The sequence below is a fragment of the Erpetoichthys calabaricus genome, chromosome 3 (assembly GCF_900747795.2).
Source record: "Erpetoichthys calabaricus chromosome 3, fErpCal1.3, whole genome shotgun sequence".
In the NCBI taxonomy this organism is placed as follows: domain Eukaryota; kingdom Metazoa; phylum Chordata; class Cladistia; order Polypteriformes; family Polypteridae; genus Erpetoichthys; species Erpetoichthys calabaricus.
Window position 1 is genome coordinate 87,564,644 of NC_041396.2, and position 288,358 is coordinate 87,853,001.

General features: G+C 38.8%; 6 protein-coding genes and 1 long non-coding RNA gene across 9 annotated transcripts; 4 read left to right on the forward strand and 3 right to left on the reverse strand.

Annotated features, from left to right (window-relative positions):
• Window positions 1–3,606: 3,606 nt before the first annotated feature.
• Window positions 3,607–27,859, forward strand: zgc:153675 (uncharacterized protein LOC768179 homolog). Of its 2 annotated transcripts, none has more exons than XM_028797061.2 (3): window positions 3,607–3,890; window positions 21,696–21,771; window positions 26,005–27,859. In XM_028797061.2, the coding sequence occupies exons 1-3, from the start codon at window positions 3,882–3,884 to the stop codon at window positions 26,289–26,291; spliced, it is 372 nt and encodes a 123-aa protein (XP_028652894.1). In that variant the 5' UTR covers window positions 3,607–3,881; the 3' UTR covers window positions 26,292–27,859. The 2 variants fall into 2 exon arrangements, with proteins under 2 accessions (XP_028652894.1, XP_051780625.1); XM_051924665.1 differs by having other exon boundaries at window positions 3,607–3,754.
• A 4,384-nt stretch (window positions 27,860–32,243) lies between these two features.
• Window positions 32,244–118,490, reverse strand: LOC114648178 (cryptochrome-1-like). Its single transcript, XM_028797062.2, has 15 exons — window positions 118,063–118,490; window positions 116,592–116,759; window positions 80,988–81,096; window positions 76,311–76,453; window positions 73,530–73,714; window positions 73,139–73,227; window positions 70,474–70,614; window positions 70,082–70,393; window positions 65,406–65,557; window positions 54,270–54,472; window positions 47,679–47,780; window positions 47,384–47,482; window positions 46,988–47,086; window positions 40,248–40,369; window positions 32,244–37,719 (listed from the first exon to the last, which is right to left on the reverse strand). The coding sequence occupies exons 2-15, from the start codon at window positions 116,747–116,749 to the stop codon at window positions 37,678–37,680; spliced, it is 1,956 nt and encodes a 651-aa protein (XP_028652895.1). The 5' UTR covers window positions 116,750–116,759; window positions 118,063–118,490; the 3' UTR covers window positions 32,244–37,677.
• LOC127527073 (uncharacterized) lies at window positions 104,554–116,297 on the forward strand. The gene is made up of 2 exons (XR_007934444.1): window positions 104,554–104,607; window positions 116,246–116,297. It is a non-coding gene; the product is annotated as an uncharacterized LOC127527073 (long non-coding RNA).
• Window positions 118,491–156,809: 38,319 nt separating the features above from the next.
• Window positions 156,810–166,686, reverse strand: LOC114648179 (ras-related protein Rab-7L1-like). The gene is made up of 5 exons (XM_051924663.1): window positions 165,766–166,686; window positions 161,370–161,441; window positions 159,695–159,876; window positions 158,069–158,190; window positions 156,810–157,394 (listed from the first exon to the last, which is right to left on the reverse strand). Exons 1-5 carry the CDS (start codon window positions 165,887–165,889, stop codon window positions 157,283–157,285), a joined length of 612 nt encoding a protein of 203 aa, XP_051780623.1. The 5' UTR covers window positions 165,890–166,686; the 3' UTR covers window positions 156,810–157,282.
• A 460-nt stretch (window positions 166,687–167,146) lies between these two features.
• Window positions 167,147–204,820, forward strand: rbbp5 (retinoblastoma binding protein 5). Of its 2 annotated transcripts, none has more exons than XM_028797066.2 (14): window positions 167,147–167,301; window positions 173,196–173,221; window positions 174,975–175,147; window positions 176,232–176,372; window positions 176,674–176,836; window positions 180,561–180,670; window positions 180,776–180,895; window positions 181,788–181,941; window positions 184,602–184,673; window positions 193,773–193,890; window positions 193,986–194,055; window positions 197,218–197,459; window positions 197,548–197,796; window positions 203,973–204,820. In XM_028797066.2, the coding sequence occupies exons 1-14, from the start codon at window positions 167,283–167,285 to the stop codon at window positions 203,996–203,998; spliced, it is 1,683 nt and encodes a 560-aa protein (XP_028652899.1). In that variant the 5' UTR covers window positions 167,147–167,282; the 3' UTR covers window positions 203,999–204,820. The 2 variants fall into 2 exon arrangements, with proteins under 2 accessions (XP_028652899.1, XP_028652900.1); XM_028797067.2 differs by having other exon boundaries at window positions 197,548–197,625.
• Window positions 204,821–211,608: 6,788 nt separating this feature from the next.
• tmem81 (transmembrane protein 81) lies at window positions 211,609–214,048 on the forward strand. The gene has a single exon (XM_028799126.2). It carries the CDS (start codon window positions 212,992–212,994, stop codon window positions 213,820–213,822), a length of 831 nt encoding a protein of 276 aa, XP_028654959.1. The 5' UTR covers window positions 211,609–212,991; the 3' UTR covers window positions 213,823–214,048.
• A 5,574-nt stretch (window positions 214,049–219,622) lies between these two features.
• LOC114648181 (PDZ domain-containing RING finger protein 4-like) lies at window positions 219,623–254,199 on the reverse strand. Its single transcript, XM_028797068.2, has 5 exons — window positions 253,932–254,199; window positions 242,582–242,802; window positions 232,611–232,704; window positions 232,429–232,524; window positions 219,623–221,667 (listed from the first exon to the last, which is right to left on the reverse strand). Exons 1-5 carry the CDS (start codon window positions 253,974–253,976, stop codon window positions 220,207–220,209), a joined length of 1,917 nt encoding a protein of 638 aa, XP_028652901.2. The 5' UTR covers window positions 253,977–254,199; the 3' UTR covers window positions 219,623–220,206.
• Window positions 254,200–288,358: the final 34,159 nt, after the last annotated feature.

A 288,358-nucleotide genomic window follows, 5' to 3' on the forward strand; every position in this document is an offset into this window, starting at 1 on the left:
TTGAACCTTCTGCAAATCAGCGTTCCATGTGTGGCCGTGGGCTACAGTAAAACATTTTCATTTTTTGCCTTGCAGCTCCAAACGTGGTTAAGGTGTCAGTTAATTCATTTTTTTAATTGTTTCTAATCTGTTATGCAATGACCAGAGCAAGCACAGAAGTTCTTGATTTAGCAAGTTACAGTGCAAAGTTTTCTTTTAAACCTGAATTTGTTTTTCTCTAGTATGTACTTTATCAATACAAAATACCAGTAAAATAACATTACTATATGAAGGCAAACACACCAAACAATTGTCCAAAGTCCATCCTTATATCATTTGCCATTTGTACAGTAATAATATGTCTGGCTACTTTTTAAATTTTTATCTGAAGTCTCCCTACACTTTGATAGCTGATATCTCTCGTCTTTTGTGTTTTCTAGATAGCCCCTCAAACATGGCATCAGGTGTGACACAAAGTCACCAATTCAAACCCCAGTTTGACTCACTGGGTAACACCAGTCCAAGCACATCACCTGTGTGTGCTGCCACTGAACAAAATAACAGAAGTAAAGTGTTGTATGTAGGCTATGCAGATGTAGCATGCTGCTCACTATAGAAAGGCACGGTGTCAAATTAGTTTTTATTGATCTGACAGTCAATGAAACCATCATAATGCTGAAACAAAACTGCACCAACTCTAAAAGATTATCACCAATTTGTTTTATTGTTGAATTCACTAACCTGTTTTTAGATCTATCAGTCTGAGCCAATCCAGAACTTTGTAAAAGGCTCCAGGGATAAAGCAGTGAATTTCTTATGAGTGAACTTTAGTGTGAATGGTAAAGTATTGACTAGTGCCGGCTATTCACAGTCATCTCCTCTCATTAGACATGAGCTAACTTTAAGTGAATAAGTGGTCTCGCTGAAAATGAGCAGGCTAAGCACAACCCTACGACGTCCATTAAGATACAGGACTACATAAGCAAGAAGTAGAATTGAACCAGGCGTTCTACATATAGTAGACTCAGAGATGCTAATGATTGTCAGGTTAGCTGCAACAGAACACAGGGTGTTTCAGCCATCTTGTCACGACTTCTATCCATACAGTACATGATATGATCAGAGGATCAATCTGGTACCACAGATGATCGCCATTCTTTTTTGGGGCATTAAACTTTCAGCAAGGAAAAGTATAATTATGATGATCCGTAACCCTGCAGTACAATGTAAAACAATTTTATATATACTATATGTACAATAATAACTCAGTAACAAATACAAAACAAAAATAATAATAACTTTTTGCTTTCTAGGTGTTGTCACCTTTTGGGTTTGATGACAAAACCTTCCTTTTGGATCCCATTTTTTGATAAATTGCAAAGACAGAGTGGTGGCTCTGAGGCTAAGGATCTGTGCTGGTATCCAGATGGTTGCCGGTTCGAATCTCTGTCACTGCCAAAAGAGATCCTACTTAAAAAGACCCTTAACCTGTAATTGCTCCAGGGGAGCTGTACAATGGCTGACCCTGCACTCTGACCCCAAGGGGTATGCGAAAACTAACAAATTCCTAATACAAGAAATTGTATAAGGCGAAATAAAGAACAAAAAAAAAATGTCATCTTTGTTCATAGTAACATCTTTCCCTAGAGACAGATTCTCATCCACATAGATTTAATGGAATTGATCTTGAAAAAACTGGCACTCTGATGTTGATTTTCAGCAGTTTCCAGTAGAGTTATACCCAGCATTGGCACTGCTGTTTGGGTAGGTGTTTGCAGAATAGAATCCTCTCAGCTCTGTCAGTAGACCCGTCCCGACTGAGCTTGCTGCCAAAATCAGTCCATCTCTTGTCCACTCAGAGCAAGCAGACACACTTGTATGCACACATGCAGATGCCTTCACTTTTTTGGTTACAATGCAGTTGAGTTAATAGGCCAAAAATTATGTTGACTGTAAAAAAAAAAAAAGTTTACACCTCACTAATAGTTTATGTGTGCAGTGTGGGTGATAACAGTAACAAGCCAACTAAAAAAGGCTGGTGAATAGCAAAGTGAATATATGCTGCTTGTATACATCATAATGTAATATAACCCCAATGGAAATAGCACACAAACATTTATTACGTATGTTTTGTGGTTTTAATGGTGATAATTTTCATAAACTATATTTAACTTCCTTATGGGATTATAAACAGTAGTCTGCCTAGCTTTAATAATTATGCACATTAGTTACTGTTGCTTTTATTCTGTGTCTTACTATTTTAAAGGCTAGGGATGCATTTGTTCTTGTAACTTTAGAAAAGGGCATCTGGGCCAATGGGAGGAGGGGGCGTGGCTTGGGCCACCGTTACCACCCTTCATGCACGTCCCATCAGTAATCGGCAATCACAACTTTGCTGTGCCATCAGTCACGTCTCCCGATTACAAGAATGAATCTTTTCTAGACAGCATTGAAAGCTAATTAATAGAAGTGCTTGTTATTTATATATAAAAAGTTAATTCTATCTAGAAAGCTGTTCAAGTAAATTGTTGTGGGTATTTTAAAATATTAATTAAGAGTTGGGGCCTTTTTTTGTTCTTAATGCTTGTAAAAGGTGTTCTAATTTTCTTTTCATTCAATACTTTTATGAAGGTTTTACTAAAAAATATTAACCAAAATATCGATGGCATTTGCAGGTAAATATTTTATGCATGTGGCTAATTTTATATCTGCATTGTTCACATGAGGTGCAAACAGCTTATGCATTACTAAGAGTGACGAAAGGCCGCTTTAATTGTAAATAAACAGGTGGTGCATACACTGATTTACTGTCCTTTTTTTAATAAAAAACGTGTTGATTTCTTATTGTGTTATCCACTTTGCTTGTTGCCAACTATTGAGCCGTAGGCCTCAGGAGCCAAAGTTTTAAAACCCCTGGTTTGCAATGGACGGAGGGTAGCACAGAAAATGCGTGCTGCATTGGACTGATGTTCAAGGTTTAAGGTTTCATTATTTAGTCATGTTTACACAAGAAAACATGAAAGGTGCCTTCTCATTTGCATCTAATAACAAGACAGTGCAAATGTGATGTGCGAATTTGATAGGCACGTGGTGGGCTGCTTGTGCCCCAGAAAAATGTTTATTCAATGCTCACTTAATTAAGATTATATGATGATAGGCTCAGTCCTTGAAGATGATAGATAATGACACCATTAAAGAAACCGGTGGTTGACAGCTCTGCTACGGCACCGACAGATACATTCATGCATAACTGTATGAGCATAAGAAAACAGCCACACATATAAAATGCATTAACAGTAGAACTGAATTTCTTTTGGCAGATTATAACTGGCAGGACTAGCTCTACAGGCATTGACGTTGCCTAAAATTAAGAGATGGACGAAGAAATAAAACAAAAGAGACCCAGAAAAAATATAAATCCTTAACAGTAGTACAAACACAAATGCAGCGCTGCAGCATTTTTTTGAGTCTCATAATTTCGACTTTTATTATTAGAACATATTTGTATAGCGCCCACTCCGCTCCCAATCATATTGTTATTAAGAGGGCTGATGCGAAGATTGTCTTTATTATTAAGATCGCTGAGCGCCTTCCAAAAATCCCAGGCGCGCACGTCAGTTCCGGAGTGAACAGCAGCGCCACGTTGGCAAAATCGACAAAATTACAAACTTTGGATGTCGTGTGGCGGCGAGCGGTCTGAGGGACACAGCGCAGCTCTTCTCTCCGACTCACCTATTCTCCTGTCCTTTTTAACGTTTATTTGATAGATTTTCCAGTAAACAAATCTTTTGACATCATATCGCGGATAGTGCATTTTATCTGTATTTTATTGAGAACATATCGGCAAACAGCTACTCACCAGCTTCCAGGTTTTTTATCAATTCGCCGAAGTTGCTAGAAGAATGGTGAAGGTAAGTGCAGAGTGGCATGACACCGCTTTTTGATGTGTTCGTTATGTGCAGCAGGCTGCTGCTGAAGAGAAACGACGGCAGCACAAAAGTGCCAATAATGCAAGTGCGGGGCACGACTATTAAAAACAAAATTGTAAAAGGATCGCATTCTCGGGCACCTTCGTGAGAGCCACGATACACGAAAGAATCGCCAGCGCCAGTTCTTGGGATTGGCGAAATAAACATATGGCAAGTGGGCATTTAACACTGGCGATTTGGGATGGCGGTGTTCTTATTTCAATAAGTTTTGGGATTCGTTTCGTTATTTAAACTTCATTCTCACCAAAGGGGAGTTTGTACCTTTTCTAGCTCGTTATTTGCGACGTTTCTTCATTTTACCTTCGACTCCGAACTGCCACGGACACGTAAACAGATGGTGAGGGAGCAGATGTCTCCGGTCTGCTTTACTTAACGCAGGCACTGAGGTGCAAACGGCGAAGGACGTGCGCTACAATCGCACATAAACAAGTGGCGCATGCACTGATTTGGTGAAATGCCGCTCTTAACAATACTGTTTGCTCATTCCAGGATTGTGAACAATGAATATGGTAAGGTATTTAAGGCATCTTAACTGTAATCGTTAATGTGAGCTCTGGGTATTGACAAAGGCGCTATAAATGGTGTCAATTCTAGATTCTAGGTTTAGAGGCATTACAGTCATTATTAAGAATTCCGGGTATATGAATACGTGCTAAAGCCATTGCGAAAATGGTAATTCAACAGGTAGATTTCCTAAAGATCCTAATGGTTATAGCGCCCGTCCATATACTCATGATTCACATTAACGATCAATGGCCCCTTTGAATAATAATTGTAGTTTTAATTTGAACGTCTGCTCATTTGTACTGATCTTACTAAAATTAGATTGCTCGTTGTTCCAGTACACAGGATTCACATTAACGGCTACAGCGTACTTCATATTTCTGGAACTCACAGTTGTGCCTTTCGTAAACGTGTATAGTGTCCGTATATTTTCCTTGAGACAGTGATGGTTGTGATCATATACTAAACGTTCTCAAGACTCTACGTGAACGCAACCATGTAAACGAGTGACATCCTGCTAGAGAGCACATCGCGGTGGCAAGTCAGTAATAAGGAAATTAAGTAAATGACGGTCCTTGGTAGGCGCCGGGTGATTGGGGGTCCATGTAACTGGGCTTATGTGCGATCTACGGACATAACGAGCGAGCGGAACACTAGAACAATCGCCAAATTCTTCGGACATGCTCGAAAATGCATTAAATGATCCACGGGTACATTCTGGGGTCGCCCAGTGATAATGGGGCATAAATGACTACTCATGTAGCTAGACCGTATGAATTTGGATTAGAAGGTGCCGGTCAAGTGATGTGAATAGAGTACTAAAACAGGAGCAAATCACGAAATCGAACAGTTGTGAAGTTGACGCGTTGCGTCTGTGACGAGGCAGAATGCCTATTTTTAGTTTATAAAGAGATCGTTATTTTTGCTCGCTCCTTTCCACTAAGCACTGCCGATGTGGCGCAGGCACTTCAGTCGTTAACTCGAACTGCTTTAGACCGGTTAGACGACCGCGAGCCTCGCAGCAAAACACACGACGGTGATCTGCGCTGACTGCTGGCCTCAAAGAAAGGGGGGTATGTGAAAACAAAAATAAACTGTTTAATTTCAAATGCAAAAGCAGCGAAAATAACTTATTACAGTCATAAGAAAAGTTTTACAGCAGGAAAAAATTAAAATGCAAAACTCAGCGTGTTTATTATTGCCGTGAAAGAAAGGTTGTTTTCGCGGAGCAATTCGTATTTCTTAACTAGGATGTACATAGGGTGTCATCTTGTGGGGGAAAAAATCGTTTTATGACGCTGCTTGTCATGAAAGGCACGTGGCGTAAGTTAAATTTGAAGGGTTCTATTACAAAAAAATAATAATTCAAATAAAAAATGAATTAGCCCCAACACACGTGAAATTAATTTAAAATTAGTTACAAAATGACCGCTATTAATGAGATACATCAAGCTTATAAGCTACACAAAAAATCGATGGCCATACTCCTATTTCATGGATTTGTGGGTATGATCACACTCTTACCATTTTCATTTCGCTGTCAAGTGGTCAAGCATGTTAGTAATCGGCTTTGTGAAACAACAACTAGGCAGTCACCGACCCGGTGCACGGGCCTTAGCCGCACTGCCTTTAGTTAGGGCACTCAGTCGGTTTTGTCTCCTGGTATTTTTTTTATGGGACCACTAAGCTGACTATTGTTTCTTTTGCATAGGAATAGCATTAAAGTAAAAAAAAAAAAAAAAAAAAAAACTGGATGTACAAAGATTCAAAGATGAAGTTTACATAAATATACCTATTCAGTTAAGTCTGGCATTGTTTATGAAGCTTATTTTTAAATACCTTTACCCAAAGTACCTAATGCAATCAGTAGGCATTTCAATTATTCATATTCACAGCACATAACCTTACAGTTAGAGATCCAGTGTTTTGAAAATATAATGGATCAAATTATGAAATAAAGTGAAATTAAACAAAATGGAAGACCTGTTGTAAATGTGTATTAGTGTCTTCTCCTCATACTGTATGCTTAAGTCAGGCACAAAAGTGCACAGAAGAATTCACAATAATTAATGTTGTGGAACAGAATGTAGTTGAAGAAAATCAAGACTTCCAGCTTTTTACTGTGCAAATAATCTCTTGGATTGAGTGATTTCATTTTTAAGCTCCTGTGTCCACAGATGTAGTACATCCTCAAACATACTGTATAGCAAATGTCACTCTCAAAGTGGTCAAATTGTGTTCAGAGATTCCTAAAACGTTTATATTTTTTGGAAACGTGAAGAGAAGATTTTGACTTTTTCATAATAGTTTTCCAGTGTACACATTTTGTATATACACATCTATGGCATATGTATGGAAAGACTAAGATGTGACAGATGCAATCGTAATGCCAAAAGCTTTCAAAGGAACACATGTCTACACTACATTGGTTAATAAAGACAAAAAACAGCAAGTGTGAATGGTAGAACTGCACCACAGAGCTACACGAGGCAGTGATTTATTTGAGGTACAGTGGAATGGATTGTCCAATGGGTCCAATGTCCTTTGTTTGAATGTCACACCCATTAGTTATCTGTGAGGAGCCTGCATGTTGTCCTTCTCATATTTAACGTGTTTGTTAGGTGCAAATTGATCCTGTGTGAGCAGGAGTGGACTTTGCTCCGATGGCTTTCCCCTGGTGATCTCCTAAACTGGATTAAGTGGATTGGCATGGATGAGCCTTTGACAACATCAGCATTCTTGTATTTTGAAAGAATTACAGTATAAAGATGGTAAAAGAAGAATAATAAAAAATGAAAAAGAGGAAAAATAGCAGCAGCATTCCGCAGAACTACTGTGGGTATCTCAGGGAGACTCTAAGGAATAATGTTTAATTCAGCAAATGACAAATGAGCAAAAAGTGAACCACAATAATTAAATGCATTCAGTCCAGTGACACTGAAAAGTTGATTTCAGACAATGTCAACACCTTTCACAGTGAGGCCACCTTGATACAAGTAAGTTTTTTATAAAAACTAAGCCCAACTTGTGGAGCTGTATGTTTGTAAAGGGAAGAGCGTAACACTAGTTTTTAAACGCAGAGTCTTTGTCTGAACACAAAGTAAACCAATTAAACAAATATATGTTGCTGTCTCAGGATATGCTTTTCAGGTCATTATTGCCACGTGTACAGTGCAAGTTTTAACTTGCTTGTGCTAATCAACACACCTCAGCACTAGGATTAGTGGGCATAACTAGTTTAACTCAGAACTTCTGTCCTCTTTACTTAAAAAATCTCAGGTCACATACAGACTACAATAATAAGAAAATATATTTCAGTGCCACTGTGTGATTAAGCATTAATCTGTCCGTTAGCTTATGTGTATTTCAAATTTTGTACATTGATTGCATCATGCATTGACACTTCTTTAAATGTGCCATCTTCCTACTAAAATTATCTAAAATCTGTCATGGAGAGGATCCTATTTACAAATGATATCAACAAGAACCAGACTTGCTGGGTTATATGTTTTCCACCCAGACCATTTGGTGGGGGGAATATGAAACTTATTTGTCAGATTCTTTTGGCTTTACAGTTACTCCTAATCTCCCAGTAGGCCTATACCCTTTTTAGTAATATCCCATGGTGCATGATTATACTACGAGAAATCTGCTGTGATTTTCAATGTCGTGTTACTCACTGTTGTGAATTGGGAGTCCCAAAGCACATAAATTCTGAAAAGTTTTAATAGCACTTCCAAAAATACCAAATGGGCTGGGGGGTAGGGGTATGTCACTGTCAAGTCCCGGCTTGTAATAAGGGCAAGAACTGAATCTTTACCAAATAAGAACTTTATTTTCCCTAAATGCTATTCTATACCAATGAAGCTCCATGGAGCACAAGAAGCTTGCCCAAAAACAATAAGACATAACAATGCGAAGACCTGAAACAGTAATCCAGAAATAGAGCAGTAAGGTTCAGACCAGAAATAGAGCAGTAAGGTTCAGAAGGCAGTATCTTGGGGTGATTGGCAGGTGGCTCCCCCTCTTGGGGGACCACCCACAAAACACACAGATCATTACATAGACAAAGCGAAAAACAAAGACCGATGTACATAATCAACATGAATAACAAAATTAAACATGAAAAAAAGACACAAAACATGAATCTGAACCCTCAGCCCAGACATGACACTCACATATTGATTTATTTTCTGTAACTGGAAGAATCCCGATCTGCTCTCTATAAGCTACTAAGAAAATGAGAATCATATTATAAAACTAGAAAAAAATCAAAAGTATTTTCAGGACTTGTCAAGAATTCATTAATTCTTTTCTTCAATAGCATCTGGCTCAGTCGTGTTTCTTTTTGATTTTCTTAAATACTACGGGGCTCTGCCTCCTGCTTTCTTCGCTTGACAACCACTGTTTGGGCGCTACATGCTAGCCACTTCACAGCTCTGCGTCTCAAGTATGGGGAAACGGATGTACAATTTAAACAGATTTTTATTTCCATGGGAATTTTTAATATGTGTAATAGACCAATTTTACATTACAGCGAGTAATTAACCATAGTAAAAAAATAGTAAAACGTAGTAAATTGAAAGAAAATTATGTTTCATGTTGTGTTAGAGGTATTCGTTGCGTTATACGTTTTTGTTCTGTTTGGCTTTGAAATTAATATGCAAATACTTTTTAAACTTATACTTTACCGTGAAACTTCAGAAAAAACAATATTTGGAATTAACTTTTCATCAATATCGCATTGAATTTTGATTCTGTGTTTGGAGTTACATTGTGTCTAATGTTAACCGCGGAAGATTTACTACATTACCTTTCTTGTTGCCTGTTAAAATTTTAAATGTCAGAATTGTTTGACTAATTTTGAATACAACTAATCTTGTTCTATTGTATAGCCCATCCCTTATACAAAAATTACGCAATAACATTACGCTACATCCTTCTTTCAACAGTAATTCAGCCGGTGGAAGACCAGATGGTTTTAACGGTTGTAGATATTTTGCAGGATATCTACGGGATGTTTTCATCTTCCGTAACATCACCACCAACTGTTTCAGCATAGTCTATTGATACGAATTTAACCAATTTGCCGTGTAACCGATCAACAGATTTCACTTTAATTTGTATGACTTCATCGGTTCTTTGTGCTAGGATTGCCCGTGTACTCATTTCTTCTGTTGATAACCCTTCGGGATGAAATTCTTCAATAAGATTTGGACATAAGTCTTCTTTTATTAGGAACTTAAAGTGAAGAAAACATAAAAATTTATAAGAGCTGAGAGTGCAGGAACTGTGTCTGACAAAAGCGTTCACACGAATGATAGGTGAGAGGACCGTGGGCATGTGCTGTTAACTGTAAATGGTTGGGAGGAGGGCAGGACTTGAAAAAATCTCTTGGCAGTAATCTCATCTCGTCTCAAGATTTTCTTTTATAATAGAGAGATATGAGGAACTGTCTCATAATGGGCCCTTTGTTCATATGGGTATCTGAGCTAAAGGATACATACAGGGTGCTGAACACAGATTATGATTTATTATAATTTTAATTATTAATGTTTGGAAATTTTGTATTGGCTGTTTTCATGATTTTATCTTTAAGCTTAAAAAGATAAAAAAAGTTTTCCCTTAATATTTAGATGTGGTCAGTGGGGTCAATTCAAATTTACGTAATAAATTGACCTAGTTGGTGGTGAGCATGTTGCCAGTAGGAATGGCATGATATGGAATAGGATGATATGGAGTACTGGATGAAATTCTTCTTGCCATATGAGTTTAGAAAAAGAAGTCTGACTGCTATACAAAAAATTAGTGGAAAACTAGAAAACAAATTTAACGTAAAATGCATCATATCACAAAATGGGCAAGTTATAACAATCTGGACAAGATCAGGCCATTCAGCCCAACAAAGCTTGCCAGTCCTATCCACTTAATCAGAATCAGAAAACTTTATTAATCCTTCTAAAATAACATCAAGTTGAGTTTTGAAAGTCCCTAAAGTCTTCATGTCTTCGCACACTACTTGGTAACTTATTCCATGTGTCTATGGTTCTGTGTGCTAAGTAAAACTTCTTAATGTTTGTGCGAAATTTACCCTTAGCAAGTTTCTCAGTTTCGTAATGTTCTTGCTGAGCTCATTTTAAAGTCACAGTCTCGATCCATGGTACTAATTCCTTTTATAATTTTAAGCACTTCAATCATGTCACCCCTTAATTTCTGTTTAAACAGAGAAGGTTCATCTTGTTTATCCCTTCCTCATAACTCATCCACTGTAGCCCTAGAATCAGCCTAGTCGCTCTTCTCTGGACTTTGTCTAGCGCTGCTATGTCCTTTTTGTAGCCTGGAGACCAAAACTGCACACAGTACTCCAGATGAGGCATCACCAGTGTGTTATAAAGCTCAAGCATAACCCCCTTGGACTTGTACTCTACAAATTGTGCTAAATGACATAGTGACAAATTTGTGCATGCAAAAGGAACTGGGAATTGTTGGTGTGTTATTGTCATACAGGTAATGCCTTTGTGTATGGATTTGTATGTGGACTTTGTAATAAGTGAACCCACCCCATTAAGAATATGTTTCTAGCTCCAGCCCTCTGCCACTCTGTATTGGATTAAATGCATTGACAATGTATGTATGTCCAAAGCTGGTGATTTGAAACATGGAGAGGGAGACAGGAAAAAGCTGCGTCTTGTTCTGTGTTTGCTTAGCGGCATTGTGAGTGAGAGAGAAAGAAGCTACTCTGGTTCAAACAGGAGACATACTGTAAAAAACGTGGTATAGAATAGTGGTTATGAACCATATCAGCAGACAAGGGGTGGTTCTTGGTGCACAATTCATACATTTGTTAAAACAATATGTTTCAGTCTTAAAAGTGTTAACCAGAACCATCAGAATTTTAAAATATACCATGCCGCAGGTGTCCATCAGAACACACTAACCACCTGGTTGCATGTGGAAAGCCAACACATTTATAAGGGCACACAATTCAGGTGGCACTTGATCAGACTAATGAGGATATAAGGCTGTGTTACCACCTACAACCACATTAGGTGTTGAAAATGGAAGTACAGCAGGCAGGTGTCTTTCAAAACACGCTATCTGCCATCACAGTTCACTTTTCAAGTCTGTAATTAGAATTTTAAGTGGTCAGCATCCACCGATTAACCTACTGATTAAACCCAGTGGAAAATGGGCAGCTAAAGTGAACTGCATGGGTAATAATAAGAAGGTTGGAAAAAGCAAATACATTTAAAAGAAAAAGAAAGAAAACAATGGGAAGCACCTGTTCAAAATAAGTGGAAAATTCAAGTTCTGCACGGTGCTCATAAATCCATCTTTCATACCCTATTTTAAGGTAGCTGGGGGGCCAGAGCCTATATTACATAATACTTTACAATTCTTCCATGTCTGCAGCCCACCGTGTGGAAAAAATGTTTTGTAGCATTGGTTGTAATATTCTCATCACCAGAAACTACACGCGTCCCCTTTTTCTTGTTACAGAACTAAAGTAACAACTTCCTTAGTAATTACTTTAATAATTTTTAACTTTTGACTCATGTGACTTCTTAATTTGTTGGGTTATTTCTTGGAAGATTGGTCTTCTTGTAGTGTTGCTCATAACTGAGTGATCTTCCAAAATCTTGCCAAATGTTGAGCATCTCACCATAATCACGACTGATAGAGAGCATCACATTCAAACAAAGTCTGGAGCTAAAAATCATCAACCCCACTGTACCCTCTTTAAAGTTTAAAACAGTAATAAGCATTTAAGTCAAATACTTCCTAAACATGTGTAGATAAATCATGCAAATTAAGAGTTGCAAAGGATTGTGGAGCCAGAAAAATTAACCAATGGATTGCCTTCATGAGTAGGATAGACACATTTTTGAACTGCACTGCGTGCTGCAGCAGGCCTGAGCTCCATCCAGCACTGATCAACTTTGGATTTCACAGGAGCTTTGCTTAAAAATAAAGAGTGACTGAATTACGTCTATTTTAGTGATAGTGTGACATTGTGTGAGGTAATACATACAGTTCATACAGTTGTTGTTGTGTTGAGGATAGCATGGAATGGAGTACACTAAAGCAGCTATACAATCTAATAAAACTAAGTGCCCCCCATAGGTTGGGCAGTGGAGGCAAAATTGCCTTATAGCTGCCAGTGTAAGCAGTTTGGATTTGGGAGGAGTTGATGACCATAAGGGTGACATTGTGGTGCAGTGGTTAAAACAAGACTGAGTGGCATTATGAACAATGCTGCACATCCTCTCTCCAACACACTAACACTGAGGACTTTCAGCCAATGAATCATTCAGCAGAAGTGTGTCAAGAAACTGTTACTGCCAAGTCAGGAGTTTTCTTTCTTTTCATATTTTATTTCTTTTTAGTCATTCTGGTGTGTGTTCAGACCATAATTTGTTTGTGTATATATATATATATATTGTGACGGATAGGGGGTGCTGTCGTCCCCTTGAACCCTCGGATCAGACGCCAGACACCAGATAAAAGTCCAATAATTATTTTTATTCGGACAATAATGTGCACCAAGCACCATCCACTCCACAATACTCATAACCAAATCAATAATCACTACAATACTCAATAAACAATCCTCCACTCCCAGACGTGTTGTCACCCTTCCTCCTGACTCAGCTCGCCCGTCTGGGATTTCCCACAGTCCTTTATAGTCCTTGACCCCGGAAGTGCTTCTGATCCCTCAGTCCATGTGATTATCCAGCACTTCCGGGTCAAGTGAAAACTCTTCTTCTTCATCCCAGAAGTACGTCATTTCCTCTGTCGCTGTGACTAAGACGTACTTCTGGGTTATAGGGAAAATACAAGTCCTTGAGCCTCCCTGTAGCGTCCTCTGGCGGCCCCCATGGTATCCAGCAGGGTTGTGAATAGAAACTCCATTGTCCATGATTCCCTGCTGGCATTCGGGGCACCTCCATGCTGCAGGGAGGGCTCCATCTGGCGGCCTGGGGATATTGGCCGGGATGAATGGCCGGCCATATCCCACAATATATAATATATATACTGTACATATAAAGGGGTGCACATAACTTTTTCAGTGAGTTACTCAAGTGAGTACCATCAGATGGAGTTTGGTACGCAATTCAATTCAAAGAGCTTTATTGGCATGACCATAAACAGTTTTGCCAAAGAAATTGAAAAAAATGAAATAAAATAATTTCTATAACAGATTTAACAGTAAGGTAAAGAATTAGGGTAAAAAATAAATACAGATACAACAACAATAATAATAAAAATATAGTAGCAGCTTAAAAAGTGGTAAGAATCAGAAATACCTGATCACTCTGTACAGAGTAAGGTTTTAATAAGTGCAACCTTCCTCACTGTCCTCCTTGCTGTCTACCTCACAGTCCTCTACTTCAGCTTCCTGCATGGTAGATGATGATGCTACAGATGCATCTCCCTCTCCTTGGTTAAGCCTCCCCTTAGCTGTCTCCATCCACAGGTCAACCACTGGTTTTGGGTCAAATGTCTCTGTGGTCTTCTTTGACTGGTGGATGTGCATTAGGGCCATGAGGCGAGCATGTGACATGTATTATGTTAAGATTTGAGAATCCCCTCTCACAGGCTACACTGCTCAAACGCAGTGTAAGAGACAGTTTAACCAATCTGACAATGTTGGAGTAAAGATCTGGATTGCTTGTATATATTATCTGGACCAAGTCATACACAGAGGATGCTGCCAAGCGTTTCCCTGTTTGCTTTTAAGCGCATCCATTCTGTGACAGTTGTGTCTTTGTCAAGACTCAGTGTGGCTTCATAATTCTGAAGAATGGTACAAACTCTTGTGTTGCCAAAACGATGTAAATCTTGTATTTCCTGAGGCCAAGTTGAAGGATCAAATACTAAGAAATGATCACATGACTTCAGTGAGTCATATCTAATTCCAGACTCCTCAGTTAACCCCCTGAGTAAATATATCTTGTCCCTGTCACCATCAGCATTAGAAACAGTGAATGCTCTGTAGTGGCCTTCAGCATCAAGCAAAAGTGTAAACTGTCCTATGGCCACCATGAGTTCATCCTTACATTCTCCAATGCTCAGCTTTTCTTTCTGAAACACAATGGATGTGGTCTTCAAAATCTTGCCAATGTCAAGTACGTTGCCCAGAAAACACTGAAATTGGTCTGTGCAGATATGCTGCAAGTCACTGTTATCACTCGTGGCCAGTTGCATTTTAATGGCTGGCAATAATCATGATATTTTTAGCAGTGTGTCATGCCTCCATGCAGTACATCTGATATTATGAAATTTACCCAATTTCACAAAGGAGATCCCATGCTCTTCACACAACTTCTTAAGCACAGCCCAATTTTTTGCTCCACCTTTTTGTAAATAAAACTGCAGCAGCTTGACCACGGAGTGATTAAAGGTCTCACAGTAAGGAACGTTGCGATCAGCTGATTTTCCTCAGTTTTCTAGTGTGTGTGCTGTGTACAGAATGTGCACAAGGGAGTCTCCTACTGCAGCCACTTGCCGAACTTTCGGAACAATGCCGTTTTATATACTGACGTTAACAGCAGCCCTGTCTGTGTATACAGCGACCAACTTTCTCTTCCAGTTGTCCAAGCCTGCTTCCTGGAAAAGTTTGAGTCCTTCTGTTACAGCCTGCGCAGATCGGTCAGCACCCAGTTCGATTAGTCCAAGGAACTCCGTGGTAAACTGCCCGATGTTGGACACAGACAAAATAAAAATGATGTCATGCTTGGTTTTAATGATGTCTTCCGATCCATCAAAAATCAGTCCCCAAAATTCAGCAGACTCCAACTTTGCTTTCAACTCTGCACTCATAGTGCGCGCGATGGTCTGCATTATCTGTGTGGCCGCCTCACGTGAATGATACACAGTTCTGACATTTACTCCTAGCCGCTCCAGTAAAGGAATATCTTCAGCATAGGAAGATAGGGGACGAGCGTGTTTAGCTTTATGAAAGGCAAGGAGAAAAATATTACACAGAGCTTGCCGTTGTTCTTCATTTACCTTTGTTCACCATCTAGCTAGAGGGCGAGTGGAAATTTCTTCCTGACTAGCTTGTTTATTAGAAATAGCTTGTACTACATTCATTTGCTCCTTGCTCTTTTCATGTTTGTCAAATAACGGATGACTGAAATTCTTTGAGCTTGTATAAAAGGCACTTGTTTTGTCTGTGATACGTGGCTGCGAGCGGCACAACTTACACCACATTTCAGTGTGCTCATCATTAGCCTCAAGCCACGGCACATCTTAGAGCCACTTTTCAGAAAAAACTCTTTTTTTTCTGCTCTGGCTCGGCTTGTTGTTTCTTTGCAGGTGGTGAAACACCAAAGTTGATGCTTAATGTCTGTTGTTTTTTAGACATATTGGAAACACAAGATAATCAAAACCAAAAAGAAAACAACGTATATTAGCAACATGAGGTGTCGATGCCCTCTCTGACCGTCAGGTATGCACCGGTGCCGTAGGGACACAGATGGCGTTACACATTTACAATTTTTGTTGCGCATGCGTACCAGCGTACCAGTTATGTGCACCCCTGTATTTTATTTATATATATATATATATATATATATATATATATATATATATATATATATATATATATATTCACGGCATTCGTACTCTGAATCACAATCTGATTGTATGGGTGGTTACCTACCAGGTAACGCTTCTGGTTGGTCAGCAAGTCGGCTAACATCCGCCACGGTGCCCTCAGTTGTGAGAAGCAGATCATAGAATGGTTGAAATAGTTTACTGTCAAATAATGCAAAGAGTACGCGACACGTGTTTCGCCCTAATTCTGGGCTCATCAGGCATACACACTCTACTGCACTCCCTCTCGGGAATCGAACCTCGGACGTCAGCGCTAGAGGCGAAGCCCCTAACGTTGCGCCACGGCGTGTGGTTCGTTTATTTGACAGTATGTAGATTGGGGTAATTACATTCATGTCACATGACGAATGCCGGGGGTTTCGCCTCTAGTGCAGACGTCCGAGGTTCGATTCCCGAGAGGGAGTGCAGTAGAGTGTGTACGCCTGATGAGCCCAGAATTAGGGCGAAACACGTGTCGCGTACTCTTTGCATTATTTGACAGTAAACTATTTCAACCATTCTATGATCTGCTTCTCACAACTGAGGGCACCGTGGCGGATGTTAGCTGACTTGCTGACCAACCACAAGCGTTACCTGGTAGGTAACCACCCATACAATCAGATTGTGATTCAGACTACGAATGCCATGAATGTAATTACCCTGATCTACATGCTGTCAAATAAACGAACCACACGCCGTGGCGCAACGTTAGGGGCTTTGCCTCTAGCGCTGACGTCCGAGGTTCGATTCCCGAGAGGGAGTGCAGTAGAGTGTGTACGCCTGATGAGCCCAGAACTAGGGCAAAACACGTGTTGCGTACTCTTTGCATTATTTGACAGTAAACTATATATATATATATATATATATATATATATATATATATATATATATATATATATATATATATATATATATACATACAATATACAGTGCATCCGGAAATTATTCACAGCGCATCACTTTTTCCACATTTTGTTATGTTACAGCCTTATTCCAAAATGGATTAAATTCATTTTTTTCCTCAGAATTCTACACACAACACCCCATAATGACAACGTGAAAAAAGTTTATTTGAGGTTTTTGCAAATTTATTAAAAATAAAAAAACTGAGAAAGCACATGTACATAAGTATTCACAGCCTTTGCCATGAAGCTCAAAATTGAGCTCAGGTGCATCCTGTTTCCCCTGATCATCCTTGAGATGTTTCTGCAGCTTCATTGGAGTCCACCTGTGGTAAATTCAGTTGATTGGACGTGATTTGGAAAGGCACACACCTGTCTCTATAAGGTCCCACAGTTGACAGTTCATGTCAGAGCACAAACCAAGAATGAAGTCAAAGGAATTGTCTGTAGACCTCCGAGACAGGATTGTCTTGAGGCACAAATCTGGGGAAGGTTAAAGAAAAATTTCTGCTGCTTTGAAGGTCCCAATGAGCACAGTGGCCTCCATCATCCGTAAGTGGAAGAAGTTCGAAACCACCAGGACTCTTACTAGAGCTGACCGGCCATCTAAACTGAGCGATCGGGGGAGAAGGGCCTTAGTCAGGGAGGTGACCAAGAACCCGATGGTCACTCTGTCAGAGCTCCAGAGGTCCTCTGTGGAGAGAGGAGAACCTTCCAGAAGGACAGCCATCTCTGCAGCAATCCCCTAATCAGGCCTGTATGGTAGAGTGGCCAGACGGAAGCCACTCCTTAGTAAAAGGCACATGGCAGCCCGCCTGGAGTTTGCCAAAAGGCACCAGAAGGACTCTCAGACCATGAGAAAGAAAATTCTCTGGTCTGATGAGACAAAGATTGAACTCTTTGGTGTGAATGCCAGGCATCACGTTTGGAGGAAACCAGGCACCGCTCATCACCAGGCCAATACCATCCCTACAGTGAAGCATGGTGGTGGCAGCATCATGCTGTGGGGATGTTTTTTCAGCGGCAGGGACTGGGAGACTAGTCAGGATAAAGGGAAAGATGACTGCAGCAATGTACAGAGACATCCTGGATGAAAACCTGCTCCAGAGCGCTCTTGACCTCAGACTGGGGCGACGGTTCATCTTTCAGCAGGACAACGACCCTAAGCACACAGCCAAGATATCAAAGGAGTGGCTTCAGGACAACTCTGTGAATGTCCTTGAGTGGCCCAGCCAGAGCCCAGACTTGAATCCGATTGAACATCTCTGGAGAGATCCTAAAATGGCTGTGCACCGACGCTTCCCATCCAAACTGATGGAGCTTGAGAGGTGCTGCAAAGAGGAATGGGCGAAACTAGCCAAGGATAGGTGTGCCAAGCTTGTGGCATCATATTCAACAAGACTTGAGGCTGTAATTGCTGCCAAAGGTGCATCGACAAAGTATTGAGCAAAGGCTGTGAATACTTATGTACATTGGATTTCTCCGTTTTTTTATTTTTAATAAATTTGCAAAAACCTCAAGTAAACTTTTTTCACGTTGTCATTATGGGGTGTTGTGTGTAGGACTCTGAGGAAAAAAATGAATTTAATCCATTTTGGAATAAGGCTGTAACATAACAAAATGTGGAAAAAGTGATGCACTGTGAATACTTTCTGGATGCACTGTAATATATATATATATATATATACACACACACACACACACTAGGGGGGCAAGCCCCCCTGGCGCCTTTGGCGCCCAACCCCTAGTTGCGGCCAGAGTATTGGTAAAATCTGTAAATGTACAAAAGAAATATTATTATTTATTGGAGTCAAAATCACAAAATTCTATAAATATGTAAAAGAAAAATGATTATTTAACGGAGTAAAAGTCATGAAATGAGAATAAAATATTTACTCTCTTACCGATTGGAGTATTCCTGTTAAACTGAGGTTCACTATGCTCGATGAATATTTATAAGAGACTAAATAAACGATCCATTCATTTTAACTGGCATTCGTATAAACCATGACTTTTATGATATTTTAGTTTATAATTTAAAAATGGAATAAGAATCCGAAGATCTAACAACATCACATTAAAGTTCGATAAATTCTGAAAAGAATGATACCAAACATATATATGTAGGTTTTAAAATAAGCCCGATTTAAAGCGTGACATAAAATTGTCAAATAAAATCGTTGCACTTTTAGACTTAGGATTTTATAAAATATATATATATATATATATACACATATAATCTATCTATTGATGCATTATTTAAAGAAGTCCTGTAATTTCCACCTGGAGACAAATAAAAGTTCTGTCTAGTGATGCTGCTCCTTTAGAAATGCAGTATCATGGGTGTGAATCCAGTGTCCAGTTGTTGTCTGTGAGGAGTTCACATGTTCTTTACATGTTTCTGTGGGTTTTAATCCCATATCCCCAAAGATGTGTGTTTGTTTGGGTATTTGGAGATTCTAAATGGCTCCCAAGTGAGTGTGGGTGAAGGTTTATGCATAAGAGGGCACTTGGATTGACTGATGCCCTGTTCAAGGTTGTTTCTCGCATTGTGCCTAGTACCCTCAGGATACTCTTCGCCCCTTACTGTGATCATGAATTGGATTATGATATGATGAGTATGAGGTAAAGAAACAGAATGTCACCTTGCAGATCAGTACGTGTGTTTTAATATTTTAGGCCAGTGCCACTTTTAGTGTCATCATTTTATCTCATATTCTAGCACTTTGACTTCCAGTTTCCAGATCACCATCTTCTTTTATAATACGCTACCATGGCTGTCTGTCTGTCCAGGATTTTAAATCACCTGTAGCTTGCTACCATTTGAACTATTGACTTGAAATTTGGTACACGTATACTACTTGATGTCTACTATCCGCTTTTGGGGTGATGATTGACCTCCAAGGTTATTCTGCTTTTTATTTTTATTTTATTTTATTGTAGAGTCAACTCTTGACAGCGGCCAGCAGGGCTGCCATGCGGCGCATGCGTACAGGCGCTGTTCTCATCCCTACCACATTCGCCATCACTTCCCCTACCTCTTCATATCTTAAATCATTGTTGAGGCAGTTTGAAGACTTAAATCCCAGCTTAAGTGAAAAATTAAGGAAAAAGTAATTGCAATACAAACACTGACTTAATCAGTTTTAACGTGAAAAGATGCCGACAAAAGAAGAGAAGACGCGGGCCACTAGGGTGGAGAAAAGAAGAGCTGCTCAGAGAGCAGCAAGCGCTTCAACCTCTGAGCAAATGAATGCTAAACGTACAGAGAGAGAGTATGAAAACTAGGAATGCTCAAGTCAAGTGTATTCACTGCACATTATCGTGCAGTGCGCCGTTACTGGTACAGTATATTTTAGGAAAAATGAACTGTTAGGAATGACAAGGTGAAAGTGGCACAGATATCCATCCATGTGCTTTACTGTTTCATTTGTGGTGTGGTGGCCTCAAATCTAAGTAGGCCTGCTTGTTTTTTCGTCTGTTACTATTGTGAAGCACTTTGAACTGCTTTCATGTATAACGATATACTATATAAATAAGTAGCCTATTGCTAAACAAAAAAAAATGAGAGTGGACCACTCAGACCTCAGCAGTTGTTCACCAAAAATAATATCTAGTTGATGTTTAGTAAGTTCCCAAGCTAAACAGCAACAACATTTATTTCTACAGCACATTTTCATACACAGGATGTAGAGCAAAGTGCTTTACACAATGTCAAAAAAGTAGGAAAAAGCAAAGAGAAACAAATTAAAATTAGACAAGAATAGTAAATACATATGCACTTACACAACACAGAAGATTAGTAAAAAGGCAGAGTCTTTATATATATATATAGTAACATATTTTAAGACTCAAAAGACAAGTCCGGTGATAAGGTCAAATGGCCTGGCAGTTTCCTTACATGCATGTAGAGGAAAGTGTTTCTGCAGGAAATGTACTCTTCAGCGGTTCTACTTTGCTCCTGCATTGAACACAATGAGCTTCATTTTATTACCTCTTTATTGTGGACTGACAACGTGACATGCCACCTTAATTCTGGTTTATACTTGAAGCATCAGCGCGGCACAAATAACGTCATTTTTGGAGACACACTGCTGCACCTGGCCAGGTTTGTGTTTTGACCGAGTGTTGAAATTCTGTTGTCTATGCTGAGCAGTGGACACGGCAGCTGTGTATCCAAGATTGGGGAATTTAAAGAAAAGGCTGGTTACGGAGGTTCCAGAATGATGAATGAAGGGCTGTATATGAAGCAACAGGTCATTAAAACGCAAGGAAGATATGCAAAAACATTTGAAATGCATCTCCTGATCATATGGGCACCCACTCACGACAATATTCCACTCGCCCTTCCTTCACCACTTTTAGTCAATAGGTCTGACATTCTGCCTTCTCCTTTTCTTCCACTCAAAGTCTGTAATACCAGGTAAACTTCATTCTTCTGTCTGCAGAGTCTCACATCCTCTGCTGTGACATTACCAGCTACAGTATGTGACTGTGGCCCAACACTGTCACGTATTGACTTGGAGAATATCAATGTGTGTGTTTCGGTCCCTCCCTGTGCGTCGGCGTAATGTGGTAAATATAAACCAGACTTTAGCTCTCAGCCCCATGGATGGTAGCTCAAGGTGCCTCCCTTAGCCCTTTGTTTTATTACTGTGGTGTGTTTTAGAAAGTGGTGCCATTATTTCACCCTTCTTTCTTTGCTTTTTTTTTTTTTCAGGCTGTCGGCTCTGAAATGCATAGAGGAACCAGCTTCCAAGAAACAGAGCCTGAAAATCAGACTCAAGAACCAGAAGGTGATCCATCTTCCCTTTTCCTGCTTTCTCTTTATGAATTTGTGACTTGGGAATTTCCAGAAAAATCACCCGGACTTTCACCATCACAAGCACCTAGGCAGCCAATCGAAATGGAAACTGCTTTGTAGTGGTTCAGTTGAGAGTGTGTGTCCTCTCCATTAGTGCCAACTTCTGTCCCGACCAAGATCATAACTAGGGCTCAGCTCCTCCCTTTTATTTAATTACCATTTAGTCAAACATACGTTGATATCTTGGAAGACATATAGTAAAAACATGGCTGGAGAAGTCTGATTTTCTTGAAATCCATTCATCCATTATCAAACACACTTACAGTAAATAAGATTAGTTTTTTTTTTGTTCTACATTTCAACTTGTACAATTTCTTATATTAGGAATTTGTTAGTTTTTGTATATCCCTTGGGGTCAGAGCGTAGGGTGAGCCATTATACAGCGCCCCTGGAGCAATTGCATGTTAAGGGCCGTGCTTAAGGGCCCAGCAGAGTAGCATCTCTTTTGGTAGTAATAGGGATTCTGACCGGCAACCATCCAGATACCATCACAGGTCCTTAGAAAGGAGGACATCATTCACATCCATCTGGGTGGCTCCTAGCAATATTTTCCCAATATTTCAGCTGTACACTTTTAAAAAGTTGTGAAAGATTCCATGTTAGCTCCGTGACTCAATAGTTGGCTACAGATTCTCAAAGCCCTTTATGTTATGAAGTGCGTCCTGGCTTCTGTGTTAAAATTATTTTCTCATAATTTACACTCGTATTCATGAGTACTTCCTAAATCTAGTTCAGGTTTAAAGAAATACTCCACCCAAAACTGATATTTTGTTATGTTACTTACCTCATGTAGTTTGTAGTGGTGGCTGAGAAATTTTTTTATCTCATATTTTTCTGGAGAAAGGACATAACAAAGATTCTAATTGAATGGGACCCAGCAGTGACCAATCCTGGTCAGCAGCAAACAATGTGAAAAACATCCATGGAAAAAAGAAAAAAATCCTGCATAAGTTTATCCTTTTGCATTCTCAGAACACACAAAAATATGTGCATTTTTTTGCAAAAATATTAATAATTCTTACTTCCAGGAAACTCATTGCCTGATATGAACTAAACTGAAGATCCACCTCTCACCATCATTGATTGATCAAGAATCCTGTCTTCAGTTTATAAGCTCTGTATTGTGGGAATGCAGAGTGAAAAGGAAAAAAAGCAAGCATAATAATAAGAAACAAATGAATTCAGAAAGAATGCAGACCCCTTCACTTTCTGCACATTTTTTTTGTGTTGTAGATTTAATTTTAAATGGAATCTTTTGCCCATCGATAAACCGTAATGACAAAGTAAAAGACGAAAGTGAAAATGTGTTTTCAGCAGGGTTTGCACATTTTTTCAAAATGAAAAAGTGAAATCCCTCATTCATAAGGTCCTTGCAGAAAACCTGCTTGAGAGTGCACACGACCTCAGACTGGGGGCAATGGTTCACCTTTTATCATGACACTGACCCAAACCATACACCCAACACAATGCTGGAGTGGCTTTGAGGACGAGTCTCTTACTGTTCTTTGAGTGGCCCAGCCAAAGCCCAGACTTAAACCCCATAGAACATCTGCGGAGGGACCTGAAGATGGCAGTTTACAGAAGATTCCCATCTGAAAGGATCTGCCAGGATAAACTGGCCAAATCCAGGCTTGCAAAACTTGAAGAGACTTACCCAAGAAGGTTCGAACGAGTAATTGCTGCCAAAGAGAATTCTATAAAGTACCGAATTAAACGTTTGAATACTTTTATGAATGATGGATTTCACTTTTTGATTAAAAAAAAAAAAATAAACAAATTGCAAACCTTTCTGAAAACACATTTTCACTTTGTCATTATGGATTATTGAGTGCAGTTTGATGGACAAATGTATCTGTTTAAAATTAAATCTACAGTATGCAAAAAGTGAATGGGTCTGAATACTCTCTGACTCCACTGTATGTTGTCTATGAAAGAATAATAATTTATAACCAGGGTGTATATATATATATATATATATATATATATATATATATATATATATAATTATATTCATTGCATTCGTAGTCTGAGTCCCAAGCTGATTGTATGGGTGGTTACCTACCAGGTAATGCAAGTGGTTGGTCTGCCATTTGTCAAACATCCATCACGGGGCCCTCTTCAGTTGCAAGAAGCAGATCATGGAATGTTGCATAGTTTACTGTCAAATAATGCAAAGAGTATGCGACATGTGTTTCGCCCTTATTTGGGCTCATCAGGCCCCGTGGTGGATGTTTGCCAAATGGCAGACCAACCACCTGTGTTACCTGGTAGGTAACCACCCATACAATCAGGTCGGGACTCAGACTACGAAGGCAATGAATGTAATTACTCCAATCTACAGGCTGTCAAATAAATGAACTACACGCCGTGGCGCAGTGTAAAGGGACTTTGTTTCTGATACTGACGTCCGAGGTTCGATCCCTGCAAGGGGAGCAGTAGAGTGTGTATGCCTGATGAGCCCAAATAAGGGCGAAACACGTGTCGCATACTCTTTGCATTATTTGACAGTAAACTATGCAATAATATATTATATATATATATATATATATATATATATATATATATATATATATATATATATATACACACACACACACAGATAGATGGATAGATAGATAGATAGATAGAGTGCAAAGCCCATTAAATACCAAAGTGGCATATTGAATTTTGATTGAACGTCTTGGCTGCCTATAATAATGGTTGCTGTAGGAAGGCACTAACATGCATTCTAACGATGGTTGCTGCTTTATGCCCAAAGGTGTGACCCCACAGCCTTAAGTTGGAAAGAAACAGGTTCAGGAAGTGGATGCCAGGAATGGTGAGATGAATTTGGGTCCATTGGGCATTTCATGAATTTAGAACAGTGGGAGTGTTGCTGCCTCGTGGCACTGGGTTCAAGTTTTGGCCTGTGCAGAGCTTGCATGTTCTCTCCGTGTTCCTGTAGGTTAAACTGACAAGTAACTCTAAATCACCATAATGTGACAAAATGGTGACCTGTCTGGGGTTGGATGCTGAAGGGTTAGATTCCAATTCTGTGTAGTGGAAGAAAGTGGATTTTAAAAAAATAAAAGGATGGAGGGCAGCACAGAGGAAGAGATGTGTATATTAAGAATTGCGGAGAGTCTCTGATAGCTGACATTATTACAATACCATTCACCCATCAGCATAGCATCACTGATTCATTATGGGGCATAAAGTGGGTTTGTTGGGAGTGTAGAAGTGGAACACTTTGGAAATACAAGGGTAACTGACACTGCAGTTTTATGTTGTGCAGAAGATGTTGTTTTGTCATAAAACATGCATAACATAGCTAATGACTACGCACCCAGGCAAGACGCTGGCAAGAAGAGGATGAGATCGATCTGCTGCTGATGTCTACGGGATGTATGATTGTTAAACTGCCTTGCAGTAAGGAGACCAGGGTTCACGTCCCAGGTGTTCCCTGCATGTTCTCCCTGTGTCTGTATGGATTTCCTCTGACAATCAAAAGATCTGCTAATTAGATGGATTGGCGTTGTCAAATTGGCCTAAATTTTGTATTTGTGTGCCCTGTGATGGACTGGCACCTTATCCAGGAATAGTTCCTGCTTTGTACCCGATGACTGCTGAAACAGGCTGCAGCCAGCCAGTGACCCTGCCCTGGATAAGCAGATTAGGAAAATGGAATGGAGGACGTCATACGTATGGGCAAATGTACACTAACCAGAGCAGATCACGTCAACTCTGTGTGCCAGAGTTTTTAATAACATCACATTCTTAATTCAGTTCTGGGGGCCACAGCCTAACGTGGTAGCACTGGACGCTTTTTATGTAATGTAAATAGTTTTTTAGAATCTGTAAAGAATGAATGAATGATCACTGTGAAGGTGATATTCTACACCGAGAAGAGCACAGTTCAAAGTATTGTATACAGCAAGATTTAAATAGGAAATAAAATGTCAAATTTTAAGAGACAGCAAAACTCCACAAGTGAGGTATATATGCCAGGCTCTTGACCAACAAATGAAATCCATGTCTAAAATGTAGAAAAGCCCCGTTACCCCTGGAGCCACATACTCAGACCGGCCAGATGGACATGAACACAGAACTGTTTAGTGGGGAAAATGAGTGCCGACATGTCGGGCAACTCAAAAACTCACACTTGTTATGGTTTCATCTCTTACAGGTGGCGGGAAGGAACATCCAGTGTCAGAGCCTGGCATGATCTGGAAGGTGACCGGTGGCATCTTCAGCGTCACCAAGGGAGTGGTGGGAGCCACAGTAGGCGGCGTGGCCTGGCTGGGAGGAAAGGGCTTGGAAATGACCAAATCTGCAGTGACGAGTGTGCCAGCTGCCGGCGTGGGCTTAGTGAAGGGCGGCGTATCTGCAGTGGCGGGTGGCGTGAGCACCGTAGGGTCAACGGTGGCCAGCAAAGTAACTTTTAAAGCAAAGAGGAAGGATAAAGCGGAATGAACTGGCAGTGTTGGGTGAGCTCTGAAGGGACTAGAAGTTTTAGGCCGTGACTTTCTGTGACGCGTCCATATGTGTCTGCTTCGTTTTTTTTTTTTTTTGTTTTTTAAGTTTTCATTTTCAGTATTAAGAGTTTTGTTGGAAAAAAATATTTGTATATTTTTTAAACAAACCAGCAAATGTGTAACCATCATTTCAAGCTGTACATGTTCAACGCAGCAACGTGTTTATAGTGCCTCCCAAGACGTGCGTCACACATTTGGAATTATGACTGGGGTTGGAAGTTTCTCTCCAGCGTTCAAGAATCTTTCCGTTGCCCAGCTACACCAGATTTTTGACTCATGTAAGAATGTGCCTTTTAGTTTCTTAAGTTTCCATGAGAGTGTGAAGTGCATCACCTCTCTGCCTTGACCTGTGGGCCATTTCCAAGAATAACGTCTTTGTGTTTGTTTGTAACAGCTCTTTGATATTTAGGGGAAGGGCATGAGCTGTGGATGTGATGTTGTTAACTTGTACTTTGGACTGTGGGACGGGTTGGAGACATGGAAGGGTGGTGAGTTGGTCATTTGTGGCTGGCACAAATGTTGAATTTTTTTTGTATTATTTCACTAATAAATATGGCAAAAAAAAAGGGACTGTGAGACTTCGAAGAAAAAATGTGGAGAAATTGGAATTAACTGTTAAGAGGCTAAATATTCTGACTACATATACATTTACTCACTGGCAGCCCCTAGTGTGTTGTCTCAACTGCCCGCTCCGATCATTACATTGCACTCATTTGACAGCCCACCCTGTCTGCTCAAGACTTTGGACTGCCGTGCTTGTTGAGACTTTTCTGCAGCGTCACCCACATGCCCAGGGTCCGGATTAAGACGAAATTGGGCCTGATGCTGCAGCGCAAAAAAGGCCTATTTTTTTCTCGACATTATTGGTGCATGTGCATTCGACACTCACTCGTCTGTCTTCATCTGGGCCTATTTCAGGAATGGGCCTAATGTTGCAGCATCAATAGCACCCACCTTAATCCGGCCCTGCACATGCCCCACCTTAGCTGCTGCCACCACGTTGTTTTTGTCTTCATGTTTTCAGAAACATTAAATAGAAACATCTGCCATTGCTTTTCACATGCATGCAGTTTTACACAGAGAGGGGCACACATCCAAGCGTTGTGCTGTCACCTTCACTGCAGCCTTTGAGGCTTCCAGATCTTTCTGAGGCAGGTAACACGCGGGTCCAATTTCATCAGCCTTTTGATTTTGTTCGACATTGTCCTCCCACAGGTAAGGCTGAGCTGCCAAGGCCTTGAGAGTTCCATTTTATTTCTGGGTTTTGCCTTATGGGGCTTGCTGTTGTAGCGTGCATTTGCCTGCACAGGGACCTGGGAATCCCATAAGGTGCAGGTTGGTGAGCGTATTTATAGAATCAGATGAGGATTTGGTTAGTAATTAGTGTCACAGCGGGATGCTAAAAAGCAAGGAAACAAAAATGGGCAACATAGGGCTTCTTTTTTGTTTTTGGAATGAGCCTAACCTTTCTTAAATTTGCTAATAAAAGAAGACTTTCTCATTGGACTTGGGCCTCACTACTTGTTCATTGGCTTCTGTCTTGTTGGATTCCAGCTACCCACAAAAACAGCTGCTCACCTCTGGAGCTATAAACAATTGGACAAGGTGAGCAGCATTTCAGAGCTCCCATTCGTGACTATCTTGCATCAGAAAAGAGAAAATGTATCTCGCAGGGACACACCATCTGAGTATGCGTTTCCATTTAGCAGATTACATTTGATTTGTGTCATTTTGAGCGGCAGGGCTGCTTCAGGGGACCAGCCAACGTGGTAAAGGAACCCACCTTGTAGTAGATGAACTGCTGTGGTGTGTCCGTCCAGCCAGAGCGTTCAGTTGCTTCATCATCAACATCTTTCAGGCTGCATCCTCTAGAGAATTGAGACACAATATATTGCTTGGTGTTAAAAGACAAAGATAAGTGTGTCAAGTGCGCACAAACATGTTCACTGTGGCCTGGGAGTGCTTCTGCCTCTTTTGGAGGCAGCTAACAGCTGTCCCATTTGAACATTTGAAAGAATATACATTAAGCTGCACCCCTTACAGCAGGGCTCATAGCAGCGCGCACAGAGCGTCAGCAGTGGGATTTAAACTCGCTACCTCGAGCTTTCTGAAAGAGTGAGGCTTCTGCAAGTGCCACTATTTATCTCTCATCATCCATCTCATTAAGAATGCTACAATGAAGAAGGACACAAAATAGTGCTGCGGTAAAGACTCCATTAGCTCGGTTAGGGACCCTTGTGTTCTTGGAGGAACCTTTAAATAAATATGGGAGGAGTGATTCAGTAGCGGCTGACAACAAGCAGACTGACCCTTTTTTTTTTGGCATAAGGGAAACAGCTAGAGCAGCAATTTTCAATCATTTTGACTTGAAGAAAGAAACAGCAAAACACTAAGAAAATCTTTGTGGAGCAGGGTGTTGGATAATACAATAAACTTAATTTACTCTCTTATCAGAATTTGTCCAACTAGTGTCTGATGTAGAAATCATTTTTTTAAAAGACATTTTAAAACTCTGACTTCTTAATAGAGTGGGGATTCTACTGCCTAGATTTATTAACATTAGATCAGAGGATCAAATCCCCATTTGAGGTCTGAGCATTTAAATGTACTAACATTAGGCAGGACAGCCCTGGTCGTGTAACAGGTGTTGGGGTTTCCATTCTTGGAACTTTGAATGCTCACATTTGATATGAATTACAGTAAGTGGAGGACAAGCAAGGGGAGGAAACAGGTTGGGTGGCGGAGGCGGATTGTACTGGACGTGAGAGCCCAGAATACATAGACACCTGCTACAAAGGACAGAACTTAACTGAAAGCGTTCACATTGGCAAAAAAAAAAAAAGACCTGAGAATTTACCATTTTTTGTACGGACTGAGGTTTGTGAGACTCTGAACTAGCGAGTTAGGTTGATCAACTGGAGGCCATGCTTAAAGAAGGCTTATGATTAATGTTCAAAGTTGGATCAGGATTCAAGCCTGCTCTGTTTTTTTCAACTTTCAGTCTAGCCAAGCAAAGTGCAAATGAATGTGGATTTGCTTTCTAGATGGAGGTCATCATGCTGATGAGGGCTTAAGATCCTTTACTCACAAGGGGGGAAAAAATTACACTTGCGAGCCAACAGCAAAGTTTCCTCACAAAAATGTCAATTATATTCATCAGGAAGCTACAAATTCTGAAACGTTTTTAAGTTTCTACTGCCAGATAAAATTGTGAATGCAGGCTAAGGACATTCCTAAAGAGCAGACTGGGAGCAAGGGAAGACAAACATTGCTAGTTCTCCAAGGCAAAAGCAGAAAGTGCAGCAGCTACTCAACCTTACATACATGGCTATGGACATGGAGAAGTGGCAGCGTCAACCCCCAAATCCATTTTAAATATGTGACTAAAAGACTGAGAGAAGCAACAGCAAATCTAGGTCCTCCAAAAAAAAAAAGACAAACCCAACAATGAGCACTTCATTTAGCGTTGTACTAGTCTATGTAACAATATGCCTTTCTGGTGTTTCTGGGTGGCACGACTTAGGTCTGTTATTTCACTAACCAACCACCATTACACTTCAGAGACTGGCAATGCTGTTACAAAGTACAGGAGGTGGAAATTCTGGGTACTAAATAATTTGTCATAACATCAAACTTGGGTCCAGGCGGTCAGAACACCAAACGTCTTTGATCGACTAACAATGAGGTTGTCCCAAAGTCCAAGAAGTTTGTAAATGTTTTGCTTCAACACCACGACGGAGTAGTTTTTTTTTCCAGTTTCCCCACGACTCTTTATAGAATGAGCTTCATGTCTTAAATTCACTTCTCTCTCTTCACTTCTCTGGTGTCCTCCATTATGTGATTGTTTAGTTGAAAGAATTCTGATGAATCAACTTTTCAACACTTTGAGAACACTGAAGGCCTGGATTACACTCCCACACTGCCTCATCTGATCGAGGCTAAAGAGCTTTAGTTTCCCAACTCTGTCAGATAAGTCCTGGCACATGTTTGACTGCTCTTTTGCAAAGCCTCAAGTGCTACTATGACTTTTTTTTTTATTTTGTGGCATGTAAATATTCTTAACTGCACCAGTTTTAAACGGTTTAGCATTTCAAAGAACATCTGCAGTTTTGGATGCCCGAGTTTTTCACTTTTAATTGTTCCTGCATTTCATGGCTCAGTTACACTGAACAAATCATTAGGAAAAAATGGATTAATCTAAAATTTGTTATAAAATCTTACACTTGGTTTTAAGAGAAGTCATTGGGATAAGGAAAAAGAACAAGTGTTATAGCCAAGAAATGGTCTTTCTGCACCAGGAAGGTCCACATTCCAATTTAAGATTTGATTGGGTTACTTTATTTGTCCTCAAGAGAAATTAAAAAACTTGTACCACCACCACCACCACCACCATTTACTCTATGATCCCTGAGAGGGGATTTCATTTATTATTATTATTATTATGAAGTGCTTTAGGTATATTCCCATGATAGCTTGATGTGTGTGTTTTCTTGAGCCAGCCATAGTCAAAATCCCACCTCAACGTGAACTTAAGTCTCAGTATTGGTTTGTCGTTGCTTAGTGGACTGAAATGTTCCATCTGGACAGTAGTAGCTTCAGTTAAAAAAAAAAAAAAAAAGTTAATTTCAGCAAACCATATGAAGTTCAGTTATGACCAAGTTCAGCAAGACAAAAAAAAATATACTTCTGTATTTTTGGAAAAATACAAAAAAAATATTTTATGTGGCAATGCTTAGATGAAAAGCAATTCCAGGAGAAGTGCCTGCCTAAAGCATTCATATTAATGACAGGGATTGATCTTAATAGGTTTTGATGCCCAATCCTGTAATGCATGTTTCACTGTTCTGGGAAGTCCTTTGTCTCCAGTCTACAAACGTTTTCATTGTTTAGAACGCTGTCAAGTCCAGCGCTGGTACTGATGCAGTCTCTGGGTACAGTGCTTTGCCCAGGTGCTCCTGAATACAGACACACCTTACAAAAGCAGCCTGCCTCTGCTGCAGTGCAGTCCTGCTTTATCTGCTCAGAACTGGGGCCTTCAGCTTGTTGAGAAACATTACTGTTTGTGAAGATCACAAAAATAAGAAAAATACAAATTTTTCTTTTTTTTTTGGCCTTACACAGAGTGCTTAAGTACAGAAGTGATGCATTCCAAGAGGGAAAAAAAGTTGTGCCTCCTAAGTTAATATATTCTGCTATACTTCAGGAGTCTCATAATTTGGTAATTTGAGGATTCCAAGAAGTACAACAATGTGAACTGGAGACTGCGCTTTATTAAAGACGCTCCATTCAACATATTTGAGGTAATCAGTAAAATAAAGGCTTGAAGTTAACCACAACTTTGAAGCGTTTCAAGAGAACAGACAAGATGCAGTGAATTACATGGAAGCCTTCAAATTCTAATAAATATTGCAGCCACTTCACAGTAATGTCTTTTAACAAACAATACAATTTCTTATTTCTATAGATTAAAAGCATTAGAATTAATTCTAAACAAAAATTTGATTTTATACATGAAAAGTTTTCTTACGAAAAAATGTTACACTTTTAATTTGAAATTTGAAAAAACAAAACAAAAAACATTCAGTAGATGTATTCTTTTGTTATCTGGCTATTGGAATCTTGTCAGGAAAGCACGAATACTGACAAATTACCCAGAAACATTGCTGCACATCATGGAATAAAAGATGCAATTAAACTATGAATGAAGTCATTTGGGCAGTCACCCCCCTTTGCTATACATGCCATATTGAAAAAGCAAACAATTTCACTTGGCTTACACTCTGGACTCGCTGTCATATCCATCTGACGTGGTATTTTTGGCATGGGCAGCGTTATAAATGTCAGAAAAAACACATTTTGTGTACATAAAGCGTTTACACAATTATTCGTATATGGACAAATTTGTATTTTAATTAAAATACAGACAACAATTGTGAACACTTTTAACACAATATGTTGAAACTTGACTGTCATAATGATGCCAAAACAAGGAAAGAAGCTCCAGTTCAACATAGGCGGTGCTATTTTGCAGTATTTCACCAATCCCCCCACCAAAAACATTCACAGTGAAGTGCAAAACATTGAAACAAAACAGAGAACATTTGAACAGACTTTTACCTGTTAATTTCCAAAGACAGCCTATAAGCCCTCTGACACACAACATACTGCTTTTTCCCGTCAGACTGTCTTAAATCAAGCTAATTTTATAAACATATGTTGAAACGTACAGTTGCTAGAAGACAATACAACCTATAATTCTGCCAAGTCTTGCAGCCTCCAATGAAAAAGGTAAGTACTCTTTAATCATTTTAATAGCTGCAACTTAACTGGAAAGTCCGGTTAGCTTTTTGGTAAGGGTGGTGACAACACAGAATGTGGCTTTGGATGTGGTTCAAAATTTGGTTCCTTTGCTGTACACCATATATAGTCCCCTAGATACAGAGAAAATACTGAACAACAAACAAATTTAGATTCTGGGACTCGAGATCAATGCTTACTAGCAGGGGCTCCTCAGTCAGGTGAGGAATACAAAAAGTACAATGATATCCAGGCACGTCATATTATTAGCGTTCCTGGACCACACAAGTCCACATCTTACTTTTAGGTGCTTGCCTGGTGTGATATAGAGCCAATGCATTATCTTAAATTTGATTTCTATCACAGACCAACTGGTCAATCCCAGTTTATCTAGCTATGCCTGATCATGACAGCCCAATATGCCATTATGATTCAAGTGATTTTTTTTTGTTTTAAATAAGGATGCAAAAAATTCAATGATTTAATGATTTTGTCCTTAAAAGAAATGCCTAACATTGAGTGCAATCTTTATGTGCGATTTAAAAATGTACAACTTTGTTGTTGTTCTCAAAACATGTTAAGGGACAATTTTTAAAAATTTAATTCTCTACATAAACAACATAAAACCAAAAGAAAGAGAACATAAACCAATGCTTTAACACCCACCAGAAAGAATAATTTAGTAGTTCGCTAAACTGTAACTCGCCTTTACCTTTACGTACGGGAAGAATGTGAAAACTCAAAACTGCATTTTAATATGAACTTTGTTATTGCTGTCCTTGCAACTTCCACAGACTCCTTCTATAGTGTGTCGCTATGGATTGTTGTTTCATTCAACAGAAATGAACTTGTGCTACATACTATGAAGCAAACACCTGGCTGCATGCAAAATCCAAACAGTTGAGTGTTGCCCGATCTCCACAGGGCGTCCACCCACTACAATTTGTGTCACCTACCTGAGTCAAATTCCAACTCCAACCTAAGTAGGCGCCATCACAAAATACAAAGATGCAACTTGGGGTGAAATAGGGTTGGGTTACAACCCACGCTGAAGTCCTAGTGTGAAAGGGGCTAACACACCAGTTAGAAGTTTTCACAGCAATGCACAGCTGGGGTGGTAGACAGCACCTTATGTATCTTGTTTAAAAAAATAACAATAAAAAGTATCAACCCACTAAAAGTACACAAGTGTACATGTATGGGTATACCTTAAAAATTCGATCGACTCTGTTCTTTTTCATTTCAAACAACTTAAAGGGTAAGTTTGTTATTTTTAAAGTCAAATGTATTTCTTCACAAACATGTTGAACCTGCATGTATCATGGGAAACTGTGTTCTAAAGTTAAGAATTTTCTATAAATTACAAAAAAAAAAAAAAAAAATACATCGACGGTCCTGGAGTTTTGTAATATAACCTATGAGGCATGAGGTACCAGTGGAAAATAAAACCCTTTAAAAAAATTAAAAAACAAGCTGTAAACATTTCAATACAAGAAAACATGCCATCCATTCAAAAGAGATCTGTAAACAATCTTTTTATCACATATACTTGCTAATATTTTTCTCGAGGTAAGAATACATTTTCTTTTTACTTGTGTGATAGGAGTGACCTTAATGGAAGGAGTTCGAACATAAATATGGAAGAAAATCAACACAATACCAAGCTGGTGGCAGGAAAAGTTTACTGTGATGTTGTTTATTGACTTTGGACATATAAGTTTTTAGGCTTTTGTTTTCCAAGTGTCCTGTACCCCATAGGTTAAATTTTAAAACATCAGGGCTGGCTATGTATCTGTTAAAATTTAGAAAACACTTGACTTTAGAACACAGTTTCACATGCCAAATGCATACATACCATGTTTGTGAAGAAATAACTGGCTTGATGAACACCTAACTTATCCTGTTACTCTCCACGAGGCAGTGTACAGGACTAACTCTCCTTCCCTTCCTCATATAATAAACTTCCACAACAATTTTATATACAGAATTGACAAATATACAAGGTAAAAACAATACACAATATTATTTTACCATGATAGATTAAATAAATGGTCCCAATATTAAACTCTTGACATTTACTTGTTACTTGATAAGCAAATAAAAAAATCAAAAATATATTGAGAACTGATCTTTTCATCCATATTTGTAAGCTGAAAACATTATTAAATCTCAAGTGGTTTTGTCACTTTTTCCACATTATATATTTGGCTTGCAAGAGAACTGAAGGGTGACCATTACTACAAAGTTTTAAGTCACATCATTCTATCCTACCCCATGCCTTCCTCAACTCTGAAAACAGTTTAGAACAAGACAGTGGTTGCTTTTTCTTCATTAAACAGTTTTTATTTGACAGACATTTCTCATTGGAAAAAATGGGATGAAAATAATTCCGTGACCAACTTCAGTAGGTGAGAAGTCTTGTTAACCTCTCTCTCTCAGCACAAATTTAAAAAGAAAAAATGAACACCATCATACACAAAGGCTTAATATCTCCTCAGCTCTCTCAGTCCATGTGCACAAAAAAGAAGTCTCAAGATGTCTACTGACAATACCCTCAACACAACTGGAATAAAATAAAAAGGAGGGCATTCAGAATAACAGATGCTGGTTTTATTTCAGGTAGCTAAACATGACCTTTCATGTGAAAATAAGACACATTAGCCCCTTTGTTTCCCTAATAACTGTAATCATGTCTTAATTTATGCATAACTAACATTTTCCAGTAAAAATATTGCATCATTTTTTTGCTTTCTTTTCAAATTACTTAAAGGATAACATTTATTGCAATTATATAAAACAGAAAACCAAACTGTAATTTTGGTTGAAGTGGTAACAAAGAAAAAAAAATCTCTCAAGCTAAAAAATCTGTCAGGCACATTATTCAAGCACAACACAGCACATTCATTAGGAATACATCTCATCCAAATCCATAAGGCAAAAACCCACATAAATATATGTATATTTACACTATACATTTCCTGATTCTTCACTATTTACATTAAAGCACTATCTAACTGATGGAAACCTAACAAATGGTTTCATGGGAGAATCCTGAGCAATTTCCAATAAGTTCACTTGTACAAGTATGAACTTTGGCCAATATAGCCTTGTAAAAAGACATTAATTATGTACAAGACTGTACATATGCCACTAGTGAAACTGTCTTAAGTGTCACATATGCCAAAGAATGTGAATTTACCACTGACACTTAGTGACACTGTCTAGAAAATGTCTACATCTTCATATCCTGTATGTATTTCAATACCATAGAAGCCAGCTACAGATTTCCAAAGTTATAAAAAAAAAATCTATATTACAACCAAATACGGTGTCACATGAGCCACTAAACCAAGTTTTACAAAATATTTTTGCTTAATTTGAGACATTTTGTTTACATATTTGGGAAAATAAGCAAAGCACAGTTAATTCTGAAAAAGTAATTGTACAGGAGTGAATGGAATGACCTGCACAAAAACTCCACCCTACCATTTTTAAAAACTACTCGGTACTGGCAAACATTTTCAGCCCATAGTTTAGGATGATAACAATAGACTTTAAGTTTTGTTTTATAATACATGTTGTGCCTTAAAACAGTTAAGTTCTAGAAAATAATTATTTAATTTTAAAAAATGCTATAATACAGACAATGTTCTATTGCTGCACTGTAGCAGGTATGATAGCAAATTTAAAAAATAGTTATTAAATAGTGATGCTAAAGAGTCAACTTTAAAAAAATTAAATGCAAAAACATGAAAGAAAAAAATGCATTTCAATTTTAGACTTTAGGGTCCAGACTAAGTTTCAAAAATATTGACAGCTGAACATATCTGGTAATGTCCCTCCCCTGAAACACCAGTTTCAAAAGGATGACCAAAATTGTGAATTTCCCCCTGGGATTAATAAAGTATCTATCTATCTATCTGTCTATCAAAAAGCAGTGTACCTATGAACATGTAGATGAATAATTATGGATAAAGCATTTAGTAGAGGTGGTGACTGATTTCAAGAAATTCTTGATGTAGAGATTCTAGTAGCTGCATACAACCAACAAAAAATGCTTTTAAGGTTCAAGTGAATACAGTAGTACTGATCGATCTCTCCCTCTCTCTCTCTCTAGTAAGGAATAATACTTTCACATTTAAACTATGGAAAATATAATAAAATCCTGAATAGATGCCATACTAGCTATGACTAGAAATGTAAATGCATGCATCTAATTGCTAAAGGAATGAATACATGAGGAGGAACTTCTTGCCTACCCTGAGATTACAACTAATGCTAGCCAGCATTTGACAGGTGAAAACTCAAAATACTAAATAATTTTATGCTTGACAGAATAAATGTCCATTTCTTCACCTCACTGATCTATAAATGACACAATTTTGGTACAATCCTTGTTCACAACTTAAATCCTGTGATAAAAATTATTTTTTGCAGCCATACAATTAATTACAGGTGGTATTCCTGGAGTTGCTTAATTTTAAGGACACAAGTATCAAAAATTCAGAAACGTATGCACCACTGCCAACAGGTTCAACTTCGGTGATCCCCAATAACATAAAGCAAGTATAAAAAATAAACAGGTGGATACACAGCTGAAAGTATTTTAGACCTTCTCACAGAGAGGTAGATTGTGCAGAATCTACTATATCAGAACTCATTTTCTTTTAGTTGGATTTTTGAACCCTGAGTCTGATTAGCTGAGTCACAGAATTATTTTCCCTTTCCAATTCAGAATGATACTGTCTCTCTCTCTCTCTCTCACACACTCACTCACTCACTCACTCTCTCACATACACACACACACACACACACACACACACACACACACACACACACACACACACACACACAAAGTTAAAGGACATAAAAACACAAATGAAAATAACTTCTTCAAGGCAAATATCCACTTTAAAGCAGTTACAATTCTAACAAAGAAACAAAAAGCTGCTGGTTCATAAAACAACTGTTACATTATATTGAGATCTATTTCTGACATTCTTCTTCCATGTAGTTTTTGTATAAACTTAATAAGACACCATGTTGACACCTTTCAGGTCTTCATTTACCTGTAAGATATAAATAAAAGAAAACAAAGTAAATTAATTTGACTTGCTAAGGTCAGTCAGTCATTTTCTAACCCACTTAGTCCAGAACAGGGTCACAGGGTTCTGCTGGAGCCAATCCAAGCTAGAATAGGGCGCAAGGCAGGAACACACCCTGGACAGGGTGCCATCACAGGGCAAACACACGCACGCACACACGCACGGGCCAATTCACCTAACCTGCATGTCTTTGGACTGTGGGAGGAAACCAGAGCACCTGGAGGAAACCCACACAGACATGGGGAGAACATGCAAACTCCAAGCAGGGAGGACCTGGTCTCCTTACTGTGAGGCAGCAGCGCTACCACTGTGCCACCGTGCTTCCTGTCAACTAACGAATGATGTATGCTAATTATAAAAGATCACAGAAGACTATTAACAGTATATGCAGTGCCCTCCAAAATGTTTGGAACAAAGACATTTCTCCTTGATTTACCCCTCTGCTCTGCAGTTTAAAATTACAATTCAAACAATTCAGACATGACTAAAGAGCACATTACAGACTTTAAGGGTACTTGTACACATTTTGAATCACTTTTTAACATTGTTCCCCCATTTAAGAGCACCATAACGTTTGGGACAATTGGCATCACAGATGTTTGTTATTACTGAGGTGTGCTTCATTGCTTTATTACAGCAGGCATAAGATACCTAGGTTTGTTTCTACCTTTAGACTATCTTTAAAATTTGTAGTTGCCATTGTTCAACATAAGGACAAAAGCTATACCAATGAGAGGCAAAGAAACCATTATCACACTGAAAAATAAGAATAAAACCATTTAGAGACACTGGAAAAACTTTAGGATTACCTGTATCAACTATCTGGAATATTAAGATGAAAGAATGGACTGGTGAGCTCAGTAATTGCAAAGGGAGTGTTAGGTCCCTGACTGGACCAGTAGACCTCCATTGCTGATGACAGAATAATAATGGTAAAGAAAAAGCCCCAAATGCCTATCTGAAAGATCAGAAACAATCTTCAGGAGGCAGAGTTGCATGTGTCAGAGACTAATATCTGCAGAAGACTTGAACAGAAATACAGAGGCCACACTACAAGATGCAAACCACTAGGTTAACCCTAAAAACAGGACAACCAGATTACAGTTTGCAAAAAAAGTACTTAAAACAGCCTATAAAATTTCTGGAAAAAGGTCTTGTGGATTGAAGAGACAGATTAACCTTGTAATAGAATGAAGGCAACAAAAATGAACTGCCCAAGATCTAAAGCATACCATCATCTATTAAACATGGTGGTATGTATGGCTGCCACAGGTCCTGGCAGAAACATCTTATCTTCTGAAGTGCCACTAAATACCTCCAAACTCAAAGGGTGGCACTTCATCCTACAACAAGATGACCCTAAACATACTGCTAAAGAAACAGGTGTTTTTCAAGGCTTAAGTCCAATTGAACATGCCTTCCATATACTGTAGAGAAAGCTTAAGGGGGCAAGCCTCCAAAACAAGCAGGAGCTGAAGATGGCTGCATTAGATGCTTGGCAGAACATTACCAGGGAAGATATGCAGCACCTGGTGATGCCTATGGATCGGAGACTTCAAACAGTCATTGCATGTAAGGGATATGCATAAAAGTTGTAAATATGACTATTTTAATATACAATACAATACAATACAGTTTATTTTTGTATAGCCCAAAATCACACAGGAAGTGCCGCAATGGGCTTTAACAGGCCCTGCCTCTTGACAGCCCCCCAGCCTTGACTCTCTAAGAAGACAAGGGAAAAACTCCCAAAAAAACCTTGTAGGGAAAAAATGGAAGAAACCTTGGGAAAGGCAGTTCAAAGAGAGACCCCTTTCCAGGTAGGTTGGGCATGCAGTGGGTGTCAAAAGAAGGGGGTCAATACAATACAATGCAGTTCACAGAACAGAACAATTCCTCAATATAGTAAGAAATAAAAAATATAAATTTTAGAAGTACAGAACAGAATTTAACAGTAGATGATATATCCCATGATAAGATTTGGATTTGTGTAGAGTCCTGGAGACCTCATCCTTCAAGCTGCCTCCCCCATTTGGCCATTCCACGGCTGAAATAGTGCTGGGCCAGCCAATCCGATGAAAGGACCCCTCTTTCCCACGATTCCTGCGATCCTCCATCTGGGATGACTTTTCCTACTATACCTACTATTTCCTAATATACCTACTATTGCTATGTCCTGAGCATTAAGTTGCCCTGAAATAGGGGGACCATGTAGAAAAAGTGTTGTCATTTCTAGATGGTGAGCCCAAAAGGTTTGCAAATACCCTTTAACTTAAGTCAGCAAAGTGCAGTTTTATCACATCTTAGCTGTTTGTTTTGTAATTTTTAACTGTGGAGCAGAGGGGTAAATCAAGGAAAAATTTACCTTTGACCCAGACAAAATGGAAGGTATAGTATGGAGTTTAATATTCTTAAAATCAAAACAATAAAACTAAAACAGCAGATCTCGTTATAAAGAAGCTGTAAAAACATCTCAACTTGTCTTCACATGCCTCATTTCGCCTTTGCATTTTCAGAGCTGATTGGGTCTCCTCATCAGTACTGCCGTCTCTGTCAGGTTCATGCTCACGTTTCCCTGAATTGTTTCGATTACCACTGCTGAAAATAATTCTGCCTGTGGATAGAAGAAAATTTTAACCTTTACTAAAATTTAAAAAATTGAGTGCTTGCATAATATTATTAAAGATATTATGTCAGTTTCGATACAAATAAATGTCTGCCCTAGAGGTGTTAAGAATACAGAAATTTTATATGATAATTGTAGTGTTGTGGATTTTATATTTTATTTTTTGCTCACACAAACAAAAATGAACTTAATCTTACAAGAACAGTTAACAAATTGTATCACTTTAAAACAAATATTTTGCTTCAATGGACAGGATAAATTTAACACTTAAGAAGGCAGGGCATCAAAGCATCCTGTTTTCCTGAATTATACCAGTATCAATCACAGTAGCACTGTTTAAACAACGCAGAAATCCTGGAGATGCTTCAAGCAATATCAATTACTTTATAACCTGTAAACAGAAGGAGATTCTTGGGACTAAGAATTACTAAATTGGTTTACAGCCTGGGAAAGGAAGACATGCTTCAAGCTGTATCTGATTACTTAGTTACCTGTGATTGGAATGGCACCTGGAACAAAGAATTGCCAAATTGGTTTACAGCTTGGGAAAGGAAGACATGCCACATGGAATCTTTTGATAAATATGCCTCGTCTGAAAGGCAACATCAGCAGAAGGAAGAAGAAGAAGAAGAAGAAGAAACAGCGAAGTGAGCAACATCAGAAGAGGACACCCGCGTGTTGTTTAGTGCTGGTAGTAGCGAGTCCCTAATTGGAGTGCTAGGGAGTAACTGGCAGTGCATGTGTCAGTCATACAGCACTTATGTGGTTAAAGAGCTAGGGAGTGATGGGCAGTGCATCACTTACTCGTTTAGGACCTAAATGTATATTTATGTACGTGTGTGTTAATCTTAAGGTGCAACAGTAGACGAAACTGGTAAGGAACCTGATGTGTACACTTATCCCTGAAGAAAACTGGTAAAAGGTAAGTAATAATAATAATAATAATAATTCTTTGCATTTATATAGCACTTTTCTCACTACTCAAAGCGCTCTCCACACAGGGAGGACTCAGGAAGCAAACCCACAATCTCCTTACTGCAAAGCAGCAGCACTACCACAAGTAGAGGAAAATCTCATGATAATATAATACATTTGATAGGTTTGATACCAATGATGCAGTAATGAACATTGAAATGATAGTGCTACCGAACAGGAGCTGTACAAAAAATAAAAAAAAAGTGAGACTACTAAATGTGAAGAAAAATTATCAGTTGTGTAATGGTGGCTATCAAGTTCAACTACCAGAGTATATTAGGAGGTTGCATGAATATAAAATGAAATTTATGCAAACATTTATCAAAATGAAACAGTCTTTCCATACTATAACTCAAGAACAAATCTGACACAATCTGTAGTATGTTTAATTTTATCAGGAAAACCATAATGAGCAAAACTCCAGAAATCAAGTTACTTTAAAGGCATCTCATCTCAAAGATGCTATCCATATTACTAAACGAGAATGGTAAACCGGATATGGACGCAGGAGCCACACAAAGCCCCCCTCCCCAGAGTGAAACGGGAGAGACTACGAACGTGCGCAGGCACCACACAAAGCCCCCCCCCGCACCAGAGCAAAACGGGAGAGACTACAAACCGTCTGACATGCCGCAAGCAGGATAAAGCGAGGTCAGAAATAAAAGACAAGAGTAGGAAACAAAGTAAAACGTCATAAAGAGGTTAAAGAACAGGGAGAAACACATGGAGAGCAGGTTACAGATGATGAAAACTGGAATGCAACAGCTTCAAAAAAACCTAGGCACGAAACACATGCACAGCGAGGGACAGAATATAAAGGCGGAAACAACGACAGTTAAACGTCCACACCACACAGCGGAGGCAGACCCGGAAGGTGCAGGCGCCTACATCGCGCGTCAGAAGACGCAGGAAAGTACGAAAGGCAAAGGCGCCTACACAGCATGGTGAAACCCGACATAATACGGAAGGCGCTAGGCACGAAACACATGCACAGCGAGGGACAGAATATAAAGGCGGAAACAACGACAGTTAAACGTCCACACCACACAGCGGAGGCAGACCCGGAAGGTGCAGGCGCCTACATCGCACGTCGGAAGGCGCAGGAAAGTACGAAAGGCAAAGGCGCCTACACAGCATGGTGAAACCCGACATAATACGGAAGGCGCAGGCGTTGCTGCCATATTGTGAGTGGCACTAATGCGTAGTGAAGGCGCAGGCGTCACCGCCATATTGTGCGTGGCACTACTGCTGAGTGAAGTTAGGAATAATGTGCTGCTTGGTGTGCCACACAAACCCCCCCACAGACTACGGAGTCCATAGAGACTACGAACGACATAACCACACAAACAACAGGAGTCAGCGCCCAACCCCAGAGTAAAACGGGACAGAATACGGAGTCGAGAAAGGTTCACAAATCAAACCCGACATAATACGCCACCCCAGAGTAAAATGGGACAGACTACGGAGTCCAGAAAGGGTCACAAATCAATTGGAGTACGAAAAGCGCAAGATAGTACGCAAACACACTACACCACGCACCTCTAATAACCCGCAAGCAAAAACACGATATAGTACAGAAACTCCACAAATACGGACTCCACAACATATTTGAATCAAATTACAGTGATACAATATTAACAGTGCAACCACACAAAACACAGGCACAACACCTGATGGGTAATAAGAATAAACGGACACTCCGTATTAAAGGTTCGTCATCCTCACATGTGAAAACTATACAGCATAAGTGAATCATCACATTACAGTCATACATTATTAACAATTCAACCACAGAAAACGCTACGTATTAACAGTAAGTACAATCCATTATCCATATTACTAACGCTAAACAAGGAAGAACTAATGGAGTTACGCTCACGGCTCCAAAACAATAGACCAGATACCACTGTTAACGCAACGGGCTATATTATGTCCAAAGAATATTGATGTTGATCACATAAATAACCAAGTCATTGCATTACTTCCTGGAGAAAGTCGCCTCTTTCTAAGTACTGACAAAGTTGATTCTGAAGACGAGATTGAACATCTTAATTTCCCCTTAGAATATCTGAACACTATTAACCCAGCCGGATTACCACAACACAATCTTAACCTTAAAATCGGAACAATTGTCATGCTATTAAGAAACCTTAATACTAAACAAGGTTTATGCAACGGTACACGTTTAGTCATCAACACCATGACAGACAATGTTATTGAAGCAAAAATACTTACAGGATCACATCATAGCAATACTGTTGTAATTCCTAGAATTGACTTTACAAGTTCTGCCCTTGAATTACCATTTACACTTGGGCGACACCAATTTCCCATTAAACCTGTATTTGCCATGACAATCAACAAATCCCAAGGACAGACCACGGACAAAGTTGGCATATGCCTCTCTGAGCGCGTATTTGGACATGGACAACTTTATGTAGCCTTCTCATGAGTTCGGCGTTCATCTGACATTAAAGTTAAAGTTATAAATACTCCAAACCAAGGAAAACTCATTCAAGGACAACAAACCATCTTTACTACAAATATTGTATATAAAGAGTTATTCCAATAAATCTTTGTGATTTACCATACAATACGTTCTTTACTTCCTATATGCATCATCTACACCTTTACACTCTAATGTATCTCATGCATACATCAAACAATTTCGCGTTACCCAACACCAGGGGTTGGCGAGCGAAGCGAGCAGGGGGCGGAGCCCCCTAGTATTGTAAAAATACTAATGCTGTATCATTACCACCCCTAACTCAGCACACATTTAAAAACAGTCTCCTTCCCATATCCAATCAACTAGGGTTAAAGAAATTGGTAAAAAAATGAGGGGGTTACACTTTCTATGTTACAAAAAAGAAGTGGCAGCTTTGAAAAGCTGTATACCTTTTAAAATGTAAAAATATACATCTACTTATTATTTTAATGATATTAATAGGTAAATGCTACCTACTATAAACACTAACAATGTTTGCAACTCTCCAACAGACACTTATCAACTGTCCACTCCTTCACACAGAACTGTGTTAACTAGGATATATTTGAAAGCCACACTTAAATATTTCAAAAGGACCCTGTTGCGGTCTTATACCCAGGGGGGGGAAAAAAAAGACAGAAAAAACAAACCCCTTCATTTGTTTTTTTAATAAATTTTCTGTAGGACGTTTCCTGACTCTGCAGTTGCAAAATTCTTTTCAATTCAACAATCTATTTTGATTGACGACCTTATATTCTGGTCAAGTATTTTGTGTTATGTTGCTGCAGACATGGCTGACTAAAAATGACCCCAAACAAAGTTATGGTTTGATAGTTGGTGTAACATTTTTCTTTTCACTTTACACTAATTCCCATCTAACATTGCAAGAAAAATCCTCCAAGTTATAATATATTCTGAGGATGTTGTTCTTGATATTTTGTTTCACACAATAATGACTGTGATTCATACTGCTTTGAGACAGGAGAGCCTTCTTTCTTCCTGATCTTCACTGAAGAACAAATGTGAAATTAAACTGGCATGTATAATTGCAATGATTGTGGCAAGTCACTCTTGTGGAACCTATGGTTCTTGAGGACTTCTTTGAGCATTTACTAACCAACTCATGGGCTAAATTTAGGAAAACTGTCTATTCTTAGCAGATGGAGGCAACATTCAATTTTCTGCATTTGTAGATAATCCATGTCCTGAATATGACGTTAAACTGCATCCGTTCCTGCAAATGGTCCTCCAACTTTCAGTGAAATCTTGGGGGTTGGTGGCAGGTTTGGCACTCCAGCCACTGTAAAAACTTCACGCAGCTCTGAAATGGCACACAGGACTCCTTTCTGTTCTCTGTGGGAGTAGCTCTGCTGCAGCCACCCAAAGGAAGACTGCTTGCATTATGAAGGTGATGAGGGACAACTCTCGGAAGCCTCCTCCCTGGAAGAGTCAAAACTGTCAGAGAACCAGTGGGGTCAGGCCTGTTGGAGATTGGAACTGGTGTGGTGCTGAGGCGTCACCCACTGCACAACAGCACTCGGGTCCCAATTTGAGGCCGGGTAGTGTGTGGAACATGTCTCTCTGCCATGATGATCATCTTCCTCTGCTGCTGGGAGAGTTTTATGAACTTCAAATTTCAATGACGGCAGTCTCGGAGCTGCACAGACCTGGGACTGGCCAGATCTCTGTAGGTGGGTATGCCTTTTATTGGTCTGGTCGCACTGATGGTTGTCATACTCGGGGAGTAGTTGTTGCTGTGGCGGACCGGCTCCTTCCAATGGTGTTTGATGTTGCTCATTTCAATGAGCGTATTATGAGACTCAGATTAAGGCGCTCTTTGGGTGCCATGCCTGTTGTCTCAGTGTTTGCTCTGACCATGGTGTGTGATGTCTTGGTGAAGGAAACATTTTATTCACAACTTCGCTCAGTGGTTGATGGGTGCCCGTGAGGAGACACTCCTCTGGTCATGGGTGACTTCAATGCAACCACTGCCACTGACAGGGCTGGCTATGAGGATTGTGTCAGTCCCCATGGGTCTGATGACCGTGGTGAAAGTGGCTCCATGTTCCTTGACTTTACAAAAGGTCAGGAACTGTGGATCGGTGGATCCAGGTTCCAGCACCCTGAGCCACATCATTGAACTTGGTACTCCAATACTGGTGGTGCAGTGGAGGAGATTGATCACATCTTCCTGGGCAGACGCTGAAGGCTCCTACAGAACTGCAGGGTCTACAGTGAATTCTGGCCACAGACTTCTTGTTGCTGCTCTGAAGATCCAGCTATGGTCTAGTAGGCTACCCACCTACTAGGAGAATGAGGCTTAATAAAAACATTCTCTCCTCGGGGAATATGTCTATGGATGCAATTCCCTCGGATCTGTGCTCTGCATGGTTCTGCTGTCCAGTGTAATTTTTTAGAACTTGGTGGTCATAGTGGCAGAGGTACAGACATCCTTTACTTGGGTGAAAGTTTTATTGTAGTTTTGAAACCAAAGAACCCCTAACAGTATGTTTTCTTTCACTTGCCATCAGTCACGTTTCGAAGGGAAAAGGATTTAGTTTTAGCATTTATTTTTCGTGGCTGAACGTCTCTCAGCAGTGTACCTTCGCAGTTTTTATCGTGTGCAACGTTACAAGCGTGTTTTGAACATTTGAAATTTCTTTGATTACCATTCTTATTGAGCAGACATCTCATAAGAGATGTGAAGTGTTTGTGTCACACAAGCAGAGGAGGGAAACAATATACTGCTGCAGACACTGCAATGTTCCACTCTGCGCTGCTCCTTGCTTCTGCACATGCCACACACAACTGGAGTACTAAGTGAAAAATGGAAAATTTATACATACTGTAGTGTAAATAAATCTACAAAAAAAGCCTGCATGAAATTAGCTTATTGTTGCTAACAAAAAATTGTTTAAATAATTTTGTTTGTAGTTAAAAATGTTTTCTTCCAACAAGTTAACTCGCATGACAATTACATAATATTCTAGCAAAATTCAACCATTTCTATCGACAGATAAAAAAAAAAAAAAATACTCCCACCATGGGAGTGACTACTGAAGAAAGGGCCTGCATTAAAGGGGTTAATTTTTGAAGAAAGTTAGAATCTAAAGACTTGAGTAAAATAAACCTGTAGATATTACCTGGTTGCAGTGGCACAGCAAACTCAATGTGATTAGTGCTGGAAGGGTAATGGCGATGAGTGGAAACTGCATGGATTTTTCCACCTGCTGCCTGGTAACCTTCGGGGGGAAGGAAAAAAAAAAAATCAGATAAATTGATTGTAATACTAATGAGAATTGAGCTGTTTAGAAATTAACTAGCAATTTTTACTTTAGGTGGCTGGGGAAAAAAAACAAAAAAAAAACGGAAAAATGTTATTCCACAGACATACGTGGAGTCACATAAGCCATCTGCAAACATGATTAATGGCTAAAAAGTATAAAAAATATACTTGAGAAACTACTGAAAACAAGTTATTCTTGTACTTGTAACAAAAAGGGCAATAAATTTCAACAGACAAAAAAAAAATAGCTTACTTTGCTGCTGTACTCCACTTGGTCCAGGCTGTTCCTCAGTATCATAGCTCAAAAGAATGCTGCTACTTCCAATTCCACTGGCAGTTAAATTGCCTGAAACTTTACACAAGACTAAAGTGAGACATGTTTGGTAAGCATTCTCGCATCATACATTTACCATTTAAAAGATTTTAGCCAGGATATTTTTTCATAATATTCTGAAGACATCTGTCATTCTAAAATTTGCAGAACATATATAAAAACCTCCTCTTCACATCACTGTAATATAATGCAAGTTAAAAATAGGTACTCTTACCATGTGTGCTACAATTTCCAGGTATCTGTTCTCCTAGGGAATACGCCATCATCCCCCCACTGCCATTTCCATTGTGGTTTGAGGGTACAGATGCAAGAAGTCCTATCAGAGAACAAATATCTTATGTGAAGATGCAGAGTTTTGTTTAAAAGGTGAAAGTCAATAAGGGGGAAAAATTCCAAGTCTGCAGTGTTGGTGAAACAATAGCAAGGAGATATCTTTCCAGGAATATGCCATACCATTACACTGCATTATGAATTTATTTTGTCAATTACTTATATACTAATTATTAACAGGACCTGACATACAGGATACTTTATTCATGCAATTACCAGTTATTCAATTTAGCACAGAAAATGACCTCCCTCACCAGCTCTGTCCATTTGAATCACCCTGTAATTAGCTACTATCACAGTCATACTTGATGTGTAAAATTATAAGCTTTTGCAATATAAATTGATAATACACTGCTTAAATGCATACACACACACACATTGGTGATGGAGGTGACTTTCTGTGCAAAATTGTAAAATTGGTAATTCTGCAGTGTATGCTGTGTAATACTTTATTGGAGCATTGTACATCAGTGTGCTTTACATCTTCACCTTACCTCATAACCTGTTTCATTAAGCACATATTTATACTACATTAAGGGAACACTTAATCATCACAGTCTAACACCAAGTCAATTAAGCTTCAAGGATATAAATCTGCTCATTTAGGAAGCATGAGCGATTATGAATTAACTTTACCTGCTTCAATGCAAATGAAAGAAACAACATGTACACTGAAGAGGCAACGGCAAAACCACCCTCAAAAAGATAATGGTTTTACAGGTGGTGGCCATAGACAATTGCTTTTTCCTTATTCTTCCTGACTGATTTTTCTCTAGTTTTGCAACTGTCCTTGGGCCTCATGCATAACGGCGTGTGTAGAATTCACACTAAAACATGGCGTACGGACAAAAGCGGAAAAATCCAGATGCATAAATCTGTGTGTACGCCAACTTCCACATTCTTCTGCTACATAAATCCTGGTCTGTGTGAAATGTAACACTTGTGCACGTGCCTGCCGCCCTTCCCAGACTTCTCCCAGAATTACGCCTCTTTGAATATGCAAATCAATATAAATAGCCCCTTATGTTTTGCGTTCTGTGAAAAGACAATGGCAAAAGCATGGGGGAAAAACAAGAATTTCAGAGAATACCAAGTAAAGGCAAGGAAAAACGTACTATTTGTTGGTTTAAGCAGTGATGTAAACAACAAAAGGAAGTTGATTGAGTAACAGAGTGGCAGAGAAACTCGAAAGCTCAAGTTCAGAAAGTCGCACAGTGCCCGAAATAAAAAAGAAGTTGTAAAGATATCAAAGTCACCGTGAAAAGGCAAGTCATAGCCCACTGTCTAAGTGTCATATGGAAGCGTATTAGGGTACAGAGGAAAAAAACAAAACAGGGACACAGATGAAAAAAAATGTTGAAATGTCAACTTAAATCTCGAAATTTCCACTTTAATCACGTAGTTTATTTGGTCATTAAAACAGAATGTCATTAACTTCATCTTAAAATTGTTTAATTTACTAGTAATCCCATCGTAACTAAAGTAGCATGTTAAATGCTTCGTATTCTGTGTGTTCTTTTATGTGCGAATCACTACGTGCTTCTTAAACGGGCTTTCTCTTCCACTGACAGGACACAGAATACATTACATTCATGATATTACAGCTCTCTGAACAATTTAAATATTAAGATGTATACTTGATATCATTTTCATAATGATAGGAATTAAAGCATATATTAAACATGGGGACATGGTGGCGCAGTATTAGCGATGAGCTGGCACCCTGTTCAGAAATTGTTCCTGCCTCCTGCAAGATGCTTGCTGCGCCGTGTGCGACCTATGATGAAATAATTATTGCAGCTGTACTGTCTCTCTCAGATGTACTAACCTCTAATTCCTGTCCTTCCTTTTCTTTCTCCAAGTAACCAAACGCCACACGATCAGTTCTATAATAGATGTCAAGCCATCTGTAAACTTAGAATGTTGATTCTTCAAAACTTTTATGGAACACTGAAATATCTTCGTAGTACATGTTTAATTATTCCATCCATCTATCCATTCAGAGTCACGTCAATCCCAACAAGCAAGCGGCGCGAGGCAGGAACAATCCCTGAACAGGGTGCCAGCTTGTTGCTACCGCTGTCCACCGTGTCCTCACATTTTTAATTATTAACAATATACATTATTTTAGTGAAGTTTAAAATTTTCTCTGTATAATGTAATAAACTTTCTTTACTGCATTTCATCTTAAAAATGATAAAGAGCTCCAAGAAGATATCGCTTGGAAATCTAAATTGACTTAGAAGCCAGTCGTCATCATATGTAAATATGCGCTTTATAAAGTGGCTCAGGTTGTGCAACAACACAACTGTGGTGCAAGTTTACAGTGAGGTGATTGTACTTCTAAGCACAAACAGTTCTACCAGGAACACTTGGACTGATTGAGTGCGTTTAGAGCTCTTGGGATGAAATGGTCTCTGAAGCGCAAGGTCCCTACAGGAAAGGCTATGAAGCGTTTGCTGTACTGTATGGGGAAAGTTCAAATACACTGTGCGCATGGCTGAGACAGCGTGTGCTAGATGCTGTATCCCAATAATCTGATCAGCTGTGATTCCACACTCAGATACAGTGGGTTAAATACTCTGAGTGGTGCACTGACAGTGACAACGCTAAAGCAGCTATAGTATTTGGAATAGTTTGGCCATTCTGTGCACCATTATATGGTTACGGGTTGATTACAACCAGATGCCTTAAAGTAATAAACAATATGTGGTAAATTTCAGTGTATTTGATAAAGCCATGCCAGGGATGTGAATCTAAAAAATAAATGGAAACCACACAGGAACAGCAGCACTGCTTTGACGCTGGATGCCGCCAGTTTGCAAAACCGAGCGGAGAACTTGCACACACAAGGGATTGACCTGGCGTGAAAATGTGCATGGCTTTACGTCACGTTTAGTTTTTATACATCTCGATGTCAGCGTGGAAACAGGCATATGCACCGTTTATACATGAGGCCCCTTGTCACTACTGGCAGCATAAAGCATCACTTGCAGTTGATTCAGGTTGCACAGGTACTCCAGCTCCTCCAGGATGGTACCTCCATACATGCCGTCGCAAGAGCCCTACAAAACGACCTCCAGCTGGGTATTGGTGTGCATGTTACTGACCAAACTGTCAAAAGCAGACTCAATGTGGATGGCATGAGGGCCTGATGTCCCCTAGTGGGACCTGTGGTCACAGCCCATCACCATGCAGCTCAACTGGCATTCGCCAGAGAATACCAAAATTGGCAGCTACGCCATTGGTCATTCTCTTTATAGATGAAAACAGGTTCACACTGAACACTTGTGGCAGAAAAAGAAGCAAAAGAAAACTATACACATCCCTCCTTCACTGCATTTTATACACAGGCGCCTGTTGCGCTCACTACCAAAATCATTCTAGCTTACCATTATTCTTTTAATAAGCTGGACACGATTTTACTGGTAGTATACATACATGAAGTGCCATACAATAGTACAGCATGGGTCCTTGAGCTCTGTACCATTAAATACAATTTCTTATGTAGGTACCAGACAGGATGGACAAGCATCCTGCCCAGGATAAAGGAAGGATTCATGCCTGGCCAGGATTCCATAATGGAAGGAGCAAGTGAACAGGCTCACCAGGAGCATTTCATTCCCCCACATGACAGGTGACAGTGTTCCTTAAGGCTGGACCAGTATACGGTTCCTGCAAGGTGGCATGGGAGATAAAGTCCGGAAACACAGAGCTGTTGGGGTCTTTGGGGACTACAAGAGGGCACTGCCGGGGGATGACTATCCTGGGTTGTCATATGATCTGGAAGTGTTTCAGAAGAGTGACAGGAGATAGGAAGCAGTTCCCGGGTGCAGTTTAAAGAAAGCCCACTACCTCACTTAAATTAAGTCCAGGGTCAGGAAGCAGTTGGCAATGTTCCCTTGCAGAAGCAATGATTGTGAATTGTGTATTTGTACTGGTGTTTTTATGAAAAGGGTGATTTTATGAAATAAAAATAATTATTTGAACTTGGAATTGTGTTGGGTTTTGTTGCATCTGCAGATTGAGGCTCGGTGGCACCCCCTAGTAGTTAAAAGTAATTCAAAGTCAACTGTTGATGTTAAAGCAGTATTTTTGCACTTCATCTTGCTTAAGGTTGCTAAACCTTATTTGCTTTCTATTAAGTCCTAAATAGCTGCATTCTCCGTTTTCATTTTTTCCTTAAATAACTGTCCATTAACAATGAGATCCAAATAACTTAGGAACCAGCAGCTCATCATTTAACTTAGTGGCTCTTAAGTTCAGTCCTGGGAGTGAACTTTCATCTACACTAAACTTGTACGTTTAGCCAGACTCTTATTGTAATTAAGCAAGTCCTAATTCTTTGTTTTGGTGTGCTAAATTTTTATTTTATCATAGCAACCATTGATATTTGTGACAATTCTGTATTTGTATCTTGATGAAAATCATAAAATTATGATTTTCATTCTGTTTTCCCAGGCATTCTGGTGATTTATAACATTATTTTCTATCAGGCATACTAGCTATAAAACCACTGCAGCCTTTCAGTGTCATTTGCCTTGATGTCTCCTCTGCTTAGTGTTAGTTGTCATTGTCAGATTGCAATTAAGTGATAAGAATTTTAAAAAATCCACTTTGGCCCATTAGGAAAATGTTTTTTTTTTTTTTTTACCTTCAGTTCATGAGTCTTCAATATTTTGAAAGCTGAATTTTTAATATTTTTTTTTACTTTGAATTTGTAAGTGTCACTCTGATATTTTAAGACTCTCTGAGGGCAGATAATGGATTTGCTAAGACACCATGATGGTTGCAAAGGACTGTCTTCCAATAGGTAACACTATTCACATCACAAAGACTTGCTTATAAATGAATTCTAGTGCAGCATCAGTAGCCTTGTTGATCTGACCTCTGAACAAGTATGGTTTAGTGATTTAGGTTTAGCATTCTGGTTTATGATCAATTGCTTTCTCATATTGGCTTGATTCTCTGCCCTAGTGTTTAGTCTTGACTTAAATAATAGTGCTTTAGAAAGTGACACCTTGCAAATATGATAATGGTTTAGTCCTCTGGTTTTCACAGCAAATCACAGCCTCTTGAAAACTCATTTACCTTGGCCCCATTAGCAACCTTATATACTCACTGTAAAGAATCCAGTTCAATCAAATATTTGAGAATAAGCTGAAAATGAAAACAGTTAAGGACTTGAAGTTCAAAACTCCACTAGATGGCACTCTTGGAAAAGACAAGAATGATCTGATATGGCAGAATGGATGCACTAGTAAGTCATGAAGAAAAATACCAAGTTCCAGTATCAGCAAGGATCAGACAAAAACCTGCAGCCTCTGTAGTCCTTCAGTATGGAACTTGAGGAACCCTGCATTACAGTAACAACTTTAACTTCACTGCTGTTCCTTCCTCAACAACTCCAGTTTGCTAGTGATCTCTCTCTCTCTCTCTCTCACTCCTTTTTCACACTCTGTGCCTTCTCCAGTCAGACCTTTGTCAGTCACAACATTTTAACACACTTAATATCATTATGAAGATTCCACAAGTAATCATCATGGTAATTTAATTTCATGCTGCTGGTGACATGCTCTACTTCTGCTGCATTACTGCTGAAATCACAGGCTTTAAAACTCAAATCTAAAAACAATGGCCTGTATTTTTGTATTTTTCACATACGTAACTACCTTTAATAAAATTAATGTGGCAACGTTAAATTGGAATTCACTAACATTTGACTCAATTTTTGACTTTTAACAAATTAATCCTTGGTCTGAAACACTTATGTACCAATGATTTGTGGTAACATTTTTGAGTGGTTCAATTTGTTGCTTAATGCTTAAATTTTGACAATTTTATTAATACAAAAATAGGAAACTCAATCACTGCATAGTTTTTAATTTTTTCTGCCACCGATGAGACAAAACAGTCACTTTTGCTGTTGATACAGTTAAATGTTATTTTGAATATTTTGCAAAATTTTCTATTTGATTAGAATATGTCAGTGGGGGGCACAAATTGCCCCTAAAAATACGGTATACCCTGTTTTATGAGAATTTAGAATGTGCACTAATTCCAGTGGGCATTCCTAATAATTGTATGTTATCCAAATTTTTATGGAGCAGGTTGTGATTGCAACTGGAGGTACTAACCAAAATGAAAGCCAAGTAATTAATTATTTTGCATCTGTCATTGCAGGGATGCAGATGCATTAGTACCCTCTTTTCCTCTGTATGGACTAAAAACCAAAGCCATTCATCAAATGTGTATTCCAATTCCCACCTTAGAGCAGGGAAAAATTACTTTGACAAATGCAAGCAGGAAAATGGTAAAATTCACATGACAAACTTTTTTTTTTTTCCTCAAACAAGCACACTATAGCACATACATTTATACTGTTGAATTTCTATAGGACACTGGCTGTGAAAAGAAACTGTTAAACTGTAATGCAGTTGATGTTACAAATTGTATAGCCTTAAAGAATTCTCACCTAGCCCCCTATAGCGGGACAGCTGCTGGTATATCTGCTTCATCCGTTCTATGTTGAGGCGGCTGGCCTCGGCGTGGTTGACCATAGGCTTGGGATAATGCACACCGATAATACACTTGGCCGCACTCTGCACAGCATCAGGCGCATTCCATGGGTCATAGATATATTTGGCAGGAAAACCTCGAAGAACAGGTAAATATCGTCTGCAAGCACAGGGAGAGATTAAACCGCAGAGTCTCATCATGAATACCTGAGTAGCTAAAACTGGATCAACCAGCACACAATGGTGTGCACTTGATGGGATCACAAGATTCAACAAGGCTAAGTGGATAGGGCAAGGAGCTCTCATATAAAAAGAGCTGTTTAATACCTTAAAGGCATGAACATTATCTGATCTGTGAGGGAAATGAACCATAAAAGTTCTATAAAAGCTTGAATCTTGGCTGCCTATAAAACATTCATTATATATGATTACACAGAAAACAGCAACTATTTATGTCAATTACATGAGATCTTAATTACTTTATGAAGAGTATGCTGGTCAAGTCTGACGCAACAAGTATTACACCTTAGACCCAAAAAACACTTTCACTATACCAAGGTCAAGTCATGCTTTTTGGCAGTGCTTACGACATTCAAATAGGTGATGATCAGCATTACCAGGCTTACCAGGTTTTTAAAAGCAGATGCATCTCAATATTGGGACTGAATAAAACTAAAGATGGTTTACTTTATAGGCAAGGAAACCCGATACTTCTATATTAAGAATTTTGTGGTTCTTCTTGTTTTTACTGACAGTGCATTTGTCTCTAACTATTTATTACACTACCCTAGTCACTGTATGGCCTAGTGTATAATTACTATGCACTGAATGTATTGTTTGAGATCTAGAATACAAATAGATACCTTTCGTAAAAGTAAATACTTTATCTACTGTGATTGTGCTTAGTGTGCAAACACATCCATAAAAATGACTGATGAGGACTTAATATATTTAGATTAACAGAAGGTTGAAAAATGCTATGATTTAACAATGTTAACAATGACTCTAAATGTCATCATAATTTACAAAAAACACTCTTGTAACACATGTAATACTAGATAAACCTTTATGATGATAAATTATTAAATGCAAATTTAGAAAAAAAAATGTATATATTTTTACAAGAGTCTTAAGTCTATCAAAAAACACACCAGTCCACAATCAGCACATATACATTTCTTACTGTAGATACTACTTAAATGTAAGTTCCGATTTATTTCTAAATTTAACCTAGGAAAGTGAGTGGGGCACATCACTAATACTTATTCCCATCCTAAATAAAATACACTGTACCAAATGTCTAGAAAAAACATGCCAGACAGGTAGGAAGAAGAAAAAAAAAAAAAAACCCTGTTGATGCACTCCATTTATAATTTATGCTACACTGATAGGTGAACAAGACTACCATTTCATAAATTTTTTAAATTACTTTTTGTGTGAAAAAGCTAAACCACTGAAATTGCAGATATGCATTTTTGTTAGTAAAACTTTAATCTCCTTTGTTATGATGAAGTTTATCTTTAGAGATTTGAGTTAATCTTGGAATTGTTCTAAAGTTATAGGAAATTTCAAAAACATTTCCATACATGGGGCTTCAAGACATCACTTACTGCACAAGTATCCCAATTTTTTAATATTGCAAAATGAAAGTTTGAGGCTATGTAAAATGAATCTCAATAACACATATTTCATTAACCATTCTATATGAGCACATAAATCAAAGTGGATTAACTGGGGTTGCAGCATAATGCATCAGTAATCTCTCCATCATCAATAATTTGAACAACAAATTAATAAAAAAGCTCAATATACACAAAAAGTAAGTGACTATTATTGAAGGTTCTGTATAGTGTTAAAAATTAGTCTTAAAAATATGCCATTTAAGGATTTTTTTTTCATAAATTCATTACTAAATTTCTTACTAAACTAAAACCACGAGGAAACTGATATAGAAATATTTACTTTCAAAAAATGTTTTGGGAGCCATCTTATTTTAGAATACTTCTGCTGTCACACAGACAACACAATTATTACCAACTATGTTTCAACAAGATGCCCCCAACAGCTTCCTGAAATAAAAGATTGTGCTGTCAACACAACACAGTATTTACTTTCTAAAAACACATCTACACATCTGCTAATGTAAAAAGCACCAGATTTGTTCTAGCATAAACCTATGCTGTAACTCCTATTAGAAACTGTAGCATAACTGGTTTCTTAAAAACATACACAAGAAGGAAAAACGTATGTACAAAGGCACAATTCTTAAAAAAACAATTGTGTTATGCAGATATGAGAAATGTAAGAATTAAACATTAGTATTTATGGACAATGAGTGAAAATGACTGACTTCTTTCTAAGTGCTCATTTACCTACTTATTTAGATGCTGGTGAAACATCTGCTCCTTACACCTAAAGTCTCTTAAACTCTCTCAGGTAATTCAAAAACATTCAAATAAACAAAATAGAGTGAGAATTTGTTGTGTATCATAATATCCAAAAATATCTAAGACGGCATGATTTACATTTGTCTAAAATGTAAGCTATGTCAGCCAAGCTAACAGACTAATCTACTCACACGTAGCCTCTAGAGTTCTTTTAAATTAATTTTAACATTGTCAGTATACTCTTCAAAATTTGTAGCAGCTGACTTTTTCCTACAACTTCTGATTCATTAGATCTTGTGCTTTCTCATTCTCCTACAAAACGTGCGACCCTCCCAAATACAGTTAAAGTCATAATTTTTAGCCTCCTATGAAAATGGGACATTTTAACACATTTACACCCAATTTTAACATTATTTTTCAAAATTTACAAAATGAAACATTTATCAATGTAAAAACTACCAACTAGTACATTTTTATTTAAAAAAAAATCTATATTGCTGTAGAACATTATTGAAAATTGGGATGGTCAAAATTATTAGCCTCATTTGAATTTGTCAGGAAGCATTGTAGTAAAGTTAAATGCTCTGGTGTCAAGCCACACCTGAACCCCATGTGACTTGACTGGCTCAATCAATTACCACCACACATTAATATATGGAATGAAATGAGCAGGGTTCATGGTACTTAAAGGCAAGATTGAAATGCATCATGCTTACATTCTTTGTAAAAATTTATTTCATCATGCCAAAAACCAATTAAATAAGTACAGACCCCAGAGAAAAGATAGGTGATGCTCATCTTAAGGGGGATGGCTATATGGGCATTTCAAATTGTTTCTCTGCATTTTGTCAGAAACAAACCTGGAAGTGCTTGCAAGCACAAGACTTCAAAGACTTTGGAGAGGAAAATAATCAGAAATGTCAACAAGATCATTGCAGAGGCCACTGTCACCGAACTGGCCTCTTCTGGACTTGAAGACTCAAAAAAAAAAAAAAAAAAAAAAAAACCCTGTTGTGCGGGCTCTTCAGCATGGGAATCTTTGAGGTTACTAGCCAAGGAAAACTTCATTATTCACACAGCTGCATATCAAAGATAGAATAAAGTTTGCCAAGGACCATTTGAAACATAAGGATGAATTCTGGAAATCTGTCCTTTGCTCTGAGGAGACAAACCTGGAGCTGTTTGGGCACATGGATACAGCTTTTGATTGGCGAAGGTATGGAGAGCCCTTCAACCCTTAAAATACAGTTCCTACAGTTAAACATGATGGTGGAAGCATAATGCTGTGGGTGGCGGTTTTGCTGCTTCAGGCACAGGAAACCTTGTTCAGATACCTGGCATAATGAAGAAAGAAGACTTCATTGACATTTTGAAGGGTAACTTGAAGAACTCTGCTGCCAGTCACTGGGTCTTTCAGCAAGATAATGACACAAAGCACACATCACAGTTGGTCCAGATCTTTTTGAGGAACACCAAAATCAAGGTCTTGGGGTGGCCATCTCAAAACCCAGATCTCAAACCTACAGAGAATCTTTGGGGAGAGCTCAAGGTTAAGTCTATGCTCGAAAACCATGTAATTTGCATGAACTGATGCAATTTGTCATAGAGGAATGGTCTAAGATCCTACAGGAAACTTGTGCAAACCTTGTCAGAAACTACAGCAAGAAGTTGAGAGTTAGAAGGGGTACAGTACACTATTGGCTATTAATTGTCAGAGGCCCAATAATTTTGGCCATGCCATTTTTGTGCTTTTGTTTCAGGTTAAGTGCATCAGTAAACTATTTTAACCAAACTTCGTAGATATAGTCTTTGGAAGCAATTCTCATAAATACTTTAAATGCTAGTAATTTGTCTTAGAAAAATTAATGGTTTTGTTTAATTTTGGAGAGGGAGCTAATATTTATGACCTTAACTGTGCATAGTTGTTTTCCCATTAAATACACCCACGACTACTTTATTAGGTACACCTGTATAACTGCTTGCTAATAGCAAATATCTGATCAGTCAACCACATGGCATCTGTCAATGCATTCAGGCATGTAGACACTGTCAATATGACCTGCTGAAGTTCAAATGAAGCATCAGAATCGGGAAGAAAACTGATTTAAGCGACTTTGAATGTGGCATGGTTGTTTGTGCGAGACAGGCTGGTCTGAGTATTTCAGAAACTGATGATCTACTGGGATTTTCATGCACAACCATCTCTAGTGTTTACAGAAAATGGTCCAAAAAAGGGAAAATATTCAGGGAGCAGCAGCTGTCTAGGTGAAAATGCCTTGATGATGCCAGAGTTCAGAGGAGAATGGCCACACTTGCTCGAGCAGACAGGAAGGAAAATTAACTCAAATAACCACTTGTTACAACCGAGGTATGCAGAAGGTCATCTCTGAAAGCACAATATGTTGAACCTTGAAGCAAATGGACTACAGCAGCAGGAAACCACATTGGGTGCTACTCCTGTCTGATAAAAACAGGCAACTGAGGCTACAATTCACACGGTTCACCAAAATTGGACAACAAAAGATTGGAACAACATTGCCTAGTCTGACGAGTCTTGATTTCTGCTGCGACATTCAGATGGTAGGGTCAGAAGCCGGAATCAACATCATGAAAGCATGGATTCACCTTGCCTTGTATCAATGTGGTGGTGGTATGGGGATTATTTTCTTGGCACATTTTGGGCCCCTTAGTACCAACTGAGCATTGTTTAAATGCCACAGCTTACCAAAGTGCTGTTGCTGACCATCCCTTTATGACCACAGTGTGCCCATCTTCTAATGGCTACTTTCAGCAGGATAACATGCCATGTCACAAGCTCAAATCATCTCAAACTGGTTTCTTGAACATGACCACTGTACTCAAATGGCTGCCACAGTCACCAGATCTCAATCCAATAGATCCCCTTTGGGATGTGGTGGAACAGGAGATTCGCATCATAGATGTACAGCTGACAAATATGTAGCAATAGCATGATGCTATCATGTCAATATGGACCAGAATCCTAGAGGAATATTTCCAGGACCTTGTTGAATCCATGCCACAAAGATTTACTAAAATTCTAAAGGCAAAAGGGGGTCCAACCTAGTATCAGCAAGGTGTACCTAATAAAGTGGCAGATGAGTATATGTCAACATGACTGACAGAATTTGCTTTACCGTTTTCCCAAAGCACTCAACAATGTTGCATTTTTTGGACATGTTTCATTCTCTTTTAACCTTTAATTTGTCCTGACTAACTGTTAAACAAGAACATGGTTGATCGAGGAAGAAACAAGATATATATTATAATAATATTGAACCTAATATGAAATAAAGCTATTTACTCAGGAAGAAAGTTGAACAATAAAAACATTCATACACCAAAAATGTTTAATACCAAAGAAAACATCAAATGATGTGAACTTGTTTTTGATATTTAAAAAGCCAAAAATACAGTACTTGTGTCAAATAAATTTGTTTGGCACTACAGATACGTGTGAATTGGAACAAGACTATATATGCTAAGTGGGTTAATTCAAAAAACTACATAGGAGATAATTATAGGAGGGCACTCACCTACTCACCTGAAGGCATTAGGTTTCAGTCCTCCTTAGAGGGAACAAAACCGGGAGCTACTCCATTTACCAGTGCCACAGCACGGTGTCTGGAGATGCTGATCAGTTGAAGGTGACACCTTTCAGTGGAGATTTTAAAGACAAACATCCTGGGTCTGGTTTGTGGGCACTGAAGATCCTGCTAGTATGAACTGGAGGGCTGAGGCAGAAACCAAATGCCTTGGCCCTCAAAAATAACTCTACACATACATGAAAACACTCCACTATGTTGAGGAGAGAACGCAAAACTTCTGCTTATAGTAAAACACACATGAATTTTGTTTTTGGGATATGCATTTACTCAAGAAAAATGATTCTGGCCCACTGCATAATGTGAAAATTGTGCACATTTCCTTTCCTACAAGTTTTCATACCTGGCAGAACAACTATTTTTTTTCCTTCAGTGAACAGTGTAATGATTTGTGTCAGTTTTTTCTTTTTGTATTAAATATGATTTTCTTGGGTAACATTGTTGTTTAGTGTTTAGCACTGTTGCCTCATGGACTGAGAGTCCTAAGTTACTGTGACTGCTAATTGTCAATGTCGATTTTGTATGTTTCCCAATGTTTGTGTTGGTTAGGTTGACTGGCGATTCCAGTTTGATCCTCATGGCCGTTTTCTGGAAATAAATAAAAAATGATGCAAGTAGATAATGGTAGGGAAAAAATGACAGCATTACGGTATCAGTTCTTAGGCTGTGGGTTTACCTTCCAGTCCAGTCACATTTAGTACATGTATTCTTGTATTGTCGCTTATCCTGGAAGCATGCATGTTAGATTAACCAACAACTACAAATTGGCTTGCCAAGAGTATAGGACTGTGTAAACATGCTCTGTAATGGTCAGTTATGCCTTTAGAGATTATACCAGTCTTGTAAGCAGGAATGTAAAAAGTGAGTTCAGAAAGTGAGAATAGATGCTTTGTTTAAATGCTCATTGCTACTATGAATATGCAAAGATTTGCTTTGTATACTGCACACTCTCCCTAAATTACTGACAATTTTGTGATGATATACACTTTGTTTGGAAGCAGAATCTCTCTAGGAGTAAATATCTGCCTGTGTCACGTCATTGGAATTAGAATGCAACAAATGCTATATTTAGTCTTCTTCCCCTCTGTCTTTCAACAGGCTCCAAAATCTATTAACATTCTTGATAGTTGTTTCAAAAGAAGTCAAAAAATGGTTGTGCAGCCTGAGTTTTTTGATGATTTATACATGAAAACTAGGATGTAAAACCTTTTTTTAGGTTTGTCATGTACTAGCTTGCTGGTGTGTGGCATCAATCTTATTAAAAAAGCAAAGGCGACAATCAGAGCTTCTGTTTTCACCTGCAGACAAATAACTTCACTATAAGGCGCTGCTTCAGAGTTGTGCTTTTTGACTAGTGTGCATCACCCATCACGACCATGTAACTGATACCTGCATTGATAAAATAAATTTATTTACAAAATCTGCAAAATTAAAAAGGAAGTAAGCTAGAAAAATTAAAAAGAAAAGTTAGAAATGAGAACAAATTTCTTATAACACCAAAATTACTGAAATGTACATGGTAGGGATAGTATAGTTAATGAAAGTAATCAGACTAATTTAAATGTGTTAATGGATGCAGAAACTAAATTCCTAAATAGGAAGAACAAACTATTTTTTTTAATAAAAAGGAGATGCTACATATAAAAAGTTTTTCATGATAATTTGTGCAAGTTTCACAGATTGATAGCATATCTTGGCAAACACCAAACAGCAATACCCAAGGACGGCAATTAGTTTCTTGACGTCTTGAATATAATGTTGAACTTTATGTGTAGCTTCCAAAAACTGATGATGTGAAGCCTGCCGTTTTCTATGAATAATCCACTGATTTTTAGCAGGGTTCTAGTTTCCTGTTTTTGAGGCAATAATCCTCTCACTTAATTGAAAGCAATACATTTGAACAAACCACATCTTACTGAAGTACAACAACTGTATGATTAAAAAAGAAATAAAAATACAAAGAAAGCAAACAATCACTTAAGGATTTCTAAAAGCCATTATTGAGGAAGATATTCTGCATCAACTTCTCTATAGAGTGCTGACATCACTTCAAACTAAAAACAACAAAAACACTATATAAAGAATTAAACAACTTATGAAAAGAGACTGGAAGGTTTTATGTTTTGACCCTAACATTTTATGAATAAAAAAAACAAAAACATTTGCAAGCTAAATGCAAAGAAAAGTAAAAACAATGTCCTATTTACCACAGGAAAAAAAAAACAATCCTGAGGTCCCTGACAAACTAAGAGACTTTAAAAATATATTTATTTGTTGCTATGTATCTAGGCAGAAATTCTCATAAAACCAATCAAGAAAAATGAAGCAAACACAAGAGAAAAAAGGGAAAAAAAACCCTCTGGTACTTAAAAGGGTTCATTCAAAAAGACAAAACAGACTCCTTTACACTAATGATGACGAAAAAAACAATGAAAAGTCAGGAGCCAGCTTTAATACCACATGGCTTACAGGTGTACAGGGCACAACAGCATTACAGAAAGGCCACAAAAACCATGGAATAGTACCCAAATAACAAGGATTTAAAATCACCACTGCAGCTACAAAAATAATGTATGTGTCAAAATTCATTTTCAAATTACCTCAAACAAAAAAGGATGAATCATGTTTTTGTAATTTACCCACATTTCTCAAATAAAAATTTGATGTGCTTATAACATAACTTCCCTCTCATTTAAATGTCTAAGAATACACAGGATGGCATGCTTTAAAACCCCAAAACTCATAAAGTCCAGTACTTGCATCTAATGTTTGAATTCTTTCATATATTAAACTTTCTAAATATGCCAATGCTTTTATTTTGGAGTGGCAATTCTTAGAGCTCTGAAGCACAGTACTAAATTAGGCTTGTTCCACATGCAAAAGATGCATTATCTCCATGCTTTATAGCTCTGAAAATTCATTTAATTTGATACAATACAATTAGGTATATTGCAAATGTTCCTGCCTGTAGGACTGGGCTATATATTTTGGCATAAATGGTGATAAACAATATATATCTAGATATTTTTATAAAGTGTGTAAAATTTTAAGTTGTTAACCAAACAAAATATCACAAGAATGTATCCATCAAAATAAAGGTTGAAATACATAACAAATCTCTCTATTATATAAAAAATCCTGGCATGAGACGAGACTTTTTCAGAGAGATACTTTCAAGTCGTGTGAGACGAGACTTTGTGCCATGAGATTTAACCATGCTTGGGGCCGGAAATAAAAGGCATAGTAGATGACAAAGTAGAACATCGTAAAGAATTCAAAAACGGTGTGATACACATGCAGAGCACGTTAGAGATAATGAAAGTACTAAAATTCGAAAGTCTCAAAACAATGATAGTAAAGATCGCATTAGAGCAAAGAAACAGAAATTATTACTCGGTGGAATAACGGAACAGCAAAATGATCGAATTTATTGTTTGGATTTAAACTTTAAGTCGGAGACTTGTAGATCGTCTAATTTGTGTTGCCATCAGGGAAAAGTAGTGTTTCTTCCCAATGAAGAAGCGTATCCATGAGAATGAAAAGATTTGTTGCTTAGTGAAAGTGAAATCCACATACGCGAGCAGCAGAGATGTGAAGTGACTGGTGCATAGCACAGGCCAGGGGGTTGGCAAGTGAAGTGATCAGGGGGTGAAGCCTCCTAGTTAATATATATATTTAACTTACTGGTCCACAGTACCTAAAAGAACTATTGTATCTGCTTTCAGGCTAAGAACATAATGTAAATGTAAATAAAATGTTTAAATGCAAGTAAAAAATGGCAGGCCTAAGGGTTCTAAGAATGAATTTTAAATTACCGTATATGAAAATTCAGCCTACAATACAGTTAATAAATTTAACAATATAAATAAATACATAAACTGTCTCTTACTTGCTCTCCAATGTTTTAACAAACAAGTTACACTGTAAAGTACATTATAATAAAAATAATAATAATTCTTCATTACATTTATATAGCGCTTTTCTCAGTACTCAAAGCGCTATCCACACAGGGAGGAACCGGGAAGTGAACCCACAATCTTCCACAGTCTCCTTACTGCAAAGCAGCAGCACTACCACTGCGACATTAGACATCCATTTAAATTTGTTAGTTTTAAATTGCATTTTTTTAAATAAATAAATCTGTAAAATTGAAAGAAAAAAAAAAAGTCTATCCTAAGGGCATTTTAAATTTTATGCTATAGCTAATTTAAAGTTCACTTTGTGAAATAAGTAATGTGTTTATCTGACATAACTCACTGTAAAGGCAAGCAGTTTAAAAATCAGTTATTTCTGCTTAATTCTGGATTTGATACATATAAAGCTTAGGAAGTTAACATTAATTTTTTTTAAAAACTTGCACTTCCTAATTACCAGATGTCAGTGCCTAAAGCACTGCATACTAGTCCACTTCAGTGATTGCACCACTTTGATAATGTTGCTCCTATTGTTGGTTGCAAGAGAAAGGAGCCTCTTTTCATCCAGCTTACAGTTTGTAAGTGTGTCTTGCAGAGCTTCAGCTATGTGTACACCAGTGTGGTTTTCAGGGAAATAGCTTGTTTGCCGACACACACATTTAATCTCCCATTCTTCAATGAAATGAACAGTCACACTTACATATGGCTCGCAAGTGTGGCTTGACCACATATCAGTTGTCAACATAAAATGGTTTAATTTAGCAATCAGGTCGGTAAGGGAAGCTTACAATGTCGTCTGAATTGGCTTAGGCGTTTCGGGTGATCAATGCTTTGTAAAACTATAAATAAATGATACTGCCACAATCGATATCCTGCTCTATTTATATATTTTAAAATCTCGTTATATTGCCCAGCCCTACCTGCCTGTCATCCAAACATAATGAATAAATCTTATTCAAGTGGATATTTCTTAGTGTGATAAATTAATAAGTCTGAAGGTAAATTAGGTTTGAATAGCATCATTTTTCAGAACATATTACAAAAGCCCTTCATTAGACAGCATTATAATTATTACATTAGCTGTTGAAGGTGGATTGTAAGGACATCTGGCATGCTACTATTGTTGATCAACCCAAGCACTTTGAATTCCCAAGGGGAGAGGAACGCACCTGATGTAGTCACCATTAGGATCCGTCCTGCGCCCAAAACCAACAGGACAGTAGCAGTGGAAAAACTGTTGAAAAAATGAACTGCAAGAAAGCCACATCCAGCTTCCGGCATTTACACTCCAGTCTGCATCCAGTAAAAGTTCTTCAAAAACCTAAAAATGAAGCAGTAAAAATTAAATAACAAAAAAGGAATGGATGGCAAGAAAAACAAAATGAAATCAAAAGTCCAAAACCAAAACATTGTTTAGGCATGTTAACACTGAAAATGTATTAGAAATTTGGGGCACTATTAATAAAGAAAAGCCCAAAGAACTGATGGCATTCCACTGTGTTAATCCTTTTGGATTTTTTTTTTTTTTTACTTCTCTTCCACATGCCAAATACAGTCATTTCCACACAGTACTTAAATCCTACACTCAACACTGTAATCATCACTCTCCAATAAAAAACAAGTCAAACACACTACCCAGATCTTTTTAGCCATGGATAACCTCAGAATATTGCTTCATGTAATTGATGCAGCTCCTTTCTTTTTATTCCCCTGCAGCTTTACTCTCCCTGGATACTGAAAAGGTATTAAATCAGTTTAAACTGGGCATTTCTCTGACAGTTATTTGACAAGATGGGATTTAATACTGAGTTTGTGAGCACAATTAAAATATTACACTTTAGTCCTACATTTCTGCTGCTCACAAATTTAGACAAATCTCCATTTTCTTATTAAGAATGGTTCCAAGACAGGGCTGCCTTCTCTTTCCCCTTTTCATTCATCACTAGAGCAGCTGGCAGAGACCATTCATGCATCAAAATTCCTTAATCTTATTTCAATATATAATATGAACCATAGGATTTGTCTTTTATGCTTTTTAATTTTTTATCGAATTAATGAAAAGCAAGTAACAGTCCAAACAAACAAGTCAAACTTAACAAGACTAAATCCAATTCAACCCCCACCCAAGAGAAGGAGAGGAAGGCCAACAGCCAGGGTAAAAAGTAGAAAAAAGAGGAAAGAGAATCCTTTTCCCCAATATAAAATGTTATTGATTAGATCTTGCAAGGTTTTTAAAAAAAGTTTTGAACAGATCCTCCAAGTGTGAATTTGATTTTTTCCAATTTCAAATAGTATACACCATCAGTTACCCACTGACCTAAGAGGTGGGCTAGGATTCTTCCAGTTGAGCAAGTCATGTCTACGTGCTAATAGTGAAGTAAAGGCAATTATAGTATGTTTGTCCTCCACTTTAAGCCCACCTGGGAGTATACCAAATACAGCTATTAATGGATTTATGAGTGACTGTGACACGAAGGCTGTCTGATAGGCATTTAAAGATTTTAGTCCAGAATTATGTTAATTTGGTGCACGCCAAAAACATATGGACCAATGAGACTGGAGCTTGATTGCAACGTTCACAGGTTGGATCTTGTCCTTGAAACATTTTGCACAATTTTAAACGAGAAAGAGGAGCTTGATAAAAGATTTTAAGTTGAATAATTATATGCTTCGCGCATATGGAGCTAGATTAAATCCTGTACATGGCTGCCTTCCACTCCTTTTCTGAAATGTTGAGTAAGAGATCCCAGAGTACAGAGGGAAAGGGATCTTTGAAAGGGAGGGAATATTAAATGTTTTTATATATTATAGAAATGCTGTCTGTGTCCTCAAGACTGATCAATATTTCTTCTGGAAAAGAAATAAAAATGAGTTGGTCCATTTCTTTTGTTGTTAAGAGGTTGAGTTCTCACTGTTAAGCCTGTCTTTTCCTATAAACGTGCCTCATTTTGAAACCTGGTGTATTCTTGATCTATTCTGGTAATTTCAATGATTAACTCTGATGCCTTCTTGGTTTTGGATTTATTTTTGTGGGAGAGATATGAAATAATCAGTCCTCTTAAAAATTCCTTCAGAGTTTCCCCAGAGAATTCCTGCTGTGACCTCTGACAGAGCTAAAAAAAAAAAAAAAAAATCAACTTGCTTGCATATAAATTCTGTACATTTCTTGTCAGCTAATAACAGGGGGTTAAGACACCAGCTGCTAGATGAGACATGGGGCATATTGATTTGAACTCCATGATCTGAGGGGCATGGTCGGAGATAACAATATCATTGTATATGCAAGATTTCATTGTGGGCAAAAAAATGTCATCTATAAAGAAATAATCAAGAAGTAACAATGATGTACTGGTGAGAAGAAGGAATATGCTCTTGAGTTTGGAATTAGAAATCTCCAAGGGTCTGATAAGTTATGATCAATTACAAACTGTGTAATTGTTTTTGCAGTGTTAAAATGTTATTGTCCCTGTAGCTGAAGATCTATCCAGGTCTGAATTTAAAACACAATTGAAGTCTCTGGCCATTATAATTTTATGAGTGTTCACATTAGGAATAAATGCAAATGCGTTTTTGATTGAAGTCTCTATCATCCATATTGGGTGCGTAGATATTTATTAAAATCACTTTATAATTAAATAAATTACCCATAACGAATACATATTGCCCTTCAGAAAAAGATACTACATTTGATATTACAAATAAAATTGTTCTTTGTATTAAGATTCCCAGACCTCTAGTTTTAGCGCTGCTGCCTCGCAGTTGGGTGATCTGGGGACCTGGGTTCGCTTCCCGGGTCCTCCCTGCGTGGAGTTTGCATGTTCTCCCCGTGTCTGCGTGGGTTTCCTCCGGACGCTCCGGTTTCCTCCCACAGTCCAAAGACATGCAGGTTAGGTGGATTGGCGATTCTAAATTGGCCCTAGTGTGTGCTTGGTGTGTGGGTGTGTGTCCTGCGGTGGGTTGGCACCCTGCCCAGGATTGTTTCCTGCCTTGTGCCCTGTGTTGGCTGGGATTGGCTCCAGCAGACCCCCGTGACCCTGTGTTCGGATTCAGCGGGTTGGAAAATGGATGGATGGATGGATGGACCTCTAGTTTTCTTTGTATAGCTGGAGTGGAATATTTGGCCAGGCCAATCTCTTTGCAACCAAAATTGATCCTTACTTAATAAGTGATCACTAAATGAAAAAGTCAAAATGTGTGGTATTTTTAGCAGATCCATTTTAGTATATTAGCACTATGCAAAAAATAATCAACATAGTCATTAAACAACTGAATTAAATATATGTATGAAATAATCCATAAAAAAAAATTACTATAAATACCTAAATGTAAACTGTCATGTAAGCAAAGCAATAACCTTTTCCAGTATGGTGATCTACACTAAACCTATCAACAGGAGACAGTAGAAGGAACAGTGTAATACATTTGGAAAACAGAATGAAATGAAATAAATCTTTTGCAAGGAGCAAAAAACACTAAAGCTGGTTCTGTGCAGGAGCGGAGTGACACCCTTAAAGCAGGCATTGTATAAAAAATAATTTAAAAAAAAAAAAAAAAAAAAAAAAAAAAACATTCTCAGTTACAGTAATCCCTCCTCCATCGCGGGGTTGCGTTCCAGAGCCACCCGCGAAATAAGAAAATCCGCGAAGTAGAAACCATATGTTTATATGGTTATTTTTATATTGTCATGCTTGGGTCACAGATTTGCGCAGAAACACAGGAGGTTGTAGAGAGACAGGAACGTTATTCAAACACTGCAAACAAACATTTGTCTCTTTTTCAAAAGTTTAAACTGTGCTCCATGACAAGACAGAGATGACAGCTCTGTCTCACAATTAAAAGAATGCAAACATATCGTCCTCTTCAAAGGAGTGCGCGTCAGGAGCACAAACTGTCAGAAACAGAGAGTAGAGAAAAGCCAAGCAAAATGACACCTTTTATTGGCTAACTAAAAAGATTACAATATGCAAGCTTTCGAGGCAACTCAGGCCCCTTCTTCAGGCAAGAGAGGAAAGCAAACAAATCAATAGGGCTGTTTGACTTTTAAGTATGCGAAGCACCGCCGGTACGAAGCTGTTGAAGGCGGCAGCTCACACCCCCTCCGTCAGAAGCAGGGAGAGAGAGAGAGAGAGAGACAGAGAAAAACAAAGTCAAAAATCAATACGTGCCCTTTGAGCTTTTAAGTATGCGAAGCACCTTGCAGCATGTCGCTTCACGAAGCAGCTGCACACAGAAGGTAGCAACGTGAAGATAATCTTTCAGCATTTTTAGACGAGCGTCCGTATTGTCTAGGTGTGCGAACAGCCCCCCTGCTCACACCCCCTATGTCAGGATCAGAGAAAGTCAGCGCAAGAGAGAGATTGCGAAAAGTAAGTTGGGTAGCTTCTCAGCCATCTGCCAATAGCGTCCCTTGTATGAAATCAACTGGGCAAACCAACTGAGGAAGCATGTACCAGAAATTAAAAGACCCATTGTCCTCAGAAATCCACGAACCAGCAAAAAATCTGCGATATATATTTAAATATGCTTACATATAAAATCCGCAATAGAGTGAAGCCGCGAAAGGCGAAGCAAGATATAGCGAGGGATCACTGTAATTGTCAACCTACAGCAAATTAAATATAGGCACGGTGGGCAGTAAGTTTAGATGCTTTCCTTCACTAATCACATTTTTCTAAAATGAATACTGTTAAGCTAGCTGCCTGCCCTACATATACAACAACCAAAAACAGATGTGGTTGCTCTTGCTCTCCGTCTTTTTTTTTTTTAATATTATATTATAATTATAATTATATATTTATAAAAAAAAAAAAAAAAAAACACAACAACAACAAAAACCTTCCATTACCTTCATACCCTCCTCCCAGCTGATCCACAAATCACCACGGGTCAAAAAGCAGGCCACCGCATGTCGGGCCAGATGATGTATCCAACCCTCTTGGCGGAGCTGAGTCATGATAGCATCAATCCAAGGAAATCCAGTTTTGCCCTCTGCCCATTTGGCAAGAGCTTCAGGGTTCCGATCCCATGGAATGCGAACACAGATAGGGTTTCCCTCCATTTTGTCAAATCGAGGGTTGGCAGTAGCAGCTGTATAAAAAAACTCTCGCCAAAGTAGCTGACCATAAAGCGAGAGAGGAGGGGAGCTATTCTTCTTCACCTGAGCAGCACAAAACAAACATTACAAATTATGTGGGTATTCAAAAAAGCTTTTAAATCTAATGGATTTCACTGACTCACCTTTTTATAGAGATCTGTTAACTTGAAGTAAAAAAGCCGACATGACAAGCAGCCAAAACGGAGATAGGGACTCAATCCTGTTGGACTTGCCAAAAGTGAATTTGCATTCATTCTGGGTCTTTCAAAATTGGCAACCCAAGCCTAAAGAATTAAAATCTCATTAGTATGACGAAGATCAACATATTTCTTACACCATAGATATTGAATATCACACTGTAAATTTCAAATTTGACTAAGTTTAAAAATAAAAAAAAAGTTCTTTTAAGGCCTGGGAGAGTTAATGCAATAATTTTTGCAATTAATGTGGCCTGTTTAAAGCATTAAAAAATACTGTCACATCCAGAGCTAGCAACAAGGCAATCACATCAGCCAGTGCTTTGGTCAAAGCTGCATTTTCATGTGTGTTTTTTTTTTAACATTACAAAACAATAATACAAACCAGTTAAGTGTGAACCTAAAGAATTACATACACATCAAGTACAGTATTTATATACTACCTTTAAAAATTTTGAGAAATAAGATTTAATTTGAAGGTTTCGCTACAACTTGCCACATGTCAGCACATGGTACTGGTGTACTTTTCCTTGATTTATACACACAGACATAGGTGAAAGGGTGTGGGAGGAAGGGAGGTTTATGGTAGTCTTGGAGCTATACTAAAGAAAAATAGTGAAGGTAAAAATTACGCTCCCTCTTTTCTTTTTTCATGTCATGATTCTGTAAGAAGATTGAATCAATGTCATAGCACACATACATGCAAAATTAATTTTCTTTGAGTGGCACTAAAACCAAAGTTAGTCTCTACCACTTCTGTATTTAACTTGCTAATGTGCCTGGTAGCTAACACTGCTTACTGCTCTAATATAATGAGAAGATTCTGTGAAACAGAACCCATTATTCCAGTTTTCAGCATCTTAGCCAATTTATGCAAAGAACTCAGCATAACCACCTAAGTAATGCACAGTGCCAGTTTTTAAGCAAGATAGCTGCTACAGAGAACCTTTTTAGCGTGCCAGGAGCAAAGATGTAGGTACAGCAGTGATATCCAACCATTTTTCTGTGGTGGCACACTTTTTTGTAACCGAAAAAAATCTCAAGGCACACCACGATTCTACCATCCACAAAAGTATTAAATGTATACACTTGCGAAACTGTCCAAAGGGGCAGAACTATCAGATGCTGTCAGAAAAAAAAAATACCAGCAGAGACACAGCACTTAGTGAGTACTTTGGATGCATTTTCCCAGCTGTATCATCCCTTTGGCTGGTCATACAGGCGGTTCAATATGGCACACCTCGGTAGCTCTCATTGCGCACCAGTTGAAAAACACTTGTTTAGAATATAATTATGAAATCGTTGATAGTGGTGAACAATTGAGGATGGAGTCTGCTGAGTTTTAACATACGTTTAAATGTATGCCTATTGAAGAGATGCTTTCAATTACATCAGTCTTTAGCAGTGCATTCAAAGTCAAAGTTGATTGTTTAATTTTACTTTGACACGTCTGTGTCTCATATGCCAAACCAATCTGAGAATTAATACATCAACCTCATTTTCTCGTTGCCTTCTTTTCAACTTGAGGTTATACTTGCTAAAGTAGTATTTTGTTAAAAGGTCAGGTTTCAGGTCATTGTTTAAGTTTAGACTATACCATTAATTTTAAAAAATCAATTTGTGTTTATTCTACATTCATTTTGTGATTCAGTGTATATTTACTTCATGATTTATGTATTTATTTTATGATTGCATAATTTAATGTTAGATTAACCACGATTAATTCCATACAATTACTGTATGTGATTAATTCTTTTTTTTTTTAATTATTACTTCCCAGTCATAGTTCTTTTATATCACTTGTTTAGTTTTGGAGTAGGGTTGAAAGATCCATAGCAATATTTATCTAACCTACAAACAAATGTATGTTCTGATTTTCAGCCAGTCCAGCACTCTAAATGCAACGGCTAAATGATACCTTGTTTAGTTAAACTAATGCAGCTTCCTGCTAAAACAGGAGACATATTTTTTTCACTAACGCTTCTTAACAAGGTCAGTCATGATTAAAATGCAGCAGATTATTCCTCAATGATTGCTGAAGTGTCTTTCTATGTGTGGACACATTTGCTATGATTAAAACTCAGTCAAAAATGCAGAAGTTAAGCACTAACAGTAATTCTAAAAATCATACAGGCAATTTTCCAATATATTGCCAAGTAAGGAAAAATAAGTTGGCAAATATTTTTTCTCTCCATTTAATCACACACACACACACACACACACACACACACACACACACACACACACACACACACAGAGTCTCTCTCTCTCTTGCTCTAGGATTATTTTCTTTGCAAACTGAAAAAGACCCTCCCTTTCCTCTAGTAAATATAGTCTTGCCTAAAGTTTTTAGCACATCATCCTCTTGATATTTCATTATATTCTACAGCTCAGTCGGCACCGAACAGGAAAGGACAATAGTGATAATTGGTAGAACAGAACTCCATTACTGGAATCTGTAAGAATAATGGGAGTGTGATAGCAGTAACAGGTACTGCATGTAAATAAGAAGTTTTCTTATTTTCTAAGATGTGCTCACTTTGGGAAAGCATATGAACATAACTTTAGGCAGCATTTGGAAAACATACGTCATAAGAATTAATTCACTCACTTTTCTTTCCAGATGTCGTTCTATCCGTGTTAAAGCTTCTGTTTCACCACCAGGCCACACTGCTGAGCCAAGTCCTTCTGTGTCAAAACCTTATCATTAAAAAAAAATAAAAATAAATCATTAAAAATGTTTCTAAAGGAAGTTTACATTTATAAAACCTATCAAAGCACCAACAGACAACACTTCCTGCCCCACACCAATTCATTCAGTACAGTACATGTAGGCCTTTAAACCAAAGTAAATTAACAGGTGTTACTTCAAGACTGATCTGCTACATGTAATCATACAAAACAACCAGTGTATGTTAAATTAGATACCACAGGTGCCTTTTCTAACTTCTATAGTTTCCAACAGGCTCAGCAAGAACCGTTGAAAGTTTAATTTTTGTTACCTAGTTCTTCCAGAGAAGGGACACCAAATTTTTCACTGTGATCGTCAGAGATTGGTGTCATACACTTTCCCATGATTAATTCAGAAATTGGCTCAACTGGCATTTCTGGAGGCTCCATGCGACTGATCAGGGTCTGGAAGCGCTTATAAGTTAAAGGTGGTTGTCCTCCATTTAATTCAATAATTCTATAAAAAGAGAAAAAACACCAACATGAAAGCACCCAGGAAAGAAAACCACTGCTATATAGTATATGGCTTGTACTACTCCTATAGCTTATAAAAAAATCCACTTTTCATCACCGGTGCCAAATTATAGAGAGTACACTTTGCTCCGGTATTGATGGTTTAGTTTATACGCCTCGCCTTTTTTTTTTTTTTTTTGTAGTAAGCATTTTTTTTTGTCATGAAAATCTAATGAATAATACAGCTGAAATTAATTCAAACTTTAAACTCCTTTGTTAATTAAATATACAAAAGGGGTGGAAAAAACCTTAAGATTTCACTCCATTTGACTTTTCAGCGTGCAAGTCTTTATTTTAAGGATAATGTTGCCAGTTTAAATATAATTTACTCAGTAACCTGATGGCGACACAATCAATTGAGTCAAACACTTTATGAAAATTGACAAAGGTTGCAAAGAAACTCTGCCGATATTTACTTTTGCTCTCCATGAGAACCCTCAGTGCCAGGATGTGGTCAATGGTAGACTTCTTAAGACATAAAACCAGATTGCTATGGTCTCCGGTAGGTGAGCAAGTGATCACGGATCCTATTGAGGATGACCCTAGCAAGGACCCTACCCGGCACAGACAGCAGTGCTAACCCCCTGTAGTTGTCGCAATCTGGGCAATCACCCTTTCCTTTCAAGAAAGGAGAAACAAGTCCCGTTTTCCAGTCAGTTGGGATGACGTCCGTCTCCCAAATGGAAGCAAGGGTTGCTTGCAATGCCTGGAGGACAGTCTTACCACCAGCCTGGAGAAGTTCACCCCGGACACCAAGGATCCCTGCAGCCTTCCCTACCCTTAACTGGTTCACCACCAGTGCAATCTCAGGGAGATTGGGTGGTTCACAGATAATTGCTGGATCAGCCTCAAGAACTGTGGACATAGTGAGACTTTGCAGGATCCCCTCAAAGTTGCTGGACATCATGGCTGGCCTGTACATTGGTACTGTGAGTGCTGTGCAGAGTGGAGGCAGAACCGCCGTGTGTTTTTCCCAGTTGATTCAGGGGTATATGTTCTTGCTCCTACTCTGGTCCATGCTTGCATGGACTGGGTGTTAGGCAGGGTTGTGGGGTCCAGTGGCAGTGGAACATCTCTTGGTGAAGAAAGATTCGCTGATCTTGACTTTGACTGATGATGCTGTGATCTTTGCGGAGTCTATGGAGGATCTGATCGAGGATCTCAACAGACTAAGCAAGCAGTCAGAGTGTCTGGACTTGCAAGTGTCCTGGATTCAAACCAAGATCCAGGACTTTAATGACCTTATAGGCGCAGCCATCAATAGTGTGTCTGTCTGTGGAGAGAGGGTTGACCTTGTTGAGAGGTTTACTTACCTCACCAACTACACTTAGGTCTCTGGTGACCCTTCCTATGAAGTCAGCAGATGGACTGGGAGAGAATGGGGGGGGGGGCTCATAAGGTCGCTGGAAAGGGGTGTGTGGCATTGCCGATATCTTTGCAAAAGGACAAAGGTCCAAGTCTTTACAGTCCTGGTGCCTCCTGTTTTGCTATATGGTTGCGAGACATGGATGCTATCCAGTAACCCGAGACGAAGACTGAACTCCTTGGGTACCGCTCGTTTGACTTTGTGTTGAAAGAGCAGATGCTCATGAAGTCCCAAATGAGGCACATTACCTGCAATGTTAGGGAGCATCAGTTATAGCACTACAGCCATGTGGCACGATTCCCAAAAGGGGATCCAGCTCGCAGGATCATCATTGTTGAGGACCCAAGCAGCTGAACCAGGCCAAGAGGATGCACACATAAAACCTGTCTGTGGCAGATAGATGGTCATTTGTGGAGATAGATGGTCATTTGCGGAGGGTGGGACTGGACTGTGTGTCTGCCAGGGGACCAGGGTCCCAAGCTGTTTCATCGTGTGATGGGTGAGGCAACACGCTGTACCAGTGCATGCTCCCCCAACCTGACCTGATGGCTACACTGTTAGATTCTGTTACATAAATTTAAAATAAGGCTGCCAAAAAGAATTTTTTTTTAAACTATTAATCTACTTACAATTTTTTCAATTACTCAATCCACTGAATGATTTTGTTGAAATAATTCAATCAGGCAAATGAATGCCTACTGTATTCAATACTTTTATATATAAGAATTTGAAAACATTAGGATATGAATAAGTACAACTAACATCACTCCAATAAAAAGGCAAACAAGACAACACTGTTAACAATAAAATATTTAAGTCAAACAAGCCTAAAAGTTAAAAATTATATTTTTGATTGATGATGGACTTATCATCAACATTCTGTAACTATGTCAGCAGTCCAACTTTAAACAAGACCTCTGGACTTTAGTGTTACGTGTGAAAAGATTTTATTGTATTTTTTAAAAGTCCACATTGACTCCATTGACGAGTTAATATTGCTCAAGGTCCTGGATATCAGCATAGAAAGAATCATGCTACTACAACCTGACACAAAAGATTACCTTATCATGTCTTTTAACTTCCTGGGTGTCAGTTATTTAAGGTGCTTAAATAAATAAAACAAAACCTTACAATTTGAAAATGTACAGTGTGGTCCACTGTCCCAAAAGCTTACCTGTCCAAGTTGTACAGAGTGTGAGATATTTTTACTATCACCTCCACTCCAGCTTCAGAAGCCAGCTTCTTAATAGCAGCATCACGTTCCTTTCCAAAAGGCTCAGAGTCATACTCAAATGTGAGTCTGGATATCTTCCACTCCTAAATTAAAGAAACACAGTGAATCACTTAGAAGAGAGTGAGCCTGTTTATAAAGATTATCACTAATGCCTCAATTATTGTGTAACAAACACAGTTTTGTGCAAAACCCTCCACAACATCATTACATGCAAGACTTCCCAGGAATATTTTAAAATCAAATATAGAAATAACAGTATGGAGAAAAGATGGAGTGAACTTTACATTTCACAATACATCTAATTTACATACACTTATCTAAAACCATGTCCATCCATCCATCCATTGTCCAACGCATTTCCGAAGTCGGGTCGTGGGGGCAGTAGCCCAAGCAGGGAAGCCCAGACCTCCCTCTCCCCGGCCACCTCATCCAGCTCCTCTGGGGGGACCCCAAGGTGTTCCCAGGCCAGCCGGGAGATATAATCCCTCCAATGTGTGTCCTGGGTCTGCCCCATGGCCTTTTCCCAGTGGGACATGCCCGGAGCACCCCCCTAGGGAGGCATCCAGGGGGCATCCTGACCAGATGCCCGAACCACCTCAACTGACTCCTCTCAATGTGGAGGAGCAGTGACTCTACTCCGAGTCTCTCCTGGATAACTGAACTCCTCATCCTATCTCTAAGGGAAAGTCCAGCCACCCTGCGGAGAAAACTCATTTCAACCGCTTGTATCCGCGATCTTGCTCTTTCGGTCACTACACAAAGCTCATGGCCATAGGTGAGGGTAGGAACGTAGATCGACTGGTAAATCGACAGCCTCGCCTTTTGGCTCAGATGTCTCTTCACCACGGCAGACCGTTGCAGAGCCCGCATTACTGCAGATGCCGCACCGATTCGTCTGTCAACCTCCCACTCCATTCTTCCCTCACTCATGAACAAGACACCGAGATACTTGAACTCCTCCATTTGAGGCAGTAAGGTGTTCCCAACCTGGAGAGAGCATTCCACCCTTTTCCGGCAGAGAACCATGGCCTCGGATTTAGAGGTGCTGATTCTCATCCCCGCCGCTTCACACTCGGCTGCGAACCACTCCAGTGAGAGCTGGAGGTCACTGTCTGTTGAAGCCAACAGAACCACGTCATCCACAAATAGCAGAGACGAGATTCTGAGGTCACCGAACCAGACCCCCTCCGCTCCTTGGCTGCGCCTAGAAATTCTGTCCATAAAACTTATGAACAGAATCGGTGACAAAGGGCAGCCCTGGCGGAGTCCAACCTCAACAGGAAATGAGTTTGACTTATTACCGGCAATGCGGACCAAACTCCTGCTCCTCCTCTATGGGCACTGAACAATGAGCCTTGTACCCCGTAATTTTGGAGCACACCCCACAGGATGCTTCGATGGGACATGGTCGAATGCCTTCTCCAAATCCAAAAAACACATGTGGACTGGTTGGGCAAACTCCCATGCCCCCTCCAGGATCCTGGCCAGGGTGTAGAGCTGGTCCAGTGTTCCACGGCCGGGATGCAATCCACATTGTTCCTCTTGAATCTGAGATTCGACTGTTGACCGAACTCTCTTCTCTGCATAGACCTTACCGGGGAGGCTGAGGAGTGCGATTCCCCTACAGCTGGAGCACATCCGACAGTCACCCGTCTTAAAAAGGGGGACCACCACCCCAGTTTACCAATCCAGAGGCACTGCCCCCGATGTCCATGCGATGCTGCAGAGACGTGTCAACCAAGACAGCACCACAACATCCAGAGCCTTGAGAAACCCAGGGTGGACCTTGTCCACCCCAGTGGCCCCGCCACCTCGGAGCTTTTTAACTACCTCGGTGACCTCGGCCCCTGATATGGATGCCTAAGTCCTCCAGCTCTGCTTCCTCGTAAGGAAGACATGCTGGTGGGATTGAGAAGATCCTCGAAGTATTCCTTCCACCGGTCAATAACGTCAACAGTTGAAGTCAGCAGGGCCCCATCTCCACTGTACACAGTGTTGGTGGAACACCACTTTCCCCTCCTGAGGCGCTTGACGGAATGCCAGAATCTTCTCTGTGCTGACTGAGTCATTTTCCATGGTTTCCCCAAACTTCTCCCATGCCAGAGTGTTTGCCTCTGCAACAGCCGATGCCGCCAAACACTTGGCCCGCCGGTACCCCTCAGCTGCCTCTGGAGTCCCACTGGTCAACCAGACCCGATAGGACTCTTTCTTCAACTTGACGGCTTCTCGAACCCTAGGTGTCCACCACCGGGTTCATGGATTGCCACCACGAGAGGCACTGACAACCTTGCGGCCACAGCTCCGTTCTGCTGCTTCGACAATGGAGGCTCAAAACATGGCCCATTCAGACTCAATGTCCATCGCCTCCCTTGGAATGAGATTGAAGTTCTGCCGGAGGTGGCAGTTAAAGATCTTTCTGACTGGTTCCTTCTGCCAGATGTTCCCAGCAGATCCTCACTATATTTTTGGGTCTGCCTGGTCTGTCCGTCAGCCTCTCCCGCCATCTGATCCAACTCACCACCAGGTGGTGATCAGTTGACAGCTCAGCCCCTCTCTTCACCCGACTGTCCAAGACATAAGGTTGCAGATCCGATGACACGATTACAAAGTCGATCATCGAACTGCGACCTCGGCATCCTGGCGCCAAGTGCACTTATGGACACCCTTATGCTCGAACATGGTGTTCATTATGGACAATCCATGACCAGCACAGAAGTAAAAACACTACGTAAACACTACGTATAAAGGGCAAATATGGAATAAAAATGTTTCTATACTTTGATTGCAAATTAACCCAATCAGGCTATTCCAGGCATTTCCCAGCTAAGTAGCCAAACTATATAATAAGGCTGAAAGTGAGCTAACTTAGATCTCATTTACGCCTACATCATTAAAAGAATAATCTACTGTATATAAATAACATCAAATAAGTGAGGGCCTGAGAAATATTGATCTTCTATTGCCCACAAAGCTGCCAGGTAAAGCATGCAAAACAATTATCTTCTCACTCTTGTATGAAGACATCTGCTCAACTAAAACAACTGTAAGAGACTACCGCAACTAATTTGGTCATATCATGGAAATTAGAACAAAAATGTAGTTAGCTATTTGAAATGGTATATTGGATGTACTATAAATAAGGGTGTGTCACTCCATCTAGCCAAGTAGAAAACTGTTAAACCCAGCTACCACCAGGCTCAGTTGTGCTCTGCTTACTTTACAGCCACTGTTTTCCACAAGAAAAGGAAGCACAGCACTTTGATGACAATGAGGCAGTGGTAAAGCTATAGAAAACATGGCACACCTATGGTGGAAACAGATTCCTGAAGGTTTCTGAAACAATAAAATCCAGGAGCATCTTTGCTGTTCCATATTTACCTCTGCATTTTTTTTCTATTTTTCCACACCATTTCGTCATACTGCACTGTCAGACATATGCATCACTATTTATTGACTCCTCAACAAGTAAATCTATAAAGTCTATAGCAGTAGTAGTACTGTAATGTGTGCAGAGTACAGCGAAATTCTTCTCTGCGTGTTGCCAATCTCTGGTGCCATTACAGACAAGAATGTATTATAATGCATATATTTATTTTAATTAGCAGAAAACTCATTTGACTTTATCCGATCTACTCCTTACTCCTGTTTCAGTGCTCCCATTACCTTAAACTCTACAGAAAAAAAACTGGAAAAATTACAGCAACACCAGTAAACAAAGATCTAATTATACACCAAACTCAAATATGAATATTAATGACATTTCTAGTTAAAATTAAATTACTTCCTACTACTTCAAACATTCTAAATATGAAAATGTGTTTAATGGACACTGATCTATGGTAAGATGAAGATAATAAATGATTTGAATGAAGGTACTGCGGTGGGTTGGCACCCTGCCCGGGATTGGTTCCTGCCTTGCGCCCTGTGTTGGCTGGGATTGGCTCCAGCAAACTCCCGTGATCCTGTGTTCTGATTCAGCGGGTTGGAAAATGGATGGATGGATGAATGAAGGTAAGGCATTTTATTTTTTTATTTTATTTATTTTTTATTTTATTTGGGTGGAGTGGTGGCTCTGAGGCTAAGGAGCTGCGCTGGTATCCCGAAGGTTGCCGGTTCGAATCTCCGTCACTGCCAAAAGGCCACTGATCTGCTGGGCCCTTAAGCAAGGCCCTTAACCTGTAATTGCTCCAGGGGCGCTGTACAATGGCTGACCCTGCGCTCTGACCCCAAGGGGTATGCGAAAACTACCAAATTCCTAACACAAGAAATTGTATAAGGCGAAATAAAGAACAAAATAAATGGATGGATGGATGAATGAAGGTAAGGCATTTTCAATCTCAACAAGTCTACTAATCAGTAGAAAGTGCCAAAAGAAGTGAAAGTTTATTTCCAATAACTTGAACTGCCTTTATTCAATGCTTTTTTTCCCCCAAAACATTTTAAATATTTGCAGTTTATTCTTAATTTCTCCTTTTTATGGTTGTTTACAGCATAAAAATTAAGCTTGCATATTAACATTACTAGAAGTGGGTAAAGATCTATAGCATTAGATTGATGTAGGTGGGCTGCATTATTTGCAGTGGTAAAATGCTGTGTTGAAAAAAACTAAGTACTTGCCTTAAAAAGCCTGGGGAACACATTTGCAGGCTGGCCCCGGATGACAAAAAGTCGAGAGTTTAATTTTCGAAGGCTAGCATCAAGGTCCTCTAAACATTGTAGGAGGAATCTGAAAAGCAAAAATTACATTTTTTATAAGCCAAAAAAAAAAATTACAAACATTCATTAACGATGTTTATTCAGTATATTGCTGTAGGCTTATGGCAAAGCAACCAAAACGTTTTTCAATAGCAGAGATAACAGAGATGTGCATTGTATTTTATTATCTAGTTGCCTAGCAGAGACAGAGCTCACATAAAACTTGTTAAAAAGTCAATTAAAAACATCCTCTAGATTTTGTCATGCCTTATCCCACTCTTAAAAAAAATTAAGAAACGTTGTGCCAATGTTTCAAGACAAATCAAATGTTCACATAAAAATGTTCATCCTTTGCCTGACACAAGAGGGCACTATAATTCTTTCATTTTCAATCCAAAATACTCCTTGTAGAGAGTAGTTAAAAGGAATAATCCATCCAAAAATATTTTACACCATGTAGTTTTTAGTGTAGGCCAGAAAAAAATTTTAGTCTCGTGTTTAAATGCAACTAGAGAGAAAAGCAATTATGATATAACACAAGCCAATAACCAACACTGCACAACAGCAAATGTAGAAAAATGTCCACGTTTGGGGTGGCGGGGTGAGGTTAACAATACACATTTCAGTTATGTAGTCATATACTCAAAACGTGCAAAACACATGTATTTGCTAAAAGACTTAAATGGCCACTTCTGTAATAAACAGTGCAAATCATAAAAAGGAAACTAAAAGCCTCATGGGAACCTTCTTGAATTGAACAGAGCACTCTTGACCAACAAATTGGGGGGGGGGAGAGGCAGGCTTTCAATTCAAAAAGTCTTTTCCTTGATGCCTTAGTTTCCAATTAATACAAAAATAGCCACAGAATATCAAATTACTAATAATTATCTGTGCATTAAGTCCAATGTATGGAAGCTTTTTTTCCCATTATTGATAAAGCAAACAAAAACAAAGGGATTTGCTTCTTACAAAAAATACTGAAGGATACTAGTTTTTAACAACCTTAGGGTAAATATGTGTTTGAAGAAAAAAAACACACATTGAGTGATGCAGCCCACTGTGTGAGCTGCTACACTGGTCATGAAACATTTAACTTCTTCATTTAATTGAAAAAGTGACCCAAAAAGTATAGACTAGCATACTTTATGTAAGAATTTCACTGTAATCAACTTGTAACATGTTGCCACTCTCCAGCACCATGCTTACGATGTATATTACTAACCTACACTTCCATGAAGATGTTGTAGTTTAACACCAGAGTACTACACGGACATGGGGAGATGGTGCAAAGCCCACACAGACCACCCGGGAAGAGATTGAAGAGATTTAAACCAAGGTCACTGGATCCATGAAGGAGCAGTGATAACCAATGTGCAACCGTGGTGACACAAACAGATTTAAGCATACTTTCAGCAAGACTAAATATAGAGCTTTCAAATCTTTACTATCCATATTACTAACCGAGAATGGTAAACCGGATGGCATGGACGCAGGTACATGGCGATGGGACCATGAGACAAACTGCGCAGGCGTCTCATAAACCGCAAGCGAAGTCGTATCCACCGCGAACGAAGGAGTCACGGCCCAAAAACGAAAGAGCTCAACTGACGTGAATGAGAAATGAAGCAACAACGCGCCCATAGCTAACAACTAAAGACACAGCCATACAAAAAAGACGATTCTGCGCTGCAGCCCAGATTCAAACGGAAGACGCTACGGCGGCCCCACAGGTCCACAATGATGGTACGGAAGGCGCAGGCGTCACCGCCATATTGTGAGTGGCACTACTGCGGAGTGAAGTTAGGAATAATGTGCTGCTTGGGATTGTACAAACCGCTGAACGCTTTACACCGAATTCAAACACAATACAGCTCAACGATACAAACACGAGCCCACCTAGATAAGATCAATGAACGCAGGCGCCTACAACGTGCGTCTGAAACTGCGGAAGCAAAGCAGGCACGAGTTCAAAATGAACGAGCTCGACTGACGGATATACAAACATGAGCCCGGTTGGATAAAATCAATGAACGCAGGTGCCTACAACGCGCGTCTGAAATGCCGCAAGCAATGCGGGCATGGCTCCAAGACGAACGAGCTCGACTAATGTATTTCAGGATACCCAACGCCGGGGGTAGGCGAGCGAAGCCCTTGTTGGAAATAATCTCAAACTTTTTTTCTGTTGCCCACCATTAGCTGGCATACAGTCCAAAGTTGTTTGTCTACTTGTCCCTTACTAATACCCAGATAAGCTGCGACTCCCTGCAAACCTAAATGGGAAGAGCAGGGATAGATACAGAAACATTAATACATTTGAACTATTACTTGTATTGTATACTCTTGTGTGGTGTTAGTGATCATGTAATTTAACAAAAGAAAATTCTTAAAAATTAATCAAATACATCTTTGTAACCTGAAGAAAAAATGGAAAAGGAGAATGTTAAGTCTGAATGAGGAAGAAAGGTTAAAATAAACGTAATCAAGACATACAGGACAATAAACTGAGTTAATACCAAAAACAGATTAAAACATGCAAACTCTCAAAGTAAACATTGACATTTTAAATATGAGTATATTCATAAGATTTAAAAAGGAATAGCAGAGTCATTCATCTATTTAAAAGAAATCAGTACAATAAAAATGACAAAATATCGTAGAAAAACCCTGTGTGAATTTTGGATCCTACATATCACAAATACATTAACTTCAATCTACTACTTAAAGAAAATGATTTATAAAGATTTAAACTGAAGAAAGTCACTGTGAATACAAAATATATTTTTCCTCATATCCACTATGGTGAATAATGTACAGAAAGGAAATGTATAGAAATACAGAATCATACATTTCAAAATCTGGCTTAAAATATTGAGTTTACTGTTTAACAATACACAATCATGTAGGAATTTGATTTTTAAAATCTACTGCCAGGTGACTTAAGTCTTAGAGCAGAGGGTAGACGGAGTATGAACAGCCCAGAATTTGAACTAAGACACCATTAACAAACACAAAAAGGAATAACAGCAGACATCTAAAAGGAGCAGATTCTGTAGTTATTTGAATCTATTATTTGGTATCAAATTTATACGTAAAACACTACATACCTTTTACAAAAACGCTAATCTTCTATTTGAAATTATTTATCCTCTGGATTCTATAGTTACTACGCACATCCATAAGACAATTATTTTAACTGCAGACTCGTAACCTACTGATAAAATGAACAGAGTCTACTAGAACTTTCATATCATCACACCAAACCCACCTGCAACCAATGATCCCAATGCCTTTAACACCTCCCCGAAGTGTTTTGGTGGGTTAGAAAATGCCCAGTGCTCTGTTGGGATAGCAAAATAGGCACCCCCAGAGCAGCAGCAAAATTATTCAGAAAAACAGGTGAAAACACTTCATCCCTAAAAAATAAATAAACCAAAGTCTGATAAACTGTTTCAAATGGTTTTATGTTCTTATACACGTCCCAACAGGAAAAATGGTCCTATTTGTGAATGATGAATTATGGAAAGGACGGTAGAGAGTGCTCTCAGAATGGATAAACAGCTTGAGTGACCTACCGGTAGAGGTCTTCAGGCATCATCGAAGCCCATTCCTAGCACTCTCTCTCCCTCTCATCAAAGATAGCAGATTTTATTTTTTTCACCTGAATGTCCTGAATAATTAATGACTGTCATCGCCTAAGTTCTTACGTCCCTCATTCCTCTTTTGTTTAAAATTGCCACTCTCCTTTTGAGAGCGAACTTTCAGGGTAAGTTTTACCCCCTCCTACTCTTGACCTTTACCATTGGATCCCTTCCTACCATTTCAATCTTCATCACCACATTTACATTGCCAACATGTCAGTAAATTTGCACCTGTAAAATTAAAGATATGGTTATAGAAACAAAATGGATAAAACGGACTGGTCCTCATGACTCATTAAAAAAGTTTTATGAAATTAGAGCAAACCAACTCAGCAATATGAATTTCTCTTCACAGTGAACAATAGCACTTAAAAAGGCAAATAAAATATTTGGTTATATTATGAAAACTTTTGAACATAAATCTAGGGGCATTATGCATTAGTGAGACCACATCTGGAGTAATGTGAAGTTTTTGTCAGCACCCTAGCAGCATTTAAATCTGTGCAGAGACAAGCAAACAAGTGCATTCTATGTGTAAAGGACACATCCTACTCTGACAACCTGAGGCAATTAAACTTTTGTCTTGAACAGAAGAGGCTTCATGTGGACCATTTTGGGTATTCAAAATTCTCAAAGGTGTTGATAAAGTAGATTCAATAGATTTCTTTCAACTAAGTACCGAATATTTAACTTAAGGACACCAGTGGAAATTAAGGGAAATTGTAATTAAAACACTTTTTCCACACACAGAGCTGTAGGAACCTGCAATAAACTACTGAGCCATGTAGCTGAAGCAGAAACCTTGACAACCTGTAAAAGGTTTCTGGATTTGTACAACTTAGTGATGAGCTAAACAAATTATCGAACTTTATATGTTAGACAACATGAAATGCAATCTATTATTTATTACTCGTAGAGTAGTAGCAGTAGTGTGTTAATGCTTTATGCCCTCTCTTTTCCTTTTCCATTTTGTATTATATATTTATACTAAAGTTCTATATGATCCTATTGACTAGTCAAAACCAAGAGAACAAAATATTGACCTACAGTTAGGTCCACAAGTATTTGGACAGTGATACAAGTTTTTTTGGCTCTGTACGCCACCACAATGGATTTGCAATAAAGCAATCATTATGTGATTTACTTTCAGCTTTAATTTAAGGGGTTTACCAAAAATATTGTAGGAGACGTTTAGGAATGAGAGTCATTTTTCTGGATAGCCTCCCCCCCATTTTCCAGAGGCTCAAAAATGTATTTGGACAAACGATCATTATATTTATGATTATGTTAATTTTCAACATTTGGTTGAAAATTCTTTACAGTCAATGACTGCCTGAACACTGGAACCCATGGCCATCTCCAAGTGCTCAGTTTCCACCCTAGTGATAGTTTGCCAGGACTTTACAGCCAATGTCTTTAGGTGCTGCTTGTTTGTTGGACCTTCTGCCATCAGTTTTGTCTTCAGCAAAAGAAATGCATGTCCAATTGGGTTGAGATCAGTTGAATGACTTTGCCCCTGAAGAATATTCCACTTCTTTGCCTTGAAAAGCACTTGGTTTGCTTTTGCAAAATGTTTTGGCTCATTGTCCATCTGTACTGTGAAGTGTTGCCCTATCCGTTTTGCAACATTTGGCTGAATCTCAGCAGACAGTATAGCCCTATAACACTTCTGAATTCATCCTGCTACTTTTGCCTGCAGGCATATCATCAATGAACACTACTGACTGACTTCCATTCACAGCCATGCATGATCATGCCATAAAACTGCTGGTATTCATCAATTCATTTCTTCTCTTTCCAACATTCTGGTATATATTGATCTTGGTTTCCTTTGTCCAAAGAAATCTGTTCCAGAACTGGTCAGGCTTTTAAAAATTGTTTTCTGGCAAAGTCTAATCTGTTCTTCCTGTGCTTACAGTTTACCAGTGGTTTGCACCTTGTGGTAAAACCTCTGTCTTTACTATCTTGAAGTCTCCTCTTGATTGTAGACTTTGGAAATGATAGGTATACCTCCCGCAAAAAGTGTTCTTGGTTTGCCTAAATGTTGTGAAGGGCTTCTTCTTCACCAAGGACAGAATTCTGCATTCATCCAGCATAGTTGTCTTCTGTGGATTTCCAGACCTTCTGGTGTTGCTGAGTTCACCAGTCTGCTCCTTCTTTTTAAGAATATACCATATGGTTGATTTGACCAATCCTCATCTTTCTGCTCTCTCTCTAAAGGGTTTATTTTGTTTTCTCAGCCTCATGTTGGACTGTTATTACTTGCTTGGACCACATATTGAGAGTTTACAGTGATAGCTTCCAAATGTAAATTACACACTTGGAATCAATTCCAGACCTTTAACCTCCTTAATAATGAATGAAATAATGAGGGAACTGCTCCACCCTGGCTATAGAACAGCTTGTCAGTCAAATGTCTAAATATGTTTCATTCCCTGGAAATGGGGAAGCTATGCAGAAAAATGAAAGTCATCCCTAAACAGCTCAAACAATATTTTAGGTAAACCCCTTAAAGCTAAAGTCTGCATTTCAATCACATAATGTCTGCTTAATTTCAAATCCATTGAAATGGTGTACAGGGCCAAATTTATGAAGATTGCATCAGTGTCCCAATACTTATGAGCATAACTACACATATGAAAGTATTCAGTTATACAATCAACCATCTGCAGATTGCAAAGAACATGGTGTGTACTTTGGTACAATATACTATGTCTTATTATGCAGTATACTTAGTTAAAAAAGCAGAGTAATCCAGAAAATGGCATGCCTTTAAAGGTGAATCAACTTTGTTCAAGCAAGGCAAGTTATTCAAATCAACATTGGTTAAACACCACTAATTATGGCTTCTTATAAAACATTTCAAAGAACTTGAGAAGAAAAACGATAGCAACATCTGTTGACAGTAAAGCAATTTCTTCTGTACCTCAGGCTAACTGAATTGTTTTGAAATTGTTGCCCACTTAAATCAAAAATATATTCAAGTCTTTGCTTTAACTTCTGAAAAAACAGATGGCATGTTTCCCATTTAATAAGTACTTGTTTATTTAAAGTTCAACACAGAGTAAATTTTCACAGGCCAACCAAAAACAATTACTTCCATCTTGTATATTTTGACATCAAACTACAAAAGTGTTAAAGCAGGCAACACTCTCCGATTCAACAATGATATAAGGCGTGCCCATTTTATTTGAATTTAGGAGATTAAAAGGCCTTCTAATTCTTGCCTTCTGTTGATCAGTATTTGTTTAACATCCCAAAATACCCATAACATCTGCCAATGGAAACAGACAGTTCATCAGTTATCTGCATCAGTGTCTTAAAAAGCCCTTCTGTCTAGTCAAGATGTTGCTATCCAAGTCCTATAAACAGATCAGAGTTCTGAACAGTCTGTCACTTGTTGCACTCGATTAATGTCACAAACTAACATGTCTGGATTTGGACGTAAAATATACTGCATTGATTTGCAATCTCAGCCTCTGCATGATATTACATGAAAACTTGAACACAGTCAAACATTAGAACATGTTAAAAGCATAATGAACTGATCAAGATCATACACAAGGTCAGAGAAATCTTTTGAATAGAATCAGGGCCAAAAGCAGTCTATCGAAGGAGTAAGCTCATCATCTTAGAATCAGACAGACAGAGACTCCATTCATGTTCAAGGCTACGATTAAGCAAATGCTGCAAAAAACCAATTACTTTGAATCCAGCTTTCACAAAGCAGATACAGCTTTAACTATGGTATTGGGGACACTGATACTATAATTTGCAACCAAGATTAATCTGTAACAAAAAGACAGATGCACACTCCTCTGAAAGCAATTTGTCTCCTAACTTTACTATATATAAAGGTAACTTATCGGCAGATGCAGTAAATGCAACTAAATTTAAATCTCAATGCATTAATGACCAAATTGAATAATCCAATATATTTACATTTTGCCTTTCACAGTAAGCACCCAAATATACATTGTTACAGTCCAAAACTCTTAATGAGCTTTGATCTAAATTGTTAGTATGTTGATTTCCTTCAATCATCCATGATTAAACAGTCACTAAAATAATCACAATATTGTCCAGAGTTGTTGCAGAAGAGCAAAGGGCCAAGTGTTAGGAATTCAGTATAGCACATTAAATGCTGGAAGAGCTGAAAAAAAGTTTAAACATAATGCTACTGGATTATGTGCCCTTATGCTACTTATATACAAGAGAAGCCACTGCCTACTGTACTTGTGAAACTTAATTAAAACTGGATTTTAAAGTGTTTTTATTTATAGGCAGACCTGAAATTTTTGCGAAACTGCACCAGTTAATGACAAATACAAATGGTAACATCTAGTTTTGTTGACGTCCAAAAAAAAAAAAAAAAAAAAAAAAAAAATCAACTGCTATACAGTATCAAGCCAGATTTAAAAATATACTTACTAGTAGTAAACAGTTTTATCAGTGAGCACTGGAATCAGGAAATTTTTGCTCTGCCATTAAGCTTATAACAAAATGATTTTATAAGATTACAAATTTGCATGAAACACAAGATAAAGTGCATATGCTGATGCTGCCATCTACTGTGGGTATATGCAGGTTTGTGGTTTAAGACAGTAGAGCTGTGATTTATCTTTGATTTCTCATAGATTTTTATGGAGTCCTTACAAGCCCCACCTCCACCATCTCCATACATCACTTATGTTCTTGTGTTAATAAATGGAAGCATCTTTCATTTACTTTCTTATCAACTCCCACATGCTGAGTAAAACGCAAGAGTAAGTGAAGTAACTTAATACAAGTAGTTAGGTAGGTAGATAGGTAGATAGATAGAGATAGAGAAACAAAGTGTACTGGAATTACCTTGGGGTTCCCACATATAATGCAAGCAAAAAAAAAAAAAAAACAAACCCACGTGTGAGCCATGACGTATTTTTCAACTTCCTGCATGACTGGCTACATAAAACACTACTTGATCTTCATCTTACTCATCATAATAGAAGCGAAAAAAATGACAGGCTGTTTAAATTAATAAACAGACTTTGCCATATGGTTATTGGACATATAGGTTTGATAAAATATACTTTTGGGGTCCATGGCAGTGCATGAGTTTTTAGTGAAAATGGGGAGCTCAGGCTGCAGACAGGAGTAGGTACATGCAGTAGCATGAACGAGTGGCCCTGGGAGGATGGTTTCATGGGGGAGATTGGCAGAGCCCATGTTCATGTGTAGACATAGAGGGTTCAGTTAATTTCCTCTTTAGTGCTCTGGGGTGCATAATTAGACACCTGTTCCCACTGAAGCATAAAAGGAGCTTGAATAGAACAGAGGAAGGAGGGAGAGAGAGAGAGAGAGAGAGAGAGAGACAGAGAGAGAGAGATCAGGGAATAAAAACTAAAAGACAGAGGCTGAAGCATAAGGAAAGAGAAAGAAAAAGAACAGAATGGTAGTGATAGAGCTGGTGTGGCAGCATGGTGGCAAATGGTCGGAGATGGCGCTGGGTTGAGTGAGCAGATGGCACTCACAGGGCAGGGTCACTCCTGCAGAGTGTCCAAGCTGCAGGAGTGACCATCTGTTCTGAGTAGGCTCTCACTAAAGGTTGGGTGTGGGGGGGGGGGGGTGGTGTAGACAAAGGATCAGGCCTCATAGGGTGCCAAGGATAAGGGTGTGAGGAGATGTCAGTTTGAAGAAGGAAGCACCACAGCTCATGAAAGATTTATGGATAGGTCCCAACACTGTTTTAACTTGATTTTAACTTATTTATTGAATTACTTTGTTGATTTTTTTTATCTCCACATGGACACTTCTTTTAGCAGGGATTATTAATTTAAGACAAGTCATGCACTACAGTTTTGACTGGTTGAAAATTGCTTGAATAATAAAAGCATTGAGCATGGGCATCACAATTGTATAATGTTCCAGGTTAATGACAGAAAAACTGAACCTCAAGGTTACATTCAAAGAGTTGATTAGGTTTCCTGCATGGTTTATAATTAGATAAAAAAACTGTTATTCACCAGCAAACTTTGCTAAAGGATAACATGCCCAACAGACTACAGAAAGCCCTTCTATTAAGCATCAGAGACCATAGTCTAATACAAACAAGGAGAACAAAACTGACAATAAATAACTCTCTAAACCTTGATCACACCATTATATTCTGTCAATGAAAATTACGAAAAGGACAGGAGATAAGATTCATTCTTGGTGAGTCAAATGCCAACAAAGAATGAACCCAAAGATAGTAAAAATACCAAAAATAACTACCGCTCCACAAGTACTGGGATCTAATGGTATTAAAGAACACTACACAAACAACCAGGAAACCGGGGCCTGAGGAAACGTCCTTTGATATTATGAGGTAGATGGGGTAGACAGTCATAAGCATTTTCCTGTGTACAGAAGACTGAATAAATCTAGGCAGTATTTTTTAGCCTCCTGCACAAGGTCCTGCTCCTCTCACATCAGAGAAGTTCTATTCCAAATACTAGGACGTGAAGAAAGAAGGTAAGTGAAAGACAACAATGGGTTGTATCCTAGGGGAACAGAGCTTAGCAATAGACAAATCTGTCACTGAAATCAGGAAAAATAATATAAATACTGATGCTTAATGCTACTATTGTCAAAGTTTGTATCTATTCATTGAAAATACCCAAAGAAAATTAAGCATGATTCAGATTTTTTTTGGTTCTTATAAAAAATTTACAATTTTAGAGTTTGCAACAAAGATATACTGAAAACTGATGCAGAGTTTTCAATGATTAATTTACCAGCTTTTCTACCAATACGTCTTCTTGGCCCTCTGTATCTTAACTGCCCTTTAACTCTTTGAGTAAAAAGTTACCCTCTAAGTTTACTACAATCATAAAACATTTGACTTTTCTGCAAAATCATATATAGCTTAATCATTTCCTCTTACATTTTTTCATTTTTTTTCCTTCCATTAACATCTATTTGGCAAAAACGTTATTGATCTAGGTGCACCTGGGTATTGTAACATCATCACAATAATGGCAAAGCTGATAAGATCAAGTAAGAATGTTTGATAATCAACATACATAATTGGTTTATAAAACAAGGAAGCACAGAATATAAATAACTTTTATACAATTATTTTTCATATTATGTTTACAAACGTGTCTAAAAAGAAATGGGGTGAAAACTATTAATATAAAAAAAAGTTTTATTCTTTAACAAAAGTAAAATTTGAATGAAAAAGATATATTTTAAGAAATTAATTCAAAGACATGGCTTAGTAATGAAAAAACCCACAGAATTAAAAAAAACCAAAAAAAAAAAAAACCACCTGTTTACCTAGCATACTATTACAACCAAGACAAACCAAGACGTTTGGAATTAATCAAATGTTTCCCTGGTTTCTGCTTGCAGCACAGTGTGCCCAATAAGTTACTTATAGATTGCTTTAAAGCTAGCTTTAGTTTAGTATATAATAGTTGTCAGAAGATGTAAACTTCATATGCCAAAAGATAAAAGGTTGCACTTCTCCAATAAATAGGTCTGGGTAGAAAAATATATCACCAAAAGATGAACACCTTAGTAACTCCAACCTGATGACTGTTCAGACTTCCGGGTGCTGTGCAAGCAGCAGCCTTTTTACATAAGCTCTGCATTTCTCACTATTTTTATTTTTATTTTCTGAACTTATTTACTAGTTACTAGTCTTCTTTAAAATGAGAATTAATTTGGCTTCTGGCTTGTCACTGATAGTAGCCACTAGAGATCTGATAAACGGATTTTAAGTTTACTGACAAACTGTAGTGTATGCAAACTCAGGTGCCGACTTGTCATGACTGCACTTCAAACGGGCTGCAAACTTGGATGGAGTTGCAAAGAGGACCCAAAGGCTGCCTTATGTCTGCAACACTTGAAACAGTAAGAGAAACAGAGAAAATGAATGCAGAGTGTATTAAATACACCCATAATCAGCTACTTACCCTGCAATTGTAAGTACCTAAGCTCAGTTACACCTTACTGTAGGAGCTGTTTGTCCACAGACTGAAAGGGCAATGTGCCCATGCCAGTAAAAGTAAAGCAAAGTAATTGTAATGGGAATTGTTTTATCACTGTCAATTAAAACGGATGCATACAAGTTCAGTTGCATTTTGTGTGTTATAGAGAATTGCCTTAAACTTGATATATATGACGCTATTTTAATGCTGGACAGATTTCATTTATTCAAGCAGATAGAGACCACAGTGTGGTGTGGAAAAAAGACAGGAAGGGGACTGGTGAACTGTGTGAATGAGGAATGGTGTCAAAGGGAGCATAACACAGTTAAAGCTACAGTTTGTAATTCAGACATTGAAATTTTGGCTGTCAGAATGTGTCCACAGTTTATGCCCAGGGAGATAAATTACATCATCTAATAAATGTTTATATTCCTCCCTCTGCAAATGGAAACCTAGCAACGGAACTTACTCATTCTGTCACCAACATTTTAATGATGACTCACTCGAACCCTGCAGTTATAATATGTGGCGACTAAAACCATGTGACTTTGGAACAAAAGATGACAAATTTCTATCAGTTTGTGACAGATTCCACTATAGGAAATAAGCTGTACTCAAATCTTAAAGATGCAATTAAGTGTAATCACTTGCTCCATTAGGTAAATCTGATTACAACCCGATTCATCTTATTTCCATCTACAAGCCCGTTTTTAGAGGGCAACATGTTATCACCAGAATAGCGAGGAAGTGGAACCCATGAGGCTGGAATGGCTCTCAATAAATGCTTCCAAATGACAGACTTGGAAATGATGTGCATGTCAAGTGGGGACAATGTCACTGCATTACTGACACTTAACTTCTGTGTTGACACAGTGGTACCCACAAAGACAGTACATTGCTTTCCAACCAACAAGCCATGGATTACTAAGGAAAGGACTCCCGATTGTGAAAAAGAGCGCATTCAAATCCAATGACAAAGAGACTGTGAAGGAATACGTACATACAGCATGTGCAAAAGAAAAACCTGAATGAAGAAAAGGAAGCTTACAAGCTAAAATAGAAAACAGACTCATTCAGAATAAAATGAAGGATGTCTGAAATGGACTGGGTATAATTACTAGACTGAACCAATCCAAGGCTCGGGAGCTAGAAGGAAATGTGGATAACGCCAATGACCTAAAACAATTTAATAGATTTTCCCTCCCACTGTGTCCCAGCACCATCCCTACTACATCAACATCTCCTACTATGTCAACTGGAATGGCCAACTATAAGTCCAATCCTGACCATCAGTGTGGACTCTCCATAACTGGAGACCTAGTAAGGAGGCAACTGAGGAATTGTCACACAAGACAAGATGGTGTCAGTCCTACAATTCTTAAGGCCTGTGCTGACCAACTTTGTGGTATCCTCTGTCACCTATTCAGTCTGTCCCCAAGGCTTCAGAAAGTGCTGCTGCTGTGGAAAACATCCTGCATTGTTATGGTTACAAAGAAGGCAGGCGTCCATTGACCCAATGACTATATACAGTGGCACTTACCTCACACATCATGAAGAACTTTGAGAGAGACTGGTCCTGGACTATACGAGTCCTCTTATGCTAGACCAGCTAGATCCACTGCAGTTTGCCTATCGGACAAAGATTGGAGAGAAGATGTAATTATCTATCTGCTCCACAAGGCTTATTCTCACCTGCAAAAAGCTGGCAGTACTGTGAGGATTATGTTTTTTGATTTCTCCAAATGCCTTCAGTACTATCCAGCCATCCCTGTTGAGGGGTAAGCTCAGAGATAGGGAGGTGGAGGAGCCTATGTTGTCCTGGATAATGGACTACCTGTTGGGCAGACCATAGTTTGTGCAACTCAAGGACTGTGTTTCTGATATGGATGTGAGCAACACTGGAGCATCAGAAGGAACAGTCTTGCTTTCCTCTCTCTTTACAATGTTCACCTCAGACTATAAATAGAACAGAGAAAACAGAGGATAGGAGTCAAGAGGAAATGTTTGTTGCTTGATGTTAAGAGAATTGTCTGCATGTTATAATCAGCAAAACCAAGGAACCGATTATTGACTTTCGCCACACCAAAGAGCCTTTTATGTCTGGTCACTATTTAAGCAGTGGATGTACAGGTGGTCCACATCAATGACAGGTTGGACTGGTCTCACCACTCTGGATACACCTTTTATTGGTCTGGTCGGCCTGATGGCTGTCATACTCAGGGAGTAGCTGTTGCTGTAGCGGATTGGCTTCTTTCGATGGTGTCCGATGTCACTCCTTTCAATGAGCGTATTATGAGACTCATATTACGGCACTCTCTGGGTGCCTTGTCTGTTGTCTCAGTGTATGCTCCGACCGCGGTGAGTGATGTCTCGGTGAGGTAGACATTTTATTTGCAGCTTCGCTCGGTGGTTGATGGGTGTCCATGAGGCGACACTCCTCTGGTCATGGGTGACTTCAACGCAGCCACTGGCACTGACAGGGCTGGCTAGGAAGATTGTCTCAGTCCCCATGGGTCTGATGACCATGGTGAAAGTGGCTCCATGTTCCTTGACTTTGTAAAAGGTCAGGGTCTGCGAATCGCTGGATCCTGGTTCCAGCGCCCTGAACCGCACCGTTGGACTTGGTACTCCAATACTGGTGGTGCTGTGAAGGAGATCGATCACATCCTTGTATGCAGACGCTGGAGGCTCTTGCAAAACTGCAGGGTCTACAGAAGTGCCCAGTTTGTGAATTCTGACCATAGACTTGTTGTTGCTACTCTTAGGATCCAGCTTAGGTCCAGTAGGTTATCACCTACTAGGAAAATGAGCCTGGACTTGGCCAGACTCCAAGACCAGGCTGTTTCTAATGAGTTTGCACGCAGTTTATGTGAGGAACGTTCAGATTTGGGTACGACTGCCGATCCTAATGTGATGTGGGAAACCTTCCGTGACAGGACCCTGAAGGTTGCTGAGGGTTGTGTTGGTGTTACCGGTGTTCCCAGAAGGAGGTGTTTCATCTCGCAGGGCACCCTGGATATCATTGAGAGGAGTCGCAACGCATGGCTCAGCAACCACAGGGGGATAATACTGCTCTCTGTGCCAGGTAAGGTCCTTGCTAGGGTCGTAGGATCCACAATCACTCGCTCACCTACCAGCGACCGGAACAGTCTGGTTTTACGCCAAAGAAGTCTACCATCGACCACATCCTGGCACCGAGGGTTCTCATGGAGTGCAAACGCGAATATAGACAGAGTTTTTTTGCAGCCTTTGTCGATTTTCGCAAAGCGTTCAACTCAGTTGATCAAGCTGCCCTGTGGGACATCCTGAGGATTCACGGGATTCCCTCGAGGTTGCTGGATATCATGGTCGGCCTGTACACTGGTACTGCGAGTGCTGTGCAGAGTGGAGGCAGGACCTCTGTGTTTTTCCCAGTTGATTCTGGGGTTCGTCAGGGGTGTGTTCTTGCTTCTACTCTGTTCAATGCTTGTATGGACTGGGTGTTGGGCAAGGTCATGGGGTTCAGCGGCTGTGGGACATCTGTTGGTGAAGAAAGGTTCACGGATCTTGACTTTGCCGACGATGCTGTGATCTTCACAGAGTCAATGGAGGCTCTGATCGGGGTGCTCGAGAGACTGAGCGAGGAGTCTGAGTGTCTGGGCTTGCGAGTTTCCTGAATAAAAACCAAGATCCAGGTCTTTAATGAACTCTTGGGCACAGCCATCAGCAGTGTGTCTGTTTGCAGAGAGAGTGTTGACCTTGTTGAGAGGTTTACTTACCATGGCAGTGACATTCATGTCTCTGGTGACTCTTCCAATGAAGTCAGTAGACGGATTGGGAGAGCATGGGGGGGGTCATGATGTCAGGAGACATTCACCAAATCAACAAGCAAATTAAAAGGGCAACCTCAGCTACAGAATGCACTCTGGACCCCCATAGGTTATGAAGAAGGACAGAATTAAAATAAACTTGATAGCCATTATGAATAATGCTGCATATCCTCTCCCTGATGCACTAACATTGAATAAATTTATCCAATAAATCATTCAGCAGAAGTATATCAAGAAATGCTACTGGGGCTCCTTTATACCAACAGCAATATGTCTGCATAATGCTTCACTATGACTGTGACAGCCAATATATTTATTTAAAGAGCTTCCGTAAAATAAATTTCCCCCGGTAACAAATAAAGTTTTACTTAACTATCTAATGTGGCAAACAGATAGATGACAAAATGCAAATAAGAATTTAATTGATACTGAATAAATCTAAAATGTATCTTACAAAACAAATATCATTAATCGTGTAACAGCAGAATATTGTACAAAGGAGGGAAAAAAACCACCACCACACATCCCCAGACAAACACACATTCCAGATTTGTTACTCAGACAGATTTACTCACGTTTCTGGGAACTAAGCCAATGGCACATCACTGCTTATATAACAGACCTGGCTTACTTTCAGCCAAGAAGCAAACTGGCCTACTAACCTAATTTAAATACCTGAAGAGAAGCCTGTTATATTGACAATACAGGGAGTCAAATAGAAAAGACAAACCAACAAACACTAAAGCACTAGACAGCACTGACAACAACAACTGGACCCTATACAGGCTCAAAGTCAGCTTCTGAAGTATAAAAGATTCTAAGTCAATGGGCCTCATTTACAGTGCCATTGGTTAATATGTAACTAAGTATTTCACTGTATAAAATATTTGTTTGTTTTTTTTTAAATTAGAGGCAAATATTAGTTCACTTGAGCTGCTTACTCTAACATGTTGCATATAGTCCTTGGTGCAGGTATGAAAGAGACTGCAGCAGAACTCCGGATTAAAGAACATCTCCAATAGCAGTATTTGGTAATTTTACAAAGGTGAGTTACTCAAAGCTAAAAATCTTGGCTCTCCATTGGCATCAAAGCCTAAAATTAATATTGCCTCAGTATACAGTGGGACTGAATACATTTTTACCAATAAAAAGATATTACTTGCTTTTACTCACTCAAAGGCACAATCTTGTTCTATTACAGTATATTCTGAAAAACAGCATTTCCATCCACTATAGACAAAAAAAAATCATTTTTCATTTGATTAATTTGTGGAGTGTGTTTTTTAATTCCCTTTTTGTTTAACACTGATTATTGATCATCAATTGGTATTGCAAACTTTATGACGAATGGCTTTTTCAAAAATGCAAGTTTCTCTCTGATTTATTTACTCATATGACATATACAGTAAAGTTTGGATATTTACTTTTCTAATGGGGTGGTTACCCCTAAATATTAATATAACGAAATGTCCTTTCTTAATGGATACTTACTGACCTAGATGTACAATCCTGCCAATTTCCAGCTAATTAGCTAAACATGAAATAGTGTTTATGCTGATGTGCGAGTCAACAAGGCATTACCTTATATATGTATAAGAAATTGGCTGACGACCTAAAAATATTAATGGTCAATGATTTGCAGCAATAGAGAAAATCTAGAAGGTGACAAATACATTTGCACAGCAATGTATATTAATCTTTGAAAATGCACAGCCTAATAACTGTTAAATGAATTGCTCCAACTAGTGCTGGGTGGTATGACCAAAATTCTATATCACGGTATTTTTCAAAATTATACCGGTTTCACTGTATTGGACGGTATTTTTTTTCTCATGCACGAGTGGATGTTAACCACATTTTTCACTGCAATTACTGGCTAAGACTAACCTATTCCACTGTCATGAGAATTGTACATTGTACAAAAAAATATTTAATGTGCACACAAGTATTAATACAGGTTTACATGTCCTCATAAAAGTGATAGTTTTCAAGGGGGTGGCACTAATGAAGAGAAGGAATCACACTGCATGACAGATGCAGTCAAAATATTAAGCCTTTTTATTGAACAAAGTTTGCAAACAACTTAAACTAAAATTTTGATAACATATTTTCAACCATCCAAAGAGGCATTTAGACTTAGTAAAATATCCAGAGGTGCTTGTCAAAAGTTGTATTGCACTGAACATATCTTAGAAAAGGAATAAATAGTAAATATTTTTTGTAAACCAACTACACTTTGTTAATGTTAATCTCTGTCCACTGATATGTTAAAGTGACTTTTTAAACAACTTTACCATCATTAAACTGCATAATATTTAAACTAATAAATAATAATACAATAAATAATAGTATTATTACTGGAAGTTGCACTATTACTTCCAAGACTTCAAAGCCCAGGTACATTACACAGTATTCACCAAACTAAAATAAAATAAAACAAGTGCAACTTGGTGATGACATCTTTACCAACTGAACCATCATTAAGGCAAACTGCATTAATATGGACCTTGCTTCAAGCTAAGCTATATACATAAATAATAAAACTGCAACTTGCATTTATAATGCTATTTGTGGTATAGCCCTACAGAAGCGTATTAGGGTCATGGTGAAGGGAAAAAAAAAAAATACGGACACAGTGAAGAAGAAGAAAAAAAAACTATATGTCGAGATTAAAGTCAACATTTCCACTTTATTCTCATAGTTTATTTTGTCATTAAAGTAGAATGTCATAAACTAAACTTCATCCTAAAATCAATGTTTAATTTACTAGATTTTCTCAAACCCTGTTATAAGTTAATGTAGCACATTAAATGCTTTGTGTTAAGTGTTCCCCGACCCAGTTGTTAATCACTATGCGCTTCTTAAACTGACTTCCTCTGCACTAAGAGGAGGCGCCAGCAGCGATCTCCGCACAGAATACATTCACTTCATGATATTCCTGCTCTCTGAAAATGTAGAATGCCAAGATAAATTTTCATGATTAAATGCATTAAAGCAGGTATTAAACATGCACAGTAGTGCTCACAGTAAGGGGTCCCCAGGTGTACGTTCAGTTTAGAGAACTTTATGGCAGGTGTGACGAGGCTCCAAAAAACTGGATGTATGAATGGGTATCGCACAGGTTTAACTTAAATATTGTGTAAATATTGGGTTTGTGATCTGGTGGATGGAGACACGAACACAGAATTCAATGGATGTTCTTCTGAGAGGGCTTTATTGCATTTGTGCCGTCTCTGTCTGACATACCAAACCCACAGTTCCTATCTTTCCTTTTTCTTTCTCCACATAACCAATCACCACATGATAAACGTCTTTGTGAAATTAAACCTGGTTATAAACTTAGACCACAGAGTGTTCAGAACTTTAAAAAAATCTTCGTTATACATGTTTAATTATGCCATCCATTCAGGGTTGCGCCCATCCTAGCAAGCATTGTGTGCGAGGCAGGAGCAAATCCTGAATGTGGCGCCAGCACATCGCACGGTGAATACGAGCAATGCATACACAAGCAGGGTCAATATAGCCTTACAAAACCCCACATCCTACATGACTTTGAAAAAAACTGAAGCACGCCGAGTAAACCCACCAGAAATACATGCAAATTCAAGGCAGGAAACACCAGGGACCCCCTTGCGGAGATGCAGCAGTGCACCCTCAACGCCACTGTGCCCCCACGATTAATACATGCTTTAATGCATTTCATCATAAAAATGAAAGTATTTATCTTAGCATTCTAAATGTTCAGGGAGCAGGAATATCATGAAATTAATGTATTCTGTGTGGCAATTGCTGCCTGCGCCTCCTCTTAGTGCAAGAGGAAGTCAGTTTAAGAAGCACATTAACGATTAACATGGCTCAGGGAACACTTAACACAAAGAACTTAATATACTACATAACTTATGACGGGGTTTGAGAAAATCTAGTAAATTAAATATTCATTTTAAGATGAAGTTTAGTTTACGATGTTCTACTTTAATGACAAATTACGAGAATAAAGTCAATATGTTGATTTTAATCTCGACATAAACGGCGCGATTAAAGTGGAAATGTCAAGAATAAATTCAACACGTCATCACACTATTTTACACAGTACCCAGGTACATTACACAGTATTGGAAAAAAAAAAATAAAACAAGTACAACTTGGCTTGCAGTATTATCCAGTAGTATAGAAACAGTATTCACACATTTGAACATAATGGTCCACATCTGACCTTTTAAAACCAAAGCATCTACAGACAACAGACACGGCTCCTTTTTTCGGCAAAAGTTCTTCTGTGTCATCATGTTCAACTTTATCATCTGCTACAGCTTCAGTTTCAGAATGTTCTCTGTCCATTTTCACCGTTCAATACCTCCACTAACAGATGTACTCTGTTGCATTCGTGTTTAGCGGTGCAGCAGTGAAAAAGGTCCCCCCTTAAACAGTTTTCCTCTGTGCCACGTTCCGAACATTGTTTATGCTTGTATAAGAGGTGCTATACAGGTGCCCGACCCGGCTTAGAAGGACACAGAGGCACGTATAAAACAAGGACTTTTTATTTTCTTCTTCACCCGTGGGCGCATGTCTTCCCCGTGACCCACAGGCAATACACAGTCCCAAAAGCACTCTTTCCACACAATAACAATCCATTCTCTTCTCCCACCTTGGCACCACCACTCCTCCCAGGCAACCTCGTCCTCTTACTCCCGATTCTGGCTCGTGAGTGGTGGATGCTGGCCCTTTTAATAGCCCACACAGGAGTGCTCCAGGTGCTTGATCACCTGTGGCTAATTGCACTTCCGGGTGGGGCTGCACAGATGTCCAGGTGGGTTCCTGGCTCCATGCAGCATCCCCTGGCGGCCACCCCAGCTCCCCACAGGGTTGTGGAGAACTCCATCTCCCAGGAAACCCTGCGGGAAACTGAGGCACCATCGTCAGCCAGGGAGGCTGTGGGAGGTAGTGAGATGTCCATAGCTGCTCCCCCGGAACATATACAGAAGGGGCGACCCGGCCGCCTGTCACAGGCTATTTAAACCAGTGTTGCGGTATAAAACAAATCCATATCATAACAAAAATAAAAAACGTTTTTTGGTATGAACCGGTATACCCCCCAGCACTAGCTCTAACAGACAGCAAATTATCCATAGGAAATCTAAAATTCTTGCACTGAAGAAAACAATTTTTGACTAGTCTCTCAGCTTTGCATCTATTGCTGCAAGAATAGCCACAGGTTCACTAAACTTGGTGAATAAATGCTTTTTCAGTAATTAAACAGGAGCATACCAGTCTACCAAGCAATATTTCAAGCAATGTTACATTAAAATTCTTACTAACATTAAGTTTTACTTTGTATACTGATTCTATAAACTGCAATTACCACAATTAGCATTTCAAATATTATAAGTTAAAATAAGAACCCTTAAAGTGCACAATTGTGGACAACTTATGTAAGGAAACAACTGTCATCTAGTCAGAGTCAACATCCTAAGGGCACCCATGTAAACTTAACGCAACAACAGTTATGTTTCCCATGGCACTCTGCTTTAATAGGCCTGATTAAAAGGAATACGACACCATACAGTATCTAACTGCATATGTAGTTATTTTTACAATTATGAACTTTTAATATAAATCTTGTTGAAGAGATGTATTTAAAGGACAGCTACTTAGAATTAAGAATTTTATTTGACTATTTAGTATTAAGTAAATATTACTTTACATTACTTTAATTAAGAGACACCTTCACCAGTTGTTTCTTAAAATAAAATATTTAAACCAAAGGCCTCAGTTTGTTTCTTTTTTTCAAACAATAAGGTAATCATGTTCTTAAACTACATCTATAAAAATTGAATTAAACAGGATTTTTGTGGAAGGATTTCCTGGTCTATCAAAGAAATGTAAACTACAGCTATGCCCGCACAGGATATTAAAAAAAATGGTAACGCACTGAAATGCAAATGCACAGTGTGAGGAATATGCAACATTGAGGAGAGGTATACCTATTGCCCAAAATCTGCATTTCAGCTCCCAATCTGAAGCATTCCAAGGAGGAAAACCATCTTTTAGTAAAGGGGATATACTCTGTTGTCCTCAACCCAGTTTGAAAATCTTATTATTAGACCTAAATCTTACAGAGTAATTGAAGCTACACAGATACTGACTATTTTCAACAGTTAACAGCCATATATCTCATCCGTCCCTGTAGTTACCTCATGCTTCCTGCATCTCTCTATACAGTAATCCCTCGCTATATTGCGCTTCGCCTTTCGCGGCTTCACTCCATCGCGGATTTTATATGTAAGCATATTTAAATATATATCGCGGATTTTTCGCTGCTTCGCGGGTTTCTGCGGACAATGGGTCTTTTAATTTCTGGTACATGCTTCCTCAGTTGGTTTGCCCAGTTGATTTCATACAAGGGACTCTATTGGCAGATGGCTGAGAAGCTACCCGGCTTACTTTTCTCTTTCTTTTGCGCTGAGTTTCTCTGATCCTGACGTAGGGGGATTGAGCAGGGGGGCTGTTTGCACACCTAGACGATACGGACGCTCGTCTAAAAATGCTGAAAGATTATCTTCACGTTGTGATCTTTTGTGCAGCTGCTTCCTGAAACGACATGCTGCACGGAGCTTCACATACTTAAAAGCTCAAAGGGCACGTATTGATTTTTGATTGAAAAACAAACTCTGTCTCACTTTGTCTGCTCCTGACGGAGGGGGTGTGAGCTGCCGCCTTCAACAGCTTACTTTGTCTGCTCCTGACGGAGGGGGTGTGAGCTGCCGCCTTCAACAGCTTTGTGCCGCGGTGCTTCACATACTTAAAAGAAAAACAGCCCTATTGATCTGTTTGCTTTTCTCTATCTCTGTGACAGTCACTGCTCCTGACAAGCACTCCTTTGAAGAGGAAGATATGTTTGCATTCTTTTAATTGTGAGACGGAACTGTCATCTCTGTCTTGTCATGGAGCACAGTTTAAACTTTTGAAAAAGAGACAAATGTTTGTTTGCAGTGTTTGAATAACGTTCCTGTCTCTCTACAACTTCCTGTGTTTCTGCGCAAATCTGTGACCCAAGCATGACAATATAAAAATAACCATATAAACATATGGTTTCTACTTCGCGGATTTTCTTATTTCGCGGGTGGCTCTGGAACGCAACCCCCGCGATGGAGGAGGGATTACTGTAATGGGGATGTTCACCAGGTTTAGAAATGCTCCTTTCAACTCAACAATGTTCCCAAGTTTATCTATGAATTGCCTGACACTTGCTGAGAAAAGCTTGGCTAAAATTCCAACTTTCCACAATTCACAACTTTAAACTCCAAATCAAAGATAGGTTATTGCAGTAGATGGTACTAGCAGGGCAAATTCAGAGGCACTCGTGCTAAAATTTAACAGGAAGACGTAATCTTTAGGTTGGCTTCTTCCTTCACTTACTATGTCTTACTGCTATAAGAGTTATTAATAACATTTCCCCAAATTACTTTGTTACAAATTACTTTGTTAGTGAGGCTGTGATAAAGTCCATTTTGATATTATGTCCCAGACCCTCCTTTGGATATAGAAGTTCTTCTAAATGAATTTGGGTAAAGGAAAAAATGGATAATGAACAGTGTGTCTGCTATAGCACAGCTTGGTTCTGATAATAATTTTTTTAAATAGAGGCTAATTTTTTATGTCTCCAGTAAGCCAAATTGCCCCTCATGCAGCATTAAGGTTCAATATTGCACTTGTTACTTAGGCAGTGTTATTTAACTGCCCTTGTTTTTCAGGCACATATTTCTTCTTTCTTATAGAGTGCAGAACCACTTCCCTGAATGCCATAGGCATGCTAAACAGTGGAGTCTGAGAAAAGTAGGTCATTACCATGGAAACATTGGTTATGCACTAAAACTTGATACTAGGGCATACTAACCTACATTCCCCATTCTGGGACTTGGAGTAGATAAACAGCAAGAACTACAAGTATTTATAAAATAAAGCAATTCCTTTATAAAGAAAATAAGGTGGAGAGAAAACAGCAAACCGTTCTTTCAGAGTTACCACTGAAGGGAAATTGATGTGACCTTAATTTTTAGTTCACACTAGAAACACTTTTTAAAAAAAAAAAAAAAAAAAAAAAAAAAAAAAAAAAAAAACTAAAGAAAAAGAAAAACAAGTCTACCTTTATCCAACATACGACTAATTCAGTTGAGGGTCACATAGAATTATACTGCATCATGTACTTAAACATACACATACAAACACTAAAAAAATGATTCAAGTATATGGGTGGCTGCCCCAAAACTCTGTGTGTGTGTGTGTGTGTGTATATATATGTTTTTTTGTCGCACGTGTGTATGAGAGACAGCTAGAGGGACCAATCAAAGGTAATTCCACACCAGGCCAGGGGGCGGCGGGATACACTAATCTTTCCTCTGATATTCCTGCAGATCAGATACAGGAAATTCTGCCCAAGTCCGGCCCAGAAGACATCAATTCCGCCAACCTCCACATGTATTCAGTTATGTTTTGGACATTTTGAAATGCAAAGCAGCTACTTTTGCTTTGATATATCTTCCTGGTCACATTCGTTGCTGCAATATTAAATTACAAAAGTGCAACACAAATACACACATTTGTTTCACTCGTTCAATTACCTAAAATATAGGCTTCACCCAATCCAGGAAAATTTGCATATACAAATAATCTGTGAAGATTTTCATATTTGTGCTGCTGGTGCTAACACCCAATCACTTAGACAGTCATTCCAAGTGCTGTACAACTGTCCGCAGCCCACAGAACAAGGTAGGGCTGGACACTGACAAGGCACAATGCCAGTTTCAGTGTTGTTTTTATAGTGGAGGCTGCTGCATTCAGACACTGTTCTCGCAGCAGCCTGCAAAATAGGGCAGAGCTGGATGTTAAAGACATTTAATCCTAGTCTCAGTTATTTCCATAGTTGATGCTGTTGTGTTTAGACACTACTGTATACTCACAGAAGCCTGCCAGATGTATTGGGGCTGATCTGCAGGCTGCAGCTAAGTGTGCTTGTGTGATCAATTGTTCTGTTTTACTATTACAACTATTTACTATTATTAACAAAGCTATGTTAAATTCTCATGTAGTTCAGTGTGCTCTGAGCAAAAATGGTTGTCATTTTTGGGGCTAGGGAATGCTTAAAAATTATCTCCATTTAAACCAATTGAAATTAGTTGTTCCCATTATGAAAATTCACTTTACAACTGGGTTTTCAGGAGCGAATTTACTCCTTCTTAAAGCAAGGCACGCCTGTATGCCTCAGTGCTCTCCCCTCTGAATTAAGATACAATCAATAAGATGCCCACTCACGCTGATTGCTACTGCCTCAAGTTGCAGTTAAATGACTCGCACATTAAAGATTGTAATACAAATCACACACAAAATTAGTCTGAACTATTTTTAAGTTTGTAAAAACTTATTGGCTATAAATAAAACTGGGGCCAGTACGGTAATGCAGCAGTAGTGCTGCTGCCTTGCAACAAGGAGACTGCGGTTCAAATCCTGGGTGCTCCCTTGCACATATTTTCTTCTCATGTCCACTTCTGCTTCCATAGGTGCTCTCGTTTCCTCCCACATTCCAAAGATATATGGCGGGGTGGCCAGCTGAGAATCTTGAGAGCCACAGTGGCAACATGTTTTCATTCGAACTCTTTTCTCAATTAGTGACTAGTTTTTTGCTGCCAATTAACTTCATGTAATTTGCCATTTTTAAGACTCAGGCCCTTTAAATCAGGACTGAGCAACGTAGGTCCTGGAGGGCCAGAGTGGCATCAGGTTTTAGTTCCAACCCAATTGCTTCATGAGAAATCATTCATTGCTGATAAAGCACTTATTGCTCAAGTGACATTATACTGCTTCATTTTAGTTGTCTAGCTTGTTAAAAGAACCCTCAATTGCTTATTTTAGTCTTAAACAGCTGTATTCATTGTTTTAACTGTTCCATATTAGCAATAAGATGCAGATAACAAAGAAAATCAGGTTTAGCTTGTCTGCATTTCCACCCATGTGTATTCATCATTCAGTAAAGTACTCAAAATGAAACTGAAGAGAAAGTGAAGAAATGAAAATTAATCATTTGTGTTAGGCTTCAAATAATCTGGATGATACATGCATGATTAGAAAGGAAAAAACAAATCTATGATTAATTAAAAATGAACTGACATGGCAGAGTTAAAGCACCAAGAACCCATGGAATTAAATATACTTCGTTATTGGTAAGGACTGGCTTCTAATTAAGCAGCTGGGTTGAAACAAAAACCTGGCTCTCCAGGATCGGAGTTGGCCACCCCTGCTATATAACCACACCTCAGCAAGCTCTGTGTGTTTTGTACGTATGATTATTGTATCGCACCACAAGCATGTGTGCTGTGGATACCTGATGTTATTTGATTGTGTGTATTTCAAAAAGGAGAAAGAAAGAGAGAAAACAAATGCAACATGGTATCCAATGCTGGCAAAGCTGACAAAGTCCATTTTGTGTATTCCAGCACCATCAGAGCATCTCATTTTTGCAGCAGGAAACATTGCATCAAGGCGTAGAGCAAGCCTCAGTTTTGAGCATGCTGATATGCTGACATTTATTCATTGCAACCACATCATTCTTCTTTTAAGGCTTACTCACACCAATGCACACCATATCTACCTCATCCAGGGGAAGTGAACCTGCCAGAACTCTTTTTTTCTGCCTCCTAAAAATGCCAGAAAGCTTTCCAAAAAGACAGTAAAGGCTTATGTTATGGCTGAGCTGTAGTTAGGCTGAAACTTCTAGCTCTGAAAGTTAAGTTGCAGGCAATATTTGTGCTATTATTATATCATTGATTTATGCCTCAGTTTTAGGTTGCATGTATACCCTTTTTAAAGTACTTTGTAATTGATATATTATTTTTGTATTTATTTGTTTTAGTGTTTCAGACAATATTTTCTTTAAAACCCTAGAATGTAATATGGAACTCAAATGCATTAAATGGGTTTAGTTTTGACAAATTTTATTGCATGCAATTTAAGCAATATAAATGTTAGTTTTTCTAAAAAGGAAATCAATTATTTAATTATAATTAATTTTCTTAAAATTACATTTTTAAGAAACATGTCTTTTTTTTCTCCTTTGCACTTAAAACAGAAGAAGTGTTTCTTACCCGATTACTCAATTAACTGATGGAATAATCAGTAAAATACTTGATTACTGAAATCAATTATTGCAACCCTATTTGTAAAATTTCCTGGACGGGGACAGCTGGTCAAAGACTACTAGATTTACTTTTCTAAATCATGGACCTACTGAGGTTTACTTACTTTAAAATATTGTGAAAATAAATATAGTGTTGGTTTCCCTTGTCACTGCTAATTGTAACAGATTTGTAATCTTCAATATATATATAACTTCAAGTCATGTAGATAGATAGATAGATAGATAGATAGATAGATAGATAGATAGATAGATAGATAGATAGATAGATAGATACTTTATTAATCCCAATGGGAAATTCACATTCTTCAGCAGCAGCATACTGATACAATAAATAATATTAAATTAAAGAATGATAATAATACAGGTGAAAAAAACAGACAATAGCTAAGTATAATGTTAAATATTAACGTTTACCCCCCCTGGTGGAATTAAAGAGTCGCATAGTTTGGGGGAGGAACGATCTCCTCAATCTGTCTGTGGAGCAGGACAGTGACAGCAGTCTGTCGCTGAAGCTGCTCTTCTGTCTGGAGATGACATTATTTAATGGATGCAGTGGATTCTCCATAATTGATAGGAGCCTGCTGAGAGCCCTTCGCTCTGCCACAGATATTAAACTGTCCAGCTCCATGCCAACAATAGAGCCTGCCTTCCTCACCAGTTTGTCCAGGCGTGAGGCGTCTTTCCTCTTAATGCTGCCTCCCCAGCACACCACTGCGTAGAAGAGGGCGCTCGCCACAACTGTTTGATAGAACATCTGCAGCATCTTATTGCAGATGTTGAAGGAAGCCAGCCTTCTAAGGAAGTATAACCGGCTTTGTCCTTTCTTGCACAGCGCATCAGTATAGAAGTAGTCCTAAGTAATTTTTCATGAAACTAGTTTGAGTACCATGGGTATCAATAGCACGTCCAACAAATCTTTGTGTATATCTGAGAATTTTTTTTATTCATTAATGTTGTCTATCCTTAAAAATTTAATTTGATCCTCATAAGACAATTTACCAATTCACTTATTAATTTTAACTACATTTTGCAAACATATGAACCATTTAGTGTTAGTCTCTTGAAAGCTACATTTATTAACCTAACAAAAATAAATAAATAAATAAGGCCACCTGCAAGAAAAGGGTATCACTGTCATTACAGTCAACACACTTTCAATAGCTACTCAAATACTGTGTTTTCATAATTCTTTGGTCAGCATTTGCTTCTTCCGTAAATTGATAATGGTTAATTTACGCTGTAGCAGCATAACAAAGAACTGTCTTACAGGCTCTAATTTTTCTGTATCTTTCTAAAAATGTGACACACAGCTGGAACCAAACTGCCTTGCAACAGCGTGCAGAAAGGTTTAAATGCATGATCCAAAAATAGACTGCATAGGCACCACCAAGAAAAATATATATGCAGCCTTCTCCCAGGAGCTACCAGTCTAATGGCAAACAATGTATAAATGTAAAAAGCACTGCAACCAGATAACTGGTTCAAGGAAAAAAAACAGTATCAGTTGTAAGTGCCATAGAGGATGGATGGGCATCTCATCTGAAGTGGAGGGTGATAATTTGCCTGACCAGGAGGATATAACAGAAGGACTGCACAGCGGACGACTCAGCCCAGCCAGGTCGCCCTCTAACCCTTGTCCCAACTGGGATAAAAGAACAATGGATGGACTGGAATAAGTTAGAAACTAGGAATGGTTCATCCCCCTGTAATACAGATGGCAGTGCCTAATCTCCAGTTGTCCCAGTTTGGATGGCTGCAGAACTGCATGGTATCTGGAGTGCAGAAACGCAGTCTCTTCAAAGTATCTGGTAGAGGGCACAGACAGAGGAGAACCTCCATTGTTTTCACATGACCCGGATTTGCTCCAAACAGGCTGTGCTGTGATACCAGAAGTATTACTGGGCCCATCTTAAAAGGTGTCTGCCATCTCACCTCAAGGATGAGAAATGAGAGGAAGCAGGTGACACTCTCCAAGAGGAGCAGAAGGAGAAAAACTGCATTTACTTGATCTATACATGTGTTAACATTGGCTGTGCACAGTTGGGAAAGAGCTGGTGACAAAAATCTTTTATTGAAACCCAGGACTCTGTTGGGTAAGACTGTCTGGGGTTTGGGGATCAGTCCCGCCCCCTACCGGTTACACCATTTGAAACAAAGAAGAAAATCATAAACTGGCAGCATTATTGGTTTTCACACTTCATACCGAGAGTAGGAACTTGCCTCACTTATTTAACTTTAAAATATGAAACCTAAGATTTCAACAATTAATGCACATTCACATAGCTTTTTTGGAAGGCGCTTTTCATTTAACATAAAAAAAAAAAAAGTATAACTAGTGGTGTTAATTAAACAATATGAACACATGCACAGGATAGCAAAAGGATGCACTGCCACCAGGATATAATCATAACACACCTCATAAACAGGACAGTTCATTTTAACTGAACACATTCATACTATTGACAACATATTTTTAATAGGTTTTCATTACAAGGGTTACCTGAGGCCATTAAATTACCAAAAAAAACCTGTGTGAACTGTAAACAAATTTCATATGTCACAGTTAATATTAGTGCTTATCTAGATCAGTTGATCTCTTCCATACAGACACTGCTTTTTGCATCTTTCATCCAGGTTAGCCATTAGAGGAAAATGGGTCAACTCCATCTTAGGCATATATTTCATACCACACAGTGTCACAACCCTAAGTTCTATATTGAAAGAGGATTTAAAGACTACAATGACAAACAACACAAATGAAGGGTGAGAAGAAAAGCACAGTGCAGCTTCTTGAGGAGGCAAAGGACATTACCTTAGTTCTTAATAATCCTATTCTAAAATACTATCAAGGGATTCCACTATATAAACTGCTTGATCTAGACGTAGCTTATTGTTCTAATCTTGTGTGTACACCTGGAATACACAGACTGTGTCCTAAAATAACTACAGCCTTCAAGTCCATAGATCAGCTTGCTGTGAACTGTGCAGACCTTCTTGTGTGAAGATTTAGTTCTCGTAAGTGTGCATTAAAGTCATTCAAACTCTCTGCTCCAAGTCATTTCATAAAGAAACCCAACAGTTGTACAATGCACATTTGTGTAGCTATGGATTAATTTGCTCAATTGTTTTATATTAATGAACATGCTTAGTAAAACATAACTTCTATAATACAAGCTATGCCCCTGCACTAACATTATATTAAAGAGCTCTATAGACAAGTGAAAAAAAAAAACAAAAAAAAAAAAAAAACTTTCTGACAGTATCAAACCATCTCTATAATTCTGCTTCCATGCCTAGTAATCATGCACACAGTTATAAAAAGTGACATACACAAGGTTAACTACATCAGCTCTCATCTCTGATGTCTGTCTCAGGACAAAAACATTTAAAGAAAACATTAATTTCTTTTCCAACTGATATTTAATGGACGCGGAGACACCAGAAGCTATAATAGTCAATTCTATAAGAATTTGCTAAATGAGCTATTGTACATTTGCAGCTTGAATGTTTAAAAACTACCAGAGGCTGGCCATTTGAACTTTCTCCGATTCTTCTTTCAAATATCAACTATTATGCTTTACTAGGCACTGTCTTTACAAATTAAACACTCATATCTGGGGACACAAAAAAAATATCTGGTTTATGTACAAAGGTATGGCTTATATCAGGCGCACAAGCATTATTTATGCATGATAGGGTATCAGAAATAAATACTAAACATCAGCTGTATTTTATGTAAAAGATTACAGAAATTCACAGTAACTTTAAACTAATCTGAATTATTGATATAAAGTTATACTAAGAAAAATGAAATGTTAAACATCACTACATTGACAATTTTGGGAAAAATGAACATAATGTAAAACTGTCTTATAGTTTAGGTTAATAACATTTAAATTGAGTATGCATGAACATATGCATGAGTGTACCACACAAGGAACTGGCATTTCATTCACACTGGATTACTAACTTGCACTGAAGAGGATGTAGCTTTCCACAAACCAATTTTAGACCAAAACAGACTTTAGACAGATGGTCAATAACAAGGATGTTGCCACTACCAAATTCAGATTTAAATAATCAGCTTTTCAAGTGGCAATGTGATACAATGGTCAGTGCTGTTACCTTTTAGGTTTAGAAGATTTGTGTCAAACCCTGGTCTCATCCACTGCCTGTAAATTTTTTGCAGATGTAACCCATGTCTGAATGGATTTTCCAGAAAGTACTGACATTTGTCGTCCCCCATCCCCCCCCCCCCCCCAGCCCTTATAAATCACAGATAGAGCAGCTACTTGCCAATTGGCCCAGAACTAATGATGACTATAAGTGTAAGCATGACAGTCTCATGCAATGACTGGTGTACCATCCAGAAAGAGAATTTCTGCCTTGTGATCACTCTCTACCAAACACAACTAGATTTAGTGGGTCAGAAGTTGATGTAAGAAAAAGGGGATATTCAAATTTGACACAAAGATAAAATAATATTTTTGCTCTTAAGACCAGATCATTTCAGACTTTTCCAGCAATTTTCAGTTGTACCCTTCATTTATATAATCTCATCAAATCAGAGACATCATCACATTCCATAGAAAGCCAGTCATCTAAAGTGAAATAATCAGTGGCTCACTCCAACTAGTCAGTTTCTCACCTAGACAAAATCAAACAGGCTTGTATTTATCTTTAGTCTTAGAGGTAGGTTCTCTGTGCATGAGTTTTTCACAACCAATAAATGCTCATCCAGTAGTACAATACATATAATGCAGTGAAGCTGTATAGGGAACGCAAGTGTTTTGGACTTCAAAAACAGAAAAAAGCTTGTGTTTTGTGTTTATATACCACTACTGAAAAGTGTGTGGGGTTGGTTGCCCAAGATTGTCAGAAAAAGGGGAAGTGATGACTTTGCTGGAAAGTTGGCACAAAGTTTCATAATATAACATGCCCAGCAATTTTCAGTCATTTAAAAATTAACAGAGACGAAATCAGCCACTGCCTGTCGCACTATGCTGTATGGGCTTTCACATACCGCACTCTTTTCTGTTTGCTTTCTGTAAGTATGGTTTCTTAAGTGCAAATCACCCAACAAGACTATTTCTTTTTCTCATATTTAAGACTTAGCTGCACAATATAAGTGTGTACCACTGCCAAATGCTATAAAAGCACTTAAATGGATTTCACTCTGTCACTTAAAGAATGATCTCTAAGTACCATTCATCAGATGCAGACAGCTTTGTTCACCTTTCACTGTGTTTTTCTCTTTTCAAGTTGCCCAGCTTCTTCAAAAATTCTGAATGACAGCTTAAATACCACAATTTGAAAATTTGTTTTGGCCTGCTATTATTCACGTCTTGACACAATACTATTATGTCTGTAAAAATGTACTAACTTCATTTCCCAAATCACTCCTCAGGGTACCTGTTACTGTCCAACACATCCATCATTTTTTAATAACACACCTGCTTTTACTTATCACTACCTCATTAATCCGACTTTCATGTGCAGTTGGTGAAATTTAACTAATACATCTCTTACAAAGCTTCACAAGATATGAATAGATGGAAAACACATGACCTTTTTACTTTTATCAACAATTATTTGCATTTCTTCCCAAGTAATATAGTGTTTTCGTAGGGAAAATAAGCATTAATTGCCATTACAATTTACCTTAAAATATTTTTTTTTTATAAAACTCAATGCATCTGCAAAGTACTGTAAAAGTATATGATTATGAATACCTTTATTATTCAAATACAAGTAGTAGTCTTGGATCTGAATGAAAAATTTCCTAGACATACTAAACCAACCACTAAAATACATTAACTCAGCTTGGGAACAGTTTTGACCCAAGCCAAAAAATATAATAATATCTAAAAAAAATGCTTTATAGAAATTCTGGTGCTTTTTTAGAGGTCAATTTAAAGCTAATAAACTGATTTCTCAGTACGTATCACCATGTGGGCTGGTAACCCACACAAATCATTTGAATTACTTGTATCCCGTCAGTAAAGCTCATGTAAGGCTCTGGATAAAACTGGCACAAATATACCAAACATCATACAATAAACATGAAAGAAGATGTTTAATTATTCAAATAGCTTAAGGCCATATTTAACCTGGTGGACATTTAAACAGCAAGTGAAACACTTTAAGGATGCTTTTCTAAAATGAAATCTCCTGTTCTTGTGTTGTGACATTCAAGTCTAATCCATTAAACTGTAAACAGATCCATGCAAACTTAAAATGCTCCCAATTACATTTATCTTTTCTCAAAGTAGAAAATCCCACTGAAGAGCATTTTTAAAAATACATTATTATTCTTTACTCTTCTGTACTTTTTCGTTTACCAAGCAAAACAACGTAAACTCCAACACAGTATGCTTAGACGTCTAAGCTATTTCTAAACAATCCATAAGAAACATAATATTTATAGGTCTGTGATCATTAGGAAGATATTCAGATGAATAACGTTTTTATTTTTGAATAGCAGATACAAGTGAAGAACACACAATCCCTAAAGGTAATGCGAATTATAACTGCATCTTTAGTTTCAAATGCGTCATATTAAATTGTTTAAAATAAATTAATTTGTATTCCTTCTTGGTACAGACCATAATTGGGAGGATGAAGGAAAGAGAAGCCTCTTTGGAACCAACCACTTATGATCATACATTGAAGCATTTTCTATAATTTATAGTCTACATTCTTATAAATTAAATTCTCTTCATTAAAAACAAAAACACAGTATTACAAAAAAGGCTGAATTGTATCACTACATATTCAGAATTTATTAATTACATTTTTCTTTAATTGGAAATAAAGATGAAAATAAGGAAGATCAGAAAGAGGGCCATAACCTGTTTCAAAAAATCCTTTTAATAAAGTTAACCTGCCTGTCTGGTCTCTGGCATCTCTAGAGACAAATAAATGGCACACCCAAAGCTTAATCTGTTGTACTGATGAACACAGAAAGCGGCCAGCCAGTCAGTCAGATAAAAATAGTCAGGATATTGACAGTCATTCTTAAAAACAAGGACATGGAGATTTCAGGCTAAAGGACACACCTTTAAGAATATCCAAAAATCCCTCTAACACCTGGAGAAACAGATTTTTTGGTCCTGTCACAATACGGAAACCTCTCTACTTCAAAAATCCAAAATAATTAAATTTAAACAAGACTTTGCTAATAATAATCATTTGATTCTGGATTGCACTAATGCAAAAAACACATTTTGTTTATTAAAGGATAATGTATCTTGCTACCCAAATGATAGATTTTAGAAAACTAAACCTTTGCAATCTTCTTCAGTGCAACTCCACACATGCACAAAACAGCGATAGACATTCATAACACAATTTTTTCAAATTTTTATCACAGGTATAGATTTATTACCCAGTTAAACAGTACAAATTAATATTAAAAAATATAATCTTAGCAGGATTACAGAAAATACTTTTTAAAAAAAAAAAATTAAATAAAAGAGTAAATAAAATAAGGGAATCTGGGCTGATTTTTGCCTAGGTATCCTAAACGGAAATGGTTGCATCAGTTAATGCATTTACAGAAATATCTTTTATTGATACAATAAAGTGACCAGCATATTTTCTCATTACCGAAAACAGCTTTTTATTTGTAGTTGAGATGAATGAGTGTATTTAACCATTTACCACAGAGGGGAAAAATGATTACATATCAAAAATAAAGGTATACAGGGAAATCCTTGTTTACAAAATCAGTTTCTTTCAACAGACACATAAGATTTTCAGATTTATTGTATCTTTGTTCTAAGTCAGATATAATCAAATGCTTGGCTCCCCATTTTAATTAATATACTACAATTTTAATATTTAAGACTCTTCAGTCTGGAAATTAATAAGATGCAAAAATGCAATCTATATCTTTGGTTACCTCCATTTACTGCCATAAACCCTGCTAGTGGGCATGAACATCAAATTTTGAGTGCTTTTCATATAAAATAAAGTTGAGTGCAAGTGCCAGTTAAGACATATCTGTAAGACCTAATTAATAGCTTTTTAAAAGGCTTTGTAAGAGAGAAAGAAAAGTAAAAGCCTAAAAGCACACAATCAAAAAATTACTATTGACAATATTGCATAATTTTTGTTAAGTTTCTTGCTCCAGTTCCTCTGTGAATAAATAATAGACGAGTTAAAGAAATATATAGAAGGTATGAAGGCATTGATAAATTATACAAGGCAAAATAATAATAAAAAAAGGCCATGTGCTTTTGACTCATGCAGCAAATGACTAAACGTTTCACACCCTACATAACAGAATTAAGTAAATAAATGTATCACAATCCACAAAAAAGCATTTAAAAAGGAGTTAAAAAAACATACCTTTCAAATCTTTGTATTTTCCTTAAACAAACTCTAACAAACTTTTACTCCTCACAATTCAGTATATGCAATCACAACAAATATGTGTATGCATCCTGCAATGACACAGTGTCTCCTGCAACAAAGCTTCCTAACAGATCATTATTAATAACAAATTATAAATATTTTTGTTTGAAAAATCTTCTTGATGCATAAATAGGTCAACAAATGATCCAGGCAATGCATTTGAAATAAGCCCCAAAAAAAAAAAAAAAAAAAAAAAAAAAAAAAAAAAAAAAAAAGCATTTTTCAAATACTCTATAGGCTAATATATTTGTTCCATGTATTTGTAAGCACACTTTCCACAATATTTCAGCTGGCAAGTATGTGAAATGCCACGAGCTATATGCAATTCATATCTGACACAGTTCTAGTGCCTACCTCACCATCAGCTCAACCTTAACAGAATAAACAGGTAACAATGAGTAGATGTAAACATTTAAAGCTATAAATGACAATTAACACACTGCTGCAGATGTACAGTAATTTTATAATTGCTCCATCATTAAGGGTTTCATGAAGCAACACTTCACATTACCTACCTCCATCTATTGACCCCAAGGTTAGATGATCCAGCGAACCATGGATCAAGAAAGTAAACACATCGGACGGTGGCAGCTCCCCGAATTGCCTCTCTCAAGGCTGGATTATCATGCAGCCTCAGACCTTTGCGAAACCAGTGGATGGAATTTGGGCCCATGATCACTCAGCTGCAAAACAAGATGAACAAAAATATATTTTCTGTGAACTGTTAATCCAGAAAGTGAATAAGTAAAAAAAAAAAGTACCAATGAACACTAATGTTCTTTTCAAAATTTAGTAAACTAATTTTACAGGTACCAACTAGATTCTGCACTCTAGATTGGCAGGAAGATAATCTAGTTTTTAAATATTTTCTAAATATTATTTTGACCATGAGTGGGTGTGCTTGGAAATCGATTGACTAAACCCATTGAGAGTTGTTTCCTCCCTTGAATCAATTCCATCCACCAGTTCCCTGAAACTCTGAAATGCATAAACGGGTTAGCAGATGAATAAGTAGTCAAAACAAATCCCTGTAGTGTTGAACCCAATGTGCTGTGAAAATATGCTTTAATTAATGCTGAATTTAAAAAGCCTTGAATTCATACTGCAACAATAATACATTAGGCATATAAAAACTAAACTACAACTTTGTATTTGCCAGAATTTAATGATATGGAAACAATGAGAATTCCAAGATACAATTACATTTAAAACGACAAAGACGACCTATACATACTTTTCAAAAGGAAAGATGTGAAAGGCAAAGAAGGCAGTTCACAATATGCACATTGTCTTATATAGGCAGGCTTAAAAACCTAAAAAATGGTAAAGGCATGCAAAATAATATGTATACCAAAAATGTGTGAATACATACAAGAGTTGCCACTCAAAAATAATTGTTTATTACCTAAATTAAAAAGAGCTGCCCTCATATCATTAATTTACACATGATGTTGTGATTATTTGATTTTTTTTCTTTGTAGTGTGTATTATTTTCACATTTTCAAACTAATTTACGTGCTCCGTTCGCAGATCTGTCAGAAATGTTTCAAAACACGATCAGACTTTGTGTCGTAGCACCCATTATAATTTGAGCTTAACACCATTCATTTACTAACACATTATAATATATAGAGATACATATTTAAGTAAAAAGTGTCACAGTTTCAAAAATTCCGGAACAGCAAAATAAATAAGTGAAAAGTCATAATCATACTAAAGGGTCGGAAGGAGGGACAATATTAGGTCATTCGAAAACTTTAACGTCGCAAGACATTTTTGTATATTGTTACTAATAATGTATGCCTTTTAAAAGAATGGACTGCGGCTACATTGCGAAAATAACGAAAAATGGAACATTATGCGAAAGGAAAAGTACTCCTCGTTCTACTCGCAAAATGAAAAGGGGTCAACGGTGTACAGTTATATAACTGCCGAACTCTCAAGTTTCCCCTTGCCCCTGTCCGCTTTGCCGTGTGATGATCTTACCTGGTTGCATGGGTAAAAGTACCCGTCACGATATGCTGCCTAAGTCGCCCCAGCGGGGGACTGCATCTTTATCCCGGGTTTTGTGTTTTTTTTCCTCGCTAATACGTTGCACTGAAAGGCAAAGCCGACTTTTCTCTATTCAATCTTCACCTGTTTCATAAGAGATCTTGCTACTGCGCTTGCGCTTCTCGCGCAGCATTGCCTGTCAACGTCAACTCCCCTCCTAGACGGGCGGCACTTTGCCTTACTTTCCTCAACACCTATTGGCTCCGCACCCTGCTTGTAGGAAGTCTTTGAGTCACGTTTTTACGGCGTGGTACCGACTGACTAAGGACATAAAGTACCTTTCAGCAAACGATCTCATTTGTAATTTTCGTTAATGATGACTTGATACAATCATCTTCCCCTGTTTTAGAGCGCCTAAGAATTCAGTTTGACAGTACGTGGTGCGCTTGCAAACTCCACCTACAAAGTATCTCTTTGGTGTTATTGGTTGCTGAACTTAGTTCCCCGGATGAGCACGGGTGAGTCAAGTTTACTGGTGTAACGCATGCGCATATCTACTCTCGTCACACTCATTGACGTAGCTCATGCCATTCATTCATCTATTCATTTGCTTGCTCAAGAGATAAACAGATGCCAGGAACGATGCCGTAGATTTTAGACATCACAGGAGTGTACGGTTATTTCTATCTGAATTATTTACATATTTGAAAAGAAATATAACAAAAGTTGCAGAATCATTTTTTATATTAAGATGTTTATATATCACATTTTCATACAAGTAGCTCAAAGTGCTTTACAATAGTAATAACTAACAAAATTACAAAAAGAAAGTGTATAAAAGTAAAGCTCAGTAATTTATAAGACGTCAGTTATTAGCAGCAATATTTAGGTCGAGAGGTACTTTGCCTCCAGTTTCTCCTACAATCGAAATACTTGGTGTATTTAGTTTACATGATGAAATGCCTGTGCTCCAATAGGAAAATAATAAGAAGAATAATTTAATGAAAACTCCAATCCGAACACATCCTGAATAAAGAATGTGTTTTGTGGTAGACTGACATTATACCCATGATTACTACCTTCCGCCAATTTCTGTTTTCATGGGCTTTGGTTTCCTGTGATTCTGATCAAGACTAAGTTTTATGCATTTTTAACGCCTGTAAGTTCAAATGTTTAAATTCTTTAAAACCTGTACTTTTGCTTAATGGAATAAAAGGACCATACATGGTAAAGGGAGTGTACTGCAGTGAGGTAACAAAGCTTTCAACTTAATTTCAATCTACCTTTTCATCCAGTTTATCTATTATCAAAACATGTTTAAGCCAATTATATCTTGGCATTAATAGGCATGAGGTAGAAACCAACCCTGGATGGGAAGCTATCACAGGACAAACTCACACTTATACACATAATAAATCACATTAGTTAATTTAGAGTTCCCAGTTAATCCAGCATGTGCATCTGTGGGCTTAGACCATAGACATAGCTTGGGGTTAGGTGTGGGGGGTTCTTATACAGTTTATGACAGTTCCACATGATCACAGATGTAGCTATGATTTATGCTTTTTCTCCTCCCCCAAAATCAATTCCTGGCTACACCCTGGCTTAAACCTCTCCCCTATGATTAATGTTTTTGTAAGGTTTTTGTAGAATTAAATTTTGTATAAGAGAGAGTATTAGTCTGTATTATAAGACACCATTGTTAAAACTGTTATGTCAATTAGACTATTTCTTTGAAACTATGGAGTGCATGTAAGTGTGTTTGCAAGTGTGTTTATATAATGAATAATACTTGCAAACTGGAAACCTTTATAGTTTTAAGTAGTATTGAAAATTGAACAGGTTATCAAAAAAGTGAGAGTACTTTGTGATTCTTTTTACCATCTCTGTCAAATCTGTGCTTACTGTTATTCAGCTAGACTGGTGTCAAAAGAGTGAGAAATAAATTGTACAAAAATCTAACTTCTGATGTTTTTGCTGGAGTGCAGTTAATTCTGGATACCCTAATTTCTAAAAGAATACTAAAGTCAATTAAGCCAGGCCAGAGTTATGGTTCAAGGAGTAACATTATTCCAAAAAAAGGCCAAGCCACATTGGTTGATGCAAAGCTTGTGACGATGCTATGCCAAGGAGTGTTACAGTGATGAAGTGAAGTAATCTTCTAAACACCACAATAACCCTGTACTATTGTTGAGGACAGCAGAAGCAAAGCTATCAGCACTAAGTAGCAGTTCAAGATATACCATAAAGCAGGCATAGTTGAGCGGCTCATATGTGTACTAAGACAGGGACCGCTTCACTCTTGTAGACTCTGTAAATTTAAAAACAGGCCAGGATGAAACCTTTAGAGCTCTCTAAGTGGCTTTGAAAGAAAATGTACTCTTGAAAGAGAAGAAAGCAGGATTCCATGACTGATGGAGAGGAAACTGCATTACTAGCAGATGTTGTGTGCAGTTGCTGCATACCTGAGGGAGGATGAAGTCTCTGTCTTGTCTGCAGGGAGGGTGACTAGAGGGTGTATTGCGGACATGTCTTGCTCGTGATTTACCCATTTTTTACCATTGCTAGGCATAAGTAATTACTTCTTTGTCACTCAAGTCGATTTTACCTTACTTGCTTTAGTATTTTAACAGCCTCTTGCCACTGTATCAACACTCCCTCATGGATCAACCTACATATACCTCTTGTCACTTGTTTTTTTTTTCTATTCATGTCTCAACTTTCAGGTTTGTAGTGTACTAATATTTTCTGTAACCTCCAGTTGGTAATTCTACAATCTCTAATTTTTATTCATGTTAAACCAAAAACACTAACTTCATCTGGAAAGACGTCTGTTAAAACTAAAGACAGCAGAATACATCTCCAGACATGGTTCCTGCTGCCTTTGACAACAGTAACGTCATATCAGCTAGGGGAAAATGATGCCTTCTTCCTGAATGAAGCAGAATATGTTGTGGCACAACTGACCTCTAATGGATAGACCACGGAGAAATATCATGACTCGTTAAGAGTAACAAAATGAGTCCAAGGCAGTAACTGAAGAGGAATCCTTATAGTGTAGAGTTCATTTTTTTTTAGAAAATAGATGGATTGATACACAAGTAAAGTAAAAACAAAATTAAATAATCGAGCATCATAAAACTTCTCAAAGATCATTAGGAGTCAAGCCTGACTGCTATACAAAGTTCATTTGAAAGGATCAAGAGAAGATAGACTGTATATATAAAGTATGATAACTCTGAAAAGCTGGACAATAAGGCAAAGAATCCACAAGTCACAGCATGTGTTATTCAGGAGAGGTTACTGGCTACAGACTGAGACAGATGCTGCATGTCATACTCTCTGGTTTTCTACTGAAATGTCACATAAGATATAATCCATCCATTCATTGATTATTTTATTTATTTAATCCAATTCTGTATTGCAGGGGGCCAAAGCCTATTAGCAACATAATATCAGAGTTCTTTATGCTTATTGAAAAGGTGTTACGTTGCCTTGATTTAATACTAGTTAGAATAATAATAATTTTTTAAAAAAAGCTATAATAGTGATTTTTTTCATGTGAAAGCTTTCCACAAAATGTTTAATAATATAATATGATAATGTATATAAGATGAATTGCAAATTTACCTGAATTCAAAGTAAAAACAGATTTCATAATTTATCAAAAGACCTCACACACAGAATATTCTTTTCTTCTTCCATTGCCTTATCCAATTATCCAGATGAGAGTTGCAAAGAACCAGTGCTAAAACCAGCTGGACTAGGAACAAGGTGGAAAAAAATCCTGGATGAGTTTCCAGTCCATCCTATAGCAAACTTACTTATACTTACAGTGTCAACTAGTGAATAAAGAGTGGATGGATAATTACTAATTTGAATGCAGAAAAAATGGAAATGCTATTTATTGGGGGAAATGATGCAGACTGCAACTATTTTCTGTCACTTTTTAATTCAGTTGGACTAACCCTTAGTTTTACTGAATTAAGCAGGCATAATAGCATTATTTTTGACACCAATATGTCTTTTAAAACACACATTGGAAGATTATCTAAATCCTGTTTTTCCATCTTCAAATATTGGAAAAATAAGACTGTTTCTAAATTTCCAGGATATTGAGAAAATAATTCATGTATTTATTTTTAGTAGGATTGAAAACTGCAATGCATTATTGATTGGCTGTTTAAGCCATTCTACATGCAGCTTTCAGTTAATTCAAAATGCTGCTGCAAGAATTATTATAAGAGCTAGAAAGTACAACCACATACCTCCTGTTCCTAAGTCTTTACATTAACTTTCAGTTAAGTTTTAATGGTTATTTCAAAATCCTCTTTCTTGCATGTAAACCTTTAAATGGCAAGACTTTTAGCTATTGGTCCCTAAAGCTGTAAACCAATCTGCCTTCTTATATAAGCCATTACCCTTTGACTTAATTTCATCTAGAATACTCTGATTAGAACTGATGATTAGCTGTGAATATTAAATCTCTGTTTGATTGTCATTTGTATAAACATATTATGAACCATTACTAACCCTCTTCTATTCTGTTTCTCTTCTTCGTATCCTGCTGTTGTACTCGATGCCATGGTTGTACTTGGACATTGTTTCCCTGCCCATGCAAATACATTTGAGATATTGGGGGTCTGGGAATCAAAGAATGGAAGGATTCTGTTTTTATATTACAAGCCCCAGCATAGATGTATACTGCAGAATGCCTCAGGTACTGGACAGCCAGTTGAGTTAGGTCACCATGACTGTGACTGTGTCTGACTTTGACTTTTGAGTTTGTCTGTTATAACTGACTGTATACCCTTTAGAGGTTTATTTTCTCCAGGAATACTGCTGACTGGAGTTTTTGTTTTACACATCTCCATTTTCAGCCGGCTATAGCTCAACAAGAATGGTAATGTGCAAATATTGTTAGGTTACACATTTATGTTAGTTTGCTACTGTTTTTACTGTGTGTTTAAGCAAACCTGTATCTTGATGTGTCTGCATTGGGTAATTAGTCTATTACTGTATTTTTTTTCTGTGAACATGTTACTGTGGTTCAAACTGACACTTTGTAAAAAAAAAAAAAAAACTTAATTGAATATCCACACACTGTAACCACTGATACCGGGTCAATTATGATTCGCAAATTGGCTTAAGTGATTTCTTAATCTCAAATACCTTTATGTAAAGGTGTGCTTTGAAGATATATGTTTTTACTGTGTGAGTATTAGTATTTTAGTCCTACTTTGAATCTTACTTGTGGTTGATTGTTAGGATTTAGACACTTAACCTTGTAGTTTTAACCTCATTATACGGGAATAACTTCTGCCCTGTAAGCCTAAATTTGGATTTTGTCTCAGTTTTCTCTAACAGTCTGAGCCTGTAAATTTCCAAACACAATGGGTTATAATAAATGTGTAACAGTGGTTATAAACAGTTGACTTTATCCCAGGCACTGTATATCATCTTAATGTAAGGTATTGTGAAGAATGTTTGGGCAGTCTGAAGTAGTATTACTTATTCAGTATCCCATTGTACCTTTGATAATTAAGCTAAATCTAGAAAGGGCATAGTAATGTAAGCATTTCACAATAATGGAAACTCTGGAAAATGAAATAGCTGGTTGAAGCTGAAAGATGGCAGGGCTTCATTTGAAACTTGTTGCTGTATCAAAAGGAGCATGTTGTAGACTGCAAAATGAGCTCAACATGAGGAGTTATTTATCCTGCAATGTATTCACCCGTGGTGGAAGATGTATAGATAGACAGAAATTCCCTCATTTACATTACAGTGAGGAGGTTTGCCTCCGACACTCCACAGCCAACTGATCCAGTACATGGTGAAGATGGAATTTGGTAGGAGTATTCAGCTGATAGTTGATATATGAAATAAGTGAAGTATATTCCCTGGCTTTCTTTTTCCAAGACTATATTTCTGTGTCATATGAACAGTTCAAGAGAGTAACATGCATTCGAACAGTGATATTGTTACATGTTTGTACATTATTTTGCATGTGTGTAAGTGTATTTTGTAATTACTAGGGGGCTCCGCCCCCTGCTTGCTTCGCTCGCCTACCCCCGGGTTTGGTTTACCTGATAAACAATTTAAAGAGATTGTTATTTTCATGGGAATTGTTACATATGCATTATTTTCACTTTTACTTTAAAACTTTTGTAAAAATAATACTTGTCCTTTATTTCTGGCCTCAGGCATGGTTAAATCTGTTTCTCGCAGGATGTATAACGCTGCTCGTGTTGTGAAGGGGTGGGGTGGAGGGGGGGCTTTGCTGAACGCTCGCTAAGGAGAAGCGGTCAGATCATCTGCTGGCTTGCTGCTGCTGGCGAGCTGGGTGCTTTGCTTGTCGTGCTGTGCATTGATCATTTCAAAGCCTGTACAGCAGCTGTCTTTCTGCCACTTTGTGTCTCTGCCGCTCGCATTGTGAAGGGGGGGGCGGGGGCTAAACACACACTAAGGAGAAGCAGTCGGATCATCTGCTGGCGAGCTGCATGTTCTGCTTGTCACTTGTCATTGTTTTAAGAGCTGGGAGCACATGAAGTGTGTCTGTCAAAAGCATTCCAACAACTGCTAGGTTAGATGTCCATGAACTTGTTTAAATGTTGTCTCACTGCCTTGTCTCCTGCAACATTAAAGTGTCTCTCGCGGAACGTCAAATTGTCTTCTGAGAAGATCATGTCTCGTCTCCCTAGTTTCCCTCCCAAGATTTTTTTTTATAATAGATATGTGCTAAGGTAGTACTATTTCAACATTTCTGTGCTGTGGTTCTTTGTTAATAATACATAATACATAAAACATTTAATACATTAAATCAGCTTATTTGGCTTTGCTGTATTTGTAAATAAACAGATGGGAGAGGATCAAATTTGGGAAATCAGACTCCTGTACTATATACTTTTATACAAAGTTAAAAGTGTCAATAGTTTTTAGCAACACTCTGTCTGGGATAGGTTTAAGCTGGGGTGAACATGAATCTAATTACAGTATCAGGCACACAATGTGGGGATGATAGTCTACAAAGGTGCTCTGGTAGTTCTTTACCATTTGTGATGTTGCTGGCCTATATGTCATCTGAGAGCCTTAGTTACCTGTTCTCATGACAACTCAGGTGAACAGTCAGGAAGCAAAGAGAATTAGATGTAGGAGAGAAAATAGGGAAAATTAAGTATGGGTTGTAAGCCACTAGGGGGCATACTGCCACTCTAACCCCCGACACAGACAGGCAGGACACAGGTTTAACTCAACACCCGTGTTTATTTACAGTTTGTGCACCAATCACCAACACTGCAATACACAGTGCATTCCCTTCCTTGCCGCCAGTCCTTCTGCCTCCACTCTTCCTCAGGCTTTGTCCACTCCTTCCTCCTGAGTCTGGCCCCTGAATGGTGGGACTGGCCCCTTTTTATAGGGCACCTGGAAGGACTCTAGGTGCCTAATGAGCTTCTTCCGGTCACACTTCCGGGTTTGAAAGGGTCCATGCATTTCCTGGCGGTGGCCATGGGTTCCAACAGGGCTGAGCTCCCATGCTTATAACCCGTGGCCACACTGGAAACCAAGGGGACTGCTCTCTATTGGCCTGGGGGAGAAACTGTCCCACAAATACTTTTTCCCCCGGTCCTTCCACAGTCTGGGCGTCCTGGCCAGGTAAGGATTCCAGCCACCCACCACAGGGTAGAAATCAATTGATTACACGGTACTTTACATTGATTGGTGCATTCTTTTCTAACAATGCAAGACATCTTCACATTCAATCCATCATTTCTGCCAGTACTGAATCCACATAAGAATCCAGAGGTTCCTTTCTTACCACAGTGCCTTCTGCCACTGTATCCATGATGCTGGAATTTATGCCAGCAGCTATATCACATGCATTTCAGAACAGGTAATCCACATGAAGCCAACCATGTTCGGGCCCGGAAAGCACTTGGATGAGAGACCAACCAAGAAAAAGCTTGGGTTGCTGCTGGAAGGTCTTGGTGAGGCCTGCAGGGCCACTAACCCTGTGGTCTGAATGTGGATCCAAATTACCCAGTGCAGTGACAGGTACACTGTGGTGTAAAGATGGCATCATGCTTTCGCTGAGTTGTAAAATTGAGGTCCTGACTCATTGTGGTCATGAAAGATCCCTGGGCATCCTTTGTAAAGAGTAGCGTGTATTCAGATGTCCTGGCTAAATTGCCCACCACAACCTAGTCATTCTGCCCCCCTAATTATCCCGTCTATAAATGGCTAAGTATCTCTTACCCCTTCTCCACCTAACAGCTAATGTGTAGTGAGTGTAATGATGCAAAAAGGCTGCCGTTGCATTATCCAGGTGGATGCTGCACATTAGTAGTGGTTAAAGTGGCTCCCCATACGCTATGTGAAGTGTTTTGAGTTGTGAGATAAGCATTATATAAATGTAAAGAATTATTATTATTATAATGTATTATTATTAATTCAAGTAATGCTGTTACTGTACTCTGTACCCATGAACATAATGACCCTATAAATCTATAAACTGGAGCTGAATGAACCCCTAAGAACCCCTAAGAATACATTTCGGGATTGAGGCAATTTTGACACCACAATGGACTGAAGTTTATGAACAACTGGATGAGATGCACACTCACATGGATATAGTGGCAGAAGGCACTGTAGAAAGAAAGGAACCTCTGCAGTAGAGGCAGAAATGAAGAATTGCGTATGAAGATGAACTTTCACAAGATTAAAGTTTCTTGCACCTTGTCAGAAGTTTTATGACTTTTGTGGCAAGTAGATGCCTTTTTTGAGCAGTAACCACTGGGTCATTTAGATTCTGCGTTGATTATCAAGCTTTGAATGCCAAGATTTAACACAATGTGTATCTGTAGCTGTTGGCACAATTATCCAGAAGCATCACTGTTGCTAAATATATGGGTGATCTGCCTCAAACAATTCAACTTTACAGTGAAGTACAAAAATGGATGTGGGAATGTGATGCTAGACACCCTGCTCCAAGTATTAGAAGTTTTAAAGGACTTCCTATAACCAAAGAAGAAATTGCACAGACGGTTGCCCTGTATGTATTAAAGCTTGAAGTAAGGTAAGAATAAGAGGGCTGAGGTTTCATATCCAGTTTAAAGAGTTGCAAGGATTACCATACCAGTATTTATCTTCTGAATTTGGGAATGACTGGAATTAAAGAGTGGTAACTGTAAAATATATCAAATTCCATACTTATGTCCATATGAAGGACATTTATTTCAGACAAAGAATCAAAGAATTCTGAATGTTGCACGGAAGCCAACCATGCAACCACATATGTGGAAAGCACATCAAAAGGTTCCATATTTGCCAGTAACACAAACTCCTTCTCTCTTCGCCTCTGGATGTCTGTAGTCTGTGTCTCATCACTTGACGAAATGTGGGGGAAAGACCTAATGGGGCCTCTTCCTACGAGCTAAGTTAGGAAGACATACAGTATCTGCTAGAGCTAGAGGACTTTTTCATATAATGATTTCAACTGTTTCCTTTGCCTAATGCAATGAAATGTTCACCTGTTAGGGAGTCCCAAAGTATTTAATCTCAGATTATGGACTGTAATTTATAGAGTCAGAAATGGACAGTGTAAGAAAGCACAGAGACATACATAAAGGTTCTGGGACACCTGAAAGCAAACCCCATATATTACAAATAGCACAAAAGGCTCAAACGAAAGCCATGTTAACTCTGTTGCAAGACTAGTCCCAGTGAATCGGTCGAGTCTGAACCAAGATGACAGTAGTTCCTGTTAGATGGTTTCTGGTAGGAAGAGGCAGATACAGATGGGTTGACCCCGGAAGTGACATCATAGATGGCAGCACATTAATCTTCCTTTCTGCAGAGGGGAAATAAGAACAGATACTATTTTTGCTTAGCAACCTCAGGTGACCCGGGGTAATATTGTCATTATCCAAGGGCGTAAGCGCATGCATGTGACAGTACCCTCACCTTAGACTATATCCACCGGATCTGGTGACCCATGAGGTTATGAACACAAGACAAGGCATTGGCATCGGCATGGAGAAGGCCACAGCGATGTTGGACTTTGAGCCTGAAAGGCTGAATGTCAAAAAACCACCTGGTTACCTGAGGATTGGATTCCCTGTGCAGAGCCATCCATTGTAAAGGAGTGTGGTCCGCCACCAAGGTGAACTCATGTCCCAGGAGGTAGTACCTCAGTTGGTTAATAGCCCATTTGATTACCAGGGCATCTCTCTCCAACGTTGCATACCTCAGCTCGCAGTCCAGTAGTTTCCGACTTGGGTAATAATCGGGTGTTCAACACCATTGATACTTTGGCTCTGCACGGTACCCATGCCTGTATCCAAAGCATCAGTCTATAAAACAAAAGGCAAGGAGAAATTAATAGTTATTAAAACAAGTGTTGAAGTGAGGGCCTCTTTTAAGTCATGGAATGCGGCTTCTGTTTTTTCATCTGTTTTTTCATCCGAGACCACTGTATTAGGAACTTGCTTCTTTGTCAGATCAGTTAAAGGGACAGCCCTCTCAGACAGGGGTATGAGCCAGTGGAAATAACACTCTAGTCCTAAGAAAGCTTGTACTTGCCACTTAGTTTTTGGATGGGACAATTTACAATGGCAGCAACTTTAGAACAGTACCTCTGTCCACTAAGTAGCCTAAATATTTGTCCTCTTCAAGTCTTAAGAAATATTTTTATATTAATTGTGAGGCTGGCTTCACTTAGTGTCAGTAGTACAGCACGCACATGTTGCATATGATCAACCCATGTGTTGGAATAGTTGACTATGTCATCGTGATAGGTGGCACTATAGGCTTAGTGAGGTCATATCACTCGTCCATCAGATATTGGAAAGTTGCTGGTGCTCAATGCAAACCAAATGGGAGAGCTGTATACTGCCAGTGTCCTCTTGGGTTACTAAACGCGGTCTTTTCCTTTGCAGATGCCGCTAAGGAAATTTGCCAATACCGTTTTGTCATGCCTCAGGTGGTACATGGAGGCTTTTGAATGCTTGATATGGTGTAATCTGGCCACTTCCCTGAATGTATCCGAGTTAAATAGTATCCCTTGATGTGTGAGGATTTCCTTAGGGATGCTGACCCTCTCAAAGACCCCGACAAGTTCCCGTGCAATATTCTTTGAGTTACCCAGAAGGATATCAGGTAGCATTGTCCACAAACACTAAAATATATTTGTGGCCTTTTGCAGAGGGTTCTAGGGGATCTACAATATCAACTCCTACTCACTTAAACAGGATGTCAACGAGCAGGACAGGAACGAAAGGAACACATCCTTCTGAGGAATCTATCACAACTGACAATCCGGACAGGAGACACAGAAGCGACAGACCTCCTTATTGATTCACAGGCACCTAAAAAGTGGGCGTGGGCTAATTAACAAACTTGTCGCTGGAAAGTCCGTGATACTAACAATAACAACCTCACCTCACCCTCATGCTTGACTACCCGATAAAGTAAATCATGTTTTAAAACAAAGTGCGGACCATGTGGCATGGGTTAATTGGAACATTGCACATAAATCAGAGTGACAGTATTTAAAGCGAATTTTAAGGAATCATTGTTCTATTGCTCCCGTTTAAAGGAGCCCGGAGTTCACCTAAATTGAAAATGTAATTCTGATTGAGGATCTGGAGTGACCTCAAGGGGTGGAGTTATGTCCCTAATCATTGCGTCCTCCACCTCGATTATGTCATCAGACTGTGATGTGGTTATGTCACTCTCTTCTCATTGGGTGGCTATATTAACATGGCTTCCCTCCGGTTGTATATGTGGTGTGGGAACAACTTGTGATGGGCTTTCTCCATCAATTACCAGACCTAGTGTATTTTTAGTGGTGGCGTTCATACCTTCACTTGTACTTTCTGACCAGTCCCACCCTAGAATCACCCGACTGCGCATCACAGCCCCATACCGTCAGGCTTCTTTATGGATACAGGTCAGACTGATCATTCCTCTTTCCCACTGTTGTGAAAGCATGTACCGGTGAGCGAAAACTGTAATGTTGCTGCTGGAGTCAATCAAAGCTGAAACCTTGTACTCATTCACCACCACCACCTCATCCCAGGGTAAAGATAATGGATTAGCAAATAAACAGTACCTCTCTTCCTTTACCCATCAGCAATCCATGGGTTAATTGAAGCAAGGATAGTTGGATCTAGTGCGTCTAAGCACCCACACTTATAACATCGAGGCTAATGTGAAGGCTTATCCTTGGGCTACACTGCAGGCTCCAACTCATGGTGAGTGGGCTCAGTGTGGGAACCTGTCCCTAGGGAAGCTGTAACACTCAGCGTGTCAAGTTGTTTTCTCGACCTGGGAGGAGACCCTGTGACATTTAGTGGCTGATAGGAAGCTATTCATGGATTATACTCCTGCCTCTAATACCTAGGATGGATCCATATGTAGATCTCTCTGGAGAGCCACTTGAACTTGGTTACGTACCTCGGCTTCAGCGATACGGGTCTGTTGTTGTCCCATCTGTAATTGCAGTTGTTGAATTTGTTCCACCATCTGCTGGAACATCTCTGCAATGTTTTGGGGTTCAGTCATTCTTTGTTGAGATCCTTCCAACTATGCCACTGTAAGAAAGCACAGAGACACTCATAAAGGTTCTGGGGCACCGAAAGGCAAACTCTGAATACTATAAATAGTGCAAAAGGTGCAAAAGAAATGCGTGTTAACACTGCTGTGAGACTAGTCCCGGTGAATTGGTTGAATCTGAACCAAGATGATGGTATTTCCTGTTAAGATGGTTTCTGGAAGAAAGAGGCAGATACAGACGGGTTGACCCCAAAAGTGATGTCATATAGAGGGCAGCATGTCAATCTTTCTTTTTGGAGAGGGGGAATACGAAAAGGTACCATTGTTGCTTAGCGGGTGACCCAGGGTAATATTGCCATTATTCAACCCCGTAACTTGCTTCTCAAACATTTGTCTATTTATGTTTCCACTTCCTCCAGCTCTTCAAGGCGGATGGTATAAACATTTAAGTTTGAAATAAAAAAGATGAGATGTATTGTCTAGGGAAGAAGGTAACATTGCATGGCTTCAGACCTCAGTTCAACCAAAACAGAATTAACTAAACTTAACTGTTGTAATCTTAATATGTTCACCAGAATGTGTTATCTTCACAGATGGACTAAGTTTAATGCTTGAAATTGCTCTGTGGAGTATTCTGTGTATAGTGTCATCTCAGAACTACAACAGTGAAAAAATAACCACAGCAACAGCATATATCAATCACGACACAAAAATAAGTTTCTATTTACCATGTATTAATGAATCTTCCAGCATACAAACCTATAGTGTGGCTCTGTCAGGAGACCCATCATAAAAGTCGACAGAGATGAAAGCATTAGTCAGCTGAAGTACTCTCACTGCTCTGTCAGATTATGTAGAAGTAGAGAGAGTCTAAGGTTACGGAGGACTGTAGTTCAAATGTTGCTGTGTTTTCAGGGTCCAGCAGTTTTGGGGACTCAGTTTCAAGGGTGTGGTAACATTTTTGTAACTTTAAGACAGTACTGATTTGGTACAATAAAACAATTATTGTCTAACTTGGAGATCTGCACTCCCATGCTACAAAAACGCTGGGAACAAAATTACCTGGTCATCATTTCTCGTGGCACTATTTCACACATTGAAATAGTGAAACCAAAAGAAATAATGTAATATAAAAATAATAACTATGGAATATGGCATAATTATACGCTGAAATAGTGCATGAAACAGTAATATTTCAAAAACAGGTTATATGACTAAAAAAACTTATTGAATTTACACACCAAAGTAATGCACTGAGAATGTGAAGACTTGGATTAGGTTCCCACTCAGTCCCCTCTAGATAAGAACATAAGAAATTTGACAAACAAGAGGAGACCATTCAGTCCATTAAGCTCATTTGTTATTTAGCTAATAGCTAAACTCTCCTAATATCTCATCCAAATAGTTCTTAAAGGTGGTCATCTTTCCACCTTCAACTAAATGGCTCAGTAGTTTGTTTCAGATTCCCACAACTCTTGGTGTAAGTGCTTCTTGGCTTCAGTCTTAAATGCACTTCCTCTTAATTTCCACTGGTGTCATTGAGTATGTGATTCACTGTTTAGTTGGAACTAGGGGGCTCCGCCCCCTGCTCGCTTCGCTCGCCAACCCCTGGTGTTGTGAATTTACAAAGAGCGTGATGTATGAATGAGATATAGCATAGTGTGAAGGTGTAGATGACGCATATAGGAAGCAAATAAAGTTGTCCATGTCCAAAAACGGGCTCAGAGAGGTAGATGCTAACTTTGTCTATGGTTTGTCCTTGTGATTTGTTGATGGTCATGGTCAAGGCAGGTCTAATGGGGAACTGTCGCCGTTTAAGTGTAAAAGGTAATTCCAGGTCAGAAGTTGTAAGGTAATTGTAGGAATTAGAACAGTATTGTTATATTTTTTGGACATAATATAGTCCGTTGTGTTAAAAGGGGTATTTGGTGTAATGAGATTGTTGTTCCAAATATCTCCGTAACTCTTTTGAAAGCAATGCCAATTGTCTGTGTATTTTAAGGTGGATTGAAGAATAGCCGAGCGCATGGCATGTGGAACAATAGCTAAGCACTGTGTAAAATCACCTCCTAATAAAAGTACCTTTCTTCCAAAGGGAATATTATTATTCATCAACGTTTGTAGAAGTTTATGAATGGTGTTGAGTAAGTGACTGGATGCCATTAGATGCAAAAGCAAATGAACTATTGTAGGATCTAATGCAGTTCATAAAGTTTTTACTTTCAGGTACTGCGTTAGTTAGAAGCTTCTGTAGATATGCAGGATATGAATGTAAAGGAGGCAGTCAAATTTGACCCTTTTGACAATAACGTGTAAATTCATTACTTGTATTGCCAGTTGTTTATTTAGGGAAGTTAAGTGAATGACAATGATTGCAAATGACATTCATTAATCCCAATGAATTTTCATGAATAGTGGACTCATTATTGAACGCGTTGTGAGCTAACTGGCGCAATCGTTTAGCAGGTGTCTGTTGTTGATGTCCTTGACGTGTATGTTTTGTCTGTGCCGTTTGAGAGGCGCGTCGTATGTGCAGGATTTGGGACGTGCTATTCTGGAGCTGTAATCGATTTGCCTGTGCTGTGTGAGAAGCCCGTTGCAGTTTACGGCGTTAATTGTTTGTATTGAGCCTTGTCCGTTTTTGTATGTCGGTTAGTCGTCCGACATGTTTTGTTTTTTTTCATGCGGGTTCGTGTGTTTGGTCCCGTCACTCGAGCCGTATCGTTTTGTACCCGTGAGCGTGAATTCATGACGTGTTTGTTCTTCAGCGTTAGAAATATGGATAAGTAATAAGGAGGATCGTACTCACTGTTAATATGGAGCCTTTTCTGTGGTTGAACGGTTAATAGTGCATCAGTGTAATGAGATCGACCTATGCTGCATAATTTGAATGTGTTCAGATGATGTATATTTAATACGGACGGTTCGTTCAGTAATGGGGCTTTGTGTCTCATTTCTTATTTATGTTAGTGTGGTCGTGGGTCCGAGCTGTGCCACTCCAGGAAGTAATGAAATGACCTGGTTATTAATGTGATCCACATTAATATTTTTTGGACAGAATATAGTTCGTTGTGTTAAAAGGGGTATTTGGTGTAATGAGATTGTTGTTCCAAATATCTCCGTAACTCTTTTGAAAGCAATGCCAATTGTCTGCGTATTTTAAGGTGGACTGAAGAATAGCCGAGCGCATGACATGTGAAACAATAGCTAAGCACTGTGCCTCATTTGTGTGTCGTGGGTCTCAATTCTCTTCTTTGTGTGTGTTCCGTTTCGCGTCTGTGTCGTGGGTCTCAATTCTCTTCTTTGTGTGTGTTCCGTTTCGCGTCTGACTCCTTTTTTCTGTGTGCTATGGGCGCCTCATTTCTTATTTTACGTTGCTTTGCATCCGGTTTCCGTTGCTTGGAAGGGGGGTTTTGTGGGGGCGCTTGCGCAGTACGTCTTTTGCGGCTACGGCCCATGGCCGGATGTCCCTGCGTCCATCCGGTTTACCATTCTCGGTTAGTAATATGGATAATTCTGGTGGGTCTAATTTATCAGTGCCTTTGAGAATTTTGAAGATTACATATTAACTGAATTTCACAGCTGCCTATTTTTTATCCCCAGGATCTTTAATTTCTGTTATTATTTTGTGAATAAATATTATTCATAATGGTGTTGTTATTTTTATCTGTACATCAAAGAACTGCCATTATAAGAGTTTTGACTTTACCGTGGACATGTTGTCATTAGCTATGACATCTGGTTGCTACTAAATGACATGGTGGTATTCTATCTATAGTGCCCAATTTCCTAGATTAAACACATTTGTCTTGTAGATTCATTTTTCAGTTTTTGCCCTTTTTGCCTACCATTTTGATGTATATAACATTTTAAGACCTAATCTGTTTCAGGATCAAAGGGGGCTAAAACCTCCCCCATTATCATTGGGTGAAAGGCAGGAGGCAAGCCTGCATACGACACCAGTCTACCTCAGGACATGCTCACACATACATGCACATTCATTCGGAAATAACTATTAACCTAACCTGCTTGGGAAGGAAGTGGTAGTAGGACTATCATTGTATGCACAAAGTGCAGTGAAATTCTTTCTTGCAATTCTGACTAACATGCAAAACTTGGCTTGATTTGCTTTATGTGTGAAAGGAATAACAAAGTTACTTGTAAAGACATGGAGAGAACATGCAAAATCCAAACAGACAAGAGGGTGTGGGATTCCAACCCAGGATGTTAGATCAGCAAGGCAGCAGCATTAAACACTGTGTTTCTCTAAATAACCTAATATGTACTTTATGAACTGAGAATCACAACCCCAAGGCTCATATGTTGGATGTAACACAAAGCAGAGGGAAAACATCTTATTAGAAGAAGAAGGGTCCCCTGTTATGAATGAGAGACTCCTTGTAGTATTCCAGTGATCTTAGTGTAATATCTTTGTCTCTGGTAAAGAAACAGTAGTCACTAGTATCTGGGATGAAAGAGTGACTTCTACGCTATGTGGGTTCAGAGCTATAAAAGTGAAAGTCTGTTTACATATCAAGTTAATGGGCTGCATGCATCATCTGTGATGAACTGGCCACCCTTAGCCAATTAATTTAGAGAAACCATTGTATTATCATCTGATTTTTTTTTTTTAATAATGTTTGTTTTCTCATTGATGTCATTGCAAACCAGTAGCTGCTGGACTAAAGTGCACTGAGTAACACTTACAGCTAGTGGTAAGTGAGATAATGGGAGCCATAAATATCACTAAGGTATGCTTGCTAGCTGCTTACAGACTAAAGTGTATTTTTGCGTGCCGAGCTGAAGGCTTAATTAATTGAACATTAAGTAGAAATGGAATTACCTGTTGACTGGCATGTGGCTTTTAAGGAAGAGACGCACTGAAAAGCCGTAAGGAGGAGGAAGCATCCTTAATTAAGCTTCGAGATACAGAATGTCTTTCTTTTCACAGAATTATCACAAAGAAATAATAACATTAGACCCACTCTGGTAAACAACAACTTTAACAAGAAATACTTCAATTCAAAATTTTTTCATCTAATGTTGTTTACTTCCTTTATCCAATTAAATGTTAATGTTTCACGTATTATTATTAACAAAAAATCTATTCTTTGCTCTATAATATGGGGAAAATCTGTAAAAGCTACTTGAAAGGCCAATTACTAGGTAATAATAATAATAATAATAATAATAATAATAATAATAATAATAATAATAAAAACTCAACTCTTAGTTATTAGGAACATTTTCTCTAAAATTTATTTCTTAATCAAGCAAATTAAGTGTTATATATTACACTAAATGAAAAATATGTTTGGAACGGAACAACATATAAAGAAAAAAATATTTAACAAATACAAACCCGATTGTATACGTTCGTAGTGTAAACATAGCGTGCTTTATAAAGCAGCTTGTGATGATGTGATCTGTGAAAGGTGCTATATAAAATAAAGAATGGTTTATTGTTCGACACCTTCTTCTACCACCATACTTATCAAACTTTGGCTATGATCCTGAGCTAGTTCCAAAACATTCTGCAGTCACAACTGTAGGAATATTTAAGTTTTACTGTTCATGTAAATGTCCTTGATATTGTTAACATAAAAAATATAACATTCTCAAATCTACTTAATTCAATTCAGGGTTGTGATGGTATTCTGGAAAAGAAATATTCAGATATTGTATATTTAGTTCAGTTCATTTTGAGTTGTACATTAAATTATTGCACTTAAAAGATTAAATAAATAAATATATTTTTGTCATTTGAGACAGAGAGCCTGAGCAGAACAGCATTTACAGACTAAATTTAGTAGTGCAGGATAGAAGCTGGGAAGTAAGATCCTCTTGTTTTAAGTACACAGACAAAAGGTAATATTGTTGGTAATAAATGACCACCATTAAGAAGGATGCCAAGCCCCAATAAAATAGACTGAGTCTGGGATTTACTGTAAATACGAATGGCAGGCACGATGGCGCAGTTGGTAGCACTGCTGCCTCGCGGTTAGGAGACCCGGGTTTGCTTCCCGGGTCCTCCCTTCGTGGAGTTTGCCACGTGTCTGCGTGGGTTTCCTCCAGGTGCTCCAGTTTAATCCCACAGTCCAAAGACATGCAGGTTAGGTGTATTGGCGATCCTAAATTGTCCCTAGTACGTGCTTGGTGTGTCTGTGTGTGTGTGTGCGCGCCCTGCGGTGGGCTGGCGCCCTGCCCAGGACTTGTTTCCTGCCATGCGCCCTGTGTTGGCTGGGATTGGCTCCAGCAGACCCCCGTGACCCTGTAGTTAGGATATAGCGGGTTGGATAATGGATGGATGGATGGATGAATGGCAGGCATAGGAGGCATAGGTCAGACTACCTGAAGTAAATAGGTGGCTCTGTAAGCTCCATTGTAATGGACACATGTAATTGGAGTAACCTGTTCCTTTAAGGGATATCTGGGTTCTAGTAACTCCGCCCAAGGAGTTTCCAAGGTTATTCCTGACCCCTTAAATGATCTATGGACCATGAGGTATCTCCTAACCTGGGTTTAAAAGCCCTTTCTGGCCATAAGACCACTGCTCTTGGAGACAGAAAATTTACCACTGACATGGACTTGACTGGCAGGACAAAGACAGGCCAGAAAACAAATAGAAAGCAGAACAATAGAGTGGAAGGAGACTAGTAAAGATGGGTCTGTAAATGGACCAGATACCCTACCCTACCCTACAGGAGGATCCAGAGAAGATTTTAGCTTTTTATTATTACTCTGTACCTCCTGTTTATCATAACCTTTTTTTAAACAAAATCCTTTTACTTTATTTACTTTAGTCTCCTTGGTATTATTTTGGGGTTAGCTCAAGAGCACAATCATTTTAGCTACACAGTTTACTTGTTAAATGTTATTGAAAAAAACCAAGGGATTTTTATTTTTTAAAGGGAATACCATTCAAAAGAAGAATATTTATATGTAGGGAAGACCTTTATTGTGTATTTTGTCCTTTATTTTAAATTTAACCAAAAGTGCTTTGCACAAAAATGAACATTACTTTGTTTACAATTTCTTTCATTTATATGTCACCTTTCACTGTAAGTTCCACCCAAAAGAGCTTTTTATAAAAATGAATAGTTCTATGTTTACAGAATCTTAATGTTATATACTGTATAGCCTTTCACTATACGACTGGAAAAGTGGTTAGCCCTGCTGCCTCAAATATTCAGTGTCTTCAGTGTTTCAAATCTCACTCATGGTTGCTGTTGTTGTGGAGTTTGCATATTCATCCATGAAATTCACCTTGTTATGGGTTTTCTTCAGGTATAACAAGTTTCCATGTGCATCTTAAGATATTCATATCAGGTTAATTTACAATTCTAAATTGACCTCTAGTGGGTGTGCGTATGAGTGAGCCCTGTAATGGACTGTCACTCTGTTCATGTTTTCTTGCTTTATTCTAGATGCTGCAGGGACAGACTCTGCCCCCATAACTATAATTTGGAATTAGTAGGTTTGAGAATGTTATGCTTTGTTGTACTAGCTGGAACAGAATACATTTTAAAATATTTTAAATTTGATATCTCATGCCTTACATATACCCTCAGCATTCCTCCTGAAACATTCTTTGGTATCCTTGTGTGTCTCTGCCTCTCTTGCCCAGTGCTTCCTCTTTCAACCGCATTCCTATAAAACGCTGCTTCTCAAAATTTGGCTTTTGGAAGCACCTTGCTCACCTCCTCTCCACTTTCTGACTACCACCAGTGGTAAATGGGCCCATATTACCCACTGTGAAAACATTATTCTTATTCTCGTGAATACTTTCAGTCATTGAAGGCAACAACTCACAGTGCACCTCCTATTTTTGGTGCACATATACTACTATACTATCCGCTTTTGGGGTGATGATTGACCTCCAAGGTTATTCCTCTTTTTATTTTTATTTTATTTTATTGTAGAAGCAACTCTCAGCAGCAGCCCCCAGGGAGGCTGTGTGGCGCATGCATACAGGCACCGTTCTCATCCCTACCACCTTTGCAGTCACATCCCCTACCTCTTCATATCTTAAATCATTCTTGAGGCAGATTGAAGACTTAAGTGGCAGCTTAAGTGAAACATTAAGGAAAACATACTAAGTAATTGCAACACAAACACTGACTTAATCAGTTTTAACGCGAAAAGATGCAGACGAAAGAAGAAAAGAAGCGGGCCGCTAGCGTGGAGAAACAAAGAGCTGCTCAGCAAGCGCATCAACCCCTGAGGAAACGAATGCTAAATGTACAGAGAAAGAGGATGAAAACTATGAATGCCCAAGACAAGTGTATTCGTGCAGTGCGCCGTATATATAACACAACACAGGTTCTCCCCTGCTCGCTTCGCTTGCCAGCCGCTTCGCATCTCTGCCACTGGCATTGTGAAGAGGGGGGCTGAACGCACCCCAAGGAGATGTGGCTGCTTCTCGAAACCCCCTCTTAAACAGTGATACAACAGGAAACAAATAATTTTTTTTTACCTCCTCTTTGCTTGATCAGGTGCTGGGTTTCTGCCTCTGTCGTGCTGCGTGATCTGCATCTCGTGCGGCACTTTGAACATTTATAAGCCTATACAGCAGCTGTCCTACTCTTTGTGTTTTATTTCCGGACCCGGGCATGGTTAAATCTTTTGGCACAAAGTCCTGTCTTGCAAGACGTGAGTTCTTGATATTTTTTAGTTTATATTTTATAAATGGAATAAGAATCTGAAAATCTAACAACATCACATTAAAGTTCGATAAATTCTGAAAAGAATGATACAAACATATATATGTAGGTTTTAAAATAAGCCCGATTTAAAGCGTGACAAAAAATGTGACATAAAAACGTCACTGTTGCACTTTTAGGCTTAGGATTTTATATATAGAGAGTAGATATATATGTATAAATTAGGCAATACTAATTAGAGATGCTGGAGAAAAAAACAAAATCTGCAGGGGTTACAAGGCCATGAGACCGCCCAGCACCCTAATAGGCATTTTACCTAACATAAATGATCTCAATCAGTCCTCATGGTTTTCAGGCCTCACATGGAAGAATTAGACAATGATGGTCATGTGGACCTCTGGCCTTCAATCCATCAATGTAGGGACTGCATGGTGCTTTGATCAGGTGGTGGTGGTGCAGATCGCAATCACAGAAAACCGGAAAAAGAACAGCAGAGAAAGTATGGGTTAGTATGGATTTTGGAGCTATGAAAACAAGAAAGATAAATGTATATACAGAATATTAGAATTACACTAAAATTAAGCTATGAGAAAGCCATGTTAAAGTAATGGGTTTTTAGCAGTTTTTTAAAGTGCTCCACCGTATTAGCCTGGCGATTTTCTGTCGGTAAACTATTCCAGATTTTAGGTGTGTAACAGCAGAAGGCTGCCTCACCACTTCTTTTCAGTTTAGCTCTTGAAATTATAAGCAGACACTCATTTGAAGATCTAAGGTTACGATTTGGAGTGTAAGGTGAAAGGCATTCCGAGATATAGGATGGTCATAGGATGATCATCCCTACCATTAAACCATCAAAGCCAAACAAAAAAATCAGATTGCTTAGAGAGACATGACACACACACACACATGCACACACACAGACAGTTGTGATTTATTATATTTACAGTACATGTATTTGCTTAGCAGTCTCTTTTATTCAAAGTGACTTACAAAAGAGGTAAACAATTGAGTAACATTAGTCTAAAGCCTAATTGTTCATCACATTTTGTATTTCTTTTTTTTTTGCAGCATTGGCAACTTTAATGACAATAATTCCACAGTGTGAGATTTTATTCTGAAATAGAAAGAGAAAACAATAAACAAGTGCTCGCCTAGACTAAAGGTACTATTTCTTCCATTTTTCTTGCATGTTTTTTTGGGATTTTTTTCTCATTGTCTTAGAGAGTCAACACTGATGGACCGTCAATTAAACAGTGCCTGTTAAAGCCCTTTGAGGCATTCTTTGTGTGATTTTGGGCTATTCAGAAATACAGTATTGTTGTTGTTGCACTCTGTCAAGCTGAAACTGAACCTCTTTAGAACTGAGCTGAAAAGGCTGTGTGGGCAACTAATCCAGATCTTCGTAATTATCAAAAGCACTGCTAAAGAAATCTTTCATTGTTTCCTCTGAACCAGCAGAATTTTCTAGGCATGTAGTTGAGGACACTGTTGGATATTAAGGAGCATAATATTCAAGACTGAAGCCAGGAAGCACTACCTTACTCAAACAATCATGGATATCCAGAGGAAACTACCAAGTTGTATACTGTAGAAGAAGTGGAAATCTTGACAGCTGTTATAAAATATCTAGGTTAGATACTAGGACAACGTAGCTATTATCTAACCAAACAAATATTGTGGACTAAATGGTCTACATCTTGTTTGTCAGATATCTTATGTTCATAAGAGTCAATAAACAATAAATTGCACAACACCCAAAACCAAAAACAAAAGAGAAATGAAAAAAAAAACAGTCATCACGGATAGAAAAATAGAATAGTAAAGTCAAAGTAAAGATGAAATGGGGGACTCCAGTGTCAGAGCAAAAATCATTAGGAAAAACAATAGGAAAAGATCCTGATAAGATGTGTTAAAAGAAAAGTCAATGTGTGTCTTGCAGCCTGTACAGACCCTTTGGATTATTTAGTTTAGTTTGGTTTATCTCTGTAGTGAGTAATTAATAATAATAATTCTTTACATTTATAAGATCCTTTTCAGTCCTCCACTAAGACTGCTGCATGTGCTATCAAACTACCAAAGAATATACACTTTACAACACTGATAATCAGCTCATAAAAAAGAAAAATGGCATGCATCTAACAATACACATATAATAATAGTTCTCAAAAATGCTTGAACCTCTGGACTCCAGGTGGCAATAGATAAAAGTAAAGAAAAAAAAACATGAGCATAGGCTGACTAAATATTCAGCTGTGCCTTTATACAGAAGGCTGCCTGCTAATGACCTCAGTTGTCATACAGGTGTAGGGATGGTATGTGGCACTAAACTGGGTGGGTAGGGCTTGGACAAGTAAAAAGAAGGAATTATTTGTAGATGGTATGCAGAATCTGAATCTGGCAGCAAGTGAATACAGTTAATCAAATCAATACACATCAGGCATTTTAACAGCAGTATTCTAAAAAAAAATAATACCTCTAAAGAAAGGTTATGGTAGAGTGATGAAACAATAACAGCTGGGTAACAAACTTCTAGAGGGAAGACTGACAGGTAGACTTTTGACAGTACACAGTAGAACACAGTGGTAGACTGTGAGAGACAGCAGAAAAGCATCTTTGAAACATGGACCAGAATCGTGTCTGGCCAAGTGCAGGATTAGTGATCGCTAATTGTGAAAGATGGATTGTGCCACCTATGAAATCAACCTATCTGCTTTGAAAGAGATGCATATAGTTCTTTTTGAAAAAAAAAACAAATGTATAAAATAATAAACTAAATTGCTTTTAAAATCTAACACCTGTGAACATAATTTGGCTAGATTAAGATCTGGCTTAATTTTAAGATTTGGATAGTTTATTGGTGAGGGTAAGAGTATACATACTTATTATGGTTTACATAAATCAACACAGGCAGCATCTTATAGCCTTCTTACACAAATACTCCAAGGATGTTTTTAAAGATTAAAACACAAGGCAGGAATGTCTAGTGAGCAGTTATTCGTTCATTCTTCAACCCACTTAACCCAATTCAAAGCTACTGGCAGCCATAGCTTAGCCTGGCAGCATTTGGTGCAATGAACCAAAACTTGGAGAAGGCACAAATCAAGTGTAGGGCCCAATCACAAACACTACAGGGTCAATTTATAATTGCCAATTACCCTAAACTGTATCACATTGGGGATATGGGATGAAAATTGGTGCACACAGGCAAAAATAAATAAATAATAATAAAAATAACATGTGGACACATTGAAAACAACCCAATTGTGCTTCATTCACTCAGAATATGGAACCAATGTAGGAAGTACTTCAAGATAGAGAAGCTTTTATCTGTGGCCCCTCTGCATGATAACCACCTTTTTCCACCCTCTCAAACGTACAGAGTTTATATTTATATACATTTCTCTCCAAAGTCCTGGAAAAAATAGTTGCAGCACAACTTCACGATCATCTCAAACTGAACAATCTGTTTGAAAAGTTTCAGTCTGGTTTTCGCCCTGGCCATAGCACTGAAACAGCCCTGGTCAGGGTCACCAATGATCTTCTGATGACGGCAGATACTGGTTCACCTTCACTACTTATCCTCCTTGACCTGACAGCTGCTTTTGACACAATAGACCATAACATCCTTCTTCACCGCCTGCAATACACTATTGGACTCTCAGGAATTGTTCTAAATTGGTTTACATCATACCTGACTGGTAGAACTGAGCATGTCGTCCTTGGCAGCGCAAAGTCCCACACCCACAACGTCGCCTGTGGTGTTCCACAGGGCTCTGTGCTGGGCCCTATCCTTTTTACTATCTACATGCTCCCCCTTGGAACTGTCATTGGCAGACATGGTTTATCGTTCCATTGCTATGCCGATGACACTCAGCTTTACCTCAGGACTACTCCCACCTCCTCTACTGCTCCTCTGCCAACATCTACATTGTCTACCTGCCTGGAGGAGATAGAGGCTTGGATGAGGCTCAATTTTCTTCAGTTGAACAGATCCAAAACAGAAGCCATCTTAGTTGGTACATCACATCATCTTCGCTCTTCTACCATCACCAGTATTACTTTCTCTGGCCAAAATATTCCTCTTTCTACATCTGTTACTAATTTGGGTGTTAGAATGGACTCCCAACTTACTTTTGACACCCACATCAAATATCTCTGTAAGTCATCTTTTTACCATCTCAAGAACATCGCCAAACTCCGCCCATTACTCACCCTGGCAGATGCAGAGAAGCTCGTCCATGCCTTTGTCTCTTCCAGGCTGGATTACTGTAATGCACTCCTCATTGGGATTCTTGGCAAGAGTATCCAGAGACTCCAGTATATTCAGAACAGCGCTGCCAGGATCCTGATGAGGGTGCGAAAGTATGATCACATCACCCCAATCCTGAAAACCCTTCACTGGCTCCCTGTTTCATTCAGAATAGAGTACAAGGTCTCCCTTCTTACCCATCAGTGCATTTATGGACATGCCCCTCTTTATCTACAGGAACTCCTTACCCCCCATAACTCCTTACGTTCCCTCCGCTCTGTACTCACTAACACTCTTCAAGTCCCCAGAACTAAGCTCAGCAGCATGGGTGACAGGGCGTTTTCATCGGTGGCACCGAGGCTGTGGAATGCCCTCCCTGATTACCTGAGAGCCCCACAGTCGACTGAGGCCTTTAAGCGAAACCTAAAAACTCATCTTTTTAGAAAGTCATTTTGTTAAAGTATTTTATAGACTCTTCTGTTCTTTTTTTTTTTTTTTTTTTTTTCTTTTTTTTTTTTTTTTAATTTTATTATTCTATTTTTACTCTGTAGCACTTTGGGATTGCTAAAATATAAAGTGCAATATAAATAAAATTTATTATTATTATTATATTATATTGTTTGGAAAACACACAGGATTAAATCACTTAAAGATTTGTACATATATAATGTCTTTGCATCATACGAACAATTACACTCTAAATTTAACTTTCCATCAACACAATTTTTCCACTATTCCCAAATTAAAAACTTTGCTAAAAAAAAAGCTGCCCAGTTTTCCTGACCTTCCACTTACTTCTACTTTGGAAGAAATATTGATCATGTCTTGAGGACTTATACAGCATTTCTGTAATATATCAAACATTTAAAAGTCCCTTCCTCTGAAAGATCCCAGAGTACAGAGGGAAAAGGACCTCTCACTCAACATTTCAAAAAAGGAGTGGAAGGCAGCAATGCACAGAATTCACTCTTGCTCCATATGCACAAGATCCAACGTTGCAATTGTGATGGATGGACACGGCCACTACCTGGCCGGGACACCAGCGTGGTTGAAGGACCAGGGGAAAGGGCATTGATGAGATGAAACCTCCCCTGGGACACTAGAGGGCAGCCCTCCTGGACGGCTGTGGCACCACGGATTCCTGCAGGGCACGTCAGGAACTGGAGTTAGGTGAAACCCTGTTGGGTTCTGTGGGGGCCGCCAGGGGGAGCTGCAGAGCCCTGTAGAGGACCTCCAGCGCACTTGGGAGTGATTCCAGGTAATAGTGATGAGCCATCTGGAACACTCCCGGGACCTGAATAAGAGGAGCTGCCTCACTCCATTGGGGGCACAGAGTCGAGAGGAGAGGACAAAGTCTGAAGAGGAGTGGAGGGAGAAGGACTGGCGGCAGAAGGGGCTGAATGGTGTTAGTGGTGTTGCGTTGTGCTTACTGGTATTGTGGACTGGTAAAAACTGTAAATAAATGTGTGGAGTGTGGCAAAACTTGTCTCCTGCCTGTCTGTGTCTGGGTTAGGGTTGCGGTACGCCCCCTAGTGGCTTACACAATCAAGTTCCAGCCTCACTGGGCCACATATTTTGGGCATGCACCAAATTAACATCATTCTGGAACAAAATCTTTAAATGCCTATCTGATAGCCTTGGTGTCACAGTCACTCCTAACCTAACAACAGTGGTGGAAACCACTAGAAAGATGACTGAGAACTCAAAGTGTTCTTTTCAGGATGGGAATTAAAATGCATCATTTGCACAACCTGTCCCAAAAGAGGTCATCACATGCTCCAAAGAGCCAGCCAAGCCCAGATAGGTCAGAATGAAAGGGAGAGGGCCATCCCTTCCAGTCACATGGCCTCTGTGTCGGACAGCCGGGGAAGGACCGGGAGAGAGAGCTTATTCAGGACATTATCTCCCTCAGAATGCTTGCAGTGGGGCAGCAGGTTTGAGCTTCCATGTAATTGCCTGTAAGAGAGACTGTACAGGTTGGAGGACGGACCCATGGCCTCTGCTAGGGGGCACCTGGACATTTGCTGAGACCCGTTTGGCAGCACTTCCGGGTGCCGTAAGAAGGTTGTTTGGCATCTGGAGTGCTTCCGGGTGACCTATAAAAGGAGCCAGCCACTACCTCTCGGAGTGCCAGAGTCAGGAGGAGGTGGATTAAGCTTGCTGGAAGAGGAGTGGAGGCGGAAAGAGAGAGAGATGAAGAGAAGAAAAGGACTATGAACTGTGTGCTTTGGTGCTCTGTACTGTGCTCTGGGGAGCGAGAAAAAGCACTTCCCCAGCTTTGAATAAAAGCGTGTTGTGTGCTGTACTTGTGTCTTTGCCAGTCGGTGTCGGGTTAGGGTGGCTGTATGCGTCCCTGTTTTCCACACCCCAGAAGAATAAAAAAGGGCTTGAGAAAGGAGGAAAGACAGTTCACATAAGGTTTTTTAAAGAGGAACACTGTCTGAGAGACTTCTCCAGATGCTTAATTTTCAGATAACCCCAGTCTACTAACAAGAGATGGTACATGCATGTTTACCTTGCCTGAAGAGATTTATTTTTGTATAGAGTTACTGTACTCTGTAAACTGAGGAAATGAAGGCTGGCACTGTTGAATAAGAACTGATGAAAATATAAACTTCAGCATATTTAGAATCAAAAACATCTTAAATGGACTCACCCCTTTGTTGGCTGAATGCTCTGTAGTGGTCACAAAGTATTTCTTTGTATATATTATACTGTATTATATATAACTTTTATCAGTTACATAAGAAATAAAAAATTTTACAAATGAGATGAGATCATTCAGCCTATCAAGCTTATTTGTTTGGCGAACAGCTAAGTTCTTCTAATGCCCAGATACTTCTTAAAGGTTGTCAAGGTTTCTGATTCAACTGCATGTCTTGGTAGTTTTTTCCAGATTCCTACAATTCTTTGAGTAAAGAGTATTTCCTAGCTTTAGCTCTAAATACACTTACCCTTAATTTCCAATGTTTTGTGTTTATGTTGAATGTATTTTATCTCTTCTGCATTTATTATTGTTTCATAGTGTGCTGGACTCTTAAGTAAAAGTGTACATACTGTATATATTTAAATTGAATTAGCTTATGAACAATTATATGAATAGCAACAATAATGTAGCAGAGAGTCAGCTAATCATAAAACAGACTGTACATGTTCATAAAACAGCTGTTAGCAGGGAATGAGAGCATGAAACATTGTAAATGGAAGAATAGGGGAGAGAACTGGATTGGTAAATGTGTAATAAAAATGAAGTAATGGAAAATAGGCCTGGGCTGGTGAGGTTTACTAAAGCAAAAGGTGGATTTTTGGGTGCACTCTGCCAGTTAAACATTCAATTTACTTTATTGAGGGGGAGCAGTTTCCTCAGCAGTACCCAGAGCCTGTACAACTTTACAGATATGACACAAAAGCTAAAAATATAAAATACTCTGAAAAATATGTATTCATAATTAATTACAAGCACAAAACTTCTATATTCATTCAAACAGATTACTAGCTGTGTTACCTGTCTAAGATGGGTTGAAATCTAAATAACGTTTGCAATGCACCAAGCAATGCATATGTCTCTGTTATATACCATTTAGTATATTTGTAAAAGCAGTGTTAATGATTGTTTTGCACCATCTATTGGAATGACAATGCAATTTGATTTGATTTGATTTGGAATGACAGAGACATAGCAATCAGATGAACACACAGACAGACACATATCCTTTTATTAAGGTGGAATAATTGATTTGTAAGTGTCATAGTTTTACAGACTCTCAATATGCTTCTAATACTAGGTACTTTGGATATTAGGTATCCAAACACAATTAACAACAAAGTAGAGAAAAACTGAAACTCCAGTTGATTAGAATTCTAAAGAAACTCACATCTAGACGTCCACAAGCTTTAGGAAAATTCAAATTCCAACCTAAGCCAACTGACTTTCTATGTTCTCATTATGTATTTCCACTGTAGAGAGTTTTATCCACAGATGTGAATCATACAAAAGCGCTATATAGATGTAAAGAATTATTATTATTAATGGTGTGAGGCACAATCTGTCACCAGTGAAGCCATCATCTGGCTTCACTACTATGAAGTCCTGCTCCAAAAGCAAGAGAGGTCGTTTGTTGAAATTTATAGTGTCACCAAACACCGCTGAAGAACACGAAGAAGACACAGAGATTAGGAGAGCTAATAATACAGTAGCTGCACATTGTGGAAACCCAAGGGTGCGTACTACTGAACTAACCCGAGACAGACAGGCAGGACACGAGTTTGCCACATGGCACATGGTTTATTTAAGAGGGGCTGCGCTTTTCCTTCACTCCCCACTATACAGCACAGCACACAAGGGAAAGCACAAAAGTACCATATACAAATATGCAGTCCAGCCCAGAAGTGTTTCCTTCTTCTGCTTCTTCTTCTTCTTGTCCTTCTGCCTCCACTCCTCTCCTAGCAAGCTTAGTCCACCTCCTCCTGACTCTAACACTCTGAGAGGTGGCGGCTAGCCCCTTTTAAAGGGCACCTGGAAGTGCTCCATGTGCTTCCAGATCCTCTTCCGGCAGCACTTTCGGGTGTGGTGGAAGTGCTGCAACCAAGGCCTCTGAAACTGTCCAGGCACCCCCTGGCAGTGGCCATGGGCCCCAGCAGGTGGCCCGGCTGTGAACCAGAGGGAGTTGCCCTTTTGTGTTCTGGGGGAGGTATTGCCCTGAATATGCCATCTCCCCCGGTCCTTCCATCACAGGGGCATCCCTGCCACAACATATATATAGAAACAGAATTGCTACAATATGAAAAGATGCATTGGCAATCTAACTGAAATACAGCATGCAAAGCAGACCTAAGGGGTATTCAGTTTTCCATTAAAATTTGAGGCTGATAGGACTCTTTTTACACATTCCAGAGTCTGGGGTTCCTGTAGTTAATGGTCCTTTCCTCTATCATAGTTATATCTATCCTATATTAACAAAGCCTCTATTTTGTGATAATCATATCTAACCTACATTAGCGGTTTTAACAAATACTTTAAGGTAGGGGTGGGTTCAAAACATTTACAGCTTTAAAAGGCAAGAGGAGGACTGAAATTCCCTACAAAAAAAAACTATTAGCCAACAAAGAGGTTTAAGAATTTGAGTTATAAAATCATAATTAATAATTCTTATTATGATTCAAGGAGAGGACTTCCAGAATCATACCCTCTTGGTTCTGCCCTTGTTCACTGTTCCTGTCACTGTCTCTCTGTTGTCATGTGGACCAGTAGCACTGTTATTATTTCTTTGTTTTCACCTTGAAGTGGAACCGTTTCAATCAGCACATGCCCTCAGGTGATCTGCAGAGTACACAACCCATGATGTTTTATATATATGTTCATTGTGTTCAGAATTATTAAAATTGATGACAGATATTTAATAACCTGTTTTAAAATGTTTAGGGACGTTTTTTAAGACTCATGCAGATTGTTTTGATACACTGTAGTCCAAGAATTTGAATGCAAAAGCAGCCTGATTGCTTCTTATTTAAAAATACTGTAGAATTAAATTACTGATCCACATGTAACATTTCTTTCATACACTTCACTTAAAATAGTTTTAAAAATCTTGTCCCCATTAATAAGCCTATAAAATTAAAGTGCAGAAACATCAACACTGACTCCAGCTGTACTTATTAACTTTCTCAAAAGCTTTCACAACATGCAGTCTCCACCAAGATCGATCATGATTTCTTTTAGTCATGATTTTCAATTCGTAACAGCAGTACAATTCAAAGCGTATTGCACTAAAAAGAAACCTTCACGAAGCAGAGGAGGATAGAAGAAATTGGATTAGCCAGCAGGTGCTATTTAAAGTATCTTGTATTGATTCAACCAAAACTGTTTAGTCTAAACGTGATGATGAATTACTGTTAAAAATGCTTCCAAATCTGATTGCAGTTTACTTTTTTTACACATACACAAATTACATTATTTGAGCATTAAAAACAGGGCGGCAAAATGAATGTGTCATTTCTAACACCTTTTATTCATTTTGCAAAGAAAACCCCATTTATTACTTAAGTAAATTAAATACTGAAGAAAAGTGTGGCTTATTTGATGCTGAAACATATAGCACATTATATAGAACCTTACTTAAATTGCACAACAGGTACAATAATAAAGACAAAAGAACTCCAATGGGCTTGAATCCTGATCATGTGGCAGTAGTGTGTGGAGTATAATTATCCAGCTTGTGTCCATGGGGTATTTTTGTGTTTTTTTTTTTTTTTTTTACAAACGTGGCAATTCTAAAATGGACTACTGTACTTTGAATAAGTGTCTTTGTAAGGAAAAGTCTCAAGTGGCAACTGGTCCAAGGATGGAAGGTGCAAGGTGCATAACTATACCAGATATTTAGAACCAGTCTAATGGAAATTAATGTAATTTAAGGTGAATATGTAAGAAATGGTAGCTTCATAGAGAGCTGGTTGGAAAAGGAATATACTATTTGGTAAGTGATTTTTTTAGACTAAGTGTCTGAACAGCTTTATGGGGAAGCATAATTGTATAGCTCTCACATCTGCCTATCATGCCTTTTTAAATATAGTGTTCACCAACAGATGGAAAAGTTAGACACAGATTCCTCTTTTATGATCCCACCCAAAGTATTATGGATCCCAGGAGAAACTCTCAAAGCAGGTTAGGCAGTCTGTCCTCTCACTGACTCAAAATATATCCAATCATAAAAGATCAATGGAAGCAAACAGCAAGACATGCTGTTAGCTATTTAAAAAGCCTGTCACAGTTTGGAGGACAACTGTGGAATGGTCAGAGTAAAAGGAATAGGCATGGTGGGACAATTTCATTTGTTTTAATGAGTATTATAATTCTCTGAATTATCAATACTAGATAAGCAGAGTGGGGAAGCAATGGTTTGTTCTGCTGCATCAAAGCTCCACAACTCTGGGTTTAAATTTTGACCAAGTCTCTGTGTTAGCATATTCTCTCCATAACCTGATTTGTTCCCAGATCCAAAACATTAACTAGTTAAATGAAATTGGTACTGTAAAAACAAATATGGGTGTGTGATTGAATACCCCAGTGATAGACTGGTGGAAATTCTAAAGTTTGTTCCACCATTATACCTGAAGCTACAGCCTCATTAAGATGTACTAGAAAAAGGCTTACAAAATAAATGATTATTGAAAACTCTATGTTGCATTATAGCTACAAGAACCTATATATTATTCCAAGCTGAATTAATGTCCATGTATATTTTTCATCTTTTCCAAGCATCCAAATGGTGATTCTTCTACAACCCCAATTCCAAAAAAGGTTGGGACGCTGTGTAAAATGTAAATAAAAACAGAATGCAATGATTGCAAATTTCATAAATCCATATTTTATTCACAATAGAACATAGAAAACATATCAAATGTTTAAATTCAGACACTTTACTACTTCATGAAAAATATTACATTATTTTGAATTTGATGGGAGCATCACATCTAAAAAAAGTTAGAACAGGGGCAACAAAAGGCTGGAAAAGTAAGTAGCATAAAAAGGAAACAGCCGGAGGAACATTTTGCAACTAATTAGGATCGTTAGCAACAGATCTGTAACATGATTGGGTATAAAAAGAGCGTCTTAGAGAGGCAGAGTCTCTCAGAAGTAAAGATGGGCAGAGGTTCACCAATCTGTAAAAAACTGCATCTACAAATTGACTAACGATTTCAGAATAATGTTCCTCAACATAAAATTGCGAAGACTTTGAATATCTCATCACCTACAGTACAATAATATCATCAAAAGATTCAGAGAATTTGGTGAAATCTCAGTGCGCAAAGGACAAGGCCGAAAATCAGTATTGGATGCCTGTGATCTTTGGGCCCTCAGGCGGCACTGAATTAAAAACAGGCATGATTTTGTTATGGGCTCAAGAAAACTTCCAGAATTCATTGTTTGTAAACACAGTTCGCCGTGTCATCCACAAATGCAGGTTAAAGCTCTACCATGTTACCTTCTTCTCTGGACCAGAGCTCATTTCAAATGGACTGAGGCAAAGTGGAAAACTGTTCTGTGGTCAGATAAATTGAAATTTGAAATTATTTTTGGAAAACAGACACCACGTCCTTAGGACTAAAGAGTAGAGGGACCATCCGGCTTGTTATCAGTGCTCAGTTCAAAACAGAGCATCTCTGATGGTATGGGGGCGCATTAGTACTTATGGAATTGGCAGCTTGCACATCTGGAAAGGTGCCATCAATGCTGAAAGGTATATACAGATTTTAGAACAACATATGCTCCCATCCATATGATGTCTTTTTCAGGGAAAGCCTTGTACATTTCAGCAAAACAATGCTGAACCACATAATGCATCTATTAGAACAGTATGGCTTCGTAGTACAAGAATACAGGTGCTGAACTCGCCTGCAGGCAGTCCAGACTTTTCACCAATTAAAAACATTTCGCCCATATGAAAAATATGACAAGGGAGACCCTTTACTGTTGAGCAGCTAGAATCCTAGATCAGACAAGAATGGGACAACATTCCTCTCTCGAAAGTCCAGCAACTGGTCTCCTCAGTTCCCAGATGTTTACATACTGTTGTTGAGGGGATGCTACACAGTGGTAAACATAGCCCTGTTCCAACTTTTTTAAGATGTGTTGCTGCCATCATATTCAAAATGATGTTATTCTTTTTCTTAAAATGGTTAAACATTTGATATGTTTTCTATGTTCTATTGTGAATAAAAGATGAGTTTATGAAATTTGCAAAGCATTGCACTCTGTTTTTATCTACATTTCACACAGCATCCCAACTTGTTTGAAATTGGGGGTTATACATCCCATAGTGTTGTATGTTAGGTTCATGGATTCTTTCTCATGGACAGTATGATTCTCTGTGTTGTAATGAACTTTTCACCAGAACTACCTTCCTCTGTGTCATCTTGCTGTTTTTCTGCTAGCCAAGCACACCATCAAACCATGCATAATTATAGCTGAGCTGAATACTTTTCTTTGAAATGGATAACATAAAAAAAACTATCCAGGCAAAACATTTGTTTAATGTACTAGGGGGCTCAGCCCTCCGTTTGCTTTGCTCACTATGGGTTGTGGCTGAGCCGCTCGCAGGGTGTTGGGAAGAGTATGTAGAAGAGTATGTAGGACATGAGAGGAAGACAGTTTGGTCTTTAATTATTATAGACAGACAGTTGTAGTGAAATATTCAAGTACCTGATTTTCTATTTTAAATACTAATGAATAATAAAACATAGTAAAAAAAGTAAAAAAAAAAAAAAAAAAAAAAAAAAAAAGTAAAACATAAAAACAATACTACTTTATCCTCTAGATTGCATTCCATTAACGTTGCTATTTTGCATTTCTGTTTGCATATAGTTCAGAATATATTTCTCTTTTTTGCTTATTGTTCTTGATTTTTATTATATACAGCTTTTTCTTCATTTTCTTCTTTTGCCGTTTATTATCAGGTCTTGTCGCTCTTTTTCTGTCTTGATCTAAAATTCGACGTTCTTGAATAGATAATTTGCTTTTCTAAATTGCCATTATAAGCGACTGCGCTGAAGGACGAGTTAGCACTCCACTGACAGAATTACAGGGTGTTACGGAGAGAGGATATGTGCAGTAGGAATAATGATTGGGCCAGCAGTGTGGAGGAAGTTGTCAAGGCTGAATAATGCGGACACGATGGAAAACGTTTTTAATATAATAGATAACTTCCCTTTTTGGGGAAAAAAAACACTTGGATTAAAAGGTGGCCTCATTTATTACATTATTACAAAGGGGAAATCAATGCCAATAATCATAGCACACCTTCAAAATGTTTACATGTAAACATTTTTTTAAAATTTGGTTATAAAATAGCATATAAATCAACCATCAAATAAACGCACAACCACAGCTGCAAATCTGTGCCAGTAAATAGAGTGCAAACTCAGAGACAGCATGTGAAAAAGGGAGAAAAAATGCATTAGATTAGTATGAGTTCATTGTACCTCACAGTATTTCAGTTATAAAAACTTCTCACAGCTCATTCAGCATATGGAAAGTGAACAAATACTACTGTTACATATGCTTACCATCTGAAGAAAGCTTGGATGTCTCAATCTATTCTTAGCAATTCCTGTGTTCTCAGTAGAATCTGTTCACATTGGATGTGAAACTGCATGGTACCTACTCAGCATATTTTTGGGACACAGTTCCCTACACTTCGAGATATACTGTATAGAACACATGTTGCCCTCAAAAGGTAAAACGCTATTATTAAGGATAGCAGTCTTGTTCAAACACTTTTCTCCCTCCCTGATTTCCAGATCATTAACACTCACACTGCCAGACTCAGAGACAGTATTTGCCCACAGTTTACAAGGCTGCATCGACTCTCAGAACATGTCTGTGTTGTACATATAATATTCAGTGCTGAACTTAATGAATAATGTTGCATTCATTGTCTGTTGCTGGTACTGTACTACTGTCACTAGTTTGTGGGAGACATGCAAGTAAGAATTTAACTGTATTATATCCATAAAGTATGATCAAACATTTGAACTTGAACTAATCCAAGGTACAGTTCTACCAACATTCCAATACCCGAGATATAGGATAAGCATTGGCATTACTACAAGGAAAACAACATTCTTTATTGTTTAATGTTTTTTTTAATATTTTTCTGACCTAAGAAAAAAAAGTGACAGGTGGGCTACAAAATTCCCATGGAGAAATTGTACACAGTATATACTGTAAATTGCCAGAGATTAACAAAAACTATCGTCTTGCATAGCCCATCATTGAACTTAATGTTCTTTTGATTTTTCTTCAAAATTTCAGACTTTAGTGATAATAAACAGCAGAACGGATTAACACCCCTTGTCCATGACCCCTAATTACCTTATCAGTTTAGTGGATAAAGATATTGAATCATTTGTGAAGATCAAATATTTCAAAAGACTGAATGATACAATAGAAGATTTCAAATACAATAAACAAACTAAACATTTCTGTATTTTTCAACATCTGAAAATTAATTTTGTACTATTATTAAAGTCTGAAAACCATGGATGATCCAAAAGCAGTTAACACTGCAGGTGAAGTCAGTTTTGAATGTGGCCATAACCAGATGAAAACAAACTGAAAACCAAATGAGTAAATTGTACAGCAAACACTGTCCTCTACTGGTCAACAATGACAAAGTTTGGCGGGATTTTGTTCTGCATGAGATGACAGTTTATTAGTTATGTCTGTATAATAGCGAGTTTGTCTTTCATATGCTCTCAGAACAGACTTCGAGTATGAACTGAACAATTTGTTGGAAGTGCAATAGAAGGACAATAGCCCACACCTGCTCTAAACTGCTTATTCAATTGAAATACCACAGATGTTTGGCTAAATCAAAGTTCTAGTCACTTACAAGGCTACTGCATTTAACTGAATCTGCTGTCACTATTGAGGACTTTTTTTTAGCACTGTGAAATAGCATATGACCCTTTTGAGAAAGCCCATTTGCAGACTGGGCATAGTCCTGCCATAAAGGAATGCCTATGATGGATAACCATAGATTACATTCAAGTGTTTCTCTTTCCTTATCAAGAGATCCAAAGTATTAGACAAAAATATCCTCACCATTACACCACCATCACTGACTTGCATTTTTGACAGTAAGCAGGATCAGTTCATAGACTCGTGATTTTCAGCATAACTTTGTTTTACTGTATGTGAACCTTGGAAGGAATGAAGACTTATTAGGTCCGGAAATCTTTCTACACTCTAGAGCTCCAGGTTTTTTGTTTCATGACTACACAGTCTTTGAAACTCTAATTTGATTGTAGGCATTCTACTGACCCCTATAATCAACAGGGTGTTTCAAACCATAAATCTGCTGTTTTTTTGTAAGATTTTTGTACTGTAGACTACACTCAAAACACCTGTGACACTTATGTATGAAAATCCCAGAAGTCTTGGTCACTCACACATGCATGAATAACAATAAATGCCATACCAATACATAGTTACTTAACTTTGGTCTTAGTCACTCTTCCCTTGAGATGCGCACAACCATGATCAACTGGTGCCTAGCTTCCTGTTTAAATAGCAGTATCTGCCCACATGGGGTTGGGGGGCAGTTGTGGTAATACAGATACAGAGGTAACCAGGCACACACAGTAGGGCTAAGCTAAAACTGCCTTCCCAGATCACTCCATGTGTTACTACAAAGCTGCCATATGTTGAAACACGCTGTTTTAGCACAAATTATCCAATATTAATTGCCTTTGCAAATACAATCAGTCCTCATAGAGGAACAACTGTCACTGCAAAAGAAAAGGAAATAGTATTTCAAAGTAAAAAAGTATTTCAATTTTCTTTCAGAAAAATATGTTAAACAAAATATTCTGGAAGTTAAGACTGTCATAGGCCAAAGGGTCAACCAAAGAGTACGTTTGAAACAATTTTTCATGAAGCAGTTAAATTATGCATTATTTTTTGACCCCGTTTTAAAGGGAGAAAAATATTTTTTTCATTATATTTATTTAGTGTCTCAGGGACACATATTCCTCATTATTTTGGGTTCATGATCTTAAGGAGACACTGCCTAACGCCAATGTTGACATGATGAAACTGAATTAAAAATTAATAAAACAATTTAGATTTTTCAAAGATGATTTCATGCTCACAATCTTCATAATTAATTTTAAAACATTTATTGAATGCTAAACATTGATATCAAAAACAACATGAAAGTGATGTGTGAAATTTAACAATGGAATTATATATGTTATATATACGGTCATAAACATCTTTATGTACCGTAATTGTCAATCTGGGTAAAGCCTTTAAAAATCTTCAATCAAATCTAAAGAATGGGCGAAAAGAAAAAAACAAGCAGACCAAGTGCAAGAGTGCTGCCCCTCTTCGTGTAACAAGTAGCTTCAGTTATGATTCATTACATCCTGTTACTACCTCACTTTACAAAATTACTCCACAACAAATAAAAACAAAAAAGTCATAATTAAAAATTTTCTTAAATAAAAATATAAAAAGGCAAGGTCTTTCTAACAAGCAGGGTCCAATCATGTCGTTCCTCTGAATTACTGAGTAGCCATTTCCAAAGTCTGTAAGTGCAGGAATCTATGATATAATTTGGATTTTGTGGCTTCACTAAATTTTGCCCTTTGCTTTGAGGCAATTAGTTTGTTCCTCTTCTTTGTCCTGTGAAGGTGTGCATGAAAGGAGGACCCCTATTCTACATAAACTGATGTTGCACCCTGTCCAAGGCACAGCACCACAAGGAGAGTCTATCTTCTACCTTTCACTGGTGGTTGTAGCTTTTTCAAGATATCCAATACACCCTAAGAAGTTTTCACTCAGTAATTTTTGAGGATTTATATTGCAAAAAGTAATGGACCTCTTAGCTTCAGCAGAAGTCATCCTCCATGGACACTTCATTATAAATCTGCTTCTAGCAGTTTACAACCCTTGCAGAACTAGTTTAACATGATATAGTGAAGAAAACAAATCGTCAAAGGGCAGCATTGTTTATTGCACAAATTTTCATGTTCTCTGGTTTCATTGTGGGTGATCATCAGGTTAACATTCTATTTATCAATCCAAGAGGGTAAAATACTGTTCAGGGGAAAACTTCTATATATGTTTTAAAAAACAACAATGAGGAAAGCTGCCTTTGTTAGCAGTCTATTTTTATAGTATTTGATATTTAGTCTGTTTACTAAAACAAACTTCTTCTAGTCTTCCTCTGCTCCACACCTCAGTCCTTTAACAGCAGAAACTTTGTTGACGTCCCTTTGGCACGCTGTCCAGCTGTATATGACCTCCTTGGTATACACCATCAGGCGAAGGCCGGTTCATCATTTTACTGACCAAAATACTATTTATACAAAAAAAAAAAAATAAGGTTAGATGGATGTAACTAATTATTGAAGAGTCAAACATTAATAAAGCATTTCAGTGTCCAATTTGGGGGGGTTGTGTGAACATAACTTCCACTGGGGCTAACAAAGAGAAACGCTAGTGCCACACAATTTCCTGAGGACAACATAAGCAGGTGAAGTGGCTTAGCAAAAGGTCCCAGAGTGTTGGCAAGTATGTCTTCTTGATTCTCTACCTTCATCCAAGGAGACTGTGCAACTTGGAAATATCCCTTGTGATCCAGATCAAATCTGATTACTATATGCAGTGCTTCTGTCCCCTCTAAAGAATGCAAACCAGGGAGGTGTTGGACTCAAAGATCTTACAGTCAAATGATGAGCGCAATTTTAAATACAAGCTTTGACTTTGATAAGAAATGTTTAATATTACTATTAGACTCTCTGCCACTGAGAGACAGTCAATAATCATACAACTTAATTTTAATGTTGAAAAAGTAAGGGGCACTATGAAGTTTTACATTTGATAAAATGTTTAAGAAGTTTCTACATCTTGGTTTTATTAAAAGATAATTAAAGAACCATTACAAAATACAATTATCCAAAGTTAAAATTCTTTGATATTTCATTTGTGAATAGTGTTGGGAGGAAACAAGCTTTACAATTATGACCTCACCTCACTGCTTCATTAATGTTCTTGTTCTCCTTGGCCGATGTATCAACCCAGCAGACAAATCCATTCCCTTTGCTGAACTGATCAATACTTTCATTGGTCATCTCCCAAGGAGAAAGATCACACTGCAATAAAAGAGTTGACCAATTGGTAAGCTGCTGAAATATTTTAGGAATTTCTGTGGCAGATTTATATGAACAACTAAAAAGAATCTCTTTTGAGGGACTGAAGTAGGTAATTACCATAGATGATATACAGGAAAGAGAAAGGATTTTATTACTGGGCAGCAAATGTTTGGAATGAATCAGACACTGAAGCTATCCCAGTTTGGCTTACCATAAAAAAAAAAAAAAAAAAAGAGCTAGCAACTCCTTTGCAAATTTTCTCTTCCCTGTGCAACCACACAAACAAATTACTTCAAAATTAGTAATAACGCAATAAGCCAGAATGCTCCAAAAGCCTAGCATCAGTAAAGCTGATACTTAAATCACAACTCTTTCTATTTATAGCACATAGATGACATTGAACCCTTCAGAGGCTTCGGTTTTGATAATTCTTTTTCATCTTCTGAATAACTCTCTACCAAACAGAACCTGTTACAGAGAAATATATTTTGTTATATTCATGTCAGAGACTTTACAAAAACAAAAAAGAACTCAATTTTTCTCCCATTTATCAGTTTCAGAGATATTGCTCCAAAAATACACCACTGCTAGAAAATTTTTGTCAAGAGTATACCAGGGCTTCCAAACAAGACCCCTTCAGATTGTCAGTCTAACTTGCATCAGAGACTAGCAAGATATACAATTCAATTTTGTTTGCACGATTGTTCAAAGAAAACAGCCATATATACTAGCATTCAAAGCTTTGAAATCACCCTAAAGGTTATCTTTTTGAAAAAAAAAAAAAATGGCTCCTTCATAAAAAAAAGTATCATTAAATAGATTTTTAAATATTACAAAAACTAAACTATTGATGCAAAGGTAGATTATTGTTGGAAATGACTGATGTATAATTTATTATTCAAATAACTTCAAGGACCCATTTTGGGGTCATCAAAATACTGTAAATCAAAGCATGTAAGCAGGTCGTGTGAATGGGTGTAAGAACAGGGGTAAGAAGTCAAAAGGAAGTAGGTTTCTTTATAGCAAAATACTTCTTTAAGTACATCACAAGTTTCTAACCATTCTTCCATTTGCCTACATTGAGGGTGTGCAGAATCAGGCAAGTACTGTATATTTTAGGAGTAGAATATTCCCTTTCAACATGCCCCATAAAGAAGATTTTGAAATAAAACATTCCTTGTCCATATTAATCTCCAATTAACTGCAAGTATGTTATTATAATTGCATCCAACTTATTTGTGGTGTTCAGAAAAAAAGTCAAAACTGACCACAGAACATTATTTAAATTATATAATTAGAAAATATTATGAACTATTCCTCCCACTTTGATACGTGTACAAAATATCTGAGTATTAATCTTAATCAATGACTCACTTTTCTGCATGTAATGAGGAGTTAGTTAACTATAAAAACACAGAAAATCTCAGCCTTCTACTAGGATGCAAAGCTCAGAAATAGTTCAATAAAGGGATAACCTGCAAAGTCACAAACGTTCTTCTCATACCTTGCTGGCCAGAAGCACACATGGAATGGGCCGACCATCCGCACTCATTAATTTGCTGTCCAAATCTTGCTTCCAGAAAAGACAATTTTTGAATGTTGTCATGTTCATCACATCAAAGAGAAGAAGGCAGCCAGCAGCTTCTTTGTAGTATATTCGTGTCATAGATGTAAAACGTTCCTGCCCTTGAAGAAGATTCAAAAAGAAATTGATTAAAAGTATACAGAAAAACATAGAAATTGCTTCAATTGAGAAATAAAGATAGCAACTTGCAGTATGCAAAATACTTTAAACTTTCAATAAACTTAGGAAAACAGGAATCCAAATTTCAGCAAAAATTACTAAAGTGATCTGCCTGCTCTCCCACAGTGTAATGCTGATGTAGCGACTCATCTAATTGTAAAAAAATAAATGCACTGAAGAGTTTCTGAACAGGTCTGTTTGAGATGTATAGATAAAATAAAAGGTAAGAGAACTTAAACTTTCCATGGAGAAAAAGAGATATTCTCATGGTTAAGAGGTGGATCTTCAACTCAAAATTGCACTACAGTATTAAAGGAACCCATTACCTGTTTATGATAGGTGTCTTTTTTTTCCAGATGAATTTGTTTAAAAATATTTTAGCAAAAAATGCATGCATTTTGCACATTTTGAGCATATCACTGGATAATAGACACGTGGATTATGTGGCACAAGTAATGGGATTCCCCCCCACTAACATTTTTCACATCATTAACAGAGATTCAACATTGATCATCATTGACTTCTCTTATATCAGAAACTTTTTTCTGCATGAAAACATAATAAAAACCTTTCAAGACCATCACTACAAACTTCATGGGGTGGCACCTAAAAAAAAAAATTTTTTTGGTGGACTGTTCCTTTGATAAAAAAATGCCTCATTACAGTCATTTAAAACTGCCCTACACCAGCAGAAATATTAAATTTCTTATGAAAAAAAATGTTGATGAGATATGCCTACTTTTTATCTAAAACATATTTTGCAATACAAAATAAATTTCTGGTAGGATTCAATATATAACAGAAAGTCTATAGCAGAATAAGTTATAATTGGAAGAAAAAAAGGACCTCTATTTTTCTTTTACTGACCTGCTGTTGGATTTTTTTTTTTTTTTTTTTTTTAATATTGACATCAGACTAATTTTAGTAATATTATACAAATTATATTTTTTAAAGTTGCTAATCAAACTGACATGCGTGTCTTTTTTTGTATTGCGTATCTCAAAATGTCAGTTCATTTACAAGTTATAAATGCTTCATTCACACTTCATTGACATTTGATTAACATTTCATATGATAATGCAGTATGTCTTAGATGTCAAAATTACCATTTTTTTCAATGTGTTATTGAGGATGTCAAAAAAAAAAAATTAATTAATAAATAAATAAATAATAAAAAAAACAACAACATCATTACTCAGTTTAAGTACTCACAAAGTTAAACACTACCCACTGTCATATTAGTGCTAGCCTGGAAGGTATTAAAAAAATCTTTAGACATTAGGAACAGGTGAACCTGATAAATTAGCAATTTACTGGGAAGAAAGGGACTAGTGCTATTTATATGCTTTTGCTAATACTGAAATTCCGAGCTAAGTTATATGCACTTTCTAAACTATTGCTGTAAATAATTTATATTGAGATCATTATCATTGACCTGCAATATCCCATAACTGGAGTCTCACTGTCTCGGTATCAGACCACTGCAAGACCTTCACGGCAAAATCCACTGAAAAATAAGAGAAAGAAAGAAAGACAAAATAAATTTACACCACATAACCACAATTAAAGGTAAAGGTCATTTACTACTCAACGTGCTATTAGGGAAAATTTCAAACAACACTCCATTGCAATGCATTATAAATGAATGATACAGAATGGATAAACAATGTTCTTTACATTTTAACACAATGGCTCAAGGCATGAGTAAGTTTCTGTAGATACAAATAATTGACTGACTGATGTAACTTTTTAAAAATAAATTTGAGTTATCAAAGCATTACAAAAGCGAATCCCAATATCTTGATTCCTCTATATATATAACCTTTAAATTAAAATTCCTTTTTAATCATCATATATCTGCTGAACTGTTAGAAAGGATAATAAAGTATTGTTAAAATTTTCCACCTACAATGAGAGAGAGAAAAAAAAAATCAAGAGAGGAGATTTATGCATGAGTGAACATAACAGCAGATTAATATGTTTATTTAAGTGAATAGAATGCTTGTTATTTTTTTGTACAATGCTACCAGAGATTTTACTTTTGCTGCTTTTGTGATGTACACGCAATTTTAGTGTATTATTTGAAACAGATCTACATACACAGTACAGTAATAATTGGGTTTTGTATACTTGCATTTGTGTATTTTATTTGTTATACTGATCATGCTATTTAGCACATTTGAACGGACTAAATAGATAATGCAATTTGAAAATTAGGACTAAGAACTATAAAACATGGCAAAGCAAAAGAGTGGTGATAAACAAAAAAATATAAGACAAGGAGGTAGGCAGTGAAACAATGTGTGAAAAACACTGACAATGAGAGAAATTGACAGGAAATATAAAAGAGAAAAAGAGGAGTAGTGTGAACATTTGTGAAGAGTGCTGACTTAGGTAAAAGTAAATCAATGTAGGCCTACTGTGAATATAAATAGCAAAGAGACGGAGATATTTTACATTTATATACTGTATGTTACTGTTTTATCATATTACTTCTTAAAGTAATTCTGCATAGGTATATAGTGACTAAGCCACTAAACAACAAGGTCTGGCAGACATTGTGCAATTTATTTATCTAGTCACTGATACAGTTGCAAACTAAAGGAACAAAATGTATCAATATGATTTTCACTGGCAAATCTCTCTAGATGAATGCGTCAGCTAAAGAATTAAATTTGAAAATGTGATAAACATTAGGACATTCCAATCATATTCCAACAATAAACACATTCTTGCATTTGAAATTATGGAATCTTGACTAATTTAATTCAAGACAGAAAAATATCACCCAATATGCACAGGTTGTAATTAACTACAGTGCATGACTGATACAGAAGAAAGGTGGAAGGTGTATGGAATGATGCAAGGTGTCCCTTCAGTCAGGAAAACTCCCTCACATGGCGGTGCAATGATAAGATGAAAAAAAAAAAAAAAATAGCATGCAGGAATTCATGGAAAAAAAGTACCACTACACACTGAGAAGAACCCTTTCTTCACACACAAATAAGCTATGCACAGAAGAAAAAAATCTGTTACATGCTCCATATCGGTCTTCCAAAAAAGATAATTGAAATTCCAGTTACACATTTAAAAAGCCTTACAACATTAAAACTCGCTACAGTAAAGGATACTGCAAACTCAAAAACGGAAGAGTGAACTGTACATTTGGTCATTTATGCCTTAAGCTCAAACTATGGAAATATAACATACTGTATAATGCTCTATAATCAATCAAAATTTATGGAGTGGGGGCAGTACAGTAGTTAGCAGTATCCTGAACTAAAATTCTGCTCCTGGCCACATTCTGTGTGTAGAGTTTGCATCTGTTTTCCTCTGGGTGCTGAAGTTTTTCTCACAAAGACACCCAGAAAAGGTAAATTGGAGACTATAAACTGGCTCCAGCGTGAGCAAGTGCGAGTGTGACAGTTAATAATATGCGATGGACTGGTGCCCTTTCTAGGACTGCTTCCTGCCTTGTGCACCATTGTTGCCAAGATAGGCTCTGATGCCACATCACCTTGAATTAAATTAACAGGGTTTGACAATTAGTGCATGTACATGTGTATGTATAGTGTGCATTATGATATTTACAATTATGTAATTTTTGTGCAACCATTCTATTCCTAATGACAGTCTTTGGAGTGTGGTATAAACCAAGAGTTTTTAACAGTGAACTACTAAATTGTTTAGTTTTGTTTTCGGAATTTAAAATGAAATGCACTGCTGTATATTTTAATTCTAAGAAATACAGAAAAAAAAAACGTTAACAATAATTATTTAAAATGAACCGACCTTTTATCGTTTCAGTCTGCTTAATTTTAACACAATTTTTTTGACTTGGCCCTTCATTATTTCTTAACAGTAATATAAAAACAGACATAAGTGGCACTAAATGGATCCGAAAGGGAGTCATTAATTCCATCTTTGGCACACATCATCACTAGTGTTGATCAGCGAATTGGCTGTGTTCCTGTTCGCCCTTGTTTATCTAATTATTTACTGATAATTCGGTCGGTTTAGGAGAACCTTTTTCCCCAGTTTTTGCGAGGCCAGCGCGACTTGGAACCCCCCCCCGCCAATATAATGCTGATAATTTGCATTACTAGAGGTATAACATAAGTAAATAATGCAGTTTGTCAAATTTATTTTTTTATGAAACATATACAGAATAAATAACGCGTTGGCTATTCTTGTCGCCAAATGTGCAGGTCGACCTTCGAGTTCCACGTCAGTATAAGAGAATGAACCTCGTGCCTTATTGCATGCATAATTAGCCACTTGGAGACAAAAACAAACCTTGGTACAGCCTGACGCACAACCCCCAACACAGGAGACTCTATGAAATAATTGTAACAATAGATTACTATTTACAAGACATTTATATCTGTTTGATAGAAGAAAAAGAAAGCATCAGCACGACTTCAAAAAGTAGAACGAGCAAGCGACTTCAAACTGGACAAGTCACTTTGAATATCCTGACATTAAAAGACCTACGTATTTTTTCTGACTTTTGACCATAATTTCTGCATTTCCGCGTTGTCTTAATGAAATACATGATAACGCATTCAGAGACGCGCAATTTCTTCTTTGATCTCAGGGAGGCACGGTGGTGCAGTTGTTGGCACTGCTACCGCACACCTCAGGTCACCTTTTTGGCCATAATGATCAGTCCATTATAATCCAGTCAAATCTAGTTCAGGTAGTCCTTCCCCATTGACTTCAATGCACGGCGATATTCGCGAACACTTACGTGATTTCTCCGAACTCGAGCGAAGCAAACACAGTGGAGTTCGCACATTACTAATCATCAACTACGCCCTTTAAAAAAACAAAAGAGCAGATCAATTTCTAGAGCACTTCTCGTCTCCTTTAAAATGGAACTCGTAGCATAAATCTCTTTTATGATTATTATTAATATTGTTAATATTGTTATTAATTATCATAATGTGTTAGTACTACTTTGAACATCTAATTACTAAACAAAAGCAATTAACTAAAAATGGAATTAACAGATCAGGCAGGATTCACCTGGATTATTAAAAAAAACGGCAATCATCAGGCACTCGACAATCAAGTTTTAAAAACTCTTAAATTTAAAAGGTCCCCTTCCTCTACTACTTTATGTACATCCCGTGGTAGAATAATTTTAAAAATCCTGACTTTGCTAGTTATTTGATGCAGGTGCCAACTAAATAAAAATGCAAACCTAAACTTAACTACAAAACGTACTAATAAAAATGAGATATATTTTAACGTGATAGGTTGCACCCAGGGCATTTAAAGTGAAGTAGCTGCATATACTGACACGGTAATGTCCTACTGTCAAAGAGACACTTTTTCCCCCCAAATAAAGTATACATAATCTGAACCTATCTGCATATTAAAATCTTATATCAATTTAAGATATTTTCTGTGGTTAGAATCCTTCAAATACAGGTCTGTCTGCTTGTCAAAATAAAAAGTGTTATCCGGAGAAACTTTACTAGATATGACAGACCATTCCAGACAGCAGCAGTTTCTCAACCACAAATACTGTCAGGTTACACCCAGATGGAAGCAAGAGAGAAGTGGTCAGGGCAACAACAAAAGCAAGAAGCGAACGGGCACGTCTCTGTTTGCTTTCGAGTGCTGAATGTCCACATTATATGTCCAATTACCATTTTCTTTCTTTTTTATTGTTTTTAAATAGCAACGACTCGTGCTATTATATTATCATTACAACTGTTTGTCTAATGACGTCTCATATCAGATTTTAACCTTTCTTTAAACACAATAACGTATGGAAAACGAGATTACTAATTAGAAAGCAGAAATACAATAACTGGACCCACCTCCCACAGTAGCCTTGTAATGTTTGGAAAATTTGTCATTAACGTATCTCTGGACCAAAGCCGTCTTCCCGACGTTATTGTCACCTATAACCAAAACTTTGAAAAGATAGTCGCGTGTTGCCATGGTCTCTTTGTGGTCTTCCGGGCAACTCACCACCAAACACCATTCACAGTTTCGCTACAGGCAAATAAATGAAGAAACTTCTTTTCCTCGGAAGCACATTGACTGACGTTTTCGTAATGCATTAATAGACACCTTACGAGATGGTGAAAACCGCAGGTGATTTTTTTAAATCAGTGTTCAGTACCGAGAAAGAAAAAGTCTCCCGGATCCCTTATATGTGCATCTGGAAGTGGCTGCGTTGAAGTTTCAGGGTTATCATAATCACCACTTTCACATCCGTCTTAAGTGTAAAAGCTTCAGAGTGGCACAAAGTTTCGGGAAACTTATTCCTATCAAATAAGTATCATATGACTGTCTATGGCCTGTCGAGAAGCATCATGGTCATTGTAGTTATTAACCATCATCACACTACACCGTATCAAATGTCGCCGCCTTTCGACAACGGGAAAACGTCGAAAAGGATGACGGTTGTTGTAGTTGTTACAATACCATTCCCACTGTGGTACAAATGATTTCATTCGGCTTGTCAGACTTCGAAGAAGCACGGTGGTTATTGTAGTTACTACAAATACCCACGCAGGCCATTTACTCTAGTGAAATTGCTGTGATGAACCGCGATTTAAATGTGATCCCTGCTAGCCCCAAGTTCAAACTGGCATGCTGTTGAAACTCGTAGAAAACAACAGATCAGTCTTTCCAGGTTTAAAAATCGTAATTGAACGTGCAAGTATCTAAAGCGTATTTTTTCGTGATAGTAGTAATTGTTGATTTAGGATACTTCATAATTGTAATGTTACGGTAAAAAGGGATAGTGAGACACACCGTTCAGTGAAGCGACTTCATCTAAATTTCCTTTATCAAGAGATGCGATATCACAGGAACTGATGAGCAATTACTGTGATATAGTAACAAATAAAATTGGAGTCCAAAATATTTGAAGCCATCTTGCAAAGTCCTTTCGACTGATACCACATTATTATATAGTATGATCCTTATTTAAAGCAATAAATGGTCCTCTTCTAGTGAAGTAGCCTGGCACCTGAGCCGGAAATGAAATATTAGTTGCCCTTGTCATGCCTGGTCAAAAACAGATTCTGAAATGTGAACATGCATGAAACAAGCGTACAAGTCCGTTCTTTAGTTTTCAGTTGCTTTGCTTTTTCAGAGCATAGTGCTTATGTGCTTCTTGTTTTGAATTAATATAATATTGTTTGCGGTCTTTTACTTTTATTCAGGCTGCAAGTCGCACCACTTGATAAGGTCCTTCAGCACATTGAGGCGCCAGTCGTTTCTTTTTGTTTTGATGGTACAAATATGGTGAAAGGAAACGAGTCCATTAAGGAGTACCGATCGTTTTAAAACGAAATAGGATCGGGAGGTCAAGCAGTGGAAGATGAATCTAGAGCTCTTGGGTATGTCAGTCGTCATCACATTTGCTCAGCTATTAATACAGTGGTGAAAGTGGAGAATGAAGTCGTGTTTGGGGTATAAGCTTAAAACAGAGAGAAATATACACCGAAATAACGTAATTTCTCTAACTTGGTGATAAAAATGGCTTACGTAAAATGTAACATCAGAGCAGCATGCTTCAAAATTCACATGTCTTGACAAAATCTTTAATAATCGCACGTGGGTGTGTACGTATGTAACAGGACCTACACTGAAAACAAAGTAAGGTTTACAATAGCTGCTCAAACTTTAAATTGATCCTCTTTTAAAAATGGACGGCAAAATGGTGCAGAAACATGCTAAAATGCGTATTGAGGTTTTTTTTTACTTTAATGTTTCCATTTTGTACTTTTATTGTCTTAAAATTAATTATCTATGGATATTTTAGTTTAGTGTTTCAGATTGCGACGTTGTTTCACCTTTTAAAATATTACGCCCTGTTCAACATTGTTACATCAGTCATCAGATGTGTATGTGTATTCTGAAATATAGTGTAAACCTGTGGAAGTGTTTAAGGTTGAAGCAATGTTTCAGATTGGGACTTCGACTGTTTTGTTTTTTTAGTGATCGGCCAGTGTTGAAATATATCATTGTGTTCGACAAATTACACGTACAGTATATACAAGTGTTGCATATTGTGACAGGTTGTTAGAGTACTGACGGCACCGCCCCCTCCGATAGCTGGGACTACAGCGTACATAATACACGTTGCCGTGAGTACTTATGCAGAGCACAAAAAAAAAAAAAAAAATAGAGCGTAAGGTACTCTAAATCGGGGTGTTCGTAAGAAATACAATGATGTACTTCATAAAGCAGAAGTACATAATACACAAGAATAATTTTATCAAATTTTTGAAATATTAAAATGTGTGCTTCAAATTAAATGTTTAAAATCTAAGTATTTTCGATTGTAATTGAAATGTGTCATTTTTTCAACCTCTAATAGAGGTCCATAGCGGACTAGATCGCTATTGAAACATCATAAATAGCATATTTATAATCCCTCACCTTGAAATAGTTTAAAACGATACCATACATGCTTATGTTTAAAATTTATAATTGTTTCCTTCTGGGAGTGGCTCTTAGAGGGCTAGGGCCACCAGTGAAGAATCAAATGTAAAAAAATATCTCATTCATGATCAGCAACTTCAAAATAGAATAAAATGACACATGATTATATTACCAATCCCAGATTTTTTTTTTCTTTCCAAAGTTTTGTGAAAAGGAATGTCTTTGACCCCATGTATCCCATTAAGGTGTAAACCCCTGGGCTCAGCTGATGTGGCATGCACAAAGTCAAGTCCTTCTGATTATCTTTGCTCAAGATACCTATGTTTTTACTCAGGATACCGATGTTTTTACTCATTATCATGAAGTTGTTAATTCTCGGCACAAAATATGGTTAAAAAAAAAAAAAAAAGACCTAAAAATTAGAGGTTTTGAGGGCTAGAGGGATAAAATAGGGGTGAAGCCCAAAACTCTTGATGTCTTGCGTAACTAGACATCAAGATGAGTTGAATGGTATATCATATTTGGGGGTTTCTTATACTGGTGAGTCAGGAGGTGCCAGACAAAAAAAAAAAAAATGATTTCAGAGCATTCATAAGTAATTTTGATGAACACAAAAAGTTAAAACAAAGGTTTTGGCCCACTGGTATAACAGTAGAACAGTAGATTTGAACAGAAGGAATGACTAATGCCCAGCAATCCTTAAACATCGCTTTAAGATCAGTTTTACCCCTTCTAAATTTGAGAGGTGTGTTACATCATATTATGTTTCTGGTTATATATAAAATCTCAACATTATTTATTGATATAGCACATTTTTATACAAATGACGTAGCTCAAAGTGCTTTACAAGGTGAAGAAAGAAAAGTTTATACAATGTAAAAATAAAATTAGGTAATCCTAAATAACAAAGAATTAAGTTAGTTCCAATGGCTGGGAGGACAGCAAAAACAAAAAAAACCTCCAGTGGGCTGGAGAAAAAAAACAAAATCTGCAAGGGTTCCAAGGCCACGAGACCACCCAGCCCTCACTGGGCATTCTACCTAACATAAATTATCTAAATAAGTCCTCATGGTTTTCAAGCTTCACATGGAAGAATTAGATGATGATGGTCATGTGGACATCTAGCCTTCAATCCATCAATGCAGGAACTGCATGGTGCCTTGATCAGGAGGTGGTGGCACAGATCAGCATCACAGAAAAATGGAAAAAGAACAGCAGAGAAAGTAGGGGTTAGTACAGATTGCGGAGCCATAATAAAAACAATAATTCAATGCATATAGAGAATATTAGGGTTATATTAAAATTAAGCTATGAGAAAGCCATGTTAAAATAATGGGTTTTAGTAGTTTTTTAAAAGTGCTCCACCGTGTTCGCCTGGTGAATTTTTATTGGTAAGCTATTCTAAATTTTAGGTGCATAACAGCAAAAGGCTGCCTCACCACTTCTTTTTAAGTTTAGCTCTCGGAATTATAAGCAGACACTCCATTGAAGATCTAAAGTTGTGACTTGGAGTGTAAGGTGAAAGGCATTCCGAAATATAGGATGGAGCAAGATTATTTAAGGCTTTTTAAACCATAAGCAGTATTTTAAACTCAATTCTAAATGGCATGGGTAACCAATGTAATGACATCAAAACTGGAGAGATGTGCTCAGATTTTCTTTTTCTAGTTAAGATTCTGACAGCTGCATTCTGCCCTAGATGCAATCGATTGATGTCTTTTTTGGGTAGTCCTGAGAGGAGTGTGTTACAGTAATCTAGCTGACTAAAAACAAAAGCGTGAACTAATCTTTTAGCATCTTGCAAAGTTATAAGGGATCTTTTGCTATATTTCGTAAGTAAAAAAAATGCTGTCATAGTAATCTGATTAATATGTCATTTAAAGTTTCGGTCAGAGTCAATAATTACTCCTAAATTCTTTAGCTCTGTCTTGACTTTTAAGCCTAATGGGTCAAGTTTATTTCTAATACTCTCACCATATCCATTTTTGCCAATCACTAAGATTTCTGTATTCTCCTTATTTAGCTTGAGAAAATTACTACTCATTCACTTAGAAACACAAGTAGGGGTCATTGGGTCAGTGAACCAAGAGAGTTGGGGTCATCAGATGCAATTGATAAATATAGTTGTGTGTCATCAGCATAGCTTTGGTAGCTCACATTTTGTCTTGAGAAAATCTGACCTAGTGGAAGCATGTAGATCAAAAATAGCAGTGGACTGTGGATAGATAATTGTGGAACACAATGTTGAATATCATGTGTCTTTGAAGTATAATTACCACAACTAACAAAGAATTTTCTACCTGTTAAGTAAGACTTAAACAAATTTAGGACAATGCCAGAGAGGCCCACCCACTGATTAAGGAGATTTTTAAGAATATTGTGATCAATGGTATCAAGTTCGACACTCAGATCTAAGAGGATAAGAACAGATAAATGGCCTCTGTCCGCATTAACCCGCAAGTCATTTACTACTTTAACAAGTACAGTTTCTGTACTGTGATTTGTTCTAAAACCTCACTGAAACTTGTCAAGAATAGAATGTTTATTCAAGTGATCATTTAGCTACGTAATGACTGATTTTGGGCGGCACGGTGGTGCAGTGGGTTGCGCTGCTGCCTCGCAGTAAGGGGACCTGGGTTCGCTTGCTGGGTCCACCCTGCATGGAGTTTGCATGTTCTCCCTGTGTCTGCGTGGGTTTCCTCCGGGTACTCTGGTTTCCTCCCACAGTCCAAAGACGTGTAGGTTAGGTGCATTGGCGATTCTAAATTGTCCCTAGTGTGTGTGTGTGGGCCCTGCGGTGGGCTGGTGCCCTGCCTGGGGTTTATTTCCTGCCTTGCGCCCTGTGTTGGCTGGGATTGGCTCCAGCAGACCCATGTGACCCTGTAGTTAGGATATAGCGGGTTGGATAATGGAAGGATGCATGACTGATTTTTGTAGGAATTTACTTAAGAAAGACAGGTTTTAAATAGGTCTAAAATTGTCATAAACAGAGGAGTTGAGATTATTTTTCCTGAGCAGGGGTTTAACAACAGCAGTTTTGAGACAGTCTGGGAAGACTCTGTATCTAATGATGAGTTTGTTATGTCAAGCACACTATCAATTATCACATTTCAATTTTAGGAGTGGCTTTGTCAGTGGCAGCTCTCACTGTAGCATTAAAATTTACCACCTTACTATTTACATTATTTTCACTATTGTAGTAAGCATTACAAATAGACTGGTTGCTTAAAATGTTAGTAAACTTTGAAGTTGCTGATGAATCCAAGAAGTGTTTTTTTAACAATTTGCTTCTCCTTAATTTTATCTCGGTGTTTCTACATTAAATAGTAAGAGAAAATGGTCTGATAAACCGATATCCATGATCTACCTCACATCAACTTTTAATCCTTTAGTAATCACTAAATCCAATGTGTGTCCCCCTTTGTGTGTTGGCTGAATAATGTGTTGGCTCAGATCAAAAGTGTGCAGGAGATTCATGAATTCTTTTGCTTTTGGGTCACACTGATTATTGATACGAAAATTAAAGTCGCCAACTATTAGAAACTTGTCATAGTTATTTTACTTGACACTAAGTCTGAGAATTCCCAAAAGAAAGATGCATTATATTTAGGAGGTTTATAAATGGACAATACTAGAGACTAAGAAACTCCTTGAATAACAACGGCAAGATACTCAAAAGACGTGAACGTACCAAAGTTGACATGTTTACACTTTAACCAACTCAAATAAATATTTGCTAAACCACTGCCTTTCTTACCTTGGCAAACTGCATGAGTAAAGCTGTAATTCGGAGATGCAGATTCAATTAAAACAGCCGCACCATCAGAGTTAAGCCATGTTTCACCTAATGTAAGAAAGTCGACTTTCCTAACACTAATAAGATTGTTGATGGAAAACGTCTTGTTGTTTAACGCTCTAACATTTAATAAGGCCATTTTTAAGATCTCGGAAGAGCAGAACTCTACTGGTGATTTATAATACACAAACTTGGAGTAGAAATTTGCTTAAACATATGGAAAATTTTGACCATCTGTAAGTCGTGCTACATCTTTGGGGAAATGGCATATTGGCAAAAACTTATTCTTTCAGCACACTAACAATCCCAAACATAATTAAGAATTAGAGTGACTGTCTAACAGTATTAGACTGGCGACTTCAGAATCCTGATCTAAGTATAATTGAAGCTATTTGGAATAACACAGCTTTAGTCAGTCAGTCAGTCATTGCATGTTAGGGATATGGCATTAGATATTTTTACTGCCATTTTTTTAATGTTAATTCATCAATTTTTCTAACAAATTTAGGGTCACAAAAGGCTGGTGCTAACCCAGATAACACACATTGTCTGCATACAAAACATCAGGCCATTTTTGAGTTTCCAGATAGTCTAACATTAACATTTTCCAGGCTGTGGGAGGAAAACTGGAAGAAGCAGAGAAAAACCCAGCCCCTACTAACCCCAGTCTTCTGGAGATACGCAGCAGTAGTGCCAAACTCTGTACCCCCATTTGTCCAATTAGTTTTGGTATCCTAAATTTTAGGACTCTGTACAAAATTGTCATTTCCAAAATTATTGTTTAATGTAAGACGGTGCAGATGTTCTAATAAAGATGACATTCTTCACAGTGTGCCATTACAGATCAACACTGCAGCAATACAATCTTGAGTTACAAAAAATAAATTCATTTTGAACATAATTTTTAGAGTTCATTTTATCTTTGCATGAGATGTTAATCAAAATTCTGAAATGTGTTAATAATAATAATTTTTAAGACTGATGAAGACTTTCCAGTACGTCTTAAAACATGTTTTTTTTGTCTCTCTCTCTCTCTCTCTAACCACAAAGAGTCCTTTGGACAGAATTATCCAGAGGTAAGATCGATATAATTTCTGTTAATGTTAAACTTGACTTGCTTGTATGGAATGTTATTTGATTTCAATAAAATGTAAAAAAAAAAAAAAAAAAAAAAAAAAAAAGATAATTTCTGTTTATGCAATGTTTCATTTCAGTTGGCATATGTTCCTTGTTGGGTGTCTTTTGAAAATTAGACTTTAATTTGTTCAGTAATTCTAATTGTCAAGGTACAGTATCAAGTATGTTCAACTATATTGTTATGTGTATACAGTATAATGAGATTCTTTCTAAATTGCATGTCTCCCAAAGATTAGTAACAGGAGTATAATACCATCAACATACAATTAATATAATGGTGTTTATTAAATATAATACTAGATAATACATATACAACCACAGGTTAGGAAAGGCATGCAGTTGTCAGGATAAGCGGTTGTTAAGTAACCTTTATCTTTTATTTAAAAATGTATAACGAAGATTTTTTTAAAGTTTTGAACACTCCGTGGTCTAAGTTTATAACTAGTTTTAATTTCACAAAGATGTTTATCGTGTGGTGATTGGTTATGTGGAGAAAGAAAAAGGAAGGATAGGAACGGGAGGTTTGGTACGTCATATAGAGACAGCACGCATGCAATAAAGAAAGCCCGCTCAGAAGAACATCCATTGAATTCTGTGTTCGTGTCTCCAACCACCAGATCACGAACCCAACATTTACACAATATTTCAGTTAAACCTGTGCATTAGCCATTCATACATCCAGTTTTTTGGAGCCTTGTTACACCTGCCATAAAGTTCTCTACACTGAACATACACCTGGAGACCCCTTACTGTGAGGTAGCAGCACTACCGCCACACCACCATGCATGTTTGATACCTGCTTTAATGCATTTCATCATGAAAATGATATCAAGTATTTATCTTAGCATTCTAAATGTTCAGAGAGTAGGAATATCATGAAGTGAATGTATTCTGTGCGGCGATCGCTGCCGGCGCCGCCTCGATGCAAGAGGAAGTCCGTTTAAGAAGCACGTAGAGATTAATGACTGGGTCGGGGAACATTTAACACAAAGCATTTCATGTGCTACATAACTTATGACGGGGTTTGAGAAAATCTAGTAAATTAAATATTTATTTTAAGATGAAGTTTAATTTACGACATTCTACTTTAAGGACAAAATAAACTACGAGACTAAAATGGAAATGTCAACTTTAATCTCGACATAAATGGCGCGAATAAAGTCGACATGTTGACTTTATTCTCGACATTTAGTTGTTTTTTTCTTCACTGTGGCCCTAATACGCTTCCGTACATATCTTTACAATTGTTAATGATAGTTTTTTTTCTGTGACTGAATTGAAACTTTTTGAAACATGCCTCACATAAGAAGCTTTGAAAGTGTCATACTAAAAGAAAATATAGTACTGACAGGGTGTGTTACCTGCTCAGTTTATTCTTAGTAAGTACAGATAAAATAGATCACTATACAGAAATTAAAAAGTTTGAGAAAAGTAGAATACAGCATAAATACAACAGAGTAACCAAACATACTGTTGAAATAGTAGCATGGAAACAAACAATGGATACAAAAATATTAATATTTCTATTCCCATGTATGCATGAATCTGTCTGTCTTTGCTCAGCCACATTTTAAAACAGATCATTATTTAAACACTTGATCACAAATTATTCAAAGAATAAGCCCTTTAGTATCAGATGTGTTTAGTAACTTGTACATATATTGTTTTCTCTTACTCTTTCAATTTTTTCAGGAAGCTGATGGCACCCTGGACTGTATCAGCATGGCCCTCACATGCACTTTCAATCGCTGGGGAACATTGCTTGCTGTTGGCTGCAATGATGGTCGAATAGTAATCTGGGATTTCTTAACCAGAGGAATTGCCAAAATCATCAGTGCTCACATCCACCCAGTCTGCTCCCTATGGTGAGATTTAGCTGGCATTTGCACCTTATTTTTTAACTTTGATAGTTAAACTGGCAAATTCTAGTACCTGTTGCGCTTTGAGATTAGTGTGCAACATATGCATTTTTTGTACTCCTTTTGTGCATTATTTTGTTGCTAGATATACCAAACTGTAAGAACTTGTCCTTGAACATTTTACATTTTGTTATATTGTAAACTCAAAATGCCTTCCATTTTTTTTATTTTATGTGTATTTTATGTTATGTACACAAATTAAGCTATCATTTCAAAGTATGAAGAAAAGTTATTTTTATTAATGAGGAAAAAAAAAACTCAAAACCAAATCTGAAATATGCCTCACTGATAATCTGACACCCTAAATTTAGATCTCATGTGTTTTGTTATGTTGTGAGATCACTAATTTCTGAATGGATTGAATCCAAGGTTATTTTAATTGTGTGATATTTCAAACTAAATTTAGCTCTTTAGGTTAATGAATTTGCAATATATCTTAGGTTTTGAAGCCGGGTATGTATCTCAGTGATATTCATAGACCTAAAATATATGGTACTGAAAGTTTCAAGGAAGACAATCACATCCATCATTGTGATAAAAAAAGAAAGAGCATCTTAGACTTTTCACTGAGCCGGTAGTCTTCCCAGGCTAAGCATGGCTCAGATGGGAAAATATGCGCAGAAGACTGCAAATTTTTCAGTACTTCACAGAAAAAGCCTTAATGAGTGAGTAGGTAGACAGAATCAAGTCCTGAAAATAAGGCCATATAAATAGCAACTCTGGAGTTTCTAATATAGTGCGGGGGAGACTTTGAAACAATGTGGTAAAATAATTCTTTTTTTCCCCCATGAATCTAAAATTAAACTCTTTGACCTAAATGCAGTAATGCATTCAAGTATATTCAAAGCTATAACTGTGGATAACAATTTATATAGAATTTTATGGATGTGCATGCAGTGAACTTAACATTTTGTTTTAAAACTGCATTTATTCTTATGAAAAATATTCAGTACTTATTTTACTCCATTTTGTTGTATAGCATAAAGAAACAACACAGGACTCTAGATTTCTTTCTCATTTCTTTTGCTAGCTGGAGTCGAGATGGGCACAAACTTGTCAGTGCTTCCACAGACAACATTGTCTCACTCTGGGATGTGCTGACTGGAGACTGTGATCAGAGGTTTCGTTTTCCATCACCTATTCTCAAAGTGCAGTTTCACCCTCGAGACCAGTAAGTATTACTGGCAGATTGTACTGCATTTATGATCATTTCAGATTTTGGGTGTGACAGTTGTCTACAACTAGGGTGTTAACAAACTGTTAACAAACAAAAAAAAAAACATATTCATCTCACTTTTAGTTTTGCAAGATAAGCAATCAAAAGCAGTTAACACAAATCATTGTATTAGTTTAAATAACCTAAAAATGTAATGTGTGTTTTGTTAAAATAATTTTGTGATATTAAAATAATTTATTATTGTTGTTCTTTCCAACCTGCTCCTATGGTCTATATTTGTTTTCATTATTTACAGAAACAGAGTACTGGTGTGTCCCATGAAATCGGCCCCCGTTCTGCTGACTCTTTCAGACTCTAAGCATGTAGTTCTACCTGTGGATGATGACTCAGATCTAAATGTGGTTGCATCTTTTGACAGACGAGGGGAGTATATCTACACTGGCAATGCCAAGGGCAAGGTGAGTGAGACAGAAATAAATATCTACTCTGTATAAGATTGTTTACATATTTGCTTCAATTTGATTATGTATGACTTATTAGTTTTTAATGTTAAAGGGAAGTTGCATGGCTTTATTCCTTACATGATTTCTTTTCTTCAGATCTGCATTCTCTTTCATGTTTTAGCCAAGTTTAAAGAATGTTGATGTGTGTAAAAAATCCATTCATTCCTCACCCAGCCATGATGCCCTGAATATGGAAGGACCTGGGGAGAGAGTATTTCCAGGACAGTTTCTTCCCCAGTCCGACAGAGGGCAGCCCCCTTGGTTTCCAGTGGGGCAACGGGTCATGAGCATAAATGTTCAATCCTGTTGAAGCAAGTGGTTGCCTCCAGGGGGTGCAAGGATGTTTTCAGGGCACTATTTGGCAGCTGCCGGAAGAAGCTCATTGGGCATCTGGAGTCCTTTCCGGGTGCCCTATAAAAAGGGGCCAGTCACCAGAAATCATCGGCCAGAATCTGGATGAAGAGGACAAAGCCTGTAGAGAGAACTGAAGGTGACAGTGAAAAGACTGTGCTTACCTTGTGCACTGTGTTGTGCTGTGGGGAGCAGAGAAAAGTGCCCCCTGACTGTAAATAAATTTTGTGCTGTGTGGACTAGATTTAGTGTCCTACCTGTCTCTGTTGGTCGGGTTTGGGGGTGCTGTATGCACCCGGGCATCACAAGTACTGAAAATGCAATTTCTAGTAGCAGTCAAAGTTGTAGCTCTTGTGTAATTAAGTTGTGAATATCATTCGTTGCTGCATACAAATGCATAGCAGAAAACATGCTTTGGCTGGGTAATTTTACTAGTACAGACCAAATAAAGTTTTTTGAGTTGTAAATAAAATTTTATATATATGATAAGATGGTTACATTTGGTATAATGTATAGATACATTTGATGCTGTTTGTACATTGCTCATGTGCTGAACTTCATATAGCTACACTCTACCCTTCCAGTTTAATCTGTTACAACTGCTTTTATTGCACATACTAACAATATGAGATTGACAAACCTTTCTGGCCCAAAGTTGCTACAGACTTCACTTTAATCTATCAGATCCCAGTAGTTCTAGGATAGTGGGTTGGTTTACGTCGTAACAATTAAATATTTAAACTATACAAATTTGGACAGGAATAGGTGTGCCAAATCCATCTAATATACTTTAACCTTTTTTTTATCTTGAATGGTAAATAGATTATATTCCATATTTTAGAGTGTGGTGTTTTAAACAATACATTTGATGATTTCTGTATTGAATAAAATATAAATTCTTCCTCAGTTGTGGACTTAAATGTGCACTTTTTCAAATTTATGTTAGTTCATTATTGTCATCTTCTTTAATTGAATTTCTGTTTAGCACTATCTGCATCATTGTAAAAGTAATTGTAAAGTCACCTAGATATTTATATAAGAGCAAAAGTTAAAAAGTAAGTTTGAAATTGCACGCCATATGTAGAGTACATCTGTTAGGCCACATCTGGCATACTGTATGTAGGTTTAATTACTTTATTAGATCAGTGCATAATAATGAAAGAGAAAATCTAGAGAAGTTCTATGAACCCAAGATATCCGCTATGAGGACAAACTGAAGAATCAATAGTTTTCATTTTAAGCCAACATAGATGTAAGATGTTGCATAATAATATTGTTAAATTTATGAAGATTATTAATGTGGATACTTGCTGTTACTTTAAAGTGAGATTTGTAACATAAAACATTTGAGCAAAGATGGAAGCTATTTTTTCTTAATTAGGTGCACACATTTGGAATTATTTGCTCACACAGACAACTGAGAATGCATAAAGCATGTTACCAGAGAATATGGCTTACAATAGATTTTTGAGGAGCTGATACTTCGAAAGCATTCAGAAAGTCAAAAACAACATGCTGTGTTGGATTAAATAACCTGTGCTAATTCCTAATATGTTTTGTTACTGGTTAATTCTCTGCTCTGCTAGTAGTGTGCTACCGGTGAGGAAAAAAATAAACCAAATTAGTTCATCCCAGTAAGAGCTGACAGACAAACTATACAAACTTTTTAAGTACAGCATAAAAATACATTTTTAACAATACAGAGAAAAATTAATCGGGTAAAGTTCTCTGCATAGATAGATAGATACTTTATTAATCCCAAGGGGAAATTCACATATTCCAGCAGCACCTTACTGATACAAAAAACAATATTAAATTAAAGATTGATAATAATGCAGGTAAAATAACAATTATATAATGTTAACGTTTACCCCCCCCCGGGTGGAATTGAAGAGTCTCATAGTTTGGGGGGGGGGACCAACTTCTCAGTCTGTCAGTGGAGCAGGACAGTGACAGCAGTCTGTCGCTGAAGCTGCTCTTCTGTCTAGAGATGACACTGTTTAGTGGATGCAGTGGATTCTCCATAATTGATAGGAGCCTGCTGAGCGCCCGTCGCTCTGCCACAGATGTCAAACTGTCTAGCTCCATGCTAACAATAGAGCCTGCCTTCCTCACCAGTTTGTCCAGGCGTGAGGCGTCATTCTTCTTAATGCTGCCTCCCCAGCACACCACCGCGTAGAAGAGGGCGCTCGCCATAACCGTCTGATAGAACATCTGCAGCATCTTATTGCAGATGTTGAAGGATGCCAGCCTTCTAAGGAAGTATAACCGGCTCTGTCCTTTCTTACACAGAGCATCAGTATTGGCAGTCTAGTCTTATTTATCATCCAGCTGCACTCCCAGGTATTTATAGGTCTATATATATATATATATATATATATATATATATATATATATATATATATATATATATATATATATAATAGGTATTTATAGGATTTTTTTGTCTTTAATAATGTGATTATAAGCAATGCATTGATGCCAGCTAAGTATATGTCACTGTTAGTTTTTTTATAGAGCACATTTAAAACGACATCAATAAGGCTGTAGCCAAAGTGCTTTACATTAAAACATACAATAAATGTAATTAAAATAAATAGAAATAAAATACAAATAATCACAATACAACCAGCAGTAAATTGAAACAAATGAATGACTAAGAGGAAGGAACCATCAGTATCACTGATGTTAAAGGTTAGTCATTTTGTATTTGATTAAAATTAGAATGAACAGAAGTGTCATAGTTTACCGGAAAACTTACCTTTGAATCAATTGGCAATCTGTAAAGGACCAAATTTAATGAATTGTCATTACAAGGAAAAGTCCAAACTTAATTTGAACTATTTTATCGAGTCTGACTTTTGTGTATTGTATTTTGTGTGATTGATATCAAATAAACCAGAAGTGCAAGTTTTTGTGCTTTTTTTATTTATTCATAATAATGCTTTAGTGATATCTGTCTGTGTTTTTCTTGTCTTAGGGCTACTGTAGATTTGTTACCTGTGTGAACTGTAGCTATAAAACATTAGGCTTTATTGTAGTACTGTACTTGTGTAGTTAACTGAAGTTTTTTGTCAGTTATGGGATCAATATGTGTTGTATTTTCTTTCTGGGTAAAGTGTTGCAGAAATTTAACCTTAGAAAGTACTAATAAGGAGGCCCTGACCATTAATTATGTTTTTCTGTTTTGGCCTGTATGTAGGTTTTGAAAACCCCACCCTTTTTTTTTTTTAAATGTCAATGAATTTTTTTTTTTGACTGTATACTTAAGAGATTGGTTTGCAAGACTGTAGTCACATTATAACTTTATTTTTTTTGTATGTTTTAGATATTAGTTTTAAAAACAGACTCTCAGGATTTAGTGGCTTCCTTCCGTGTCACCACAGGCACCAGTAATACTACAGCAATTAAGTCCATTGAATTTGCACGTAAGGGGAGGTGAGTTCAAAAATGTGCTATTAGAATAACTACTCTTTATCCATAAGAAGTTAAATTAACTATTTCAGTTACTCATTTTTTTTCTTCTTAACAAATACTCCAAAGCTGTTTCCTGATCAATACAGCTGACCGAATCATCCGCGTGTATGATGGCCGTGAGATCTTGACATGTGGTAGAGATGGAGAGCCAGAGCCCATGCAGAAGCTACAGGACTTGGTCAACCGGTAAGAACAAATCCTGTGGTTGTTGGTGATATATTGAATGAGCTTCTTTTGTTACTGTGTGTGGGACTGATTTACCTTTACACAATTAACATATACCTTTCCCTTTTTTCTATAACCTCTATCATTTTATGCAGGGAAATATTCATATTGTTATCACCTACTGGTTTTGATCTCTGGAATCTTGCAGATAACAAGATTTTAATTGCTGCATTGTTGCTATGGCCACTGCAGTTAAACACATTTTTGGATTGTTGCTGTTTTGTGCAATGCTTAATGCATTAAGTGCACTGAATTGTGGATAATCTATAAGCAGTTTGAGGTGTGATTTAAAAAATATGATCCATATAACAAGAGAGTGTATAAAAGAGTGCCAAATAAGCTGGACGAAATTGATAGAATGGTGTAAATGATGTAAAGAAAGTATTTTCAAGTTAAAAGAAATGACAAATTTATTGCCACAGTAATTTCTTTTATATTTGTACATGGGAGTAAGTGCACAACTAAACTTAGCTTATATTAGATGTAATTAATATGCATGTAACAACTCCTTTAGTATTCTTGGTTGCAGTAAAGATCTTTCTGGTTCTTGGTTTTGTTGGAAAGTGGCACAAATATTGTAGTATGTATTTGTTTCAAGATCTTCAGGTCTTAATGCATTTTGCAAATATTGGTGACACAACACACTGTGCTAAGCTGAATATTCTCTTGAGATCCATACTCTTGTTCTGTTCTTTCTTTGCCTTACTGAAAAATGCTTGGGTATTATTTCATTATTTTGAATCCTACTTTTTCTGTCATGAATCTCACACCACATTTTATTGGATAAATACTGATGCTCCCACTTCAAGATGGGTCTTTGTTCTTACAACAGTTGTATATATTTTTTTTTAAGAACTCCGTGGAAAAAATGCTGCTTTTCAGGTGACGGGGAGTACATTGTAGCTGGTTCAGCAAGACAGCATGCCCTCTATATTTGGGAGAAGAGCATTGGCAACCTTGTCAAGATTCTTCATGGCACCCGGGGAGAGCTACTACTAGATGTAGCTGTAAGTAAAATAAAATAAGATGGATGGTTAAAAGTGTTGATGATCTGAGACATTGAACTAGTTAGCATTTTTTCTTTATCCCCTTTGATACATACAGTTTAGCCCAGTAAATATACCTTTAAAGTGCCAAGCTAAATCAAAACCAGGAAGGTCTAAAGTTGTGAGTCATCAGTGCTAATTACTGCACTACTTTTTCCTCTTTCAAGTACTTTATGCGCAATCATTTTTATATAAATATAATAAACAAGACATAATATACAAGGGTAAATCAAAAAGTGAAGGCAAGTTGAAAATTCTGTGGTATTTGCAACAGATAGAAGCTGAAGCAACACAACATGTTTGCGATGGACACACAAAGTGTGTGAACTTGGATGCCCCGGTGAGAAACTGCACCATTGTTTAACAACGCACCATAATAAGATTTCTTTGGGCGGATGGAGTTTAATCTGCTGAAATTCACCAAGGGATGTTTCCTCAATATTGAAGTAAATACAGCATGACTCAACAAAAAATGTATGAATGAGTTAAAAGGTTTAGAGCAGGAAGAACAAGTGTAACCAGTGAAGCTCAATCTCATTGATCATCAACATTGGCCATATCAATATGGCAAATACCTTCATCAGAAAAGACAAACGGACTGTGTTGTCTGCTGTTGCTGCACATTTAGATGCCCACTGGACCTGCACATGCCATAGTACACGATAATGTGGGGTATTGTAAAGTTTGTGCAAGATGGGTACCCAAACAGCTTACTAATCAGCACTAGCAACAGCATGTGAAGGTTGCAACCCAATTCCTGAAATATTATGAAGAAGATCAAAGTGTTTTGGAGTAGATTGTCACCAGAGATTAGACATATGTCTATCACAAAGAACTGGAAACCAAAAGACTGCATGCTGTGGAAACGTCTACGGCAAAGAAGAAATTCAAATGACAGCCCTCCACCAAGAAAATCATGATGAGTTTCTTTTGGGACATAAAGGGTTCTATTCTGGCACATTTTCAGGAACACAGACAATCGATAACCAGTGCAACGTTTTGTGCTATGCTTAAGAGAGAAACGTAAACCTGAATTTCACAGCAAAAGAAAAGAGAAATGCTGTCAAGTCTTGCCGCTCCATTATAGTGCACATCCCCATGCAGCGGCTGCAATTGTTTGAACGTCTTCCACATATCTGTAGCGGTCTGAAAAAGACCCAGCTAAGTTTCACACCGCCTGTTGATGGTGATTTATTTTGTTTTGGTGAGGAACATACCTAGATTTGGCCCGACTCACATACACTCCCTCACAGAGTCAAAGAAGCAAACAACAATAAAACAGAAACTGAAGAATGTATTAAACAACAGTAAATGAAATCTAACTACACAAACTAAAATGATCCCACCCCAGTTTACTTTCCAGTGAATACACAGTAAACATGAACTCAGAAACAAGAAACAACTAACAAAAACTCAACACGATGAAGTCCATATCGAAGCCCAAGGCAAACGGCAACCAATGTAGTGAAATGATGGAGATTGAATAATCCAGAGATCAGCTCGCTGTAAGTAAATGTAAAGAACAGTCCTACTTGTATATCCTGATGATGAAGAGTAATGGGATTGGGAGCGCTCCTTCTCCGAGGGTCAACGAATAATCCAGTCCTTACACATCAGGCAGACACCAGACAGTCCATACACACGCACAGGAGATAATCCAGGATAAGAATAATAATCCAAAGGCAAGGAATGGGAAGACAAAACAGACGGTTAACTCCAAACACAACACAGCCTCCCCTCTCTGTATAACCGGCGTCCTTTTAAAACTTGCACTGGCCTTCTTGTTCCCAGTAGCCTCTGCACCCTTGGCATGCATCCAATCAGAGCCACTGCAAGGACTAATGGGAAATTAAATTTTTACTCCATGGTAGCACTGCTACATCCCCCTTACAGCCCTGATCTAGCACCATGTGACTATTGCATCTTTGGTCCACTTAAAGAGGCTCTGATGGTTCGCCTCTACTGATGAGGTTAAGGAACTGGTGCACACCAGGATTTGGGAGCAACTAAAAAGATGCTTCTCCTAAGGAATGATGAAGTTTGTGGAACGATACAAGAAGGGTATTGATCTGTTGGGAGACTATGTGGGGAAGTGATCAGTTATGTTCATCTGTTCACATTTGCATGTATTACAGTGTAAGTTGTCTACTTTTTTGATTCTTTCTGATAGTTTCTTTTAGAGAAAATAAAAAAGAAAACAAAGCACACAACTGTCCAGTTCAGAGTAACTTAAGTTTTTGCGTATCTTTCAGAATCTCTGTCCCACTGAGTGCTTAGTGTGTGAGTTCTATCCACACAAGAAACTGATGGGTTTCTCTGGTATGTTTGAACATGAAAACCCAATTAAATTCTTGTAAGGCTCATCCTGGGAATTTTCTCTGGTTGCATGAATGAATTGAACAAGGTTGAAGCTATAAAAATGACAGGATAAAAAAGTTTCATATGTTATGATATCCCTTTTTGATTTTCATAAATTTGCAGAATATTGAGTCTTAATGTATGTTCATGTCTGTGTCTGTTGTGTTTTTTGATTCATTGAGGAGATGTTTTAATTATACCTGCTTCACTTGACTTATTTCTGTTCCTGTATGATTTAGGCTTTGATTTTTCTTCTTTGACAGTGGCATCCTGTTAGGCCAATCATTGCATCCATTTCCAGTGGTGTTGTATCTATTTGGGCCCAAAACCAGGTGGTGAGTATCTGGTCTGGTGTATACTCAGCCGAAACCTTTTTCACATTTTTTTTTGACAAATTGTACTATTCAGTGTTTTTAAAATTGAAAGCAAAATGTATGGGGAAAAAATAGAATACACTTTGCTATCCTAATGGAAGGAATATTTGCCCATTCCTCCTTACAGAATTGTTCACTCACTGACAAACTCTATGGTAAATGTTGTAATAATCTACGATAATACAGTATCTTAATTGATATTTTATCAATGTGTGAGCTGAAATTATTAAGTATGTCATTTTTTTTTTTTTGCAAAAAGAAATCAAAAACATGCCTTGAAAGCCCATGCATTCAGTGTCTCATGTAACATAACTGCATGTGTACAAAGCGAGCGCTTTGGCTTGCACAGGGATAAAACAGCCTCGCAATGTACGTCATTAGATTTAATTGCGTGGTGGTGGTTTGGCTCTGAAAAGACTGATGTTGCTCAAAAGAGGGCAATATATTTAGACGATTTATTCATCCATTCAGATGAATTACATAATTCTTTCGAATGAATTATTTTTATTACTTTAAGAAACATATGCCTATCAGACACGTTTTCTATCACAAGCCATCTTGGTTGGGGTCCTTGATTCCAAAGCACTTTTCTTTTTCTTTCATTATTTAAGACATTTGCACAGATCCCCCACCTTCTGACCCTTCTCCATCCCGTCCGACTCCTGCTGCCTGCCTCTCCAGCTCCTTCTGTCCCTCCCATGACAGATTCTTCTAAAAAACCTGAGTTACTAGAAAGCATTTGTCATAGCTGCTGCACATTTCTTTTTTCACCCCATGAAACATTAGTTTAGTTTAACTTTGACCAAATGTTGAGTGTTTCATTGGAGCACGATCTATGCCAGGAAGAACAAGAGTCCTGTTTGCTGAAAGGACGATACTCTTTATGGAGGGAAACACCGGGGTTGCATGGTTTCTCATGGATGCTGATCAGTGACCAGGTATGCAGAATGGTCAGAATATCCCTGCATCACAAATTACTAATGTTTAATTCTTTTTATAATTAAACTGCCCCTAAAACACACACACAAACACTGCTAATTAAGCTTGGGATTTCCTGTGTTAGTGTGAGAAAGGTCTAATAAATACCCAGGGCATTTACTTTTGTTTGCTTGCAAAGCTTGAGATTACAAGAGAATTCAGTCTCTGGAGAAAGTCAGCTTTAGTCCATGGGCTTCACATATTGATTAGGAAAAAAATGTTACTTGTAAGAATACTTTTTGAGCATAGCATACAATGGATACATGAGCCGATTTTTGTTAACTTCAGTTTATTGTTAAAATGCCCCCCTCGACACAAAACACCAGTTATTTGAGAAGGAGAAATATTCCGATCATTCAATATCCCTGATCACTAATCGGCATGCATAAGAAACCGCACAGCTCTAGTTTTCTCCACACAAAGATGGTCCATCCTTTACACCTTCCTGATCTGGACTGCTCTTAAATAAAAGTCTGCCAATAAGAAATAACAGAAATCACCATGCAGCTTTCTGTCAATGATAAACTATGTTTCATGGGGAGAAAGACAAAGAAAGAGGGGTGTGTGGATGCGATTCTCTATGTGATGTGTCTCTTAAAATCGGAAGAAAGAAAAAAATGAGACTGCAATCGAGATATTTGAAAGGTCTTCTGCTGAACTGGTACATTTAGATAGTACAGGTCATCTAATGATAATTTCTGTTATTTCTTATTGGAAGCTTTCTATTTAAGAGAAATCCAGATCAGGAATGGTAAGGAAAACTAGAGCTGCACAGTTGTTTCTGAATGCCGATCCATGTTTTAAAATACAAAATGACCACAATATTATTGCTTCACAAACAACTGAAGGATATCTTGCCCTTCCCAACTGTTGACTCATTGTCTGAGACCGACCATCCTCTTTGCTCTTTCTCTGTTGCCACACGGGAAGAGGTGGAGGATGTCATCAGGAAAATGAAACCGTCTACTAGTTCCCTGGACCCTTTCCCCTCACCCTTGCTGAGGGCCAACATTTCTGCCATCTCTCCACTTATCACCAGGATAATAAATCAGTCCCTCCTGGCTGGCCATATTCCTTCTGCACTAAAAACTGCTGTCATCAGACCTCTACTGAAAAAATCCACCTTGGATCCTGAAGTTCTCTCCAATTATAGGCCCATCTCCAATCTTCCATTTCTCTCCAAAGTCCTGGAAAAAATAGTTGCAGCACAACTTCACGATCATCTCAAACTGAACAATCTGTTTGAAAAGTTTCAGTCTGGTTTTCGCCCTGGCCATAGCACTGAAACAGCCCTGGTCAGGGTCACCAATGATCTTCTGATGACGGCAGATACTGGTTCACCTTCACTACTTATCCTCCTTGACCTGACAGCTGCTTTTGACACAATAGACCAGGGGTGTCAAACGTACGGCCCGCGGGCCAAAACCGGCCCACTAGGGGGTTCAATCCGGCCCACTGGATGAATTTTGAAAGTAAAAAAATTAATAAAAGACACTAACTCGAAATTCGTAATAAAATGCAATTCCTAAATCATCCGCTAGGGTGTTAGTCAGATGAGAGGGGCGCACTGTGTTAGTCAAAGGGGAGGGGTGCACTGTTTTAATTACAGTAAAAGAAGCAACAACTCTGTCACTCTGTAGGCTACATTATTTTCTACTCACCTTGACACCCTCATTAGCCAAAATGTCTTTGTCAAAAAGGAGAAAAGTGGATACCGAGTGTAGGGTTTTCCAAGAGAAATGGACCACTTCCTATTTATTCACAGAGATAAATGGGAAACCTGTGTGCTTGGTGTGTAATCAACAAGTGTCGGTGCTCAAGGAATATAATATTCGGCGCCACTATGAGACTCATCATGGTGGAAAATACGACATCTTGCAAGGACGACTGAGGAGAGAGAAGATAAATGAATTGCTGGTGGGTCTGAGAAAACAGCAGTCAATTTTCACTCGGAGCCGAGAGGTCAGTGAAGCAGCAGTAAAAGCCACCTATGTAATTGCTAACGAAATAGCATTAGCATCAAAGCCGTATTCCGACGGTGAGTTCGTTAAAAGATGCATGATGAAGGCTGCAGAACTCGTGTGTCCTGAGAAGCGACAAGCATTTGCCAACATTAGTCTGACGAGAAACACTATGGCAGAGAGGATATCGGAACTATCAGCTGATTTAGACAGGCAGTTGAAACACAAGGTCAAGTCATTTCTTGCATTTTCTGTTGCAATTGATGAGAGCACTGACATTACAGACGTTGCTCAACTGGCCATATTTATTCGTGGAGTTGATGACACATTGACCGTCACTGAGGAGTTCCTTGAGTTGGTGCCTATGAGTGACACCACAACAGCTGAGGACATTTTCGGCTCTGTGGTTGGCGCGCTGGACAGAGTCGGGGTGGACTGGTCCCGCGCCGTCAGCCTGGCTACAGATGGCGCACCATCAATGATCGGAAGAAAAGCAGGTGTTGTGACAAAATTCAGAGAGAAAGTACAAGCCGCTAATGGAGGAGATGGTTTCTGGACGTTTCACTGTATTTTGCACCAGGAGGCATTGTGTTGCAAGTCGTTAAAAATGGATCATGTCATGGAGGTGGTTGTCCGAACTGTTAATTTCATCCGAGCCAGAGGCCTGAATCATCGTCAGTTTGACTGCCTTCTCAGTGACAATCACGTTACTAATACCCTGCCATACTACACTGAAGTAAGGTGGTTAAGCAGAGGTGCTGTGCTGAGGCGTTTCTTTGATCTACGCGAGGAAATCGGACAGTTCATGGAGAAAAAAGGAAATCCAGTGATGGAATTACAATATCAGGAATGGCTGCAGGACCTTGCATTTCTGGTGGATATTACAGAGCACTTGAATATTCTGAACAAAATGTTGCAAGGCCGCAAAAAAGTTGTCACACAGTTTTATGACAGCATATGTGCATTCAAGTTGAAGCTGACTTTGTGGGAGACACAGCTGTCAAGTGGTGACCCTGCACATTTCCCTTGCCTAAGAGAGGTATGTGCAGCAGGCATTAATGCTGACATGAAACGGTATAAAGACAAGATTGCAGGATTGCTGTGTGAGTTTGAGAAACGGTTTCAGATCTTTGGTGAACTCGAGAAAGAATTTGCAGTTTTTCGCTCACCCTTCACAGTCAAAGCTTCTGATGTCCCTGTCGACATCCAACTAGAGATAATTGATTTGCAATGTGATGCAGATTTGAAGGGCAAGTTTGCCTCAGTGGGCTTGGACACATTTTATCAATATCTCTTGCCAGGGTACCCCAAATTAACAGCCCTGGCTGCAAAAATTTTGTGCATTTTTGGGACAACCTACCTTTGTGAACAAGTTTTCTCAGTAATGAACATCAATAAAACAAAATTGCGCTCAAGGCTCACAAACAAGCACTTAGATGACATTCTGAGGCTACTAGTCAGGACATGACACCTGATATTGATGCACTTGTGCAGACCAAAAGATGCCAAGTTTCAGGAGCAAAAACAAAGTAGTCTAGATGTGACTAACTCCTTTACAATATTGCTTCAGACACCGATTGCACTTAAAGAATTCAGTTCTGTGAAAATGAATTCTTGCTGTAGAAATAGTTAAAAAATGTTAAATTTAATGTAAGTTAACAGCTTCACTACAAAAGAGTTTGGTTTGGTGGAATCCTATTGTTCATGTAATGCCATAAATTTTAAGGTGCAGTACTATATTTTTCAGTTCCAAATACCTCTGACTTAAAGTTTTGTTTGTATTTGTGCAAACACTTGTTTTAAGAAATCTGAGGTTGTTTATATGTTTTGATATGTTGATATGTTTTGTAAAACATTTCGTTAAATATGAAGATTTTCTAATGTACTTGTACTTCTTTGCACGAAAACAAAGGGAAAAAACATGGACTTACTATTATTTATAGGTAATTATAATTGGTTTACATCATACCTGACTGGCAGAACTGAGCATGTCGCCCTTGGCAGCGCAAAGTCCCACACCCACAACGTCGCCTGTGGTGTTCCACAGGGCTCTGTGCTGGGCCCTATCCTTTTTACTATCTACATGCTCCCCCTTGGAACTGTCATTGGCAGACATGGTTTATCGTTCCATTGCTATGCCGATGACACTCAGCTTTACCTCAGGACTACTCCCACCTCCTCTACTGCTCCTCTGCCAACATCTACATTGTCTACCTGCCTGGAGGAGATAGAGGCTTGGATGAGGCTCAATTTTCTTCAGTTGAACAGATCCAAAACAGAAGCCATCTTAGTTGGTACATCACATCATCTTCGCTCTTCTACCATCACCAGTATTACTTTCTCTGGCCAAAATATTCCTCTTTCCACATCTGTTACTAATTTGGGTGTTAGAATGGACTCCCAACTTACTTTTGACACCCACATCAAATATCTCTGTAAGTCATCTTTTTACCATCTCAAGAACATCACCAAACTCCGCCCATTACTCACCCTGGCAGATGCAGAGAAGCTCGTCCATGCCTTTGTCTCTTCCAGGCTGGATTACTGTAATGCACTCCTCATTGGGATTCCTGTCAAGAGTATCCAGAGACTCCAGTATATTCAGAACAGCGCTGCCAGGATCCTGATGAGGGTGCGAAAGTATGATCACATCACCCCAATCCTGAAAACCCTTCACTGGCTCCCTGTTTCATTCAGAATAGAGTACAAGGTCTCCCTTCTTACCCATCAGTGCATTTATGGACATGCCCCTCTTTATCTACAGGAACTCCTTACCCCCCCATAACTCCTTACGTTCCCTCCGCTCTGTACTCACTAACACTCTTCAAGTCCCCAGAACTAAGCTCAGCAGCATGGGTGACAGGGCGTTTTCATCGGTGGCGCCGAGGCTGTGGAATGCCCTCCCTGATTACCTGAGAGCCCCACAGTCGACTGAGGCCTTTAAGCGAAACCTAAAAACTCATCTTTTTAGAAAGTCATTTTGTTAAAGTTTTTTTTTTTTATTTTATTATTCTATTTTTACTCTGTAGCACTTTGGGATTGCTAAAATATAAAGTGCAATATAAATAAAATTTATTATTATTATTATTATAAACTACCACACCCCAAAAACGCAAGCGCCATTAGATGCACATAGCAATAAGCACCTTGAGCATGGGAAAGGAACTACTGTATATACATAAAATGTATCATTATTACTATTTAAGTAAGCAGTGTGTTGTGTTAAAGTGAGAAAGGACAAGTAAATATCCAGAGCGGTTGCTGTTGTCCTTTACTTGCAAGTCATTATCCTTTGAGATATGTATGTTGGTTGAGATACATCCATTTGGATATATAGGTCAATTCAGATCGGACAGAACATGAAGTTAGTAATTTATTTAAAAATGTTATAGGTTTGTTTTCTTTTGTATCTTGAGCAATATTTGACAGATCTTGTTTGCAAATGCTATAGTTTTTTTTTTCCCCTGTGCAGTATTTGACAGAACTTTGGATTTTTACATTGTAGTACAATAATCCCTCACTTATCGCGGGAGATAGGTTCTAAGGACGACCGCGATAACTGAATTTCCGCGAAGTAGGGACACCGTATTTATTTAATTATTTAACGTGTATTTGGACGTTTTTAAACCCTCCCTGTATTGTTTACATCCCACCCTTTACTCTATTAATAACAGGGACAACTGCAAAGCAATATGAAATCAGTAGATAAGTTTACACTTACTGTATAGCGAAGTACACGTAGCAGCTTGTAGGCGGTCATGACGTCGTCGACCTTGTTGCAAAGATTCCTAAAGCAGATTCCATCCAGACTACTGCCTTATCACGTCCACTTGCAACTCGTTTTGCGCCCTGGTTAAAGGACACAGCGGCCGTAGATCTTGTATGCTTTTCCTCCTTTTTAAATAAAAAGAATCGTGGACTCATTGATGCTGTGATGGTGTCCTGCAGCAGTGTAGCTGTTCCCTTCCTTCAACATATCCAAAACTTTTAACTTTTCTGCAATCATTTGCATCTTCTGTTGGCGCTTGGACACGGCCCCTGAAGCAGTAGCACATTAATGCTGAATGAGTGAGATGAGACTTCCTGGTTAATGCAGCACTCCGTCGCTGAGCCAATCAGCAGCACCCAGGAACTTAACTGCGTGTTCTGATTGGGTAGCTTCTCAGCCATCCGCCAATAGCATCTCTTGTATGAAATCAACTGGGCATACCAACTTAGGAAGCAAGTACCAGATGTAAAAAGACCCATTGTCCGCAGAAACCCGCGAAGCAGCGAAAAATCCGCGTTATATATTTAGATATGCTTACATATAAAATCCGCGAAGTCGTGAATCCGCGAAAAGTGAACCGTGAAGTAGCGAGGGATTACTGTACAATATGTTAGACTTTTGTTCTTGCTTGTATGCTTCACAATTCTGCTTACAGCAGAACGATTTGTTTATCCAGGCTGTAATGTTCATGACCTGTACTTCATTTATGATTAGTATTTCATTCCTTTTGGATTCATATCTTGTTTACATTAGGATAAGTGACTGTTTAAAATGCTCTCATTAGAACAGTTTTGTTGGTCTTAGTGCAATTTTGTATTGTGTAAACCCTGTCGGTCAATTTGAAATGGTTTACTCATACTTGCACTGTTTGATCTCAGTAATACTTTGCCTAGTGATTTTAATGTTTTTTGTTATTTTACTTCGATTTTAAGTAAATAAGACATGTTTTTCTAAACTGTTGTTGCCATTAATCTCATTTGTAAGCTAAAATTAATATCTTATTAACAAGACCAAGCTAGATCAATAAGACTTTTAAAAATACATTTTAAAGAATGCAAAATATTGTCTAATTATTTTTATTGTCAAAGTCCCAGAAAATATTCCGATTTTTTTTAACATTTTATTGATTTTTTTAAAATCGAATGACATTCCATACAAGCAAGTCAAGTTTAATAAAACTAGGTTTGAAACAAATCAACCCCCACCCATGAGAAAGAGCTAGGCCAACAGAGTAAAACTTTAAACTAGTAAAAATAAATAAATAGATAAATTAATAAATTAATAAAAATTGAAAGAATGAAAAAGAGGGGAGAGAATCTGCTTCCTCAATTTAAATGCTTATTCTAAAATGTTATTGTTTAGATTCTGCCAGGTTTTAAAAAAATTTGTACAGATCCTCAAAGTGAGAATTTGATTTTTTTCCAATTTCAGATATAACATCAGTTACCCACTGACTTAAAATAGTGGAGTTAGACTTATCTTGCTCAACTGGAAGAATCCTATGTGCCAATAGTGTAGTAAAGGCAATTACAATTTGTTTGTCCTTCTCCACTTTAAGCCCTTCTAGAAGTACACCAAACATAGGTGTTAGTGGATTAGGAGGGATTGTGACACCAAGGTTGTCTGAAAGGCATTTAAAGATTTTGGCCCAAAATAATGTTGAGTACAGGCCCAAAACATATAGCCCAATGAGGTCGGAACTTGATTGCAACATTTGCAGGTTGGATCTTGCTCTGGAAACATTTTGGACAATTTTAAATGACACAGATGTGCTAGATATATAATTTTTAAGTTGAATAATTGTATGCTTTGTGCATATGGAGGTCAAGTGAATTCTATGCATTGCTGCCTTCCACTCCTTTTCTAAGATAATGAGTGAGATATCATTTTTTGCCAATATCGCACACCCTTACTGTTGCACTCCCTACTTTAAGAAGTTGCAATGGATATAAGGATGGGAGTCTGCTAACTGCACTCAAGAACATTAACATTTTTGTATTTCAGCCAATGCACAAATTTGGAAAGAGAGTGATGATTTTCTATACTCATTCACGTTCCAGATTAAAATCAATGTTGTGGGCCTAAATCTTTTAAGGGCAGTTTAATATTACCTTGTCCCATGTCTGAGAGAAAAGCAAAAGCTGGGGCAAAAAAAACACATAGTCATTTGATGTCATTATGAGTTTTAAATCAAAACAAAGCAGAAAACATTCAGCGCCTCTGTAGACTACCAATGCCTGATTCTTCTGGCTCAGTTAAAAAGCTTAACTTTAGTGGGGGGAATGGGAAGTTGAGTAATTGAAAGCCAACCTGAAAGGACAAGTCAGTGTACACATAATTTGTATTTCACAGGAAAACTGGAGTGCGTTTGCACCAGACTTTAAGGAGCTGGATGAGAATGTGGAGTATGAAGAGCGTGAATCTGAATTTGATATTGAAGATGAGGATAAGAGTGAGCCTGAACAAACTGGTAAATGAATGTTACTTTACTGTAGAGACCTTTACTGGAAATTCATTTGTAAAAAAAGTACATACTAAAACAGCATGATTTTTAAATATCACCAGGTGCAGATGCTGCAGAAGATGAGGAGGTGGATGTGACTTCAGTAGACCCTATTGTTGCCTTTTGCAGTAGGTATGGCAATTACTGGGATTGCATTTGCAGTCAATTAGATATCACATTGCAAGTATACTTTGCTTGCATGTCACGTTTATTCTATTTCTTTGTCTTTTGAAAACTACAATATAATTTAAAGTTTATAGGTTTATAAAGTGATTAATGTCACATATACACAGAATACAGTGAAATTCTTACTTGCATGTTCTAATCAACATTAATCCATCACCAATAAACTGTCTGACCTTGAAACTTCTGCCTTGCTTACTTGAACATATTTTTCATTATCTAGCTGTAATAAATTGAATATCAGATATAGTAATGTTTAATCAGGTTAAATAAATTGATGCCTATATTATTAACTAGCTGTGTTATCCAGCTTCACCTGGGAAATTTTCTAGAACAATGGGCCTCATTTACAGTGCCATCAGTCAATCAGATGTATGAAAATTACTATAATTAACTGAGTACTTTTCTGTATTTTATTAATTAGTTCAATGGAGCTTATATAATTGCCCTCGAGTAAAATATCTGTGACGCAGATTAATTCTTGCTTTACCTTTTGATTGACCTTGGCTTTTGTTGATGGTTATTGGAAAACAAATTTCACAGGAAAGTGTATTCTTTTTACTTCATGCACGCAATAAGTTGAATAATGGGGATTTTGATTATAAAGGTATTTTCACCCTGTACCACATCCTATTAAAATGGTATCTTCAATCAGTTTGAATGTAACACTTTGATCTCTAATCTTAATACTATTACAAAGTTTTGGAGGGTTTAGATCAAAAGCAATACACAAATTGAAATTGGCCCAGTGTAGCGGTTCTCAAACTGTAGGGGGCACCCTCCTAGGCAGGTGCGAAGTAACAAAAAAGGGGGCGCGAATGTTGCCATATGTGGCATAATTTCGCTATTAGTAGGAAAATTTTAAACTTGTAGCGGTGTATCAGCAGAAAAAATATAGGAATAAATTTTATTAGGGTTTCAAAAAAAAGTTAGGGGGGGCGCGATTAAAACTGTTATGAAAACTCTGGTCGCAAATACTTAAAGGCTGAGAAACGCTGGCCTAGTGTATGGGAATGACAGTTTATGCAAGAGCCAATTGTTAGTTATTTAGGTTATATTAAATTATTAGATTATTTTCTGAATTATGCTGAAATGTTTGCCTATATGTTAATGCATAGTCTATGGAAAATTCTCTTATAACCCCCACAAGCTAAATCAAAATGCAATATTCTAATTATTTCTTGACCCTCTGACTACAGATTAGTCCCAGTTTATGATCTGCCTTGCAGTTGGTAAGGCATGGAGGGCAAACCGTTTCAAAACTGTGACAGTGCCATACATAGAGAATGTATTGAATGAATTAGGTAAAGCATATGTAAGTTTGCTATAGGCTCAGTTCAACAAGAAAAAGCTAAATTTGTAGAAGCAAAATTTTTTTCCCTTTTTGCGTTTTATACTGAGTGTGTAACAACTTTTTTCTGAATTTTCATGATTTGTTCCTTTTTAAATTTTCACTAAATGTTTAAAACAGTTTATTGGACTGAGAAATTTCTTTTGTTGCAAGTTTGACACATACAGGATCCTACCTTGCCAACTCATATATATATATATATATATATATATATATATATATATATATATATATATATATATATATATATATATATATATATATATATATATATATATATATATACACACACATACACACATATGTGTGTGTGTGTGTATATTATATAATGTGTATATGTGTGTATATGTAATATAATTTTATCACTATAGCTTTCCCATAAAAAAAAATGTTGTGTGGAAGAGATTGCAGCAGAATTCCGTATTGCGGAACATAACCAATAGTACTACTGGATAAAAGTGATTTCAAGTTGATTCATTCAAAGCTAAAATCTGCTAAAAATCTGGACTGTGCATTTGCATCAAAACCTAAAATTAGTTCTTCTGCCTCATTATACTGTACACTGGGTTTCAATAAATGTCTACCAACAAAAAACAAAAGTTATAAATTACTTTTACTAACTCAGAAGCACTGACCTGCTTTCTTTCTATCACATTCTGAAAAACAGCATCTCCATCACTTAATAATTCAATCTGTTCTGTCATAGCTTGGCTGCATCAAGTCCTGTTTTTTTTTTTTTTTTTGGATTGGTATTGCAAACTTAAGAACGATATGTAGGTGTGTTGGCTTTTTCAAAAATGCTGCATACATTGATTTAAGAAAAGTAGTGTGATCAATTCATTGCAGATTTAAGGCCAAGTGTGGTGTAAGTGAAGTGCATGCTTTGCCAAGTGCGTCATGCTGCCACCATCCTGCTGCCTGAATCTTGTGTCATAGATTTACAACATTACAATATGTAATGATAAGCAATACAGCTGAGTTTCCTTTTGAATGATTTTGGGGGGTGGGGATGTAGAAAAAAGGAAGATTGAGGTTTAAACTGCAGTAAAGTTTAAACTGATGCAAGGGAATCACTTCCTGCTGTATTTCTCTATCCCTCCCTGCTGTTCTCCGTATACTCTCCTATTGCTCCGTGTATTGCTTCTTTGGGAGACTTCCTTTGCATACTCCAAGAAGCCACATGTCTTTGCACCCTTACAGTGCTAGGCCAAGAAAAGGACAGGGTGTGTTGTTGCGGATTGACTTTTCTTTTTTCAATAAGGACACCAAATTTCAATCAAATCGATCAAAGCATTTTTGAGAATTTGGGTATCGAGTTTTTCTATTGTGGGGAGGGTGAGGTTACCCCTAAATATTAATATATTGAAATATTTTTTCTTAGTGGATATCTACTGACCTAGATGTTCAAACCTGCCAAATTTCATCTTTTTGTGTGAACAGAAAACAGTGTTTTTGCTGATGAGGGAGTGAGTGAACCAACTTTTGTACTTTTATTTATTTATTTATTTATATATATATATATATATATATATATATATATATATATATATATATATAAAATGTAGATTTACAGGTAAGTGTTCAATATTTATTTATAACATAGGATTTTTAGGTATATCATATTTATATTTCAATATAACTTCTTCCGGAGTATGTCAAACCTGTTTTAGGAACAGTTTTACCTTGTTGTCTTATCCATACATTAATAGTCAGTCTCTAAAGAAGACCCTTTACCAGAGTGTTTTGTTTTTTTAATACAGTGATGAAGAACTAGAAGACTACAAAGCCTTGCTGTATTTGCCAATTGCTCCAGAAGTTGAAGATCCAGAGGAAAATCCATTTGGGCCTCCCCCAGATACTACTGGTCAGAATGTACCACCTGATGATTCTCCGGTTGGTACAGGAGGTGAAAAGAAGCAGAGGCAACCATCCTCTGAGGGAGTGCCCCCCAAAAAGAAAGCACGCACAACCACCATTGAACTGCAGGGGGTGCCCAGCGATGGTAAGCTGTAGCAACAGTCAGAAAAATGACTTGTCGCTTTCTATTGGAATTTTTAGATTATTAATGTGCTTACATGTTGGCTTCACAGAGGTACATCCTTTGCTGGGAGTGAAGGGAGATAGCAAGTCCAAGAAGAAGCAAGCTGGACGACCAAAGGGATCAAAAGGTAAAGAGAAAGATTCTCCCTTTAAAGCCAAAATCTACAAAGGTGACAGAGGGTTGCCTTTGGAAGGAACGGGCACAGCAGGCGGCGGAGCAGGAGGTGGAGGAGGTGGTGGTGGTGGAGGAGGAGGTGCGAAGAGCAAAGTGCAGGCAGATTTGGTTCCTCTTGAAACAGGTAAGGACCACTGAAAAAGCTTCCTAGCTGCTGGCTTGCCTTTTACCTGAGCTTTAGACAGCACCCTGTCCCTTATCTTTCCAGCCCCCACCTTGCCCATTGTCTCATCCTGTATGTTGAGAATGTAGTGCGTTGGAGATGAAAGGAGAACTTATAGAATACAAACTGCTTACAACTTTGCCATTGCTATTTGCCATAAAACTATTGGACGTGAAGTCAAACACTCATAATCTTCCAAGTTTAATGCTATTAAGAATCTGAATATTGCGTTTTAAAGCCAGTCAGAAGTAAAATAAGGCCTTGCGTCATTAGGTTGAAATCATGCTTATAAATTTTATTAGGAACCTCAAAGATTTTTCTGAGACACCTTTTAATAACCCTATGGAGAACACAGCATATCATCTGTTTTGTGGTTACGTTGATTCAGGTTTGAAACATTATAAAGATGGAATATGTCACATCAGAAAGCACCCGGAAAACAGCATTCCTGATCTCCATTGTTTGATTCACAACAACTTTCATGAAAAAGGACCAGTTTTAATTTGACAATAAAGTATGGTCTTTGACTTTTCCTGCTTCTAATCGTTTGAGTCATAGGTGAATACAAATTTCCAAATAAGTCCATCTAAACAAGTGTTTCAGATAGTACTTTCCTTTAAATGAAACTTTTTTTATTTCTGTCTTCATTATATCAGCCACTTCTCAGGATATTTGAAGCAAATGTGCAGCCTGACATAGAAATAAACAAACATCCTGAGTATTTTATTGTTAAAGAATGTTTTTATGTTTAAGGAGCATATCATTTTCACGTGATTTCAGTACCATAGTGCACACCCTCACATATCTAGTATCCTAGTTTCAAATCCCACACCTTGTTGCTGTTGGTGTGGAGTTTGCTAGTTTTCCACATCTTCTCAAATGCACCTGTGTAGCAGTGTCTGCCTGTAATTGTATACTGTTTTGCTTTAAAGCATCCCATTTCTATAACATATATATATTTTTTCATTCTTATTGCCTCTTTTTATTTTCCCCTTGTCTAACAACAAAGGTTTCATGCTCGCCTGGCACATTTCCAAAAATCTCCTGCCATCCAAAACTGCCACCTATTTTGACTTGCTATGCAGCACTAGTCATGACTCACAAGAATAGAAGGTTTAAAATAATTCAACTATATATGTATATATAGGGGGGTTCGGCCCCTGCTTGCTTCGCTTGCCAACCCCCCGGTCTGTGCTACGCGCCAGCCTCTTCAGATCTCTGCCGTTCGCGTATGTGAATTTCACTTTCACGAAACAAAAAATCTTTTAATTCTCGCGGATACGCTTCTTTGTTGGGAAGAAACACTACTATTCCCTGATGGCAACACGAATTAGACGATTTAAGTGTCTCCAACTTAAAGTTTAAATCCTCTCTTTTTGCTGTTCCGTTATTTCACCAAGTAGTAAGATCCATTTGTTTGTGCTAATGTGTGTGTGTGTGTGTGTGTGTGTGTATGTATGTGTATATATATATATATATATATATATATATATATATATATATATATATATATATAATATAATATAAAATGTACTTCTTTGGAATAGACTGCTGTAAATGTGATCCCCTTCAAAAATGAGTTCATCAGTTGAAGTTGACACAGAAGTTTCATTGCACACTTTTCTCTAATTCCAAAGACCAAAAGATGTCATCCGGGATATATGTTTTCTGTTATCCTTGAAGATCTACACACTCCTCTTCCTGCCCACCATTCTTTCCCTTTTCCATTATCCTTGTGCTTCTCCAAGTTCTCACATGTTGAAGGGCTCCCTCTTGTACTGTATAGCTGTTGCCACTCGCCTCTTGTAATTGATGGCCTCCCAAAAAAGGATGACCTCCTGATCTCCGTTTCACTTCCTGTGCCTGGTCCTGTCTGCTTCCTGCTTGCTCCTCGCCCTTCCTCCTGCAGTGCTGCCCTGCTGTTTTGCACGAATTGAGGTTTGGTGTCTTGTCTTATTTTTTATTATTGTGTGTGAATTTTATTTCTAAACATTATTTTTTTAGTTGCTGTATTCTAAACTTTACAGGGATTGTTTGGATCATCAACTGTATTCTGTTATTTGACTGCAAGACTATGAATGGTGATATGTTGTTGTGTGAAAAAAAAAAAAAATATATATATATATATAGTAATAACAAATATATCTTTATATTAAAAGTGCAGTGTAACAGTTCACAACTCTCACAGTTCAATACAGATGGTCATTTGAGGTTCACAATACAAGTACAATTTGTCTTCAATGCATCATTACCCACCATTGTTACAATTAATTACTAAATCATTGTGTTTCCCAAAAGGAGATTAAACCTCTTCTGACCAATAATAGTCTGTCTTACGTTGCCACTCTTTTACCACTGGTTAGTGCAAAAACCCATTAACTTAGCCACAGTCCTGGCTAAACCTGCTTATTCATTATAGAGTTCCCAGAATAATAGAGAAATAATTTACCTTTTACTAGCCATTATCCTGTAATACTGTTGAATTCCAGTTTTAATATGGCTTCATTATAGGTATTTCAATTATTGATATTGATAGGCTTAAGTGCATGTACAAGTTTACAAATCAATCAGTCTGTCTACTGTGACCACGAGGGGGCATGAGTGAGCCCTAAACCCAAGACATAGTGACACACTACAAGTTTTTAGAATAAAATAAAAGGTATTTATTCACACCAAGCACTTTTACAATGTTTATCTCTCCAATTGCAGCCACAATTACAAAGTGAACAAACAATTCAGTGTTATAACTTTTATTGTCTAGCCTTGGATATGGCAAAAAAAGAAGCTTGAATATATACAACAGAAAAATTATGAAAACCATTAACAAATAATAATAATAATTCATCCATCCATTTCCTAAACCTGCTTAATTCTGAGCAGCATTACAGGAAAGCTGGAGACTGTCCTAGGAAGCACAGAGCACAAGGCAGGTGAACTTAAATACTCAAAATTCCCATTATTACTACTGATAACCTGTTTCGAATCAAAAGAGTACAGTTTCCTATAAAACTGTGTTTCGCATTGATCATCAAAAGAAGCAAACTTCAGTCACTGGGAAAAGCAGAACTGGATTTACTTCAGTTTTACTCATGGGCAGTTGTATGTAGCATATTTGAGATTAAGCAGCTCCAGTGAACTACAGTAATAATTTTATCCCCTGCTAAGAAAACTGCAAATTTTGTTTAAAAAATAAAAAGTACTTAGTTATGTAGAATTTCTGATACGTCCGATTAACTGACAGCACTGGAACTGATCCCATTGTTGACATTAGTGCTTCTTGTTCCTGGCTGTAAACTGTTCTGAGATTTCACACTACTGTAATTCCCGTACTGTTCTGAAATGTAGCACTTTTAATAACAAATAGTTAAATTGTTCGTACTTGCTCAGGGTCAAAGCATTCTTTATACTCACTAATGCCAACGACCAACTTTAGATGGTACATGGTGAGTGAGTTCAATGTTAGTTTTATTATCAATTGCTACCAGTATTATAAAGAAGAATCCTTAAGTCATAACTCCACAATGCACTACACTCCATGCTTTTTCTTTGTGGTTTAACAGATGCATGTTGATAGATGGCCATGCGCGACCTTCTCAGATCACTGCAGGTATATTTTTATTAAGTTGAGAACATAGCCTGTGACTTTTACTAATTTAAAACAGTAAATAACATATGAGTACAGGATAGAGCCTAAGTAGGTAGAAGAATGTAATAGTGACAGTAGGACAACAGACATGAGGTGAAAATTTTAAAAATGACAAAGGAGTTTATTCTTTTGTTTTGTGCACTATTCATGGGCAGTGCTCTGTTGATAAATATTCTTCAAATTTAATCCATTGAAATGCAATGAATGACCTAAAATGGTGAAAATGTAAGCAGTAAATTGCCAGAGGTTTAAAGTTTAGGTTAGCAAAAACTGAAAAAGAAAATATCAGAATATTACAAATGGGTTTTCTTCAGTTTACAACTAATAGGTTACAACCTACAAATGGTCTGCAGCAGTTAAAGTAAATTTAAGCCTTGCAAGTTGAAGCAAACAATTTGCACTGGTGTCCCAACTTCTGTTAATTACTTTAAAACCCTCTGTCTGTCTTAAAGCAGAGTTGGAACAGACTGTGTTACTGCACCCTATGAAGTACTACTTGGACAATATTCCAGTGATAATGGGAAGAATGTGACAATTAATAAAAGAAATGAGACCCTTAGAAGTGTAGGCCTTTCATTTATAGAAATTGACAAAAAAAAAAAAATCTGAGTGGCACCGTGTATGGTGTCCTACACAGTCCAAAGGCAATTGGAAACTGGAAGGAATCTGGCAGACCCAAAGTCACAACCCAATCAGAAGACAAGTTTCTGAGGGGCACCATCTTGCATGATAGGTGCCTCACAGCACAACAGTTTCAAGCACAGTTTAACAGTGGTTGAGAAAAGCAAGTTTGTTTCTACAGTAAAGAGGAGACTTTGTGCTGTGACGGTGGCAGAAAGTTGCCATTCCTTAAAGGACAAAATAAGGGCCTTGAAATACTGACAGTGGACTACTGCAGACTGGACAAGGTCTCCTCTTCACAATAGAAACTTTTGTTTTCTGTGTTTGCTAACCTAAACTTTAAATTTAAGCCTCTGGCTGTTTACTGCTTACCTTTTCAACATTTTAGGTCATTTATTACATTTCATCTGATTAAATTTGAAGAAAAAATGGAGAAACAGGTGTTCTTAAAACTTAATATTGTGCCTGACTTGCTCTTGCGTCTTCCAGGTTAGACTGTTTTGCCCTGCTGCCCTATAGTGGAAGAAGCAGGTCTTTGTCTTCTTTTGCTACCTGATGTTTAGACTGTTTTTCCTTCCTTTTAACTTCCTCCAAGTATTTTGTATTCACAGTCAACCAGCCCTGCAGTTAGAAGACTCCAAATTAATAGTCACACAACAGCAGGTCAGCTGACTTTTCTGTGCCCAGCTATGGCAAAATCTTCTCTTATTAGAACATTTAGATCTGATGGGGAACCACCCTTAAATGAAATGGGCAACTAGGGATGAGAGTGTGAAGATGTCACCGATAGCGACTGAGGCAAACTTTTGAGTCCTAATGCTGTTCCTTAAACAAGGAATTTTTCTCACTTTATCCACATTTCTGTAAGTAGGAAAATAGGCTTGGGTATATCATCTGTATAAATATTTAGTGTTTATATTACTATGATTTTTTCACACATCCACTATGCGTCTAAATGCATCTTACACCCGATATCTGGTATGTTATACATCTTGAACTGGTATGTTGACAGACAATGAATGTCAGTTTAGCTAAAGGATTTCAAACACCTCAATTGAAAATGCCCTATAGAAATGTCAGGCACCTTTCAAATTATCTCTCCATCCATTCATGAATTTTCTGCACCTTCTTTTTTCCATTACAGTCACAGGCAACTAGGTAGACATCACAACAGTGCTCCCTCCCCTGTGTTAAGACTAATTTAGTATTTGTAATTACCCTGATATGCACCTCTTTGAAATATAGGAAGAATCCTACACACCAAGCATTTTTAAGAACCCTGTTATATATTTATTTTTTGGTAGCTGCACTTATCGAAGGCCAGCCTTTTACAATTTGAGGTGTACAGATGTCCAGTGAATGTGGATGTGCACAACGCAAAATATTCTATATAAAACAAATTAAGATTCATAATTATTCTGATCTAAACAGAGTAGAGTATTTCCACATGGAGGATGGTAAAAGTAGGCATCTAAAAAATATTCTGCCCACTTTTCCATCATGTGTGTCCACAGACTTTGACACTTCGCTATTGGTTCACAAATGCACAGCCACACACAGTCCATACAGATGTAATCTACAAAAAAAATACAAACACTAAGCAAATATTCATTGCATTAAAAAATGTAAAAGTAGAAAATGGGTAAGTATGTGGACTAGATCTGTGCACATTCTCTGTATGTTTGTTGCTAAAGCTGATTTGAAGATATGAGGATGATAGCCACAATGCCCTTTTATTTCTGGTATACTTTTTTCAGTATCAAATTTCTGTCAGAAGTCACACTTGTGAGTCTTGGTTGAAGAAGAATTTTTCATACCCAGTAGGTAGTGTACACTTTCGTAATAACTTGTTCTCTTGGGTTTCCTGCAGGTGGTGCTATTTCTGAACTTTTATGAAGGATAGTCTTTTGCGTCTCGCTTTCTCTTCCTCTGGTCTGAGATTGTGTTGGCATACTGACTAACTGCAGGGGTTCAGGCACCCCTTCTTGTACAAAGAATATAAAAGCAATGAGTTGGGAGGAATAAATATCCACTCGGGTTGGCGTCAAACAGGACCTTTGGCCTAAAATGTGGACTCCTTCGATGACTACATTGCAGCCTTTTCTTCAGACCCTGGTGGATTATTTTTGTAATTTGAGAATCATGTTTGAATTGTCATCACTCTCTTATACAAAAGGGCTTCTAGAGGCACAGCTGTACAGAACACAAACTTTTATCCTTTGTGCCCTGCTTATTTGCAGAACTATGAAGCCTATACAAGAATAAAGAAGCCAGAATTTTAACATTATTTCAAGATTACAAGGAAATCTCTTGTACATATTCCAGCATTTTGATAGGCACTGTTTCCATCAGAGCATCATCTCCATGAGGAAGGGAAGCATACGTGATCATCATTGACAAGTGAGATTCATAAACACTGCAGTAAAACAACACAGGAAGTCTAATAGTAGTCATGTCATGTATGGAAAGAGTGAGACCATCCTCTGACATAACCCTTTCCAGCACCCTTTTTGTTTGTTTTTGTCTTTTTAGAGGTGCTACAGCCACTTATGAGACTCGGTTGTAGTGAACTTACCTGTGATACTGATGTATTGCAAGCTAAGTCACATGATTAAACATTGTACTGTCAAAACCAGGTATTGTGTTTTGTTTTTAAGGACTGGACTGGAAGGGGTTGCACAAAAATCAAGATAATTGCTTAATAAAAGTTCAGAAAAACCTTTGTGTATTTTTATCCATCCGTATTTTAAAACTATTAAGCCATTGATGCAATTTGTAAATTAGTATAATACAGCTATGCCAACTGTTGAAGTACTTTTAAAAATTTTATTTCTATGTAGTAAAATTGTTTATTTTTTTGTTCATGTGTTTTAGTAAATGTTTTCAGTATCTTTTAAAATGTAGTGCTAGAAAAACCATATGAATCAGAGGTTGGGAGCATGCACTTATACAGCACTTTGCTGCACCCACCACACAATGAACCTCAGGATTCCAAATTAGGACCCGAGTGCAGTTGTGCAATGAATGACACATAAGCACCACACTGGTCCGAAATGGAGTGGAACAGTGTGAGGTTTTTTTTTTTTTTTTAACAACAGTGGCTGGAATGCCAATACTGCCACCAACCCTCGAGTTTTCCATGCAAATTGGAGGACCTGCTTGCAGGTTAACGTCATACCCAGGATGGAGCAATTGCAGGTTAAGGGCCTTACTCAAGGGTCCAGCGGAGTAGAGTCACTGCTGGCATACCTTCTGATTGCCGGCACAGATCCCTAGCCTCAAAAGAGCCACCACTCCACCCCAATGGGATTCAGATCAGGGCTTTGACTTGGCCATTCCAGAACTCTTTATTTCAACCATTCTTTAGTGGATTAACTGGCATCTTGTAAGGTCCACTTTCTTTTGAGCTTCAGTCCTCAAGCACCCTCTGGTTTAATGAAGAATGCAAAGTGGATTCTACAATAGTGAGCTGACTAGGCTCAAATGCAGCAAATCAGTCCCGAACCATTTACAGCACCATGCTTTACAGTTGGTATCAGATTCTTTTTATGAAAATGCTATCATTGTTTTTTCTCAAAACATGCCTTCTAGTACTGTTGCCCCATAACTCTTTATATTTTCCTTGTCTGTCCAGAACACATTGTTCTTGAAGTCCTGGTCTTTATCTAGGTGTTCATGGACAAACTTTAATATTACCCTGATGTTCGTTCTGGAAAGCAAAGTTTTCTTCCTAGCACACCACTCTAGTGGGTCTAATTTCTGTATCCTTTTCTAATGGTTGCTCTTTACACATTGACGTCAACAGGGGTGAGAGCTACCTGTAGGTCCTTTGATGAAATTTTGGTGTTCTTGGAGACTTTCCTCAGCATCTTGTGGGCCATGCTCAGGCTGATTTTTCCAGTGTGGCCTGGCCTGGAAAGATGGCAGTTTTCTGAAATGATCTCCACTAGTAGATGATCTTCCAGACAGTGGAATGGTTGATTTCCTGTTGTTTGAAGATCTTTTTATCCCAGACTCGTAGACATCTATGATCCAGTTTCCCCTCTTTTCTCAAGGCAGCAGTGGACACCTTTGTACGACATCCTCAGTTTCTTGACGATCTGTCCAATGAAATCATCTTTATTCTGTGCAACATGTTTCTTGAGGAAGCTGTTTTATTTTGGCCATTTTTGAACCCAGAAGTGAACTTCAGGAATCCCAGTACCTTCCAACTAAACAAGTGTCAATTTGCTTGCTTTATTGAAGAAAATAGCAGGTTTCTGCTGTTCTTACACAAAGGTTTCTCTAATAACCAATTATCATTTAAACACGATTAAGTAAATTTCAAGTTAAGTCAATTTTATTTATAGAGCACATTTAAAACAACAGAAGTTGACCAAATTGCTATACAGCTTCCATAAATATTCCAATTCATATATATTTATAGGCAGTGTATACAGTAAGTGAATACACCAAAATAAAAACAAGTTTAAAAAGTTAAAGCAAAAAGATCTTTCAGGCAGCATTTAAAAGTATCCAAAGTTGGTGCTGACCTAATATAAAAATCGGGAGTAGTCTCCGCTAGACTTCCACATATACTCAGATATGGGGATGGATATTTGAGGAATAAACCTCAGGACAACATAGAAATCTATGTTTTGTATGTAATATTGTATTTAAACATGCAATTGTTCAGCCTTTGCTGAAGAAGCCCACACTTGATCCTACAGCTCTTTCAAACTATAGGCCTATTTCTAAGCTCCCATTTCTGTCCAGAATTATGGAGAAAGTGGTTTCTTAGCAGTTAATTTCATATCTGGAGGATAACGATGTATGTGATGTGTTTCAATCAGATTCTTAAAAATTTCATAGTACTGAATTGGCTCTGCTGAAGGTAACAAATGATACATGTATTCTATTAACTTTGGACTCTGGCTCTTCTGCAATTTTGGTCTTGCTGGATCTCAGTGCAGCATTTGACACAGTGGACCATGGAGTTCTGTTAAAACAGCTTGAGGATGAAGTAGGCATTCAAGGCTGTGCACTGAATTGGTTTGTGTCCTACCTGAAAGGCAGATCTATGTCTGTTAACATAGATGGGAATTTCTCTCATCCAGCTTCTCTCACACAAGGCGTCCCTCAAGGTTCTATCCTGGTCCCCTTTCTGTTTTCCCTTTATGTGCTCTCCTTGAGAGCCATCTTTTACAAACATGATGTTGCGTATCATTGTTATGCTGATGATACACAACTGTACCTCAAAGTTAGGTTTGACATCGCTTCATCAGTAAAAAAGCTGTTGTAATGCTCTGAGGATATTAAATATTGGATGGCACAAAATTTCTTGCAATTAAACGAAAATAAAACAGAAGTCACAGAACCACATCTGCAGTTGAAATCGGCATACAGTTAGGACCTTTGGCAGGAATGATTCATAATAATATCAGAAACCTAGGTATCATCTTTGAGTCATCACCAAGTTTTGAAAAACAAATCTCCATGGTAGTAAAGTCCAGTTTTTACCAACTGAGGCAAATTTCTAAACTAAAATCCTTTCTATCACAGAAGGACTTGGAAACAGTCATTCATACCTTTATTACATCTCGCCTCGATTACTGTAATTCCCTATATGTGGGTCTGCCCAAATCTGCTCTGTCACGCCTTCAGCTGGTACAGAATGTGGCAGCTAGATTTTTGATTGGGTCGAGAAAACTGGATCATATCTCCCCCATTTTAGCCTCTCTCCACTGGCTACCGGTGAGGTGTCGCATTGATTTTAAAATCTTGTTGTTTGTTTTTAAAGCCTTTCATGGTCTCGCTCCAAAATATATCTGTGACCTCCTTCACCCCTATGTGCCACCAAGAGCACCGAGGTCATCTGGACAACTGCTCCTTGTAGTGCCAAGATCTCGGCTGAAGTCTAGGGGAGACCGAGCTTTTTCAGTTGTTGCTCCTAGGCTTTGGAATGACTTACCTCTGCACATCAGGGGCTTCATGTATAAACGGTGTGTATGCACAAAAATGTTACATACGAACGTTTCCACGCTCAAATCGCGATGTATAAAACCTAAACTTGGTGTAAAGCCATGCACATTTCCACGGTAGCTCCAACCCTGACATACGCAAGTTCTCCGCTCGGTTTTGCTGACTGGCGGCACCCAGTGTCATAGCAGTGCTGCTGTTCCTGCATGGTTACCCTTTCTTTTTTAGATCCACATCCCTGACGCGGCTTTATCATATACACTGAAACTAACTGCATATTGTTTATTAGTTTAATGCATGTGATTGTAATTAACCTGTAACAATATAATGGTCCAGGGAATAGCTAAAGTATTCTAAATACCATAGCTGCTTTAGTGTTGTTACTCTCACTGCACCTTCTTTTTCTTCTTTCAGTTGCTCCCATTAGGCGCTGCCACAGCGGGTCATGTTTTTCCATATTACTCTCACTGCACCACTCGGAGTATTTATATCACTATATCTGAGTGGAGAATATCAGATCTACAGCAGAGAATTATCGGTATACAGCATCAAGCACATGCTGCCTCAGCCATGCTGTCTGTTGAACTGCTCTCACACAGCAAACGCTTCAAAGCCTTTCCTGTACGGACCTCGCAGTTCAGAAACAGTTTCATCCCAAGAACTATACACGCTCTCAATCAGTCCATCAAGTGCTCCTTGTAGAACTGTTTGTACTTATAAGTACAATTATCTCACTGTAAACTTGCGATACAGTTATAATATTGCACAACCTGAGCCACTTTATAATGCGTGTATTTACATATGATGACGATACCATTTTTAAGATGAAATGCAGCAAAATATGTTTATTATATTATGCAGATAAAACTTTTAACTTCATTTAAATAATCTTTATTGTTAATAATTAAACAGGTGAGGACACGGTGTTGCTGAGCTAGTAAGGGTCTGGCGCTCTGTTCACGGATTTTTCCTGCCTCGTGCTGTATTCTTGCTGGGGCTGGCGTGACACTGGAAGGATAGATGGATAGAATAATTAAACACGTACTACGAAGATATTTCAATGTTCCTTAAAGGTTTTGAAGAATCAGTGTTCTAAGCTTACAGATGGCTTGACGTCTATTACAGAGCTGATTGTGTGGCGATTGGGTATTTGGAGAAAGAAAAGTAAGGACAGGAATTGGGAGTTAGTACGTTTGAAAGAGACAGTACTGCTACAATAAATTATTTCATTGAAGGTCGCGCATGGCGCAGCAAGCATCTTGTGTGAGACATGAACAATCACTGTGCCACCATGTTCCCATGTTTAATAACATGCTTTAACTCCTATCATCATGAAAATGGTATCACGTATACATCTCAGTATTTTAATTATTCAGAGAGCTTTAATATCACGAATGTAATGGATTCTGTGTCCTTTTGGAGGAAGAGAAAGCCCGGAAGCACATAGTAATTCACACACATAGAGCACATAGAAGATCAAATACAAACAAAGCATTTAACAAGCTACTTTAGTTACGATGGGATTTGAGAACCCAGTAAATTAAACAATTTTAGGATGAAGTTTATGATGTTCTACTTTAATGACAATATAAACTATGTGATTAAAGTGAAAATTTCGAGATTAAAGTTGACATATCGTGCTTTTTTCCCCACTGTGTGCCTTTTTTTTTCTCTGTACCCTAATAAGCTTTCATATGACACTCATGGCGACTTTGATATGTAACTTCTTTTTATTTCGGGCACTGTGCCACTTTGTGAACTTGAGCTTTCGAGTTTCTCCGACACGCTATGTCACTCGATCAACTTCCTTTTGTTGATTATATCACTGATTAAACCAACAAATAGTAAGTTTTTCCTTGCCTCCACTTGGTATTCGCTGAAATTCTTCTATTTCCCCCCGTGCATTTGCCATTGTCTTTTCACAGAATGCTGTGCTTAAGGGCTGTTTATATTGATTTGCATATTCAAAGAGGCATAATTCTGGGAGGAGTTGGGGCGGGACAGCAGGCGCATGCACTTGCGTTACTTTTCATGCTGACCCGGATTTATGTAACGGAAGAACTTGGAAGTTGGCATACGCACAGATTTATGCATCTGGATTTTTTTTGTGCGTCAGCACATTTCCGCTTTTGTCCATACGCCATGTTATAGTGTGAATTCTACGCACGGCGTTATACATGAGGCCCCAGGTCTTCATCCTTGATTGAGGTTTTTAAAAGTCAGCTTAAGACCTACTTCTTTTCTTCTGTCTTTCATTATGTATGATAGGATTGTGGTGGATGTTATAATTGGTTGTTTTATTAATCTGCTTTTGCATGATTGTTTGTATTGTGTTTATTTTAATGTTTTTTTGTACAGCACTTTGGCACAACCTCTTGTTTTAAATGTGCTTTTATAAATAAATAATCTAATCTAATACCTGTACGCAAAATTTGGTTGACCTAAGTGAAAGTGTACTCAAGTTATCATGTTAACATATACACACACACAAACAGACACACAGACATAATTCCAAAAAATGGTATTTTCAGACTCGGGAGGTCTAAAACATCGAGATTCATCAAAATCTGGAAATGGAATTTTTGGAGGATTCCAATACTTTCCCTATACTTTGTATATGAGAAAGTAAAAAGGTAGACTATTCCAAAGTTTAGGGGCAGTTACTGCAAAGGCATGATTCCCTCTGAGCTCGAGACCTCAGCATGACAAGTAACTTCTGCTCAGAGGACCTAAGTGATCGTGAGGGAGAGTAAGGGTGTTGAGAGGTCAGTAAGATAAGAGGGGGCTAAACCAATCAGAGACTTAAAAACAAAGCATACAGTTTTAAATTCAATCATGTAGTGATCAGGATGCCAGTGAAGGGAAGCTAAAATTGGTGTGATGTGATTGTCTTCACTTTAGCCACTGAAGAAAAATGTGTTCCCTTCAGGTCACTTTTGATTTTCAGGAACAAGTAAAAATCACAGGGAACTAAATCGGACGAATAGGGAGGATGATCGAGGATAGGAATGTTTTTGTAAGTCAAAAACTGCTTTATGGAAAAAGAGAAAATTCAAAAGAAATTTTTTTCACCCGCCATTATTACAGCAACTCGTGTAGCTTTTGTTGTGCAAATACTGACTGGGCTATTCACAGGATATACCTAGCCGGTTGGCAGTTTGAGAGGGCGTGTAAGAGGGGATAAAGTTCTATGATTCACATCCGGCCGACCTCTAGATGGTTTTCCAGGAAAGCCCCGAGCCCAGTCTGGTTATTTTTGTGTCTCACCTCGTATAGTCCAGCCGAGAGGAGACAAAAACATAAATTAGTTTTTGAAAATCATCTGCAGAAAGAAAAGACTTGACTTTAGCTAGTACCCTAAGCTGATACAAACAGGCTTTTACAATTGAGTTAATTTGTTTATCAAATTTGAGGGCCTTATCAAAAATCACAGCAAGTTTTTTCGCTAAGGGTTTACAGTAGGTTTTCAAGGGGCCAAGATTAATTGCAGGAGCACAAGTAAGATGAGAATGTCCAAAACACACAATGTCTATATTTTGTCATTTAAACTATGTTTAGTTTAATTTAGCGACATCCATATTTTAGTGTCATTTAGACATTCCAATAAAGGTTTAAGAGAATTTTTATTGATCTGTTTCAGTGGAAGATATATCTGCCTAGCAATGGAAAGAAATACTGTGTTTTTTAAAAAATGGATCCTAAGGTCAGTGAAAAAAGAACAGTCCCCAGACTAGATTAAGGAAGCAATAAAAGATTTTACCATTAGGGCATTGGCTGCTGAAAATGGGTCTTTTCCCTCATATTTGAATAATAAATTATAAATCAGTCAGCAACACTAGTAATGTCTTGGCTATATTTTGAAATCAGATTAATGGTATCTTGATTTAAAACAGGTGTCAATTTTGTTAAGAAACATCAAAATTTCTGGGCAATTCCAAACCTTTGAACGCAACTGTTTTTTAGTTTTTGTCAATAGTTGAAAATGAGATTCTAGCTACTGGTTTTCAGGAAATGCGTACTGTTCAGTTACTGTTGACCTAATCAGGAAACACAAGCAATAATCTGGTTATGACTGAATATTTCAGATGTTTGGATACAGAAACAAATTAACTTCCTACTTGCACTGTAGCTTTCGAAAAATATAAGAAAGGCAATTCTCCATCTTCCATGGCATGAATCTGAGATGCATGTGCCCAGGAGGTTTCTTCTAGACTGGTCCATCTTTCTGAGTGCACACTTCATGCCCTTCCTCTGCCAAATTCTCTGTTCTGGCTATAAATATATTTTTTTTCTTTGTCTTTCCCATTTGGTCAGACATCTTATACACTTAGTGTAGGTGCTGCGCCACTAATAATTGAACAAATTGAATCCACAGTCACAGGGACCGGAGATGGTTCTGATAACCAATCATGGATGAGGTGCCAAACCATCCCAGAAGACACTCACTCATACATGGCTATTATCATAAAATACAAAAAAAAAAAAAACAGGTAGTTGCCATGGGATTTTTTTCACACTACAGTTATCGCGGGATCTTTGACTTTAAGTTCTAGTGCAGGCAGTGAAAACTGGGCTTTGTCAGACTTGTGACTTCTCTCAGCAGGATTTTTGCTAATGAATGTAGCAGATCAATGCCCTAAAGGTTATTTTCTTTCTGTTTTTTTAGCTGTGATATTCTCTTTGTATGGCTGCAATAGCTGACAGTGACAAATAACTGGTGGGACTCAACAATTTCTGAAGGTGACTGTATCACAGTCAGAAATACTTAAGATGTGCAAATACCAGGTCACTGAAGTTAAGACATGGATTTGGTTTAAAACACTGGAGTGGGTGCTCTTTCAAAGGAAGATGTAAGAGAAGCAGGATTAGCAGCCACCCTCTCTCTTCTCAGATTGCTGGGTTGACACCTGTCTGGCCAGAGTTCATTTCAAATGATGGGTTTGCTGAAAGTAGTGAGCTGCTGGAGTGTTCTTGAGTGTGTATTTCTAGGGTGGCACATCGCAATGCTCACTCACCGATGTCACACCGTGTATGCCAACTCAGTCACCATACCACCCGATTTGCCCTCAGTCTCTGCAGAAGTGATAGTGAACAGCACTGAATGCAGCCACACTTGCGGCCTAGGTCTCCAGGTAGATGTAGTGTGCACTATTGCAATGGACGGCAAACATGAAAAGTGTGAAGAGAGGAATGTGGAATGCGTCATCAACTGGGTGTGTGGCCTGACTAGCTTTACTGCCACAGTTGGCTCCCGGCAGGTGCTGGATTGTGTAAGTAATGTTATCAACTTTTTTGGCAAATTTAAATTTATCTTCACGTGGAGGTATGCCCGTGGTATTGTCACCACTGACGATGCTTACTTCAAGCGCTACGAGACCAAAACAGTGGAGAAGTTGGTCCTCAATCCTGTTAAGGAGACAGATGCAGGTACATATCGCTGCGATGTTCAGTCTAGTTCTTACAAAATGGTCCAAAGGGCCTATTTTGCAGTCAAGGTGTTGCCTCCAAATATGGTGTATCTGGACTATGATCAGTGGCTCTTAGCTTCAAGGGAGAAGGAAATCAAACAATCAAGCCCCAAATCAATTTTTCCATGGCGAAGAAAGGTCGTCAAGCCTACCTCAGAGCCTGACTTAAATGATCTCAAGTTAAAACTCGCCATTTATAGTCTGTGTGGAACAGTGGCAGGGGCAATCATCATTTGTTTGGTCCTAGCTTATGTCAACCGAGATTTACCAGATTTGAAAAAAAATCAGAAATGATGTGAGGAAATTGTTCGCTGGAAGGACTTTGACATTAGCATTGGAAACATTAAAGCAAAGAAACAGCTCTTTGTGCTGGGTGGAATTAAACAACCAACTGTGGAACTAGGCCTGCAAATCGATGACTCCAAACATATTGAATTTATTATTTTTGCACAAATTGACAGAAAAAGTCTGATATCGGGAACTACACTCTTCAGAGCTCTTTGGGGCATTTCCATTCATTCTAAGGAAATATGTGGAATAGCTTTGTTCATATCATTTGTTCACCTAATTGCTATTTAAGCTATCACAGGTACCTAAAGTTGCATGGTACATTCTTTGAGATTCAATCACTGGGTGTCCAATCAAGAAATCTTCTTTGTGTGTTTACTAAAAATTTTAATATTTATGATTAATTCTTCAGTTGGTTCTGGTTCAATGTGCCCATATGTGAGTACTTGCCTATACCAAGCTAGCTACAAACACACACAAGATAAAGTGTGACAAAAAATGTTAATTTGCTATAAAATACTTTACAAATGATTTGCTTGGGTCCTCAGTACCTGATATGTATGGTATTAACACATAGATGTATTGGTTTATAAGGTCATTATTGTCATGTATACAGAAATTAGTTAAATTGTTACATCTTGTCTCATTTTCTGAAACCGCTTTTTCAGATGAGAGTTGTAGCAGGCCAAGCAGCTCAATCCCCATTGTCAAAAGATGGGACAAAAGAGCAAAAAAAAAAGGTTTGGGGCAGCCTCCTGTATAATTGATCCTGGCTGCAAAATGATAGATTTTGTGTACAACTATGTACAGATTGGATCCCAACTGCTGAGGCTGAGATGGTGGGTTTTTAAAGTGTGGCAGAGGAAGTGAGATAATTATGACCGGAACCGGAAGTGATGTCATTGAGCTCATGCCCAGAGCCAGAAGTTATATCATCGGTCTTGTGACTGGAAGTGGCATCATTGGGCACATGCATTGGAACTGAAAGTGATGTCACTGGGCTTATGACCGGAAGTGGAGTCTTCGGGCTTGTGACCAGAAGAGACGTCATGGAGGCCAGGCAGAATTTCCCTTAACGGGTCTGCACTGGAAAGAGAAAAACGATTAGTGCACCTTGCCACCCCTGGACTGCTGTGGAAGTACCTTCCTTCAAGCCGTTTAGCCACCTCCCATGCGCACGTGGGTGACACCAGCTACAGATTATATTGGTTTCTGGAGAGTTCCCAGACATTCCCAAGCCAGCCGAGAGAAATAATTCATCCAGCATGTCCTAGGTCTGCCATACGGTCTCTTCCCAGTGCCCTGAGAAACAACAAGGGAAGCTGTCCAGGGGGCATCCTTATGACATGCCCCAACCACCCCAACTGGCTCCTCTCAAGCTGAAGAACTAGCAACTCTACTCTATCATTGAACTTCTCACCCTATCACAGAGTGTCAGCCCAGCCATCCTGTGAAGAAACCACATTTCTGCTACTGATATTCACATTCTCATTCTGTTCAGACTTTGCCCACAGCTTATGACCATAGGTGAGGAGAAGAATGTTGATCAACTGGTAAACCAAAGGTTTTGTTTTTAGACTCAACTACCACTACGACCACATACCAATATGGCACCCATAGAACAACTGTCGCTGCTCCAAAATACTTGTTGATATCATTTTTCCTTTTCCATCACTCTTGAACGTGATCCCAAGATACTTGAACTTGATGCACTAAGGCCTTATGTTTCTACTTCACCTGGGGAGAGCAATCCACTTGTATGCACCTTTGAAATTTTTTTTCTGCTTTTCCTTCTTAACTGTATTCCTTTTTTCGCATGTTATTGGTGCACCATTTCCAATTTCAATTTAAGCTTCTAACTGTAGAACTATGCCAGAAAATCTATGAATACAAACCAAAAACATTCATTATTCTTGAGCAAGTTAACCAAAAAGCCTGGAACTGAATTCTTTTAAGCTTTTTGGGGCATCCATTTGCATCCATTCCCAGTGTAAAAAGAGGCCATATAGTTTAGAGTACATCATTTATCTACCTGATTACTAAACTATCAAAGGCATCTAAAGTTGCATGGTACATTCTTTGGAGTACATGTAAGAGAATAAAAGTGGGAATCACTAGGTGTCCAATTCAGGAATCTTTTTTGTGTGTTTACTTAGCTAAAAATGGAAAGCAATGGTTTCTAGCTCTTTGTGGCCAGAAGTGAGTATTTGCCTATACTAAACTAGCTACAAAAGCACATGGTAAAAATGGTGTACAAAAATATTTGCATAAAAGTAATTTGGTATAAAATAGTGAACAAAATGACATGTCACAATAACATTGGTTCTTTTCAAAAGAAATGCCCATGATTTTTTCAAGCCCCAAGGCCTTCTCTTAGAGACATGACAACTCACATGATCTTATTTGGTGAGGTATCTGGCTATTCTCCCAAAATATCATGGATCCAGAAGAAAATGGAGGATCATTAGAAAAGAGGAGTGTTTAACAAAACAATGAAAAGAAATAAACTGTGTTGAAGAGCATACAAAACATAGCTGATTGTAGAACCTAACTGTAGACACCATCTTCCCACAAACCTATGGTCAGGAATCACATCACTTCGCTTCCTTCATCCAACTGATTTCTTCAACAGCCCATTCCAGTTGCTTTTTCTTCACCATTTTCACAAGTTTTTTTTCTCTTTCCTCCCTATCTGTACCATCCAACTGTTTTTTAACTGTTGTATCTCCATGGTGCTGCGATTTCTAGCAAATGGTGTCTGCCCTCTCTGACAGATTTGTCAGCCCCCTGTTATATTCTGCATTCTCTAAATTAACTCTAAAAAGAAATCTCTTTTTCCGTTTTGGAGTTCTTGTTCATACATGGATACACACCATATACTAGTTTTTGTTCCCAAGCTCTTTCTCTGTGATCATCTGAACTTCTTCTTGTGTTCTGACATTCAGACTCTTCTTGAAGACCAACCTGTTCACTTACGATCTTGAGAGATATCTATGCTCTACTTAGGATGCTGTTTGAATGCTTAAGTTCTGGTGCTTTTCTTGATATTCTGGGGAAAAGCCAAGCAAAATGACACCTTTTATTGGCTAACTAAAAAGATTACAATATGCAAGCTTTCGAGGCAACTCAGGCCCCTTCTTCAGGCAAGATGTAAATTCTGGCAATTGGTCTTCTAGTCCCGACTGTAACTGCAGTATTTGACTTTTTGTACATTGTTAAGACTTATTCTCAGTTACCTGATAATGTGGCACCATCTTACCACCCACAATTTGCATTTGACATGTTTTGATTTTGATTATTTGCCTTAGGCAAAATGCTTGTTAATATCAATGCCTATAAAAAGTGATTTATAGCAGTGGTTTCAGCCTTTTTCACTTGTGCACCGGTTGAAGTCTGAGTAATTCCGCATGGACTTTTACACATAATCGCATACCCAGGAGAAGGGGAGCCTGCCTGGAATTTTGAGTGGCTTGATTTATTAACATTAAATTGGAACTAGATTGGAGAATGCTTAGTTCTTCCTGTGATAAGTGGTCTGTGGCATACTGCAGGTTTTAAATAAATAGTCATGTGTGAGGCTCTGATCAGGTACCGATGTGTGCAAGCAAGCTTCGCTTCTTGGTTGATTGGGGTGTTTGGCCAGTCGCACCATATACACATACAGAGGCAGGCAGATCGATCGGGCGCCTCAATTGTGAGGGAGCGGTGTGTCACACCTGCACCCAATTACATAGGAGAGGTAAAAAGGAGCCTGTGCGGAAGAAGGGGAGGAGAAATTAGGAAGAAAATAGAAAGCTGAAAGAAGACAAAAGGTTGGGGGAGAACAGAAGGAGTGCACAGCATTTAAAATGAGCTAAGAAGAGAGACAGAGATGGAGAGAGAGAGAAAGCGCCCATGCTGAAAGGAGGTAGAAGCAGATGGTCGGGTGTGAGCCTCAGGGCTGCGTGAGCTGGAGGCTGAGATAGGGACGCTCCCACTGAGTGACTTCCTGGGAGTACGAGTGGCCCGATATGTGGTGTCTCCCGCAGACACCGAGGGACTGGCGAGGGGAGACAAGCAAGGCTCGGCATGGCACCCCCTGGTTGCGGCAAGCATGATGAAGGGGACCCGAGGTCAGACATAATGGTTGACTGCACCTGTTGGTGGCCATCTCCTCCTTCTGCGAGGTCCAGAGAGAATAAGGGGAGGAGATGTCAAATTTTAAATGGAAGGATTGAGGCTAATTGTAGTTGGGATCTGTCTCTGGATTTTAACCTTGTTGTTTTTATTAAATTATTTATTTGGACTATTTTTACCCTTCACTTGCACTGTTGACTTTTTATGGATTATTTCTTTAATGAAGATCAGAAGCACTGCAGTATGGAACACTGTTTGACTGGTTCTTAATAAAAGCACTAAGTCACTTTTGCACCTATCCCTTGGCTAGATATATGTGTCCTCATTTGCCCAGCTCATCTCAATTATGACTATCGACAGTTGTGGGTTCAAGAGGCTCCCAAATGGGACAGGGAGCATGGCGCTAACCTGCACCATCACACTTACCCTTTGAGTGTTGTGTCTACTGGATAAGCTAAGAGTAAAGCGATGAGCGGAGAACACTTCAGACTGATGACATGTCTTGCCTGCTTTTCATGAACTTGCAGTTGGTTACGACTGCGCTAAAATACATGCATTACCTGATTCTTGTGGACTGGCAAAGAATTTCTACTGTCCAGTGCTGGTCCAGAAACTAGTGGTTGGGAAATACTAATTCAGATTGTTTTGCAGAGGTCTGTTGGCATTAAAGGTCATTTTTTTTTCTGTTGATCCATGTCTAAAAGACAAATTAATCCAGTGTGATTCAAAGTTATATAATAATAAAACTTGAAAAATGCCAAGGAGGTGAATACTTTTTATAATAATTTATTTTTTTTATCTACCGTATATACTCATGTATAAGTTGGGTCTTGAAACCCGAAAAATCAATTATAAAATCAGACCCCAACTTATACACCTCCTTATATGCCTCCTCCAATTTCGCATCAGTTTCTCAGACACATTGAATTTTGTTGCAGCAGTGCAGTTACCAATTTCTTTTGCTACTTCAATGACGTTTAATTTAAAACCAGCTTCATATTTTCTTCTGATCGAACGCTCCATCGTAGATAAGGGATGCTCTTACGATGAAGGTGTATAATGGTATGAGATACAAAAAACACAGAACAGTGCAAACGTTGCTTCGGAATAGTTCGGGTATTACCATGTGGTCACGTAGGCACAATACATAGAAAAAAAAAGGCAGTGTGCTCCGTGGTTGCTCTCCCAGGTGGGTGTTAGCATATCATAATCTCTTGGACCAATAGCGTGAGTTTTCTGCATTCGACTTATACGACCGACAATATAAAATACCGGAAATTACGGTAAAATCAAGTCCCGACTTATCCACGAGTATATACGGTAAAATATAGCTCAACCTATAGGTGAACATTAACACACAGAATTTCATGATGGTTTTTTTATACCAGTGTTTACAGAATTCTGTCTATCTCAAAGGATACCAGCTGGCACTCCAAGAATTCTGGAGCCACATTATTTGGTGTAAATACATATCAGATATCTGTTGAATTAACTGAATGTGATCAGGCTGCATTTCAAATAATAACCTTAGAGGAGCCAACCCAGTTTGTGGAGCGGTGTGGCTTATCCTTCATTCTGATTTATTCTATCCCGGGGTGTCTACACTACCTCCCCACCTGAATGAAAAATGCAGCCAACACGTAATAGTGTTTTTAATGGAAAGAACCAGTATTTACCAACTCAGACAAAATCCACCGTGAAAATCTTTAATTTCATTGAGTAAAATGGAAAAACAGCAAAAATGCATTCTGTACACTTCCTCAGAAAAAAAATGGCTGCAGTACAAAACTTGAGATTCCCAATGATTGTCTGTGAAAGGCACAAAGACTTGTTTTTCCTTTTGCTAGATTTCCTTAGCAACCTGTGCACTGAAGGGGAATGGCTTGTTTGGGATGGGGGTCAGGGCTTGGTGGGGAAGAATGTCCTCGTTACCCACAGATTGAGTCCAATAGAGATGCAGCGCAATGCATGAGCACACTGAGACAAGCCAAACGAATAGGAAGGATTGGATGGATCCTATCCTTCACTCTCTTCTGCTCACAATCATGATTTCTATTAATTCATTATCCTGAGTCAGTGCAGGTAGTGGCTTCTGCCTAGGGGATTCTCACACTGGGGAAAAGCTGGCTATGCTGATTGTATTTCTGTAAACACAGTACATGGCTTTTAGGTGTTGGGTGGGTGACAACTGCCAAGCTGGTGCCATTTAACTATAGATAGAAAGAAAGAGTTCTTTCAGGCATGAGTTGCCACCCTTGTTCCCCAATACACCTCTCACACTGTGGTAACGGACAGCAGGGGGCTAAACAATGGGATATCACGGGTGCCCCCTGCACCTGTCTTAGAGCCATGAGTGAGCAGCTCCTGGATGGTGATCCAGTTGTCCAACACCTTCTTGTTCCGTATCTTGCTCAGCTTGCGTTGGCTCATCTCCAGGATAGTGCTGCTTAATGTACTGTCGTTACCACTGCTCCGGCGCCTTTCCATTCGACTGACTCGTTTCTGCCTGTGTTCCCTAGCACTAGCCAGGTGCCGCTTGCGCTCAGCCTTGCTCCAGTAGCGCCCGGTCTTGATTTCACTGCGAGTATCGTCATCTGTGGTCATTCCATTACGCTCATCTGCGATTCGGAGGGCTCTGGCTTTTAAAAATTGACTTCTCTGTGTCCGAGTGCTGTGGATCAATTGCGACTGCCCTTCTTGGCTGCTGAGTGTGTCATGGTGCAAATTATCCTGATTGGAGAGGTCCGCAATCTTTATGGATGTGTCATCACATTGCCCATAGGAGTTAGGATGTCGAGTTTGGGTCTGGATTCCACAGCCAGTTGCCTTATTTCTTGTCTGTGTGCTTCCATGATTTGGATCACTCTCAACAAGTGGATCACGTTGTGCTGGATTTCCACATAGGTTCTCAGTTTTTCTTTCTCTGGGGTTCCCTTTCCTGTAGTTGTTGTTCTCACTGCTTTGTTTTTCTGGGTAGTTTGTTAGAAATGTCCGCTGAAGTGGAACCTTAGCAGATCTGACGTGCTGGCCATGCCAGATCTGCTTCTGATCATCAAATTGCCTGGACGTTTGCCAGGTGTTGTTCATCAACCATTCTGAGCAACTACTGTCCTTCTGTACAGCCATTTTTGGGGTGCAAGTAGAACTGTGGACTGTCTGCAGTGTATGATAAGTGACAGAGTCATAGCTTCTCCGCCGAGGGCTTGCCACTTTCTTGTACTGACCAGATGGAGCTCCCAAGAAGGAATTGTACGCCTCAGATCCTGCACTAGTACTAGCAGTGTTGTTTGGATGCTTGCTTCTCAATGGCTGTTGACACACTAAAGTTTCAGGGATGGCCTCTAAAATTTGCAGATGCTTTCTTTCATTGTCATTAGCTACCCTCTCCATTTTTTTGTCATTGAAATCTTTGGCTCTCCTTCCTGGTAAAGTCTTGGCTCGGTACTGTCGAATTCTCCTCTCCAGAACCTTCTGAAAGCTTCGGAACTCACCGGTGCCAACACTATAAAAACCTAAGTCACTAAGCTCTGAGGAAATGAGTGACTCAGAAGACCGGGACGTACGGCTGGCCCTGTCTGGCGGTGATGATCCTGCTTCCTCAGCCCCTTCTGTCTCCAGCTCTGACAGCTCACCTTGGTGGAAACTCCCATCAGTGCAACCAAGCCCACTGTCCAGCTCATGGTGGGCGGGTGTGAATTCTGAAATCCTCTGTAAGACATTGTTCTCAGCATGGGTCTGCAAGGAAAGAGAGAGAGACTGAAAATTACACAAAGGCTTTAACCTCCTGTGCACCAGAAGCAGCAGAAATACGATAAATATGAATAATGACTGAAGTGACTGCATACGCAACAGGATGGACTAAATTAATACAGACTCTAAAAGGGGTCCAAGCAAGGAAAGGCTTGTCTTTACATAATGTTTATTATTATTATTTTTATAATTATTATTCGTCCAGGCTTTGAATCTTCTTTTAGAGTTGCTGAGCCTTTTATGCTCATATCTAGCACAAGACAGGCGCCAACTTTGCTGCAGTGAGGTGTAACTAACTTAAATAAAGTTACGAGGTGTGACTCAAAAAAAGCGAGACCGTGCCTGTAACTGTTTTCTGTTTAACAAATTAAGAAAATGAACAATGATCACATTCAAAATAGTTTCATTCTGAGTTGACACACAATGCTGCCAACATTCAAAGCAATTCCGCACATCATGTTCTGACAGGCTATTGAGGATGTCAGTCGCTTTTGCTTTCATGTCTTCTACCAAACAAAAAATGGGTTCCTTTGAGCACCAACTTGTGCTATTCAACAACATGTGCCCAAGATATGCACTCTTCACTGTAAGCCTCAGTCAATAATTGAAAAGTTTCCATCGCAGATTTCTTCAGTTTCACAACAAACTTGATGTTAACTCGCTGTTCACTTTTGAACTCTGACTTTTTCTGAACGAGGATATGGAAACTATATTTGAACACGCGTCCACTCGTACTAAGTGAAGCAATCGAGTTGAACCCTTTTTCACTGTGACAAGTTAGAACATGACATGTTCTATAACCATCTCTTTGTTTCTTCCTTCCCACTCCTGGTTCCTGAGCTAGTCTCATTTTATTGTGTTGGACCTCGTATAACCATCAATATTATTTCTGTTCGAATATCATAACATCATAATGGAACCAACCAATAGAGACCAATGCCTATCAACCTGGTCTAAATAAGGTTGAAAATAAAAGCAGAGAAGAAATACGGAAAGGTAATTAAAACATCACTTTTCCTACCTAAAGGCTATGTCACATAATGTGACTGTTCCAGTGATTTTCAGTCATAACCTTCATTTACATAATCTTAGCGAGTCGGATGCAGTCGGTGGCGTGCTCTAGAGAAGCTAGTAATCTAGTTGGACATGCCCTGCTACAGGATTGATTGTGTCCTTTGTCGTAGGAGTGGGCTTTGGGTGCATTAGAACAGACAACCAATGAATGCCCAACAACAAGGACAAAGCATATAATCCAGTGACGAGTTACGTGGAATACAGGTGTTTTGGACATCACAAACAGAAGAGAAGCTTTGCTGTCTAAATCTCATGTTTTACAAACCACTACTGGATGGGAAAAACAAAAAAAAGAGCAAAGATAAAGGCTGAATTTGCCATATCTGTTAACCCTTCGTACAGCACTGGCTCCATTAGGCAGCATGCTATTGGTTGATAGAAGAAGGATCGTACCTGTGCTAGAAGGTTGATACTAAATCAGTAAATGTAACATGGGAAACGATTTCTAGTCATTTAAACTGACACGGTCCGGCAATGCCATCAGCAACTACGGTCAGGAAGTCTCACCTACCCTGCGACTAGGAGTTGTATAATGTCGATCCTTGGACTCCTGGGCCTAGGCCTGGTCAGCCCTTTCAGTGAGTCATGTATGGTAGCAACAGTATTTATTCAGCAGTTGGTACCGTGTAAACCTTAATATTATTCATACTAGTGTTTCTGTGACCTCTAGAGTACATTTTTTGCAACAACTACAAAACTGGTGGGAAAGAACAATCATTATAGTAATGCCCCAGTATACCTTGATGGCATGATGAATGTTCTGAAACATCTGGTGCTACTAGGAGGAGCACTAGGGCCCACTCGGACTGAATGGATTCAAAATTCATGACCCTGGTTTTAAAGGCCTTCTGAATAGTTTCACGGAGGGCTTAGAGCTGGGAGTTGGCAGCTGGACAACTACCAGAAGGAAGTAAATAAGCCCAGAGGTGGCAAGGAGAAAATGAAGTGGGTAAGTGGACCAACCACCCAATGAGGCAGTTAGGGAGCTAGCCCATGTTGTTTTAGCCTTATTTGTGTACTTGCTTGTAGTTATTATTTGTTTATTAATAAGTTCTTCTTTTCTATTGTTACTTTATGTTGTTTGTTATCTGGGACTGGGGACAGTTATTGAATGCCCAGAAAAGTCCACAAAATACAATAGGCTAGCTAAATCTTTTTCAAAACCAATATTCCTTTCACCCTGACAAACTTGCTAGATGTTAATTTTTAGGATTTCTAATAAGTCTAACTTCAGTTGAAGTTGTTCAGCGTTATGTAACCCAGATTATGGTGGTTAAAATTTGATCAAGAAATTAAGATGGGTCAGTGACTAGTCCTGTGCTGAATGTGCTTCTTTACATTTGACAGTGAACTTATGCAATAATAACATAAGAAATATGACAAATGAGAAGAGACCAGTGAGTGGGCATTTCCTGTGGACACTCCTAAATGCCTGACGATGTCCTTCTGACTGAAAAAAACGCACCAGGCCCTCAGACTTCTCACTCAGAAATAGAAGACATGTGTAGTGGAAAACTGATTCCACCTCAATATCAGGAAGCCGGAATACATAGAATGCATCAAGAAAATGGAGGGTAGCATCTGCATTGATAGTCAAGAGCTTGCCAAGGCCGCTGAGTTCAAGTATCTTGAATCACTTGTCTGGTCTGACACAGACACAACCTTTAATTTCAGAGAGCAAGTCAACACTGCCTGGCTAAAATGGCACCAGCTCTCTGGAATTCTTGTGTCACCAGAGGATGCTCATGTTTCTCAAGCTGAAGATCTATAAAACTGTAGTTCATACCGCACTGTATGGAATGGACTGTTGGTTGGCAACAACTAAACACAAAAGGACACTACATGTCATTGAGATGCAAATGCTCTTCTGGAAACTCAGCATGACTCGCTTTGACCATGTGATGAATGATGATGTTCACAAAATAATGGGTGTGGTGCCAATAACCGAGAAGATGCCTGAGACATGCCTATGGCCACATGGTCCACAGCAACTATGGCTAAGATAGCTATGCCAGAAGGCAAAAGACCACGTGGGTGGCTGATGAAACACTGGCTCAACCGGATGAAGGAGGATGTGAAATATGTCAATGCAGCCTCTGAAGACACCCTGAACCAGACAAAATGGAGAAAGACATACCACCATGCAGACACCGCGCCAACGATGGCGATTCCCACAATGCAGGAAGATGCTTGAAAGAAGAAGAGGAGACCATTCAGTCCATCAAGCTCATTTGTTTAGCTAATAGCTAAGCTGTGACAAAATCTCATCCAGACATTTCTTTAAGGTTGTCAAGGTTTCTGCTTCAATTACATGACTCAGTAGTTTGTTCCAGATTTCCACAGCTCTATGTGTAAAGAAATGCTCCTTGGCTTCAGTTCTAAATGCACTTCCTCTTAATTTCCACTGGTGTCCTTGAGAATGTGATTCACCGTTTAGTTGAAAGAATTCTGCTGGATCAACCTTATCAATGCCTTTGAGAATTTTGAAGACCTGGATTAGGTCCCATGCCGTCTCTTCTGCTTGTTACTGAACAGGTTTCATTGCTTTTCCAACCCCCTTATTAGAAAACAGGGCATCATGGAGCCAAAGTGTTTCTTAGCATTATCTATTGGGTAAAAGGCAGAAACTGTGCCTGGGCAGACTGCCAGTCTGTCGCTTGGCACACATAGTCATACTCCCACATTTCACTCATACTGGGTCAGTTTGGAGTTGTTAATCAATCTAATCTGTAGGAAACAGGAGTTCAAGGAAAAAACCCACACAGGCACCACTGTGGAGAACATGCACGCTCCTTTAAAATAGTGACTGGGCTGGGAATTGAACCCAGGCCTCTGAAACATTGAGGTAGCCATACTAGCCCCAGTGCCAGTGAACTGCTCAATTTTGAAATCATGCAAGTAATAATTCACACAATGCAATTTGTTGGAAAAAAAACAACAACATGTTCTTATTCTGCTTCTCCTGTTCATGACAATGAGTCATAGTGACAGAATGTTGGGCACTGATGAGCACTGCATCATAAACATTGGTGACAACTGTTTGTATTGGGACTATGGGTACAGCAATGAGAATGAACAAATCTGAAGGATGTCTTCCAAGAATGCACTATAAGTAATGTACGCACATTTTTCTACATTTTCTTTCTGAGGGTATTGTACTGCCTTACTGTAAGTGATTTCAGATCTTTTTATTATAAAAATGGCAATTAGAATTTTTTAACTCCAGAGTGTGAGCTCCAGAGTCCTGGGTTTAAATCCTGCGCCTTGACTCCCTGTCTATGTGGAGCTGACACGTTCTCTCTGTTGTCTGTATAGATTTTTTCTTCCACACAGCAAAAGCCTATAATTTTGGCCTGTGTAAGTAAGAGTAGGCGTTTGTGTGAATGTGTCCTATGATGGACTGGCACCATATCGAGGGTTAATCATTTCCGATTCATGTAATATTTCCAAAACTTTTCCGAGTCAGGATTTGAAGACCTCCACAGTGCTGCTTTCATATAGCAAATCACACTGTTAATCTTTATGGAACAAAACATTTAAGACTGTATAGAGTACATTCAAAGAAATAACCAGAAAAAATAAAAGCTCCTTCTCTGAGCTTTACTGCACAGGTTTTTGCCCATCATACAGATTTAAAATATTTCCTCTTGCCTCCTGTTTTCTTGCTCTAGCAAGAAAGTCACCTGTGTCTCCCCTCAACTCAAAAGGCTTCTTCATTTCAAGGCACCCAAGAGGTCATGTCTGGGCTAAAGGGTGTGTTGAAAGGTCGCTCAGCAAGGTGCCATCTAATGGTACCTGGATCTCCTGAACTTTGTTATGCAGTTAACAGACCAGTCACCTAAAACTAAACCTGAGTGGTCTCTCCTCTGTTATAAAGAGACACTTCTTAATAATTCTCTCTTGGCATCATTTGCCGCCTCGCTCTCTCTGACAATATGAATCCTTAAGTTCATCTTTCTTGGTCCTGTGGTACCAAGTGTACCTGCTGTACTAGTTTTAGGGCCTCTCCTGTGTCTTGGTAGTACCCACATTACTTCCAGCAAGCTTTATCCAGTAAGGATAAAGTGGATAAATTCTTGCTTCTGACTTGGAGACTCTGGGTTTGCAATCCACTGCTTCAGTTTCAGGAAAGATGACTAGCCGTGAATGGCAGCATTGCCTTGAGTGATTCATTGCCACTAGTAATGAGTGAGACGATTTGTGCGAAATTCAATTAGCAGAGAAAACTCTGTTTCACTTTACAAAAAAATTAGCTAAATGAATGGCATTTCACATTCGGTGCTATGCATGTCATTGACACAAGAAGAAAAGTGTGTATTTCCTGCCTGGAAACATTAATTATACCCACATCATTTAGTATAGTATTTAAAGATCTCTAGTGAAAAAAAATCACTGGACTCATTTCCTGCCATGTGTAAATATTTTGTTGAGTCTTCGGATGTGTGTTGTATTTGTACTGGAAGAAGGACACTCATTTTTGCCAATTATGATGAGAATGTTGGCAATTACAATCTTAAAGACGCATCAGAGAAAAAACTGAAACTCAAAGCTCCATGGCACAATTATTGCAAATATCCTCATCTGCAGGAATCAAAAAACATGAAGGGGCATTTCCTACATAACAGCGGCTGAAAAGGGGGCAAGCAGCTTTCTTTATAATGATTTTTTCTATGGAGAAAACACAACAATGTGGACAATGGTGCATTTTTGATATGTGTACTTTTTAAAAATATATAATACTAGCCAACCCGCGGCATAGCACGGTATCCGTCAATAAGGGCGCGCACAAAAAGGCGACCTTCAAAAGGGCGACCTCAATTGGGCGCGGTGAATAAAAGCGCACATAAATAAAAGCGATCTTCAAAAGGGCGACCTCAATTGAGCGCCGAATAAAGGCGCGCGTAAATAAAGGCGAGCTTCAAAAGGGCGACCTCAATTGAGCGCCGAATAAATTCCCATTGGGATTAATAAAGTATCTATCTATCTATCTATCTATCTATCTATCTATCTATCTATCTATCTATCTATCTATCTATCTATCTATCTATCTATCTATCTATCTATCTATCTATCTATCTATCTATCTATCTATCTATCTATCTAAATGCGTGGATAAATAAAGGAGTGCTTCAAAAGGGTGACATCAATTGAGCGCCGAATAAAGGCGCGCGTAAATAAAGGCGAGCTTCAAAAGGGCGACCTCAATTGAGCGCCGAATAAATTCCCATTGGGATTAATAAAGTATCTATCTATCTATCTATCTATCTATCTATCTATCTATCTATCTATCTATCTATCTATCTATCTATCTATCTATCTATCTATCTATCTATCTATCTATCTATCTATCTATCTATCTATCTATCTATCTATCTATCTAAATGCGTGGATAAATAAAGGAGTGCTTCAAAAGGGTGACATCAATTGAGTGCAGCGAATAAAGGCAAACGCAACAAAATTATTACAGAAAATTTATTAGATAAAGGCAATGATTGAACGTATAAAAAGGTGAAAGCAAGAATATTAAAACATCCAATTAATTAATGCATGAACTTCTAACGAACTACTTCTAACGAACTATTTCTAAAGCTCTCTATATTTCGTTGTTTTCAAAATTACAGAAAATTAGATTAAGGCAATGACATTTTTGGTATGACAGCGAGACGAACATTTTCCAATCCTATATTCAGTGCATTTCCAGATGTGTTTCCCGTTGATAGTTTTCTCCTTTCTGAATGTATAGCCTTCGACTACGAGTAGATCTGCACCTTTGTTGCTCTTCACATATTCCAGAGCCATTTCAACTAAATTATCTACGAACGCCTTTATTTGCTGTGCTCAATTGAGGTCACCTTTTTGAAGCTCGCCTTTATTTACGCGCGCCTTTATTCGGCGCTCAATTGAGGTCGCCCTTTTGAAGATCGCTTTTATTTATGTGCGCTTTTATTCTCCGCGCCCAATTGAGGTCGCCCTTTTGAAGGTCGCCTTTTTGTGCGCACCCTTATTGAATAGAACTGCGTAGCATACGCCGCATAATTATGTATTGATGGGTGAACACTTCCTGAAAGACACAGTTTTCCAAATGGGGTTGGTTTTGAGGATACGACTGTAGGTGAATGAAAAGATGTAACTCTGGAGAGGGCAACATACAATACAGTGTTTTACACGCTGCATACATCGATTCACATCGAAGTACAGACACTGCTAAGACCATGGAAAACCCCTCGCAAACTGTTTTACACGCTGCATACAGCGATTCACATCCACGACAAATATGATTCTTCTTAGATGGTGCTGTCGCGTCCACCTTCGCTCTCGAAGCATACACACTGCCTGGTTATGTGTCCGCTCGCAAAAGCAACTAACACAGACCCGCCCATCAACTGTAACTATATACATCGGACTTCCAATACAACTCGGAGTCCTGCCACGTGCAAAACTTCGCTGATGACACTGCTATCGTGGGCTGCATCAGGAGTGGGCAGGAGGAGTATAGGGACCTAATCAAGGACTTTGTTAAATGGTGCGACTCAAACCACCTACACCTGAACACCAGCAAAACCAAGGAACTGGTGATGGATTTTAGGAGGCCCAGACCCCTCATGGACCCCGTGATCATCAGAGATGACTGTGTGCAGATAATGCAGACCTATAAATATCTGGGAGTGCAGCTGGATGATAAATTAGACTGGACCGCCAATACTGATGCTCTGTGCAAGAAAGGACAGAGCCGGTTATACTTCCTTAGAAGGCTGGCGTCCTTCAACATCTGCAATAAGATGCTGCAGATGTTCTATCAGATGGTTGTGGCGAGTGCCCTCTTCTACGCAGTGGTGTGCTGGGGAGGCAGCATTAAGAAGAAAGACACCTCACGCCTGGACAAACTGGTGAGGAAGGCAGGCTCTGTTGTTGGCATGGAGCTGGACAGTTTAACATCTGTGGCAGAGTGACGGGCGCTGAGCAGGCTCCTGTCAATTATGGAGAATCCACTGCATCCACTGAACAGGATCATCTCCAGACAGAAGAGCAGCTTCAGCGACAGACTGCTGTCACTGTTCAGCTCCACTGACAGATTGAGGAGGGGTTAAATGTTAACATTTAACATTATACAAAGTTATTGTCTGTTTTTTTTACCTGCATTATTATCAATCTTTAATTTAATATTGTTTATTGTATCAGTATGCTGCTGCTGGAGAATGTGAATTTCCCCTTGGGATTAATAAAGTAGCTATCTATCTGTCTGTGTGTGTGCCTCTGTCTCTCTCTGTCTCTGCCCGTGTGTGTGCGCGGCTCTCTCTCTCGGGCTGCCTGTGTGCCTCTGTCTCTCTCTGGCTCTGCCTGTGTGTGTGCGCGGCTCTCTCTCTCACTGCCTGCCTGTGTGCCTCTGTCTCTCTCTGGCTCTGCCCGTGTGTGTGCGCGGCTCTGTCTCTCACTGCCTGCCTGTGTGCCTCTGTCTCTCTGCGTCTGTCTCTCTCTGGCGCTGCCTGTGTGTGTGTGCACGGCTCTCTCTCTCACTGCCTGCCTGTGTGCCTCTGTCTCTCTCTGGCTCTGCCTGTGTGTGTGCGCGGCTCTCTCTCTCGGGCTGCCTGTGTGCCTCTGTCTCTCTCTGGCTCTGCCTGTGTGTGTGCGCGGCTCTCTCTCTCACTGCCTGCCTGTGTGCCTCTGTCTCTCTCTGGCTCTACCCGTGTGTGTGCGCGGCTCTCTCTCTCACTGCCTGCCTGTGTGCCTCTGTCTCTCTGCGTCTGTCTCTCTCTGGCGCTGCCTGTGTGTGTGTGCACGGCTCTCTCTCTCACTGCCTGCCTGTGTGCCTCTGTCTCTCTCTGGCTCTGCCCGTGTGTGTGCGCGGCTCTCTCTCTCGGGCTGCCTGTGTGCCTCTGTCTCTCTCTGGCTCTGCCTGTGTGTGTGCGCGGCTCTCTCTCTCACTGCCTGCCTGTGTGCCTCTGTCTCTCTGCGTCTGTCTCTCTCTGGCGCTGCCTGTGTGTGTGTGCGCGGCTCTCTCTCTCACTGCCTGCCTGTGTGCCTCTGTCTCTCTGCATCTGTCTCTCTCTGGCTCTGCCCGTGTGTGTGCGCGGCTCTCTCTCTCGGGCTGCCTGTGTGCCTCTGTCTCTCTCTGGCTCTGCCTGTGTGTGTGCGCGGCTCTCTCTCTCACTGCCTGCCTGTGTGCCTCTGTCTCTCTCTGGCTCTGCCCGTGTGTGTGCGCGGCTCTGTCTCTCACTGCCTGCCTGTGTGCCTCTGTCTCTCTGCGTCTGTCTCTCTCTGGTGCTGCCTGCGTGTGTGTGCGCGGCTCTCTCTCTCACTGCCTGCCTGTGTGCCTCTGTCTCTCTCTGGTTCTGCCCGTGTGTGTGCGCGGCTCTCTCTCTCTCGGGCTGCCTGTGTGCCTCTGTCTCTCTCTGGCGCTGCCTGTGTGTGTGCCTCTGTCTCTCTCTCGCGCTGCCTCTGTGTGAACCGAGGTTCGACTGAGGTTGACTAATGAAAAGTCAACGTGGCTCAGAGATGCATGTGGCCTCTAGCCCAGACGAACATTAATGACAGTGTTTTTTCCCAGTCGTTGCGTCCGAGTTGGTGGGCGTGGCTCTGTGAGTTGTCGTCGTATCCAATGGTCTTAGAGTTGGTGGGCGTGGCTCCTTCCTGCGTGCGCCATGGGCGGCTTACTTGTCGGTGGCTTAGTGAATCCACGCCCCTTCCGGCATGCTTTTTTCATGGGTGGCTACTTGTCTCCCGGCTTGGTGAATTATATATATAGATGTGACATTTTTGAAAAATACACTTTGATGCAAAGGAGAGGCATAAAGTAGAAATAATTTTATTGATGTGCAGGGGATCACCTGCATTAAGCAGCTGAGAAAAACAACAGGTAAATAAGGAAGTATTAACAAATCATTACAGAACTATATTTCTTGTTTTCTACCCCAAACAATGTTTAAAACCCACCAAAAACTCTTCTTGGTGAGTTTCTTGTTTCACGATTGTGAAATTACAAACAAAATAAATTTTAGTGTCAGTAGTGCAAAACTGTATGTGAATCTCAACATTCCTATTTTGCTCATCACTACTTGCCACCAAGAGCAGCAAACTTTCTATCTATCTATCTATCTATCTATCTATCTATCTATCTATCTATCTATCTATCTATCTATCTATCTATCTATCTATCTATCTATCTATCTATCTATCTATCTATCTATCTATCTATCTATCTATCTATCTATCTATCTATCTATCTATCTATCTATCTATCTATCTATCCCAAACCGTTTGGTGTTGTGACTTACTATTTCCCATATAAGTATCTTCCTGACTCACCAATAGGGGGACCCCCTGGCAAACTTAGTGCAATTGTCACAGGTGGGGAGGGGGTATCCCCCTTGAATTGAGTGCAAATGTTAAACCAGAAGGGGAATCGAGCGCAATCACGACCCACTACCAATATCAATAATAGTAACTTGCGACCCACCAGTAGTAGACTCTGGACTGCAAACGTTTGGTTGAGAAACACATCTATCTATCTATCTATCTATCTATCTATCTATCTATCTATCTATCTATCTATCTATCTATCTATCTATCTATCTATCTATCTATCTATCTATCTATCTATCTATCTATCTATCTATCTATCTATCTATTGTATAGTACCTTATCTATCTATCTATAATTAATTAATACACTTACCTGGCTCAAAAAGCTGTCTGACCCATCAGTATTAAATGAGCAACATATGTTTAGAAATCTGCACTCCTTGGGTGTAAAATGGGATGCTGTGGGATCCTGGAAGGAGACCAAAGTTGCTGAGTTAGAATATGTCAGCAAAGCCATAAAGGCAAAAGAATAGGAAATGAAAAGCATAGTCTTACCTTGGCCCTGAGTTGCTCCACATCACGAGGGAAGCTGGGCAGGTATTCGGTGGTATGGTAGCGACCCTGGGACATAAATTGGCTCTCACATATTCTGAAAGAAAGGAAAGATTCCAGTGAGAAACAAAAATAACAGCTTTGCCTGAATGGAGCTCAACAGAATGCTTATCCCCTATTGTATGAGTGATGCTCATTTAGAAAAACGAGTTTGTGTAAACTTTTAACTATGTATTTTTTTATTTCACAATATGTTTCTTTTGGCTGCTTAAGATGCACTGGTAGGATGTATAAAGAACATTTATTACAATGTTTTTTTGTTATAAATATGAATATTGGTATTTTTGACATGAAGAGCAAATGGACCTGGGAGAGAGAGAGAGAGAGAGACTGCAAAGGTGACTATGGAATAAGAGAAGAGACAGAGACATCCTGAGAAGCTGGCCATAAAAGGAGTTTGTGCAGAGGATGTGTGTGTGTACTACTGAAATGGTAAAGCTCTTGAAGAGCAGCACTTACAAGACCAACTCCTTTGCTTAAATCCATTTGGCTGGGTACAAGGCTGCAAACAAGTCTTTGGAATGATCCTGGCTTAGGATTGGCTAACAGAACTTTGGAAACGAGTGCGGATGGTGTTGCCTCTGACCCCAAGTGAGTAATGTGATTTGCAGCTGGCAGAGTGAATATGCAAGTAGTGGATGAGGCAGAAAAAAGATCATTGAAGGCATATGGGTTAAGCCTTTGGAGATTGGAGTAGCAGAGGGTTAGCTGAGGAAGGAGTCATCTTCCAGTAAACTTCATGTGAGCAAGCGAGAGAGCGGCAATGCAAATCACAATATATTAGGCTACAAACACTAGTGATGATAAAATGTCAGCCAAATAATGACATTAACACATCACGCAAAATGAAGTTCTGTCAGCATATTATTTTGTCAAGCAGTACAACCACCAAAGGACAGTATCAAAAGATCAAATACTCGACGCGAAAGCAAAAATGGAAATGAATGTTTTACACCAAGTGTGATGTACAAGTTCTCACACCTTAAATATTGTGTGACAAAAAAAAACAGTGGTTCATTCAAAAGGGCTCCAGCACTTTGAGATACTTTTTTTTATGAAAATGTGCTATACACATAAATGTTATTATTATTATTATTATATTATCCTTCAAGTCCCAAGGAAGCTGCAAATGATCAAATATATGCCAAGAACACCACAACCCAGAAACAGCCCAGTAGCACTGGGCAGAAAGAACATTTCACATACTTCAAAAAGATATATTTTTCTAAACAAGAAACTGCATCGAGCATATCATGGGAAATAGGAAAAATTATTATGACAATTACATTGAGGTTACTATAAACATTTTACAATACATTACTTAATGAGGAGAGTTTCCACCTTATTGAATTTTGCAAGATAGCGCCATCATCTGAAGGATAGGAGAGCAGCATTCCACCATTCCTTAATGCAGATCATAAATTGCAAAAAAATAAACTCTTTTTTGAGGATTTTGTGATTGTTAGGTTATTCTTTCGTTACTGAATGTCTGGCTTGACTAACAAATTTTTGTACTTTGACAATTGATATTAAAGACATTTTCATGACATTCTGACCTATTGGTTGACCCCAAAACAATATAGTTGTTCACACCATAAATTATTATCTTCTAGTCTTATTTTTATCCCTGTCTCTGAGCATTTACTTTACCTAGCTAAATCATTATATGTCTTTAGGTTTGCATTTTGGCATTGATGCTTTGGCTTTCTCAATCTCCATATTACTGATCAGAATAACATCTCTGCTGCTAAATATACAACCCCCGTCCAGTGGGACTGTCTTACAAACCATTATGAACATAGGAAGAGGAATTAGTGGAAATACTGTACATTGATCAAGGGTATTACAATTTGGTTCAGGATATGAAGTGTGTGGCAGATGGCCAGGGCCCATTCCTGGTTGGGACACCTTAATAATGGAGGGACTTGGGGAGAAAATAGGCACAGGGCATTATCTCCCCCAAAGCGCCATGTGGTAGCCCCCTGGGTTGCTATAGTACCCCAGATTCCCACAGAGCATGCTGGGAGTTTGTGGGCTCAGCCCTGTTGGGGTCTGCAGGTGCCACCAGGGGGCGCTACAGGAACGGGCAAGCTCTATTTCATTGGGCTTCTGCCACACCCAGGGGTTCTTCTGGATCATGCTAATGGGCCACCTGGAGTGTTCCTGGGTACAGCATTAAAGGAAACGCCTCAATTCATTCAGGGAAGGTGACAAAGCTTACTGGAGAAGAAGGGGAGATGGGACAAGAGTGTGTCAAGGATGGAAGGAGAAAGAAGACAAAAGAAGAAAAGGCATTGTTGTGTGCTGCTTTCTTACCATGCTTGGCTGTACTTTGCTGTGCTGTGGGAAACATTTGGGAAGAGTTTCCCACATCAGAATAAAAGCCTGTGTTGTGCTGGAACATGTGTCTGTATCTGTCTGAGCTGGAGCACCCCCTACAGGCCACAAGTGTTTGAACAGTGTTGGTGATCACATACTGTATATTTGTGGATTTGCAATGTTGGTTCTAGGCTATGGATGAGGGGAAATAAAATTAATTGTGAGTGTTAATGAAAGTGAAAAATTGATTTCAAGTATGATTTATTTGACAAGTGTGCAAGTATTGAAATCCAGATCAGTTCTGGGGGGTTTGTGGATAGTTGTTACTGACTGATGAAAGAACAAGACTGGTTCAAGGAGGAGTTAGTGGATAAAAGGTATTGATAAAAATTATCAGCCTAAGTTACCCTAGAAGTGCTACTGACCATGAACATAATCTGACAATCACAGATGATGGTGGGTTATGGTTAGGGAACAGGCTGCTATTGGTTGGAAACAGCAAACCGATAATGAAAGTAATTCGCAGGATGGATAGGCAGAATAGTTTTAGTAATTAAGGTTGGTAGATGCGGAACAAATTCAGTGGTGGGTAGAGTTGGTGGGGAAGTGAAAATGAATGTGAATACCTATGACTAAAAAAACTGGTAGTAAAAAGAGCTCAAGGAATGTCAGTTAAAAACACAAAATTGTTTCCAAAGTTACTTTTGACAAAAACAGAATTACTTAACAACAAAAAATTAGTGTTATATGGTGAAGGATTTTGGAGTTAAATGTGGCACCTTGGTGCCAATGCACTGGTTGCAAAGCACTGCTTTAAAGGAGGGGCTATAAAAGCATGAACTTACTTCTGTCCATTTCACAAACAGAGCATTTGTATTATTTATATTAGATGATTTATTGCAGTGGCATAATGCTAAAAATTATGGGTATTGCTCAGTCAAGTTATTTTGCCATGAAAACTGCAATAGTAATGTGTGTGCATTGGGAACCGAGTAAATACTTGAAGTTACTGTGAATGTAAAAGCCAGCCATCTATGCATTTATTTCCTAAATCTGCTTCCAATTTATGACTGTGACAAAACTGAACTTATCTCAACAACATTCAACAGAGGGAAGGTACTAACCCTGGAAAGAGAGCCCATCCATAACAGGGTCAAGTCACACACACAGGCACACTCAGTTATACTGGCACAATTATACTGGCACAATCCACAGTCTTTGTGAGGTGGAGAAAATCAAAATCACGCAGACATGAGGACAATGTGCAAACTCAAAATAGACAATGTCCAGGATGGGATTCAAACCCTGTCTCTTTGAGCTGTCAGGCTGCATATTCAGATTCACCTTGAAAGCAAGGTGTTTACGAGGAAGATAAGAATCACCAAGAAAGAAAAGGTGTCCACGAGGTGAATGAGAGACAAAACGACCAGGAGAAGGGAAACATAAAGGAACAAGGTAAAATGTGGTCAGTTGTAAGAAGGCTAAGAAATTTTAGGCTATACAACACAGTGTGTAGAGTACACGTTCAAGGAGGTTATGCTCAACCTTTATAATGCACTGGTGAGGCCTCATCTGGAGTACTGTGTGCAGTTTTGGTCACCAGGCTACAAAATGGACATAGCAGCAATAGAAAGGGCACAGAGAAAAGCGACTAGACTGATTCAGGGGCTACAGGGGATGAATTAGGAGGAAGGATAAAAATAGCTAAGTTTTTACAGTTTAAGCAACAGAAGACTAAGAGGTGACATGACTGAAGTGTAGCCTGAATAACGATGCAAATAAATAACTACCTTAAATCTAATATATAAAGCTGAATGTGTACTGTATGTTTGTCAGATGTTCTGACTCAGTGAAAATATTTTAATGAAAGGATCAGGGGCCTCATATATAAACGGTATGTATGCACAGAAATGTTGCGTAAGAACATTTCCACGTTCAAATCGCAATGTATAAAACCTAAACTTGGCGTAAAGCCACACACATTTTCACGGTAGCTCATACCCTGTCGTACGCAAGTTCTCTGCTCGGTTTTGCAGACTGGAGGCACCCAGCATCAAAGCAGTGCTACTGTTCCTGTGTGGTTATCCTTTCTTTTTTAGATCCACATCCCTGACGCGGCTTTATAAATACACTGAAATTAACCGCATATTGTTTATTAGTTTAATGCATCTGATTGTAATTAACCTGTAACAATATAATGGTTCACAGAATGGTCAAACTATTCCAAATACCATAACTGCTTTAGCGTTGTTACTCTCACTGCACCTTCTTCTTCTTCTTTCAGCTGCTCCCATTAGGTGTTGCCACATCGGATCATCTTTTTCCATATTACTCTCACTGCACCAGTTGGAGTATTTATATCACTGTATCTGAGTGTGAATCACAGCTGTACAGCAGCTGATCAGAAAGAGAATTATCGGTATACAGCATCAAGCACACGCTGCCTCAGCCATGCTGTCTATTGAGCTGCTCTCATATGGCAAACGCTTCAGAGCCTTTCCTGTACTGACCTCGCGGTTCACAAACAGTTTCATCCCAAGAACTATAAACACACTCAATCAGTCCATCAAGTGCTCCTTGTAGAATTGTTTGTACCTATAAGTACAATTACCTCACTGTAAACTTGCGATACAATTATAATATTGCACGACCTGAGCCACTTTATAAAGCGTGTATTTACATATGATGACGATATCATTTTTAAGATGAAATGCAGCAAAATATGTTTATTATATTATACAGATAAAACTTTAACTTTAACTACACAGTGCCGCAGCGCTAGCGAGCCACTGGCGCTCCTTTCACAGATTGTTCCTGCCTTGCGCTGTATTCTTGCTGGTGCTGACGCAACACTGGAAGGATAGATGGAGAGAATAATCAAACACGTACTACGAAGATATTTCGATGTTCCTTAAAAGTTTTGAAGAATCGGGGTTCTAAGCTTACAGATTGCCTAACGTCTATTACAGAGCTGATTGTGTGGTGATTGGGTATTTGGAGAAAGAAAAGTAAGGACAGGAATTGGGGGTTAGTACGTTTGAAAGAGACAGTACTGCTACAATAAAGGATTTTATCATAGGTCGCACATGGTGCAGCAAGCATCTTGCATGAGACATGAACAATCACTCCGCCACCGTGTTCCCATGTTTAATAACATGCTTTAACTCCTATCATCATGAAAATGATATCACGTATACATCTCAGTATTTTAATTATTCAGAGAGCTGTAATATCATGAATGTAATGGATTCTGTGTTAAATTAAAAGATTTAGGGTGAAGTTTATAATGTTCTACTTTAATGACAAAATAAACTACGTGATTAAAGTGGAAATTTCGAGATTAAAGTTGACATTTCATGCTTTTTTCCCACTGTGTGCCTTTTTTTTTTCTCTGTACCCTAATAAACTTTCATAAGACATTCAGACGGTGGGCTACGACTCGCCTTTTCACGGCGACTTTGATATGTGACAACTTCTTTTTTATTTCAGGTGCTCTGCGACTTTGTGAACTTGAGCTTTCGAGTTTCTCCGACACACTATGTCACTCGATCAACTTCCTTTTGTTGTTAATATCACTGTTTAAACCAACAAATAGTATGTTTTTCCTTGCCTCCACTTTGTATTCGCTGAAATTCTTCTATTTTCCCTCTTGCTTTTGCCATTGTCTTTTCACAGAAGGCTGATCTTAAGGGCTATTTATATTGATTTGCATATTCAAAGAGGTGTAATTCTGGGAGGAGTTGGGGCGGGGCAGCAGGCGCATGCATGTGTGTTACTTTTCATGCTGACTGGGATTTATGGAGTGGAAGAACGTGAAAGTTGGCGTTCGCACAGATTTATGCATCTGGATTTTTTTGTGCGTAAGCACATTTCCTCTATTGTGCTTACGTCATGTTATAGTGCGAATTCTACGCACAACGTTATGCATGAGGCCCCAGGAGAGGAAATGGGAAAATGGAAAAAAAAAAAGAGCAGGGGATGATACCAAAAAGAGAAGCCAGAAACATTAAACAAGAATCAGGAACAATTGAAGGAAAAGAAAGTCAGAATGCAGAGATAAGAAAGAGAATGGCACAAAAAGTATGTTTATCCAAACACAAATAGGTGAAAATGGCATGAACCAGAGCTTATAGGTCACGCTGATGAGAAAATCATACATCATACATTCCTGTGGAACTCTGGGAGTATCGCCTTAGAAGAGCTGTAGCACAAATCACAAAAATAGCAGAGCCTAAGAGCAATTCAAAATGGCATCACGGGAAGATGATAAAAATTATTACGTTTTAAAGGAGGTCAGAGAGAGAAAAATTAATATAGAAATTGGATTCCCAGGGTAAAAAAAGGAAAAAAAGCCGAATAGATCATCAAGAAATAGCAATGAAAAGGTGCAAAAATAATCAAATGTACAAATCCACAATACTGAACCTATTTCTGGCAAATTTTGCCCAGTTTTCTCATTTGTACAGGGGAAGACCAAAATGCAGGTTTAGCTCCAAAATGTTTCCCCTTGAAAATAAAGGGCAGGTTTAGTCACTTTATTTAGTTTCCTCACCTGTACTTTATTCTACCTTAGACATTTCTGGGTAAATCTACTAGTATGAAGTAAATTTTTATAAAAATTATCAAAACTAAATCTTATTGGAAAAAAAACAAAACAAATAGGAATCGTAATGTTATAGTGCTAACCACTGTGTCACCATAAATGGAATCTGGTAGGTGAAAAAAGCAAGGGAAGCTGTCTTGAAGGCCAAGAGGTTGTTTTTCAAAATAAAATACATACACATATAAAGAACACATTGAGTAAAGGGAGGAAAATGGGACAAAAAGCATATGAATTAAAAGAAACAATAGGGTGGAATTTAGGGGCTGGAAGTGTAAGGTTAATGAAAAACAATGAACACAATTAATTTCCTTAATGTGCATGTGTGCCACTGTTAGTGGCCTCTTTATTTCCTTAGTTTCTCTCCTTCTGATATACACTATTTAACAAATTTCACACTGACCTTATTAGATTAAGGAGTGTCATGCATGCACACTCTCCTTCTGCTCTCATCCGAGGTAAGCACTGCCACTCCAGGACATGATGTGGCACTGTCACTGATGGTATTACCTCTTCCTTCTCCTATAAAACTGAGAAACTGCTCCATGAGGGCAACTGACTCCACCCCAGCTGCTATAAACCTGAGGTGGACCCAGTAGGGGTCGTCTCATTCTCGAGAAAGCAGACCGTGGAATGGAGCTCATACCCGAATACCGAATGCTCTAAAGAGTACTGAACCACTCTGAGCCTTGTCTTACTTATTTTGCTTTTTTGTTTGCTTGTACCTGTTCACGACATCTATTTATTTTGGAACTTTGCAGCTATTAAAAGGGGCAACCCAGCTGCTGCTCCAACATTTCTTTTGTGGATGTTGTGTTCCCTCGGTCGGTGATAGGCACAAGACTACAACCACTACCAATGATATGGACAATCTGATTAGCATTACATGCTGTTACAAACACTTTATATTCGGGATTTGTTTTGGTCTCCTGATATGGCATGTGGTGCCACTTTTATACTGCCACTCTGTTACTCCTGCCAATGATAAAGACACCAGAGATATTGGGGGTCTTGTAATCCAAGTATGTTATTAGACTGCCCAGCACGAACTTACACTAGTGAATACCCAACAGGATTTGGGCGTTCAATTAGCGTAGGTCTTCAGAACTGTGAATGTGTCCTGTTTTGTCTATGACTTTGCATTATAACCGACTGATAATGATAATGGACAAATATTTTTAAAAATCCTTTTATGTCAGTGATGTTGAAATTGCTTTGTTTTCCAATTTATTTTTATCTGTGTAATTTGTGTAAGTTCGTTATTGTATTGAACCTATAAACGTGTTGCGCCCCTTTGAGGTTACACTCAGGAAACAGCGCTACACAAAAATAATCTGAATTAAAATGAACTAAATGTGCCTAAGTACCTCACCTATAGGAGCTGTACAATAACACACAACTTCCAGAAGCTCATCCATCACAGTGTGGTTTGGATCAGCAACTAAACAAGACAAGAACAGGCTACAATGAATAGTCAGGTCTGTCAATAAGACCACTGAAGCTAATCCCCCCATCTTACATTACCTCAACTATACGAGAGTCATGAAACGGGCAGGGCAACTCATCACCAACCCCTCACATCCAGGCCACATCCTCTTTGAATTTCTTCAATCTGCTATAGGCATTACAGACTGAACTACGCCAAAAACCAGCAGATATTTACAGTAAGGAACAGTCTACTTCCACGGGCCATTAAGCTCACAAATGGCTAATTTGGCTGTCATTGCTCAGTATGGGCACCAACCCTCTCCCCCGATATCTTACAATTGTCTTACAGATAGCTAAAACATATATATTTCAGTATTCTTGCACTTCTTTGGACTTTGTATGTTCCATACATTCTGTCAAGCAGAGTGGTGTAGTGGTTAAAGCTTTGGACTTCAGACCCTGAGGTTGTGATTTCAAATCCCATGCTACTGACACTGTGTGACCATGAGCAAATCACTTGACCTGTCTGTGCTTGTTCCTTTAAGCGGGCAATACCTCCCTAGTTGGAATAAGTTATTTTGTAATTGCGGCGTTTTAAGTAACCGAAAACTATATAGATATGATATTAAAAGGCGATATCCCTCCCATAGTGATACGGCGGTAAAAATCACATAAGAGAAAATTACTTAGCTTTCTTTACTGACGATTTACGCGGCATTATAGATGGGAAGCCTATAGCAAGACAATACTTTTATCAAGGTGGGATCTTGATCTATACAGTTTGCCATCTTTCATTGCTGCGCTGGAAGGCTTTTCAGGATGGAAGGCGATATCACCCATCCGTCCATCGACTTCAAAGTATTTGGCTGATGTCCAAGTCTTTTATACTGGTTTCTCCATGTGCAGGCCCTTACTTTGGTTCCAAACAAGGAAAGGAGAGGATTCAATTTCTCTAACATACAGAAATAGTACAATGCCCATTTTCATAGTTGTACCTTCTCTCTTCAAATGCTTGCCTAGCAGTCCTAAATGTTGAGAGCCCCTGTGTGCTAACTTTGGCCTGGCCTGTACATGTGAGTGGATTTATACAATAATTATTATACAGAGCACAGTGACATTAAACTTATATTCTTATTACAGTGCTTCAATTAGAAAACTAAAAGAAATGGAACCTAGTGTATCATAAATGTAAGTCACCTTGGATAAGGGTGTCAGCCAAATAAGTAAGTAAAGGTACATTCTGTGCCTTGTATTCATTTCAGGCATGTCCTTATCAATTGTGTGTACATCTGCCCTGTACAGTAACTATATTTATAAATCCATCAAAAAAATTCCTTGTATGCAAGCATACTTGACCAATAATTAAGATTTTGATTATAACAAAAGAAAATTAAGCGTGTTTAATGAACAGCAAGCATGTAAATAGGGTACACATGTACTAGACAGAGAGAACTGACCATTGAAGAAAGAAAGCAGGGATCTTGTGCTAGAGCAGATCTTCTTAGCCCTTTGTTAGAAGCAACATCACCATCCTATACTCTAGCATGTACTGATTACTACATCTTACCTGTTACAATGTGGGCTACACCCATTTTGTGGCCTCATGGACACCCCAAAACTCCTTGGGGTGTTCCAAGGATGATCAGTCTGGGTGCTGCAATCTGACATATGAGCTTCGTGATAACAGGACTGCCTGGTTTCTAGTTGCAGTGTGATTGGATCCTTGGATTTCCCCACAATTTGGATGACGTCGTGTTGACTGTGGAGAGCGATGTCTTTCCCATTCACCTAAAACAGATGACAAATGTCACATCACATTCAGAGATTAATGTGTTCATAACAGAACAAACCAACCCTAAGCAGAAAGCTGTCCGCTCTGGATATGGAAATGAGGCGCTACATGAAATTCATCCTTTAATAGCTTCTGCTTAATATTACAGTGTATATACAGTGTCCTCAGTACTGTAAAGGTAGTCTCTAGGTAGAAGCAAGCCTAGGTACTTGTATCATATATATAGTAAGAAGAATGGTAGAATGTTGAGATACAGCATGCCAAGCAAGGCTCAATGCAGAATTTCTTTTTTCCAGGTTCTGGGTTCAAACTCTAACTATTGTGGGTGTATTGCAAAAGTTTTTCACAGCAAAGGATACTGCTAGGATGGTAATGGGCTTAAAAGAAGCTGCACTGGAAATTGAAGTGACACAGCACACACCAGTGTAGGGACACAAATAATAATCCTTGTATGTGTGCTGGATGCAATAGGCAAGGGCAATTGGATCAGAGAGACAGAGGGAGAGGCTTCAGACCTGGATAAAGGTGCAACATATTCCACTAGGATTTTATGGGGTATTTGACCCTGGCATTTATCAGGAATGCCTGACCTTCTTTTAAAAAAGTAAGCAAAGTCAAGGAGGAAGGGGTGAAGTTTGTGAACCTTTTGACTGTCTTTCTAAAGGAATGAATAGCTGAGATGCGGTCTAAAAGATCCAAATCTTTAAGGGCAGCCAAAGATATTTGAGACATTACTGAAGGCTCTAGCTTGGTGTCCCTGCTGCAAAATAAAGACAGCTCTTACCTCAGAAGTGATTCTGGGACTTGGCTGAAGTAACCCCACCAGGGGTTTGAACAATTAATCTACAGTTACCAGGGGAGTTTGGGGTGAAGGCGTCACAGGTGGAAGGAAGAAACCATAGGAAAAGAGGAAATGAGAGGTAAGGGCAGGGGTACTTGGGAGTAATTGTGGAGTAGGCATGTAAAAAAAAACTCTCAGCCTGAAAAACAGGGTTCAAAACCTGTCAAGGATTGTTATTTTAGTACTATGTTATTACCCCTGTGCTTCTCTTTCATTGTATTTGCCTTATGGCCTTCTTGGTGTTATTCTTAGCGTGAAGGGCTGCTATAAGGGCCACTCTTACCATAAGTATATTGAGGTCATCTTTTAGCAGGTGTCAAGGATAACATTACTTTAATCAATATTGGATGCTAAACAATCCATGATCCCATTGAATAGCCCATCAGTGTAAAGCCATTTTGCTAGAGATCGTGTGGTTCATGTCAAATTAAAATGGATACTGCAGACATTGGGCATCACTATGCATCAGGGTGACTTAAAAGTGCAAGTTCAAGTCCTGCTGCTGCCTTGCTGCGAAAATCACTTTGTCTGTCTGTAACCTGATTTTAAAGTGCCTCTAAGATTTTCACTCAAGGTGAAAAGCAATTTTATTACAAAAGGTTGCACATAAAATAATGATGGACCAATGGGAGAGTAGTTTGCCATTCAATAGTAGGTAGCACTGTAGAAGAGCAACGTGAAGGCTCTTTGGAAGTGGGGCTTTGGGAAGGCTGAGTTACACAGTAAAAATGACTGCCACAGCTCAGTCTGAAGTGAGGGAGGAAGGAGATGATTTCTCGATTCTGTCTCATCTTTGAGAAGATCTTATAGATCAAGATAACCTCAAGAGATCAAGTATTAAGGTACTATATAGTATGCCTAACCAGCTTAGTTATCTGGATTTAAAGTATTAAAAAATTAAATGACCTTAATCTTAATTTTTGTCTTTCTAAGAAAGGTAAGGTGTCTGGGTATTCCTAACCAGGATGTATGCTTCATTCACATAGACATTAAGATGGTGAGCTCTTCTTACCTGTTCTACGAACATATTTTCTGCCCACATTGACTTCTATATAGGTTCTTTTAGAAGAGGAAAGTACAAGAACAAGGACAATCTCCAATTGCACAATCTCTATTTTAACCTATCAAGTTTTTCTCTTCTTGTCATGTTTGACATTCACCTTCCTTCTCCTGAATAGTTGGGGACCAGTTAACCTCAGTTCTGTCGAGGCTACCACTCCCAGGTTCTAAAGGCAACAACCTGAATGTTCATACCAAGCCCTCTCAAGCTGGAGACCCAACAATAGCCCATATATATATTCAAAGGCTGTCTATCAGAGCCGGCCTTAGGGTGAAGTGAACGAAGCGACCGCTTCGGGCCCACAGCTGGAGGGGGCCCACTGCGCCCTAGGTTTTTTTTTTTTCCTATGATGCGCGACGCTGCTGCGGAGGGCCCAATGGAGCAACAGACTCCTTCACTCCAACCTCTATTACTAATTTTTTTATATATATAATTCACGGGCAACATATTCCATCACCTAATTACTCTACATGGTCATCGCCACTCGGCACTCCAATCTTCATTACGCTTCACTCAGGCCCGCGTGCCTGTTGCCGCCTCCACGGCGGTAAGTTATTTTATACGGAAATCGGAATATCTCGAAAGTATGAAAACAAGCTTTAAAACCAAATAAAAATGTAAAAACAAAATAATGTGGATCTCGTCTTCATAAAATAAAAAAAAATATATAAAAAATATAAAAAGCAAAAAAAAAAGTGCTTGGCCTAGCTATTTACCTCCATGTGCTGCCTGGTGGAAACAGCAAAAGCTGGCTAAAATGTAGCTTTATCTGTTAATGTATCGTCACTAAAGACATTTATGCGGGCCCACTCCGACCTCCATCACTCATACCCTTCACTCAGGGCCTTGTACGACAGTCTGCGCTGACAGCCTGCAAATTTGGCTCCTGTCAGTGTGTTATGGTTACGGTTGTCAGTGTCAAATGGAAATCGTCAAAAAGTGATGGTTGTAGATGCCGGGAAAATGCATTTCTGTGGCTCAAAATGCAGGAAATCACTTGGCGGCCTGAGCTCTGCCCCGGACCCCCTAGCTGCAGGGGTCGGGTCCCTTACGGGGCTCTCGGTATCAGTTTGCTTCGGGCCCGAAATTGTCTAGGGCCAGTCTATAGTCTATAGTTACTGAATTATATACTACTGGCACCATTCTGCTAACAAGTATTCCATTCTGCAAAAACCCATGCAAGACACTAATGACCTGAAAGTCCTCCTAAGCAGAGGGTCAGACCTTAACCTAATGAGAATGAGATGATGCAATGGGTATGAGTTTAAGACTGGTTCACAGGGCATGGCAAACTGCTCTGATGGAGTCACTACTACCAAATCCACTGTCATATTTGGGTATTTATTGCATTCAGTCCACAAGAGCATAGAGGTATCAGTATTAAAACGTAATGTGTGGTAGATACCTGCTGTGATCTTAGGGGTTTGCATGGGCTATGCTGCCAAGACACTTCTATAGGTTTCCTCATCAACATGTAGCAGCTCTATAAAATTAAGGACTGCATATTCCAGCAGTCCCAGCAGTGTGTTCTATTGGACGACAGCGGAGATCACAGGAGATGCTGGGTACAAGTTGGAACTGTCAAAACAAGTGGATATCTGATGTCTGAGGTTTGTCATTTCATAACTGTCACACCCATCTGCATTACAGTTTATTGTCCTGGATTACTGTTCCTGTCTGGATGAATGTTCTGTCTTGTGTCTGCCAGTCGTGTGAGTATTGACCGGATTGGCCTTGTATTCGTCAGAAGGAGCGCTCCCAATCTCATCACCTCTCACCACAAACTTTGCATTGCTTACGGTGAACTGTTCACAGGATTTTTCTTTCTCATCCATCATCATCTGTTGTAACTACATTTGGACTGTGTTTTGGACTTTGTCATTAGTGTTTATCTTTCTGGTTTATTGTTGTTGAGTCGTGTTACTATTTGTTATCATCTTAGGGGAGCAGGGAGGGTTAGCTGTCTACTTATTTATATTTATATTTCATTTCATATATTGCATTATTATAGATTTAATCTGATGTCTCTATGAGTGAGTGTGTGCGAGTCTGGCCAAGGCTAGGTGCATTCCTGGGGATCCTCACCGAAAAAATAAATAAATCACTGTCCCTTTGACGATGTAAATCTTAGCATCACCACAACAGCTACAACCATGTTAGCTACTCTGATTAAACCATGAAAGCCTAAACTCATGGCCCGACTTCCAACTGAGTCTACCCTGTGATCAAATAAACATACCAAATTTTATTTTTCTTGGTAGCTATTTTCCTGAGATCAGGTACCAGAAACTGTTAAACATCCATAACGCCTATTGCAGACTCAGAGGTGTCAGCCATTTTTTTTTCACACTAACAACATTATGCAGTAGTAAGAACTGTATGTTCATTGTACGTGTTATGACTTAACAAAAAGGACTAACACACGATTAAAAAGCAGGTAGTAGCACTAGTTGCATAAGAGAGGCTGATCTCCTCCCACATGGTTCTCGTGTACAGCTCAAGCATCTTCGTTCTCTGAATGCTGGAAAGCTGGGCAGAGCACGAGCGAAATTTTACAGTATTTTCAAGTGCATTTCATCCTGGAAGCCCCAGCACTTCAATTATTTTATTATTTTTTTTAAATTCCTGGACCTATTTTTGCAGGTGTGCTTCTATCAGCTGAATGAGTGCATTTTACCACAATGACTTCAAAATAAAAGCAGAGTGTGTGATAAATGGCTGCGACAAGGGAAACTGGGCAAATCCAAAAAGCAAGTGAATTCTGTACCTGCTTGCAAGCATGCATCTGTGGTTAGCAAAGAGAACCACATTCAGCATCTCGTATTTACACATTGTCAGGCTCTATACAGATCTTCATATTGATGACGCATGACTCGGAGGATATGTTCAGAACTTTGTACCTGCCCTAGAGGTTAGTAAGGTTTCATATCCACCAGCACTACCCTCTGCCACCCAGGAGCAGCCAAACTTCAAGAGAAACAATGATACAGACAGGGCTGGATTTTCCTATAGGCTAACTAGGCTTCAGCCTAGGGCCTCAAGATCAAGAGGGGCCTACATTCAAATTGTTAGCAAAATTTTATTATCTCTCATGTAATTTACAAACTTAAAAATGGAAGGTGAAAGGCCCTCATAAGTGGAATAGCCTAGGGCCTCTTTTCATATAAATCCGGCCCTGGATACAGAGACAAAGTCTGGCTCTCACTCTGCCTCAACAACAAGGTCTATGTAATAAAATTTAATTTTTCTCATAGGTCTGTTTTTCACAGTATTCATTCGGTGCACCTGGACAATTCTGCATGACAGTATTTTTTTTTTTTTTTGCTGATGGCTTTACTCTGGATGTGCAGGTACTTCCATTCAGGGTTCACTGCTTCTCTCACTACTCTTCAACATCCAATGGTTGCTTGACAATAATGTTTTCATGTTAAATAATGTCAGATAGTAACATCGCTACCAACCAGTGCTTGGACTTTAGGTAAATCTTGAATGGGACTGTTTTGCTTCTTCCTTTAGTGATTCCCAAAGTAGGGTCTCCACTGTCACAGCGTTGGTGAATGTGTTTCCTATTCAGGTTTTATGCAACTCTTTAATAGGTAAAGTTAATAATATTGTATCTTTATCAGTATGCTGCTGCTGGAGTATGTGAATTTCCCCTTGGGATTAATAAAGTATCTATCTATCTATCTATCTATCTATCTATCTATCTATCTATCTATCTATCTATCTATCTATCTATCTATCTATCTATCTATCTATCTATCTATCTATCTATCTATCTATCTATCTATCTATCTATCTATCTATCTATCTATCTAATGTAGAGAACAGTTGGCTGGATTTCATACAGAAAACAATATGTGAGTTAAAGATTTCTACAAATTGTCATGAATAAAACAGAAATTGTACTGTTTAATTATTTTTAATTTTATTTTTATTGCTTTGATTGTTTTTTTATTGTTAGGACTTCATGTGATGATATTGGCTGCTAACACTTGTAGGAGGACAACGGGCATCCCGACAAGAACAGAGGATTTCTCCTTACCTTGACAGTATGCCAATGTGAGGACTTAAGCAAATGGGCCAGAATGACAAGAAAATAAATTTACACCTGGACGGTATATTATATCAGACAGACAGAGAAAAGATGAGGAATAGGAGGGGTTCCATCCCCCATACGCTTGGTGCCATTGGTCCTCATATGAGAACCTAGTTGGTATACCCACAGGGGTGCTAGGGGGATGGAATCTGGAAGTGCAGCCCTGTAGGGGTCCCTTGGTATTGATAGAAGGTGCTGGCAGGGGCAGACCACCCGACTTTGTCTATGGCCCAGAAGTGCTTCCTCAAGGAGAAAGAATAGCTCCAGAAGCATTCCTGGGTCAGGCTTAAAGAGGAGACTACTGCCTCACATGGACAAGTCAGAGTAGGGAGTCAGCGAGCAACACTTAGCAGGGGAGAGAAGGGGAAGAATTGTGCTTTATTGTTCATTTATTGTATTATTGTGGCTGATTACTGGAGAGAGGTACTCGGAAAAGGTGAATAAATATTCTTTATTTTACAACATCAATGTGTGCTGTATTGCTGTGTCTGTGGTTTGAGGCTCTCTGGTCCCCCCTTGTGGTTACACACTGCACAATTCTAGGGAGCATGTCTATGTGAGTACACACTTGTGTCATCATGGGACACACTCATGCAGTTTTAGCCACCATCTTATTTCTGTGCTGTATCAGAAGGTGAGACAGAATTTTAATGAAAAATGACAATAAGATGAGATGTAGTCGCATGTTCATGCCAAATTTGTAATACCAAGGAGTCAATCTTAATTAACTATTACCAGATCCAAAATGTAGCCCACAAATCTTAGCCAGTAAACAAAGCAAAATGTTCTATAACCAGAGAAGCAATAAACCATCACGCGTAAAGCTGGGTAGTGTAAAAAAATACATTAAAAAAAAGTAAAAATTTGGACGTAAGCATCAGTAGGCTTTGCGCCCTAGGAACCAAGTTACCTGAACAATTCTATAATATTTCAGTAATTATTTACGGCTCTGATGCTGATCTTTCTCATCATAAAATGGGTCATTACAATAGCAGTTGACAAGAGGAATTCATAGTTAATTTTTTAATTAAGTTAATTTTACAAATTTTTAAAAAATTTATACCTAGGTATTATACCTACGGTATTTGAGGGTTCCTCTAGAGTGCCTCTTTCTCTTGCACGATTTGCACTAATCAGCACATCGTCATCTCATATCAGGTTTTTGTTTCAAGCTCTAGACCATCTATAAGAAATGGTAACACACAGACACACACACACACACACTGACAGACACACACCCATCAATCGAGATTTTGATATTTTCAGTATCAGAAGACCTAAAACATTGAAATCTGTCAAAAACGTAAGATGGTAATTTTTGACAAATTTAAAGCTTTCGCTCCTCCCCCATAGACAATAGGGCAATTGAAATAAATTTTAAATAAAAAAACCTCTCATCACCTTTGTTTTTAGGGTGCCTCAAAATCCATGAAAAGAACCAAAAATACATTAATGTAGCAAAACAGGGTCACAATCAAAACAAGTTAAGATGAAGCTGTGTGCTCCATCAGTGTTTGAGCTATGGCTACAGGGGAAGGATCTTTTGTTAGCATCATAAAACTAGTTTCTTTTCAAATTTCTTTTTGATACTTTTTAATTTTTTCATGTGACCCAGATTTATTTTCCCCATCAAACTTGTTTTAATTTTAGTAGATGATACTCTTAAAGTTATGTCACATTACGCAACTTTTCCACTAATTTTCAGTTGTATCATTCACCTTAGCAACTCAGATGCGTTCCCGAGAAGCTAGTTGTGTTATGTGACATGACCTGTGACACACTTCAACTAGTCTACGGTTTGCTCCAATGAAATAAAACAGGTGTTTAGTTGTAGAAGCGGGCTCTATGTGCACAACAGCTGATAACCAATGAATGATCATCCAGAAGTACAATGCATATAATGCAGAGATGAAGAATAAAGAACATGGTGTGGTTTGGGCCTCTCAAACAGCAGAGAAGCACATCTGTCTGATGTCTCATGTTTTACATACCATGACAGAATGGAAAAAAAAGAAAAATAAAGGCCAACACTGTGGTTAAACACAATGCAGCTGTTAACCCTTTATACAGTGTCAGTTCCATTAGGCAGCATGCTATTGGCTGTCACAAAAAGGGGTGTGCACAATTATGTCAAAAACATCTGCATGCAGTCTGTAAATGTGACATGGGCAGTGACTTTCAGTTGTTTAAATTGACATGGTCTAACAACAAGAACAGTAAGTTCAGTTAGCAAATCATGACTAGAAGTCGCACAATGTGACATCGACTTTAGATGTTAGTGATCTGACTCCTGTTCTGTTCAGACAACTCTTCTTGAATTGCCTCAAAATAAAAGCTTCTGGTTCACTCATGCAGCTTTTCTGACATTTTCAGTCCTCTTTACAAACTGAATGAATTGGTCATGGCATGAGGTTACATGTAGACCACTCCTGGATAAGACCCAGCTCTAGACAAGGACCTCAATTGTATTATCACTTGGGTGATGGAAAACATTCTATAATGGAATTATAGCAAAACTGACTGATTCTTAAGAAATGTCCTGCAGATTTTGACATGAATTGCTGATCCTGCCGACTACAACAATTATTTTCATTGGATTGAAATGGAGGCAGTTTGATAATGCCCTAAGCTGTAAGTCTTATATTGTGAGCGCAGTTCCAAGTTCATTGTATTGACAATGGGCCATCTTCAGAGTATAAGTGACAATTTTATACCTAGGCCATAACATTCTGTCTGGATAAGAGCAAATCTCATTAAAAAAACAAACAAAACAACAACAACAACAGCAACAACAACAACTATTCCTCTGCTAATTTCAAGTGCACTTGCCAAGGCCTTGCCATTCAACAATCCCTATGTCTATATCATTCCTTACCTAACAGCACAGCACTATTTTTTCAGGATACTTAAAAATGTTCCTTGTTTTTCTACCACTTGCCTATAAAGCCCTGCAAATCAGTACCATCTAAAATGCTTGTCTATGCTGTCTAACCGTTTTCATCTAAATCAACACCACAGTAATGCATATCTTCTGAAGCCGTTATACACACAAGAGCTCATGGCACCTTTCTCAGAACAGCATCATGCAGCTTTGTGGCTTGCTGCTCTGGAACTCTCCAGGAATCTCACTTTTTTCCAACACCCACCCATCCATCCATTACTGAAAAGTCAGTTTCAAGCTGTGGATTCAGATTCAAGACTTGCCTCTCACCTTTCGCAATTTGTTGAACACTTTAAATATTCTGTTTTCACATATAAGCTGTTGATGCCGCTTTTTTTTTTAACGCTTAATGAGCTTAATGTTTATTAGCAGCCGTATTGTGTTGGCCATATTTATTTAATGCATTGTATGACTCCTTTGATATATAAAGTTCATTGTTGGATTTCAGATTATGAGCAACACTGTATAACACTGATGATTGATTTTCTCACATTTTCCTTCATTTTAACTATTCATTACTCTCCTGTATAAGCCCAGGTGCTTAAGCTTGGGGGCTAAAGCATTGCTATGGAAACCACACTGTTTCATTCCCTGCTGCTCTGAAACCGTCGGACCTCTGACTATTTTAACCCTTTGTTATCTATACCTATTAGGCTCCTTGTGCAATCAAGAAAGAAATAAATAACAGTAAAAGATGAAGCATCCTAGAGCTTTTTCTTGCACCCCAGCAAAGCGGCTTAGCCATTTTAAAAGCAGATACTTCATGGTCTTTTCTCAGCCTTTTATGTTTAATGCGCACTTTTAAGAAGCCAACTGATAAGTCAAATGGGTGCCATACGACAAGAGTCAGAAGCTGACCTAAAAAGTCCAAAAAATTGGAGTACATACTATATCAAGCTGTGGCCATTCTTGCTCTAAATGGGTCAATCACATAGTAGTCACTTTGTTTTTTGCTCAGAGCTCAAGGGTGTTTATGCTGCCCCCCAAAATGCAAGCAGGAGTAATCCTGTTCAAGTGCGCCCCCCCAAAAATACAAGCAGGAGCAAAGCTTGTCAGCTGCCACTCTTGCAGTGCCCTTGCCAGTTCTCACAGTTTCTTCTGTTAAACTACTTCTAGCTACCCATATAGCTTTGATGCTTTTGGAGAGATTACCTTCTTAAAGACATACGGTGATTGATCACATTTTCTGTTTTCTGACCCTATGGTGTCAATTTATCTCCAGGCATTCACCACATCAACCCTAAACCTGATGTGTGTTAATTCCTACCTAATTGTCTCTGTCTATTTAGAAAGCAATGCAATAAGATGGGGGAGATGACAGTCCCAAAGCCCCGAAGATGCTCCCTGATGATACCAGTCTAGCAGCACCTATTGTCCCAAACAAAGATCAATCGAGCATATCCTTACATGTGTCTGTGTTAACATGTGAGTGAAGGTTCCTGTGGACGTCCGTATATTTATTTCAGATGGAACAGACCCATTCACTGCCTTCTAGGGAGACGGGCTCCCTAAATTTGGCTTGGCTACAGTGGTGATGAGCCAAAATACCTTTGATCCATGACCTTGATTAGAAAGCTGCTGGACACCTAGACATGCATGACATTCGGGTAAATTGAAGAACGAACAAGAAACTCGATATTCTTTTACTGGTAATCTGAGTTCAACCTCCACCCCACTCCCTTTTTTTCAGGGTCTTTTTTTGGATGCCACCAAAAAGAAGCTGAACAGTTCGAAGTCTCCATCTCCTAAAACCAAGACGAGCAACACCAGAGAGAGCGAATGCATGGAGGTTTCAAGCCACCGCCAGTCTCATTAGGTTGCTCGGCTCCCCCTTCTGGGAATCCCACAGCCACCACCGTCCTTCTTGCATATTTTGTTTTATTTGGCCTTGACAAGACATTCGAGGAATAGTCTCAGAACTGAAAGGATGGGGGAGTTTATGTTGCATGAAATGCAAAAAGGTTTTATTTATTTATTTCTTTTCTTGTGCCCCCTCATTTGGCCTGATTTGATGCATGATTCTCATTTGCAAGTGGACTAAGCCCCTGCTGGTGAATCCTACCTAAGCCTCCGCAAGGAGCCAAACCAGACCTCAGATGTGGTCCCCGCTCTGGTGAGAAGTGGACAAGACTGCAAGGCTGCACTGACACAAGCAAAACGGTGATGGCATCAAATCTTACTCACCCTGCAGTTAGATCCCAGCAAGATTCCAGACAGCTGGCACCCCATCACTGGATCGGCAGATGACCTCCAGGACAGGCCCCAAAGCTCCGACCGAGCGAGCTACACAGGCAAGCAGGAGCCAAAGCAGAAATTACACGGCTCCCTCCAGTCGGCAGCAGCCTGCTGCACGTGAGGCTGACTGCAAGGCCACATCTGCGCTGGCACCTCCTTCGTTGCCTCTCTGCTCATGCATACTGATGACTCGCCAATGCTGCTGTCTCATTGGCTGCCCATCCGCCTTCTTGTTTTTTTTTTTTCTAACCATTTCAGCTAAAATTGTGGCCTTCAGAGACCATTGCTAAGAATATGTTTATTTTGCCATGAATACGATAATGGAGGAAAAGTGGTATCAGAGGCCGGGGGATTGCTGGCCTTTTTTTTTTCTTTCTGTCAACATGGTTTCTGCTGAGGATTTCTCTTTTGGGACCTCTGCCAGTTTTTTTTCTCTGTTTCCAGATATCTGGGATGCTGTTAACAGCAGAAAACAGAATGACAATAGAAACAGCAGGCCTTTAAACCATGAGGACAGAAAGCTGGCGACACATCCTTACACAGACAGACGCCCACCTGCTAAGTAGCCGTCAGCCCACTGAGTGGGTCAAAGAACAGGCTGGCCCCCAAGACAAACCAAAATTGCACCTCTTGTGCATATTAAAAATCACACTGGGGTTCACGTTTACCCTTTATCTAATAAATAAGACCTGATAGATGTTCTCTCAGAAATAGTTTTAATGACAATACATTTCTCCATTAACAAAGCCACTAAATTCAGTTCATATTTGGAGGCTGGTGTCTGTTCCAAGCAGCATCAGGCACAAGACAGGAACTAACCTGAGAAGAGAAGCCAGTCAACAGAAACTGAATGACAAAAGAACAGATAAAGATTCTGGCGTTATCTGCCTCTAGTCTGCACTCTCATTGCCCTTTTGTGGCCATCCCGAGGAATTTCATCATACTAAATAAAGTGGAATGACAGTGGAATTAAGAGACCTAAATGAAACAAGATGAGCACCCCTTTAGGCAGATACTGTCGATCTCGCTTTCTAAGTGTAAAAACGCATTATTTGGTACGCGATACACATAATGGATTCCACACTGTGACAGCATCCTGTGCGACATATGTAACACACAGCTGCCTGCCTAAGGAGGCCTGAAGCCTCAGCGTTCTCCTCTTCTTAGGCCGTTAAGGAGGGCAGCCCAGAGGCAAATTCAATTGGTGCAACAAATTAACAAAAGCAGAAAGCCCAATCTGCAGTAGCTTTATTCAGTCAGCAGGTGGCAATGTGCACTTGTTAAATACTCACTCAATCAGCACTCTCAAATGCTGTCTAGATGCATTTACAGTGAAGCTTGCTCTTCAAGTGGTATTATTATGAATGCATTTTTTTCTATTATCACTCTGGCTATTTATGGAAAAAAAGAAATGAGGCACCCAAATGAGAGCAAGAGTGGAAACTGAAAACCGAAACTCCAGGTGTCACACAGTCTTCAGTCAAAGAGAGCTAAAGGTATGGGGACTTAATCATGGTAGCGTAGGAACCTCTTTATAACATACTGTACGGTTTCTTCTCAGATGTACTTAAGCTCACCAGACGCAAAATTAGCCACCCCTGGCTGAATCGTATCTAACAGCACGTAATTCCTCCATGAGACCAAAGAAAGCTGCAATTCTGTCTGGCATGGACACCACCAGTTTGAAGATGTAGGCGAAGTTAGTTTTCATTAGCTCTTCAGCCAGACTGGTCTGATAGCTCTGCTGGCATTACACTCGTTGCTCCAAACAGTCCCACAAATTTTCTACTTCTTCATCTTCTTTCGGCTGCTCCCGTTAGGGGTCGCCACAGCGAATCATCTTCTTCCATATCTTTCTGTCCTCTGCATCTTGTTCTATTACACCCATCACCTGCATGTCCTCTCTCATCACATCCATAAATTTTCTCTTAGGCCTTCCTCTTTTTCTCTTGTCTGGCAGCTCTATCCTTAGCATCCTTCTCCCAATATATTCAGCCTCCCTCCTCTGCACATGTCCAAACCAACACAATCTCACCTCTCTGACTTTGTCTCCCAACCATCCAACTTGAGCAGATCCTCTAATGTACTCATGTCTAATCCTATCCATCCTTGTCACACCAAATGCAAATCTTAGCATCTTTAACTCTGCCACCTCCAGCTCTGTCTCCTGCTTTCTGGTCAGTGCCACCATCTCCAACTCATTTAACATAGCTGGTCTCACTACCATCCTGTAGACCTTCCCTTTCACTATTGCTGATATCCGTCTGTCACAAATTACTCCTGAGACTCTTCTCCACATATTCCACCCTGCCTGCACTCTCTTTTTCACCTCTCTTCCACAATACCCGTTACTCTGTATTTACACACATGTATTCTGTCTTGTTCCTACTGACCTTCATTTCTCTCCTCTCTAGAGCATATCTCCACCTCTCCAGAGTCTCTTCAACCTGCTCCCTGCTATCGCTACAAATCACAATGTCATCAGCAAACATCATAGTCCACGGGGACTCCTGTCTAATCTCGTCTGTCAACCTGCCAATCACCATTGCAAATAAGAAAGGGTTCAGAGCCGATCCCTGATGTAATCCCACCTCCAACTTGAATATATCCGTCACTCCTACCGCAGACCTCACCACAGTCACACTTCCCTCATACATATCCTGTACAACTCTTACATACTTCTCTGCCACTCCTGACTTCCTCATACAATACCACAACTCCTCTCAAGGCACCCTGTCATATACTTTCTCCAGGTCCTCAAAGACGTAATGCAACTCCTTCTGGCCTTCTCTAAACTTCTCCATCAACATCCTCAGAGCAAACATCACATCTGTGAGAGAGATAGATAGATAGATAGATAGATAGATAGATAGATAGATAGATAGATAGATAGATAGATAGATAGATAGATAGATAGATAGATAGATAGATAGATAGATAGATAGATAGATAGATAGATAGATAGATAGATAGATAGATAGATAGATAGATAGATAGATAAAGTATCCCAAGGGGAAATTCTGTGGTGCTCTTTCTTGGCATGAAACTGCTGCTCACTAATCATCACCTCACTTCTTAACCTAGCTTCCACTACTCTTTTCCATAACTTCATGCTGTGGCTCATCAATTTTATCCCTCTGTAGTTACTACAGTCCTGCACATCCCCCTTATTCTTAAATATTGGCACCAGTACACTTCTTCTCCACTCCTTAGGCATCCTCTCACTTTCCAAGATTCCATTAAACAATCTGGTTAAAAACTCCACTGCCATCTCTCCTAAACACCTCCATGCTTCCACAGGTATGTCATCTGGACCAATGGCTTTTCCATTCTTCATCCTCTTCATAGCTGTCCTTACTTCATCCTTGCTAATCCATTGCACTTCCTGATTCACTATCTCCACATCATCCAACCTCTTCTCTCTTTATTTCTCTTCATTCATCAGCCTCTCAAAGTACTCTTTCCATCTGCTCAACACACTCTCCTCGATTGTGAGTACGTTTCCCTCTTTATCCTTTATTACCCTAACGTGCTGCACATCTTTCACAGCTCGGTCCCTCTGTCTAGCCAATCAGTACAGGTCCTTTTCTCCCTCCTTAGTGTCCAACCTCTCATACAACTCATCATATGCCTTTTCTTTAGCCTTCGCCACCTCTCTCTTCACCTTGTGCCTTATCTCCTTGTACTCTTGTCTACTTTCGGTATCTCTCTGACTACCCCACTTCTTCTTTGCCATCCTCTTCCTCTGTATACTCTCCTGTACTTCCCCATTCCATCACCAGGTTTCCTTTTCCTCCTTCCTCTGTCCAGAAGTCACACCAAGCACCCTTCTTGTTGTCACCCTACTACATCTGCTGTAGTTTCCCAGCCGTCTGGTAACTCTTCACTTCCACCCAGTGCCTGTCTCACCTTCTCCCTAAACTCAACCTTGCAGTCTTCCTTTTTCAACTTCCACCATTTGATTTTTGGCTCTGCCCTCACTCTCTTCCTCTTCTTGATCTCCAACGTCATCCTACAGACCACCATCCTATGCTGCTTAACTACACTTTCCCCTGCCACTACTTTGCAGTCTTCAATCTCCTTCAGATTGACTCTTCTGCATATGATGTAATCTACCTGTGTGCATCTTCCTCCACTCTTGCACGTAACCCTATGTTCCTCCCTCTTCTTAAAATACGTATTCACCACAGCCATGTCCATCCTTTTGGCAAAATCCACTATCCTCTGACCTTCTTCATTCCTCTCCTTGACACCGTACCTACCCATCACCTCCTTGTCTCCTCTGTTCCCTTCACCAACATGGCCATTGAAATCCGCTCCAATCACCACTTTCTGTCCCTTGGGTACACTGTTCATCACTTCATCCAACTCACTCCAAAAATCTTTTTTCTCACCCATTGCACACCCAACTTGTGGTGCATATGCATTAACAACATTTGTCATCACACCTCCAATTTCCAGCTTCATAATCATTACTCTGCCTGACACTCTTTTCACCTCCAAATCACTCTTGACATACTGTTCCTTCAGAATAACTCCTACTCCATTTCTCCGCCTATCCACACCATGATAGAACAATTTCAATCCACCTCCGATCCACCTGGCCTTACTCCCCTTCCATTTAGTCTCTTGCACGCACAATATATTAGCCTTCCTTCTCTCCATCATATCTGCTAACTCTTTCCCCTTACCAGTCATACTGCCAACATTCAAAATTCCTACCCTCAGTTCCACTCTCTTTACCTTCCTCCTCTCCTCCTGCCTCTGGACACGTCTCCCCCTCTTCTTCTCCTTCTTCTTCTTCGGCCAACAGTAGCCCAATTTCCACCAGCACAATGTTGGCTAACAGTACTGGTGACGGTCATTGTTAACCCAGGGTTCGAGCGATCAGATATGGAAATTTGTATTGTTGTCCGCATATTGCTTTTTCAAAATTTTACACTGGACGCCCTTCCTCATGTAACCCTCCCCACTTATCTGGGCTTGGGATGAAGAAACACACTAGTCTGTGCATCCCCTGTGGCTGGGTTAGTCCGACAGATTTTCTATGGGATATAATTCTGTGGAATTTGTGGGCCAGTTGAGATGTGAGAATGTTGAAGAACATTCTTTATGACAGTTGTCTTGAAAGACTGGGGTGGCCATTCTGTGTTCATTCTGGAGATGAAACACACAGTTGTCCAGGAGCCCAATGTAGCCCGTCTGGTTCAAGTGCATCATCGTCTCAAACATAGGACCCATATTCTCATAATTTAAACACCACCAGAACATCCACGAGCTGTGTCCTGCTTGAACAGCACCTTGCACACAGTCCTCATGGAAGGCTCCATGTGGGTTTATGATGTACCTGTCACTTCGCATCATTCGAGTACAAGCAGAAATGCGACTCAGAAAACACATTTCTAGGCATCAACAGTCCAGTGTTTGTGACTCCACACCAACTATAACCATGCAACTTTGTGAATAACTGTTGGTAAGGGCATTTTCCACACTACAGATTTTCATGGCATGCAGTTCCCCTCTGAGTGTTCATTTAGAAATGGCTGGTTGTGGGCAAAGTGATTTGCTGTCACTATGTGTGACACATGGTGATATTTCCTATCTGTTAGTACCATCTTTCAACTGTAGTGCTGACGACAGAGGTTAACCTTGATGTATAAAAATTGGAAGGCCTATTGGACAGTATGCTTTGACACAGCCAAACACAATAACCCTTTTTTGCCAATCATTTATGTCTGTTGAGGAGCCAATGTTTTCCAGATACACTTGGCACACCATTCCTCCTTGTCACACCTCAAGCCCAGTAGCACACAATACAGCTATTTGTAGGACAGCATTCATACTGGGGTGGCTCTGTTAATGTCTGAAGTATATATCACCTCTACTTTTTTGTCCATTGAGCATATCAGTTCATACAGTATAATGTCTCATTCATACCTGAATAATGCAGGGAGGTCAGAAACTTGCCCAAGGCCACCTCTCATATTCAAAAAGGTTTTGTTAAAGAACAAAAACGAAAAGAGAGACTTGCTAAGGTTTACACAGAAACTCTTTAAGGACATTAGGAGAAGAGGAAGCAAGGTCATTGTCACATACGTATCTGTTGGCACTTTCTAGGCTGTCAATGAGAAGTGGAGATTTCCTTAAGGACCCATCAGAGACATTTTCTACTTCAAGGTTTTATTTGTAGGGTAATATATGGTTAAGAACCTTGCTCAAGGTAACACAAGTAGTCAAATGGTTAGGTTGGGTTTGAGTCGTTTCTTTTCTCACAATCACCTCTGTGGGACCTAAAATGGCGAGGAGACCTCTGTAGGGTTTCTTTGCAAGCACACAATGAGATGATATGTTAGGGGCTGTGAATGTTCTCCTTGTGTTTGGGCTCCTGTAACGGGCCCAAATTTTCAGTGAGAGCTGCCTAGAGTGACCCAGGGATACTCTAGTTTGTGTAAAAGGTGGTGAAGAGACTTAATTTTCTTGACAACACAGATATCAATGGTGGAAATACACTTGAGTTTCCTTGTATAAAATCCTATATAGGGAAGAAAAAGCTGAAGAAACCTAATTAATATAAAATAATGACAACCTTACATCTCACTGTATACAGTCGTGGCCAAAAGTTTTGAGAATGACACAAGTATTGTTTTTCACAAAGTTTGCTGCTTCAGTGTTTTTAGATCTTTTTCTCAGATGTTTCTATGATATGCTGAAGTATAATTACAAGCATTTCATAAGTTTCAAAGGGTTGTATTGACAAATACATTAAGTTTATGCCAAGAGCCAATATTTGCAGTGTAGGCCCTTCTTTTTCAAGACCTCTACAATTTGCCCTTACATGCTGTCAGTCAACTTCTGGGCCAAATCCTGACTGATGGCAGCCCATTCTTGCATAATCAATGTTTGGAGTTTGTCAGAACTTGTGGGTTTTTGTTTGTCCACCTGCCTCTTGAGGATTGACCACAAGTTCCCAATGGGAGGTCTGGGAAGTTCCCTGGCCATGGACCCAAAATTTTGATGTTTGTTCCCCGAGCCACTTAGTTATTACTTTTGCCTTATGGCATGGTGCTCCATCATGCTGGAAAAGGCATTGTTTGTCGCCAAACTGTTCTTGGATGGTTGGGAGAAGTTGCTCTCGGAGGATGTTTCGGTACCATTCATTATTCATGGCTCGGGATCAGGGCACCACCAGTGCAGAGCTTGCTCAGGAATGGCAGCAGATAGGTGTGAGTGCATCTGCACACAGAGTGAGGCAAAGACTTTTTGAGGATGGCCTGGTGTTGAGTAGAGTAGCAAAGAAGCCACTTCTCTCCAAGAAAAATACTGAAGGGTCTAAACAAGTGGGGATCTTTGGTGTCTCTCCAGTTGAGACAGACTAGGAGGAGATGACCTGATGACAGTTAATCAATGCTCTCCTATACAATCTCCTGTGAAGGACCTATTGAAATGAGGAAACCTGCTCTGGGTTTCAAAATGACAACCGGGTGACTCCCAGCGTCTTCTGAAAAAGCTGATATGAAAAAAGACTACGTCAGTTTCAGCAGTAATCCACATGCGGTCTCATTGCCTCTTCTGATGGACAAAGAAGTGAAGAGACCCATTTCAGGTTACCAGGGGACAATCTGATGTCTCATAACCTCATGTGAAACACACTAAATAGGCAACCTGGACGGGGTCAGCCAATTATTTTCAATGTAAATCAGGGAGGAGACATGTACTAAGTCCCAAAAGGCAATCTGGTTGCTCTCAGTCTCTTCTGGATGATTTTTAAAAGGAAAGAGTCAGACTCAGGGTCACCAGGGGAACAACAGGATGTCTCATAGCCTCTTCTGAATGGCCTAAAGAAGTTAGATGACATATTTGTGGTCAACGGGGTGTCTTATAGCCTCCTCATTGTTTTCTCTGAAGTACCTAATTAAGTGAGAAGATCATTCCCACTTCTAATATGGACCATCTTCTACTGTATTAATTTCATCTGATGGACTTACCAACATGAAGAGAACCTCAGGATCATTAAAAGACTGCCTGCTGTCTCATAGGTTCCTCTGAATTACCTATAAATATGAAGAGACATATTCACATTTACAAGTTGACCATTTGGTGTCTCATTGTCTCCATAGAAGGCTCTAAACAGGTTTAAAAATTTTACCTAAGTTTACCAGGGGTCCATTTAGTGTCCTACAATCCCCTTTAAAGCCCACAAGAACACAGGAGGCCTGATCAGTGTCATGCAGTGCTCTGTAGGAGTTTACTGGTGTCCTCTGAGGGGTGTAAGTATGTAAGGATGACCTTCTCTGGGTCTGCAGAAGACAGCCTGGTGACTGAGAGACTCTCCTGAAGAATCTGTAGAGGCCACTAGGGCACTGTCGTGTGTCTTTTAGATTCTTCTGAGACACAACATGTGATAAGAGAATTTCTGAGGGTCAATCAGTGTTTTTGTAGGCACAGGTCTCCTCTGAAGGATCTGTCTATTTCAGTTCTCTTTATGTATCAGCTGATTAATCAGTCTATTCATTTATTTTTGTACTCCAGCAGAATGCTACCTTAGCATACAAGCTGAGCAAATGATTGCTGGGGACAGTGCCTTAAGGTTTGTTAAAGGACATGCTCTCCATGATATGAAGGAGCAGCAGGATAATTAACTGCAAAGACTGCATGAGATGACACTGAAAGGATCAGCAAGCGATTAAGCAACACAAAGAAGAAAAAGACTTCTACTGTATGGGCAGCATTTCTGTGCTGAGCTGTTCTATAGCAATATAGGTGATTTTCCTCCACGTGGAAAAATGCCATCGCATCCACTCAGCATCCATCTGTCTGTGACCTTCATGAGCCTGACAGGTAGGCAAGGGAACAGTCATTACACTCTTCCTATTCTTTCAATGTTTTTCTTTCTTTCCTGCAGCAGATCTGGTCTTATTCTGACAGTAACTAATATAAATTTGACCTCGTTTGCCTGTAAGGAACCTTCAAATTCAATGATCCACAGCCCCTCCTCCAAGCACCACCACTGCTACTGTCCACTGTCACAAAAAGCATGAAAAGTTTTGGGGCAGCCACCCGTATAATATCCCCTGGCTGCAAATTGGTAAATTGCTAATACTGATGTGCTCAGAATGGAGTCCAAAACAGAATTGATTAGGTTAGTAAAATATGGCGGCTTTAAAGGCCAGAAAAGTCATTGAGGGCGGAAATGGAAGGGTCCTCTTCCATAGGTTCAGACCCGGACGTGACGTCATCAAAAGGGCAGAAACAGGATGTCTCTTTGGTTATGGGTTCTTCATTGGAAATGACATCATCCAAGTATCCAGAACCGAAAATGATGTTATTCTATTCGAAAGTGCCATCATCAAGGTCGGAACTGGAAAGTGACATCATCAGGGCCAGGCGGAATTTCCCATGAACGGTCTACAGGAAAATGAGAAAAAAAGGTCAGTGCACTCCGCCACCCCCTCGGTCTGGCGTGGAATTACTCTCATTTAGCCCTTTTAGCTGCCTCCCATGCACACGTGTGTGACACCATATATTACAAATTGTCCGGTGACCACTTAGGCCCACAGAGGTCTTCATTAAATATGCACAAGTGTAACTTCACCTGCATGATTTTTGCATCTGACAAATGGTGCCCTGAATACAAGCTTTGAAAAATAAGAAGGTGTTGCAAGGTGCAGGGGGAAATGCATTGCTGATTTGCCATAGAATCTGCAAGATGTGAATTCAAAAATCTTGTTCTGACAAACTGAGTTAACTCCACAAAACAGTGAAGACATGAAGCCAAGGCACAAGGTGATGGGAAACAGGGATATAGGGACTAAAGAGCATGCTGCCATTGTATGGCATGAGAACCAGCCCCCTCATTATAGGCAGACATTCATCCCATTTTTATTAACCTTACAAACATAATATTCCACTTCTTTTCATTGAATGAACCGTGCTACCTGTTGACGATGGGTTGAAATCTATGTAATCAACATAGACCTCATGTTTTTTATTTGATACATGAGTTGTCCATTTGGTGTGGCATAATACTGTAATATGCTCCCAATCCCTTTTCCTTGTGGTGGTCTTTTCTTCTCCAGACAGAGCTGCCTATTTTCATCGCTTCCTCTCTGCATCTCTCACCAAACTGACCACTCTTATAGTTGAAGTATTTTACTGGAAAAATGCATTGGTAGTTGCTATGAGCCTGGTTTAGCGTAGCTGTGTCAGGATTTTTGGTTTTCAGACACATTTGTTAATTTATCTTTATTTTACTCAACCATTACCCACCAAGTGAAGTTGTCAGCTATTAGTATTACAGCTATAATCCTCATTCACGTGGCCCAAGTGAGTGTAAGAAAGTTGCTACCATGCTGCTGTTGCTGACCAATAAGACTAATTGTCTTGTTTTTGGACCCTTACTTGGTATTTTTATTATCATTTTTTACTCTTCTTCTACATTGTTTGCCTATTTTTACATGTTCTTCTTAACCTTAGCAACCGGATGGACACATAGATACACAGACACTTGTCCATTTATTAGGGTGAATAAACTGATTTCTGTCTGTTTGGTTGATGCTCTGTTGGACATATTCAGTGTTAATGCTTGCAGTGCACCATCTATTGGAATGTATTTTGTGCACACAAAGACACTTGCCATTTTAATAAGGTAGATAATTAGCAGCAACCACACTGTAGTTTTCAGTAACAAACATTGCATAAAAGTATCAGTTGACAACAGAGGAGAGGAAAACAAAAACTCAGGGCTACTTCACTTTGTTTGAGTTGGAAAACCATACCTGAGTTTCTCTCTGGATTTTTGCACAAGGATTTAGGTAACGGGAGCATAACTGACTATCAGAAAGGAGTGCATTAGGGTTTAAAAAAATAAAGTTCTGTATTTTAAAACATTTTTGCTTTTTATGATTCTAGAGTCAATATCTGTTGCATGTTGGTTGGACATGCAAATAAGAATTTCATTGTAGTATGCACAGTATACATGACAATACTACTATTGCTATTATTGCACTAGTACTACTAAAAGTGTTAGTGTCAGACAAAACATTCATTAAAATGCCATGGACAATGGTGAAGTAGCTAGTTCATGCTTCCACACAAAGTCAATCATGAGATTGAGCCCGTAGCCTGTTCCCTACTACTGAGCCACTACCATATGCAGACTAAAAAACTATCATGGGTGTGATTTTCATTAAAAATCTCTTTTTCATTAAATAGAAGAATCATGCCACTCCAAATAAAGGCAGTTTCTTTTCTGTGTAAGTTTGGACAAACATGAAAATGTACAGTTCCAGATCTGAAAGTCCCACTACAACTTAAATGGAAATTGGTCTCTCAGTGAGAGCAATACAGCAGAGTAAGCCAACAGCTCAGTAGGTCTGCGTCCTGAAAAGAGAATCTCTGAGGGTCTTAGAGGGGAGCGATTCTTGTCATTACTCCTGCAACCTCACACACAACCAGTTGACTTGTCCTTAATGCAGATTAAAAAGTCAACACCATCCTGGGAAGAATCTCAGGATGTGATTAGTAAAATCCTATTGTCCTCACTGAGATGGCTGGAGCCCCGGGACATCACACTGTCAGCTGTAGTCATGGGGTGAGTTGATATATGCAAAAAAAAACAAAAAAGAAAGAAAAACTAATTGAAGCAGGAAGTCCTCAATAGGAGTCTCGAAGGTTCAAAGCCTTAATTGTATCTGTGGGGTTATTGTGTGCAGACAAGGAAGGAAGCCTTAAACCTTTATACTGGAGTGTGAATGAAATTAAAATGAGTGCTGTCACTATCATCTCATTTACAAAAGCAGGAGGCTAAAAGAATATATGTGCAGAAACAGCTAAAATTACACTGGACTGACAGCATAGTCAAAGAGTTTTGTATTGAAAAATGGTCAGATAGATAGATAGATAGATAGATAGATAGATAGATAGATAGATAGATAGATAGATAGATAGATAGATAGATATGAAAGGCCCATCATAATACAGTAGATATATATTTTTTAATTTTTAATTTTAAAAATAAACTTTCTTTGCACAATAATAAAAAATGTGAACACAGCAGTAATATGCAGTTAATAAATATGTGACAATTTCACAAGAAAGTTAATGATTGCATTACTCCACTTCTATTGCCCTGTACCCGCCTCCTACTCCGCACATAAAGTTATAGAATTGTCCATAATAAATAAACAATTCATAATTAGTTCATTATACCACTACTCCCCTGTACATGCCTCCTAATCCACACATAAATATAAATAATTGTCCATGATAAATACACATTTCATAATCAATCAGTAGATAGATAGATAGATAGATAGATAGATAGATAGATAGATAGATAGATAGATAGATAGATAGATTAAAGGCCCATCATAATACAGTAGATAGATAGACAGATAGATAGATAGATAGATAGATAGATAGATAGATAGATAGATAGATAGATAGATAGATAGATAGATATTAAAGGCCCAACAAAATACTGTACATAGATAGATAGATAGATAGATAGATAGATAGATAGATAGATAGATAGATAGATAGATAGATAGATAGATAGATAGATATTAAAGGCCCTTCAAAATACAGTAGATAGATAGATAGATAGATAGATAGATAGATAGATAGATAGATAGATAGATAGATAGATAGATAGATAGATATTAAAGGCCCATCATAATACAGTAGATAGATAGATAGATAGATAGATAGATAGATAGATAGATAGATAGATAGATAGATAGATAGATAGATAGATAGATTAAAGGCCCATCATAATACAGTAGATAGATAGATAGATAGATAGATAGATAGATAGATAGATAGATAGATAGATAGATAGATAGATAGATATTAAAGGCCCAACAAAATACTGTACATAGCTAGATAGATAGATAGATAGATAGATAGATAGATAGATAGATAGATAGATAGATAGATAGATAGATAGATAGATAGATAGATTCAATGCATTCTTCATAAATCTGAGCTTTCTAGTATACAAGAGTCAGTTTCCAACTAGCTGACAAGTACAGTATATGGCAACTCATGCACACACACACACACACACACACACACACACACACACGTACACACACTCACACACACACAGAATGCTCAACATGTTAACCATACACTTTCTTGTCATAGGGGGTTCTTAAATTATGCCTTCTAATATTTTTAGCAGGATGCACTTAGTGCTGGGGTAGGGAGCTTGGGGGGTGCAAGCCATTCAGAAAGCCCTCTGCAATTTCCCAGTCCTGTCAGTCAAGTGTGAGACAGTGAGAGCACAAGCAGCTGTCTTGCATCAGAGCCAAACTACAGCCCACACACACACAGCAGGACACAACAATGAACACCTCTCCAATGTGCCCACCAACGTAAATGGGCTTATGTAAGTATTGTACCTTTTTAACAGCAATCTGTGAAAACATGAAAATGCTTTGTAGCATCATCAGAGGTATTGGCGTCTTTCTTCCAAAATGCTGTCCCTGCATTCTAGCTCTTAAGAAGCCCTTTCAGACACCTCTACTTAATTTATATTACTACTTTTGTACGCACTTCTCTTTAATACTTTATTTTTCTTCGTAGATGCTAATAAGCAGCTCTTGCTGATTTTTATAACCCTCAGTGCAGCCTACAACATGGCAGTGCTTTCTGTAGCAAGGCATAGCTCTGGTCAAATATAAAAGTCCTGGATGGAAAAAGGATGTCCTAATGTAGAGCTGGAGTAGTGAAGCCAAGAAACACTTCCAAAAACTTAGTGTATAGTGTAGGATTTGGGTTTTGTCTGGCTTTTTTGTTTCTCTATTTTATATTTCAGACTTTGTTTTGGTTTTGGTATTTTGGCTTTCTTCTTTATGCTTTAAGCTTTTTGACAGCTCTTTTGAGTGTCCCATTTCAAAGAAAACCTTAATTTAGTAGCGACACTTCTCTTTTTCCAAAGAAGTGTCTGAAAATTCCATATTTACAAATGTGATCTTAAAAATGTTCAGACCAAGCAAATCAGTGACCCTGAAATAAAACCGCTATAAGAAGATCTCAGAATCATACAGGCCCAAGTAAACAACCTCACAGTCTCCGTTCAGCAGGTGGTGATGGAGGTCAGGGTTTTTGTATCAGATGGTAGAAGCTGATGCTCACCCGCCAGCTCAGAGAGTTCATGAGCTTCAGGGACCAAACCTAAAACATTTCTGGAGTATCCAAACAACTGTAGGCATTTGCTAAATCAATGCCACCTAATTTTTGATTAGGAACTAGAAAGATAAAACATTATGTGTCCCCAGAGGGAAATCTGGCTTTCTACAGAAGTTCTTTGCATAAATAAATACATAACTAGGTAGATAAGCAAGTAAGTAAATAAATAATAAATACACATACCCACACTTTGGTTAGAACACACACCAGAATTACAATGGAAGCAAGAAAAATTCAAAAGAAAGAAAACTTCTGACTTGGCTGTCCCAGTCCCAGTGAGGCATTATGCAGACATACTGCTGTTGATATGAAGGAGCCCCAGTAATGTTTCTTGACACATTTCTGCTGAATGGTTCATTGGCTGAATGTCCTCAGTTTTAGTGTGTCAGAGAGGGGATGTGCAGCATTGTTCATAATGGCACTCAGTTTTGTTTTAATTCTCTCCTTTGCTACGACTTCCAGGGGGTCCAGAGTGTGTCCCATAACTGAGCTTGCCCTTTTAATTAACCTGTTAATTTGGTGGGCCTCTAGTAAACTGATGTTACCAGCCCAGCACACCACAACATAGAAAATCACACTGGCCATCACAGAATTATAGAAGATGTGAAGAATGTCACTTTAAAGGAATGCAGTCCATCCATCCATCCATTTTCCAACCCGCTGAATCTTAAGGATTCTTAATCCTTAATCCTTAATCCTTCTTAAGCCTGCTCTGCCCTTTCTTATATAGTTCAATTGTGTTCCCAGACCATAGCTTATTCTACTTATAAGTGCTTATTCTACAGCCATGGCAAAAATAAACTTTATCATTTCTTTATAAGTAGGGAGGCCATTTAAGCAGACCTCCATCCTTCATGACTCATGACTCAAAACATCCAAGCTGTTGTCACTGGAAGGGATGCTTGAGGAAGTTTCCATCCATCTTCAATCCGTCACAATGGTGGGGTGTAGCCTCCAGTTGTTTATAAACATTCATCAGGGTCGTAAAACTGTTGACAATGAGCCAAAACATTATGACCAGTTCCGTGAATGATACTGACTATCTTGTAACAGTGGTGCAAGTCAAAGTCAAGAATATACTAGATGGTAAGCTTACATTATCTGCTAGTAACTTAAATGCAGAAGACATGGGCAGGTGTAAAGACCTGAGTGATTTTGATAAGGGACAAATTATTATTGCCAGACAGCTGCGTCACTGTGGTTTGCTCTTGGCCAGCCATGTTGAGTACCTACCAAGAGTGTTTTGGGGAAGGAAAAAAACATGAATCACTATCAGGGTGTTGAATGGCCAAGACGCATTAATGTGAGAGGTCAATGAAAGCTATCCTGTCTGGTATGATGCAGAAGAGCTACTGTGGCACAAATTGCAGATAATTTTAATAAAAGTTACAAAAGTAATGTGTAATGACACACAGTGCTTATGGGACTGTGTAGCTTCACACCAAGCAGAGTGTCCATGCTAACCCCTGTCTACCATCGAAAGCACCTGCAATGGGCACATGAGAATTGAAATTGGACCTTAAATAAATCGAAGAAGGTTGCCCCATTTGATGTATACCGTTTCATGTTTTATCATATGGACAACTAGATACATGAGCATCGTTTGAATATACAATGGGAAGTCTGAAAATTGACAGTACACCTTATGAGAAGGATTTAGGAGTTGTGGTGGACTTCTAGACAAGAGTTCAAAAGCCATTAAGAAGGCTAACAGAATGTTAGGTTATATAGCACCCTGATGTGTGGAGTACAAGTCCAAGGAGGTTATGCTCAAACTTTATAATGCACCGGTGAGGCCTCATCTGGAGTACTGTGTGCAGTTTTGGTCTCCAGGCCACAAAAAGAACATAACAGTGCTAGAAAAAGTCCAGAGAAGAGCGACTATATAAAAAAAGATTTAAAGAGCTGAGCCTTTTCAGTTTAAGCAAAAGAGCAGTAAAAGGAGACATGACTAAAGTGTTTAAAATTATGAAGGGAAATAGTATAGTGGATCAAGGCTAATATTTTAAATGAGTTCATCAAGGACATGGGGACACAGTTGGAAACTTGTTAAGGGTAAATTTCACACAAACATTAGGAGGTTTTTCAATACACAGAGCCATAGACACTTGGAATAAGTTACTAAGTAATGTGGTAGATCGTAGGACTTTAGGGACTTTCAAAACTAGACTTGATGTTTTTTTTTTAGAAGAGTTAAGTGGATAGGACTGGCGAGTTTTATTGGCCTGAATGGTCTGTTCTCATTTAGATTGTTCTAATGTTTATCTTGAAAATAAATGGCAACAGGATGCATGGTAGGAAGAAGACTAGCCAGTGGAAACAGAGTGATGCTTTGGGCAATGTTTTTTCTGGAAAAACCCTGAATCCGGGCATTCATAAGGATAATAAATTGATACATTCTAACTACCTAAATATTTCTGCAAACCAGAAACACCCATTCATTGTATTAGATAATGTGCCCTGTGTGATAAATTAGATGACTCCAACACAACAAAAAAGAGTTGGGGACCATACCCGTATAATGTCCAAAGGACAATAATGCAAAAAAAAACAGAATTTGAGATCAAAATACTGTATAGCAAATTGACAGTTTTACATATGCGGAAATGGCGTTTTTATACAAGAAAATATGGCCGACAGAAGTGAGTTGGCAGGAGATGACGTCATGGCTGGTAGACAGAGGTGACGTCACTTTTGGAAGCCGGAAGTGATGTGGAATCAGAAGTGATGTCATCGGGGTGGAACCGGAAGTGACGTTGAGACAAGGGCGCTGGAAGTGACGTTGTCTTTGGGAGTCAGAGAAGGATGTGACAATTGGTCGCCATCTTGGGAACCCAGAAGTACTGCAGGTATTTTATATTTCTTCTTTTTGTCTGGAGAGAGAGAGAGATGTTATTACCGTGGATCGACCCCTTGTCTTGCGATATTTCACTCACCTCTTGCTGACTGCCTCCTAAGGGTGCATGTGTGACCCCTACCACACTGCACAAATTGTTCAGGAAAGGTTCAAGGCGTTGCTCTGTCCTCCAGTTTCCTAGAACTCAATCCAATCATGTAACTGTGGGATCAGTTGGAACAACAAGTCCGATCTGTGGTGGTTCCACCTTCTCAATTTGCAGCAGTTAGAGGATCTGCTGGTAAAGTCCTGGTGCCAGATACTGTAGGATACACTCTGAGGTACTTTTTTTTTTTTTTTTAACACTTTAGCAGTCACTTCTGGACAGGATGCGTCTGCCTTAATTTCTGTTTCAGAAATGAATTGTCAAACGAATTGAAAGATGAGAGAGCTAGTCATGAACTTGGGAATTCTCTGGATGACATAATCAGCATGGCTGTTAAGTCATCTGGTATTGGAAGTGGATGAATAGGTAAATTATACTAAACTTTTTTGCAGAGCTTTAACTATTATAGACCTATTTTAATGCTGTGTCATTCTCAGAAGGGTAGCATGGTAGTGTAGTAGTTATCACTGCTATCTCATATTACTTACATCATGGGATCAGTTCATAATCTGCCATTATCTGTGGGCAGTTTGCATCTTTTCCCTGTACCTGTGAGAAATTTTCTCAAGGGTCTCCACTTTCTGCCCACATGCAAAGACATGTGTTAAGCTAATTGGCACCGGGTGAATGTGTGTAGTCTGTAAAAAACGAGTACCCCTTCCAGGGTGATTCCTGCCATGCACCTGAAGCTGCCAGTATATATTCCACCTCTGTTAGCTAAATTGGATTAAGTGGGTTCAATAATTGATTGATTATTCCATATTGAACAGAATCCAAAAGCATTGTTTATGAGTAATATAGTACAGATGTTGGCATTTTTGAACAATGAGAGTAACACTAGGTGATGAGACCTTCTAGGGCTTGACTTTACACCCCATCATTAATGTAGTCACTTACAGTATTCACTCTGCTTTGGTAGATGCATTTTGAAACCACACGGCTTGTGGAACATTTGATAAAGTATCTATCTATCTATCTATCTATCTATCTATCTATCTATCTATCTATCTATCTATCTATCTATCTATCTATCTATCTATCTATCTATCTATCTATCTATCTATCTATCTATCTATCTATCTATCTATCTATCTATCTATCTATCTATCTATCTATCTATCTATCTATCTATCTATCTATCTAATTCCTTTGCATCCTATTGTAGATCTGTTGGTTTGAGAGCACAGGTAGAAACCTGCCAAAGCCTATCACACAATACAGTATATTAGGAGTGGCCAATTCTTTTCTGTATGACTGGGCTCTTAAATTCTTCTGATGTTAGCAGCACTATATGAAGCATTAGAAATACAAAGGGGCACAAGGCACAGTATTACTGGAGAGCCACTTTTGTTATGCATTCTAATGGAGTTTTCTACATAGCAAACTGTGCAGGATGGAGTGCCATGGAGTTTCAGGGAGGAGCTGCAAATGAGTCACCTTTTCTTTCAAGCTTTTGGATTAACATGCTGAGTGTCCATTTTCTGGACTCACTTTCCTCTGTTTAGTGTTGTGAGGTAGTGCCAATACTGCAGTGACACATACAAGTAATTGCTCTTGAGCTGAATTTTAGTTCATCACTGGGATCCCTCATGCCAATATCAGGGTCATCAACATAATAATTGTTCAGTGAAGTTTACATATGGAGCACAGGGCATGTTAAACAATTTGTTCAGGGTTACACAATGAATCAGCCACAGGAGGTAAACTAACAACCTTGTGGATGGATGGCCAGTGCCTTAGCCACTACACCATACTGCCTTCCAGGGTCAAGTGAAATCAAAAGAAGTGGGCTTTACTGTCACACCATCAATAGAAATACCTTGGTACATTATGTAGTGGAATGAAATTACATTTCCCAGGGTCACAGTACAATACAGACAATAGAGAAGGGGGCAGTTTTAGAACAGGAAACAACATCTATACAAATTGACATCATATTGACAAACAACAATCAATGATGATAGGCGATGTACAATGGACAAGAAAAGCAAAGGGATGCAGAACAGAAGAAAAATTAGATAAGGCCTATAAAAAAAGAGCAAACACAGGGACTGGGGGATTTGGGAGGGGTTGACATTGTGTTCAGAAGCCTAACTGCCTGTGGGAAGAAGCTGTTGTTCAGTCTAGCAGTGTTGGTCCACAGATTCCAATACCTTCTGCCAGATGAAAGCAAGGAAAAGAAATTGTGGAAGAGGTGGAAGACATCACCCGCAATGATGGAGGCCTTACAAGATGCAATACTTTGAACATGTCCATGATGGAAGGGAGATGTGCCTCTTCAGTGTACTATCCATTGTGCAGACGTATGATCAGTTCTCATACCAGACATTCATATAAATTGCCTGGATGCTTTCAATAGTGCCTCTATAGAATGTGGTGAAGGTTTGGTGTATAAGGAGTCACTGCTGTGCTTTCTTGTTCGAGGAGGAAATATTGATTGACCATATCAGGTCCTCCACGAGATGCACACCAAGGAATTGGTGCTTTGCACTTTCTTTGTCACAGGACACTTGAAGCAAAGTGGCGTGTGAGCAGGGTGGGTATTCTTGAAGTCCATGACCAGGTGCACTGTTGTACTTTTACCAATCTATCAGCTGCTCCAGTTTCCACTCTTCCACTTCCATCGTCATGTCATCAGGAAACTTGATGATGCTGTTAGAGCCGTATGTTGCAGTACAGTCATGGGTTAGCAAGATGAACAGAAGTGAACTTAGCATGCATTCCTGGAGGGCTCCAATGCTCAACATTATGGTGCTGGAGAAGTTATTCCTGATGCAGATTGCCTGTAGTCTGGCTACCAGGAAGTCCAAAATCCAGTTAAAAAGGAAAGAACTGAAGAACAGCAGTCTCAGTTTTCCTTTCAGGTTCTGACAGATGATAGTATTGAGTGCTGAACTGAAGTCAATAAGCAGCATTCTGACATAGGTGTTTTTCTTGTCCAGGTGAGACATATATAGGTGAAGGACAGATGTTATGGCATCCTTGGTGGACCAGATGGGGTGGCATGGAAACGGCAGGGGGTCTTGTTAATCAGGGACTTGTGTTTTTATGCCCATATGTGGTCAATATGTGACAGTGAACTACTGCCATAACCATACTAACATTCTGGTGTTGTTAATTTAATTAGGAATTTTGAAATGATGTTAAGAATAAAGGTTAAAATATAAAAGCCATAATATAAATTATTGATGTCACTCTGTTGGGAGCAAATAAAAAAGTGATTGTCATTTCATGCAGTGTCTTCAAAAGGACTGAATTATGTTCTCTCCATTTGAACCACAAACGTGTAATCTGCAGCTTCTAATCTTAAAATAGTTATTGCTAATAATAACTAATATGACTATAAATTTTTTGATCTCACTTACTCCAACAAAGGGTTGTGGAATGCCTGAGCTTATTAAAAAACATCATTAGTTGCAAGATATTAACAACAGTTGTGAAACATGGCACGCTACCACAGGGCACAGTCCTGCAAGTTTTTTTGGGATGAGGGTGGGAATCACCGTCCCACGGGGAGAAAGAGCAAATTTACAAACGACCCCCTCACACAAATAACCAGGCTAGAAATTAAACTCAGGCCCCCAGAGCTTGGAGGCAGTAGTGAAAATGAGAGTGCCAAAGGGTGCCCATGACTAATATTCAAAAAAATATGAATGCAACAAAAGAAGCTGTGGGTTTCAATATAATCATTGCTGCAGTCACAAATTGCTTAACCCTACGTTATTTATAAGGTGGCTTCTGTCACATTTGCAGCATCATTACTATCATAATGAATGATCATTTCTCTTAGTTTGCTGTTAGGCAAATCGAATTTTTGCAGTATTTTGACAATGTTGTGCTCCACTCACGCAGACAGCCTCTTCACACCTCATCTCAGTGATATAAAAATGAACGTTATTCAGATCCTCAGCCCACTTGTTCCTTTGCCATTGCCTGTCAGTCGTGTTAGAGCTGTAGCTGCCAGTGTCACGAAGCATTTCCCTCTAGGTCTTGGAAGGGGTATTGTTCATGCTGTTACTGTCAGGTGGCAATTAAACAAAGCCTGAGCCCATATTTCTATAATGCAACAATATTAAAAGAAAATACGTAAGCAATATGCTGAATCTTTTATCAATCATGATAACAGCCACTTTAGGCTTTCTCATAAATTGTTGCAGCATCTGTTTCCCATGTGATTAAAATAACATGAAAAAAGGTAAGTAAAGCCTCTGCTCTGTTCGTGACAAGTGGACATGACGAGTGTGTATGGAAATTAAATTGCGCTAGCATTTATGGCCCAATGTGGAGCAGGCAGTATTTATTACTAAGTAAAGGTTATTGATGCTCGGTGGGCTTGGATGTCATAGCTTTCATGTTGGGCCACCTTATAATTATTGCCAGGAATTCTTTCGTTAGCAGCTATGAAAAGTCACAAAGAAATTAAAATCTCTTCATAAAGTGATGCTAGCATACACGTGACAATGATAGTGGGTGTTAAAGGATAGGCTGGCAGGCATTGTGCTCGAAATCTCAAGGTCAGAGATTCAAAGTGTACTGCATATATGAAGCATTCTACTGTATATATATATATATATATATATATATATATGTATAAAATCCAACATCTGTCTGTCTGTATGTCCGCTTTTCAGGAGAGTACTACTTAATGGATTTAGATTGGGTTTTTTCTATAATTCGCTTGAACATTCTGGTTGATTTTGCGACCTCTGTCATAGCGCTAAGTATAATAGTTCGCTTGTGGTACTTATTTATCCGAATCCGAAAGAGACACCGCAGACCAAGGGGGAGGGGGCGGGGCCCTCCTCACTCACGTGCCAGCCTTGGGGCGTATCTTACATCCACTTAGCTAGCGAACGAGAGAACTACTTAACGGATTTAGATTGGGTTTTTTCTGGAATTTGCTTGAACATTCGACTTCTCTCATCGCGCTAAGAATCATAGTTTGCTTACAGGATTGATATATTTGCGCTATTCCGAGACAGAGGCTGCAGGCCGAGGGGAGGGGGAAGCATGACATCAGGAGTGGGGAGTCAGTCTACCTCTGTGTTTTGGAGCGTAACTTGCCTCTACTTAGCTAGTGATACCTTTTTTGTTAATTGATTTTTAAAGTTTGTCCTGTTTCACTACTATGAAGGTGGAGCCGTGGGGAACGGCTTGTATATATACAAATATATTGTCATGCACGCGCGCATGGGGAGCCGCAGAACGACCCAGGAAGTAGCGCAAAACCGAAGGCCATAAGGGACTGTCAGGCATCTAACCTTTCTCTCTCAATTTTTCCCAGAAAGAAGGAAAAGTCGACACCCTGAGCCAGCCCCCGTTCCTCCACTTCCTCATCCTCCTCCCCTCTGATGACGTCAGGATCCCAGAATGCAACACGACTCATTACCCACCATATATCTGCTTATTCCGGTCCGCCCTATAAATGTTCCCCCATCACGCCATCTTGTTGTTCAGTAGTGTAATGCAAAGTACTCTGGACTGTACGATTGTTTTTTTCTGCATACTGTACAGTAAACAGGGCCGGAAAAACCCCAACCCTTTATGCGCAGTTTGTCTCTTTCTTTACAATATATATATAGTATATATATATATATATATATATATATATATATATATATATATATATACAGGTTGTGGTGGGCTGGTGCCCTGCCCAGGGTTTGTTTCCTGCCTTGCGCCCTGTGTTGGCTGGGATTGGCTCCAGCACTCCCCTGTGACCCTGTAGTTAGGATATAGCGGGTTGGATAATGGATGGATGGATATATATATATATACAGTATATATATTTATAAAGTGATCCATGCTTATTTCCGTGGTAATCACCACCCTGGAGTTCTTTACTTGCAGATTTCGGTACACAATTGTGCTCATCACTACAGCATTTCCTCAGACATAGAGAGCCTTCAGAAACCATTCAGACCCCTTTCATTTTTTCACATTTTACTATGTTGCAGCCTTATGCTAAAATTATTTAAATTATTGTTTCCCTTATTAAGCAATACTCAATACCCCAGAATGGCAAAGCAAAAGCAGGATTTTAGAAATAAAAAACTGAAATATCCTACTGACTCAAGTAGTCAGACCCTTTACGTAGTGTTTATTTGAAGTACCTTTAGCAGCGATTACAGCCTGCTGTCTACTTGGGTATGACATGACAAGCTTCACAGACCCTGACTTGGGAATCTTTTTGTCATTTTTCTCAATTTCTGTCAGGTTGGATGGACACCATCAGTGGACAGATATCTTCAGGTCTCTCCAGAGATTGGAGTCATGTTTGGGCTCTGGCTAGGCCGCTCAAGAACATTCACTGGGTTGACTCTAAGCCACTCCAAAGTTGTCTTTGCTTTTTGCTTGGGGTCTTTGACCTGTTGGAAGGTGAACCTTTGGCCCAGTCTGAGATCCAGAGCGCTTTGGAGCTTTTTTTCACTAATGGTATCTATATATTTAGCCTGTTCAGATTTCCTTTGACACTAACTAACTAGCCTCTCAGTTCCTGTCTCTGAAAAACAACTCCACTGTGTGATGCTGCCACCACCATGCTTCACTGTTGGAATGGTATTTTGCAGGTGATGAGCGGTCCCCGCTTTCCTCCAGATATGACACTTAAAACTGAGTTCAAACTTGGTTTCATCACCCCAGATTCTTGTTTCTTATAGTCTGAGAGTCCATTAAATGCCTTTGTGTAAAGTACAAGTGTGTTGTCTTGCCACTCTGCCAAAAAGCCCAGATTAATGGAGTATTGCAGTGGTGGATGTTCTTCTGGAAGTTTCTTCCATCTCCACACAGGTTCTCTGGAGCTCAGCCAGAGTGACCATTGGGTTCTTGGTCTCCCCTCTTACCATGGCTCTTCTCCCAAAATCACTCAGTTTGACCAAGGTCAACAGCTCTAGGAAGAGTTGAGGTTCTTCCAAACTTCTTTCATTTAGGAACTATGGGGGCCACCGTGCTCTTGGGAACATTCAGTGCTGCTCGAACATGACACCATCCTGTCACTAAGCTCCACAGGCAGTTCCTTTGACCTTTTGGCTTGATTTGTGCTCTGACAGACATTTTCAACTGTGGGACCTTCTATAGACAAGTGTGTGTCTTTCCTAATCATGTACCATCAGTTGAATTTACAACAAATGCACTTCAAAGAAGGTGTAGAAGAATCTCAGTGATGATCAATAGAATAGGATGAACCTTAGCAAAAGTGTTAGAATAAGTGTCTGAATGCACGTGTCAATGTAAGCTTTCAGTTTTTTTTTATTTTTAATAAATTTGCAAAAAAAATTAAATTCCTGTTTTCACTTTGTCTTTCTAGAGTATTAATCAATTTAATTTAATGAGGGGAAATATTAATTTAAATGACTTTAACCCAAGGCTGCAAGATAAAGAAATGTGAAAAAGTACTAGTTTTAATACTTTCTGAAGGCACAGTATATACGTAGCTGAGATGACTGGCTCAGGGTAACATGCTAAGTCATTAGCTAGTGGGATCTGAAACTACAATCTGGTTATATCCCAGATGGAGTCTTTAACTCTGTATCATACTGCCTAATTATTTAATAGATTTGTATGTGTCCCATTAAAAACAAAAAAGCAAAATACATCTGGATGTGCATTCTGTTCAACCTGAACTTGATGTTGTGCACTATGAAAGACCCTATATTAAATAAAAATGCTCCGCTGTAACAAAATTTGGATCATTATCAGAATTTACCCAGTTTTCAACAACATTTATTTGTATCCAGATGAACTCACAAATCAAGTGCAAGGACTGCTTACAATATTTTATTAATGGAATACTGATAGATTTAGTACTTTGCTCATAGTCACACACTGAACCAGTGCTAGAATGAAACAATTAACCTTTGGGGTTTACAGTTCAGTACTTTAAAAACCTCTAAGCCATACTGACCTCCACGTTACATGACAATAAACAGGCGCTGCTGCTTTAAACAATATGGCCGCACCTATGGAAAAAAAATAAGATCAGTGGAACCCATTAAACAAAATGGAGAAGAGAAAAGGTGCAAAAACAAACAATTAAAATTGTTAAGACCAAGCAAAAAACCCAAACATATTAAACAAAACAAAGAAGAAGTCACATCTGCTCAACTGGGCCCACTTATACACACTAAACCCCTCACATAACATAAAGGATAGATAGATAGATAGATAGATAGATAGATAGATAGATAGATAGATAGATAGATAGATAGATAGATAGATAGATAGATAGATAGATAGATAGATAGATAGATAGATAGATAGATAGATAGGAAATGGACTTAATTAGATAGATAGATAGATAGATAGATAGATAGATAGATAGATAGATAGATAGATAGATAGATAGATAGATAGATATGAAATGCACTTAGATAGGTGTCCTGGCTGGATAAGGGTCTTCAGTCTATCCCTGCTGGAAAGCCAATGTACCAACTTGCACTTTGGCATCTTTTATCAGGCTTCTGCGAAGGGCAGGGAACATCTTGCCCTTCCTTGAGCCCACTCATTGCCACGGCATCCTGGCCAGGTAAGGCACCAGAACCCATCCTAATAGGGACGTCAGCACATGTGTGCTGTCCATCATTGCATACACATATTCATATATGCATACTGTGCATATAGATAGATAGATAGATAGATAGATAGATAGATAGATAGATAGATAGATAGATAGATAGATAGATTGTGCCCAGGAAAATAATGTTTTTTTACAGAAGCTCATTAAAAAATAAATATCTAAATGGATTAATAAATATACATACCCACCACATACTATGGTCTGAAAAAACATCATAATTAATGGAAAGGAAGAAAATGAAAAAGAAAGAACACTTCCGACTTGGCAGTCCCAGTCCCAGTGAGGCATTATAGTGGCATTGTGCCTTTGGTATAAAGGAGCCCCAGTAGTGTTTCTTGACACACCTCTGCTGAATAATTTGTTGGCTGAAAGTCCTCAGTCTCAGTGTGTCAGAATGAGGATGTGCAGCATTATTCATAATGCCGCTCCATTTTGTTTTTATTTTGCCATTTGCTACTACCTCAAGGGGGTCCAGAGTGCCTCCCCTAACTGAGCCTGCCATGCTTGTTAATTCGGTGGGCCTCTCTTGAAGTAACACAGCTTACAAAATCGGTCTGGCCATCATAAAGGTATAGAGGATGTGAAGGCTGTCACCACCTACATTAAAGGATCACGGCCTCCTAAGAAAAAAAAAGAGTCAGCTCTGCCCTTTCTTATATAGCTCCTCTATGTGACGAGATCAGTCCAACCTGTCACTGATGAATGAGTAAAACCAGAATACAGAAGGAAAATACTTACAAACGTAGGGAGAACAAGGCATAGAATTCAAACTCAGGATCCTCCACTGATAAGGCAGCAGAGGTAACCACACTTTCATCCCTATTTTATATACGTACTCTGCTCTTTATGTTTCTGTTTACAGCTTCAGATTTGGAGATGACAGATTTCTCTTTTCAGTCTGGCTAGAAGTGAAGGCACATATCAAAACATAATTTGCAGGTTTGAATGGTATGCCTCAAGAGAAATGTAATATTCACATTAATTTTTTATATAATTTATTTATACTGCTCCATGTCTATGTTTAGTAATCACAAGTATTACTCTATAGGGAGTGCAGAAAGATTAAGTAGATTTCTCAATTTACACACTGAGATGAAAGTGTGGACTGAGCCATCAGCTTTGAGGCTTAAAGTTTAATGATCTCTACAGAATTTTTGCACCTGCAACACAGCCATTGCACCACACAGAAGATTGTAGGGTCAACATGCAGCAACCACGACACCCACAGAAGTGTTCTGATTACTTATCTTTCCCAATTTCAGTAACCCATAACAAAGCATAACTGCTAAATTTAAGTATAACACAGTTAAACCTGAAAGTGTTCACCCATTTTCTGAGCCGGCTTCATCCATTATAGCTTAACAAGTAGCCGGTTTGCACATCAGCAGCAACTAATACAAGGACTAAGCCCTGGGTAGGATACTCACACACACCTACTGTCATATTTACTGGAAAATATGTGGTAGACAATTAAATTAGTAGATATGTTGTTTGGAAGTGGAATTAAACTGAATGCCCTGTAACAACATCACACAGACACTGGGAAATTGTGCCAGCTACACACAGACAATACAATGACTAAGAATTGAACCCAGGTTTCTGGAACCTCTGAAATATAAATTAATAAAATAAGATTAAAGTGCTTACATTTCTTGCGGAAGAAGCTTTAGTAAGCTATTGTAACAGATTCTTGGATTAAGGTTATCATTTTTCCATTTGAGTTGTATCTTTATGGCTGACCATGGTCTTATTAATGTTAAAGTGAGTGGCAAAGACAGCCATATCATTTGCATAAACCTTGACTAATGGCAGTATGTTACAGAAGTAGTACTACAGCAAAATAGTCAATCATCAGTTTTAAAATGTTTAGTAGTAATGATTAATCTTATACATCCTAGCGCCATGTAAAAGAAAAACTGATTTCATAAAATAAGTTTATAAAAAATGGATCAATAAATGAGGTTGAAAAACGGCAGTGGTCCTCTTTAAACAACGAAGTTGCCAGTTCAATACCTGCTCCTGACCATCTAGGTGAGCAAGTCGCTTAACTTGCCTGTGCTCCAGCTGTACATGTAAAATACCTGTAAACAGTTATAACAGTTTCTGATCTTGAAAGCCAATTTTGATAAAGGTCAGATAAATTTACATTAAATAGCAAAAAAATAAATAAAGAAGAGCCGTGGTCCAGACTGAGCCAAGAATTAAGAAGATTCACCCATTAATAGGGCACAATGCTTTAAAAGTTATGAAAGAGCTTTTTTTTAAATCCAAATGAGCTTATCATTAAAAATATGACAGTATGCATGCATATTTTTCTGGGAGTGTTTTTCATTATGTGTTATAGTGAGAAGTTAAGCAAAATGACACCTTTTTTGGCTAACTAGAAAGATGACAATATGCAAGCTTTCCACGCAACTCAGGCCCCTTCATCAGGCAAGATGTAATCATCGTGTGTTAGAAAGAATGTAAAATGCAGACGGCCAGCAGATGGCGCTAATAACCAACTTTATTGTTATCAAAAATGCTTAACAGGCCGTTTAGGGACTGCAACTGGCATCCAATGGGGTCAAACAGAAACACAGAATGGAGAGATGAGCTGGAAGATGTGTGTTTATAACCTTTGGCTTGCTTGATTGCTATTTCAGACTCATTTAATTAGATCTGCTCCTTTTTTGGAAGCTTTTTGCAAACAGGCAATGACAATTTAATGTAACTTTCCTGCCTGTGGTGTTAAAGCATATAGCACCTGGCTCAATGCCCTGTGCAATTCATAATAAGGACCATGACAGCAGTTAGCAAACAACATTCTCAATACAGAGTTTAAAAAAAGGGGGCAGTGTAACAATGAAGATTCAACAGTGTTGTTTTACAGCTTTTTGTGCCGATTTAAGTTTATGTGACAGAGAGTTGTCATTTCACACTAATGTGTTCATGTTAATAAAGTGTGACTGACGTTCACCTTTACCTGCAGGCTCATTTCCTGATAACAAGGCTGTATGAGAGTGCCGATGTTCCTTGTCTGAACCCTCGTTAAGCAGCATTGTGGGCTCATAAAAAAATAATAAAAGACGTGGTGGGGCCAAGAAAAAACCCAGCTTCTCTTGACAACACATTACAGTGCAAATGGGTCAATGTTGAATTGCACAGAGTTGTGGTCTTCTCTTATCTTTTATGCGGTTTACAGGCACAAAGATTTGATTTTCTACTTTCAGTATGTGCTGCTGCATAACCCTCATTTACTTAAACTGGACTTTGTTACTTTATTGTTTCAGCACACTTCCTGCCATTGTGTTGTTTGGGCTCCTTTTTATGTCTGTCATTTCATTCCTACTCACGTATGCATCCATGCAACCGTAGCTTTTCACAGCAAGCAGGGTGATCGATAAGGATGTAGATTACTGAGACCCCAAATAAGAGCCACTTAGTCTACTCCACTTGCAGGGAGATACACTGTAAGTGGCATAAAGTTATTGCTCATCCTGAAAAGTGCAATATAAAATAAATACTGCCTGTTTAGCTAATTATATACATGCATACATTTTCAAACTCAATCATAATCACCCTCCCTAGTCACAACATCCTGTGTCTTTGTTATACAGTGCTAAAGCCGACCCAGTCTGCAATACCCCAAACCCCATGGTTCAGCACATTCTATCCAGCTGTTGGGTTGCACTGGCACAAGGTCGCTATAGATGGTGGCATGACCAGGTTTTACAGAAAGTAGCAGGAATCACAGAGGCACATAAACAACAGTTGATTCTCATCATTCCCTTCCTCCCTCATTAGATCAGAATGGAACAGAACATCCCTTGGAGAGCACCAGTCCTATTAGTAACAGCAGAAACATGAGAGTGCACCATCCCTGGAAGCTTCAGTTCCCACAGATTTCTTCCAGCCAGACATTGTGCTGTGGTCCATGGAGCCAGATTCAGTTATACTGGTTATGGAGACAGCCTGCATGAGAAAGAGAGAGAGAAACACATAGATTTGATGGCACATGGAGAACAGTCATCAACCCTGTTGAAGTAGAGTGCCTAGGCTGCATGGGGTCCGCTAACCAGTATTTCCTTGGTGGGACATGGGAGTGTAAGGGACCAACCTAAAGAAGGCACTGAAGGAGATGATGAAAGAGGCAGAGTGGCTATAGCTAAGAAGGGAAGACACCATCTGGAAGAAAGGGTCCTAGGGTTGGCTACAAGGAGGAAATAGGGCAACATCCAGGAGTAATGGGGAGAAACATCTATAAGGGTCGCTCCCAGCTGATAACCTTGTAGCTGGCTCTATAGCACCGTCAGAGGTGAGTTAAGCAGCAGTACTTTACAGGTATTCCAAGTACCTCTGCAACTATTTCAGCAACACTAGGTATAGTTGGAAAACAAGGAGCTTTCAAGGAGATGGGCACACACATGCCCAAAGGGTCAGTTTTGAGTTTCCTGTCAACGTAACCTGCATGTCATTGATGATTTAAGGAGGAAAATCCATGCAGACAGGGGGAGAGCATGCAAAATCCGCACAGACAATCATGAAGCTAGGACACTGGATGTGTGAGGCAGCAGCACTAACTACTGTGCTGCTTTTTTTAGTTAATTGGTGATTGTAAATTGGTTTAATATGAATGGCACAATGATGATAACATTCAAGATGTCTAAGAAGAATGACTCTCTATCTAATATATACAGCATTAATATAATAGGATGGACTAACATTCATTTGTTTTGGCAATTGCAACCATCAAGTGATTGGCTTTCTGCAATGTGGCACTGGCTATCATTTCACCCAGTCTGTTGGTCAACTGAAGCTAACAACACAACTACCTCCCTCCATCTAGTGGTATGATATCCTTACCACTGGTAAATGAGAACAGACTCCTTCACCCCTTCAGACATCAATAGCTCTCCAAAGTTGAGTCCACCTTCCCTTAGGCTGGGTGTGAAGTGAGAGATGAATGCTTCAACCTGACAATTTTAAAATAGCATGAAATTATTTTTGCTTGACCTTTGTGATGTTTTCCAGCATGGTCACATATTTTGTATGTGAACATGTAATTACAGAGTGTCATTGGGTGTAAATAGTATAGATAAAGCATAACATAACATTCTTAAAATATTCATAAAAATTGCAATCCAGTTCAGGGTTAAGAGGTGTTAAGGTTAATTCCAGCAGTATCAGGCATAAGATAAGATGAAGCCCGGGACAGGGTGCTAGTTTATTTCATGTTCTACTCTTGTGTACACCCACAATCTCTTTGGGACAGTTTAGATCATCAGTTACCTTAACATGCAAGTCTTTGGGAGAGTATGGAGTACCTGGTGGAAAACCCAGGCAGAAATGAGAAGACTGTGCATTTACAGACAACATCCAAGTGCAGGATATACTGGAAGGAAAAGGGGGAGACAGCATGTAAAGGGCATTGCCTTCCCAGATCAATAGATGGCAGCACCCCCTTGGTTGCAACAGTGCTGCACATTCCCAAAGAGCAGCATAGGAATTGGAGTTCTTTGGCTCAGCCCTGTAGGGTTTTGTGGGTGCCACCAGGGGGTGCTGTGGGGACTAGTGAGTCCAACTTCATGGGGCTCCCGTCTTACCCAGAAGTTTTCCTGAGGAAAGCCTTTGTGTGAGTACTTCCAGGGATCACTTAAAAGGAACTGCTTGTCTCAACTCCAGGAGCCAGAGTTGGGAGGAAGGAGGACAAAGCTTGCAGAGAGGAGCGGAGGAGGCAGTGATTGAGGCAGAGAATGAGAGACAGAGAAAAGAAGACAAAGTATTTCTATGTGCTTTATACTGTTCTTTGTACTGTGGCTGTGGAGTGAGAAATGCTTATAAAGGAAGAGTTTCCCACAATAAAAGCTCTTAGTGTTTTACACTTGTGTCCAAGTCTATGTGTATCGTTTTGGGAGCTGGAGTGCCCCCTTCTGGCCAGTCCATCTATCTATCTATCTATCTATCTATCTATCTATCTATCTATCTATCTATCTATCTATCTATCTATCTATCTATCTATCTATCTATCTATCTATCTATCTATCTATCTATCTATCTATCTATCTATCTATCTATATGCGTATGTAATGATAGACGGCATGCATGTGCTGATGTCCCTATTAGGATGGGTTCTTGTGCCTTACTTGGCCAGGATGCCATAGCAATGAGTGGGCTCAAGGAAGGGCAAGATGTTCCCTGCCCTTCTCAGACGCCTGGTAAAAGATGGCAAAGTGCAGGTGGGTACATTGGCTTCCCGGCAGGGATAGACTGAAGACCCTTATACAGCCAGGACACCAGTGTGGTGAAAGGACAGGGAGAGACAACCTGCCAGAGCTACCTGCTCCCTCGACATGCTATGTGGCAGCCTCTCTGGGTGACACTACCTGTGCAGACACTCACAAGGTATGCTTGAAAGTGTAGTCCAATAGGACAGCCTTGTCGTGTTCTTTGGGTGCCACCAGGGGTGCCTACAGGGATATGTGATCCCCACTTTGTGGAATTTCCATTTGACCAGGAAATACTTCCAGGTCTAAGATCAAAGAAGAGGCATGACTTAATCTAGGCAAGTTAGAGTTGGCTGTGGAGGATGGTCAAAGCTCATCTGGGAGGACTGGAGGTAAAAAAAAGTGACATAGAAAAAGAATTGTGTTGTTCCACCATTACAAAGAAGCATTTTGAAAGTTTTTTTTTATAATACAACATGTATTTGCACCTGAGATAGATAGATAGATAGATAGATAGATAGATAGATAGATAGATAGATAGATAGATAGATAGATAGATAGATAGATAGATAGATAGATAGATAGATAAAAATCTGACAATGGAGGGATATATATTTCCTGATTAGATTTATTCAAGATGCATAGTTCATTTTATACTCAGTAAAGTAATGCTTCGATGTGATGAATAGTGTGGGATTGTTGATATGAGTCATGACTTACTTAGTCTGTCACTTCTGCTTTGGATCTTCATATTTACATTGTTAACCCTCAAAGTATAGAGGCCCTTAACACATTCTCCATCATCTGATGTAATTCAAAGCAACTGCATTCTAAGAGGTTATATAGATGAGCTAAATATTTTACTAGCCTTAGTGATGCACATTTAGTGTCCTGTGATAAATGATTTTCCTAAGGGAGTTTTAACCCTGACACTATTGTCATCTTGGTCTGTGCATTCTCCATAGTTCACTTCTGTAGGTATTCTGGTCAAAAGGAAAATCACAAGCTGAGTTTCATTCACAATTCTACTCCCATACCTCTTAATATGGCAGTCTGATATTTAGGTCATTAACATCATTAGATTTATAATTTCCTGATCAGAGGACTTTTCCAACATTCACTCCTTAACTTCTTGCTGTGTATACCTGGAGATGAATTAGTATGCCATCCAGAGTTTGTGCCTACTTTGCCCCCAATGATGCCTAGTCAAGCTTTAAACACCTGTGACAATGTCAAGAATTAGGTAGGCTTGCCTGAAGATGTCTCCTGTAGTCTCAGAAAAGATGCTACAGAGTTTCAGATGGGGCAAATTATTGGCCAGCATCAAACTAAGAAAATAACTAAGGAGATTGCTGAAATGAATGGAACTGGGTTAAGAACTGTCCACTATATTATTAAAACCTGGTGGGTTTCAGGTGAACAATCAAATTCTCAGAAAAAATTCTTGACTGAACATCAGTAAGCGCTTGGTGAAGTCAAATGGTAAAGTATTAACATTAGAACTTACGGCTGTGTTTGACAGTGAATGTTAAGAGCATTTCCACACACACAGGCTGATGAGAAATTATAGGACTGGGACTAAACAGCAGTGTGGCCGCAAGAAGAAAAAAAAACAATTTCAAGTTTCTAGGGAGCATAAAGTTTGGACTGCAGAGAAATGGATAAAGGTCATGTGGTCTGTGGAGTCCAGATTTACCTTATTCCAGAGCGATGGACGTATCCGGGTAAGAAGGGATGGAGCCGTCATGCATGGTGCCCTCTGTACAAGCCTCTGGAGGTAGTGTTAGGACCTGGGGTTACTTCTAATGGTCTGGTCCTGGCTCAGCAACGTTAATAAAATGAACTCAGGTGAGTACTTTAGTCTACTGAATGATCAGGTTATCCCACCAATGGAGTTTTTATTCCCTGACGGCTTGGGCATATTCCAGGACGACAATGCCAAGTTTCACTCTTTCAAATTGTGAAAGAGTTTTTCAAGGAGCATGAAGAATCATTTTTCCACATGAATCGGCCACAACTGACACCAAACATTAAACCCATTTAAAGTCATTGGGATGTGGTGGAAAAGACTTTATGGAGTGGTTTGGCTCTCCCGTCATCAATACAAGACTTTAGCAAAAAGATAATGGAAATCAGGGTGAAAATAAATGTTACCATGTTGCTTAAGCTCATCAAGACAATGCCTCGATGAATGTGTGGCGGAATCAATGCCAAAAGCAGTCTAATGAAATATTAAAGTGTGCAGCTTTTTTTTTTTTTCTTTTTTGGCCAGACAGTGTATGTTGCGCTACAAAAGTCTGGTGCGTTATGGCTTTTCATTATTTTTGTATAGAGCAATGTATGGTGCAATCATAATACATCAAATCATGAATCTGTAAAGTTCTTTTTCATTATTTTGGT

Bases quoted from the DNA above. Each gene is read 5' to 3' on its own strand.
- zgc:153675 (XM_028797061.2), top strand. The intron at 21,772-26,004 runs GTGATCCATCTT...CATCTCTTACAG, and splicing joins TCAGACTCAAGAACCAGAAG to GTGGCGGGAAGGAACATCCA.
- LOC114648178 (XM_028797062.2), bottom strand. From the start codon at position 116,749: ATGGGCCCAAATTCCATCCACTGGTTTCGCAAAGGTCTGAGGCTGCAT. The intron at 81,097-116,591 runs GTAGGTAATGTG...TTTGCTTTTCAG, and splicing joins CTTGGGGTCAATAGATGGAG to ATTCCTCCTACAATGTTTAG. The intron at 73,715-76,310 runs GTAAGCTTTTGG...CTCTTTTTATAG, and splicing joins ACTCTGTACAACTTGGACAG to AATTATTGAATTAAATGGAG.
- LOC114648179 (XM_051924663.1), bottom strand. From the start codon at position 165,889: ATGGCAACACGCGACTATCTTTTCAAAGTTTTGGTTATAGGTGACAAT. The intron at 161,442-165,765 runs GTGGGTCCAGTT...CTTATTTTTCAG, and splicing joins TTACAAGGCTACTGTGGGAG to TGGATTTTGCCGTGAAGGTC. The intron at 157,395-158,068 runs GTGAGGTCATAA...TTGTATAAATAG, and splicing joins AACATTAATGAAGCAGTGAG to TATTTTGGTCAGTAAAATGA.
- rbbp5 (XM_028797066.2), top strand. The intron at 173,222-174,974 runs GTAAGATCGATA...CAATTTTTTCAG, and splicing joins TTGGACAGAATTATCCAGAG to GAAGCTGATGGCACCCTGGA. The intron at 176,837-180,560 runs GTGAGTGAGACA...TGTATGTTTTAG, and splicing joins CTGGCAATGCCAAGGGCAAG to ATATTAGTTTTAAAAACAGA.
- tmem81 (XM_028799126.2), top strand. From the start codon at position 212,992: ATGATGGGTTTGCTGAAAGTAGTGAGCTGCTGGAGTGTTCTTGAGTGT.
- LOC114648181 (XM_028797068.2), bottom strand. From the start codon at position 253,976: ATGGGGTGCCAGCTGTCTGGAATCTTGCTGGGATCTAACTGCAGG. The intron at 232,525-232,610 runs GTAAGACTATGC...GTCTCCTTCCAG, and splicing joins TGGAGCAACTCAGGGCCAAG to GATCCCACAGCATCCCATTT. The intron at 221,668-232,428 runs GTAAGTGTATTA...CTTTCCTTGCAG, and splicing joins CAGACAGCTTTTTGAGCCAG to ACCCATGCTGAGAACAATGT.